Raw genomic sequence first — 288,358 nt, forward strand, 5'->3', positions numbered from 1 at the left:
TGTCTGCACAAAGAAATGGGTACCACTTCTTAGAAGCTAGGATCTATAACAAGATGAAATTTGTATCTATTCTATTACCTCAAACCAAGTACCAACTGGTCTTTCTCTGAACACTTGATGATTTAGAAACTACGAGTGATTAAAGGAATATTGAAAAATAAAGAGTAGGATGCTAAAACCTTAGAGATCGTCTCATCTTGCTTCCTGATTTTATTATCTGGTAAATTTGAGGCTTAGATATATAGCACTAGTTGCTTAAGGATGTGCATGAAGTGAGTTAGCCTTTGCTTTACAATCTATAAATTCTGGAAGACAAGGACTGTGGCTGATGTGTTCATTATGGTAGCATGAGACACAGCAACCAGGTGTTTTTAAACAGCCTTTCTGACACTTTCCAAACACAGGAAGCTCTTCCTATGCTGTCCTGAAAGAGAACTAACTTGAGAAGAAGTTGGTAGAACTTTGAAAACTGTATTGCTGAGCACTGATAATTCAAGACTGTAATCTTATCTACTCAAGGAGCTGAGATCTGAAGATCACAGCTTAAAGCCAACCCAAACAAATTTGCCAGAGATTTATCTCTAGGTAACCTGAAAAAAATCTAGAGAGGAGGTGTGAGTGGTTCAAGTGGAAGAGTACCAACCCTGAGCAAAAAGCTAAGCAAAAGTGCAAGTTCAAGCCCTGGTACCAGCATAAAAATGAACAGACAAATAAACAAACAAACAAACAAACAAATAAATAAATAATAGAGTAACATAATGAATCAATTAAGTGGTTAGGAGTTGTAGTCAGCTGAGAAAATTTTCATAAATTATTACTCTTGGTATCCTTCTTCTGAACCCTAGAGAATCCTTTCCCAAACCATCCACTCCTTAAGATTGGGTTAATCACCATTTCCCTAGCAAGATATTCTTAATTCACATAAACAGCACATTGTATATCACTTCATATTGTAGCCAACTATTTGTTAAAAGCTGTTCCATACCTATTATAGACCTGGGAAAAGAGCAGGTGATCTGTATAATGTTGTTATAGTAGTACGAATATTTAATGTTTAGTGTGAACATGATACTCTAGTTACTTCGCCAATATCTCTAGTGCTTCTGAACCAAGAATGATTTTGCCCACCAAGAGAGATTTAACATTGTCTGTAGACATTTTAGGTTTCACAGCTTGGTTGAGGATGTTGTGGTTGTATCTAGTGGGTAGTGATCAAAGACATTTCTAAATATCCAACAATGCAGGAGACAGCCCTGACAACAAAGACGTTTTGTCTAAAATATCAGTAGTATAAAGGCTGAAAAATCCTGACATATACTTATTGTGGCTACAAGGTATTCCTAGATACTCAAGAGGCCAAGATCTGAAGATCAGTTTAAAACCAATCCAGACAGACAAATTTTTCAGAGATTTATCAACTCTAGCTAACCAACAAAATTGTACTATGGGAAGTGTGGCTCAAGTGGTAGAGGGCAGTCATAAGTATAAAGCTAAGCAACAGTGTGAGGCCCTGAGCTCAAGCCCTAGTACCAGCATAACAATAAACTGATAAATAAATAAATAAATATTGTATTGTAACATAAATCAGAAGAAAAAGCATAACTGGGTTAGTCAAGAGAACCTTCGTTTCATCCATTGTCTACAAATACGCACTTCGGAACTCTGTGGTAAATGAGCCTCCATGTCTTTCATGGAGACATAAAAATGGATATTCTGATTTAATTGGAAGATTATCCTGAAAATTTGGACTATTTGACCATTTGGAAATTAATTAATCTGAGCCTTATAGTTGCCTTGTATTATGGTAAGCTTTATCTAAAAAAGGTTACATAGAAACACTTCACATGGAATTATTGCTTTCCGTTTTATAAACAATTTTAGTATATCTCTTTTTAAGACAACAATGGGTATATATTATTGGCTTAAACATGAAGCTGAAGTACAGATCTGCACACAAGTAAAGTCCTTATCCCAAATCTTAGAGTTTTCTCAGTAATACAAATGTGAAATCGTTGTTTGCATACCATCAGCAACAGGATACAATGGCATTGTTAAAAATCATTTGGGCCTGTCTTGTAGTTAGTTATCTGTCTGGAGTCATGAAGACAGTAGAAGAAAGCAAAACTGACTCTTCCTCAGGCACCTGTTTGGTAATACCATTCGTCACAATTAGGAGCAAGTTTCCTAGTTAGGAACAAGTTTCCACAATTAGGAACAAATTTCCCAGCTATCCTAAGATGTTCTTTCTACCCAGGCAGATTCAAAAGTCCCCATAAGATAAACACCTTTCAGAGTTGTTGACCTAATTTCTACGTCTGCTCTCTTATAAAACTTTACCAGTTAGAGTGAACACAATGTGCACAACATTAATAATATACAATATTAAAGGCTTTCCAGTTCTTCAGTCTTTAGAAGACAAAAACTGCAGGGCTTTTTATAAATTTGAAAAAGAAATTGAAAATTTTGATGAAGAAACTGAGGCTCATAACACCTAGTGATTAGCTTCAGGCCACGTAGTTGCATAATGTTTGAGATTGTATAACTAGGCCTTTTTTCATTCAAGAGCACTCGCCTCTTTTTTAAAACATCATTACTCCTTCACTCTCTACCTTAGTTCTCTCTTGAAGAAAAATTGTTGTTAGAGGGAAGCACAAGACTCTGAAAAGGACAATACCTCCAGGGACTTTTCATGACTCACTAGAATAAGTGGAGACATCCTCTCCCAGAAGCAGAGTCAGAGTAAAGGACATGGGATGATATTCTTTTTGCTCTTAACGGAATGGGTGTGACATTCTCTGACTGACATTCTGAGAATCCCATCAGAAGAAGAAAGCTCTATATCTTTCAAGAATGGAATTCGGAGCTGATAAGCATCTTTATCTTTTCCAGGGTTACAGGATCTCTAAGAATTAGAAATAACACATTGTCTCCTGACAAGAAGCCATCACCTCCAGATTTCATACTGAGCTGCGGTTAAGTGAACCAGGTGCATTGAATTCTAGCCATTATATCTGCTAAGTTAGACAGTCCTTGATTTATCTTCAAACTCTTTTTATCAGCCTCACACAAACTTGATAGACAAGACACACAATTCTTTGGTAGTTTCTTCCACTTTGAGTTACTAATACTATTCTATATTGTGAGGATGTACATTGATGACAAGTACAAACACTTGTATTGTTCCCAGGTACTACTCTGGTAGAGGAACAAAATTATATTCTCATAGCTGGGGGGAGGGATAATGTAATCAATTAACACTGTTATGTTTATAGAACAAAGGGAATTTACAAATTTATGTAAAATACCAATAATAATTGAGAACCAGATTTAGGAATCCCTAATAGTCATGAGAAGGAGAATCTCATAACTATTTGATTCTATTAAAACTCTGAGGTTGACTACTTAATTGTGTAGGTTTTCAGTCTAAATACAAAACCTATAAAAAGTTACTTGAGACACAATCTCCATGCTCAAAGAGGGAAAGAAATGTTTCTTTAAAAAAAAAAAAAAAAAACAGCATAGCATGGTAAGAACAGATGTGGGAGTGGTCAATTGTAGGTGAGGGACAAGGGTTATGAAAGATGTCCAGCAAATATCTGCAACAGTTGGAATAGCCCATGAGATCAATCCATTCCATGTTTTAAGATGGTCTCCCAAACCCTAGCTCAATGACCAGTGGTTGATTCAGAGACCACAGACATACAGACTTATTTAGCCACTAGCCCCATTGGGCACAAGATTGCTTTCATTGGGTAAGTTTCCTTCAGAGATGTTGAACTCATTTCTCCCCTCTTACTTTGTAATCTGAGGTCAGGAAGCCAGTCAGAATGTGACTGAATCAACTCTTATGTTTTACACTAATGTCCCAAGAAGAAAAGATAATTACATGGATATTATTGGGCCAGATTTCAGGAAGACAAGAACCTCACTGGCCTCAATAGAGACAATAACCAAAATTGCTCTCACTCAGACTCTGCACAGACTGCCAAACCAAAGCATTTGGGAGTTTCGTCATGTAGCCATAGATGTGTGTAATTTCAGCCAATGAATCAATGGTTTTTGTATGGTAAACCTTTGGGTCTCTGGTCTCTCAGAGACCAGTTAAGCTTTCCTAACACCAGTGAACATTCAATGTAAATCTTTACCTGCAAGTACTTGGAAATCAGTAGCAAATGACTCATAATTCCCAACTCAAGGAAATATATAGTCTAGGGAAGGTGCAGGTAACCTAAACTAGCAATCTGAAGTGGGATTCCAGGGTGCTATGCAAACTGAGCATGGGTTCAAAGCAAAGGTGCTGGAAATGGAGAGGCAAACAGTGGAAGAAAGACTTTATAGAGGAAATAAGAAGTTAGGTTGTCTAACACATTTGTCGAGGTGAAGGAGGGTAAGGGAAGAATGTGTATAGACAAAGGATGCAGTAAAATTAACGGGCTAAGGAAAGAAAAAGACCAGCAGTCCGCAGTTGGGACCCTCAAGGAATTCAGAATAGATGGAAAATAGTGAAGAATCCATGAACGATTGAGAGTGGAGTAATGCTAGAAACATCTGCTAGTCAATTCAGACTGTGAGGGCAGCAAAAACTTTAAAGGTTTTAATGGAGGTGTGTGTGTGTGTGTGGTGTGTGTGTGTGTTTGTGTGTGTGTGTGTATGAAGACTTCAAAAGTTGATTGAAAGTAGACTGAAGACGATCAAGACTGAAATTAGAATTTGGTGCAAGAAAATGCTTTGGTGGTCTAAAAAGGGAATGATGGAATAGTTAACTAAGAAAAATGCAGATTCATATACATTAATATATTAGGATGTTCAAGATTCTTTAAGGACTTACAAGGGAGAATCCTTAGATTACTGGATATTGGAAGTAATTTTTTTTTGAAAGAATGGAATCAAGGAGGTTGTCAAAGTTTGGAACTTCAACATTGGATACATAGTTGATCCTATTACCAGGAACAGCAATGCTACATTTTAACATATTTTTAACTCAAAACCCTGTTGTTACCTGAATGATTTAACAAATATATACTCATTTCCGTTTAATGGTTCTCCTACAAAATGATTTTGTTAAATACAAATTTTTATATTATTAATTACCTTTATTAGGTATGATTACTCAGAAGACTCTCATTCTTGGATCTGAATTATATGTAGTACATTTTTGTTCTATTTTGTGAAGATTAAGAAAACATATGGGAGAAACTGTAACAAATGGGAAACCACCATTAAAAGACATATATAAATCTGTTGGCAAGTCCTTACACATACAGAATAATATAAGATGTGGAAAAAATGAATTAAGTAAAAAGCTTCTATTGCCTACATTTTTGGGGTTCCATCCAAGAAATCATTGCCCAGACAAATGTCATGGAGCTTTCCTCTATGTTTTCTTCTAGTGGTTTTGTAATCTCATGTCACTATTTAAGTTTTAAATACATTTTAGTTGATTCTTGTAGATTGCTTAAGACAAATACTGAATTTCATGCTTCTGCAGACCTCCAGTTTTTCCAACATCACTTACTGAAAAAGAAATGTCCTTTCCCATTTTGTATTCTTGACAACTTTGTAGAAGATCAATTGGCTATATCCATATGGATTTATTTCTAGGCTTTCCATTTTGTTCCAGTCTTTTGCATGTTTTTTGTTGTTGCTTTATTTTCTTTTGTTTGTTTACTGGTACCATAATATTCTGGCTTTGTAGTGTTTTAAATTTCTTCCATATTTTCAGTCCTCATCACATACAAGGGACAATCTGAGGTATTAAAGGACAAGATTACAATGAATATAGATTTGCAGATCTTGAAGTTTTATCAACAATTCTGGAATCAGGAATCAATCTTGACTATAATTTATTCAGAAAGCTCACTCCAACAGAGAAAAGAAAGTGATACACAAAAAAATGGAAATAAGATACAGACTACTATAATTGGTTACAGCTTACATCTGTTTTATTTGAGCATAGTTTGAACAGTTGGCTACTTGTGATTGGCTTAAACCCATCTACTCTCACCAGAGTAGATTACAGTCTATTTACATATCAAGTTAGGTCAAACTTTAAGCCAGACTTAAAATAGGTACAGAGGCACCCTTAAGCCAAAGAACTCAATTGAACAGAAGCTTCCTAGAAACAGACTTCTGGAACTAAGTCATCTTAGTTAGATAAGTCATCTAATTCTGGTTCCTTAAGTAAATAAAGAAGAAGTCAGACACAAACATTCACATCCTATGTGACTTTATTTACATTTAATACTTTAAACAGGTAAATTCAAAGACATTAGAAGCCAATTGGTTGGTAATTGCCAGGAACTGGAGCAAAGGAAGACAAGCAATAAATGTCTCATGGTTTTGGAGTAACAAATGTATTAGGAAAGTAGATAGGGATGGCTGTTATATAATATGGTGAATTTATTAAATGTCATTGAATTGTTTACTTCAAAAAGATGAACTTTAGCTGGGCACTGGTGGCTCATTCCTGTAATCTTACCTACTCAGGAGGCTGAGATCTTAGGATTGCTGTTCCTAACCTGCCTGCGCAGAAAAGTGCATGAGATTCTTATCTCCAATAAACTACTCAGACAAGGCCAGAAGCAGTGTTGTGGCTCAAGTGATAGAGTGCTTGCCTTGAGCCAAAGAAGCTCAGGGACAGCACCTAGGCCCTGAGTTCAAAGCCCAAGACTGGCACAAAATTAAATCAACATTATGTTAAACAAATGTCAGTATGATAATTTACTGAAAACAGTAAATTATACCATAAAGTAGTGAACAGTTCCACTTTACCTTGGCTTCAGTTTTTATTTAGACTTAAGGGATATTAATTTCTGCCCTTATTCAGCTTATTTTAGACAAGAATCATTTTGTCTACACAAATCAATGCTGCAGTTAGAGAAATAATTAAACTTTCAGATTAAAGTAGATAACTTACCTCTTTGCTAACCTAGGTCTTCATGGAATGGGATCCCCGTCACGTTAGTGAGTTGAGAGATGGGGGAGCAGCCATGAGTGTGTTGATGTTTCTGCCCAACTGAAAGGTTTATTTTCTTTCTCCTGCCACCAGTTCTTCCATTTGCTTGCAGGTCTTCTAGGCAAAGCTAAGGCAGTTGTCCCGGGAACCACCTTCTGGCCTCCCCTCCCACATTAAGCCACCACAGTGAGTCTCCAAGGATTTGATGTGTTTACAACATATCCATTTCAAAGATTGGCTAATTGCGCGACAGACTGCAAAAAGTGCACTCTCAAATCATAAAAGGGAAACAGTCTGGCTTTTCCCAGGCCACAAAGCATGACCGAGTTGATTAGGACTCATAATTCACACTCTTGATACCTGAGCTTGATCTTCCGAGAAACAGCTGCCCTATAAACGCAGAGACAGTGAATGTATATCACAGTGTCCCGGCAGCCACAGTCACAGCTCCGCATCTACAATAAATGGCTTCTGTCATGCCTGATCAGGGCTGCCCTGGAAATGAAACAAGCAGGCTGGAAAATAGCCTGTATTTATTAAATCTACCTACTCTTACCATCAAATCAAACCCCAGCCTAACTCAGTTCACAGAATCTATAGATGGAAAGCCGGGAAGCACCAGTAGGCAAGGGACTGTCCTCATAAGCCAGTGCTGGCCAGCTCTCCACAGGAAGCCTATCAGTGTCTGTTCTGCCATGTTTGGAGTAGTAAAACAGCCAGCACTCCGCCGTGATTGTCCACTGCTAGAATTTTGATAGTTAAAGAAATCATTCTGCTTGGAAACAGAAGGAAGCACCATGTTAAAAGTTAAGTGGTGAAGCTCTTCATGGTCACCTGTGACAATCTGAGAAATAATAGGTAAAGACCCATTTCATAGCTTGAAGGGCATGGGGAATCTCAGTTTTGTGGAGGGGGGGAAAGCAGGTGGGTAGATGCTGTTCTGGAGAAGTTAGAACTCATCTCGGGTTCTCTGTACAAAACAATTTCTTTCTCTTGATGGGCAGGTCTAAAGTGTTGCTACCAAGCTGTGGAATTGCCCAGAAGTGTCCCTGAATCATAACTTGTCTGCCTCATTTGCTCATGTCACAGTCTACATTTGTTTCTAAGTGGCTAGTGTGAGCTTGAAGATCAAATCGTGATCAAGATGAGATCCTCTTCTCAAGCACCTCACCAGGGGTTATTGAAGAAGAAAGCTAGCGGTCTAACAAAGGCAAGGATGGGATGAGAGGTGCACACAGTGGGCAGAAGAGAAGGGATTGTGTGGTGTGGGTAGTGAGAGGCAGGAGTCCTAGTGCCCAGATCAGAAGGTAAATGGAAATGGATGACTATGCATGCAGGGATGAAATGAGGGATAGAAATCATGTGTTCAAGAAATTAGAGTACAAAGGGTATCAGGGATTTCAATGAAAATGAGAGGGACCTAGAAGGGAAGAATAATTGGAGAGAATTTTGATTCGTAGATGGCCATAGTATCGACCAGAACTTGATGCCAGGAAGCAATGCTGTATGAATTTTAGGGAGATGTTACTAATCAAATCTCTTTTGGCAAATGAATAACTGAACATCTTTTTTCTTTTAAACATGACCAAAGCTACCTACCTAAATTTTTCTTTGAAAAGCTAAAATTAAAATTGCCTTCTTTGTTGGACAAATTAAATAATAATGTATGTAAAGCACTAATTGTTTAGTAACTTTTAACTTTATCTTCTGGTTTCTAGGTACCAGCTGATTAATTTAGTATTTCTGGCTTAGAAGGCTTTGAGAAGTTTGTTTATTCACTCAACTACTCTATGTGCACAGATGAAGCGTCTCTTCTGTACTGTTCTCTAAGCTTGCCATTGGGAATGCATGGGGACTGATTCACTTAGAAGACACGACTGCTTAAATTAAATATTCAGCAAATTCCAGTGGTTTTGTGTATGGTTTGGGGTTTGTGGCAGAGTTGTCGTCAAATTGCCATCAAGTATCCACCACTCCCTCCAACTTTGAAGCAGTGTTAATGTTGGGGTGTTGGTAATGTTCTGTTTCATGATTTTGCATTGTTAATCAAAAATAGACATAGTTTGAAAAAATGTCTTACCATGTACACATCACTGGATCTATTTTTTGCCTGACTGTAAGGATTGTGCTTGCAATACTCCCTTGCAGCTAGGATGCAGTATGCTTGAGCTGTCTAATTCAGTGCAGAGTGGTGTTGCCAATAACTCCTTTTAAAGAGATGTTAGCCTGACCTTCTCTAGGCCCCTTCTGAACACTGAAGGTTGGAGACACTTTTGCTGCACCAGCTCTCTTGGGTCAGGAGTCAAGAGTTACACTCAACAATATATATTTGAGAGGAAAGCTCAAAAGAAATCACGCCCTGGGGCTGGGAAGGTGGCTCAGTGGTAGAGTGCTTGCCTTGCATGCATGAGGCCCTGGGTTCGATCCCTCAGCACCACACAAGCAAAAAGAAAAAAGCCGGAAGTGGCGCTGTGGCTCAAGTGGTAGAGCACTAGCCTTGAGCTGAAGAGCTGAGGGACAGCGCCCAGGCCCAGAGTTCAGCCCCCACGACTGGACCCCCACCCCAAGCTGAACTTTTCAAACTCTTAATCTTCTAGATTTAGTTTCCGTGAGGATAAAGAAAAATAATCTTATCTGAAGCACTGTTAATTCAAGGTGTTGTTGTTCCTACTCATTTATTGATACTCACTCATCACTCATTCCAAGAGTGAATGTTGAATTTCTTTCTTGAAAGGAATTGCTTTCATAGCTAGGAACCTCAGGTAGTACGTTTAGCGATCTATAAATCCATTTATTTATTTATTTTCATTATTGAGATGCTTGCTAAACAAATACTCTGTCATCCCATCCACTTTCCCAGTCCTATTTTTGGCACAGTTGACTTTTCTGGTAGAGTCTTGCTCCTTTCTGGATTGAGTTTAGACTGTAATCCTCTTTCCCAGGCTGTCCACATGGCTCAGACTGCAGGTATGAGCCCCTATCCCTGACTCTTTACACAATATTTTTAAATGAAAACTACCTAAAGGAATAATGAATGTTTTTTTAAAAAACCCACACAGAATATTTATAGTCTTAAAGGTTTGACTTCCTTTTTTTCTATGTACTTGTTTGCAATTATAAATCACAATTCAATATTCTTAAGGTAATATGAAAATAAAGTCTACCATATTTCTTCATTGTGATCGTTCTTTCCTAGCAACAACAACCCGGTATGAGTCTAGTTAAACAGAAAAGTATTGTGTGGGAATGTTGTCAAAGATCTCACAAAATAAATTGGCAGACTAGTGTCCAAATTTAGACACAAGGCAAAAACCAGAAAAAAATAAAAAACCAATCCATGTAACTATAGCCAGTCTACCATCTCCTCAGAATGACACACCTGGAATGGAAGACTCTAGCCATTTTTCTGTACTCTAAGTCACTTGACTTGATATGCGAAGTTCTAAGAGAAAGAATTGATTGAATGAGTGTAGATCACAGACCTCTTGTGAATCAGTGAGAGAAAGTCTGCAGGGAGGACAACGTGCCAGCCTCCCGGGACCTCTAGCTCTCTATTAGGAGCCCAGTAGACAAAGATTTATCATCCTCCTGAGAATGTACAAAAAGAGAGGCTGGTTAGATACCTCCAATTAATGGAAGCTGCACAGTCATAAATCAACCAGTGCCTACTCTCGCTACCTCAGAAGGTTGTGAAGAATGAAATACAGACATGAACTCTGAAAATTGAAACCCAATAAGCATATTTTTAATGTTGTGTTTTCATCATTGTCATTATTATTATTACTTCTATTAGCATTATCAGGATTAATGACAAAATATAGTACCTTTCAAGTCATGGTAACTCTAAATCTAGAAGGAATTCTTTCCTATTATATACAACAAATAATTGGTATGTTGGACATAAAATGTGTGTTATGGTAAAAGATTTTTTTAATTAGTTCTTGAAAAATAGATAACCCAAAATAGCATTGTGGGCCATTATTTTTAATGCAGAAGGAGTTCTTGGTTTATGGAATTGACAAATGCCTGAATTAAAGTTATGAGCATATACCTTAGCTCCTAAGCGGTGTCAATGAATGTAGGAGCTCATGAAATACTGTTCTTTGGAAACTTAGAATCTCACACAAAAGCCAATAGTACACATATCTGTCAACATAGCTGGGATTTTAGATAACAGCCCAAATTATCAAACTGAGGTCATCTTAAATAATGCAGAAATCTTTCCTGGAGCCCTTGGGAATAGATCTGTAGAGATGAGACAGACCTGAGTTGGTGTAACACAGAAGCGTAAGTTACAATTCTCCAGGTTCTCCAGGGTTCAGTTTCCCTGGATGTTTTGATTTCTCTCTGCTAACATCTGTTGTGGTCACAAAATGACTTCAGCATCCCAAACTGGGTAGACAAAATAAGCTCCATGTAAACAGATACCACTTCTATGCCTTCTTTATTCTTTCCTCTCAGAAAACCCACCACAATTGAGTATCTAAGAAATACTGTCACAGTATAAATATATGAAAGAGTTAATAAGGGGAATAAGTAAACAAGCATTTTAGACACCACAGACAATAGGCCAGAGAAACAAATTATACATTGAGGTTTCTCAACAAGATTCTAAATGATAGCATGCTTCAAATAGACAGAGGGGACCAGAAATAGCATTCCTGTCATGCAGTTGGCACTTCATTTAAAACAAATGAATTCATAAATGAAAACTAGACAGAGGAACTTTCCATCCATCTAAGTGGTTTCATATTTTGACTTACTAGACTGGAGTTATTAGAAGATGAATTTTCCATGGAACCTTCTCTCCTATAGAATCTGATTACCGCCTACAATAATGATCATAGCTAACTCAAGCAGGAAGACTAGTATTTGTGATACGATTGATGCTTAAAATTTTTCATGCAACAAAATCTTACCTTTTAATTCTCCACCATTCATTGAGAATTTTCCACATGTCAAGATCTATGATGAGGATTTTCAAATGGTCCCTTAAAAACTCTCAAACTAAGGTCAGTATCATTATGTTGACTTTTACATTTTATCCAAGTTATTTAAGCTTAGCGTAGAGGAGTTGGCTAGAATAACCAATTATTAAGTGTGAGAGCTGGAATTAGAACATAGTCCATATGAGTTAATTTTAATTAGAATCTCTTTAAAATACTAAGGTACTTTTAAATATATTACATGAAAAAACTAAGCAGGAGTAAATGACAAATGTTGAAAAATGCCCTCAGACAAACATGGCAAGAAGAACCTTGAGTTACTTTCAGCCCCCTTCTTCTTGTCAGATTCTGGATAATACACAAACACTGAAGGAATGTAATTATTTTCTTGGAAAATATTGGCTCTTTAGAATTTCCACTCTTGATTGGAAAAATATGGTACAAGGCAAAATATATTGGTCATGATAAAATAAAGTATTCAAGTTCAATCTTGGATTTTGAGAAAATTACGTAACTTATGTGAGCAAAAGTTTTGAGATCTATAAAACAGAAGTTTAAATCACTAATGCAGAGAATTAGTATGGCAATAATATAAGATGGGGTTAAAGCATCTTTAAAGATTCATAGATGCTGGAGAATATCTTTTAACATTTCCCCCACTTTGTTGTTTTCAAAACATTTCAATTTACAATGAAGGCAACAATAATAAAATAAATATTAAGTGCTGACTTTCTGTCAGGCCTATGATTATAAATTTTACCCCAATGAATATCTGTATCTTCCATTGAAAATGCCTTTTCACTATGATGTTCTGGTAGTCATGGAATTAACATCACAAGTATAATTTATTTAATGTATATTTTTAGTCGGGACTCTTTTTGCTCCAAAGTGAGAAAAAGCCAACTCAAACTAACTTAAAATATAGAGGAAATGATATTTTCTTCCCATAATTAAAAGGCTAGGTCGAACACTGTGGCACACTTGTATAATCCCAGCTACTCAGGGAGCAAAAGTTAGGAGGACCCATGGTTCCAGGCCTGCCCATGCCAAAAATAAAAATAAATTGTAAGACCTCCAGCTCAACCAGGAGTTGGACCTGGCAGTACATGCCTATCATCTCAATTGTGTGTGCGTTATTATAAATAGGAGGATAGCTGTCCAGGTGTGTCTAGGCAAAAATACAAGATCCCGTCCTAAAAATAGCTAATGCAAAAAGGACTGACGAACTGGGTCAAGACCAAGTGGCAGAACACCTGGGCAGCAAGTACAAGTCGCCATGTTTGACTTCTAGTAACTCCAATGAAGTTATGGTCAAGATATAAGCTAGATTTGTCTGCAGTGGCTGTGCATATTCACATTATCACCGGTGGCATTCCCCGTTCTCTACATTTGATATTCATGGTTGGTTTGATTTGGAGAGTGAGCAATATCACCCAAGTCCTGTGCCTTTATGTGTCTATGTGTGCATTCCTGTGGGTCCATAGGCCTACTTCTTTTTGCTCACTTCTGTGGATTCAGTTTCATCTCACGAGTGGCCAAACCCATAGTGAAGTGCTTATAGAAATTCCAGGGTTCACATTCGCAACATCTGGGGGAGGGGAAACTAACCCAAATAAACAAGATTCTTTCCAGTACCCCTTAAGAAATCCTCTTCTTTCATCTGATTTGCTCAAATTGAGGCATTCATGCCCAATCAGGATTCCAGTTCTGTAGACGATAATCCTCATAATTAGTTAGCTTTGGTGTGTATTGTCTGAACCAAATCATTCTACAAAGATAAAAGGAATTACTTTCATCTCCTCAGACCAATTAGAACTTCTCCCATGAGTCTGAGTGGATTTCACTTCTCAACTAGTAGGTAGACTATTGATAAACATATAGATTCAAAAGCAATTAAGTGATAGCACACTACTCAGGAGACAGAGGCAGGAAGGCAATAGGTTCAAGGTTAGTCTGAACCCTGTCTCAGAAACTTAACAAAGAAAGAGGAAAGGGGATGCCAAGAAGGGACAATAAATGTTTTTCACTTCAACAGAATTACAATTTCTAGAATATATATATATATATATATATATATATATATATATATCCAATATAGACCTGGATAGATACAAGCACATGAGTACAAACATGGACACACACAGAGACAGGGACCAAACTTCTTATATAATCACAAAAATATATGCAAGACTAAGTGTTATAACAACTAGGTAACTTCAGTAAAATGACCCAGAATACTAACATTGTTAGACATAATTAATTTTAATGTTTTGGGTATATCCTACACAAATACTTTTGAAGTACGTGTCCTTAGGCACAATACATGTAATTATTTTTAAAAATTGAATTTGCATAATAGATTTTTGTCTCTATTTTGTTACTTTTCCCACTTATCAATACTTCCTGAGTATTTTCAAATACTTATTATTATTCAAAGTCCATGGAATGTTATTATTAATAATTCTTATTATTGTTGTTACTCTAAAATGTAATTTATAATGCAATCAGAATACTTCATGCAATGAAATGAATATATCATAACTTGCTAAAGTATTTCTTTATTATTATATTCCTTGTCACTTCTCATCTTCTCTTTCACATTGTTCCTGCAGTCACACCAAATTTATTAATTTAAATCTCACCCAGAGTTTGAGACTCCAAAACCAGACACATTTGGGCTAATATTATGACTTGACCACTTCTTAATTGTGTGAACATGAACAAGATGTCTTCCTTCAACCTCAGTTCTCCGGGGATAATGACATTCCAAATGTAGCATAAACCTGTGGTGGTGACTCAGTGTAGTAGTTCATGCAAACTGTCTGACACATAAAAGGAAAAACTCAGTCGTTACCATCATCAACATCAGCAGCAGCAGCAGCAGCAGCAGCAGCAGCATTGCCATCAATCAGAATAGAGAGCTACTCTGTGACAAAAAGAAAAAATTCCTCCCCTAAATGGAGAGATCGAGAAATGGTAGAAGAACTGATTCATGTCAGCTTCTTCATAGTTGGTCTTCCCTCCATTGTCTGCCATAGAGAAACAGTAAAAATAGGTAACTTAGAAAGCATAGGTTCAAAGTCAAAGACTTTGCCAATAGACAAACTTAACAGCTAAAAAAAACCCTGCTACTTAAAATGTTGAAATGCTAGCTACCTACAAATAATACTAATTTTTAATATACAAAGCCTTTTTAGAAAGAACATGGTGATATTATTTAAGATTTAAAGATAGTTATTAAGAGTAGTATTATTTCAAAGACTAAAAGGACCGTGAGGTTGGCTGGTGCTATGCCTATCCTTTAAATATGAAAATGCTAGAAGAAATGCTGAGAGCGGAAGATGTCAAGTGAGTCTGAGTCCTGAGAGTTAATCAAAGGACTTGAACATCATCTACTAACATGGTGTTAGTGGTCAGAACACCTCACCTCTGAAAATGCTAAGAACTTGGAATTCTTGCTTAAAATCATTCTGATAGGCAAATACGACCAGTTTTGCAATTTTGCCACTATTGACTTGTTGAAGTTGGTGATCCTTTTCCATCTGAGACTGCTCTGCCTCATGTGAAATGCCTAGCAGCAACCCTTCTGAGGATCCTAATATGCAGTATTTCTTCAGTTGCAATAGTTAAAATTGCTCTAGATAAAGTCAAATGTTTTTGGGGAGATGGAAATCAACCCTGGTTGAAAATCACTGACCCAGGTTGAAACTGACACTCAATAGTAAGGAAATCTCTCTATTTTTTTTCTCTATAGGCAAATGTCATAAAGTAGTGGGATCCATGCAGTGAAGTCCTTCCACCATTCTCTCTCTGCCCAAACTAGAACGAGGAAAACAAGCCATGTAAATCACTACAGAAGAAGAAGACAAATAGTTTTATTATAGTGAATCACTGGAAATTTTTCCAGGAAGTTATTGCCAATAAAATAACCTTGATCCAACTCATTTAATTCATTCTCTTAATCTCTGCCCTGGTGGGATCCATTAGGATCGTTGCTCATTTTTTGTCCTATTTATGACAAACTCCAGTAAATAAATACTTTAACCTAAGGACAGAGAGAGAGAAAGACAAGGACAGAGAGAGAGAGAGAGAGAGAGGAGAGAGGCCAGAACAGGGCAAAGGACGCATAATCCACTGGCAGAAAGTAGAGATGAAAGAAACTCCGGGGGCTGGGAAGGTGGCTCAGTGGTAGAGCACTTGCCTTGCATGCTCAAGGCCCTGGGTTCGATTCCTCAGCACCACATAAGAAAAAAGCCGGAAGTGGCACTGTGGCTCAAGTGGTAGAGTGCTAGCCTTGAGCTGAAGAGCTGAGGGACAGCGCCCAGGCCCAGAGTTCCGGCCCCACGACTGGACCCAAAAAAAAAAAAAAAAAAAGAAACTTCGAAGACCATCTATTCAGGATGGTGTTAGAAGTTGAATTGCAATTGTGTCTGATGTAAATTCATATCTTGCAGTATCTAAGCCCCTCTACCTAGTAATTTGGACTTCTTGATAATAAAGCCAATGCATGAGTAGTTGGTGAAAAAGAAGTCGAACTGCACAAAGTTGGGCCCCGAATGCAGCTGATGTTCTTATATAAAACGTGAATTTGGATGCAGATACACAGAGAGGGTAAAATACACCATGTGAAGGTTGGAAGTTTTCTTCCATGAGCCAAGGAACTGATGTGAGCTACAGAATAGGGGACAGCACCTCCTCCTCCTGCTGCTGCATAAATAAAGTTCAATTGATCACTGGTATGGAAGTGGCCTCAGATACAGAGGTCTTAGCATCTACAGATGCTGATGACTAAAAGAAAAGCAGTCACGCCTGTAATCCTAGCTACTCAGGAGGCTGAGATCTGAGGATTGCGGTTCAAAGCCAGCCCAGGCAGGAAAGTCCCTGAGACTCTTATCTCCAATAAACCATTAGAAAACCGAAAGTGGTGTTGTAGCTCAAGAGGTAGAATGCTCGCCTTGAGCTGAAGAGCACAGGGACAGCGCCCAAGCCCACAGTTCAAGCCCCATGACTGACAAAAAAAAAGAAAAAGAAAAAGAAAAGAAAGGCAGTCATATGAACTGAGAATTCAGAGTGGAAGCTGAAGAAAATAGAAGAGCCATTCAAGTTTCTCACTGCCTGAAATTTGGTAGAGGCTGAAATCTAAATTTCAAAGGAAGAAAAGAGTAAATACTTATCTCTATATTGTTCTGGCATCAGTGTCAGACAGACACTGATTTTGCTAATGGATTTTTACCATCTTCCTCTCTACTCAGAGTTCACTTTTTTTTTTAGCAGTCACTCTTATTATAGAGGGGTAGTGCCACATCTGAAGGAAGATTCAGATCTCCAGGACTGTGTGCCCCCTTCTTCAAGGATCAAGAAAGTCAAGGTTTCACTTCCAACTTGGTTCTGAGAGAAAAGCCAATATGTTTAGGAACTAAGACTCAGTGCAAGGATCATATTCTCTTTTATGTTCCAGTTTGGGCCAATGTGTCCAAAAGTACCCTCATCACACAATTGGCCAAGACCCTTTCCACAGCACAGAGAAGTCTGAAGGAAGGCTGTTGTCATTTCACCCATGAGTAAACTGGGACTTGAAGATCAAATGACTTCTCATGGGGACTGATGCAGCCAGCTTTCTTCTCGGTATACCTGAATACCATTACCATGAGAGGAAGGTTCCCGGATGTACTCTCTCTATTTTCTTTCAGAGAAGGACATTTGACTTAACTGCTCCATGTTCTGAGCCAGGCTTAGGGTTTGGTCCATACTGAAGATAGATCTTCATTCTCACATTGCCTTTGGCTTCTCGCTCCTCCTATTAACTGACCAGACTTGAGTCATCAGACTGGCTGATCTTACATGGGATCTTTGAGTCAGGAGAGCCTTATAAAAGCTTTTTCTGGGAAACTGGACATGGATGCCAGGGCTTCATACAATTGAGGTATCTTTATGAAGTCCCAGATCCACACTTCCCCGAGACATTCTGTCTGATGATCTTCGTATGAAAAGACTCATTTCCTATGAAGATGTGGTCACTTTCATATCTCCATTTGTCTTTGCCAAACATGCTCAGGAAACCATCCCAAAATGTAGGAGTATAGTTTATTTTCCTCCACCCATAAACCCTTAGTGCTGGAAATGATCTGAAAGGTAATCTGGTTTAACACCATTTCACCCAGAATTTGTGACCCACAGCTCCGAAGTGATTTGGCAAGTACCAGGTAAGGGGTTAGATACTGAGAATCTCCATTTCTAAGCCAAGTAGGTTGGTTCAAGCCTGTAATCCTAGCTACTCTGGAGATGTTGATGAGGGGATCATGGTTCAAGTCATAGACGTTCACAAAACACCCTCTCAACCAATGGTTCAGCAGAGTGGTATGTGTCTGTCATTCCAACAACATATGGAGGATGTTTGCTAACAAGGTGCAATGGCAGGGAAGCAGAAATACATGGATCAGATCCCTTGCTTACAGCCAGGCATAAATCAAGAAACTACCCTCAAATTAACTAATACCAAAAGGGGGGCTGGCAGTGTCGTTCAAGTGGTAGACTGTCCACTTAGCAAGTATAAGGCCCTGAGTTCAAATTACAGTACCAAAACTTGACAGTTCCTCCAACTTCATTACTTTCCCCAATTTATAATTCTATATCTTTACAGTGATGGCTGCAGTTCTTGATATGAAACCATAGTCCTAGACTGGAAACCAGGAAAATAGGTAGAGAGACTGTTGGGTTCCTACACCCAGCATCAAGATTCTAGCATACTGAGACGTGATTGGCAATGTCTATGAAGGTCATCAGTCAAATGACACAGATTCTCACAATTCTTTCTTAGATTTAGTAGCTTTTCTTCTTCACTAGATGTTTCTCCATTTACTGCATGCCCTTATGAAAGGGTCCAGACGTGGTCACTGCATAATTTTCATTAGTTACATAATTGTTTCATGGAAAGGGCTATACTGATCTCTTCATACTGTCATGATTGTTGTGAGAATTAAGTGACATAATCCTTGTCTAACATATTACCTTTCCTGCACTATGAACTGAAAAGTAATCATCTTAATTCTTTGTGACCAGGAAACCAATCACACTAGTGTGATGTAAGTGCTGCATTTAGACAAGTAAATTTAATGTGGATAGTCATACATTTAGACTCGTATGCATCATCATAGTCAGTTTCTTGGGTTTTTTTTTACTTAGCAATTCCTCTTGCTCAGGCATCTGATTTCTTTTTTTTTTTATCATAGTCAGTTTCTAACTACATATTTTTTTTTCAAATTACAAATTCAACTTATCTCTTTATGGACTGGTTAGTTATACCTCCTTTCATGTGGGTGGCTAAATTATAGCTCAAATTGTACTTCTTCAAATTATTACAATACAAACTCCAGCAATATTTGCTCTCTATAAATTATGACGAATTTACAAAATGTAATTGTGATTTTTCCCTTCTCTACCTATGTGTTATTGTTCTTTACATGTTATAAATCTCGCATAATACCATTTGTTTCCTTTAGACAATTTCCTTTTAATAAGATTCAAATGCTAAAGAAAATCTGGTATATTTATGCATGTAGATGTTTTCTGTTCTTCATTTCCTGTGTGGATGGACATTTTTATTAATTACCATCTCCCTTCTGATTTTCTACTATATTTATTATCATTCAGTCCTACGGAAGAATTTTTTCAGCAGCTCTTTGCTTTGTGCTGGTTAATTGGAGATGGAGTATTGTGGACTTGTCTGCTTGCACTGGTTTCAAATCTCAATCATCCAGACCCCAACTCCTAGGTAGCACAGATTATAGAAGTGATCCACAAGCATCTGGACAACTGTGGAGTTTCAATATTCATTTATGATGTATAGTGATCAAGGTAGTCAACAAATCTTCCATATTTGCCCTTTTTTGTAGTGAAATGTTTTAAATTCACTTTTTGCAACTCATAAGTATACATTATTGTCAACTGTATAGTAGATCACAATGTCCATTCTTCCTGTATAAATGAAACTTGTACACTGAAAGGAAATTATTGTCTTTTTTCTGGAAATCTCCCTACTCTAGCCTTTGGTAACAATCATTGTAAAATTTCACTCATAAATGAAGTCACACAACATTTTTCTTTCTGTATCTCACTTGGTTCACTTAGCAAAATGTTCTCTGGGTTTATCTTTGTTCACCTATGCTTTACAAATGGCAAGACTTCCCCTTTTTAAAGCTGACTAATTTTCCACTGTGTATACATACCAAATTTTTTTACCTGTTTATCAATTGATAAAAACCTAAATTGCTTCTATATCTTAGCCATAATGAAAAGGAGTACAGATATTTCTTTGGGATACTGGTATAAATTCCTTTAGTTGTATACCCAGTGTTGGTAAGATTGCTGGATCATATGATAGTTTTTGGAGGAAGTTCCATACTGTTTCCCATCATGGAAAATGCATATTCCCACCAACAGTGCACAAATGTTTCCTTTGCTCTCCACTCTCACCAAATTGTCTTTCATTTTGTTGTTGACAGCCAGTCTGAAACATAGAAGGTGATATCTCATTGTGGTATTAACTTGCATTTCCCTGATTTCCTTGCATTTTCTCTTGATTTCCCTCGACTATTTCCTTGTTTTAGTTTGAAAGGGTCTATTTAAGTCTTTTAGTGGCCAGGCGCCAGTGGCTCACGCCTGTAATCCTAGCTACTCAGGAGGCTGAGATCTGAGGATGGCAGTTCAAAGCCCGCCAGGGCAGGAAAGATTGTGAGACTCCTATCTCCCATAAACCACTAGAAAACCGGCAGTGGCGCTGTGGCTGAAGTGGTAGAACGCTTGCCTTGAGCTGAAGAGCTCAAGGACAGCAAATAGGCCCAGAGTTCAAGCCCTGCAACCGATCAAAAAAAAAAGTGTCCTTTAGCCATTTTTTTGTTGGGCTATTTTTTACTTGCTATTGATTGATTTCTCATGTAATTTAGACATTAGACCCTTATCAGATGTACAGATTGTAAATCATTTTCTCCTGATCCATGATCCACCTTATTCCATTGTTTACTTCATTGTGTACAAGTTTTTAGTTCGATGCCACTCCCCATAGGAGTATTTTTACTTTTATTGTTTGTTTTAGGAATATGTCCAAGAAATATTTGCCTAGACCAATGTTGTGGTGTATTTCAATATGTTTTCTGTGAATATTTTTTATTGTGAAAATACTGTACAGCGGGGTTACAATTACATGGGCAAGATAATGAGTACATTTCTTATCATGCATTGTAGCCTCCTCCTTTGTTTCCCCTTCCCATCCTTTTATAGCTGTTTTTCTTATCTTTGTCTTTAATCTACATGGACTTGATCTTTAGATATAGTAGGAGATGGGGGTCAAATTCCATTTTTTGTTAATAGACACTATTTATCCTGCACCATTTACTGAGAAGACAATCCTTCCTTCACTGTATGCTTGTGGAAACCTTGCCAAACATCAATTTACTTAAATGTGTGGGTTTCTTTTGGAGCTCTCAATCTTTTTCCATGGGTCAATGTGTCTGATTTTAAGCCAGTATAATGTTGTCGTGATTACTATTGTTTTGTAGCAGATTTTTGCCAGGTAATATGAGTCCTCCATATTTTTTCTTTTTACTTCAGATTGGTTTTTCTATTCAAAGTCTTTTGTAGTTCAATGGGCAGTTTCGCTTGAGTTTTCCTCTGATCATGGAAAATTCTACTGGATTTTGATAGGTGTCACTTTTCTGTGCCATCAATTTACTGCAGATTTCCCACATTACAGGTTGCTGCTACAGGAACTTGTCTGCTTGTATCTATGCCAGGACAATTCTATTTCAAAGGTGAAATATCAGATAGTATAGTGGTGTATGATTATAAATAAAGAACTTGGCAAGATAATCCAGGAGGAGGCTAGGACACAAAGAGCAAGATTTCCAGGTGAACTACATAGCAAGACTGGGTATCAAAATATGAAGACACTTTACAATTTTGACTTGAGGGGGGCCAGGTGGTGGGGAGAAGGGGGTGGGGGAGCTGGGAAGGCAGGGAGGGAAAGGGGAAACTAAGGAGAGGCAACAATGCTTGATAAGAAATGTACTCATTACCTTGCTCATGTAATTGTAACCCCTCTGGATGGTATTTTCACAATAAAACTTATTAATTAAAAAAGATGAAATAAGTCACTTGCTTTACAAATATATATATATATATATATATATATATATATATATATATATATAAAATAAGTCATTTGCTAGTGCAGCTAAGTCAATATTCTTTGATAGTAAAGCTAACAGTTGGCTACATATTCTAGGTCCAAATCTCTTTCAACTAGTCTCAAAGCCAAATGGAAAATAGTCATGTTAATCATCTCTTCAATTAGATTTCATCTAGCAGAACCAATAAAGCAACCAGAATTATAATTCCACTTGTTAAAGCTAGCTTAGTTCTAATTTGGAAATGGATTGTACATACTAATAAAATTAAAGTAATGCTAAAATCTTGCATTTAATATTTTGCTCCTCATATTTATAAGGATAGGTCTAAAAACGTAGAGAAAAATACTGAGGGACTAACATTCACTGAGAGTCCCAAGTCTCATATTTAATCCACATTGAAAAATTTTTGAGATATTATTCTCATTAAACAGAGAATACAAATACCAGTTGAGAAGCTAAGCAACTAGAGTCTAAATTTACACAATTAATAAAAACACTGAGAAAAGATATATCAGTTTCTTAGGTAAAGTGTTTATAGCCCAAATAATTTTAGATTTTATATCATGTTCAGACTACTGTTACAAAGAAGTCAATACACTATCTCCAGTTTCCGGGTAATAGAACTGAGGCTCACAGGACTGAAGCGGACTTGTTAATAATCACCAACTTACCACTAAAGGATAGTAAGTGGTTGTGTGACTTGCTGTGGGGAAATCTACCACATATTGTACCCTTATTTCATAGCAGACAGGTTGTTCCAGTACTGTTATTATTTTTGACATGAAATCTCTGTACCTACTTTATTCTTAGACAGCTACAGAAGCCTGAGAAAAATAAAGATAAATGCTTCTTTCATAACTCAAAGGAAAAAAAGTGGCCATAATATTGATCTATTTCAATCAAAGTAATGGATGTTTTAGGATTGGATAGGTAGAAATCTATAGCAATTTGTCTGCTTTGGTGCTTATGACTAGTGGAAAATGTTTTGTTTGAGTAAGCATTGTGTTTCAATTACCACAAAGCAATGGGTTGTATTTTTAACTTTCTCTATAATTTGTTGTCTATGTGATATCTTCCTCATCATTTGTTCTATATAAATAGACTAAAATGAAATATGGTTCTGATTCTAAGTAAAAGGTAACAACTCAAGATAAAAGAATAAACAGATTGATCTAGTCTGATTGGTTTTTCTTGTCGGCTAACACCTACTTATATAATCTGAGCCCTCTAAATAGTCTCAGTCATTCATAAAATAGTACCATCCCTCCAGGTGAAATGTAATCAGTCCATAGGAAGACAGTATCAGTAGCAATGGAGAGAAGTGTCACAGCCCCTAATACATATCATAATTATGAGATAAATAAATGTTCATACTCAATGAACATTCACATAGTTGAAATGACAGGACTTTATGAGAGCTGATATCAGCCAAAGGGATAAATGAATGAATTATGGATTTCATATTCTTTCTCTAATTATCATTAAGATAGGAAATTCAAGAATATAAAAGATTCTAGGGAAGAGCTGGACTTCTTTTGCAAATACCAATTTTAAATGTCTATGCGATCTCCATTCACAAACATAGAACAACACCAAAAGATGAATGAGTCTGGAGCACGTGAAAGCTTTTAGGACTGTAGAATACCATCTGTTTACATACAGGGGATAAACATCAAAGGGTCCTTCACCATTTATGGAATGTATCACCAAATACTAGGTTACTTGTTGGAATAGAAGACACAGAGGTCAGACTTCTTTGGGAAAACCAATATTCAGTGGATGAAAGTAGAGAAAATTAAACTGAAAAATTTAGCTTAAGTCAAAATGTCTTATAATGATTGCAAAATCTTGGCCAACAGCATGGATTCAGGTTGCCTCTCGTATCTTCCTGCCTCCTTCAAAAGTTTGGAAAACACAGTATCCCTCATAAGCTTACCTGCATAGTGCAGGTAACTGGGTAACAGTGTATGAAAGATTTTAGGTTGCTTGAAGACACTAGTAATTGTCTGTCCAACATCTATTTATATTCTTTCCTACTAGAAGCCTGACTTTATTGATATTTTCAACATCCCTCAAGAAGTCAGCCTCAACCTCCGTGGCTGATGATGTCTAATTAAGCTAAGTTATTACCAGTGTCTGGAGGTTGTTTAATTGTTCAAACTAGATGAGGAGATGCAACTGACATCTAATGGGTAGACAACAGGATGTTTCTATCCCGTAATGTGAAAATAGTCCATGGTTAAAAAGACTCATCTGAAAATGCCAATGTGCAGATATTCTATGTATTCTTGTAAAGGAGATAGAATAAATGAATAAGTTCATTCAACTAGGAGAATTAGACATAGTTAGAGATCCGTGGCAATCTATGCATGGGATACAACAGAGCACAGATAGCAGCCTCCATCAATGGTCTCTACTTTCTGGTAGAGTTGGGGTCCTATCAACTGAAAAGGGTATGTTCTAAGACTCCCAGTGGACACGAGGAACTTCAGATAGTTCCAGGCCCTATATATAACACAGAGGTGCCTAAACACACATGACTAGGATAGAGTTTAGTTCATAAATCAAGCCCTATAAGATATTGACAAGAATAACAGATTATATCAGCAGGCAGAAATAAAAGGTATGTGAATGTGATCTCTCTCTGTCTCAAAGTATCTTATCTTGCACTCACCTGTGCTGTGAGGGGGTAGGATGGGAAAAATAGTATAATATGTAATGAGGTGAATCATGTAGGCATTGTGACAACGCATTTATGTATGACGTGGAGGGGCTGTGCCCCCATTTATCACTCTACCCAGTGAATGGAATTTCAAACCTGTAAGATGTTTATGTCTGGGATTTATTTAATATTTTCAGTCTACAGATAACAAGAGTCTATTATACTAATGTCTTTATTTAATTCTTGCTCCTTAAGTATGGGCTGGGCCTGTTGACTGGCTTCTAGGGAATAGAATATATAAAAAAGGATGTGGTATTTTCTTTTTCAGATTCAATCGTGAAAAGACGGGGAGTTTTCCCTCAGACCATTTGCCTTAGAGAAAATCATCTGATGTAAGAGAAGGTAGTTCGATGGGGAAACCACAGTGGAGTGAATTGTAAGGTCTGCACTGGGAAGGTGGGGCAGAGTCTTCCTTCCTCTTGGCTCAGTCCCCACCTAGTACCTGTGTCACCTAGGTAACTGGCACACCTGGAGGCAGTCACCTTCCCCTCCTCCCAGGTCACATCCTGTGCTATCCCTTCCCTCACACTCCCACCAGACCAAGGTGGGGTCTCAGGCCCTGAGTTCACACCTGCTGATGCCATACCTTCCCTTACCTGGCCACACCTTCTCCCTGCCCCTTCCCTGGTGAGGGCGGGGCAAAGCAGCCCTCTGGCCTTTTGGGTCATGTGCTCCCCCACAATGCATGTTGGGGCAGCAGTTTCGTAATTTCATGACATGAAACTTGGAAGCTGCAGTCTCCCTACACAGCTTGCAGATGAGACCGTAACTTTGAATGCCAAGTAGACTATAATCTCATGGCAAACTCCGGGTCCAAAGTTTCAGTCCATATAACTGTCTCTTCTCTGAAATTACTATCCATTGGAATACTAGATAACTTACACAGTAACTTGTGCGGGCAGTGGTATCCCCAAATTTTGACACTTGCCAATAAAAATTTATCAATTACATATTTTTCACTGTTAATATTTTCTTTCTTGTTGTGTCCTGAATGATGCATGTATTGAAAAATCAAATGTCATCTCTTATTAGATCTGAATACTCTCTGTGCTGTCTCAGTGTACTGTGAATATTATTTTATATATGAGTAAGTCAAAAGCAAAGTATAGTAGAAAGAAAGTAGCTATGGAATTCAGACAGATCTCAATCTGAAGGGCACCCTCTCTACTTCCTAATGTGACCACAGTCAAATTGAACAATCTCTTTGAAACTGACTTTTTATCAGTTACAAAGTACTGAATAATATTGGAGCAAGAAAAGTACAATTTGCAATTGGACCAGAGACAAGGAGCAAGTAGTCTGCTGGAAAACTTCAAAGAAATCATTCTAGCACGAACAATGTTGAAACAAATGTTTAAAGGAGGAATAGAGGTTACCAAGAAAAGTGAGAAGGGCAAGTAGTCTCTATACTTAAAATAGCTGATAAAAATGTCCGGCACTTTTGACAGGCTGAAATCCTGCTTGTTGAAGTAGAAAGTAGCAAATTGTGGGTCTGCGAAGATTGACAGGGTATGGATCAATTTATTGCAGAATAATCTTGGACTTCTTCATAAGAGGATTTTAAGCAGGGATTAAAAAATTAATTATATTTATACTTTGGTAATAATCTATTACTAATAAAAGGCATAGGCCAGCAAACCTTTTTGCAGAGGGCTAAATGATACATATATTTTATCCTGCAACATATATACAATATACGATATGTATATATTGTTTATTGTATACATACAATATATAATCTAATATACTATATATAATATATATCCTAATGCAAATGCAAACATAAACTATTAAATGAATGATAAAATAGCTTTATTTTAATTTGCAGATACAAAGTTTACAGAAGAAAGATAAACCTACACTTCAGAAAATATTTAGAAAAAAACTTCCTTAATTTCTTAGTGCAATCACTTAGTAAATCTCTTGCAAATGTCTATGTAGTAGAGACCCTTATATATGGGACACAGGGACAAGAAGAAAGACACATTCCTTTTCTGGTGGAGATTGTAATACAGTGAATCAGAACAATGAAATGAGAAAACACTTAAACATAACCTGTACTAAAAGAAATTCATGAAATATGCATCATCGTTGTAATGGTTCTATCTGATCTTTAAAGTAATCACATTAAAAGGATTTTAATAATCTTAATGTGAAGCACATATTTCCTGATGAGAGAATAGAAAGACTTAAAGAAAATGCGAAAATCTCTAGACAAATATAAATCCAGTATAGCATGTAGAAGATACACCAAGAATTGTGTTAGGTACTGTCTTTGTGTATGTTCATCTGACACATTATGATACCTTTGAAAAGTGACCATGATTGGCTCAATTTTGCCCCTGTGAAAACCTGCCTAAAAGTATCTGAACACTTCCTAGGCCCTGGAGAGCTGAGACTTAGACTAAAAGGATGGTTCCTTTCCTTCCTTTTCCCTGCTGGGGGAATAAGATAGACAAAGCAGCAGGCATTTGGAGCACAATTTGTAGCATAGAAATAAGCAGAGTTTGGATGAGCTCCTGAGTCTCACAGACTACTCAGTCAGAACAGGCCTGGGAAAGGGAATCAAGAATCCCAATTAGCACTTCCTGCTTCCAATCATGCTCCCAAGAGATCTGCCCCAGCTGTTCCTGAGCAGAAAGGCTGAGAGAATCTTTGAAACCTCAAGCTCATGTAATAAATTTAGTAGGAGGAGGAGTAAGGAGGAGGAGGAGAATTAAGGAGAAGGAGGAGGAGGAGAGGAAGGGAAGAGGAGGAGGAAGAGGAGAAGAAAGCAAAGGAGAAAGAGAGGAGGAAGAGGAAGAAGGAGGAGAAGGGGGAGAAGGGGGAAGAAATGAAGGAAGAGGAGGAAGAGGGAGGAGGAGGAGATGGAGAAAGAGAAGAAGAAGGAGGAGGAGAAGAAGAAGAAAAAGAAGAAGGAGGGGGAGGAAGAAGGGGAGGAGGAGGAGGAAGAGGAGGAGGAAGAGGAGGAAGGAAGGAATTCGTTGATTTCGAAAGTAATGCTTCTTTTATGAAACATAGGTCCCATGGTTTCCCTTATTTGCAATAACTAGTATATGTCTGAGTCAAGTAGAAAAGGTCAGATAAGTTGATGTTAGGGGAATGAACCCCAAGATAAGTATTCAAATGTTTTTTTTTCCTTTCATGCAATTGTTTCTAACATATTTACAAGATGATTTCTATGTTGCTTTGTATGTCCCTCCCCCACTATATAACCCCTGCTTTCACTGTATTTGATGTTGGTATAATTTGTGGAGGAGAAGGAAAAAAACAAATCTTTTAACTAAGGATACAGGTGGACCCATTGCAACAATGAGATGTACAAGTCATTATGTCCAAAACGAACTTTACAACTTTGGTGGGGGGGGGGGGGGTGTCGGGAGAGGATAGGGTTGGGGGAGGGGGGAGTATGGGAAGGGATGGGAAGGGGAAACAAAGTGGAGGCTACAATGCTTGATAAGAAATGTACTCGTTATCTTGCCCATGTAATTGTAACCCCTCTGTATGGTATTCTCACAATAAAAATAAATAAATAAATAAATGTAATGTTTCTTGTAATCAGATCAAGGGCAGTGGACTGAGGAAAAGAAGTAAAATTGGTGGCTTTGCCTATTGCTTCAGGCTATGAAGCCCAGGTTTGCCCCAAAAGCTCCCCAACTGCGCTTTTGAGAGAATTACATCATGCTCAGAATAACATTGCTGTACAAGGAAGGCTTCTGTTTCTCCCAAATGAGTTGATTATATCCTGTCAGAAGAGTCGTAAGGCCATCAAATGTTAAGTCAATTTTCTCAAACATATTATTTTTTTTTTTTTTTTTTTTTTTTTTTTTTTTTTTTTGGGTCCGGTCGTGGGCCTGAACTCTGGGCCTGGGCGCTGTCCCTCAGCTCTTCAGCTCAAGGCTAGCGCTCTACCACTTGAGCCACAGCGCCACTTCCGGCTTTTTTCTTTTTGCTTATGTGGTGCTGAGGAATCGAACCCAGGGCCTCAGGCATGCAAGGCAAGCGCTCTACCACTGAGCCACCTTCCCAGCCCCTCAAACATATTATTTTCATAGCAGCTGGGTCTGACTAACTCCTGAAACAGAGTATCCCATTGTTATAGTGGACTGAGAATGTTAGAGTGAAACTCAATTAAAAGAGAAAAGGAAAAGTTCTTCTAGGACACATGATCCTGATTCATGCAAGTTTACAATTTGTTATTTAGAGGCCAATTTTATTAAGATGATTTGGTCACTTAGTTCTCAATTAACATAATGTCAGCGGAAATAAATGTGGACTGTGTTATTCACCCACGGCAGGAAAGGCATCTCTCCAACAGAAGGGCAAGCTCAGGGTCTGAAGTACTGAGTTCTAATCCATTCCTTCCCAATACATGCTCCTTAATGGACTGGACTTACCACCTTTAAAAAGATACACGTATAATATTGGGATGAAATAAACAGAATTTTGAATCAAACAGAACCTTAGATACATATGTACTGAATAATCCTGAGTATAGCTATAAATCAGGCATGTTCGTATATAGTGAAAAGGTCATTAAGGAGTTAAATGACATAAGAAACCTATTACAATGACACAAAACAAGTGCTCAAAAGTGGTCACCATAGTATCAATGGTGTATGGCAATGAAAACGCAGAAAGATGAGGAAGTTGATGAAATGTGTCAAAGGACAATTAGAGGCTCTGAACCAAGAGTCATGAAATCTGAAGCAGAAGCTAAAAGTTAACCTCTTAATTAGTATTTATTAATTAATCAATAGAAAAGTTTTACAACATGTGGTAACAAATGTGACATTATTTTTAAAAAAAACTAGATTTCCCTTCAAGAAGAAGAACACATCTTCCTCCACCTAAACCCAATTTTCATCACCAAATTTTGTTGCTTATATTCTTTTTTTAATAAGTTTTTTATTGTAAAAATACTGTTCAGAGAGGTTACAGCTAACATGAGCAAGGTAATGAGTACATCTCTTATCAATCATTGTTGCCTCTTCCTTAGTTTTTCCCCTACCATCCCTTCCCTCCCACCTCCACAACTACACCCCCCACGCCCCCAACCCCCGTCCTAAATTGTAAAGTTTATTTTTCAACATATTGTCTTGTACATCTCATTGTTACAATGGATCCACCTGTATCCCTATTTATACATTTTGTTTTTTCCCTTCCCCTCCCCAAATTATTTCAACATCAAATATAAGTGAAAACAGGGGTTATACCATGGGTGAGGAATACAAAGCAACAACAAAAAAAATCACATGGTACCATATAAATACATTAGAAACAATACCAAGAAAGAAAAAACCACTTGTGTCCCTTCTTGGGGTTTGTTTTGCTTAACTTCATCTTATCTGGTCATATGTACATAGCTTTTAAACTTTTCTACTTGTCCCAGACATTTGCAAAGCATATGGAGGTTCCTCAAAAGACTCCACATAGAGCTCCCCTATGACCCAGCAATCCTACTTTTGGGCATTTTCCCAAATGATCACAAACAAGACCATACTAAAGCTACCAGCACAACTATGTTTATTGCAGCACTATTTACCATAGCTAAGATATGAAACCAACCCAGATGCCCCTCAGTAGATGAATGGACCAAGAAAATGTGGTATATATACACAGTGGAATTCTATGCCTCCATCAGAAAGAATGACATTGCCCCATTTGTTAGGAAATGGAAAGATTTGGAAAACATTATATTAAGTGAAGTAAGCCAGGCCCAAAGAAACATAGGTCCCATGGTTTCCCTTTTTTTGCAGTAACTAGCTTATATTCTACTTTTTACTTTTTGTTGTGTGATGTTGTATTGAGCAGAATTCTAAAATAGCTTCCATGACTCTTGGTCTCTAGTATATACATACCTATTTGTCTAATCATGCAATAATATGGGTACTATAAAGGGATTCTGGCAATGTCATTAAGGTATCACATCCATCCACTAGAAAATGACACTTAACAAGCAAGCAATAAGCAAACAGAAAGTCAATCCTACAATCATTAACAACTGAAATCTATTGGACAAGAGTGGAATAGCTGGACCACAGGGTAGTTCTATGTTCAGTTTTGTGAGGAACCTCCATATTGCTTTCCAGAGTAGTTGGACAAGTTTACATTCCCACCAGCAGAGTAGTAGGGTCCCTTTTTGGCTCCACTGATGCACCACTATGGTTCTTGTTTGTATTCCTTTTCTTTGTAGTTTCTTGAAACTCCTTAATGTGAAGTTATGCTACATTTTCCATTTAGAGAAGCTTCTACAAATGTAACAGATGTTTATTTATGTGCCACATAAACAATTATTAATATTATTTGCTAAATTTTCATTGCATTCCCGATTTAAGTAGAAAAGCATTAATATTACAGGTATTTCTATAGCTGTTTCCAAATCCTTTCCTAACTCCAGCTTTCCCAGAGCTAGCTAGCTTCCTGAAGTTAGTGTAAATCACTCCCATGTTCGTTTACAATTTTATACATATTACTCCTTTATTACATCTGTAAAATTAAGGTCTTGTACTTGAGGAATTGATATATCATTACTACTAGATTTTAATTTATTTTTTATTATATGAAAGGCACTTTTTATTTATATTTTAATAGTGGCCATTCTAACTGGGGTGAGGTTGAATCTCGGCATTGTTTTCATTTGTTGCATTTTCTTTATAGTCAGAGATGTAGAGCATTTTTACTTCTTCTGAGAAGCCTCTATTTAGATCATTTGCTCATTTATTAATTGGGTTGTTGATTCTTCGATAGTTCAGTTGTGTAAGCTTTCTGTATATTGTGGATGTTAGACCACTGTCTCGTGTAGCTGGCAAAAATCTCCTCCAGTTCTGTAGGCTGCCTTTTTAGCTTGTTACCTGTGTCCTTTTTGTACAAAACCTTTTTAGTTTGATGAAGTCCCACAAAATAGGCTACAGTAAAGCCACCAGCACCACCACATTCATTGTAGCACTATTTACCATGGCCAAAGTACGGGATCAGCCCAGATGCCTTCCAGTAGACAAGTAGATTAAGAAAATGTGACATATATATATATATAAATGCAATGGAATTTTACACATTTATTAGAATGATATTGCATCATTTGCCAAGAAATGAAAGGACCTGGAAAAAATCATCTTACACAAAGCAAATCAGGCCCAGAAAGACAAAGAGTATGTGTTTTCTCTCCTATGTGGAATCTAGAATCCATTTATAAATATATAAGTAAATACTGTGGGTGGTATGAAAGTGCACACAAATGTACAATTGAAAAGTGTTAGATTCAGAGGAGATCTCAAACAACTTAGCCTTAAAAGGGCTAAATCATAATTTAATAAAATAGACAGAAATGGGTAGTTGAAATAGGTGGGATGATGCCAGGAGAAGGTGGATGAAGAGAAGAAGAGGAAAGAATACAGTAAAAAAAAATCAGTGCATATCCTACAACATTAAGGAAAATGAAGGAATGAATGGGTTAGAGAGATGGGTAAGAATGTTGAAAAGGGTAACATTAATCAAGGTACATCATATTCATAAGCTGCTTCATTGAATAGCAACTCTTTTGTACAACTACATAAAGATATAGCTACAGATGTGAAATCTAATGCTTGGTTAAACTCTCCTGATGATTAAAAGGAGGTTAAATTTCTCATCTTGATGACAGGAATTTATCTCTAGTTTTCTTTGGTTGGTTAGTTTGTGCAGTACTGGATTTCAACTCAAGGATTAGTGCTTGCTTTTATGATCCATACTCCAGACCTTTATGCTTTAATAATTTTAAAATAATCTCTTGTATCTACTATACTTAAAATTATGTTGCAAATATCTCCACTGTGATTCTGCCTGATAGCACATTATTTCTTCAGCATCCATTGAACAACAACTATATCCTGGGCTACAAAGATGCAAAGTAATGAATGAATAATCCTTCAAAAACCAAGCAGTAAGTTAAGGCAAGTAAGTAATAGGTGAAGCCTGCAGACAGGCAATTTAACCGACTACTGGAAATCAAGGAAGGCCTCCCAGAGCCAGAAATGTGTAGGCTGCAACCTGAAATTTTTTCTGCCCAAAATAGAAGAAAGTACAGAGAAGAAAATGTTCCCAGGCAGCAAGAATATTACATGCACATTACTGGAAGTGATAAAAGTTAGTACCTTCTAAAAGAGCTGTGCAGAAGTTATCTTAAATTGAGCACGCCATGAGGGGGAGGAGAGGAGAGACGCTGAAGTGGGACGCAGAGATGCAGCCCCCTCCAGACTGGAATCCTCCCTCAACGATTGAGAACTCTTCCCAGAGTTAAAGGAAGTCCTTCAAGACTGATAAAAGTGGCCAGCAAACAGTAAGAGACTTGTTGAAACAAAATTTATTTGCTAAAACGTGGAGACTTGTGCAAGGAGAGACATTCAACATAGAAAAAAGGCCATTCCTGTAACTCAAATAGTGAAGAATGAAGATCTGAACTAAGGAAGTACTAAGTAGATGACAAGAACAGAGAGTTGAGAATTGTTTGTTTAAAAAAATTCAGTGCTTGTTTAGCCAAGATATATTCTCCGTATAAATACAGAAGGTTAGAAAAGTCACATCAAAGGCAACCTACACATATATAATTTGGATAGGTCATTCAGTCAATAAAACAAGAATCCTGGCATAGGAGAATATTTTTTTGGGGGGTGGGGGTCCGGTCGTGGGGCCTGAACTCTGGGCCTGGGCTCTGTCCCTCAGCTCTTCAGCTCAAGGCTAGCGCTCTACCAGTTGAGCCACAGCGCCACTGCCGGCTTTTTTCTTTTTGCTTATGTGGTGCTGAGGAATCGAACCCAGGGCCTCATGCATGCAAGGCAAGCACTCTACCACTGAGCCACCTTCCCAGGAGAATATATTTTTGAGGAGCAAGTCACAGAAAGATGGGAAAAGTGGAGAGTTTGGTTTTAGACATCAGTGATCTGAGGTACACAGGAGCAACCTAAGGACTATGTAAAAGAACACCTGTGTGCTGATCATGTAGAACTAGAGGGAACTCAGTTACCCATTATTATCACAGATTGTAAATGCAAAACATATGAATTATAGCAGCAGCACATATTTATTCTGTTTTCTTTATTTTTTCCCTTAGTTTAAGTGAGAAGATTCAATGGGAGCAGAGTTGATGGAAACTGTTGGAATTTTCATAGGCATTGGCCTTCTATCTCCCCATCTCTAGCTGACCAGGTAGATGGTTGGGCAGAACTTTGAATAATTTAATGCAGGTTGAACACAGATGCATCAAGACATCATAAAGTCCTAGAGGGTCGAAGTAGGTGTTGGAAATTTGTTTTTCTGCTTTACAAACTATTTTGTCATTGTGTGCAATAGTTACTAAGAACGCCTATTATTTATGTTCTAAAATTTGAACAGGAAAATAAAAGATAAGCAGAAGACATAAGCTTGCATTAAGAAATAGATGCCCTCGCTAGAGAATTGCTCATTCATACATTCCCTCTGTGTCTCGTAAAAACTGAAATCAACCTGTGATGGTCCCATGGCTTTAGTAAAATAATAAGCCAAAAGAATTTCTTCCATTAGCAACCTTTTTGGTACAAATCCATTTGTGAAGTAAACATTGTTATGTGAGGTAATTATTAAAGAATGAAGTGGAGGCTGAATAACATTAGAGATGAGAAATTGGAGGCTAGAGTGGCATAGAGTTGGATGTTCTTGCACTCTTGTTATAATATTTACTAAATTTTTGAATGCTAAAAGTACTTTTTTCAAATACTATTTTTCAAGCTTCTAAAATTGGAGGATAGTTGGGTCATAGGGGAGCTCTATGTGAAGTCTTTTGAGGAACCTCCATACTCCTTTCCAAAGTGGTTGAACAAGTTTACATTCCCACCAACAATGAAGTAAGGTTCCTTTCTGTCCACATCCCCTCCAGCATCTGTTGTTGTTGGAGTTCTTGATTTTTGCCGTTCTAACTGGAGTGAGGTGATATCTCAATGTTGTTTTGATTTGCATTTCTTTTATGGCTAGGGATATTGTTGTTTAAGGATACAGGTGGACCTGTTGCAACAATGAGAAGTACAAGTTGTCATGTCCAAAACGAGCTTTACAACGTTGGTGCGGGGGGGGGGGGGGGGAGGGGGGGAAGGAGAAGGATTGGTATTAGGGGGGGAGGGGGGAGGCTGGGAAGGGATGTGAAGGATAAACAAAGGAGGAGGCTGCAATGCTTGGTAAGAAATGTACGTATTATCCTGCCCATGTAACTGTAACTCCTCTGTACAGTATGTTCACAAATAAAATTAAATTAAATTTAAAAAAAATAAAATAAAATAAAATTGGAGGATAACAGAACCCAACTCATCTTAGATGATAGGTAGATAGATAGATAGATAGATAGATAGATAGATAGATAGATAGATAGATAGATAGATAGATAGATAAAGGCATGTAATGAAATAAACATGTAAAGAACTCTGTACAGTACTGGCATATTCACTTAATAAACTTAAGTTATTTTATTATCTTATTTTTATAAACACAGGTAATTACTTTCTGCATAGAACCCCAATTACTCAGAAAACAAGAATTGACAAATAAGATTGCATCAAATTAAAAAGTACTTGCTTGACTAAAGAAACAGTTACCAAAAACAAGAGACAACACAGGAAATAGAAGAAAAACCTTCACCAGCTATTCAACGATAAAGGCTTAAAATACAAACTATGCAAAGAGCTCAAAATATTAAACAGCAAAAGAACAAATAATCTACTTAATAATGGACAACTGAACTGAATAGACAGTTCTTAGAAAAATGTACAAATGGGCACAGATACATGAAGAAACATTTAACATCTATAGCCATAAAAAATGTAAAATCAAAGCTACCATCAAATCAAAGATGGTAAATCAAACATTCCCTCTCACACTAGTCAGAATGGCAATATCTGATTATCATTTGATCATCACTATTTGTTTTAGCTCCTTTTATGAATGACTTCTGACATTAATTGCTATCCTGTAGAGTTAATTCTATTGTAGCATCCTCATATGTCTTGAGACTAAATATCTGTAAACAGAAAATAAAGCAGAAGGACCTAATGGTAGATTTGTCAGTCAGTTACAATGGGAAAAGTATATATTCCACATGTGTCTCTAACAACTAACCTGGCTATAAAATCAGTTTAGAAATAGACCTGATCTTTCTAGCTAGCATCATATTGAACCACTATAATATGAGCATATAAATGAACTAGCTTGTGTTTGTGTTTACATATTTATTTGAATGTATTTTTCCAAACTGTTAAACTCACATTTGAGTCTCTAATAACTGGTTCAGAGCCTGCTTGTCTGCCCAGCTTGCGTTCTAAATCTATAAACTAATAGACTTATTTGAACCACAATAATCCTAGATATTCATATGTCTAGGAAAATTGTATCCTAGATATTTCTTAGAATTTGGATTTGCAGTGTCATCAATATAGTTTTCAAGCCAGGCACTAGTGGGTCATGCCCGTAATCAAGAGGCCAAGGATTGTGGTTCAAAGCCAGCCCAGGCAGCAGAAAAGTCCGTGAGACTCTTATCTCCAATTAACCACCAGAGAACCAAAGGTGGCTCTGTGGCTCGCAGTGGTAGAACTAGCCTTGAGTGCAAAGCTCAGGAACAGTGCCCAGGCCCTGAGTTCAAGCCCCATGACAAAACACACACACACACACACACACACACAACTAGTTCTCAAGAGCAGGGAGCAGTGACTTATGTCTATAAAGCCAACTGCTCAGGAGGCATAAATGGAAAGGATCACAACTTGAGGCCAGCCCCAGGAAATGTTAGCAAGATACCTTTTCTCAATTAAAAAGTTAGACATACTGGCACAGACCTGTTGTTCTAACTACACAAGAAGTAGGATTAGAATCCTGCTGCTGGCCAGCGTGAAAAAAAGTCAGAAGACTTAACAAGATAAATAACTAAAGCAAAAAAAGGGCTGGGGCAGGGGTGAAATGGTCAACTGCTTGACTAGCAAGCACAAGTCTGAGTCCAAACCACAATATTGGGGAGAAACTTTTCAAGTTGTAGCCAATAGAACTAGTATTTATTATGTGCATTATCACAGGCTAGGCACTTTGGCAAACATTTGCTATGCAATGAATCCTCAATATTACTTTCTGAATTGAGCATTATTATAATTGCCTTCATTTTAAAATATTAAAAGTGTGATTTAAGAAGGCTAAATCAAAATCACACTTGCAGGAAGAGACAAGGGGTGACTCTGGGACTAAGAAGGATTTTACTCCTGACCCCAAGCCCTTACTCTTAGTTACTTGCTTTTGATATATTCTTCTCCCAGTGGATATATGGCTCAAAGTGGTAGAGTGCTAGCCATGAGCGAAAAAGCTTGGGGACAGTGCACAGGCCCTGAGTTCAAGCCTCACAACCAAAAGAAATATTCCTCTCCCATCTTTAAATTTGTATATATTTTTATAAATAATTCCTTCAGTATGAAGTTGTTGGCATGGCTGTTATGTTCAAATCCACTGAGAAATTTATTGGACAGGTCAGAAAAATAAGAAGGAAAAGATGCTGAAACCAGGAGGATTAGAAGAAAGGAGAGATTCAGTAGCCCAGAAAAGTATGTTGGCGGACATTGTTACATAAACCGGGGACCTTCATTCATTGCTACTAGGTCCTGAATTTCATTCTAATAGCAATGTGCTCACTGTGGACATGAAAGCCATATGGCCAACAGGTGCTTAAACAATATTGGTCAAAGTCAGTATTTATCATCTTTTTCCTTGCCACTAGGTTAGCAAACTTTAACCTACAAAGTATCTAGAGAGAGAGAGAGGGAGCTAAAGAGAGGGAGGGAGAGAGGGAAGGAAAGGGAGAGAAAGCGGGGAAGGGAGGGAGAGGGAGACAGAGAGAGTCATAAGCAGGACACCAATGGGTCACATCTCTAATTCTAGTTACTCAGCAGGCAGAGATGTCAGGTTGTGGTTCAAAGCCAACCTGGGAAGAAAAGGCTTTAAGACTTTTATCTCCACAAAACCACCAAAAAGTTGGAAGTAGAGCTGTGGCTCAAGTGGTAAAGCGTTAGCCTTGAGCATAAAAGTTTAGGAACAGCACCCAGAACCTGAGTTCAAGCCCCAAGACCAGCACCAGAGAGAGACAGAATGTGTGTGTGTGTGTGTGTGTGTGTGTGTGTGTGTGTGTGTGTGTGTGTGTGAGAGAGAGAGAGAGAGAGAGAGAGAGGGAGGGAGAGAGAGGGAGTTATCTCCACCATCTTAACATGAATCCAGAAATGATGCCTGGATTCGTTGTAAGTACCTGAGCCCATTAGAGAAAAGCTAAGTAAATCATAGTTGAAACTGGACAAAATTAAACCACTGACCTAACACCTCCTCCAAGTTTCTTATCATGTGGGAAAAACCCCACTACTAATCCCATTTCCTGTTGCTTGGATACACACATATTTCTAGCTACAAAACTGCATGAACTATAGATGAATACGAAGGTGGAGGTGTTGATAGTATAAATTATTACAAGTAAAAATAAATGATTCATGGTTTAGATTTTAGTTGTTAATGTTTTCCCGCCATTTTTAGATGACTTTTCTACTAGTGATGCTACGTCCCTTAAGAAATGAAAATTTGCTTTCTAAATGACCCAATCACAGATTTATTCAGCTTCGTTTTTGGAACAGGAATCTTTGCCATAATAAGCACATAGCTAAATATCTCAGTGGGCTGGAGACTGGCACAACCAATCACGGGTTGTGTGAAAAATCAACTTGGTCTCCTCTCATGCTTCTATTCCCTGCCTCTTGAGGCCTCAGCATGTAACTGACACAACAACATTTCAGTGCAATTAAACCGATCTCAAAACATTTTTGTTTGCATCAGGACTTTGCCTGATGTAGAACTGGATACCCACCCCACACACATTTTCTGTCTACAAGTGCTAAAATGGTGATTAAAGCTGAATATTAGCCACATTCCCCACTTACTCTGTCATCTGGATTATATAACAATGTGGCGTTTATAAACAGCAACTGCTCATTTTTGTGGTTGCCTTTTCACTGGATCTACCCAAGAACCATCTGACTAAATAAGTGAGTGACAAAGCAATTAAACATGTTCCCTGATTCATGCAAAACCAAGTATTATAGGAACTGGGGAGACTACTAGAAAAGTCTGCACATCCCAGAATATGGCCATGGGACCACAAAAAAAAAATGCATCTTCTTATAGGTTGACTGCTTTTTGAAGCTAAGAATACTATTGGACCTTAACACTAAGACAGTTGATAATGGTGTTGTCTAAAGTTAAATCACCTTTAGAAGATGCATGTTGAGCAATAAGAATAGTTACCACATTAAGATCATTCTTGCATGTGTTGATTCGAAGAACAGTGTTTAATTCCTGTCTGATATATGACCTATTTTCTCATGGCATGATATACTACTTTCAGATACCTTTTTGTAATGCTAGTGCTATGAATCAAAGTGCATATAATTTTGCCCAAAACCATATTCTATAAATAACTTATAGACCTTGGATGTTGGAAACCATTCACCAAGAACATGAAAAAGATGAGCAAAATCACAACATACTGAACAAATAGCAACTTGCAGAAGAACTAACAGAGCTAAAGTTATATTGGTATGGGTAGAAGTTTCTGGACTCTACTGCAGATGCTGTTCTGCATAAATGTACACTGTATGCGCTCCTGCAAAATCAACTAAAAAGGCATTGAAGATGCATTAAGGAGTCAGTCAGCAAATACCCATTGAGCATCCAATAATGAACAAAAATTTGTGAAAACGAGTGTGTAAAAATTTTTCATCACCAAGAGCAAAGAGACAAACGGTACATGGTCTCCCTGATAAGTGGATGTTAAATCCAAAATGTTAGGTGATACAACAAAATTAACAGGACTTAAGAAACAAAGAACTTCCACTCATCTGCTCAAACCACTACTAAATAACCCCATGCTGCTGGTCACATGTATGGTGTATATGTGTACACCGTTATATGTTATAGACCATGATAGACAATTTGCTCCAGGAAAGTTAGTATAAGTTTGGGACTTTAAATGAGCGTCCTTATTCCACAATACTGTGAAATTTGGGAAATTATGTAATCACTTAATCACAATAAAAAAAAACACCAGAAAAAAACAAAAACAAAAAAAGAAAAGGTCAAAAGCTATGTACATATGACCAAATAAGATGATGTTAAACGAAATGAACCCCATGATAAGGACACAAGTGGTATTTTCTTGCTTGCTATTGTTCCTAACGTATTTATACCATGTGATATTTTTGTTGCTTTGTATGCTCCTTCCCCATGATATAACCCCTGTTTTCATTGTATTTGTTGTTGGTATAATTTGAGGAGGAGAAGGGAAAAAACAAAATGTTTAAATAGGGATACAGGTTGACCCATTGTGACAATGAAATGTACAAGACACCAAGACACTGTTGAAAAATGAACTTTACAATTTAGGTGGGGTTGAGGGGTTGGGGTAGGGGATGGGGAGGAGTGTAGTTGTGGAGATGGGAGGGAAGGGATGGTAGGGGAAACACAAAGGAGGAGGCAATAATGCTTGATAAGAAATGTACTCATTACCTTGCTCATGTAACTGTAACCGCTCTGAATAATATTTTCACAATAAAAAAAGAGGAAACCAAGGCTTAGATATATGAACAAATCTGAGCTCTGGGCTTTACTCTATATATAGTAAAAAGTTGGTTAAAATAATAATATAAAATAATAATAAATATATAATAATATAAAAAACTTTGTAAGTTGAAAAGCATTGCAAAGGTATAAATATCACTGTGATGTATTACTGTGTCTGAGTTCATGTGTGTGCATGTGTATGTGTGTGTTCCAGAACTGGACTCCTACTCTTACTCATATTTTTTTTATTCAAGGTTAGTGCTTTACCACTTGAGCCATAACTTCAGTGATTACTTTTTACTGGTTAATTGAAGATAAGAATCTCTCAGATTTGTTTACCTGGGCTAGCATTGAAGCTTGATCCTCAAATCTCAACCTCCTGAGTATCTAGGAGTATAGTTGTGAGTTGTATATAGTTGTGTATCTAGACCTCTGATTGCTCCCCCCTCCATCTCTTATTTTGTAGTAGATTGTCTGAATCCTAGAATCTGAAACTTAACCATTGATAGATCAAACCACAGCATAGAATCTCATTACATTCAGAAGACTAAACTTAAGCTTTTCTCAAACTATATAAATCTAGGTTCTTATTCCACTCTAAGGATCTGCCTTTCCTCCAAGTCTGTGTGATGAGATGAGGTTTAGAAGAGGCCCAACATTTGGGTTTTCTTGATACCTTGAGATAATCAGGTCATATAAGACCAGATGTCCTACAGGAATTGGTCCAAATCATTGCAAACAAAAGACACACATAGCACATCACCTTGGTTACCAATGCAAATTCAGATGGCAGAATCTTGTGGCTCTCAAGGTGTCTTCACCCAAAGCCTCCTGTTTACTGTGTGATGTAAGGACTTCCTTTCCTGCTGAGCTCCTATCTACTGTGGCTAGACAACGTGTCATAGATTCACAGCTCTTCTGCTCTCCAGGCTGACACAGGGATCCAGTCACTAGGTAATATTAGTAGTAAAGCAAATTGTGAAAGCAAAAAAAATTTTTTCATCACTGTTTTTGCAGCTCTGGATTTTCTATTTTGACTGAGGTGTGATTTTGACGAAGGTATGGTTCTCTGAAGGGAATCACCATCACTCGACTCAGGACTAGATGACTACCAATCAGCTTATGACTTTCCCCTGACTCAAAGCTACTTGCCCATGGTTCCATTTTGTCTTGTATTTTTTGACTCTTTATTTAGACCCTGTTCCCTACCTCCATGTAGTCCAAACTTGGTTCTCCTTCATAGCCTTTTATATGCATCACTATAGACATAGTTGTTTCTATCTAATCCCTTTTATGTTTCTTATTTCAATGTCTTTCTACTTTTAAAAAAATTATAAGCATCTAATGGTTGAGGAGGTTAATTGTAACATTTACATATATATATATATATATATATATGTCTCCATCCATCTAGCCAGACATACATACATACATTCATATATACATACGCACATTCATATATACATACGTACATTCATATATACATACGTACATTCATATATACATACGCACATTCATATATACATACGTACATTCATATATACACACGCACATACATACATACATACGTACATTCATATATACATACGTACATACATACGTACATTCATATATACATACGTACATTCATACATACATACGTACATTCATATATACATACGCACATTCATATATACATACACACATACATACATACATACATACATTCATATATACATACGCACATTCATATATACATACGTACATTCATATATACATACGCACATACATACATACATACGTACATTCATATATACATACGCACATACATACATACATAGTACCCTAGTCAAACTCACTTCCTTTGTCACTTACCTTCACCCCCCCCTTCTTCTTTTTTTTTTTTTTTTTTTAATTTAATTTAATTTTATTTGTGAACATACTGTACAGAGGAGTTACAGTTACATGGGCAGGATAATGCGTACATTTCTTACCAAGCATTGCAGCCTCCTCCTTTGTTTATCCTTCACATCCCTTCCCAGCCTCCCCCCTTCCCCCCCATCCCAATCCTTCTCCTTCCCCCCCCCCCCCACCCCGCGCACCAACGTTGTAAAGCTCGTTTTGGACATGACAACTTGTACTTCTCATTGTTGCAACAGGTCCACCTGTATCCTTAAACAACTGGTTTTTCCCCATCTCCTCCACAAGTTATACTGACATCAAATATAGTGAAAGCAGGGGTTATACTGTGGAGGAGGGACATTCAAAGCAACAAAGAGATAATCTTATAAATGCGTTAGAAACACATGCATGAAAGAAAAAAACATTAAAATACACATCTAAGGGTTCATTTTCCTGACATCACATTATCTGACCTTTTCCGCTTGACTCATACATATACTAGATATTACAAATAAGGGAAACCATGGGACCTACGTTTCTTTGGGCCTGGCTTACTTCACTTAATATAATTTTTTCCAAGTTTTTCCATTTCCTAACAAATACCCCCCTCTTCTTTAAACAATTTCAATGTGTTTTGTTGCTTATCTCATACATGGTTATAAAATAGTTGAATAATACTCATCCTCATCCAGCTTGGTTAGCTCTCTCTTTCTATGGATACACACCCAACAGTAGAGACTGTTTTACTTTCCTGTCATTCATACATTAAGTTTTAGTGTACATTAACTGTTCAAAAGGACTGTAACACACTATTTCATACATGCATATACTTTTGGCCATATTTACCCTTTCTGTTGCTCGCCCCATTCCTTCCCCACACTCACCAGTTATACAACAGCTTCAAGTGAATTTTTCTTTTGTTATATTTGGAACCTTGGTGGATTACACAATGATTATCCACATGGGTAAAGACAGATAGTCCTTACTCTTGATTCAAATACCATCTCTTTAGAAACATCCTTATGGAAACACCAGAAAGGATGCATTACCAGGTATCTATTCCTTAATCCAGTCAAGCTGACACACAGAATTAACAATGATGGCTTTTATTTTCTTCTATAATTTTCCAGATTGTGTAGCAGCACTTGAGAAACTGCATGAGTTTTTTTTGAGAATGCAATGTGATATTTAACAATTATGTATATAGATCTGGCCTGCTGTGGTCACTCATGAATTCTACTTTATTCATCTCCACTCTCTTATCCTGGGGTCTATTACTTTCCTTTTGTATCTGATTAGGAATCCTTTTGTGAACTAGAAACTAGAAATTTGCACTGATTGGAATATGGCAGCCATTCAAACTCTCCCCTGTCTGCTCTCCAATGGAAATGGAGAATCTCAGACATAAAACCAGCTGCTCCATGGGTCATTCTGGAAAATTCCAAGTTGAAGCTTTTTTGAGAAAGGAGACATTACCTCACAACTTCCACATGTAACTCTTATGGAGTTTCTGTTTATGTGAATAGATATTTTTGCCAGCTATTGAAAAATATCAGAGCTGAACCCCAGTTCAAGAATGACAATTAAGATATCCATTGGCTCATGGTAGTATGAAAAATTTGGTTGAGTGAGACAAATGGACCACCAGCAATTGTGTCCAAAATAAGAGGTCATTTTTTTAAAAGGCTAAAGAAAAAGAAGATTGCTGCCATTCTCCTTCTTGCTGATATCTTCGAAAAATAGAATTAAAGCTTCAAATGAATACCTTAAATTTCAAATGGTCTGTACAGAATTAGGGAATCTGAGTCTACTTATTGGTGGATGAGTGAGAGAGTGGATGGATGGAAGGATAGAAGGATAATGTATTCATAATGGAAATAGACAGACAGATGAATATTTAAGATATTTTATCTCATTTGTATAATTTGGTAGAGTAGTGATTGAAAAGGCCTTCAGGCTTCTTGGAGAATAGACTGGAGAAAAAAAATGAAAAATGAGCAATATTAGAGATATTTGGGGAGGGGATAAGTTTTATTGAAGAAAAGGGTAGAGGAAGGCACAGAGAGAGCTAAAGAAATACAATTTCATTGCTCCTAGGAAGACGATAACTGCCCTCATTTTCACATTGAATAAAGGAAGCACAATTTTATTTCAAATGGATATAAGTTCCTAAAATAACTTTCGAACATAACATTTATTATTATTATTTATTACTAACTTATCATTTTATTTCTTCATACAGATTTAGACTGGGCAAAAATAGTGAGCATAACTGGTTTTTAATTAGAATGACTGTCTTTGGAAGGGTGTGTGTGTGTGTGTGTGTGTGTGTGTGTGTGTGTTAGCACTGGACCTTGAATTCAAGCCTTGAGCTCTTGGCTTTTCTGCTGGTTTACATCCTATTTCTGGCTGTTGGCTGGTTAATCTGAGATAAGGGTCTCCTAGACTTTCAGCTGAGGTTGGCTTCAAACTATGATTCCCAAATTTCAGCCTCCTGAGTAGCTAGCCTGAGCTGCCACTTTTGCTGTTTATAGGGCTCTACTATTTTTGTTCATATAAATTAATATTGATAAAATTCTCGTAGTGTTCATACTGACTGAATATTTTCTTGCCACATTATTTTGTAAATAAATTTATTATTCTTATATGAAATGACTATGACATTTCCTTCAATGAGCTTCAAATTTTGCTCTTTTTTTATAATTCAGCAAAGTACACCTTATTAATATGGTTTTCTTTTTTTTTTTACTTCAGTTGCTTTTTACTTTATGTTTAATTCCTATGAGTAACATTGCTAGATCAAAGAAGTTGCTCTTTCTTCATACATATTACCAGTTGTAATGAATTACCAGTGGCATACTCAAAAGTATATTAATTTCATCAAGCCCTGCCTACATTTAGTGCTATTATATTTGAGGATATTTTAAAATGTTAAATAATTCAATAGGAACATAAATTATCTGAAGAAGTTTAACCTCCATCAAATACTTCACCACTACTAATTGAGCTCACATTGGGACTATGGGGGGGAGGGGAATTCTAAACAAATACTTCCTGAGCATCATCTTTGTTCATTTCCATGCAGCAAGAACAGCAAGGAGGAAGTACCAGAAAAGAGGGGCAAGAAAGTCTTGGACACATAAGACTTTTGAGGCCCTGGTTAGGATTTGGGTTTGAGTTTTAAATGCTGTGGAGAAGCACTGCAGGAAAAATAGTGTCATTTGCTTCCTTGTCCTTGGGGATTTGTGAAAAGTTACTAACAAAGATAGTAGATCCAGAGCAGTGCCTTACACCCTTCCCCCCTCTTCCTCCCCTCCCCCCCCCCCCCCCCCCCCCCCCCCCCCCCCCCGGCCAAAGTCTACCACAAACCCCACCCCTACAATTACACAGAGATCAGAATGGCACGTCCAGGCTTTATAGATTCTGCTTTTCTTGGGACCCTGTACCCAAGGACAGTGTGAGTGCTCTCTGAATCTAATCTCATTTTGTCTTAGTAACAGTCCTGCAAGAACAGGAACCATTTGTACGGATGAAGAAAAGGAGGTTTTGTGTGTTCTCTTTTGGGCTATCTGTTTGTCTTCCTCACATAAATGCTTCTTAAGGAGTTTTATTAGAATTTGAACTATCTTCAAGCTATCTTTCACGTTTACATTCCCAAATGCACTTTCCTTGTGTTTGTCCTATAGAAATTAGGACATTTCATGCTTCACAAAGTTGGTCTGTCCTTAAGCAAAGTACCCCTTTTTTCCCCTCAGTCCTGTCTGTGTAGAACTTCCAAAGGAAATTGGTTACATGCTTGCAAAGTTCATCCATTGAGTGGTAGAGCTGCGATCAGAAATCCATCTCTCTGATATCTCCTGTAATTTTGAACTTGCCTCTTGTCTCTCTGTGCCTCAGTTCCCTCAGGGTGCAATGGGGTGATGAGGACATGAGCCAGAGGATCCTCAGGGACCATTCGTTGCTTTAATGACCTATAACAAAGCCTTTCCAGTGGAATGTACAACCAGAAATGAGCAAGGCTCAGATCGCTTTCTCGCCAGAAATATGATTCTACAGTCTCGGTTTCCTGGAACAACTGAAGAGTGTGGTAATAGAATCCATGGATGGAGACTTTATGTGGCTAATATTGCAAGGCTCTCTAAGTGCAGTAATAAACAGAGCACATCTTGGTGACAAAGAAATTATGAGGCAGAGACCATAATAATAATTCACGTCTGCTTCTGTTCACCACTGACATGAGATGCTTCCACTCCCAAGATAACCAAAGCAGGAAAAAAAAAGAAGCAATTCCCTCAGTTGCCACATCTACTTGAATAGCTTTTGGCTAGGTTTTTTTCTCTTTCTTTTCTGTTTCTGCTCCCACAAAAATGAAACCCAATCATCTGCAGAAGCCGCCCCGTGTCTAGGAATAAGTGGTGGTTAATTAAGTGCTTTACACGAAGCTACATATCATGCTGTTCCACAGTAGAATGGGAATTCTGGCTGGAGATACAGTTCAGTGGCAGAAGACTTGTCTAGCATGCCAAGACCCTGGGTTTGATCCTCAGTATCCCAAGCAAACAAACAAAAACACTGGAAGGAAAAAAAAAACAGTTCATTATCTATGCTTTTCAATAACAAGCATTAAGTATCTGAAAAGATATTCTAAGTGAATCACATTTGCAAAATATTTTGCAGGCTCCAAAAACTTCCAAGAAATTTGGTTACTCATGTAAGCCTTCATTACACCTTCATCTCCCTCCTCCCAGCAACTCCATCTACTTTCATCCGTGTATCGCCCCTTCATTAAAGTTTCCTAATACGTTTTGGTTTTGTTTGCTTTCCTTGTTGGCTCGCTTGTGTTAGCAACTTTGGCACATATTTGACTTAACGTATCATCTGTGGTCAACTTTTAGCCTTTACTCTTCCTCTAAGGCATAAATGCAGAGATACACAGAGATTCAAAGTGCTAATGGTCACTTGAACGCATTAGCAAAAGTTTATGGAAGATTAAGTCAGCTCAGTGTATTTTGGATATACTCTGTCTTTTGTTCTTGTACCTTCTGGGCATAGTTTACTCCCAATATACCTGCCAGGATGAGAGATGTTTTTATACTCTTATATTAGATGAGCAGCATACCTACAGAGCCAGGCTTCTGGAATCAGAGTCTAGCTCTGCCATTTGCCATTTCTGTAGGTTTTAGAAATTCAATGTCGTATCACAGTACTAAGAACAATCATGTTTTGGGGATCTGGACACAGTGTTATACGGATTTCACAGATCCTGTAATACCTATCACCAGTAATCCAGAAGAACCATCATATCTTATTCCTTCAGATCTTCAGTTAATCTATCTACATAATGATGAGATCAAACAAAGATACCTACATTTCTTTCCAGCTCTCTCATGACTGTCTATAAGTCTTCAATCGTCTGGCATCTGTCATGAGTGTAGTAAGCAAATCCAGGCTTCCACTATAGGTGGCAAAAAAGAAAACCCCACATGATTATTATTGCTGGTATTACCACTGTCCACCAAACTAATAAAACTGGGCAAAATGTTTCATAACTATGGGAGAATATTTGGAAACATGGTAAGGGCAGTGATACCTTCTGGGAAACTTTTATGTTACAATACGTAGGGACATTTCCCACTCCCCATGTTGCTGCAATTACAAACATGGTAGAAGTATTATTAAGAAAAGCCCAGGCAATCAGGATGGAAGATTGTGTCATTCTGAGGTCTGAAAGAGAGAAAGGAATCAATTCTTCATGGAAATACTTGGCTTTCATGGGCCTTTGAAAAACCCACACAGTAAATGCTGAGGAAAAGGCAAAGCACCAGGGCAAAAAGCCAGAGGTCTGGGGCGGCCTCGACTACAAAACCAACACATAGTACTTAATTGTGGCCATGTGTCTGAACCAGCCGGAGATGTGGCCTGTTCATCAGTCAAGTGGGTAATAATGCTCTCCCTTGACTTCTTCGCAACTGCAAGAGATCACAGACACGAAGGCATTTTGAAGGCAGGAACGTTCATTTCATTGCAATGTGGCTAGTGACATGAAGGCTCCTGACATTCCAAGGCTAGGATCAGTGCCCACTCCGTCATGTAATTCCCAAGGCTGTGAACAAAAAAAGAAACTTCAGCCACATTAAACTAAAATCATGAAAAATTAATTTCCTTCCCCTGCACACCACCTTTAGATGACGGCTTTGATCTGAAAGCTCTTTGTGGTAATAGTCATTATTACTAAATCCGAGACTAAGAATATCTTCTATGATCTGACCATCTTATCTCTTCAGTCTCATTCCTTACGTGCTTTACTTTAAATGCCAAGCTGGTGGATGGCATTATTCCTTGAACATTCATGTTCTCTCTTGTTTTAAGCTGTGCAACTGCCTGGAGGGCTCTTATGTACCCTTCAAGTACCAACTTTTACTCTTTAAATGCCTTTCCACAAGCAAATTAGGTAGATTTTCTAGGTTATAGGCTCCCAAAACACCCTGTACTTCTCACCTCGGTTCTCAATGTAATGGCTTAGAATGACTTGCTTTATTTATCATTTTTCTCTCTGGACTAAAAGACTATTTGAGGTTACAAACCACATACAACACTTTAATTTGAACTAAGTGTTTGGCAGAATGACTCACAATTGTTGGCATTCAACTATCAGCGATTGCATATGAAAAATTAGATGGCACTGTTGATTGACATTCCAGAAAGCTCTTCTTCATTCACCTTGAACCCTCTCCTCTTCATTTTTATTTCTTTAAATCTTGACATAGATCTTCTTATTTCCAGGACCCATCACTCACCTGGTACTTTTCTTCTCCGTTCTTCCTAAAATATTCAATTCAACTATTCTTTCATTCAGAAAGTTTCTGGGACCTAGTTCTTGGTAAGGAGATATCTCCTTCACCTTGCATAACTTTAGCTGTGTCGGTTTACTAGTTTATTTACAGTCTGGATCTATAAGCAAATGCTGAGCATAATTGTGAACCAATCCTTTCTTTGTCCACACAAAAGAGCTAAGTGCACATACAGGTGAAGAAATTGTCCCATTCCAGAAAAAGAAGTTACAGTATGTTTCCTTTAGTGTCTCATTCATTCAACAAATATTTGTTAGATTTAGTCATTGTAGGTGACCAAGTTTCAGTGTAAAAGAAAAGTCATTCCATAACATGTTTGTTTCTTCAGTACTGAGGAGCAAACTCAGAGCTTTCCACTGCTAATCAAGTGCTCTTCCCCTGAGCTAAATCTCAAACCCCTCTATGAACAACTTTTTTATATTAATTTTAAATATCATTAACCTCTTCTGATCTTTTCATTTGGTTATCCCACTAAACTTATCAGCATTTTTCCCAGAGACCTCACTGAAATAAGTGTTATTTCATTTTCCCAAAGAGATAGCTGTTTTACTGGCTTAAAAAATGTTTTTAATTGAACTTAGTGGCAATCCTACTATTAATAGACCAACTTTTAGTGTCACTTTTTTATTTCACCTTGACATCTGGCAAAACCTTTTGTTTGTTGGAATAAACGGTATAGTCATCAAGGGTCCACTGGAAATTCCTTACAGACTGAAATGAGAAGGTGGAAAGCCCAAGTCACACCGCTCTCTGCTACTTCTCAGGAGAAGAGCTCTACTAATGGCATTGCTACCTTCCATAACCCAGTCTGCTCTTTCCTTCTACCTTAACATCCAGGGATTAATCACCCCAAAAGCCATGAGTGAGCTAGAAAACGATTCCACGCTGAATTGGAAAAGTCATTACTTACTTTATAGGAATCAAAGCCACCATATGAGTGATCAGGCCACACAGAAATGGATTTCAGATTAGTCACAATCATAACGAATTAGCCAATCTCAGATTACAGGTTAAAGTTCTGAAAAACAAAGAGAATAAGACTTTAGAAATTATTCTTGTGGTTTTTCTATTTAAGACAGCTCATAATTCAGTCAGCTCATCAAAATTCAGGCCATTGGATTGTAGACACAGGAAGAAGAGAGTGGACAATGTAATTGCTCACTGGAACTAAACAGCAACATATCTGTGTCTGAAATCCTTTCTCTGACGCATGCTTTTGACAATATATTCCATTTCTCTGAGCCATAGTTTCCAAGTCTGTGGATAAAAGATGGTGATGGCCACCTAGCAAAGTTGTTGTGAAAACTAATTTGCATTTGAATCTGGATTGTGCGTGCCAATTCACACTCCCAGTGTTCTCTAATATCATTCCCCTCTAAATTATAGGCCAGTATAAAATAATCCAAGTTGAAACTATGATTGTGTATTTTGAAAACCTCTATTAAATATTAAATATTAAGTGAATGCCAGTTCCCACGTAACTCACTGATTATGTCTCAAGCCTCAGTTTCCTTTACTTGCAAACAGTAAACAACAGCAATAGGAATCTTCAAAGAATTATAAAGTAGCCCAGAAAAAGATTCCATTGCTGCTGCAATGATCCAAAGATCACTATTAATGTTTCTGATTCTTATCAGCCATACAAGCAGCAATGGAAATGTAGTTGTTGGTGATCTTGAGGGATTCACCCAATACCCAAATTGAAAAGATCCGGGATCCACTGCTCATGGTCTCAGCCTAGGCTGGAGCTTGAAAGTCTCATTCTTGAAAGTCAGCTTGGTGAGAACTTTCATTTCTTGTCCTCTTTACCTGACTTACGTAACTGTAACCCTTCTATATCACTTCTATAATAATAAAAAATGTTAAATAAAACAAAAAACTTTATGCTCTTTACAAATAATAAAATATCATTTTCAAATTGGGTGAAGTGAAATAAGTCAGGCTCAGAGAGACAAAGGATCCATGTTTTCTCTTATATGCGGAAGCCAGATTAGCTTACAAACTCTTAAGTAAATATGTTGGGTGGTAGGCAGAAATATTAACTGAAATACAAGGGAGATCTCTAAAGAGTCATCCTTAGAAAGGCAAACTCGTAATTCAGCAAAATAAAACACCAAGAAGCAGATAATCGAAAGGGGTGGGGTAGGATCAAGGGGAAAGGAGTTGCTGTTTAAGAAAGATGTTTATGAATACAATGCATGTTAATCAACGTCACCCTTTCCAACATTTCTCATCTATCCTTCCACTACCCCCCTCCCGTTCCTCCACTCTTCTTGATTTTGTAGGATATACATTTGATTCTTGACTGCTTTCTCCTCCATTCTCTCCATTCATCTGGCCCTTTCCCCTTAAACCCACCCCACCCCTTTCTAGTACCTTCTTCTTGGTGTTTTATTTTGCATAACTTTGACTTTTGCCTTTCTAAAGAATTACACTATTTCAGTTCTCTCCTGAAATGCAATGGTTTTAAAGGTATTTTTACTTTTCAACTTAGCTGGTATTGGGAGATATACTATGAGTGAAATCCTATGCTAAATGGCACAAATACAGAGAATACTACAGCTTCATCTTTCAAATGGATCACAGTTAAGTGAAAATTGGAAATAAGCAGAGTGGTAATATTGAGCTACAATGGTTTGACATAGAAACATTCATTCACATAAATCTGCTAGCTGTGTATGAAAAGTGTAAGCATGGATAGAAACAACAAAAGAACATGAATCAGAACAATATTAGGAGAAAACTGATTATAACTCTATTGGCAACTGTCCACAAACTTAAACTGAATATATTAACCAAAAGAGAAAACCGTTATAAGGTATTAAATGTTGACCTGTGCAGAAACAGAAATACCTTAGAATACTGTTAGCTTGAGCTCTAATTTCAGCTTCTAACTGAATCAATTGATTTTGATGTTATCAACTCTGTTAAAGGGAAATACAACTCTCTCACGTAGCCATAATGAAGTCTGAGAAAAATCAATGTGTGACTAGAGCAAAGTCTGCCTGACTGCCTTAAGTGACTAGAAAGCTGGAAAAACATAGAAAATGTGTAAGTTTAGTATTTTATAATATAAAGAAGCACCACACTCTCCTATATATGAGTAAGTGCATAAAGTTAAATGTACTACAATTACCTCAAATTTCTACCTGGATCTTTTTTTTTAGTTTATAGGATAAAAAAGAGTATCCAAAGAGAACATGATTCTTAAGTTGAGAAGAATGGTATTGGAGTTCCAAAAATATATTATGCATAAAATTCATAAGGTTGGTGAATTTATTTATTATTATTATTTATTTATTTGTCAGTTGTGGGGCTTGAATTCTGGGCTTGGGCACTGTCCCTGTGTTCTTCAGCTCAAGGTGAGTGCTCTACCACTTGAGCCACAGCACCACTTCCAGTTTTCTAGTGGTTTATTGGAGGTAAGAGTCTCAAGGAGTTTCCTGCCTGGGCTGGCTTTGGACTGTGATCCTCAGATCTTAGCCTCCTGAGTAACTAGGATTACAGGTGTGAGCCGCTGGTGCCCAGCGGTTGGTGAATTTTTTATACCTCAGAGATCCACAAATTCTCCTGAGTCAATGGCTAAATAAAAATGTATATATATATATAGGATATATATATATATATATATACACACACATATATATTTAAAAATACAAAGAGCAAGGTGAAGAATGACTAGGAAACTATATGTTAAATATTACTACCCAAGGCTAGGATATGTTCAAATTCCAAGTAGCCATAATGGAGTGCCCTTAAGTAAAATGAGGTCATGTGGAAATAATCCCAGAAAATATATTAGTAAGGATAAATGTATTAGCCAGAGCAAATTGTAAAGATTTAAAATAAGTCATAAAGAGGTAATCTTAATCTACAAGCAACTTAGCCAATGAAAGAAAAGTTTAAACACCCATGAGGAAAAAAGGCAACCAAAACCAAGCACTCAGTAACACAAGACATCAGACATTGAATGTCCACTCAGAACTCATCAGGCATTCCAAGACACAGGAAAATGAAACAATAATCAAAAGAAAAGGCAATCAGAAGCAACAGTCTTCAGGAAGACAGACAACAGAAACAGCAGGCAAGAACTTTAAGTAGCTAATGTATGCTCATGGATCTGAAGGAAAATAAAAACACAATAAGAAATAGAAACTATAAAAATAAACCAACAACAAAAAGGAAACCACATTTGGAATGGAAATTTCATCCAGTGAGATCTACAGGTGAACATTGACAGATTAAACGTCAATTAATATACATAGCCAGAAAGAATGATGACTGGGGGGAAAGAACACAATGTCTATGGGTGAAGGCAAAAAGCACAACATGTTATCACTTTGAGAACTCAAGTGATTGAGGGCTTACCTACCATTAACAAGACCCTGAATTTAATGTCCAAAATAATAGAGATGAAAGATAGATAGATAGATAGATAGATAGATAGATAGATAGATAGATAGATAGATAGATAGATAGATAGATAGATAGATAGATAGATAGGCAGGCATACAGACAGATTAGATAGATGATGAAATAAATGATGGAAAGATGGATGGACCTTTAAATGGCCAGATAAATATGATAATAAAATTAAAAGCTCTGCTAACTCCAAAGAGAAAGAAAATTCTTCATTTTGATCAAGATCATTTATTTAAAATTTTAGCTTAAGCTTTTTGACAAAATAATTAATATTTTCTCTGTTAGACCAAGAAAAAGGCAAGAAAGTCCACTCTCATTGCACATAAGCAAGGCTGTGCCAGGTATCTTAGCCAATTCAATAAGACAAGAATATTTAGTAGTCATTAATATTGGAAAGAAACAAATAAAACCATCTTTATTTATAGATGACAGTTTATAATATTTTTAAATTATTATTAGAATACTTTACACACTCTGGAATAAAATGTTAGAATGAAAAAATAGAAAACAATAATAGTTATCTATAATTCTATATCAACAACATAAAAGATCTCCAGATTTTTGAAAAATAAAATTTTCTTCAGCATCAAAGCATTAAACTTTAAGAAAAAAAATGTGTGTTTAATATCAGTATACATTTACATTGTAAGAGCCAAAATGCTTCATAAATAGATTTATGTACATATTTGTCTTGTTAAAACATCAATTTTCTCTCAAATAATTTGTAGATTTCTCACAATTCTGAATATTTTTGTAGAAATTTTAAAACTGAATATTTTATAGATGTTCAAAGGAACTAAAGTACCCAGATAATCTTGGAAGAATAAAAGAATTAGATTATTTGCATTGCTAGTTTATTGCTAAACACTTGTTACCAGTGTGATAGTGTCTGAAGGACTGACATACTTATCAATAAGTTACAATTGTAATGTTTCGATAGAACTCTCTAGGCCAAATCAATTGATTTCAACAAAAGCACATAGTGAATTAAATTATCTAAACAAAATGTTTCTAGGATGATCCATGTTACACTCAGAAATAGCCTCACTGCAAACTTACCAGGGAAATAGTTGCCATCTAGAAGGATGACAAAATTCAAGAGCTTTAAAAGGAAAACCTGATAGATTTACTTGAAAATACTGTTTTATATAACATTATTGAGAAAATACTATTTAATAAATAACATCAAGAAAATGGAAAATAAATGCTGCAATACTATTCAAGAAAATAACAAATAAAATGAAAATACTGACATAAAACTGACAAAAAGACTCATTCATATTCAGAAGAATAGAAACTCTTAGAATTTAACAAAAATGAGACAAACAACATAAAATTAGTCCAAATATTTTAATGGATACAGATTCCTCACAGAATAAGACCTATAGATGACCACAAAGATATTCTCTGTGTAATTATTCATGAAGGTACTACAAATCAAAATCAAGACTTATTATATAACTGCTAGGATGGTTACAATTCTTCTGTCAGTACCATTTTGTTCTGGTGAAGATAAACAGGAACCTCATTCACTGCGACTGGTAGTGTTAAGGTAATTCAACTACATTGAGAACCTTTTGTCAGGAAACTTATAATATATGATCTTAAGTATCATTTACTATGTAACTCTCCAGTTGCATTATAGTCCATTACTGTTTATCTAAGATGAATGAAAACATATATTGACACAAATGCTTGTGCAAGAATGATCATTGTAGCTTTGCCCATGAGAGCCAAAATTTGTGAGGGGAGGGGCAAGAAAAAGAAAAAGGAAGACTTTTTTAACAAGTAAATTAGTAAACATTGATATGGCTTCACTCACTATTCCACAATACAATGAAACAGATATAAATTCAAGTAACCACATAGATGTATTTAAATCCCCTTATATTGCATAGAAGAAACCAGAAACAAAGGAGCACATGATCCCATGAACATGAAATTAATGTAGAATTCATGGTCCCATTAATATAAATTTCAGAAATTGAGAATCTAATCTAGAGTGACAGAAAGCAGATTGGAGGCTGTTTGGGCCAGAAGTTCAGGGTTGACCACAAAGGAATAGGAGAGAACATTTGGGGCCATGGGAAATTTGACTGTATTTTGATTGTGTTAGTGATTATAGGAATATATAGCATTATCTGAATTCATTGAGCACTTGAAATGGGGGTTCTATTATACATAAATTATATCCCATTATACTTGATATAAATGAATATTTTAACATGTGCATTGAACACTTACTGAAGGACCATTGAATATGGGAAAATTAATAATGATACTGATGATAGCATCCACTACATTCTAGTAAATACCTACCATTTTCCAAAGGTTCACTAAGCCAGTTTGCACATGATATCTAATATGTTCACCATCGCAAAATTACTTTTTTGTATAGAGAAAAATTAAGGCTTAGGAAGTTTAGTTGACTGGTCCAAAACATGCACATCCTGTGGAGAAAGCAGCCTGACTTTATGGTCCAGGCAGGTGGAAGCTCCCTGTATGCAGCAGGATCTTATCCCCAGACCATGTATTTCCATTTGAGTATTTTATCTCTCTTCTCTCCAACTTTTTGTCTTGTTTCCTTTAACTTGAGTTATTTCCAGCATATCTCCATTGTCATTTGCTTTCTCTGAAATACCCTTGCATGTTTGCTTTTCCATGCACCTCCTCCTCTTGTTTCTCCCCACTCACCTCTAATACATATTTATCAGAATGTTTTCTGTTCTCTTCCCAGAGTGACTCTCTCAGAGAAGTTTCATGGGAGAACATCCTGAAATGAGGAGCGCCTTGCTCTTCTTCATCTCTGCTCAGCCTCTCCTCATGTGGCAGGTAGAATGCTTTGGGCAAAGAGCCAGACTATACACACACACTATTTAAGGGATGGAAAATGAAGCAGTGTTTGGAGAAATACTCTCTGAGCTTTTGAGAGACACACTCTGAGCTTTTATGCCTTTGGAACATATGTGCAGGGCAAGCATCCCGCTGGCTGCATGATTCCAGAGTCTGGGTGTCTGGGGGCAAAGCGTGATCACAGTGCAGAGAGTGCACGTGCAATCGTGTGGATTGCGCTGGTAGCAGCTGCCGTAATGCCATCCAAGCTGCAATAAAGGTCCTCCTTAAGTTGACTAATGAGTCATAAGAGATGCGTGTACGCTTGCGGAGGTGTTTTCCCCCCTTTTTTGCAATCAAGTAGATATAAATATCTACTTGACTGTTTCATTTCTTTTTTTTCTTTTAACTTTTTTAATGTACCTTTCTTGTCCTTCAGAAAGAAGTTCTACACCTACAATACTACCTTTGTCAAATGTAATTTGTCTTTCTTCTAATATTTATATATTTATTGTTATTGTAGAGATGATTGCAGAGGGGCTCCAGTTATGTAAGTCAGAGAGAGAACTTTTCTTTTTGAACAGTGGTACCCCTTCCCTGGCCCTCTCCCAGTTTTCTCCTTACATTCCTACACACAAGTTGTATAGTTCATTTTCAACATAGTGTCTAGTGAGTACCACTGCTGCATTTGTTCACCTTTTGTCCACCCTTTCTGTTAAAAAAAATCTGCACATCCTTATTAAAACTCAAACTTATGATAGTCATAGAGATTCTTATCATTCCAAGGCTCTGAAATTGTAGGTGTTTGCTTCTCTTCTTTCTGATTCAGTTTCTCCAAACGCAAATGAAGAACTTTCTTGGGGGTGGTGGGTGAAAATTCAGGATATAATGGATTAAAACCTTTTTGTTATTGTTGGTGGTGGTGGTGGTCGTGGAGCTTGACCTCAGAGCCTGGGAACTGTCTCTGAGCTCTTTGGCTCAAGGCTAGCGCTCTACCACTTTGAGCCACAGCTCCACTTCCAGTTTTCTAGTAGGCAAATTGGAGATAAGAGCCTCACGGACTTTCCTGCCCACACTGGCTTTTAACCTCAATCCTCATATCTCAACCTCCTGAATAGCTAGGATTACAGGCATGAGCCCCCGGCGCCCAGCCTGAAACCTTTTACATAAACTACAAGGTCATTATTGCTCTTGGTAAGCATTTCATAGTTCAAAATCTTTCATTCACCTTCATAAATATTCCTGTTTTCTGTTAGAGAGAAATTTCTCTTGGAAAGGAACTTAGAATTCAAACTTACAGACAGAAAACTAAAACCCAAGGAAAGGAAATGTTTTTCCGTGACTCTGAACTTGGTTCCTCTTACCTGCTTTGAGATCCGACATTTGTTTGAATTTCTAAAGCCTTATGTAATCAATTAATAATAATATCATCAACATGTCCGTATAATATTTCTGTGTTTTCCTATGCCATTGTTTAGAATTTCCCGCGAGACATATTTCTTTCTAGACAAAACATTTCTGGCCATGTACAGCCTAGTATCAATATTTTCCAGGTTTCAGATCATGCAAATTCCAACATGAGGAACAGAATCACACAAGTGACTTTGAAGATAACTCAGGCTTTGTATCTATATTTTATTCCTCTCTTTTCTGGTATCACAAATGTTAGACTTCCTAGCCCAAACTAGCTGAGAACCACACCAAAAAAGTGTTTCAGAGTACACAGAGATCATACCCTTCATGCCTTGCATCAAAGAAAATGCTGGGGTGAGAAGAGGAGGGTGGAGTTCAGGACCCTCATCCCCATGATACCAACTTCCAGCACATATGTCTAAGAATCTGAGAATTCTAACTCTGAACCAGGCCTCCCAGATTGTTATGACATGGTATTTGTCAAGGTAAGAGGATAGATTTAATTTAGGTTCATTAACTTGATTTGGAATGTTTAAATATTTAGACATGCAGTATGGGAAGGGACTCTATTTGCACTCTCTTCCTGGGCTATGTAGCCATCAAGAGCAGGCATGCTGCAAGGTATGCTGGGAAACTTCTGGGTCAAAGTAAACAGCAAGGCATCCCAAATCACAACCCACAGAAAACTGTTTTCAGAGATGTTAATAGGTGCTCCATGGAAGAAAGAATTATAATAAATGAATGAACGTAGACTAACACACTGCTATCTGTTCTACAGTGAGCTGTCTCTTGCTGTCTATAACCATTATTACCATCTTAGTCATCACCCAGGGAGTGTCAGTATTATTTTCCAGACTACATGTAAGTATATTACTGATTTAAATTACTGTGATCTATCATGCTATGGAAGTATAAGTTCTAGGAGAAGATGGTCCCATCAGTTTCAATTGCTTGTGTCTGCAGTGTTGAGAGCGGTATTTAGCTCATGGTGGGCCTTGTCACCTGCAGGAAAAATGAACCAGATAGATGAAATTAGTTTACTTTTGACTCCCGAAGAATTACAAACACCAAATCTTGTTATCTGTGGTTATTGTTATATTTGTTTGTTTGGAATGATACAGATGGAATCAGAGGCCTCACGCATACTAAGCAAGGCTTCTTCCAGGGAGCTGTATGACCAGTCATACAAACTCCTTTTTTGTTTTGTTTTGTTTTGTTTTGTTGTTTTCTCTTTGTGCTGGTCCTGGGGCTTGAACAAACAACCTAGTCCCTGTTCCTGAATTATTCTTGCTCAAAGTTAATGCTCTACAACTTGATCCACAGCTCCACTTCTGGCTTTTTGGAAGACTCTCTGTTATATCATTTAATCTCCAATGGGCAGTCTTACTACTATTTGCATGTGATAAAGCCCCAAATAGAGACTTAGCAGGATAAAGTCTTGTACTCAAAATACCCAACAAGTAATAGATAACATGGGCCTGAAATCCAAATAACCCAACTCTTAAGCCAGAAACCTTAACTGCTGAACTCTCATTTGGTAATATTCCCTTCATTATTCAAACGGGTCAGAGATTCAAGATATTCCCAAAAGAATAGCAAGACATCTAACTTCCAAGTGAGAATCCATGACCCAGTGACTTCCAGGAATGTCTAGTGTTAGTGACATCCTCCCCCCAACCCAGTCCATCTACAATCTCCTTTCAAGCTGTTCCCAAAACAACTCTTTCATGGGATGCTTTTGATAACTTTTAGAAAACATCTAAATTGACATAAATGTCTGTCCCTAACAGGAGGCTGACCCAGAGCAAGGATTAAATCACATTGAATAAAGGGCGAAAAATAAAAGGATGAATGAATGAGGGGAAACACTGCAGTTGAATTTGAACCATGGCTCTACAATTTATTAACTACACAATTCCAGATTGCTTTCTAATTACTTGTGGTTTAAATTTCCCACTTTGCAATTGCAGATAATATTTATCTTCTTATTCTTTTATATAGATTAATTGAGATAGGAAACACTTGTGTCACATTTCCTGTGTGTGTGTGTGTGTGTGTGTGTGTGTGTGTGCATATGCAGGTGTGTGCATACCAGTCCTGGAGCTTGAGCTCAGGGGCATGGATAGTGTCCCTGAGCCTCTTTTATTCAAGGCTAACACTCTAGCACTTGAGCCACAATGACATTTCCAACCCTTTTTAGTAAGTCATTGGAAAAGAGTTTCACAGACTTCAAAACTGTGATCCTCAGATCTCAGTATCCTGAGTAGCCAGGATTACAAAAGAGACATTGGCACTCAGCTTATAACATTTCCTAAGTAGCAGGCATGCTATAAGCATATCTGACTTTATTTAACTTACGGTATGATAGAAGTATTATCTACCAACTGCATAAAAATGCATGCTATTGGTTCAGTGCCTTACTAAAAATCAGCTACGTATTAAAAAGAATGAGATTTGAACTCAGGTATTTGTCTACAAATCACCTGCTTGCTAACTCCATCCATATGTATGATAGCATTTGATTAACTATCAAGCTCTATTCAAATAGAAGAATTTCTGGTTATTCATCTCTGTTTAAGGATAGACATAGTCCCTCAGCTTTGGACATCTAATTCTCACCCTAATTGCTCACAAACCTCTTTAGGTTCTTTTATTTTGGGATCACTAGCTTGAATTGCAATTTCCCCAATCTCCCCCACTTTACTCAGCTGCTGTTGAACCTGCTAACTGGGTTAGGCTCTGTTTTCGTTTTTCGGTCCATCTAGCCCAGCTTTAGCTGTAATATCTAGGTTTTTGTGAACAAAAGGATTCAGAAACTGTCTGGGCTGCTTATTGCAAACTCCGCATCCTGAATTCAACTATCCCCTCAAGTACCACTGTAGCCCCAGGAGCAGTGTGTTTAGAGCTCCATTGATTGAAACCAGCCAGATGTTTGGAAATTGAGATGCTTGCCCATGCCGCCGCCAAGGAGCCTCCATGATGTGAATTCCTGATGGCAGCAGGGAGGAGCTGTGGGGGGTGGGGAGGCCCATAAAATGAGCAAACAATAAAGAGATGATTAGAGGTGTCTCACTTCAGTGCTGGGGGTGGTAGCGAAGCATACCTGAATGGAGATTGAAGCCTTAGGAATGAATTGAATTCCCTCACTTGGGAGATGCTGGTATCCGTTTTCAGTATAATAACGACGGTATTGCTTTCAAACAAGAAAACTGGGGAATTGGAGAAACAGAGGTGCTTGACCGTGAGAATGGGGACCTTCAGGGATGACTTTAGAGGAAGTAGCACGTTTGGGAGAATAGCTGGGGTTGAGGTGTGGATGCTGCTTTAGTCATGGCCGACTGGTGACCTTGAGTAGATTGGATTTCTCTAAGCCTCAATTTCTCCTAGGCAACACGGAAATTATGCATCTATCTTAAACAGCTGTTGTGAATATAATAGGATCTCTCTTTATTACTATGGTTATATTCCAGAGCTAACATGAAAGATACAAAAGGGTCAAGGGTAAGAGGAAAATAGATGTGGTAGAAGTTGATCAAGCTAGCAGTCACTCAAACCAGCCAGTGTACATATATCTATCTGTTTGGCTAACAATGCCACTCTGACATTATTTCCTTCCTTATGTTTTCATAGATCTTTTTTGTATTCTTTGCAGAGTATCAGGCTCTTCAGTTTTATTGCCAGTCTAGCCTTTACCAGATCTAAAATTCAAAACAAACAGATTGAAGTCACAAAATTACACTTATTTGTGACTGTTGCCTATTTTCTTATCTCTTCTTAAGCTTTGTGATCTTATCCATAAAGTAAGAATAATAGTAATACTTGTCTCACAGTGTTAGTTGATGTTATAATTAAGAACATATATCATATATATTATTATAGTGGCACATGGTAGAGTCTCAAAAGATGATTGCTGTTACACTTTTATTGTCACTGTAATTTAAACTGAGTATAAATAGTCCATTGACAACAATTCCCAAATGGCAGTTCGCAAGCTTCACATTTAATATAATATTTTGTGACATGGAACAGTATTAAATTGTACTTGTACCTGCACAACCTACTATCAGCATGGGCTTCTAGCATGCAATTCTGGGGGCATGAAATCACATCAAGTGGCAGATGTGTTGCATTAGGTAAACTGAGCCTCAGTGTATGTGAGTGACCCACTGAACATAGAAATAAAGTCAAGGTCAGTCTGAAAACGTAACCTTGGAGATGTCTCCTGACATCTCCAATCATAGATATAACTTGAGAGATTGGACAACCAAGCCTCTTTACATCCGACTCTGCACTAATTTTTCTATCTTTCCCCAATATCACACACACACACACACACACACACACACACACACACACACACACACCCTGAACTCCAGTGTTTCAAATCCTTGGAAATCTCTCCATGCACTCTATTCCATTTTTCTCAAACCTTGATATGCAGATGTCCCAGCCAGGACACCATTTTGTTCTGCAAGAATTTCAGTTTCTGTGGATCCGGCATTGTTTGCCTGCCTTCCTGAATTGACCATAGAGCCTCTGGGTTTGACTTCAAATGCGTCAGTCACTTCTACCATTTTCATAACAATAGGCTCTCTAGAGAATGCTTGCACTGCCTTGAATGCTCAGGTAGGACCAAGTCCTGCCTGCCCTAAGTCACAACTTCCTGAGATATGGACCATGTTCTACTCAGTGCAGTTGTCTATGGTTTGGAGCAGAAAGGAAGAGCAGCGAGTTCTTCTGGGCAAGTAAACACAGCAGAAATGTGTGTGGACAAGCTCCATGAAGTAGGCACTGAACACAAGTACAGCATTTGCTTTTATTTCTCTTTTTTTTATTATTTTTTTATTGTGAACATACTGTACAGAGGGGTTACAATTACATGGGCAAGATAATGAGTACATTTCTTATCAAGCATTACAGCCTCCTCCTTTAAATAGAATTAATTCTGTTTCTAAACTGAGGCTCTAACAGATAGAAGGGACATTGAGTCCATTTTCTTTTACATATGACTGTATTATAGCTCAGGGAGTCAAGCTACAGCCTCACAAATCCATGGGAAAGCTCAGAGAAGATCGGTGTTGTCTTGGTCCTGCAGTTTCACTCTCTTTCCGTCTTGGCACACGGGAAGCTAAAATGGACAATAAACTGCAAGCATCATGAAAAGCACTTCAGTCACATAGTTCTACCCTCTTTTGTAGTATCATATGCCTTTGAAAGAACTGGGGGGGTCAAAAGAACTGTTTGCTGCTAATTGTCTCAATAAATTTTAGAAGTGTTATTACATTGTAGTGATTAAGAACTGGTAAAAGTAGATGCAATAAGATAAGATCAGGGCCATGAAGCTTAATAGTCCTTAGCTGATTGTCACTTTTTTTTTTCTCAAAGAAGGAAGAATTCTACTCAGGACTCTAAAGTACCCACATTCAACAGCACTTTATATTTCCTGCCATAAAATTCCTGGGCTGGAGCAGCTGCCCACAGAAGTGAGGATTGAACAAATAAACACTGGGGTTCTGATCTCTACAGCAGGGCCAGCCCAGCACGCAAGCCCCAAAGATCAGTGGAACTGATCCCTTTGCAAAGAAATATGACATTTCACACCCTCTGAAATATTCTCTGTCATTATTTCTGTCTAGTTCCTCCTCCTTTCCTTCCTATTCCTTCCAGCCTTCCTTCCTTCTTTCCTATAAAGAGAAAAATGTTGAAAACAGAAACATCTCTCCTAGTCATAAATAGAATCTTGTGAACCTTAGATTCTATTTGACAAGTGAAGCATGATGACAACAATGTGTTTCTCTGCCATCCTAGGACATGAACTCAGGGCCTGGGCACTGTCTCTGAGCTTTGTTCTACCACTCAAGCCACAACTCTACTTCTGACTTTTTGGTAGTTTACTAGAAATAAGAATCTCACAGGCATTCCTGCCCTGACTGGCTTTGAACCCTAATCCTCAAGTCTCAGTCTCCTGAGTAGCTGGGATTACAGGGTGTGGGTGGCTCAGGCCTGTAATCCTAGCTGGGCATTCTGGTTCAAAACCAGCCTAGGGAGGAAACTCCAGGAGAGACTCTTATCTCCAATAAACCACTCAGAAAACCAAAAGTGGCACCTGTGTCTCAAGTGGTAGAGCACTCACCTTGAGCTGAAGAGCTCAGGGACAGCGCCCAAGCCCAGAGTTCAAGCCCCATGACTGACAAGTAAAAAAAAAAAAAAGAATTTTCTTCAGACTAATATAAAAGGGATGAATTCTGGGTTTGAAAATCTATCAGGACAGGTCAGAGTCTTATAAGGAGTCTTAACTACATGTGAAGTATAAATCGAAAATGCTGATATTCTAGAATGGACAAGTATGTAAGTAATGGAGAGTGAAATCTTACTGTGAGGTCTTGAGCGCACTGAAGGACAGCAGGATGCATGCCCCCGCGCACTTCTGGGCTTGGGCAGTATCAGTAGCCTCATACTTCTTCTGTCACAACATCCCTCGATCCACACGATTGTCTGCTTTTCTAAAGATGGCACTCCTATAAGACTGAAAGTATTTCTGCTTCTCCAGCTCCTATAGAGTTCGGTTCAGTTCCGTTCAGTTTTCTATCTGCAGAAGACCTTCACAAATACTGACACAGGAGAATACAGGCACTTGGGAGGGGCGAGGATTCTTCCACACACTTACCCTTCTCCTATTCCACTCTGGAGAGCACAAAATCCACAAGTAGACCTTCTCCGTGTCTCTCAGATAATTAATCTAAATGATAACAATGAATGCGGTGTCCATCCTTGGGAAAAAAATACCTCTTGAGCAACTTTTTTTCCAAAATATAATAACATTCCTGCTGCCAAATTTTGACTTTCCTCAGACAATAGATGCTATGCCTTGTGCAAGACATTGTCTTTGAGAAATAAAAGCAATATTAGAAGGCTTTACTCTGTTTAGAAATCAGTAGGCTAGTACCCCCACCAAGACTTAATCTGTGAAGGTCTTCCTCAGATAGAAAACTGGGATGGGATGGGGCACATATGACTGGAAGAAGAGTGAAGAAAACTTACAGCGGTTGCATCGAGGAAATATATTTCGTACTCTTCTCTTGATTAGCATTCTAATGGATTCTGACTCAGGTCTAACAGCTTGGAGAGAATATTACAGGCAATTGTGTAAATAATACAGGGTTTTTTTCAGTATGTCCAAATGTATAATTAAATGGATAATGTTACAGTTCCCCAAAGCCACTAAGGCCTGCTGCCTAAATGGAGAGCTTTTGAAATTTCATCCAATACGTGGTTACATGATATATTGCTTTTATGGCCTGCTGGGCAAATGACTAGTGGTTTGGAAAGGGGCTGGATGCATATTTATAGTGGAGAGCACAATGATGTTTGAAGGACCAGTAATATTGCGCTCGTAAATAGCATGAATTATACAGAAACATCTCTTAATGTATCTGAACTTTTCTGATGCAGGATGTGTGTCGACACAAATGCACTTCATCCCCTTAATGTTTGTAGGTATGGTTGCTCCACATTCTATGCAATCCGATGTCAAGGTTAACCCAATCCAAAGGAGAAATTCTATTTCTAAATTCCTGCTGCTGTCTTCAGCATCTCTAGGATTTCTGTAATCAATAAAATGTGAATGATCTTGAACCTAAGTTTATGCACCTGTGGCCAAACTTTTGTTCACACTTCCATCAGAAACTTTCAAAAAATGAGGACAGGTTGTTGAGATGTTTGAAGGTCGTGATGAGAATAGGAAGGGATGGGGGAAGCCCTGGACGTGTGGACTGTGGAGTGCTTAGAAGCCAAAGCTTCCAGGGTTTTCTTTCTCCACTAGGTAGCTGGGCAACATCCATAAATAGTCTTTTCACCTCTCTGAACCTGCTTCAAGATTGATAATGAGCAAATGATGGTGTGTATTCCCTCCCCACCCATAATCATTTTATAATGATTGAATAAAGTAATCTACATAATAACACTTGGCTCACGATGTGTCATGTTCGCCCACAGTGAACAATTTAGAAGATACATTTGATTCACAACTTGACTTATCCAGCATATATTCTGAACACAAAAATAGGCCAAGAACTGTGCTAGGAAGTGGTGCCCAAAGAACAAGAACAAGGCAGGTCCTGTAGGAAAATAAAATAAAATAAATGGATAATTCATATGTAATGTGTACATGTAACAATGGAAAAAATAACAAGGGATGTCGTGGGCTAGAACGAAGTGATAACTCATTTGATGGAATGAGAGAGAGCCAGGCATCAGACTAGAGACTTGAGAAGGGTAATGTCAGAGAAAATAAGACATCAGCAAGAACTAGGTATTGACATTAGAAAGGATCTGAGAAAGAACAAGAGTTTTTACCTACATGGGACCTGGAAAAACTTGGCCAAAGACAAGCTGCAGGCTGGGTGCCAGGGAAGGAATGTGTCAGGGGAGTTTAGGTGATGGGAAAGACCTCCAAGGCTCACAGAAGCTGGTGAAGGCCTAGCTTCTGACATTCCACCTACTATCCAGAAGGCTCAAACTTACTTATAATCTCCCATCTCTGTAGTCTGAGCACATCAGCTGCCACTACTCAAGCCAGGCAACATGATCCTTCCTAGGTAATGTCCCCCCTTCTGCTTTCTGGAGGTAAGAGAAGGTTCTGTTTCAAATACACTTGAAGTGTAACATAAGAAATCCCTCCACCTGGGAAAAGGAGAGCCACAAGCTCTGTGCATTTCCTAACTTAATCCCAGGTCCTTTTAAAATTAAGTACACTGCCCATTAGTGGGTCTAGAAATCATTATAGTAGGCTTTGATCAGCATTACTTTAAATTTTAAAAAGTGAATAGAGAATAGAATAGTAGAAAGAATAAAAGAAAAATAGCTTTCTTGGCTTCACATTTTCTCTATTCCAATTATATACACTTCTGCATATGCATACATCTATTAGGTTGCAAAGTAAAATAGACTTTATCTTGTGAGTCTTTGTAAGTCTGAAAACCATCATTATTGCTGAAGCAATATGCAAGCTTTAGGCAATCAGTTCTTGTGAAACACAATGTCAATAGACATTTCTATAATAGATAATTGTAGTATATATTGCTCCTAAAATATATTTTAATGCACAAAAATTGAATGTTTGGCATCATGGTTGACACTGTACTATAAGAAACAGTGTGTTTTCCAAAAAAGAAAAAAAGGGAGTAATTGCCGAACTGAGTATAGTAGTCTGCACCTATAATCCCCAGTCCTCAGGAAACTGAGGAAAGAGGATCATGAGTTTAAGGGTCTAGTGTGAGACTGTCTCAAAAGACAAAATGTGTGAGCTCCTTCACTATGCGAAGGATACTGGTACTGGCATCTGGAGATGATAACATGTAGATGTTTACCGCAGGCCATACAATACATATTTTAATACATTTGACTATGTTGTTTATCAAACATTCACCTCCTCTCAAAAATGATTATTAGTATTTTAGAATTTCTAATTTTTTCTCTGGCCAAGCAATTTTGGGAAACAGCTCTTACAGACTTATTTTAGGAGGACATGTGGTTCACTAACTACTTATTGCATCCTTAGTAAGTGAGTTATTTAAAAAAATTGGTCTAATGATGCATTCTGCCTAAAGGGTGATTAACAAAATAGCCATGCACCAGTGGCTCACACCTATAACCCTAGAAGACTGAGATCTGAGGATCGTAGTTCAAAGCCAGCCCATGCAGGAAAGTCCATGAGACTACTCTCCAATTAACCACCAGAAAACCAGAAGTGGCACCATGGCTCAAAGTGGTAGAGTACTAGCCTTGAGCAAAAATTCTCAGAGACAGTGCCCAGGCCCTGAGTTCAAATCCCATTACAGACAAAAAGAAGTTGTCATATGTGGAGAACTTACTACATGTCTGAAACTTAATGAAGCAGTTGATATTCATGATCTTAGTGAATTCTCAGAAAATAGTCAATAGTTTCTTCAGATTACAAATGTGAACATTTTTAGCCTTCAAGGTAGGGTTACTCAAATAACACAAAAATTGTTGCCTCCTGTTCCAATGAATAGCAGGACAGAACTGCAAGCCCAGTTATATTCCAAGCCTATCCTGACAGGACTCACAGATCTCCTATTCCCACTGCTACAACAGAAGGCACTTCTTTTCTGCTTCCCGCTGTCTCTCCCTCTACCTCATCACCACAGTTCCTTACAGGAAAAAGGGTAGCTCCAATATGACAGCACTAGGAGACAACTATGTCATGAGGGAGGAACGATATTAGTGCCTTTATAAAACAGAACTCTCACCCATCTACCATGTGGAGCCACGGCAAGATAGTACCACGTGGGAATCAGGTAGTACCATACATCACACCAGATGATACCTTGATTTTGGAGTTCCAGCCTCTAGAACTTAAGGAATAAATTTCTGTTGTTTATAGACTACTTGGTATATGAAATTTTTTATTAGACCAAACAAACTAAGAAACCAATTATCTGCTGTCCAACATCATTCATCTCAGGCTGCATTGATGAGTCTCTACAGATACCTTCATGAGAGCCACCTGCTTTTCAGACACTAGAAGAGCTTAGAAATCATCCTCATTTCCCTGATTAAGAACCAGAGTCCCAGACAAAATTAAATGCCTACATTCCAAGACAGAGCTAAGTAGAGAAAACATTTGAAAGCTGCCACCTAGTCTTTTACTCAGATGTCATCTTTTATATCCATAGTGGAGCTAAATTACACCCTTCCAGTCTGGTGATTTCTGGCATTCTAACAGCCAGTGGCACTCTAAAAAATAAACCTAAATGTGGTTACCATGGTTCTTACAGTAGAATAAACAAATTCAGCAGCCCATATTTAAATAGAAGAGGCCTCTGAAACACAGAAAAAAAATAGCCATTGATTCCTATCAAGAAAGGGCTTTTAGCCAGCATATGGTAACTTAAAAGAAACCTGTCTAGTCATACTTACTGACTTGCCAGATATTTGGCAAAGCCAAATAACATGTCAAAGAGGATATAAGTGCAAAAGTGCTCACCAGGAAGCAAACAGCAGAAAGAAAAAGGGACCAGGATCCTGATTCTCACTTCACTTTGTAGGCATGCACCCAATGATGTAACTTCCTCCCAAACAGACACCACAGACTACATTTTTGAACATTTGTAGAGCACTATCATCTGGAGTCCAAGCCTTCAATACATGGGCTTTAGTAGACAATTAAAACCTAACATTGTCCTTTTTAAAATATATTTTTATTGTAAAGATGCTGTACAGAGGGGATACAGTTACATGAGTAATGTAATGAGTGCATTTCCTATTGAGCATTGTTACCCTCTCCTTTGTTTTTTCCTTACCATCCCTTCTCTGCCCAACTTCTCCCTTAGCCCCTCCCCCCCCCGAAGTTGTAAAGTTCGTTATTGTCCGTCTCATTGTTACACTGGGTCAACCTGTATCCTTGTTTCAGCATCTTCTAACAGTGTCCTTTTTAAGCCAGATTTAAAGCATGTTGGGCCTGAGCTACAGGGGGATGGGTCTCAGTTTGGAAAGAGGGACACATGTTTGAAAAGCGCACAGATAATATTTCAAAATGATCAATGACCGTTTTTGTCTTTCTGTTTGGTATTTCTAGATGATATACTTCAGCCAACAAGACAAGATGTTTTTTCTCCTCAGAACTTACAGAAGCAAAGGAAAATAAAGACGGTGTTGGGCTCTGTGCTCCAGAATTGAGCAGACTCACCTTCCACAAAAGCCTAAACACGAACTGGTTTGTACAGTTGTAACAGCTGTCAAGCCAAATGTATTGTAATACTTCAAAAGTCTTCAAAGAGCAGACACAGGGCTAGAACTGATGAAAAAGAGGCACCAGTCCTTCCCTGTGGCTGGAGAAGGCTGTTACCAGGAGGCTCCACCTGACAGTAGTAGACAGGTGCAGGAAGACCCACTCTGTCTCACACACAAGCACGCGCGTGTGCGCACACACACACACACATGTGCCCCTAAAGATGCTCTGTACATTTCACCTGCCTTGGGTCTGTCATTGTCGTTTCTGTTAATGATCAGATGCTCCTTTGAACTACACTTGGAGAAGTCACATGAAAGAGGCCAAAAAAAACCCATTCGCCTCAGCTCTTCAGTTTCAAGCACTTTTCGTTTCTGTAACATGCAGGAGGCTGCATTGAACTTACCATCAAAAGACACTGGCAAGGCATTTGCTAAAGGAAGAATCTGTTAGCATCCTAAGGTGAACTGTGACTCGTAACATTGAACAAGATAGCATCAATGAAATTTGGAAAAGGTGAGGGTTTTTAGTAAATCTTTTACTTACTAGACTTTTTTCAAAAAATCATAAATTCAGAGGTAGGACAAAGGTGCCAATTAAGGAGCTGCTTAAAGTAGGAAAAGCAAACTATAAATTGGTGGCAAATTGAAAGTAAACATTCAAAATCTCAAGCCATGTAACAAATTATGAGTATCAAAATTAGATAACTGGAGTTCATGTTGATTGGCACCATTTTTTTTTGGTCGGTTGTGGGGCTTGAACTCTGGACCTGGACACTGTCCCTGAGCTCTTCAGCTCAATGTGAGCACTCTACCACTTGAGCCACAGAGCCGCTTCCAGTTTTCTGGTAGTTGGAGATAAGAGTCTCATGGACATTCCTGCCTGAGCTGGCTTTGAACAGCAATCCTCAGATCTCAGCCTCCTGAGTAGCTAAGTGTGAGCCACTGGCACCTGGCAGATTAGCATCATTTTATATGATTATATGTACATAGTTATTGACCTTTTGTGATCCTCTGCTAGGACTATCCTAGACATATATTAATTATTACAAATGAGGGAAACCGTGGAGCCTATGTTTCTTTGAGTCTGGCTTACTTCACTTAACATGATTTTTTCCTGTCTTTCCATTTCCTTACAAATGGGGTGATGCAATTCTTTCTGATGGAAGCATAGAATTCCATTGTGTATAAATACCACATTTTCCTGATCCATTCATTTAGACTGAGGGGAATTGAGGTTGGTTCAATATCTTAGCTATAGTTAATAATAAAATAATGCTAATCAAAATGAACTCCAAGAAATGGAAACAAGAGGGTTTGTTTTTGTTTTTATATTGTCAAGGTAAGATACAGAGGAGTTACAGTTACATAAATAAGGTAATAAATACATTTCTTGTCAAACTTGTTATCCCTTCTGTATTTTTCTCCTACTTTAATGTGCTATATGAAGTTATTTTTTTCCTTTCCTTTGATTTATCCCTGTTGTCATTGTTTTTGCTTTTGGCACCCTGTGTATTGTATATATATTTATCTGATTTGGGGAAGTGAAAAGGAATCACAAAATGGTGAGACAAAGGACAAAAGGTGAGCCAATTCAACAGTGATACTCACAGGACAGTATGTTGGAAATGAACTTTACAATTTGGGGGGAGGGGAGTCGGGGGAGGAAAAGTGGAAAAAAAACAAGAGAGGAGGTAACACTGTTCAACAAGAAATGTACTCATTACCTTACTTATGTAACTGTAACCCCTCTGTACATCACCTTTACAATAAAATAAAATAAAATTTTAAAAAATAAGTAACTAGAATGTTTTACTTAATTACTAGAATTGACAGAACAAAGACAGGGCATTATGGTTCTTAAAATACTTTTAATTGTTCTTAAATCTATAGCCTTTCCCATCACCACCCCAAACACACTTACTATTGTGACCCTTAAGAAAACAGCCACATTTTACACTTCCTTTAAGAGATTACAAACTCTCCCACCTTTAATAAACTTCTTTTGAAACAATAATAAAATGGCCCTTTTTGTTTCATGTGAATCACAATTTAACTTTCTGATCACTAATTAGTTGGGCTGAAGAGTAAATCGCTTATTGAATATGGACTTACTAATGGCATGAAGTAGACCTATTTCTACTGTTTTGTGTGTCTGATAGGCAGCTGCTTCAAGGACAGTATTATGACGTCATCTAGGTTCTGTTCCCACATTTTTGTTGTTCAATGAGAAGTTTCAAAGAAATATATGAAAAGGGAGTGAGGTGCTATCATCAAGAGGCAAAAAGTAGATGAATGAAGAGGAGAACATGGAGTAGGAGAATACAGTCAAGATTTTGATCTATATTCCAAAATTAAGAAGAGTGAGGGAAGAGATGGATTGGGAAGGGATGAGTGAGACTATTGAAAGGAGTGACACAGATCAAAAAGCATTATGTTCACAAACTGCTTTGTACAACTACTTAAAGATAATAAAATAAAATAAGAACATTTCCAAGCGAAAATAAATATATCATGCAATATTGCAAAGTTTGTTGGTAATGAAACCAGTACCTGAATACCAAGATCAACTCTTTCCATCTCAATATTATTTTTAAGGAAGTTTCCCAAGGTGAGACAAGCAGGCACAGAATACATTCAGCTGAGCTGTCCCTTTGGGAAGCACTGCCAGGCATCAAGGTCTAGTGTTCATACAAGTGGAGGAGCTAGACATGGTTAAGGTTCTGAAACTTGTCCTCAGGGCACTGACTTTCCTTCAGCCTCCTCTTCATAAAAGGTAACAGAAAGACCGTTCGTCATCAGGCACTCCTAATATGGCCCAAAATCAAGTCAGAAAGAGCCTTCTTTTCTACTTCTGCATCATATGTATGGAAAGAGTCTTTCCTGAACTCTACCACTGATGATCCCAAATAGCTGTACCATGCATCACCCACAGACTTTTTCATTCCAAAAGTAAAATTCATTAACAGAAGGTAAAGAATGAGCCTAAGTCTCTACTTAAAAAGATTTACAAGGGTGATATAAGACAAAACTATTAAAAGCCCCTGCAATATTCATGATTTGGGTAGATTTATCGTAAATGTAATAGCCAACCAATATTTACATATCATACTGATTCAAAGTTTCATCAAACAAAAGTATATTGAGCAACTATTCCCATTTTTAATTTTGCCCAAGCAACTGGAAGAATATCATTTTCTCATCTGTAGACCAAATATGAGAAGATGGTTTGTTCTAAATGTTCTAAAATTGGAATGTCATCGTAACGATATAATTCTGCAAACAGATTAAAGTGGTAAAAGAGATAGAATTTTGCAGACATAATTAAAGCCCCTAGTCAGTTGTATTTGAGTAACTCTAAAGGAGGTGCTGTTGGGTGGCCAGGAGGATAAACAGGTGAGCTCTCAAAGATGATTCAACCTTCTCAGCAAGAAGTGATGCTGTACTAACTACACAGCAAAGAGGCATTTAGGAGTTGGGAAATCTCCTGCCAAATGCCACAAGATTCTGAATTCTGTCAATAACCTGAGTGAGCTTGGAAGAAAAACACAAATTCTAGACAAGAAGTGAATCTAACCAGCACCATGATGGTAAATAAGCTTTATGAGATCCCTAGTTAAGCTATTTCTAGACCCCTGACCCATGTTATTTTAAGCCCATAGATTTTTGGTACTTTGTCACAGACAGTAGAAAACTAACACCACTGATGCTGGTTAATTGCCGAGCCCAGGGTTCACAATTTGCACGACACAGATGCCTCTGTGTTGGGAAATGGCAAGCCTGCAGCCCATTGGTGCCTGTCCAGAGAGGCTCAGCCTGTGCATGCTTCTCTCTTTTCAGATTTTCCTGAGCCTTACATCTCACTTGAGAGGATCAAAACGTGACATCATGTTACTCAATTTACCTCTCAGAAGCCCTGAGTAGTAAGCTCACTGAAATTTCTCAGAGTTAAAGGTTCTCAGTTACAACTTCTTAAATGCGTGGTCACCATCATTTTATGAACAGGTGGTCAGGTGGGGGTAGGCAAGGCACAATGTCTTAGAATCTGCTATAAGGAACAAAAGTTCTGCCACTCATGAGAATACAAATCTCTCCTCACACTCCCACTTTCCTAGCCCCATTACATGCCTTGCAAAACACACACTGCATCAGCTCAACACAAATATACACCACACACACACATACACACACCACATTTCTCCTCTTTTCCCTGTATAACTCACTCTGTTGCTTCTGAATCTTGGATAAGAATAGATAAGAATAAACAGTGTTTCCAGTGTTGAGCAATATGATCACTAATCAATGATCACAAAATGTTTAAATGTAGAAATACATTTTGAGACATGAAGTCAGAACAACTTCTGGATGCCAAACCCTGATTGCAGGGAAATCTCATTTAAGCCACCTCAAAAGTCAACACAGTGATGGAGTTAGACTCGAAGTCTGTCTCTCCTTCACCACACAAATTAAAGGAACGCAACATATTAACACTGCAGAACACCTACCCCATGGTAGTCTGCGAAGATTAGATAAAGCCAAAGCAATTGCAGAAGCACGTGATACAACCTGAAGTCTGTGCCTTGCAGATTTAGTATTTTACATTTCATATATGACCTAGCCAATCTTCTCATAAAAAATGGTTATTATATTAGCTTGGCCACTTATCAACGTATATATTCAACCTTATGAGCTCAATGCTTAAAGCATCCAATCAACCTCGTTTAAATGCTTAACGTGGTTAAGTCACATTTGAAACTGCTGCCTCTTCATATTTCAATGCTGGCCATGCTCCAGTAGTTTTTAAATGGATAGATCTATCATATACAAGATTAGAGCTCCACAAAAATGAGGGAAAGATTTCTGGGGACCTATGCCATATTCTTACTTATTAAATTGAGGATTGACTTTAGAAAGATCTAGTTATGTGTTTGGTTTTCATTTCAAGTTTACCTAAGGGGAACCAAGAAAAGGGTCCAACTCAGCTGTGGCCTTACTATAATGCAGCTCTATTCAAGGCATTTTTAAATATTTTCTCATCTAATATTTGTATCTGTCTTATGTCCCTAGCTACAGCTGAAGAGAGTAGCCTTACCCAAAGTAACCTTTGGGGAACCTTGAATCCAGATCTTAAGGGCTCGTCCCCTGATTTTTCTCACCTTAAAGACCACCTGTTTAGTACAGAAGGTGTATTCTTTCTTAATAACCACTGCTCTGCTTTCAAAGAAGAAATCATGACCATCAGAGCAGCCTTGAGATCTGCAGATGTTGCATTCACATATATTAATAAACACGGGTAAGAAACCCAATCTGCTCATTGAGTCAGGGAACTCTGGAACATGAGGTCAAATTTCTATACAGTGAACTATATAAAGTCCCCAATATTTTACCAGAGTTTGTGATGAGAAATCAGTTGTGCCACATGATCTAATCTAACATTGACCCAGAATACAGAATGAATGAAAACAGTTTTCAGTGAACTCTGCTTGATTAGGATTCATAGGCAAGATCTTCCGATTTCATCCAGATTCAGAAGGAAAGATGTGTACAATCAATTAGTGCTGTTCACACAATGCCATGAGAAGAACATGCCTCATACTTTGCACTTCCTTTTTTTTCTTTCCTCCTCCTCTTTTTCTTTCTCCTTCTCCTCTTTCACCTCCTCCTCCTCCTTTTCCGCCTCCTCTTTTTCCTCCTCCTTTTTTTCTTCTTCTTTTGAAAAATAGGACACTTTTTAAAGTGTCCTACCAATTCTCTAGGTTAGAAGGGAAATGTGGAGAGAAGTGAATGTCTAAAAAAAATACAAGGAAATAAAAGAGACTCAAACTGCTTTCTTCTCCTCTTGAATGACTGCTTCCTCCACGGCATGAAGAAATGACTTTGAAGTGACACAGATTACCCACATGAGTGTCCTCTGAGCTAAGTAATAAAAATCCATGCTGAGTCTCTCCTAACACTCTACAAAAGATCCAGGCTTACAGGTTCTTTGAAAACTGTGCTCTTGATCCCAAAGAAGCCTCTCTTAACAGTATATATGAAACGCTCACAGTTTAGATCCATGTACAAGGAAGATGTTTCCTTTTCTGGGTCTCAGCTCAGCCATACCATGCTTTCCAGCCTTGCCATAGTAGCTAGTGGACATTTTCACAGGCACCTGCCAATGAAAGCAATGTTCCAATTATCACATTAAAATTTCCTTATAATTCATATTACATATATGATATCAATTTATAATTATAGTACATATCCATATATTATTTCAGTGTATGTATATATGTGTATGTATATATACCAATTCTCACTAATAGACACACACTCTTCACTCTTTCTTCTCTGCCAGAATGTTACAGGAGTCAATTATGTGGAAAGTGCTAGAAAATTATCTAGTACTCACTTGTGAAGAATTATGGCTTTGAGAAGGCCAACTATAAATTATATATATATATATATATATATGTACACACACACACACATATATATATTACATATGCAGAACCACTTACTATGACCAAGTTCTGTCAGTCACCAATGTGGATTTGGTATAACCCCTAACTTCAAAGGATTGTCATGAAATAAAGAATCGAAAAATGACTCATTGCTTTGAGATGATGTATCGGATAATTTGAGGACTGAAAAACTCTCAGATTTACCGGGGTTGAGAAAAAAGAGTCAACAACTCATAGTTATCAGGGGGAAAAAAATTTTATGAGAGATCAGTAAGAGGTTCGCCATGCTGGGAAGTGTGGCAGGGTAGAGAGAATTCCAGTCAGAGTAAAATAAATAGGTTTAAAAAAGTGAAAAAAAAATGAAGAGATGAAGCACAAGAAGGAAAGTGTAAGAAGCAGTCTGAAGGGAGATGGTTGGTCACGGGGCCGTGGCACTGTCCCTGCCACCTGGCCACTCCTGCTCACTGCCTCCCCCTCACTGACCCACCAGTGATGCAAACACCGCTTGTTAACTGTAGGATAGTACATAGAAAGGGGCTGGGCACTGGTGGCTCACGCCTGTAATCCTAGCTACTCAGGAGGCTGAGATCTGAGGCTCACAGCTCAAAGCCAGCTCAGGCAGGAAAATCTATGAAACTCTTATCTTCAATTAACCACCAGAAAACTGGAAATGCTGCTGGGCCTCAAGTGGTAGAGTACTAGCCTTGAGCTGAAGAGCTGAAGGACAGTGCCCAGGCCCAGAGTTCAAGCCCCACACCTGACAAAGGAAGAAGGAGAAGGAGAAGACCCACACCCAACAGAAGAAGGAGGAGGAAGAGGAGGACGAGGGGGAGGAGGGAGTTGTCATCATCTGGATCCTGGCCTTTCCTGAAGGCATCTCCCAGCATCGTTCATTCATTCATTTACACACACACACAAAGATTTAGTCTATGTAACTATGCTCAAGGCATATCATGGAGTGTCTGTGTGACCAAAGAGACGTGGTCCTTGCTCTCATAATGGAAACGTGTCATCAGGGAAATAGTCCACCTTATAACACAGCCATGGTAGAGTACATGTGGCTCACTACAGGTGCCCTGAGATCCCACACAAAGTTTTTGTATACCCTACAGGCTTCCGAATGTCCTTCCCTTCCTGAAGAAAACATGGTGAAGCCCTTCTCCTCCATAATCCCCTTCTGACTCATTTCCTATGGAAACCTTCTCTGGATTAAACATCCTGTTAAAAAAATCTCTGACTTACCTCTTTGGTTGTTTCCATATAGGTTGATTTCTGGCTTATCTGTAAGACTAGTGTAGTAATTCTGATTAATTCTACCTCATTCCAGTCAGTAAAAGGATGTATACCAACGCTTCTCCCCTCTAGACTGTGATCCCTGGGCTTTGGCTTGTTCCTGTCATGCATCCCCAGAGCCCATCCCATAGTAAGCTCCCATCAACTTTCATCAGTAAATGGAGAACTAATTTTCACTTATACAGACACACACTCTTCACCAGGCCTTCTCTGCCAGAATGTTACAGGAGTCAATTATTTGGGAAGTGCTAGAAAATTGTCTAGTACTCTCTTGAGAAGCATTATTGCTCTGAGAAGGCTGACTATAAATTAGAGCATGGGTCTGTTCTCTGTTGCTTCTATTCTCTCCAGCCTCATAATGCATAAACATTTCCCAGAGTAGACCAGGGGGTCCATACTGCATGCTGAAGCCCAAGAGAAATAAAATTACAATAAGCACTCAGGTTAATTCCTGTTACTGCTAATAAAACCTGTTATATAATATATAAGCAATCTTCTCATATAGTGATGCTTGTTAAAAACGTGTATTTTTTAAAGTTGTATCTTTTTTAAAGGAACTATATAGCCTGCACTTTTTGGTGGTTTTGAATTTGTTCTACTGGTTGGCTGGCTGGTTGGGTAGGTAGGTGAGTGGGTGTGTATTGGTTTTATGTAGTATCATTATTTGGCATTTTAGCAACTGGTAGCTGTTGAGAACATTTCTAAATCCACTATCAGCATTGAATGTCATTTCGACCTAGACCAGGCATTTTGTCTGGTGCTAAAAATGATTCCAGCTCCCTGGCTATACCATGAGCAGACTCTGCTCTGTCATTCTAATCTGGCACTTGAGTGACAATTTGGAAACAAAGCAAATGAAGCTATTCATGGATTGCCAGAGCTTTAAGAAGTCAAGGATAGAATCATCTCAGGAGCCATCTATGATCAATTAGTAATGGCTTCCAGGAAGGGTTCTGTGAAACAAAACCAATGTCAATTAGTGATGTCTGCCACGATGGGATAGGGGAGCAAGAAACTGTTTGCCTTCTCATCTACCCCTGCCCTTTTAACTAGTGGATGCCTGAGATGAAGTCCAAGGTGAGGCAGGTAGAGCAGAATCTTTGAACCATCACTGGCTGCAGGAGCAAGTCATTTACATCCCTTGGTTTCTAAGCCAGCTCTCCCCTTACAACCTCCACTTTTACCATTGAAGGGAACTTCACTCACCAGACTGGATTCTTTCGCAATTTCATTCTCTCCAGTAACTCTTGCCAGAGGTTTGGAAGGTGCCTGAGAAGGGATGGTAGGGAAAAAACAAAGGAGGAAGTAACAATGCTTGATAAGAAATGTACACATTACCTTACTCATGTAACTGTAACCCCTCTGTACAGTATTTTTATAATAAAAAATACATAAAAAGATGGCCTGATCTTATTCTTCCTCCTACCTATGTCTGAAGCCAAAGCCACATCTTTAAAAGATTCACTGCAGGTCACTCTTTGGAGTCTATCTTTACCCTATAGTCTCCATTTGACCCTTCTTCTGTATTATACTTGTCTGCCCCCCCCCCAAAGCTCCATCCATAGTTCTACCTCTTGTTCAAGGCCCTTCGAAAGAGAGTTGCATTTAGAAAGATCAATAGTCAATTAACTCAGGTACTGCCATTCAAACACCAGGTTTATTTAGCACATAAATGCCAAGCTTCCAAAAGACCCAGACAATACAAACCAAATAAGTAATTATTATACTCAATACTACATGACTTTGTTAATGTAAGAAAAGATATTTGGGGGCATCATTAGTTGCATTGGTTAGAAGAATGCTTAGGAGATAGTCCCTGATTGGGTTTCAAATTCCTTGCCATGAGAGTGGGAAAAGTAGCAGAAAACGTACAGACAGCATGATATCTTTTAGAAGCCACCAACAGCCTAGGAGTTGGACAAGTGATTGCCTTGAGTCTGGAGAGCTGGAACAGAAGTGATACAAAAACGGTTCTCTCTATGTTACATGACTGGATTTCAATTAGCTAGAGGATGAACTTCTAAAACATGCAATCCTACAGACAAGACGCTTCACTCTGGCAGGGTTGCAGAGACTGGAGTTAGAGAAAACAATTGGAGCCTGTTGCAATAATTCAAGTGAGATGTGATGGACTCCAATTTCAACAGAGGTAGATACAGAATAAACACTATAGGTGTATTTCACAAGAAAATCAATTGTTAGCCAAGTGCCAGCAGCTCATATGGGTAATCCTAGCTACACAGGAGGCTGAGATCTGAGGATCACAGTTTGAAGCCAGCCTGAGCAGGAAAGTCCATGAGACTCTTATCTCCAATTAACCACCAGAAAACCAGAAGTGGCACTGTGGCTCAAGTGGTAGAAAACTGGCCTTGAGCTGAAGAGTTCAGGGACAGTGCACAGGCCCAGAATTCAAGCCCCACAACCAGCAAGAAGGGGGAAAAGGAAGAAAAGAAAAGAAAATCAATTGTTTCATTTTGCAGGTGAGGAAAATATTCACCGCACCCACGGAATATGCCCCAAACTGAACACCACTGAAACAGTGATATGTATTCATTCTGCATTGAGCTTAGATTGTATGGAATGTCCTCTCGCATCACAGAGATCATGGAGATACCAAAAGAGGCAAGCACATTTTGGTTTTTATACTACACAATATTGAGTCTACTAATTGCTTGAAAGAAGGTCTGACTTGCTTTTTTCTTCATGTGATTTCTTTCCTCTGACTTGGTCCAAGCCTATGGCTCAGAGAGAGTTTTACAGTATGAAGAAACTCTTCAGTGCGGTTACAATGGGTTTCAAGGGTGTTTTCTGTCAGTCTTTGTTCTGGGAGTGGTGGACCCCAAGGGAAGTGGTCCTGGACCACAGCATCATCTGACAGCACCTGGAAAAAGTATACGGTGGGCCAGGCTGCCACAGAGTGAAACACCTGTCACTAGACGTTGCTTTGAAGTACAGTGTCATGCAGCATTCTTTTAACCAAGTCCCTGAGAGAAGGCCTTTTGCCTCTGCCATTTCTATTCAAGCCTATGGGAGACCTTCTCAACATACTTGCATGTAACCTCTTTAAAGTTGCAGCACTCTCATTTTACTAGCGTGTAACAGCTCTTTAAATGGCTTTTGCCCACAATGTTTTGGCTTCTGCACAGAGGCAGCAGAAAGCTGAAGGCCATTCGGGCAGGAAATTATCTTTCCCATTTCCTGGAATAATGGGCAAGCTGAGGTTTGCAAAGACGAAGACTTTATCTCAAAACTCACTGTTGAAATATTTATCACTACGATGAAACCCTGTTTATTCCTGTTCAGGAACAATGAGAATGCATGTTCTCTACAAACCCGTGATTCCAATTCCAGGAAAGAACTCCTTGGGAAATTCCTGTGTGCACAGGTACAACCACGTTTCTTCCATTGCTCTTCAGCAGAAAAACAAATGTAAAGGAAGTGTAAGTGTCCACCCATTTAGGGAATGGTTTAAAAAGTATTATATTCATGTATGTCATTAGTAGGGAAATAAATGGGCCTGGAAAAAATTATGCTAGGTGAACTAAGTCAAACTCAGAGAAACAAAGGGCACAGGTTCTTTCAGATATGGAAGTTAGATCTAAATTACAAGTATAAATAACAATATATAGAGGGTCCTATAGCTATATACACAAACAAATTCATGAATGTACTGAAGTACTGTGTACTACACAGGGGAAGATTCTAATGATGAATCTCTTTTGAACAATTAACACACAGTTTAGCAAAGTGAATACTTGGATGCTGGATCATGTTTTTCTGGGTTGTGATGGAATTATGGAGAAAGGGAATATATGAATGGAGAGAGGAAGGGTAAGTGAATACAGAAATAATATTCAATATACATGTGCAAATGGAACCAGGTAACTTGAAGTGTGATAGATGGATGCAGCAGGAAGGGGTGAACACTGACAAATTGAGGTGCATTTTTTTTGGAGGAACAAAGCAAGAATAGTATGATGTAAGACAAGTCACATTTAGTTTAAATGCTTGCTTTAATTTGCTAAAGACTTGGAGACTTTCAAAAGATATTGACAGTCCCACCACTGACAAAAATAAAATAAAATATAATGCCAATGGTCAATTTCAGATAAGGGGCACACGAGTCTTTGAAGTTATTGTTCCTCATTATTCTCTGCTCTCAATAGAAATTCATTAAGTAAAAAAAAAAAATACATAAAGGAAAGTAATCATCCAGGCCATCCAACACTGGATGAAACTACTTTGCTCAGATGGAAGATGCCACTCCACAAACTCATTCTTCATTCCATGCAGCAACTATTCCCTGAGCATCTGCTGAATCGGGAGCTCTGGGGATTCTGGGGAAGTGCTAGATTCCATCTCATAAAGTTGGGCAACAAGGAAGACTTGAATACCAACATGACTTAAATACACACATGATGTCAAATCACTTTTGCCAAAGCATGCACAATACAAACTCGTTGTCATATATTTTCATTGCCCATATTTCAAGCCTAGGCCCTAAGTCCAGAGCCTAAAGACAATATGAAGTCACTGAAGATGCATGAAGAGGGACACAGTATGATCAGGAAAGTTGTTTTTGAATATCTCTTTTTTGTTTCATTTTTATTGTTATTGTTTTAATTGTTTTTAATAGATATTGTTTTAATTGTTATTGTAAAGGTGATGTACAGAGGGGTTATACTTACATAAGTCAGGTCATGAGTACATTTTTTTTTTTGTCAGTCGTGGGGCTTGAACTCTGGGCACTGTCCTTGCGCTCTTCAGCGCAAGGTGAGCACTCTACCGCTTAAGCCACAGTGCCACTTCTGGTTTTCTAGTGGTTTATTGGAGATAACGGTCTCATGGACTTTCCTGTCTGGGCTAGCTTTGAACCACAACCCTCAGATCTCAGCCTTCTGAGTAGCTAGGATTACAGGCATGAGCCACTGGCGCCCAGCTTACATTTCTTTTTAAACCATGTCACCTCTTCCTTCATTTTCTCCCAGGATTTTCCTCATGAGCCCCCTCCCTTACAAGTTATATAGTTCATTTTCAATATAGTGTCTAGTGACTACCACTGCAGCATTTGTTCACCCTTTGTCCCTCCATTTCTGCGCTCCCCTTTATCCTCCCCAAAACAGATAAACTTACATACAAGAAAAAAGGTACAGAAATAAAAAAAAAAAAAAGACAGGAAAAAATGAATAAAAAGACAAGAAGCAAAATAACATAAAGCCTCTTGTTTCCATTTCTTGGAGTTCATTTACTAATGCTACCAGCACAACCATGTTTATTGCAGCATTGTTTGCCATAGACAAGATAGGGAATCAACCCAGATTCCCCTCAGCTGACAACTGAATCAAGAAAATGAGTTGAACCCCAAGATAGGGACACAAGTGTTTTTTTTTATTTCTTGCTATTGTTTCTAACATATTTATAATGTATAATGTGATTTTTTTTTGTTGCTTTGTATGTTCCTCCCCCATGTTAAAACCCCTGTTTTCACTGTATTTGATGTCAGCATAATTTGGGGAGGAGAAGGGAAAAAATAAAATGTTTAAATAGGGATACAGGTTGACCCATTGCAACAGTGAGATGTACAAGACACTGTTGAACAATGAACTTTACAATTTGGGGGTGGGTGGGAAGGGGGGAGTGTAGTTGTGGAACTGAGAGGGAAGGGATGGTAGGCGAAAAACAAAGGAGGAGGCAACAATGCTTGATAAGAGATGTACTCATTACCTTGCTCATGTAACTGTAACCCCTCTGTACAGAATTTTCACAATAAAAACCACTTTAAAAAAGAATGTATTAAGAATGCCCTGCAAAAAAAAGAAAATGTGGTATAGATACACAATGGAATTCTATGCTTCCATCAGAAAGAGTGATATTGTACCATTCATAAGGAAATAGAAAGACTTGAAAGAATTATATTAAGTGAAGTAAGCCAGACCCAAAGAAACATACCTTGCATGGTTTCCCTCGAAAGCGCCTATAAATCTACTACAAGTAAACACACGAGATGGTAAAAGACATAAAATACACTTGGTTGTTTTGTTTTTTAATTTGTTCTTATTATAAAGGTGATATATAGAGGAGTTACAGTTATGTAAGTCAGGTAAAGAGTATACTTCTTTTTGGACAATGACCCTCTCTTCCCTTGCTCTCTCCCAGATTTTCCCTCCTGTCCCACCAAGTCCTAAATTTTCTACCACCTACAAACTAACACACAATAGCTGTGGACCAAATGTTAACCTGGAGCGTGTAGGGGAACATCCCATATTCAAACCAGAAGAAAGATCTGATTTCATTCAGAGTCTCTGAAATTTCAGTCCAAGACTGGCTAGGTCCATTGCTTTTGCCGCTAGGTAAGGCAGAATTTGCTTGATGGAAGGAACATATGACAGAGTCTTGCCTACCTTAACACAGTGAAGAAGCAGAGAGAGGCACCGAAGGAGGAACAGGAATCAGGAATCAATATATATACACAAGGACATGCTCCCAGTAACCTACTTCTTCCACCTAGATCCCACCTCAGAATGTTTCCACCAACTCCCAATAATTTGATCAAATTATGGATCCAGCATAGGCATTAACCCACTGATAACATGAGAGCCCCATCATTCAATCACTCTCAACAATTAGATCCCCCGCTGGAGACTTCAGTTCATGAGCATCTGGAGACACTTTATATCCAAACTATAATACAGTCTTTAAATCTAAGGATTACTTAAATAATCCGAATCTTACATAAGGCCACACTTGGAGAAGGAAGACAGGAAACAGCAAGGTGACTCCACTGGAGCATGTCATGATCACTTCAAAGACGCAGGAGCTCAGGAGTGAAGTCAGGGCCAGAGGGGTTGACTAAAACTGGGGGAGGGGAGGTGTTTGCTTTTGCATTTAGCACCTGTTTGTCAAGCGGCTGTTAATAATCAAGTTGTGCTTAGGAATAATCAAGTTGTTGTCAGTACAAAGATAAAAATTAATGAAACCTACAGAGAACTTGAATGTTGTAATTAAGTAAAGCATCCTAAATAAAAAGGTATGGGTGTTCTACTTTAATACGAATGCTTCTCCAAAGAATATTCATATCCTTAATTGCTTATCTAAAATTGTTTCTCAGTGGCATAGTCCCCTTGAGAACCTAGCGGAGAGCTGAGAAGTCCAAGCATGGTTCAAGCACCAACAGCAAACCAAATACTAATGAACAAAATTGGAAGTGCAACGCAAAAATCTGAAGGCTCAATAATGGTGGCGGGGGAGGGGGGGTGCCAAAAGCTCATTCAACACTGCGCCCTCTTGACTTTACTTGGCCACCATCAGCACAGGTGATAAAGAACCAACAGCAATAATTGACAGTGTACAACTTTGTTTTTACAGGCATACTCGTATATACTTTTGGATGTATTTATGTATATCTACATATACCCATACAAAGATATATTGAATATCTATTATGTATAATCCAGATTTATAAGATTGTAAAGCTTCTAAATGAATCCATATAATTTAGAAATTCCTTATAAACCACCAACATTTTGAGACATTTGACAAAATGAAACAAAATTTAAGTCAGCAATGGATATTGCTTCCAGTCCATTTTTATTAGCTGCTATGCTAAACTTTCCTGCTAAGCAAATATGTTAAGGTGAATAGTACTATTTCAAGTGAAAAATGTTTGTTGAGATTATTTAGAATGGAGGGTGAAGAATTAGAATATTTTTGACAGTGTACAACTTTGACCAAGGAAGGGCCTTTGACCTAAAGCCTACATGTGTTCAGACTACTTGATGTGTATCCCTCCATTTGTAAAGTGAGTTACATCCAATATAAACATATATACATTTATATATACATGTATCTAAGTATACATATAGGTATATATGTATCCTCTATATATGTATATATATATATATATATATATATATGCGTATGTGTGTATATATGGGTATATATACATACATATATATAGATATATCAACATGACCAGAGAGATCAAGAAACCACAAAATGCATGGAGAAATATCCATTTATTGGTCTCTCTATTTCAGAAAGTAGCCTATTCACTGCAAGACTCAAGAATCTTATGTGCTCATGACATTGATTCTTTTTCAATGAAAATTATTAAATGCCTGTCTCACCAGTTACCATGGGTACACATTTCACACAAACAAAATTTCCCAAGAACTAGATGTTGAGGGAAGACGCAGCACAGTGAGAAATCAACCTTTGGAACCCCGGGTCCACAAGCAATAGCCTGATTGTTATTTCACAATAAATCAACAGGTATAAGATCTGCCTTTGAAGGCAGTTATAATAGGCCAACGATTATTCAAGATTCATGGAACCAGATAAACTGACACCAAAGCATCCTTGAGCTTTACCTGTATATAAATGTTTCCTTCTGGAATGTAAAAATATTACATTCCAGTGCCTAGGCCCTGAGTTCAAGTCCCACAACCGGCAAAAAAAAAAGAGCCATTGCATTGTAACAACCCATCTGGGGTCTCTCTTTTTTTTTAAATATTGGGTCTCTTAAGCCTCAGAGTAGCTTCTTGACATTTCTGTGCACGTGTCTTCAAATGCAACATTTGCCAATTTAATTGTATTTCATCATGAAGTCAAAAATAGATTTCAGCAATATTGTAGGTTAACAAAGCACTCCATTTTGCTGGCATGCTTGATCAAATCTATAAGCTCAGCCTTCAAGGCTGAGGAGGAATGATCTTGAGTTTCAGACCACCCTGTTTCAAAACTCAAAAAATGGACAAAATTTTTCTTCAATTTGTGTCAGCTAAATTAAAAGATCACCTATTAAAGTGACCTCCCAACAGCCATAGGGGAGCAAGATTTCATAAACACCATTGACAGGCTGGCTGGCTATGGCTGAGACTGGCAGATCTCATTAAATATTTTAATGAAATCTTTATGCAAATTTTGACATAATATAATGTAGCCAAACTATTCTTTCCATTCCATGACATTAACCAATATATCTTAGGGTGATTACAATACTCAATCTGCTAACTAATTAGGAACTAATTAGTCAACTTGTATATTTATGAATGTTTCCAGTTTCTTAATTGCAGGCCTGTGGAGTCCTGGGAAATATTTGTGCCTGTCAGAAAGTTAAAAAATACCAACACATTGGATTATAAAGTAGTGATATTAAAGATTGGATAATAATAATCCTTCATATCTTAATAACATGCCAAAGTATACATATAGTCTTTCTATCTACATTAGCTTATTTGATTTTCACAATACCTCACGGGATAAGCATATAGTTAGGCTTTTTTAAAACATGACATTAGTGCCTGGCATGTGGTATACGTCAGGAAATGTTGACTGTAAAATCAAATTAATGAGCATTGAATGCACAATAAATGTTAGATAGTCTGGATATAGATGCATGGATGGGTAGATGAATCTAATTTACTCAAGACCAAAAGGCTGCATACTGATTTGCTGGGACAACCTTATTTCCTCAAATTGATAACAATTCTCTTTTCCAGATTGGTTGAATTTGAGACCATAGGTGTATATATGTGTGTATCTGTGTGCGGTGTGTGTGAGAGAGAGTGACAGAGATAGAGAGAGGGAGATACACAAAGAGAGATCATTATGGGACTTCTAGTCTTCCTTCAACATGATTCACAGGTTTTCCAAATCAGTATCTATCATTTATTCTAATTCATTCATTTTTGAGCTCTCTAGTACTAATGTCACAAGTGCACTACAATGGCTTTATTCGTTCTCCTGATAGTAAGTGTTGAGGTTATTTCTTAGTTTTGTTACTTTGTTTCCAAGCTTTATACAATGTTGCCTGAAACATTCTTGAACATTTGCCATAGACACAAGTGGTAAATTCTTGAGAATATAATTAATAAATTATAAAATATGCATATCTTTAAAGTCATAAGATATTGAGTAATTGTATCTAAAATGGTGATGCTAATGAGTATTACCCCCAAAGAGTATAAGCATTTTTGTTATTTGACATTTTTGCCAACATTAATAATACCAGATATTTTAAATGTTTTTCTGAAGGGTGGATTCAGAAATCTTATTTTTTCCCACTGTATATATTGGCCATTCCAGTTTCCTCTTCTTTGAATCAATGTGCCATTGAGTCAATTCCTTTTTTTGTTGTTGTTGCTGATAATGTTCATCTTTTGCTCATGATCGTTTCTTATATTGGAAATGAATCTTTTATTTTTGTGTGGTAAATAATTTAATACAACCTGTTGCCTGCCTTTTTAAAGGCTCTTTGGCTTGCCTAAAACTAATGTTTAAACTTTCTAACAGTTTAAGGAAAATTTTGCACATGCCAAACAAACCCAGTACTCAGAAATAATTGCTAGAGCAAAGGTGAAGGGAAGGGAAACATCCAATTATAGTATCTGTATTGTGCGGAGGGTGTATCTTGGTTGCCTAGAAATTTCTCACTGGGGATTTTTGCAAGATTGAGATGGGAGAATGGCCCAGGGGCAAGTTTAGTGCCAGTTTAGCCTCTCTTTCTCTCTTTCTTTCTCTCTTTCTCTCTCTCCCACCATCCCTCCTCCCTCCACCCCGTGTCATCATAAGCTTATCTTAAGGAAAAAGGCCTGACATTTATAAACCTCCAAAGTTAGTCATTAGCTATAGGCTACTGCCAACCTTTTCCAAACTCAAAAAGAGAAATCCCTAGTCAAGATAGTTTCCTTTAGCAGCATGCAGGCCTATGAGCTGTGAATTGACAGCCCAGAGTCATAGAGGCTGCAGAATGAGCACCTGCCCAACCTGTGAAGGAGAGATGTCTGGGTATAGCACCACACTTCTTCTGCACATGACTGAAGTCACTCACCTTATGACCACCTGGTAGCACAGGTGATATTGCCTACATTCCGACACAAATGAAGAGAGACTCAGATGGATTGTCAGAATCACTCTGAGTCCACAGCTAATAATCACAGAAACCTAACGCTCAAACAGGCTTGTCCTGATTCCACGTCTGAGCTCTATATAATTTGTTTCTCTATAATGTACCTTCTTGGCACCTTCTTCAGTTAATGGCAGACCAAGCTGGAGGTTTTGTTTCTGCCCAAGTCACCTATGATTGTCTATTCTTGTTACCAGAGGAAGACACTGATTGACCTCAATAGCACCACAGAGTACCTTCTCCCCAGAATGGCAAAAGATCTCACCTTCCTGCAAATCATCTAAGTCCTGTACAAAATCCAGGATCATCTGAAGAGCATGCATCGTGAAGATATAAATTAATGTTGTTTCATGGCGCTGGAGAAATCTGATTTTCTTTTTCTTTGCCTACTAGGTATGGCTGGGGAGAAACAGCACCATCCCTCCTTATAAATTAAAGGTCACCCGAACTGAGAGCTTAACCTGTCAGCCTAGTACAAATTGAAATTGTCACGGAACATGAACTCGTATCGTTACAGGGAAAGTCTGCACGGTTCAGTGAGACCCTCTTCATCCCTGTGCTTAAGATGAAGAGCCCAAGCTGCGGCCCGTCCATTCCACACCGAACCATGCTCCCTGCTCTGCCAGGCCGGCTCTTGCATACTGTTACAGGTGTTACCCTGCTAATACAACAAGAGATCTAAGAGACCTCGGCACTGTCAGTTGCTCTGTCACAAGACAATTGGCTCATGAGCCAGCCTGCCGATTGTAAAAGCCATCGACAAAAGACTTGCCAGATGGTCTGGGGATGGGAGAGAGGAGGAGATGTTGGCACACAATATGTTGTGCTGGGTTGCTGGTAATCGAAATATGGAAGCAAGGTGACTGATGGAAGTCCTGGCTGGGGTGCCAAGCAGCCCAGTTCTTCACTGCAAACAATGTCTCCCCCTCCTACCCTCACCCCCTTCCAAACACAGCAAGGACCCAGATAAAGGATGACTCTTCCTCTGCTAGGACATTCTGCTCCTGTGCACAGCATCAAAGATGTGGTGGAGGCTGTTTGACACCAAGGCTGCTCTGTCGCCAGCCTACAGGCTTGCAGGAATATCTGTATGCAGGGCTCTGTGAAACAATGCAATGGAGCTGCCCAATGGATAGGAATCTCAAGCCAGGTGCAGTTAGACTCGTTTTTATATCCGTCCTTTAAATTTTAATGCCTTTTATGGGCCCCTGAGTAAATGGATTGCACAAGATTCATAACCACTGAGAAAGAGGAATTGAGCGCTCTCCCAAATTCCCCATCTCACTGAGATTATGCGAATGCATCCACAACTATTAACACTGAAGAAACGAAAGGTAAAAACCATTGCATGTGTGCAAGATGCAGCAAAATCCGTGTGTGAAAGCTAATGGATGAAATCTCAAACTACTTTTTAAGATTAAGTAAGTTCTACAGACATCATTATATATTTATATGTATTATAATTATGGTATATAATACATAACATTTTATATTACAATTAACAGTGGGATTTCTTCTCTCTTCTGATTATGCTCATTAAGAAGCTGTACAAAAGAGCTGTCACTTAACAAAGCAAGTGTTTGAATACAATATAACTTGGCCAATGCCACCCCTTTCAACATTCTCGCCCATCCCTTCCCTACCCACTCCTTCCCTCACGCTTCTTAATTCTGTAGGAAATATGTTGGATTCTTCACTGCATTCTCCCCCTACTTCTCCTCTTTATTCACCCCTTCCTCCTTGACCCCAACTCACCCCTTTCAAGTACCCGCTTCATGGTGTTCCATTTTGTTGAACTTTGATTTTGCCTTTCTAAGGAATTACACTATCTGAGATCTCCCTTGAATCTACCATAGTTCCATTGGTATCTTTGCATATATTTGCATATATTTGCATATCGCCCAACATCTTTACTTCAAAGTTGATCAGCTAAATCCAGCCTCCATATATAAGGGGAGATGTGCATCCTTTGCCTCTGTGAGCCTGACTTACTCTACTTAACATAATTTTTCTAGACGTTTCCTTTTTTACAAATGGCACAATATCATTATTTCTAATGGAGGAATAAAATTTCATTGTGTATAAAACTGTTTTTATTGATAGTTATTTTTATTTTTTTTTTCCTGAGGATATCTCCACTGATAGGAATTTCCCTCGCTGAGTCCTGCTTTTAATCCTCTGAGGACCACAAATAATAATTCATTGTATTACTCCAGTAGAGCCCAATCATCTTCATTTTTATCAGTTTGCATCTGGTATTACAGAGAAAATAAATGCTTTATTTATTCATTCATTTACCCTTTATTGCTTCACTTTTCCTCTGGCTGAGTATACGTTGTCACTAAATACCAAGTACTTGGCTTGCTGTACTTAAATTTTTTTTCATCTATAAAGGGTAGCAATAATCTTAAGTCTTTACTCATAACATTATGTTAAGGGTCAAATATGATAGCTTGTGTGAAATCTCTGGATACCATATCTATTATAAAATGGCTACCATTTTTATTCACTCAAGAAATATGTTTTCCAGCATCCCTCATATATCAGGCCCTGGGAGTAAACTCAGCGGGTGATTGGTTCAGACTTACCTTGATCTTTTTCTTTTTTATTATACCAGTCCTGGGCCTTAAACCCAGGGCCTAGGTAATGTCCCTCTGCTTAGTTTTTTGTGCTCAAGACTTGTACTCTACCAGTTGAGTCACAGCTGCACTTCCAGGTTCATTCGATATAAAAGTCATACAGATTTCCCTTCCCAAGATGGCTTTGAACCATGTTCCTCAGATCTCAGCCTATTAAGTAGCTAAGATTACGGGTGTGAGCCACTGGCATCCAGCTCACCTTGATCCCTTCCCTGCCTCTCAGAGGAGGCTAGATAGCAGAAAAGCAAAGGATAAATACATCCAGATTTCATTACTTAAGCTGTATCCATACTTTGCTCATGACAATTATTTTCTTTACCCTTTCTCTCGTCAAATAAGACACTCACAATGCTCCAGAATCTTTGTGATTGGATCCACTTTCATTATCCAATGGCAGCAACTCACTGGTGTTCAGATACTCACTGTCAAATCAAGCCTGCTACCATGTGTGGGAGAATCTGAAGTGCTTCTCCATGTGGTCATTGTAAGAAACACAAATTCCTATCCACAGGCCCAGCATGCAGAAGGCAAGATGGTGACTTAAATGAGCAACATTTATATCAAGAACCTTGCTGTGAATGACATATACCATCACTCACTCATAACTACATTGCTTTGATTGTCTTTGTTATTATTGTTAGTAACTCACTGAGAAAGAAGAAGGGATAGACTCACAATGAGATGTATGAGACACTATGTCAAAAAACGAACTTTACAACTTTGGTGTGGGTGGGAGGATAGTTGTGGAGTTGGGAGGGCAGGGATGGTAGGGGAAAAACAAAGGAGGAAGCAACAATGCTTGATAAGAAATGTACTCATTACCTTGCTCATGTAATTGTAACCCCTCTGCATGGTATTTTCACAATAAAAAACTTATTTTTAAAGAAGAAGAAGGAGGAGGAGGAGGAGGAGGAGAAGAAGAAGGAGAAGAAGGAGAAGAAGGAGAAGAAGGAGAAGGAGAAGAAGAAGAAGAAGGAGGAGGAGGATGAGGAAGAGAAGGATGAGGAAGAGGAGGAGGAGGAGGAGGAGGAGGAGGAGGAGGAGGAGGAGGAGGAGGAGGAGGAGGAGGAGGAGGAGGAGGAGGAGGAGGAGGAGGAGGAGGAGGAGGAGGAGGAGGAGGAGGAAGAAGAAGAAGAAGAAGAAGAAGAAGAAGAAGAAGAAGAAGAAGAAGAAGAAGAAGAAGAAGAAGAAGAAGAAGAAGAAGAAGAAGAAGAAGAAGAAGAAGAAGAAGAGATGGAAGACGGAAATCAACATTCCTCATGCCCCAACACTGATAAGGCAGAGCTGCCATCCTAAATACTGCGCTCTAGCTCCAAATCTTCCTAAGTACGTTAGGTGAATATTGAAAAATAAATCATGCCCTCTGTGAGCTTGCATTAGGACAGAGATGGGTTCAGTCTCTGAGCCATGCTATTTTCATATTGTTTGCTAGCCCCTCTGAATACTTCATTTCCTTTAACCTTAAGGTGAAAAAAATAACTAGGTATTGATAATATAATGGAAGCCAAAAATAATGTTCATAAAATGTCTGGATACAGCAGGTACCTAACAAGTAAGTGCAATTGTGGTTTCCAATCAGTCCTTGCCAGTACCGGGCAAGGTGGCAGTCCTGGGCTCAGTGTATCTACTTAAGACTCAAAAGAAATGGGAAAGATATGCAAATTACCCTGACTGAAAACGAACAGTTATAAACGAAGGAAATTGACACTCATTAAACACCAATAGCCAGGATATTTGTTTATCCTATTGAGACATTCCAGTAAGTAATATGGAAGGTAATGCCTCCTCCCCACAACCCCCCTCCCCAAAGAGAAATCTAATTGGAGCTTAGAGAAATTCATTTGTTCAAATTCACCATATGGTAGAATTAAGAACTGAGATTTAAATTTAGGTCCCTTGGATCTCAAACATCCACCATGTGTATCAATTAATCAAGAAACCTACTGACAGACATATGAACAAATTAACATATTGTGGGGTGTGTGTGCGTGCGTGCGTGTGTGTGTGTGTGTGTGTGTGTGTGTGTGTGCGCGCGCGCGCCAGTCCTGGGCTTGAACTCAGGACCTGAGGGCTGTTGCTGAGCTTTTGTTCTCAAGGCTGGTACTCTACCACTTGAGCCACAGCTCCACTTCAGCTGTTTGGTGGTTGGAGATTAGCGTCTCAGGGACTTTGCTGTCCTAGCTGACTTTACATAGCAATCTGCAGATCTCAGCCTCCTGAGTGCTAGGATTTCAGGCCTGGCTACTAATGTATATTTTGAAACTATAACTAGAGATATGGGACCACTAAATTCTGCTCATTTCTGGTACTGGCTAGCTAAGCAACCACTGCCTTTCTCTTGGTCTTAGTTCCTCTATTTCTATAATGAAGCTGCAAACATAAATGATTTCCAAAGCCCTTTACAGCTGTAACATTTTATGATGATTCTTTTCCCCAAAGAACTCTCTGCTGGCAATACAGAGCAAAGACATAGCACATATGTACCAGAGTTACTCTGTTTATATTAAATTCCACATTCCTACAGGGATATGTAATGTCTGTTGCCCCTCAGTCGACTCCATACTCCAATGTTTGTTTACAATCATCGGAGCATGAACAGCTATTTTTAAACCTGGCTTTTCATGTAAGAAGGTTAAAACTCAAACTGAATTTGATTTGTTGGAGAAGTCAAATCCTCAGGATTATGGCAGGAAGAGAGAGAAATGTAAGTCACTTTAATTACCCTTTGACTCTTCTCCTCCCACTCCTCCCACCCCATAATTCTACTAACAAAGATGCTATTGGATAAGCTGACTGTATCCAGGGCAGAGGAGTCTTTACATTGGTGGCTGATGACCAGAAGTCTTAGACTTGTTTACTTTATATTTTTGTTCCAAACAACAGGAAATAATGTTTCAGGAGGCAGCTGGCTTGAGAAATAGCAAATCCAGGGATTTGCACAGTTGGATGAAGTGAAATGTCTAGTAGTTTCATTCAATGAGTTTTTATGTATTCATGTACTCTGCTGAAGAATACTAGCTCTGAAGTCAGACATGCCAATCCCCACTCAGTAGAGATCTGGAAAAAAGACTTGCACAGAGTAGGAGTGTGACTTCCCTGTTGCCTTCTGTCACTAACATGGGTTTTACTCTGCTTTGCTTTTATTTAGAGGGACCTTCTGTTGGTCCCAAGATAGGACACCACTCCTGAAGAGCTGGGATTGTGTGATGGTCTTTCTTGGTTCTCTCCCTACTTCTAGAGCTTAGAAAAGGCTACCACTCAAAGTATTTTAAAGGCAAAGTCAAAGTTCAACAAAATGAACACCAGGAAATGTGTACTTGAAAGGAGTGAGGTGGGGTCCAGGGGAGAGGGGCTGACAAATGAAGAGAGGAAGAGCACAGGCAAGAATTTAATGCATATCCTCAAAATTAAGAAGAGTGAGGGAAAGAGTGGGTAGGGGGATGAAGGGTAAGAATAATGAAAGAAGTGACATTGCTCGAGATGCATTGTATATGTACAAAGTTTTGTTAAATGGCAACTCCTATGTACAACTACTTAAATAATTTTTTTTAATTTTTAAAAAGAACTCCATGATGGATTCAATTCCTGGAATAGTTACTTTACAGAGACTATCAAGAATAGTTTTACAGAGTTACCGCCAAGGTGGAGAATAGTTGCAGGTAGATAGGGAAGTTATTTGGTTTGGGAGATAATAAAAACATTCCATACAACAGACAAGGGTCTCATAACTAAAATATACTTGGAACTCAAAAAATTATATCCCCCAACAACAAATCCTCAAAGAAACAACTGCCCAATAAATAAGTGGGCTAAAGACTTAAAGAGATACTTCTCTGAAGAAGAAAGAAGGATGGCCAATAGACACATGAAGAAATGCTCAACATCCCTAGCCATAAAAGAAATGCAAATCAAAACAACATTGAGATACCACCTCACCCCAGTTAGAATGGCTATAATCAAGAACTCTAACAACAACAGATGCTGGAGGGGATGTGGACAGAAGGGAACCTTACTTCATTGTTGGTGGGAGTGTAAACTTGTTCGACCACTTTGGAAAGCAGTATGGAGGTTCCTGAAAAGACTTCACATAGAGTCCCCTCTGACCCAGCAATCCCACTTTTGGGCATTTACCCAAATGTTTACAAACAAGATCACACTAAATCTACCAGCACAACTATATTTATTGCAACATTATTTACCATAGCTAAGAAGATATGGAACCAACCCAGATGCCCCTCAGTAGATGAATGGATCAAGAAAATGTGGTATATATACACAATGGAATTCTATGCCTCCATCAGAAAGAATGACATTGCCCCATTTGTTAGGAAATGGAAAAACTTGGAAAAAATTATATTAAGTGAAGTAAGCCAGGCCCAAGAAACATAGGTCCCATGGTTTCTCTTATTTGCAATATCTAGTATATGCATGAGTCAAGCGGAAAAGGTCAGACAATGTGATGTTAGGAAAATGAACCCTTAGATATGTATTTTAATGTTTTTTTTCTTTCATGCATTTGTTTCTAATGCATTTATAAGATTATCTCTTTGTTGCTTTGTATGTCCCTCCCCCACAGTATAACCCCTGCTTTCACTATATTTAATGTCAGTATAACTTGTGGAGGAGATGGGGAAAAACAAGTCGTTTAAGGATACAGGTGGACCTGTTGCAACAATGAGAAGTACAAGTTGTCATGTAAAAAAACAAGCTTTACAACGTTGGTGCGGGGCGGGGGGGGGGGGGGCAGGGGGGGAGGATTGGATGGGGGGGTGGGGGGGTGGCTGGGAAGGGAGGTGAAGGGTAAGCAAAGGAGGAGGCTGCAATGCTTGGTAAGAAATGTACGCATTATCCTGCCCATGTAATTGTAACCCCTCTGTACAGTATGTTCACAAATAAAATAAAATAAAATAAAATAAAAAAAGAAATGTACGCATTATCCTGACCATGTAATTGTAACCCCTCTGTACAGTATGTTCACAAAGAAAATAAAATAAAATGGAAAAGAAAACATTCCAAAAGCTAATCAGTTAATATTGTCCAACTCTGTGAGTATTCCAAAAAAAACAGCCCATTTTATACTGTAAATGAGAGAATTTCGTAATATATGAGTTATATCTTTATAAAGCTATTTCTTTCTGTGAGATTGAAAGCAGTTTGCTTTTATTTGTAATTATATTGTTATTATCTTTATGCATCTTTACCCCTAGAAGTTGCACGTGTTTGTGAACACTCATAGTTAGACTGGAAATTTATATGAGAAATTTGAGTAAATTATGGATCAGAAGGGAACCAGAAAAAGTGAAAAGGAAGAGAAAGAATCCAACCTTTGCCAGGCACTGGTGGCTCATGCCTGTAATCCTAGCAACTCCGGAGGTGAGATCTGTGGATCACACTTCAAACCCAGCACAGGAAGAAAGTCCCTAAGAGACTCTTATCTCCAATTCACCACTCAAAAAACCAGAAGTGGCACTATGGCTAAAGTAGTAGTAGTAGAGCACTAGCCTTGAGCACAAAGAGGCTCAGGACAATGCCCAGGCCCTGAGTTCAAGCCCCACACCAACAAAAAAAGAAAAAGAAAAAAAGAAAAGAGAATAAGAATACAGTCTCACATTTAGGAGACAGACGTCTTCTACCTACTCTTCTAATTAAGTCAGGGTGTCCTCTCTGCACTGAGATTTCTCTCAGAACAGCCCAGTAGAAGGGTCACTCAGTCAGATTCCCAAGCCTTTCCCTATCCATTGCTTCATTCTATAAAGTAACATGACAAGGTATTAAGTAAAAGACTCTTGCCCTCCAATATGGTTTCTGAACTCATAACATTTTGAGACTACAAGAAATTCCGGAGTCCTGGATATCTGATCAACTTTTTCCTATCATAAATCACACGTTTTGTTTAAGGAACACACACATGCACACATACACACTATTGACATATTTTTAAGTAACTCATTCAGACACTCAACAAATATTTACTATCTAATATGCAACAGACATTTGGCCAAGTGCAGAAAACTGAAAGATAACACATAAGGCTGAGAGTTACCATTTATCAAGCACACCATGTGCTTTAAGGGTTGACCTAGTTATCTATCCTTATGACCCTTTAAGGAAAAGGCTAACATCATCAAACACATTTGACAGATGAGAAAACTGAAGCCCTGAAGGGTCAAGGAAGTTGCTGACGTTCACCCCAGCAGGAAATGAAGGCTCTAGCCATATGACGAGGTGGGTTGGCTCTAAACCTTCTGCTGTCACCTCTACCCTCAGCAGTGTTGATTCTCTATATGTGATGCATTAATCATTAGAGAAATTATAGTTAACTTCAGGATCCCTTGAAGGCAGTGAGGTGTGTAAAAATGACCTTGGTTTCCTCCCAGGCATACCTGTCGACAAAATAGAAAATGTCATCTTCAGACTCCACTTTTACCTTTCTCTCTCTCTCTCTCTCTCTCTCTCTCTCTCTCTCTCTCTCTCTCTCTCTTTCTCTCTCTCTGTCTCTTTCTCTGTCTCTCTCTGTCTCTCTCTCTGTCTCTCTCTCTCTGTCTCTCTCTCTCTCTGCCTCTCTCCCCCCGCCCCAGACACAGATTTCAAATGCCAGCTGCTATAGAGACGTGGAAGCAGATGACCTGGCCAAGAGGTCTTATCAAATGACTTTTAATGTAGGTTTCCTTCCAGAATGCCAACTATAGGAAATGAGTCAAAAATATGCATTTCAAATGCTGAAGAAACTCACCCACACCTGAAGGCATTTAATTTTTTTTCAATAGACCCCCCCCTCCTTTATCCATGCCAAAGGTCACCCTGAGAAAGCCCCAAATGACAAGCCTTAAGCTTTCATCCAGTGGCTCAAGGCTTTTGCAGACACAAATTCTCCTTCCCACCTCTCTAAAGAATTTTCTTCAGTTACTGGTCAGAATATTTCTCCTTCTGCCATACACAGTGATACCACAATATTGTGAAGCATTACCCCTTTCAAATGGTTTGAGCAGTGATGCTCTGATTGACATTTGCAGTTGATTCCATATTTCGGTTCATACCTGCTATCATAGACTTAATAGCACCTACACAATGGAATCCCTGCCTGTGTCCTTCTTGCATGAGTTGCAATTGTAATAATCTGAGGGTCTTCTGGCCTCTAAGTTTTTTAAGTCTCAGCAGGTGGCTCATAATATGTAGACAAGTTCAAGAACTTCATTAAATATTGATCTTATCATTAAATATTTCACCAGCTGTAGGTGAACAGTAACCTAGACTTTTCCACTCCATGCAAGACTTACTTTTTTCATAGATCCTCAAGTTTAAGGCTGAAGATTAAAGACAGAACCCATAAATTATTCCTGAACCATTTAGTGTGAAGGGCAACTATTAACTCACTTTTGGAACTGTCCTAAAAAAAAATTAAATAAACATTTGTCTCTTAATACAGTACATGTTTAGAGGAATAATCAGCCCTCTAGCTCTGTGTCCTCTGGAGCTTCAGAGTCTAAATAGAAAAGGAACACAAGGGGGGCATAGTATTCAATAATACTATTGGATAGTGTCATGTGAAATTGACAGGAGCCTAGCTGTAGCTTGATTTAAGTTAGTCACCAATTTGGGGGACGAGATGTCCATCAATATCCCTGACTGACCTACATTCGTTGGCCCAATGCTTCCCCTTTTTACAACGAGGACACACCCCTGGAGTCCTTAGCGGCCTGGGCGTGTTTTGTGCAGGACCACCATTTTGAGGGCACTGCCGTTTAACATGTCCCAACTGACCACACCGAAAACATCCTTTTCCCTTATTATCTTTTGCGGCCCTGGCAGCTGACAAAACAGCAGCCGCCAGCCCCGCATTGGTCAGAGGGCCACCCACCTCTCTACAGGCTTTTATCCAAGCTTCCAGGCTTTGAGTTCTAACTGGGGTAATTGCCCTCTGACATTCCTGAGTACTTTGTTCAAAAATGATTTGTTGCACAAATGGCATGGCTGTCTCCAAAACTGAGAGGATCATAAGTGATTCACGTAGGTGGCGCTAGAATTACAGAAAGTTTACGTAATCTTACTAGTGAATGTCAGAGTCATTGGCTGCTATGATCATATGAAGTATCTGTTAAAATGACAACAGCCAATGGATTCTTTTCGTTCTCTTCAGCTTCCTATCTCAGGCCTAGGACATGTGTGGTCCTGAAAGATTGGTTAGTTGGTCTTTCTTTTCCCTCTTCCATTCATTCTATCTGGCCAAGTGGGCAACTGCATTGATTACTTTTCATGAAAATGGACTTTTGTCTTCCTCTGTAGACACAAATAAATGTTTTTTTCTCCATATTTGAAGTTAGGATATGATTAATAGTATAGACAGCCCAGTAGAAGAAACTCCACATAAGCCTTAGTTCTATGTAGCCTATTTCATTCCTATTTCATTTTCATTTGATCAGAAGACCCTCCACTGCATGTAATCAAGCACTAGTTCATTGTATGTAGTAAGATTGAAATTGTTACTTGGTCCCTTATGAATTCTGTAGGTGATGTGGTGATTGATTAGCATGATTTGCAAGTAGTTGGATCATTGACCATGATAAGACTGAAATCTTACCCTTAAATTGTGCTGCAAACATGTGGAAACATCGGTTATGTTTCCAGGAATTGTACTGGATGCTGATTTAATAAGAACAAGGCAGACTTTGTGCCATTAATGGAACTAAAACCAATTGTATTCATAAACTACTTTGTAAAATGGCAAATTCTTCGTGCAACTACTTAAAGATAAGGAAAAAGTGCAAAAAAATAAAAACCTGATGGAGAATGTAAATAATAAGACTATGGAATTTTCTTTTTTTCAAAAGGAATAAGAGAGTTTGTTAAAAAAAAAAATGAGAAAAGACTTCAGTTTTCCTAGGACAATGGTACTATTGACATGTGAATTGATGCATGAAAAATCAGTACTAATAATACTTACACTCATAGGATAGTCTAGACAATAGGAAATACATCCAGATCCTCTCTCTTAAAATGTAAGCTTCATAAAAGCAAGAAGAATCAAAGTAACTTAGTAACACTAAATCCAATTTTGACTCTGTAACTGTCCTATCTCTAGGGAGAAGTAAGAACAAAAAAAACCTTTAAAGACAGAAAGCAAACACATAGAGACAACAAACTGACTTCCAGGATCTTAAAAACTTTTGGCCTATAGACATCCCAAGTAAAAAACTCTTAGTAAATTCTTCTAATGACAATACTAGATTACTGAAGGAAAGACACAAGATTTGGACATAGTGTTGTGTTTAGTACCTTAATAAATCTATCATAGTTCAGAGTCTAGTTCACATCATTGTAAGTTTATTACAGCAGGGGAAAAAAAGAATCCATCACACAAGATTATATATTACCTGAGCTAGTGAAACTATCAAAATGACAATTGATTAATTTGTAATGAGAAATTACCATTTCAAGCTACAGTACAGACTTTTCATGACCAGCCTGTTCTACCATTGCCAAAATTGCAGTCACAAATAATTGTCATGGTCAAAAATATACACTTGGGACATGATAAATTACACAGGACTCTAGACATTCGCACAGTGAGACAAAAGAAGGCGTATTCTTAGGAGAGAATAATAAAGCCTCAATAGCTGTGTGCATAGGATCATATAAAATGATGCTTATCAAAATGAACTCCAAGAAATGGAAACAAAAGCCTTTTGTGTTATCTTGCTTTTTTTCTCCTTTGTCACTGTGTTAGTTTTCTGTATCTTTTGTCATGTATGTAAGATTATCTGTTTGGGGGAGGGGTAAATTGGGAGCACAGAAATAGTGGGACACAGGGTAAACAAATACAGCAGTGATACACACTAGACACTATGCTAAAAATGAACTATACAACTTTTGGAGGAGGGTTAGAAGGGAAAAGCTGAGAGAAAATGAAGATGTCAAAAAGAAACGTATTTATTACCTAACTTATGTAACTGCAACCTCTATGTGCATCACCTTTACAATAACAACTTCTAAAAATCCAAAAAATTATGATAACAACTGTCATGGTAACCAGAACATTTGTATTCCTATCAAAAGACCATTGTTCCCCTGTTTAAGAACAGCTGTAGTAAGCAGACAGGTTAGTAAGCATGAAATCAAGTGCAAAAGAGTCATGGGATGAAATGATTCATTGACTTCTACTAAGAATGCTGGGTACATTCTCATCTCCATCGTTCTAGTTGGATCAAAATATACAGTATACTTTGGGATTTTACCAATGGACCTACAGAAGAAAGCAGATGAAACACAGACATTAACCAACGCATTATCTGCTGGACAGAATTTCCTTTGTTTCCAATCTGTATTCAAACAACTTGTGATCATGTCTTGTCTAAACAAAGGCCATTATATTGTTTCCAGATGAGCATAACAATGTTCTTTGAGAGTCTATTGTGAGCAAAATATCTACATGAGCTGCTTTAATTCTCATGACTATATGAGGACTGTAGAAGGGCAGATGAGTTAACTAAGACTTGGAGATGTGAAATGACTCACTCCAGGGAATATAGCACTAAATGATAGAATGAAGATTCTCCCAGAATTTTGAAAGCTCTATTGAGGTTTCTAACATCACCCACGTGGGAAGACAGTAAAGATGCATGATTTTGGAGACACATCACAACCTTTGAGGAAGGATGAGTAGAGGATTTATAGAGGGAAGATCTTGAATTGAGAACTTCACTTTCCTCAAATCCTAGAGCATTATAGGCATTCCAGCCACAGAGGCAATTAATTCAGTCCAAGATTTCATATAAGCTACATTTCTCTCTACCCACAACCATGGCAAAACTCTTTTGCACTAAGCCTAGACTCAACCCCAGTACCTTTCAAAACTCTGAGATTTTCAATAATTAGCAGTGCATCATATTTAGCACACAACAAAGAAGCTATATTTTCCATGCCTGAATTTGAAGCTGAGACTTTTAAGTCAAAGAAATTCTTTGACTTGGTTTCTAAAAAAAATGAAAATCATGGGAACCCAATTGAAACATTAATTTCTTTCTGTCTCTTTATATCTGTCTTTGTGTGTGTGTGTGTCTCCCTCCACCATATGGGTGTATCTATAATAATTACATATTTTTAGCTATATTTACTACCAAAAGATTGTTGAGTAACTGCAAAGACCTTATTCCATTGTCCTTACAAACAACAGTAGAGGATGTATTTTCAGAACCATTACCCTTAGAACTGATGTTCCATTCCTAAGAAAAAGTCTCTAACGAATGCCAACACTGGTGTTGTTAGCCAACATAATCTGCAATGATTGTTTTTAGGGTCCTTGAAATGTGTCTTTCAACCAGAACAAGTACTTCCTGTGAAAGATGTGAAAGAGTCACTCTTGCTAAATCATGTCTGTGCCACTCTGTCAGCCTCACGAAGAAAGGAAGTCCAACAGAGGAACTGAGTCAGTGTGTTCTATCTCCTGGATGCCTCAATTCTGAACCCACAGAAAGAGAAGTAAGGTCTCAGCTTCATTTAGTCTTTCCATTTTGGGATGTGAGCCACCTAAAAGGAACATGACTCTTACTGTTCATTCAGCACCCCAAAATGCATGCCTCTGCATATATCCATATATTTAGTAATTCATTCAACAAGAATTTACCAACTAGCCTGTACTTTTCCACTATAGTCTCATAGTCAAACGGACCAATTCCTACACTCAGGGGACACAGTGTCCCTTCTTAATTTTAAAAATTGACAACTAATATTGGCAAGCCTGATGAAATAATCATGAAAAGATTGAGCTTTCAGCTGGTGCGTTTTCTGTGCAAATCATTCTTCAGGACATCAAGATACCCCAAATCATGTAATCATTTATCCTCAGGTCCTCCAGTTTAGAGAGAAATATGTCTTCCAATTCTAAGGGAGTCCGTCTTCTGTGGTTCAGGCTATTTGATGCCGCTTTGAACCATTGCTTAGCTCTATTTCGCCCTACTATCAATGGACAGGACCGACAGGGAAAGAAAAATGTTAAAGCGCAAAGAAAGGGAAGCATTATTTTTAGACATCATCACTATGTTTGGGTATCTGGAAAGCTTAAAAAAATCAACCAAACCCCCATACTATTAAAGTCAGTAACATTGTCAGATCACTGCAAGAACATCCTCCATATGAACAATAATTGGAAAAGAGAAAGTAATAATGTATTAATTTAACTAGAAATGTCAAGGGTTATATTACGGAAAAGTTAGATAAAACTGAAGACTCAAGGAATTACTAGGATAAGTAGCATTTTGACCTTTCTATGGGAACAGAACAAAAGTATTTCATATGAGGCTCAGGCTATTTATTAATGTATAAAGAGGATATGTCATGCAGCAATAAACATGCAAAGCAGTTCGCAAAGAAATATTTTTCAAAGTCACTGGCTACAACATGGATAGGGTAACAACACTGATAACTTTTTTCCATCAAGAAGGGGAGGGTTAAATGAATTGCAATGCATACAATGAACTTGCATGCAATTTTATTTTTTATATTCTTTTATTTACTTTTTTGTGAACCACCAAAGATCAACATGCCCATCTAAGCGCTTGGTGCTTCCTGAGCTCAGGCCGCCCTTCCATTGCTCTCCCCCATCCATTCCATCTGTTCCTAACCTCAGACTCACTTTTGTGTGTTTTATTCCCTTTATCACAGGGGTACATTGAATATTCTGACTGCATTCTTCAGCACATTTTCATCTTCCTAGTCTAATGTAGAAAGAACTCTATGATAATATAGCAGAACATAATATACATAGCATTATTTAAATTTTATTTTCAGCTAGATGCCAGTGCCTCCCACCTGTATGCCTAGCTACTTAAGAGGTTGAGAGCTGAGGATCATGGATCAAAACCAGCCCCAGTAAACAAATATGTCCGACTCTTCTCTCTACTTAACCAGTAGAGGTGTGGCTCAAAAGATGGGGGTGGGGGTGGGGGGGACGGGCAAGAAGCCAAGCAAATAGCACATATGGTCCAGAGTTCAAGTCCCAGCACTGGCACAGAAATAATTAATTAAAATAATGTTATTTTCAATGTTACTGCTACTAGCTGGAGGATCTGGGATGCATGCATTATGATGATGGATACATTGCCTTCCAGCACTCACAGCAACACTTGAGACACAGATGTGTCTGCAATGAATAAATTCATCTAAAATGAATATTATCCAGCAGAGAGTAAGTTCTCAGAATTACCTGTGATTATTAGTTTTCTGGAGGGAGGAAGCTTAACAATCCTGGCAGAGGAGGTACTACCACATTCACTATTAGAATCAGCCAGAGAAGGTGGCTTTCAAAATCTTCTGTTGAAATATTTAAGAGCATGGGTTTAGGGAAGTTCCCTGCTCAACAAAATTCTATTAAAAGACTTAGCTACTCAGCAGCACAGCACACACTCCGTTTCCTCTCTCTGACCATTCTTCTGACCTCCAGTAGAGGTCAGGCCTCTCTGACTTCCTGTTTCCATCCATTCACTGTCCCAGCGTCCTTCCTCCATTACAAGGAGTCAGTTTCATCCCTGGCAGCCTGCCCCTTGTGCTGGCTTTGTAGTAGAGAAAGATCACACTTTCTGCCCAGAAGTTTCTTTGGAATGAGTGCTTGTATCTTTATTCTTAGGTAAATTACAGGTTTATATGAACCTGCCATCCCACTACAAATGTCACACATGACTGCAATTACTCCTCACATAACCAAAGTGAAAATCAGGAGAAAGGAGACTATCCTTCCAAATGCAGAACTTGAAGCCTAGAGAGTTTATGCTGTAAGCTAGTACCAGAGTCTTATACTATTTTTTTTTATCATTTTACCCCTTCCCAAATACAAATTTAATGCCCCTTTTCCCTTCCTGAAGAAGGTTAGAAGGAAGGAAATAAATATCAGAGGTGGGTACCAGTTGTCACATGGGACAACAAGAACAGACTTTTACAGGGAATAAGTACCTTTCAGATTTTACTTAGAATAGTAAAATTTTTCTTGGTTGTAGTCTGGTTGGATGTAGGCTAGATGGTAAAGAAAAGACACTTTCCAAGATGGCTGGTAGAAATTTAAACTCATTCAAACAATAGTACATAAGCAATAGTACAAAATGTATTAAGAGCTTCATATTAGCCACTCCTATTAGCTTAGTGATTCTAATCACAGTAGCAAAAACTGCAGCATATGAGAAAAGTGTCCATTATCTTTCACTCATCAAATATTAATTGAACACCTTTTAACAAGACAGATATATTCTAGGGCACTAGAAAAGCAAAATTGAGCAGGAGAATTCAGATCCCTATCCTTATGGAAATTAATTTCTGTGTAAAGCAACAGATAAGAAGTGTATCATTAAATACACAATACTGGGTAAACGTTGCTGACTTTAGCATTTGGGGTTTTGCATTTCCAGATTAAGGATATGGCACCTATGGTAATATCTATTGAGCGGCAATAAAAAGGAAGTAAGTCAGAAAAAGAAGAATAGAGAAACATAGGGGCTCAACAAACCTCTCCAACGGGTTAATATTTCACAAAGAAATGAATGACATGAGAACAAGCAGACTGCATATTACATGGGTGTAGGCGGTTCCCGCTGAAGGGACAGTACAAAGGCTGAGGGAGGAGTCATGCGTGGTATATCATAAAAACAGTAGACAGCATGGCAGAATTCAGCAGAGCACAGGGGAGACGGTTCACAAATGTGTAGTAGCTTGTAACTGGAAACCAGTTGCATTTGTCCAGTAATCAAAACCTGGATAAGTTTATAGATAGATAGATAGATAGATAGATAGATAGATAGATAGATAGATAGATAGATAGATGAGATGTAGATAGATAGATGTAGATAGATAGATGTAGAGAGATATATATAAATATATATATATATCTCCTTTGTAGACAAATATTGATCCTAGAGGAGGTCCAAATTAGGTCCAAATTTTGATACTTCCCCATTGATTCCCCTGTAGTCTCAGCTGGCAAATAACTACGAGCCACTTATATCTTAGGCAGATATAAATGAAAACTACAAGAAAAGCATGTTTCAAACTACCTGTCAATCGTGGTCAAATCACTGGATGGCAAAAATGGTGAGGACAGCAGTGATAATGGTGGTGGTGGTGACGATGGTGGTGACGATGGTGGTGGTGGTGGTTATGATGGTGGTGGTGATGGTGACAATGGTGGTGGTGGTTATGATGGTGGTGGTGGTGGTGATGATGGTGGTGACAATGGTGGTGGTTATGATGATGGTGGTGGTAGTTATGATGGTGGTGGTGGTGGTGACGATGGTGGTGGTGGTGGTTATGATGGTGGTGGTGGTAGTTGTGGTAAAGATGTTGGTGGTGTTGGTGACAATGTTGGTGGTTGGTGATGGTGGTGATAGTGGTGGTGATGGTAAAGATGGTGGTAGTGATGGTAGTGATGGCTAAGGTGATGATGATGATTTAATGCTCAAAAGAAAAAATTATGCTTTATAAAACTGACAAGCTTTTCATATTTTTTTCATTTTAATCTCATACCAATCTTGTGGCATAGCCAAAATTATAAAACTTCAAAATCTTTTTTAAAAACAGTACCTACACAATTTACGGGGGAGGGGAAGGGGAGGCGTGTAGTTGTGGAGATGGGAGGGAAGGGATGGGAAGGGAAAAACAAAGAAGGAGGCAACAATGCTTGAAAAGAAATGTACTCATTACCTTGCTCATGTGACTATAACCCATCCTCTGTACAGTATTCTCACAATAAAAAAACTTATTTAAAAAATTAAAATAAAAATAGTATCTACAGAATTGTGTATATAAAATCAACCTAGGGTAACACAGCTTGTGAAATATCCAACACCATTAGGGAACAATCGAAAATATACACCAGAAGTTTTAAAATATAAGTGTGAGTAGCATTTGATGCATTAAGGCTAATTTTGAATAACGATTAGAACCAAACATAAACTGTAGAAAAGATCTCTTGCACCCAAAAAATGTTCTTCAAACTTCAATTTATGGTAGCAAATATTTAGAAATAAAGTATTCAAAGTAATTGAGCATATTAAATAAAACTTATTTAATTAAGTTTTTAAATCACTAGTAATGAATTTCTACTAACATGAAAAAGCACTCCCAGTATAAATTTAGGAGAGAAGTTGATATGCATAACACCAATATAATATGATACTATATTATACTGAATATGCATACCAATTGTAATTCATGTGCATTGTATAAAATGGATAGTATCTAATTATGTGTTTGTATTTTCTTATCAGTATTTAGCCTTCAAGCATTCTGTGAGATGGTTAACTTGTTAAATCTATGAGGAGTTAAGAAAGTTGTTAAACCCCTGCAAAAGTATTCATGTGAGCCTCAGCTAAGATTTGACTCTGCAGCCACTCTCTCCAATTCTGCTAAAACTTATTAAAATCAATAATGAAATAAAGTAGAAAGAACTGACCCAAATTTAATTATAGTTCTGCTTAAGGACAAGTCTGGATAGTGTTGAGAAAAACTTAATTGTGTCCCTTTTTAAGGTGTGAAATATTTCAAGTAAAACCGGGTGCTTAACATTTGATTTTACTAAATTTAACATTATGACATTCTTATTTCTTGAATTATAAAATAGTTAACTGAACATCCATATCCATCTTTTAAAAGTATTTTCCTTCAATATTGTATTTCTCATATTATCCATGTGACTAGAGGCACACTTCAATTATTTTAACTGCTAAAGAGTCATCTCTTTGTATCATGATTGGTTTTCATTCTTTCATAGATTCACAATGTCTTCCTTTAGATCTAATTTATATCTATTTTTACGTATATATACATGTGTATATATACATGTATATATAAATAACTTTTGGATCATGGGTATATGTACCTAGAAATAGATTGTTGAATTAAAAATAGAAATATCCACCGGTCACCAGTGGCTCACCCCTGTAATCCTAGCTACTCAGGAGGCTGAGATCTGAGAATTGCAAGACCCAGGGAGGAAAGTCCATGAGACTCTTACCTCTAATTAACCACCAGAAAATTGGAAGTGGAGCTGTGGCTCAAGGGGTAGAGTGCTTGCCTTGAGTCGAAGAGCTCAGGGACAGCACCCAGGCCCAGTGTTCAAGCCCCAGGACCAACAAAAAAAGAAAGAAAGAAAGAAAGAAAGAAAGAAAGAAAGAAAGAAAGAAAGAAAGAAAGAAAGGAAGAAAGGAAGAAAGGAAGAAAGGAAGAAAGGAAGAAAGGAAGAAAGGAAGAAAGGAAGAAAGGAAGAAAGAAAGAAAGAAAGAAAGAAAGAAAGAAAGAAAGAAAGAAAGAAAGAAAGGAAAGAAAGAAAGAAAGAAAGAAAGAAAGAAAGAAAGAAAGAAAGAAAGAAAGAAAGGAAGAAAGAAAGAAAGAAAGAAAAGGAAATATCCTCAGTTGACAGGTTATTTCCATTACTGAGAATATATTAGTGTACTAACAAACAATCTCAGAATTAGAGTGACTTACGGGGAAAGGAGTGGACAAATGAAGAGGAGAGTGCAGTCAAGAATCCAGTGTATATCCTACAAAACTAAGAAGAGTGAGGGAAGGGGTGGGAAGGGGAGGGATGGGTGAGAATATTGAAAGGGGTGACATTGATCAAGCTAGATTGTATTCATAAACTGCCTTGTTAAATGGAAACTCCTTTGTACAACTATTTATAGATCATTTTAAAAATTAAAAAGAAATGTAGTGATAACATATGACATAGAGTTTCTCCTTTGCTAATCATCCTCTTGTTCCTTGGTTCTCAAAGAAAATAGACACAATTCAGTTTCTCATTTCAAGCAGCCAACAGAGGCTAGTTGATGTTTTCACTCCCAACGTAACGCAAGTCCTCAAAGGAAAGGCTGTCAAGCACTTCCATGCATTTAAATAGCTAGGAATACAGAAGACTAGTTGCCAGTATATAAATGCTGCTGCGAACCATTCTTTGTATGATAGGCTAGAAAATGTGCAGCCTTCCAAAGGAAGCCACACACCAGTACAAGGGCACAGACAGAAACATTCTGTCTTCATCTCAACTGAAGATATATATACATACATACATATATATATATACATATATATATATAATGTATACATATAGTATGTATAGTAGTATATATACTATATATACTATTAAATACTATTAAAGTATATATAATCAGATACATGCTATATATATATTACTATATATAGTAATATATTTGCTATCTATACTATTAAAGTATACATATATATACATATATATAATTTGCTTAGAGGTTCTGTTTATTGATTATTATATAGTAAGTGTTTTTCCAGTCTTGGGATCATGAATTAGGGCAAAGATCACTGAATTTCTGCTCTCAAGAGGAAAGAAAAAAATAAAGTTCAAGTGGAATAAGAGTAATACATCTGACCTAAAAACCTCTTTCCCAAACCTAAGCAATTTCAGACAGATGGCCTTTCCTGGATGATGTATAACTTGAAAGTTCTTCTCTTGGAATGGAGAAAAATAGGAAGTTGTTGACATGTGGCCTTTTCTAAGCTTGGTGGCCTGTGTTCTAGTTTTAGCAGTTATGATACTTGTCTGTCGCTCTGCCACACCATCATGAGCAGAAACCTCATTTTCCTGGGTATATTTCACAATCTACTTTTTTCTGTTGAATTTGGGTGTGTGCATGAATGTTGCAAATATTCACAATAATCCACAGCCATCTAGACTCAGTTAGGCATCAACCTGCTGTGTGGCCTTGGAAAATCTCATTTTTACTTTCTCTGTATAAAATGACATTTTTGATTGTGTTATTTATAAAGCTTGTGCAACTGAAACATGCTCTGAAAAGAGACACCTATCAATATACATTTCACCCAATAATAGCAATAGCCACATGAATCATCATGAGGGTCAGAGCAGTGGCATGCTCATTTTATGCCAGGCAGGCTCCGTATATGCATCATCTCCTCTGTTCATTCAACCACCGTGCATACACCATTGTCTCCATTTAACAACTCAGGACATCACGGCACGCAGAGTTACTAATGATGAAAGTAGGATCTGAAGCCCAGGAGGAGAGAGCTGGGCCAATAGTCTTCATCTGTCTACTGGGGGCAAAGGGGGAGGACAATAAGGGGAGAGGGGCAGAAGAGTGGGGCAGGACACAAGGGTACTTTTCACCTCTACTGTGCTGTTATATAAACCTGGTAAAAATCTTCTGATGGAAATGCTAATCTCCTTCTTAGAACTGGGTATAGAAAGTATTTAGTAGTTGCTTGCGTTTCCCAAATGGAGGTGAGAATGGTAGATTCAGACCTAGGCAGATCTACCTGTTTGTCTGCATGTATGTATTGTGGAGAAGGAGACAGAACTTCCTACTGCCTTACTCTTGCATGCAGCAGGCAGCACGTAGAGGGAAAACAGCGGGGACAAAGCCACATGGAAAAATACCTAGGGAGTAAACAACATGCAGTCTGTGTTCCCTTAAGGAGCACATTCCTACCTCCTTTGGCTAAGCAGAGTTAGTGAGTTGCTTGGCAGAGGGCGATGCCCTTCCCTCCTATAAATAACCCCAGATCATCTCATAATACAACATCCTGTCCTTGTAAACGATCAGGACATGGTCCCGTTGATAATAAGCTTCCGATCAATGCAGCATATTGCTAGCTCATTTTCAAATATCTTAGTCTATTCTCTCTAGTAGTTTTAGGTTCTCATTGAAAAATATTTTTTCCATAACGAATGGTTTATTTTTTAATCATACACACACAGGACAGATATCCAGCAGCACACTGCTTATTACTGGTATACACAGGCTTCTGTCCTATCTTGGTGCTCACTTTCTACCTTTTGTCCCTTTTGCTCTTAGAATTAAATCTATTTAGACTTGTATCTGTGCTTTCTTTTTGTCTATGTTTGTTGTGTAACAAAGAGTCCAAAAGTAAAACAATCACTTAAAGTAGCAACTTGGTGGCTCTGTGTTTTTGTTCTTTATTGTAGAGCTGCAGAGGGGTTACGGTTACACGAGTAAGCTAACGAGTTCATGTCTTGTCCATGGCTTTGTTTTTGCTTCCCTTTTGGTTCTGTCATTCCATACAGAAGTAAGAGGAGGATCCTCCTGTGCCAGCGCACTCCTGCTCTGCGGGGTGTTGGTTGGACTCACTCATCCATCGCAGCGGGCCAGCAGCGAAGCACCTTGCTCAGATATCGAACAGGGAGCTGTTGGCAGAGATGCTTGTCATGGCTTTTCCAGAGCAGCAAGATGGGACTGGCCAGGACCAAGCATTCTTCAGTCCTCTTTCTATAGATCACACTTGGTAGTGCACAATCATCCATTACAAGTCGCAGTATTTGCATCTGATGAGAGACCTTATTGCCACTGTTTCTTAGTTTCCTGGTCATTAAGAAAACCAGGACCACCAAGCAAACGGACCCCATAAACAGGCGGGAGTTGCAATCCTAATATCAGATAAAATAGACTTCAAATTAAAATTCGTGAGAAGAGATAAAGAAGGTCGCTACATACTAATTAAAGGATCTCTCCTTCAGGAGGATATTACAATTCTAAATATCTATTAGCCAAACAATGGAGCACCCAAATTTATCCAAGAAACACTACTTTCCCTCAAATCCCATATAGATCCAAAGACATTAATTGTTGGGGATTTTAACACACCACTCTCTCCACTAGATAGATCAACTCGGCAAAAACTCAACAGAGAAACCGCAGATCTAAACAGCTGCATAGATCAACTAGACTTAACAGACATCTACCAAACATTTCACCCAGCAGCATCAGAATACACGTTTTTCTCAGCAGCACATGGAACATTTTCTAAAATAGACCACATTTTAGGCCACAAAGCAAACTTGCCTAAATTCAGAAACATTGAAGTTATACCTTGCGTTCTCTCTGACCACAAGGGAATAAAATTAGAACTCAACACCAAAAGCCACCAAAGAAAGTCCGGTATCACATGGAGGCTGAACAACACACTGCTGAATCATGAGTGGGTCATGGAAGAGATTAGAAAGGAAATTCAAATGTTCATGCTATTCAACAAAAATGAACACACAAACTACCAGCTCCTCTGGGACACAGCAAAGGCAGTACTCAGAGGCAAGTTTATAGCTCTGAGCTCCTACATCAACAAATTGGAGAGATCTGAAACTAACAATCTAATGACACATCTAAACCTCCTTGAAAAAGAGCAGCAAGATAAACCCCAATCCAGTAGAAGGAAAGAAATAATCAAAATTAAATCAGAATTAAATGAATTAGAATCCAAAAAAACTATAGAAAGAATCAACAAAACAAAGAGTTGGTTCTTCGAAAAACTTAACAAAATTGACAGACCCTTAGCAAATCTTATCAGAAAAAGAAGAGAACACACCCAAATTAATAAACTCAGAGATGAGAATGGAAACATCACCGCGGAAACAACCAAGATTCAGAACATTATAAGGGAATACTTCTCAAAACTTTATGCTAATAAGTTTGAGAACTTGACAGAAATGGACCTCTTCCTAGCAAATATTGACATGCCAAAACTAAACCAAGATGAGTTAAACTATCTTAACAGGCCCATATCAAGCATTGAAATAGAAACAGCAATAAGAGACCTCCCAGCTAAGAAAAGTCCAGGACCAGATGGTTTTATAGCGGAATTTTACAAGGCCTTCAAAGCAGAGCTCACACCAATTCTCCTCCAACTCTTCAATGAAATTGAAAGAGAAAGCTCACTACCGAACACATTCTATGAAGCCATCATAACCCTCATCCCAAAACCAGGCAGGGACTCATCAAAGAAAGAGAACTATAGACCCATTTCTTTGATGAACATTGATGCAAAACTTCTCAACAAAATTTTGGCCAACCGACTTCAACAATTCATCCAAAAAATCATACACCACGATCAATCAGGATTCATTTCAGGGGAGCAAAGCTGGTTCAATATACGCAAATCAATTAATATTATTCATCACATCAACAGGAGCAAGAATAAGAACCACATGGTTATCTCAATAGACGCAGAAAAAGCATTCGACAAGATCCAACACCCCTTTATGATGAAGGTTTTGGAAAAATTAGGAATCCATGGAACATTCCTCAATACAATAAAGGCTGTATATGACAAACCTACAGCCAGCATTATACTCAATGGTGAAAAACTAAAGCCATTTCCTCTTAACTCAGGAACAAGACAAGGATGCCCACTCTCTCCACTTCTCTTCAATCTAGTATTAGAATGCCTAGCTACAGCAATAAGACAAGATGCAGACATAAAGGGGATCCAAATAGGGAAAGAAGAAATATAACTCTCCCTCTTTGCAGATGACATGATCTTGTATTTAAAGAATCCCCATAGACTCCACTCCCAAATTACTCAAGCTGATTCAAAACTTTGGCAAAGTAGCAGGTTATAAAATTAATCCCCAAAAATCAATGGCTTTTCTGTATGCCAACAATGAGAAAAGTGTGGCTGAAATTAGGAAAGCAACTCCATTTGTAATAGCCCCACAAAAAATAAAATACCTAGGAATTAACTTAACTAAAGAAGTGAAGGACCTCTATGATGAAAACTATAAAATCTTGAAAAAGGAAATCAACACAGAACTTAAAAAATGGCAAAACCTCCCATGCTCCTGGATTGGAAAGATTAACATTGTGAAAATGGCAATACTTCCCAAGGCTATCTACAAATTCAACGCAATGCCTATCAAAATTCCAACCTCATTCTTCAAGGAAATAGAAGAGGCAATCCAAAAATTCATATGGAACAATAAAAGACCCCGAATAGCAAAAACGCTCCTCAACGGAAAGAACACTGCTGGAGGAATATCAATACCAAATTTCAAACTCTACTATAAAGCCATAGTAATCAAAACAGCTTGGTATTGGCATAAGAACAGACCTCAGGACCAATGGAATAGAATTGAAAACCCAGAAATGCACCCACAGACCTATAGCCATCTAATCTTCGATAAGGGAGCTAAAACAATAGAATGGAAGACAGACAGCCTCTTCAGTAAATGGTGCTGGCAAAACTGGTTAACTACATATAGAAAACTAAAGCTAGATCCTTACATATCACCCTGCACCAGAATCAATTCCAAATGGATCAAAGACCTTGAACTCAAAGCAGACACTCTGAAAACATTACAGGATGGAATAGGAGAAACCCTGGCTCTCCTTGGCTCAGGCCGAAATTTTCTGAATAGAGACCCGGAAACACAACAAATCAAAGAAAGGTTGGACAAATGGGATTGCATAAGGTTGCAGAGCTTCTGCAGGGCAAATGACATAGCTAGCAAGATCAATAGAAAGCCCACGGATTGGGAGAAGATCTTTACTAGCCATACAACGGACAAGGGTCTCATATCTAAAATATACTTGGAACTCAAAAAATTAAACCACCCAACAACAAATCCTCAAAGAAACAACTGCCCAATAAGTAAGTGGGCGAAAGACTTAAAGAGAAGCTTCTCTGAAGAAGAAAGAAGGATGGCCAATAGACACATGAAGAAATGTTCAACATTCCTAGCCATAAAAGAAATGCAAATCAAAACAACATTGAGATATCACCTCACTCAAGTTAGAACGGCAAAAATCAAGAATTTTAACAACAACAGATGCTGGAGAGGATGTGGACAGAAAGGAACCTTACTTCATTGTTGGTGGGAATGTAAACTTGTTCAACCACTTTGGAAAGCAGTATGGAGGTTCCTCAAAAGACTTCACATAGAGCTCCCCTATGACCCAGCAATCCCACTTTTGGGCATTTACCCTAATGTTTACAAACAAGACCACACTAAAGCTACCAGCACAACTATGTTTATTGCAGCATTATTTACCATAGCTAAGATATGGAACCAACCCAGATGCCCCTCAGTAGATGAATGGATCAAGAAAATGTGGTATATATACACAATGGAATTCTATGCCTCCATCAGAAAGAATGACATTTCCCCATTTGTTAGGAAATGGAAAGGCTTGGAAAAAATTATATTAAGTGAAGTAAGCCAGGCCCAAAGAAACATAGGTCCCATGGTTTCCCTTATTTGCAATATCTAGTACAGGTATGAGTCAAGCGGAAAAAGTCAGAGAATATGATGTTAGGAAAACGAACCCTCAAATGCTGTCCATTTCCTTCGTAGTCAACCAACAAATATTTATGGACTATTCACCATACATCAAGACCCTGCTAGGCATTATGAAGAAGAAAAAAAAGCATTCCTACCCCCAAATTCCTGCATTCTGACAGATAAAGAGACAATAAGCAATTAAGGTAATACAAATACAAAGCTTTCATAAGCAAGTCAAAGAAAATCTCCTTCAAGTGGTAAGATTTGAGCAGAAATGTCACTATGAATGAAAGAATGAATTACGCACAGTTGTGGAGGGAACAATACCCCAGACATGGGGAACAGCAAGCTAAAACCTAAAAAGAGAACAAATGGAATTTTCTAGAGATAGGAAGAATCACACTGTGGTTAGAATAGAGTGGGATAAATCATTCAATTTTTTTTTAAAGTTTAAATGAAAATTCTTTGTAACTTTGCCTAAGGAGCTTACATATGTATGTTCACGTAATACAGTTCATGCTGTGAATAATTGACCAAATGGAGTGATTTATGAGCGCCTCATCCCAATTCAAACTAGCCGAGAACATTTATTTTCTAGAGGCAGAATACACAAACCGGAAGGACAGTCTGACCCCTGGACATTACGACAGGGCAGCTTCCAACCCGCCCTTCCTTGCCCCCCAACATTTCAAATCACAGACCCGTTTCTTATAGGAAAGCTCCAAACGGAATCAGAGTCCCAGGCCCCAGTGGCGGCTCTGTAGTCCAGCTCTCTGCATTTCTTATTCCCTTCACATCTTTCTTCTCTGCCCTCTGGAAATGCAGCTTCATAATCAGAAAATCCTCTATGACCTTCTCACCTTGACAGAAACCTGGCTCTCCCCAGAGGACATTGCATCTACAGTTCTTTCAACAGCTACTGTTTTTCATAGCTGTGGAGCAAGTAAAATACACTCTTCTTTATCCCCTTTGATTCTTTCTCTTGCTTTCCCAGCATCCCTAGGTTTGGGTTTTTTACTAGTATATATGAATTGTACAAAGGAGTTTTGTTGTGGTATTTTCATACCTAGATATAATATGCATTGTACTAATTCCCCTTTACTGTTACTCTTTCTTATTCCCACTTCTCTTTTCCTATTTTGTGACCTAAATCTATTCTCACACATGCATATGAAAGTTTTTTTCACTACCTCTCCCTTTCCCCTCCCCACACCCATTCGTTCCCTTACCCAAACAGTTGCCTTCTCTATTCTTGTTAGTTTTTTAGGTCTAGACTTTTAAAATGAATGAAAACATGTGGTATTAATCATTGCAATTCCAGTTAATTTTTGCCTAGCAAATGATCTCCAGTTTCCAGTTTCTGGAAGCTACATACCTCCATTCTTCATTATGCCTTTATGATACTTCCTTGTGTTATATACCAGATTTTGCTTATGCACCTGCTAATGGATAAGTACTTAGGCTAGTTCCACAGTTTGGCTATTATGAGTAGCCAATAAACAAAAAGTCCTGCAATAAACAGGATTGTAAAGGTAGGTATCTCTAATGTATGCTAACATGCATTCATTTGAATAAATGCCCCAAAAGTAGTACAGCAGGATCAAATGATAGTTCTATTTTTAGTTCTTTTCCAGTTTCTAATTCCTACTTTCATCATTGGTGTCATGAGGAACAACATAAAGGAGTTATCTAGTGATATGGCTTCTCAGATGCGAGCTATCTTCTGCTCTGCCCCTCACGGCTACCAAGTACAAGGTTATCACTTTCTGCTTCTGAGCCCATCCTCTCGGTGATCTGCCCTGTGATCGCAGCTTCTCTTCTTCCTTCTTGGTAGTCACTTTTTCACATGACTCATATTTTTCCAGTGCTGAAACTTACTATAAATTGACCCATTGCCCAAAACCAGAATCTACGTTTTCTTCTCACAACTTCAAGTGGAACTTGAAGTATTTTTTGTGACTTGTTTTAATAACTTAGGAACAAAAGTATATTCCAGATGCTTCTTTTCCTCCTTCCTCATCTTTGCCTTTTTCATCTTTAACTACAGAAATCTTATCCTTGAACTTGTTTGTCTAAACAGAGGTAGTCGAGTATTGCAGGTAAGAAACACATAATATGATATGTCCATCAAAATCCCAGCAAGAAACTTAGAACAAACGCAAAATCAGCCAACATGGGAAAGCTTTAATAGAGGCAATATTTACAAAGCAGTAACAGGTGCTTGGGAAAACCACAGAGGATTGGGCAGTGCCAGAACTAACAACAGACATGGTGATTCTATTACCCGAAGACCTAAGAGGGGACAGAACAGAAACAAATACTCAAAAATGCAGAGGTACAGCAACCTGACAGCATCTATGACCTTCAATTGAAAGACACAGCTAGGCTGTGGCAGCCCCTGCGAAGCAGCTTCTAGGACAAAGTCTATGAAATAAACACTTGGTAATACTCCTCCTTCTCTCTAATCTTGTGTTCATCAATTCTACTGATAAAATTTCCCAAAGAGTAAAGCATGGTTGACATGGCTATCCTGTCAGCTTCTGGAGTGGGCTTTGAGGGTCGAACAAATTATCAAACACAGCTTAATGGAACCATCTACACTCCTACATTCATGAGCTCCACCCCAATTGGACCCTGAATATACATAATTCTCTAACATATTCTCCAGATTTTCACAATTATTTCAAAATTACCCTATTGTCGTTAAAACTCCACTTACCTGGCATCAAGTTTCTCAGAGAAAACAAGAACAAGAACAGTTGCAACAACTCTGCGGCAAAACAGCAAACTATCTAAGCCGTCCTCTGTAACACTACTCCTGCTATCACTGAGGAGCTACAGCTCTCAGCCAAGACCACGCTCTCTTCTGACCTTCCGGATCAGTCACACACCCACCTTCATAGCAAAACTGTGTTAGCAAACATCTGTGTTTTCCTCTCATAAAATCACATCCTGGCCTGGGAATGTGACTTAGTGGTAGAATGCTTGCTAAGCATGCATGATACCCTGGGTTCAATTCCTCAGTACCACATACACAGAAAAAGACAGAAGTGGTGCTGTGGCTCAAAGTGGTACAGCGCTAACCTTGAGCAAAAGAAGTACAGGGTGGTACCCAGGCCCTGAGTTCAAGCCCCAGGATTGGCAAAAAGAAAAAAAAATTTCATCCTACCAGATCTGTTTCCATCACAATTTGAGTATATATTATATCTTATGTCGATAGATACATAGATACATAGATGAGATCTATATGGGATATATATGAAATATATATATATATATAATCTGTGTGTATATGGGATATATATTCATATTTATGGGATGTATATATATGAGATTTGTCTATATATGGGATATGTATAAATCATCCATATGATATATACATATATCACAAAGATATCCTATACATGATATATATATATATCCCATATATATAGACACATCCATATATGTGTATGCATCCAATATATATGTGTATATATCTCCCATACATCTCCCATAATATATATGGGAATATATATGGGATATATACATGTATCTTCTATCTTTTAACAAACATATTCAACCATATATACCCTTCCAGTAAGGATACATTACAAATTCCCTTCCCTGCTGAATTTTTCAAAATTTTGCATAGACTTTGTATATATGTGAGTCATTGGCAGAAAGTCATCTCCTTGAGGAGGACGAGTTGTGGGAGGAAGGGACCAAGGCTGAGGTAAATCAGCTGCATCAACCACCATGACTTCCACATCCCAGGAAGGGAAATCGACTTGACTGAATGAAGCACTTACACATTGATGAGAATCAGAAGATTCTTTACCTTTACATTTCCTTTACACTAAAATAAGTCCATTTCTATAAGTACATGTGTGTCCTATCTAGGGAGCTTGCAGGGAGGGAAATATTGGCTACCAGCTTAAAGCTTTCTACTTTTCCTTCATGCTATTCCTACTCCTTACCCTTATTGCTCAGGCTCCCAACTCTTGCTCATCTCTCAAGAACAAATTTCGATACCATTGGGACACTTCCTAGCTCTACCAGGATGAGTTGTTCCTTCCCACAGATGCCTGATGCCTGTTAATATTATAAATTATATAATTATATGTTATATATTATTATATATTATATACATATATATATTGCTCCTATATATATAATATATGTATATATTATATACATATATATATATTTGTCCACACACAAATCCCTGCCTCAAGCAAGCAGGTAGATAGAGATATATGTTGAGTGATGAGACAATTCCTTCATTCACTGAAATAGTACTTATCCAATATTCAACTCTTTTTTCGTACAAATCCCAAGAAACATATTTTTATCATTTACTAATCTGATGAGCACTATCCAAGAATCTTTTTGATGTATACTCCCCTTCCCTCTAAAACGAATTAGAGTAAAACATTAGGGCTGAAAAGATAGTATCTTATTGTTTAAAAAATTGCATAAGGAATCTAATAGCAAAGACACGAACCTAAACATATCATTCTAAGGATGAAGACCAGAGCTTTGTAAGAATGAAAACTAACAGAGAGGCAGTGACTGGCTCAAGGTCATACACCAAGTTTTAGAATGAGAACTAAGTCAGGTAAATGTAGACTTACCAACAAGGATTTCTCCTCTGCCCCAAGCTATCACCTTCATGTGACCCACCCCAACAGTTGTAAATGTGTTCACATTTAGAATGTATTCTTCACTCTCGTTAATTATATTTAATAGCTTGTATAAAATGGAATAGGTATTCAGGAAAATGACCCAGGTACCATAAATCTGGCCACATCTCATGTGCTGGGGGGCAGAGGAGGCAGGGTGGAAGAGCACAAAGGCATCATTAAAGTTCACATTTCAAAGGGCAGCACTTGACTTTAGAAATCTTCAGGTTTTTCTCTTGATGTCTTCCTATCTGTCATCATTTAAGTCATCTGTGACTAAAATCTTCAATCTTATTAAAATATTTGGCTATATTTTTCAAAAATCACATGACACTAGCCCATGATAAATATTTCTACTCACCCCCATCTTGATTTATGAGAACTAGCTAGTAAATAGTCTCTAATTCAAATAACGATTAACCATGATTCACAAAGAAAAATGAGCCTTCCTTGTCACATCATAAATTTAACATAATTTACCTTGATTCTCTTTTTCTATCCTCTTTCCACTTTCTCCGATTTCACGACAGACTTCAAAATTCAAAGGAATGTAGGAAAAGACATTCCACCTACCCACCTATTTAGAAATAATGAAGATGTCCCAGGAAATGCAGAAACTGACAAGTGTTGATATCAGAATTTCATGGGCAGTACTTTTTCCAGGAAACGTAAGCTTTGCCATTGATTCCCTTTCCTGAATCAATTCAGTGCAAGCCACTGAAAGGCAAGTCCCAGCAACCTGGGAAAGGGAGGAATTTTATTATTATATGGGTGAGTGTGTGTGTGTGTGTGTGTGTGTGCGTGCAAGATCAATCATCATTTGTAAATCTTTCTGACTATAGTAGTGGGAAATCTGAGAAGGTGATCATTCCTCAGTGTGATGGCTGTGAAGAGTTATAGAGAAAATTCTTCCTTCCACCATGAAGTCACTGACATCCCATTGGCTAAAAGACCCCTCAAAATAACATGATACTTTGGTAAAAGTCCTCCTGTGACTCCCAAGAAAACTCCATCTCATCTTCTATCTCCCTTCCCAACGTCTCCTGCTCCCCTTATGTGAAAAGTTGCTACCACCCCAGTTTCTCTTAGCACTATCTTGTCTACGTGGATACTCGTTTCCTATTTCCCATAGAAAGGGGACTTGATCATCTCTCCAAATCCATCATAGATGCCACCCTTTGTGGGAAAATGCTCCTCATAACCTTCCCCATGTCCTATGGCAGTTCTCAAACCAGCACCAAATATACCATACCATCTGGAGATCATGTTGTCCATGCACTGACCTATAGATCTTACCTCAAGTAATAAGACCCTGTGGTCAAGGGACACCTCAGCCCTTATAGTGCCCTATAATTTTCTACAGAGGTTCAGTTTCAAGTTTCAGTCTACTACTAGATAGATTCTGACCTTGAGACTAGGTTCAATGAATATTTCTCATGGCAGTGAAAAGAATCTATAATGAGGAAGGGAGGAGGGGAGTGTATATGCAGACTAGAAAAGTCTGGTTGAAGCCACAGGGGGCTCACGGGTGCTCAAGTGTGCTGTCTGTGCACATGCTTCTTTTCCTCTCCTGCCTCTGCTTTATTCAGTGAATCTTCATTTTTAGGAAAGAAAATGACAACAAATATCAACAGGAAGAAAAACAGTGTTTTCCAAATGATCACAGACTAATGTAGAAAACAGATTAAATAAGTATGGTGCTGATGGCTCACACCTATAATCCTAGCTACTCAGGAGGCTGAGATCTGAGGATAGAAGTTCCAAGCCAGCCCAGGCAAGAAAATCCTTGAAACTCTTTATCTTCAATAAACTACTCAGATAAAGCCAGAAGTGGTTCCATGGCTTAAGTGGTAAGAGAGCTAGCCTTTAGCAAAAGAAGCTCAGCAACAGACAGCACATAGGCCCTGAGGTCAAGCCCCAAGAGTGGCATGAAAAGAAACAGAAAAAGAAAATAAATTAAATGAATAATTACCAATCACACATATAAATCTAATAATGTAGATGTGTTTAGGTTACAAAGAGGCCTGAATAATTTTTTAAAAACTCATTCAACCTAGAGAATTCAGGAAAGGGTACATAAGATGGAGGAAAGAAGACTTGTCGAAGGCTTCCAGAAGAGGTGGCACTAGACCTGGGTCATAAAGAATGATTGTGAGGGCTGGGAAGGTGGCTCAGTGGTAGAGTGCTGGCCTTGCATGCATGAGGCCCTAGGTTCGATTCCTCAGCACCACATAAGCAGAAAAAGCCAGAAGTGGGGCTGAGGCTCAAGTGGTAGAGCGCTGGTCTACAGCTGAAGAGCTGGGGGACAGCGCCCAGGCCCAGAGTTCAGGCCCCACAATTGGCATTAAAAAAAATCTAATAAAGAATGATTGTGAGCAGCAGCATCAGGACAGAAGTCACCTTGTATGCCCCTTTAGACAGCAACTTGATTAATAATGTATATACAATTGGGGAAATCAATTTGATATCCCAGTAACCAAGCTTTTAGCAAAATATGGTTTTTTGTAAATATCTAAAGGATATAAGATCATAAAATCTTACTGCTGTAAGTCATGTCATCTAATCTAAATTTCCTCTTTTACAGATGAGAAAATAAATTGAGACCCAGAAATTGTTAAAGGATCAAACATCTATTGATTCTCCTGAACACATTAAAAATTCCTATGCTTATTCTCAAATAACCACGTAGGCGCAGTGATATGAACACAACTGTAACTTCGGAGATCAATGAAGTAACCATTCTGAGGAGGACTGATTTCCTTCTAATTCAGCTTTGTACAAGCTAAGGATGCCTCTAAGAAATATATTGACATTCTTGACAAAAGACTGTAAAAATGATCCTAGAAAATGATCCAGAAATTCATTCCACAAATATTTCATACACATAGACTACAGGATAGGCACAGAGTGAGAGGAACAAAAGAGTTAAAAGAGAAATAAGAGGCCATCCCTGCACTGCTGTAGGAATTATTATTAATAAATTATCTTCAAAGAAAGTAAAAGTCCCAAGGCTGGGGCTCTAAAACAGAGAATAATAGAATTGAGGAGAAAGTTACGTGTAAATCCAATGCATTTGTTTAATACAAACATACTGGAGAAAAATAAACTTCAAATACACACACAGACAGCCCAGCTCAACCAGGTCAGTGGCTATGTTTACTGAATTTGAATCCACAATTCCTGGATTGGACTCCCTACCTCAACAACTACTAATTGTAAAACGTGTGACATTGAACCATTTCAACTTAAATCCCCATGCTAAAAATGGGGACAATCAAGTACACCTATTCTGGAATGGCTTTGATGCATGCAACTGTTTTGAGCAGGTTCTAGAACACACTCTCTCTATGTGTCTACTGTCTTAACATTCCTGCCCTTCATTCTACCTCAGTAAAGCCTTCTTTTGAGTGAGGATAGCTGTGAGCTATGGCTATCTAAGTCTCAGCAAGGATGTCAACCCCTGAAAGTAAAATCTGTGGTCCAAAGATACATTGTGCCTTCAAATGTAATGTTAGAGGGATCAAGACCATTTTGAGGACAAAGGATTGTTCCAGTAAGGACTCACTTTAAAACTGCCATCCTTAAGCCATAACCACAACCTAAGAAGTGGTGTGATTACTGAGAAAGGTCCCTGAACCAGGAGTCAGAGATTTATATTCTTGTTCCAACTTGTCCATGGCCACTTTCTCTAATCGGAGGCAAATCGCTCAACTTTCTGTCTCATTTTCTTCATCTATAAAAATAGGGATCATATAATATCACTATAATATCTCTCTCCTGAGACTGTCACTAGGATCAAATTAAACTGAATGTGCTTTGAAAAATAAAGGAGGAAGTGAGGGACAAGGGAAGGAAGGAAAGAAGGGAGGGAAGACAGGGAATAAGGGGATATAGAACAGCGTAAAATGTTGTTGTGGGCCAGGTTACACAGTTGATGGTATAGTGAATTCTAATTTCCCATGAAATAAATTCCATCCACAATTATTGTGATGTAAAAAGAAGAGCAAACATGTGAAATAGCTCCTTGGGGAAAATTGTCAGCCCTCATTTTTCTCGTCTCCTTCGATGAGAAGGGACATCATTGTAAGAGCTCTTGCCACTCTCTAATTCTCATTTACTCTCTCCTCTTCCCATGACCCCATCACCAAGGAGAGTGGTAGGTTCAGAAAGAAGCCACTGGTCCCTCACAGGCAGGCAGGCTATGGCCTCCAGCCCTCTCATCTTCCTGGTCTGGGATAAATCACCCTAGCTAAAATGTGTGCCTCTGCTCCTCCAGAGGCACCAGAGATGTGAGCATTCACTCTGCTTCCCAACAGTAAATAGGTGAGCCCTGCCTTGTCATTTTCTTTTATGCACTAATTCATGGTTACTACTTATTAACATTCATGATTATATTATTTCAAGTCATTTTATTCATTAGCAATTAACAAGAATTACCATGATAGTATAGATCTTGTAAACTAATAATCACTAAAACAAATATTTGAGTTTAAGGTATTACTCTGACCATTGCAAGACAGTTTCCATTCAGTAAATTATCCAAATCTCAGAATAGTAGTCAGGGTAATTATTTTTGGGGGGGGAGGGGGTCCGGTCGTGGGGCCTGAACTCTGGGCCTGGGCGCTGTCCCTCAGCTCTTCAGCTTAAGGCTAGCGCTCTACCACTTGAGCCACAGCGCCACTTCTGGCTTTTTTCTTTTTGCTTATGTGGTGCTAAGAAATCGAACCCAGGGCCTCAGGCATGCAAGGCAAGCGCTCTACCACTGAACCACCTTCCCAGCCCATAGTCAGGGTAATTATGTTCCTAGGCATAGAGGAAAAAATCAAAATTCAGACAGGTGAAATTATGTGTGAAAGCTGGGTGCCAGTGGCTCATGCCTGTAATCCTAGCTACTCAAAAGGATGAGATCTGAGGATTGTGATTCAAAGCCAGCCCGAGCAGGAAAGTCCGTGAGACGCTTATCTCCAACCACTAGAAAACCACAGCTTGAGCTGTGGCTCAAGAGGTAGAGCGCTCACCTTGAGTGGTAGAGCGCAGAGACAGCACCCAAGCCCAGAGTTCAAGCCCCATGACCAACCAAAACAAAAAATAAAAAGGAAGGAAGGAAGGAAGGAAGGAAGGAAGGAAGGAAGGAAGGAAGAAAGAAAGAAAGAAAGAAAGAAAGAAAGAAAGAAAGAAAGAAAGAAAGAAAGAAAGAAAGAAAGAAAGAAAGAAAGAAAGAAAGGAAAGAAGGAAAGAAAGAAAGAAAGAGAAAGAAAGAAAGAAGGAAAGAAAGAAAGAAAGAAATTGTGTTTGAGACCTGAGCTTTCAGGGAAGGAAGGAAAACAGGGAATGAAGGGAGGAAAACAAGGGAAAACAAGTCTTTAGGTTCTGTTTCAGATGCTTTTTTCTCAAATGGAAAATTCATCCCATAATTTCCAACTGTATTGCACAAATTCTACCCCACTATAAGTAATAGAGGACTAGCCAGTACGTTTCCTTCCACTACACAAAACCAATTCAGATTTTCATGCATCATTGAACAGTGCTGGGTACAAGCTTTGCAGCTTCCAAAACACATCCCACGTCTTTGCCATGTTGGTGACGTTTGGGTTAACTAATCCATGTTTGTCAGTGGATTTCACATTTGTCAGGAATGAGAGAAGCCAGGCTTTACGGAGCAATTAAGCCACAGCGAGACAGGTCAGAGAAGATGTTTTGGGGGATGCAATGGGAGCCAGGCACACTCAGCTACGTGTGAATTATCCATGTGTCAGCGTGGGAGACTCTATCACCACTCTGTCTGTTCATCTTGACCTCAAGCCCCTGAGTGACTCCTCCTTGGGCCAAGAGCTCTCACTTTCATCTTCCACAGTTTTGGACAATATCACAACATTTTGTGCCCATTAGTGAGTCTGGTCATCTTGACCTGAGCCATTCAATTTACTGAAACTTATTTAAAGGTAGATCATTTGTTTTCCTCAATAAAACAGTCTAATTTATGGAAAAGTCTACAACAATAAGATAAGGTTATATTCCACTATGTTTGGAAAATTGAAAGTAAAAGACTCAATCTTTAAAATGAAGCAGTGTGATAGAAAAGTCGCATTTTTTAACCCAGGGAGTAGACTTTTGCAATCTCAGCTCTGTACTTATGAACTTTGAGATCAGACTATACTATGTAAGAGCTACCTTTCATTGAATGTTGACTCTGTCCTGGGATCTCTGCAGCTCTCCCTAGCTAGTTTCACAATGCTTTCCTTTAACTATCCATTCATTCAGTAAATATTTTCTGAGCAACTACGGGGTGGCAGGCACTGGAGCTATGGCTCTGAGCCTAGAGTTTCCAATCCATTTGGAAGGTTCAGGTTGAAAGAGAAACTCCAGATGCAGTAGGTGTCAAGAGGTAGAAATTCAGAGTCCCATGGGACCACATAGGAAGGTTACCTAAGTCAGTTCCAAATCAAGACATCTTTTCTAATGACTGAGTAATAGATAAGACCCAGTAATTGAGCAAAAGAAATTGTAGGAGAAAATTGTAGAAGAAAGTTCCATGTAGAGGAAAAAGAAAGTGAGATTATTATCTGGTAAGAGTGAATTTGACAAGAAATGTACTCATTACCTTACTTATATAACTGTACATCAAGTTTACAATGAAATCAGAGTGAATGGCCCTTTTGTGATGGAAAAGGTCCAGAATGGCTGAAATATTGACAAGAAGCAATATGGCAGGATATGGGCATACAGGAATAAGGTTTAGTAACCACATAATAATTGTCAACCATATAAAAATTACTTTCCTTGTCTTCATAACTCTAGGAAGCCACGAAAAACCTTCTTTAATTGAGTCAGGAGACAAAATTCAGAGTTTCAAAATAACTCTTCTGTCTGTGTATACAGAATGAATTAGAAGCAAAGCAGGCAAAAGATGATGTAAGAGGATCACAATAAGAAGATAGATCGTAATGGGAGTGATAAAGACTGAGAAACGTAAATGCATCCGAACATTATCTGATGCTGAAGAAGGAGGACTTGATTGGTGGTAGGGAGGAATCAGGAGGCTGAAACTGTGTCTCAGACGACATGCAGAAAATCATTCATGGACGAAACATGGGTGATTTGTGGTTCCATATATTGACACAGAACATACTAGATACATAGCAGAGTGTTTATGGGAGGGAGAAGAGATGACTGTGGAGACAAGGAAAGAAAACTGAAGCTAAATCAAGGCTAAGTAGCACTGTCAATAAGTGGCAGAACTGAGATTCTAGTCTGTGGTTGGGGCTTCAAAGTCTCCATCCTTGCTATGATGTACTGTGTCCACTAATGCTTCTGAGCCTCAGCCTCCTCATCTGTAGCTCAGACACAATAATGCCAATCTCACCGGTGCTCTTCATGTTCATTATTTACATCTTAATTTCTTAGGAGAGAATGTCAACTATTTGGAACTGCTTTGATAACTTCCCTTATTAGTGACTTCTAACCATCAACAGGGAGAAAGGTAGCCAAAAATACCATAATCGAAAGCAGAAGAGGCTTACCTGAACTATATAGTGTCTATGTAGCAAGCGTATGTCCCTGGGATCAGCCCTCAGAACCAAAAAAAAAAATTTGCACAGGTATAAGGACAACATTTTGTATATATACACTCTCCTTCTTCTGATCACACTTCAATCTTTTCAGTGTTTCAATGTTCCTTTTTATATTTCCTGTAATCTTCCTCTATGCTGGTACACAAAAAGAAAACAGTAGTTTGCTTTACCTCTGCAGCTATCAGCATAGTTATAACTGGAAGAAAGGCCACCATTGGTCCAAGAAGACAACATCCAGATTTTATGAATTGTTGATTGTATTTATGGATAAAAAATATTTGGATACAATTTTGATACTATGGTATAGTCCGTGTATAAGTTCATGTCATGTGCAAAGAATTTTATTGGCAAAACTACTTGATAACATTTGAAAGGTTTCACACAGCCTGTGACCACTCATCACTGCATTAGATAAGGAACATTAGGAAACCCCTCATTTCTGTCCACTCTCTGCATCCTTAAGCCTACCACAGCATCTGGAAAATAGAAGACACCCAACCTAACTCTGTTGTCTATACCCCTCGAACTCTATAGCCCACATTGACAAAGTCCACATTGTGTCATTCTGTATTAATCGTGTGGCATTACATTGTACTACATTTCACAGAAGGCAGGGATGAGAACATATGTCAATTAATGATATGAATTATTGTCTTTTGAGTATTATTCAGAGTTTTAGGCATCTGTCTATTCATTTGGGCTAGACAGACTGTTAAAACTACCACCATCTGAAAAAGAATAGATGATCTATAGAAACCAATTCCATTCTCCCCTCTTCTCCTAAGGACTATTTCCACAGCTTAGAATCAACAAAATAAAGAGCTGGTTTATATTTCCAAATGGATAAATCCCTTTCAAAATCCTAGCACCGTGGTTTCTAACTCTTTTCAGAATGGAGGGGACCAGGTGAGATCATGGGAACCTCTTGGAAGATGGTAAGTTCTTAGTAATTTTGTGTTGAATAAAGAATCACAGATGAGCTTAAATTCTTTCAATCCAATGTCATTGTGATCCGAGAGATTCCATCAGACCCTTCGACCGTGGTGATGAAACCCTCAATTAATGCCTGGAGAAAGGCTGAGGGCAGCCAGAGACAAACCTCCCAGCTTCATTCTGATTACTGATCATTTCTTTCAGATTCAGACTTCCTTGATTTCCTACTACTCTACACTAGTCTGTTAGAAGCCACTTTTCCTCATCCACACCAGGTACCTGATTAGTTTAATTCTTTTCTCCCTAATGCTGAGGAAATATATGTGGCATCAAGAGGATGTAACTGAAGGTCAGACATTCATTTTCTATCATGTGTATCTTAGGCTGGACTTGCTAATAATCCCCATTAACCTCAGTTTCTTTAAGGACAAGAACAATACGATCAGTTCCCTGTCTGCCACATACAGTACAACAAAAGTCATATGAGACCACACTTAGCTTCACAACTATTATTACTACGTATTTAAACACCCTGAGGCACTACAATGTTAATGTGTCAGAAATATTTACATAATGGGAGGAATAATAGCAGATATCAAAAGTCAAAAAGCAGTGACTCATGGGAACCACTCAGCCCATAGATATGTTTTATTTGGCCTATATTGTGCTTTTTATATTGAGGCTATCACTTTAAAATAAAGATGTTTGGTTTTTTAAGAGGGGAAAAAAAGAAAAACAAAACAAGGATTCAATCTCTCTTGAAAACTAAAAATCTGGCATCACAAGACGTGGTTTTCTAAGCAGCACAATTTAGCTGAGCTGAGGGGCACCTGCCTTTCTGGATAGATCACAGCCTGCATAGTTGGCTGCAATCCTCACCTGTCACAGGTAAGTGTGCATTCACCCACACACACACCGGCCTCACTCATTTCAATTACTTGGTCTAGGTCCAATAGCCAATCTTCTTGTGACACTTCTGGTGTAGCTGAACTCATTGGAGTGAAAACAATCCTAAGTGGGAATTCTGGCTTTTCTATTTAAAGCCTGTGTAACTGTGGGTGAGTAATTAACCTGTCTTTGGCTCTCCATCTTCTCATTTCTTTGCTGTGGACAAAAACAAATTATCTAAGATGTAGGCTTCTGTGAGTTATACATTATGTTCATTCATACAGTGTCATACACGCATATGTGTAAACATTTAACGATATCTCACACTGGTGTGATTGAAACAGGAGCCTCACAGGCTTGAGACCAGACTGGGCTACATCGTGAATTCACGTCAAGTCTGGGCTACAGAGTTATATAGTCTGCCTTAACAAATGAACAGGCACACAAAAGGGCCTATGTGGTTTGAATTGGAATCCATACTGAAAGAAAATTATGGTAACAAGTATGACTAATGAAAGAAATTTAGGGAATGGGAAATACATTTTCAGATAGAACAGTGTCAGTGCATACTAGAATCCTAGTGGTTAATTCACATAAACGATAGTTTACCATCCTGGCCAGGCTTTGCCAACTTTCCACTTCCAGTGGATGGCTATAGTGGTCTCCCTGTGTGAATGCAATGTGTGTCTTTCTTTCTCCTTCTTGGCTCTTTGTGTCTCTATATACTGTGTTCTTCTTAACGTGGACAAGATTTTATGCCCTGATACCTTCAGGATCCAGTTTGGACAGCAGTTTTCTGAGAAGTCCTCCCTGTGACCCTCAAGTTAGACTCCCAGCCTAGTTCTTTGTGCCTTCACAGCAACTGGGATTACAATCGATCATTAACAACATTTACATAGAGCATTGCATTTTTTTTTCACTTAAGTATCTCACTCAATCTTGCAATGGTAATTTCTATGAAAGTATTTTTAGAGGAGATTAACATTTAAATCTATACCCCTTGAGTGAAGCAAATAACTCCAGAATACTGACGGGCCTTGTCCACTCAGTTGAACACCTTAATAGCAAAAACACTGGCCTCCCTGAAGCAAGAAGAGACCTGGCTAGCAGGATGTCTGTCCCACTTAGCTGTGATTCCCCCACTAGTGGGATATCTACTTGGCAAGTGAACAACAGATGAACAAACAAATTATGAAGAAGGAACAAATGAACAGTGGTATGGAAAGAATGTCCACTGTCGTAACAGAGTGATATTACCTGTAAATTCTCTTCCAGCTTTAAAACCCCTAGGGTTGTATTTCCATTCACATAGTGATATCACTGAGAATTTGCCCCCTCGTGTTCTGCTTTGTACTATATTTATCTTGTGTCATTTTTCTAGTGTCGCTCTGAAACAGAATTATTCAAGAAGAGAGAATTTAAATGTGAACCTCTTAGATGCCACATAGGGCACACAATAACTATTTCAATTAAATTGAATCTCGTTGCATTGAATTATTCCTGTAATCTATCTCTAAATGTTCAAAAAGGACTTCCCATACCACTCAAGTCCACTGATAAATAATGAGCTGTTTTGCTCATTTGTCATAGCTTTCATAGTTATTTTAATGCCTCATATTGATTTTTTCATCATGTTTTTAATAAAAAATATTTTTTCTAAAGTATCTCAGTGCCACCACCAGTAACATTAAAGTAGACAGGAGCCTTATCTGAGTTATGTTTCTTTTAATTTATTAAATAGTAATGAAATTAGTGGGAGGAATGCCGATGCTTTTATATATTAGGGACAGCACTTAAAAATAAAGAAATTTTATATTTACAAAGAAAGAAAAAAGCAGCCAGGCCCTGGTGGCTCACACCTGTAATCCTAGTAACCCAGGAGGCTGAGTTGAGGATTGTGATTCAAAGCCAGCCCAGGAATCAAGTCTATGAGACTCCTATCTCCAATGAACCACCAGAAAATTGGAAATGGTACTGTGATTCAAAGTAGTAGAGCACTAGTCTTGAGCAAAAAAGCTCAGGGACCGTGCCCAGGCCCTGAGTTCAATCCTCATTACCAACCAAAAGGAGAAAAAAATCAAAATTCAAATGATTATCTAAATGGGAAAGATTGAGCTTTAAAGAAAATACATGAACTAAATTAGTTTCTATTTACTGAGTACATAACTATTTATAATCACTACGCTATTTCATGACTGAGAGGCAACACAAGGTGCCTAAGATCTCATGTTTAATACGATTTCCTGAGTCAGAAAACTCAAACCCAGAGTTAGCACCAACTAACCTTTGCATTTCATTTACTAGGCAGTAGACAAGGTGCATGTTTTAAATATGTCAACTTACTACTCTTAACAATCTCATGAGAGAAGTACTGTTGCTGTCTCTATTAAAAATGGGAGAAAGAAGATGAAAATGGTCAAAATACTTTATCTACATATGTGAAAGTGCAACAATAAAGCTTGTTGAGACTGGCTTGAGATGGGGATATGGAGATGAAAGAGTTAGAGGTAAGAGAAGGATGAGTCTGATCAAGATACATTACATGTACATATATACACACATATGTACGTATATATGTATACACATCTATATACAACATATATAAATAAAGCCCCCTTGTACAACTAATGGATGGTAATTTTGGAGGTGTGAAGGAATGTTGGGCACTGGTCACTCATGTCTATATTCCTAGCTGCTCAGGAGATCTGAGGATTGTGGTTCAAAGCCAGGCTGGGAAGAAAAGTCAGTGGGAGTCTTATCTCAAATTAACCACCCATACAAGCCAGAAGTGGAGCTGTGGCTCAAGTGTTAGAGGGCCAGCCTTGAGCAATAAAACTTAGGGAGAGAATCAGGCTCCAAGTTCAAACCCCAGGGACCAACACACACACACACACACACACACACACACAAGTGTGGGAAAGAAAAAAGTGTATGAAGAAAAAAAATCGATAGAAGTCACTGTAATCAAGAGAGGTCACTCAGCCTGAGCCAGGTCAGATATCTCAAAGTCACATTATTTGCCAGTGTGAAGTCAGAACTCAGTCCAGATCTATTGGGACCCAAATCTGTGTACCCAGCATCGGATTCTCCAGAGGTGACTCAACTGCACATGAAACCCTTACCTTGAAAATCGTCTTAAAAATACAGATGTGCCTGACTAGCATTTAAAATAAAAAAGCTTAGAAGCATCAGACAGAAGATCTCCTTCTCTATTAGGTCCTCTTACATAGATAAAACATAAAACCTGCCTTTGATTTTTATCTGCCATGCTCGTGTAAGTTTAATTGTCTTTGTAGCCACAGGTGGAGTGTGAATCCGGGGTTAGTATGCCAACATTGAAAACGCCGGAGAAGCCCAGGGAGGCCACGCCAGCCTTCTGACAACAGGACACCCAGATGTGGCCCGCATTACCCCACGCGCTCACAGCCTTCGTTCCTCTGGGATACAAAAGCTTAACTTCAAATGATCTGGCAATTTTAATTGAAAGGCATTTTAGTCTTTTTGTAAAAATACCAAAATGGGGGGTAAAAAGGATTTTTAAGTTCAAGGGCTATTCTATCTCTGTGAGACCATTGAAAGTCTAAAATATTTCCCAGCAAGATCCATTTGTTCAGCTATTAATATACTTTATTATTTTTCCACTGTGGCAAGAACCTAGCTGTTCCTCTAGTTGATATTTCTCTTATATGGAAAAAGAAATCATTATCGTTTCAGGCATCAGAAATCCTACTTTCCTTCAGATGAACAGAAAATGGAAGCAAGCAAATGTAGGATTTGCTGGGCAAAAGCTCCAAACAATATGTCAGTTAAACTATGGTTCTATTGTCCTGAAGACAAGTTAGCAAAATTGCCTCTTGAATTGATCCTAAATACAAAAGACATGTATATAACAACAGAGATATAAGTCACTTAGGGTAAGGGACCTTTGCTGAGGGTTGGGGTTAATACTATGGTTTGAACAGAACTCTCTGCTTGCTAAGCAAGTGTTTTCCCTTGATACGCACCTCTAGTGATTTCTTGTTGTAAATGGTGGTGGTGGTGAAGGTGGTTACTTTGTTGAGATAGAGCCTTGCTTTCTGCTCAGACACTCACCTGGGCAGTAAACCATGTATTTTTTAGGCTTCCCATAAAAGCTGGGATTACAGGCATAAGTCACCATACCCAACTTCCATCAAGGTAGAGTCATGAATGTTTCTCCCAATTTCATCTTCTCCAGGAGCTAGGATGACAGGCCAGAGGCCCCAGACACCTGAACCTTGCTTTTAAATTTTCATTTTGAAGAGCACAAATCTTGCAAGATTAGAATCTTAGAAAAAAATCTTTCTAGTGCTCAATATCTGAGATGTATCTTCATATTTCTATTCTTCCTGTATTTGAATGTACTTTCCCTGAGGGCCTGAAGGCCATTACCAGCTTGCTGGTGTTTGGAAGGCTAGCATAGTAAAACCTGAAGTTGACTTCATGAATGAATGACCTGCTTTTCCATGAAAATTGGTCTACCCTCTGCCTCTCATGAGGTATCCAAGAATTTTTCCCTGATTAAAGTATTATAACTCGTTATGTCAAACTAGAAACGGATCTACGCAACCTGCTTGACGGTAAGCATCCGTCTCTTCAAGGAAAAAAAGCTCGGGCTATATTGATAATATCTTGATGAGACACCTCATCTTTCTCACCAAACTCCTATTAAAACTATTTTTATTTATATACATTATTTGTACAAAGGGGTTTTTATTGTGACATTTCCATATATTCATATAATGTGCCTTGGTACACTCTCTCTCTCACACACACACACACACACACACACACATACACACACACACCTTGTTTTAACCAATTTTTAAAACAAGATTTCATCATTCTACTTTTACAGGTGTATATAAAGTACTTAGGTCATTATGTTTTACACTTCCCAATCCCACTGGCAACTCTCCCTGAATGGTCGCTGCTTTATTCTCATATCATTCTTTTGGGGGATGGGTTCTAGACTTTCTATATAAGTGAGGATATAAAATACTTGTCCCCTCCAGTCTGGCTTCCTTTTCTTCACATGATGATGTCCAGGTCCCTCCATTGTCTTCTAAGCAAATCTCAGTGAACGAGGAGATCCTGAGAGTTCTAGGAGACGCAGAGAGGGTTGGGGGGTCCAGACAGACGACCTTGGAAGAAAGAGGACAGCCACCAATTTCCTTGCCCCAAACTAATTGTTGTTGCCACCTTCTTCAGAAAGCACAGTTTGAGCCATGCTTCTGCAGACTCATCTCCACCTAGAGGCTGACAGAGGCCTGGACATCACTGCTGAAGCAGCCACTCCTCAATCCGAGGCCCAAGAGCAGAGCACAGTTTTCCAGGATCTGTTCCCCTCTCCATCTTCAGAAGGAGCTCTCTGGAATAAGAGAAGTCAGGGTCTTAGTCGGGCCTGGGGAGCTCTGTAAACTCCTCAGTGTCACCCTGTGGACTCCTCTGCCCCTTCCCTGGCCTCCGTGTCTCCATTTACCCTTTGATGCGTGGGTACTGGCTGGGTCTTCAGCTCATTCCTAGGTCAGGGCATCCTGACCTAGCAATCACAGTGGCATCCTAAGAACTCCGCCTGGCCCATCTGGAAGATCCTCAAAGCAGCAGGCTTCTAACTAACTCTCTGTGGGCCAGAGGACAAGCCTGACTCTTAAAGTGTCTGCACAACAGGACAGGAAGGACCCAGCTCATACTAGGGCCCTGAGTTCCTTGGAGACACTTGCCTTTGACTGGCTCCCAAAGAAACCAGGAAGGAGGCTGCCCCATCTTCGGTAGCAATGGGTGGCAATAAATCCAGAGACAAGGCAGACATGAAGCAAATTGGTGGAAGGGGAATAGAATATTTGTTTTTTAAACAACAAGAAAAAAAGAGATGAAAAGAAAAACCCGGTGCTTTCCAATTTGACAGCTTAATATAATTCCAGCCATCCTTCTGTCTCTATCCACATCTTTCTACAGTGGCCTATCAGAGCACAACGTCAGCTGACCCATGGCCAAGATGAATCCCTCTGCCAACACATTCGGCACAACATTGTCTCTTTGCCTGAGAACTCCAGGCCTCTGGATCGCTGTCCCTAATAAAACCTGTTAGCAGGCAAAGGCACACGCTCAATTAAAAGATGGCTTTTATTCCAAGAAGGCCACCCTGGCAAAGTCCCAAGTGCTTCAGATTCTCCTCCCCTCACTCCTCTACCCCAGCTTTGATGCTCTGATTATCCTATTGACAGATCAATAGCCCATCTGCTCTTTGCCGTAGTCTAAGCCGTCCTGCGCTAAATTAAAACAGATAGGATCAATCCATGGTTAATTTCTCCCAACTAAACAATTTATCTCTCTTTTGGATGCTTTTGGAGGGTGAATTATATAATCCTGACACACCATTAGGGCTCTCTGACCACAGAAAGCACTGCTACAATGCCTGCTTGCTCTCTTTATTAGCAGCTCAACAGTGTGACAAAGGCAGAGATTTATTTGCCAGTGTTATGCAGACCCAGCTTGAACCTTGCAAAGTCTGCCAAGGCCTCACAAGAGGGAAAGGATTTGAAACACCACATACATTCATTACCACAGAGGCGGCATTGAACCCAAACTTGATAAACTGAGCCTAAGCTACTATTTCTGAAACATTAATTGCATCATCAAAATAATTCTTTTCTCTGCTTAAGATAAAATCTAGGACACCTGGCACCAAAATGTCAAGGAGTCCAAACTGTAATAAATGAAGGGTAAGGGAAGGAGAACACATATTAATGAAAATGGGTGAAATATATTGGGCAGTTGCCACACAGTTATCTATATAATGCTGAACACTGTGAAAACTGAGCCTTAGAAAGGGTAAATTAATTCCATTGTGTGTGTGTGTGTGTGTGTGTGTGTGTGTGTGTGTGTGTGTGTGTGTGTGTGTGTGTATCACATTTTTTTATCCATTCATCTACTGAAGGCCATTGATTCTGGTGTTCTGCATCTTGTATATACATTTTTATAATTTGGGGAGGGGAAGGGATATAAAAAAATGCTTAAATAGGGCTGGGAAGATAGCTCAGTGGTAGAGCGCTTGCCTTGCATGCCTGAGGCCCTGGGTTTGATTCCTCAGCACCACATAAGCAAAAAGAAAAAAAAAGCCAGAAGTGGCACTGTGGCTCAAGTGGTAGAATGCTAGCCTTGAGCTGAAGAGCTGAGGGACAGCGCTCAGGCCCAGAGTTCAGGCCCCATGACTAGACCCCCCCCCCAAAAAAAATGCTTAAATAAGGATACAGGTTGACCCATTGTAACAATGAGATGTACAAGGCACTATATTGAAAATGAACTTTACAATTTCGGGTTGGGGGGGAGGAGTTGGGAGGGGAGGGAAGGGATGGTAGGGGAAAAACAAAAGAGGTGGTAACAATGCTAAATAGGAAATGTACTCATTTCCCTACTCATGTAACTGTAACCCCTCTGTACAGTATTTTTACAATAAAAATATATGTGAAAAATAAAAAAGAAAGAGAAAATGACCCACAGAAATCATAGAATAAATAGACAGTTAGGACTGATAATCATGAGGTATGAAAGAGAATACTAGATTATCTTCAAACTCCTGTGCCAAGAGCCCCTGTCCCAAACTCTTGAGTGTTTGCCCTATGCATACTCAGCAGAAGCAATATACCTAACTCCCTAAACCAAGATTTCTGACCCATCCTGTGACATGGTAACTCAAGGGTTAATATATCAGAGTTTACAAGTTGTTGCTTCATGGCTAGCACCAACATCTAGAATCCTTGCTATGTGTTTTAATTATTACTTCCTGTAAGGTCCGTATTGGTCCCACGGGACATCTGATTTCTAAACTCATACAGTCAAGAAGAATACTCTTATTCCTGAGTAGAAAGATTGTCAATGGGAGAAAATACAACCAATGCCAAAGAAGATAAGAGGACAGATCTGACCAAATACACAGGAGACTGGCATGGCCCACCAGGGTTCAGTTCTCTGGAAGTCATTCCTGCAGCTGGGAAGGGATAATAACAACTAGCCCCTGATGATTACTTGCAATATGTCTGGTACTGTGCTTGCACCTGCAATTTCATTAGATGTGCGTGGAAAAGATACCATTATAGAACCTGATGAAGACTGGCAGGTGAACTAAGAAATGCAGATGAAGAAAGGAACCCATAGCTAGCCATTTGTATGCCCACATGTACAATTTGCCATTGCAGGGCTGCTAGATTGAAGCCAAGAATCAGACCCAATCAGCTTCAGAGTTGAAACTATTGACCGAATTACTATTTTGAAGGCCAGAAGGAGGAAGGACAGAGAAAGAAAGACTGGCCCAGAGTAAAATAAGTGAGTGAGACACCTCAGACACTTCACCCAATCCAACATAAAGGTTGCTCGCCCTGCCACAGCAACGTTCTAGAGTGACTGAAGAAGCTCATCTTGACAGGCAAAATCATCAAGCTTCAGGGTTGATAACTTCCTGGACAAGTATATCAATACTGACAGAAGCAACACTTGCTGAATTTCCTTACCCACAATCTATTTCTCCGTATTCTGACCACAACACTTGGCTCTCAATTTGACACATCATCATTACACTCTCAGTAATATATCTATGGTCCAGTCAATCAGAGTGCTTCTTTCCTCACCTAGCTTTAGATGTGTTTCTTGGAGGAGAATCCTGGTGATATCATTTTAAATTTCTACATCATACATCCATGTTTCAGTAGGTATCTGAGACTTGTTTTAAATGCCCTCTTTTCATTAACAAAGTGTTTCTGTCACCCAAGATAGAAAGAATCATATAGGATACAATTATGTAATTCACACCTGGGAAAATTATGACCAGTCTGCTGAAATCTGGATGACAACATCACAGCTAATCTGAGAAATAATGCTGTTCTCAGCCATTCTTAGGAATTGTGGCTCCGTTTTCTCTATCTTCTGGCCAACCTACCAGGCTGGCCTACCACAAGAAATGGCCTTCACGATTGAAACTATTGAAATAATCTTAGAGCTCCCGCTCTGAAAATCACTTAGCAGTAAAAGCTATAATGATTTTGTTCTGTGTCGAAATAAAGAAAAAGTATCAGAGATACAATGCATTGTTTAGGACCAGAAAACAACAGGATACCAAAGGGTTTAATTGGAGAATTCAAGGGTGCCTTCTAGGTCTGTAAAATTACCTTGATCAGTTAGGCAATTAGGGAAGACAGAGCCACATCAGTTATGTTTGCAGAAAGAATTGGATATGATAAATTGGTTAAAAAGCTTTTCGGGTCTAATGAGGTGGTTTATGACTACTGATCTCAACAGCCAGTGCTGAGGCAGGATAATCATAAGTTCAAAGCCGGCCTGAGCTATATACAGAGACATGTCTCAGAACAAATAAACAAAAGTTCTTGGAGGACCAATATTATTTTAAAGTAGAGACTACTTTTTTGTCAGTCATAGGGCTTGAACTCTGGGTATGGGTGCTGTCCCTCCACTCTTCCGCTCAAGGCTAGCGCGCTACCACTTGAGCCACAGCACCACTTTTGACTTTTTCTGCTTATGTGGTGCTAAGGAATGGAACCTAGGGCCTCATGCATGCAAGGCAAGCGCTCTACCACTGAGCCACCTACCCAGCCCTGTAGAGATTTTTTTTTTAATTTAAAAATGTTCATAAATTTTAATTGTTGAGATAATGCAGTAACGACAGCAGCAAATGCAAGAAAGTATCCAGATTCCCTCCTGTGGCCTTTTGCTTTCTCTCTAGGGCCTCCACAGGGAGAAATTAACAGAAAGCCACTAGCAAAGAGGAAATAGATTCATAGAGCCAAATCCTATAACATTGCAAAGCAGAACACTGAATGGTTGACAATGGCTTAAAAATCAGCTTATTCTTTCCCAACCAAATTAGTTTTCTCAAGCAAGTTTGCATAATTGTTCTGAAAGCTATTGTATCAAATAAAATATTACTAGTGATAGCTAACATTTATTGAATGCTTCAGAACACAGTGTAGTTTATTAATTCTGACAACCCTAAATACAGATACCATCATTATTCTTACTTTATGGGCCAGAAAAATGAGGTCAGGTAATCTCTTCAAACTCAGACAGATTTCAAGACTTTTGAATCCTGGCTCATATACTTAACCTTTACATGAAACTGTTCTAATTCACTTCTAAGAAGACTTTCCAAAGTACTACTGAGCACTGAATTTATTTTCTCTTTCCATCACATCCCTCTGTGTCTGTCGCATCAAATTTACTTAAACGTAGTCTTTGAATAAAAACCCAGGTTCTTCTAGCTCTATCCTAATTGAGATACTACACATTTGTATGTAGAAACCCTTTGCATAATATTTTTGAAAGTTTTGTTTTATGAAACATCCTTCTTTGTCTTCCTTTCTGTTCACTATATATTAGGTGATCTGAACTTTATGTGGGTTACAGATGACACTTTTCATTGAGCTGAAGATATCCTTCTTATGTTGAATGTCAACAAATCAAAGATGAATCTGGGTTCTCTCAGTCTTGATATCCAAATGAGTTGCTCTTAGGCCAGTCATCTCAACCCTAAGCAAAGGATTATAGGTCAACTCTACCAGAACTTCATAAGTGAATGCTTCTTAATTTCTGTCCTTCACAATGTCCTGAGTCATATCTCATCCTAGATCAGAACCAAGGGTTTAGGGAACTTGAGCGGTCAGCGTCTGATCTGGAAACCATGTAGTCAGGAGCTACAGCACACACTAAACATGATACCAGAGATCCAGCTCAGCCTGAGAAGACTGGTGCTCTGGTTATACCAGTCTTCTCATGCTACAGACATAGATCTACTACCCAGGTGAACTGGAGAAGTAAAATGACTATGGGGACAATTAGCCAATAGATCTCCACAACATACAACCAATTCATTTGAGGTTACAGAGGCTAATACATCATTTAGACAAGTCATCTGACCTCTGGTGCCCCCCATCTGACCCTCTCCAACATGATGCTATTGATTATGGTTATAGAAGGAAGCTAGAGAATCTTGGACTGAATATCAGAAACCCTGTCCTGGCCTATATCTAAACCATCGCCACAATGTGAGGAAAGCCCCTTCCCAACACAAATCTTTCCTATGAAAACAAAATTCTCAGAGAAGTTCTATTTTACATTTTTAATTTTATCTTATTGTAAAGAGCTCTATTTTCTTTTTTTGTTTACTGTGAAAATACCATACAGAGGGATTAAAATTACATGGGCAAGATAATGAGTACATTTCTTATCAAGCATTGTTGCCTCCTCAATTGTTTCCCCTTCCCATTCCTTCCCATCTCCCAACACCTCCCTACCCCCGACCAAAGTTGTAAAGTTTGTTTTTCGACATAACGATTTGTGCATCTCATTGTTGCAATGGGTCCACATGTATCCCTATTTAAACGATGTGTTTTTTCCCTTCTCCTCCCCAAATTATACCAACATCAAATACAGTGAAAGCAGGGGTTATACTGTGGGGGAGGGACATACAAAGCAACAAAGAAATCATCTTATAAATATGTTAGAAACAATCACATGAAAGAAAAAACATTTGAATACTTATCTTGGGGTTCATTTTACCTAACATCAACTTATCTGACCTTTTCTGCTCGTCTCAGACATATACTAGTTATTGCAAATAAGGGAAACCATGGGACTTATATTTCTTTGGGCCTGGCTTACTTCACTTCATATGATTTTTTCCAAGTCTTTCCATTTCCTAACAAATGGGGCAATGTCATTCTTTCTGATGGAGGCATAGAATTCCATTGTGCACATATACCACATTTTCTTGATCCATTTATCTACTGAGGGGCATCTGGGTTGGTTCCATATCTTAGCTATGGTAAATAATGCTGCAATAAATATAGTTGTGCTGGTAGCTTTAGTATGGTCTTGTTTGTGATCATTTGGGTAAATGCCCAAAAGTGGGATTGCTGGGTCATAGGGGAGCTCTATGTAGAGTCTTTTGAGGAACCTCCGTACTACTTTCCAAAGGGGTTGAACAAGTTTACACTCCCACCAACAATGCAGTAAGGTTCCCTTCTCCCAATCTGTGGGCTTTCTATTGATCTTGCTAGCTATATCCTTTGCCATGCAGAAGCTCTGCAGTTTCATGCAATCCCATTTGTCCAACCTTTCTTTAATTTGTTGTGTTTCTGGGTCTCTGTTAAGAAAATTTCAGCCTGTGCCAAGTAGACCTAGGGTTTCTCCTATTTCATCCTGTAATGTGTTCTGACTGTCTGTTTTGAAAGAGTTCTATTTTCTTATTCTTTGATTTTTCTCACCACAGAGGGTGCAAAACTATGAATGATTCCATATTTTAAAAACAAAAACTTCCTTTGTCTTTAACAAATTGGATCCAGAAAATTCACAATGGTGAAATAATGGAGAGTCAGATACGAAGGAGCTCTTGCTCATAGAGACAATGCCCACTCCTCAAGCAGGGTTCAGCCCCAAATCACACCACGGAAATCTGACTACAAGGAAGAGCTCTAGATGAACACCCTGCGTTATTTATTCTACAAGCCCTGCTTCTTGGCCCACATTTCTAAGTCCAAAAGTAATCCACTATCATTCAGAAAGCATACAGTATCTGTTATATAATATTCACTTGTTTAATAAATATTTCTTAAATGACTATCTGAATTCTTATTTTCATTTCAGCAGTCAGAAATATAGCCAATGTTCAACCGAAAATCTGTGTCTGGGGCACTGGTTATCCATTTTGCTGTCTTTGGTTGTCTAATTATTTTTTGGCATAGTAAGCACAAGGGATGTGAGATTCTGGCTGGCACCAAAGTGATGTCCTTGATGATATTAGAAAAGTGACTAACTCTTTCCAGCTTCCTTTAATTACTAGCCAAATTCAATTCCAAATGTCCTCCAGAAACCTAAGCTTAGTAATGACATCAAGTATTTGGAACTGATTGATAAAAGCAGAGTTGTCCCAATCACTGGATCAAACCTGATTCCTTGCCACAAAAGGACAGAGCTGTCTAAGGGAGCCACTTAGTAAGAAAAGAAGAGCCCCTCTCCCCCAGTACACCCACACAACATTTAGCAAGTGCCAGAAAATTCTGAGGCCTTACACAGTAGGCAGAAATGTTTGTCTTCATGTAATCCCATCACCCTAAGTCACAGTTACCACAATTCACTTTTTCCAATTCACAGTTTAAGGTCACTTACTTATTTACTTAACCAAATTTTTTTATAGAATAGAGAAGGGTTACAGTTACATGAGTAAGGTAATGTGTACATTTCCTGTCAGTATTGTTACCTCCTCCTCTGTTTATCCCCTACCATCCCTTCCCTCCCCAAGTTCTCCCCCCCCCGCCCCAGTTGTAAAGTTTGTTTTCTACATAGTGTCTTGTACATCTCATTGTTGCAATGGGTCAACCTGTATCCTTGTTTCAGCATTTTTCCCTTCTCCTCCCCAAAATGCAGGGCACAGAAAGCAAATACAGTGAAAACAGGGGTTATACCATGGGGGAAGCACATACAAGAAAAACAAAAAAAATCACATAGTACATTTTTGATACATTAAAAACAAAAAAAAAAAGTTACATCCCTATCTTGGGGTTCATTTCACTTAACATCATCTTACATGGTCATATGTACATAGCTTTTGACCTTTTCTGCTTGTCCTTGACTTATACTAGTTATTGAAAATAAGGGAAACCATGGGACCTATGTTTCTTTGGGCCTGGCTTACTTCACTTAATATAATTTTTTCCAAGTCTTTCCATTTCAAGCATCAAAATAGAAACAGCAATGAGAGACCTCCCACCCAAGAAAAGCCCAGGACCGGATGGATTTACAGCTGAGTTTTACAAAGCCTTCAAGGCAGAAATCACACCAATACTTCAACTCTTCAATGAAATTGAAAGTGAAAGTTCACTACCAAACTCTTTCTATGAAACCATCATAACCTTCATCCCCAGGGACTCAACAAAGAAAGAGACCTCTAGACTCATTTCTTTGATGAACATTGAGGCAAAACTTCTCAACAAAATTTTGGCCAATCAACTTCAACAATTCATCCAAAAAATCATACACCACGATCAAACAGGATTCATTTCAGGGATGCAAAGCTGGGTCAATATAAGCAAATCAATTTATATAATTCATCACATCAACAAGAGCAAGGATAAGAACCACATGGTTATCTCAATAGATGCAGAAAAAGCATTTGACAAGATCCAACACCCCTTTATGATGAAGGCTCTGGAACAACTAGTAATCCATGGAACATTCCTCAACATAATAAAGGCTGTGTATGACAAACCTACAGCCAACATTATACTTAATGTTGAAAAGCTAAAGCCATTTCCTCTAAACTCAGGAATGAGACAAGGATGTCTGCTCTCTCTACTTCTCTTCAATTTAGTACTAGAATGCCATTTTTAAAAATTTTATTGTAAAGGTGATGTACAGAGGGGTTATAGTTACATACGTAACTTAATGAGTACATTTCCTTTTGAACAGCGCTACCTTCTCTCTCATTTTCTTCCCTTCCCTCTCCCTAGTTCCCCTCCCCCCAAGTTGTAAAGTTCTAGTGAATATTTTCCCTTCCCTTCCTCCATCAGATAAACTTATTTACAAGACAAAGGGCACAGAAATCAAAAATAGTGACAACAGGGATTAAACCACAGGAGGAAGGGGAAAGAAAGAAAGAAAGAAGAAATAACTACAAACAGTGCACTAGAAAAACCTCTTATTTCCACTTGGAAAAATTATATTAAGTGAGGTAAGACAGGCCCAAAGAAACATAGGCCCCATGGTTTCCCTTATTTGCAATATCTAGTATATGTCTGAGTCAAGCAGAAAAGGTCAGATAAGGTGATGTTAGGGAAATGAACCCTAAGATATGTATTCAAATGGTTTTTTTTCTTTCATGTGATTGTTTCTAACACATTTATAAGGTGATTTCTTTGTTGCTTTGTATGTCCTTCCCCCACAGTATAACTCCTGCTTTCACTGTATTTGATGTCAGTATAATTTGTGGAGGGGAAGGGGAAAAACAAATCGTTTAACTAGGAATACAAGTGGACCCATTGCAACAATGAGATGTACAAGTAGTTATGTCCAAAACGAACTTTACAACTTTGGTGAGGGGGGAAGGGGGAGTGAGGAGGATTGGGTAGGGGGGCAGGGGGAGGATGGGAAGGGATGAGAAGGGGAAACAAAGGAGAAGGCTACAATGCTTGATAAGAAATGTACTCGTTATCTTACCCATGTAATTGTAACCCCTCTGTACAGTATTTTCTCAATAAAAAAATAAATAAATAAAATTTTAAAAAAAGAAAAAGTTAAAATTGACACACAGTTCCACAGTGTTGTTCTATGGTCCTTTGACTCCATTGATTGGGGACTTTGGTGAGGCCTTAAGTTAAGACAAGTGCATGTGGGAGAGGAAGCTGATCACCACCAACTGGAAGGGAAGCAGAGAGAGGGAAGAAGCTACATTCCCCAAAATCAAGGGTGTTCCCCAACTAGGCCCCACATCTGAAAGATCCTGGTACCTCCCAATTAGGGCCATGAGCTGAGGACCAACCCTTTCACATATTGATAAGAATCTTTCAAACTGTAGCAGCTGATGAATAGGTAGCTCTCCAATGGAGAGTCCATAATTCTGTGGCTTGGAAACAAAGAACAGTGGCCAAAATGGAAGGTCATATATGTAACTCTATCAGGAAATTAATAATAGACCCGTTTAAAATTGAGTTGCTAGCATTTTAACCAAGATCATGTGATTTACTAAAGAAAAATCCAGCAAACAGACAAACCTGCAATAACCATGTTTCCATCTCCCTCCTTTTTCGACCAGAGTCCCAGGGCAATCCTTATCAACTCTTGTGCTCAACAAGTATTTATTAAGACTTGTCTTAATGGAACTTTGAGTTTGGGAAGCCAACCAAGGTTGCCCCTGCCCTCCTGATCAGTTTACATGTGTAAGATGTTAACTTACACCTCCCTAATAGATTCAACTCCCCAGAGAAAGATTGATATGATACATCTAAAAAAAATTTAAGGCTTCAATTGGCTGTCAGAACTTTAATTAAAACACTTATAGATCAACTTCACTGAAGCAAATTGTCTGTGCCACTATTAGTATAGCAAGATGGATGTTCTCTGGGAAAACAGGCCAGGAAGTCTCCTCTGGACTAACATGTAATTTCATAGCCATTGATTTTGTACTTTCAAATGTCTTCCCTGACTCTTGGGAATTGGAACTTGTTCTGGGTGACCTAGCAGCAATGCCAGTTTTTTCCCCTTTTTATGAGAGTAGAAGATCATTTCCTAAGACCATTTATATTTTATCTTCATTGTCCCAACTCAAAACTAAACTGAAGTTATGGGGAATTATGGAGACACTCAAGAGAGAAGATGTTGAGGAGTGCAGTTGGTAGGAAATATATTAGTTACAAGGGAAAGTGTACAATGTAGGGTGGGGGGGGGGGGAGTCAACGGAAGGAAATGAATAAGAAATGAGCAAGAGGATTGTGAAAAACAGGTCAAACATTTTTGATGAAGTTGTCATTAAAAGCTGCAAATAGAGTCAATTAAATTACAATCTGAAATAAGAATCATTACGTGGGGGAAATTTTTAATCACTTATTTAAATCACTGAACAGTATTTTACTGAATATAAACTAGATAGCAAATTTTATCTATAAATCTATTATCTGTGTTAGGTAGACTTTTTTGTTGCTGTGACAGAACTTACAGGCAGGAAGATTTGTTAGCTTCTGTTTCCAGAAGTTTCAGTCCATAGCTCTTGTCTCCACTGATTTTCACCCATGGTGGCAGGAGTCTGTGAACATCTACTTGCTACTGACAGGCAGGAAGTAGAGAGGGAAAGTCAAAGAGGAGCCCAGAACCAGATACATATTCCCCTTCTCAAGAACATTCCCTTCCCTGAGTGACCTACTGCCTCTAGCTAGGCAGCTCCACCTTATTTCTGTCTGTCTGTCTGTGTGCTGGAGCTTGAACTCAGGGCCTGGTTGCTATCCCTGACCTGTTTGCTCAAAGCTAGCAGTCTACTACTGAGCCACAACTCCACTTCCAACTTGTTTTGGTTATTAATTGGAAATAGGGATCTCGATGATCCAGCTGGCTTTGAATTTTTTTTTAATTGTAAAGATGCTGTACAGAAGAGTTACAGTTCCATGATTAAGGCAATGAGTACATTTTGTGTTGGGTATTTTTACCCCTTCCTTTGTTTTTCTCCTAACAGCCTCCTGACTAGGATCACAGGTGTGAGATATGGACACATGGCCTTCCACCTTACTCTTAAGGTTCCAGGGCCTCCCAAAATAGCACCACCAAAAGGGAACCAATGCTCCTGAAAGTACGCCTTTTGAGTAGGAGATACTTTCATATTCAAATCCTAACACTGTACTACAGCAACAAGCAAAAACAAAAACAAAAAACCTGCTTTTAAGCAGTTTTTCTAAGTCTTTCAAATATATATGTGATATATAATCAGCTATATCTAGCTATATATTTATTTTCCCAAAGATAAAGATCTATAGGCATAAATAGATATAATCTGAATTCTTGGAAAAAGAGTTTAGTATTTAACATAGAATTCCAGAGAAGGAGGAACAGAGAAAAGCAGAGACAGTCTTTTTTCCTGTTGTTTTTAAGCACTTCAAGGATGTTCTTCACCACTGTTTTCCTAGATGATTTCTCCTGGCACAACCCAAATAATAATACCATATTTCATGTGTGCAAGATAGTATCAATTCTGAGATACTTTTCTGTCTTAAAAAATGTTAAATGTGAAAAAAGCAGGCGGAGACATTTACAACAGGCATATCATTGTACAAGTGACAAACAAGAAAATAATACCTTACACTCAATAAAATACAAAGATAATCTTTGCCATTTTCTGAATACCTAACATGTTTCAGGTGCTGTTTACTAAATATTTTATGTACATCTTTGAAACATCAGAGATACTGTCCCTGATAGATAACATGAGATCTCTCTTTTATAGATGAGAAAACAAACATGTAAGAGTCAACTAAGGAGCTAAGGCCCCATGGCCAGTGATTAAGCTTCAAAGCACTATCTTCAGTTGTGGCTTCTTCTCTGTCATTGAGTTGTAGGAGACTCCATCCATCGGGAACAGGAGATGCCCCTCCTGCCAGCTCTAGTGAATTAAACATGCCTCACTACATTCTCATAGGTGTGTTTCCTACAGGTTTGATCCCAGCATCTTTCAATATGAGCCCTGCCCAGTACAGAGCTGCATGGTACTCTGCCAAATATTTTCTAAGGCTTCAAATGATCTGCACACATGCATACACAAATTGAGAGAAATGAGGTACAGACAGTCAGGCAGACAGACAGATGCCCACAGACAGACAAAAACAGAATAGGGAGAGAAACAATATATGGAATTGTCAGGCACCATTATACAAAATGATATAAAGAAATTGTCTGGTACCCCATTATGGAAGCTTAACTCTCCAAGAGCTACAGCTGTCATACTAGAGTCTCAGTTACCCAAGTGCAATTCTTGTTCATTTTTAAAGATCAGACAAAGAGGAGAGTCAAGAGTGTGGTTCATTTGACAGCCAAAAGGCTTAAGATTCAAGAAAAGCCAATGCTTCAGCCCAAGTTCAACAGGTTGGAAAAGACCAAAGTCCAGCTCAGAAATCAGCAGGAGTCTTTCTGACCCAGGCTTTTTCATTCTTTTGACTGGAGAGATCCACTCATTTTAGGAAGTGCAATCTGCTAAACTTCAAATATCAGACTCACCCAGAAAACACTCCAACATGTGACCAAATGCATGCGCACCAGATGGCCCAGTCAATGTGACCCATAAAGAGAACCCTGGAAATCTCGTGCCCTCATGCTCAGCACCCATTCAGCTTTGCAGCAGATGAAAGTCAGGATTCCCCCAAAGGTTAGTCTCAGAGCCAAGTGTTGTCAGGATTCAGCATCCCTCCAGATGTTAGGAAACTAAGATGATACAAACGTCAAACACCTATTGCCTCAGGTCCCCAGCATGCATGCAGTGCTCTGAAACAATGCATTGGAATTCTGATAATGAAACATGAATATTTACTGTAACAGGAATATTCAAAACATCACTATCTTCAGGTCAGTTTGGTTCAGATTTTGCTGTCATTGAACTGAATCCATTTCACTGGCATATTTGACAAAGGGAAATGGTTTTCCTTGGATTCATTATTTATTAAGATGCATTTATTACTATTAATATTTATTATTATTGAAATTGTGAGTTGTGTGTCAAACTCTGAAATAGAGCCTAACTGGATTTTCTGGCCAACCTTATTCTTGTATAACAACTCTCTTCCAAGAACTTACTTAAAATCTCACAAGGATGATCATAGTCCATTCCAAAGACCTAAAGACCTCTCACTGGGCTCTATCCCCAGAAGGTCCCATACTGAAGAATGAGCTTCCAACCCATGAACCTTTGGAACACAGACACATCCAAACTCTGCACATAGGTGTTTTTATATCCCACCAAATATAGTAAATATCACAAAATACTGTAACCATCACAAAATGTCACTTGTACCCATAACTCCTTCAAAACTATAGTTATAATTGAACTTGCTGCTAGTCCTGTTATTTGACTTATTCAAAAAGAAAACTATGTATTACTCCCACATAAACTCCTAAAATATTTTTGATAACTGTATTTAAATATTGATTGGTTTTCTTCTAACTTTATCAAGCTGATTTGATAATAAAATGCATACGAGCATGGATGTAATTTCATACTTATTGTGATGTAATAGATATTATTTGAAACATTTTAAATATTTTCTTCCGAAAAGCGGTTAATTAGTTTTTCCCATCCATCCAAAAATTCCAGACTTCAAATTGTTAGAACCTCTGAAGCAGAGAATTTTCACAAGATCACAGCTGGGGAAGGATGCTGACCAGGAAAAGCCTGAGGATGTTGGTAATGCAAGACCAGAGGTATTTGTTAGCTCATCGCAACTTCTGTGGGTTAGGATTATGCACTGACCTCAAATTCTTAAATAAAATTCTGATATAAAGACAATAAAAAAAATATTTTCTTCCCCGGTCCAAAGCTGAGACAGCATGAGCTGTTCCATATGCAGTCAGCAATCTGCCACCAGTGCTTAGAATTTTAAATGGACCTTTGGCAAAATTCTCCTTCCACCCTTTTTAACCCGTAAGCTTTCTCTTTCCTCCTGGGTCTCTGACCACCATAACAAAACTACCGGTCTTTTTATTCAATAGATCTGAATTCTGATGTCCATGCTTCATAATCACCAGGCATTTTCACACTTTCTCCATAATATTTGGATAGCTTGAGCTTTGGTGACTTCCAGCCCCTTAAATCAGCAGTGACAATCTCAAATCCCTTCCTGGGTTAAACAGAAGATATGGACGAGCAAATGAGTGCGGTCTGGGGCTCGTCCTTGCTAGAGCCCCCTCTTTTCCTTAACAGATCCCATGCATTGCTGTGTGAAAATGAAAAGCAGTATCTCCAGGTCATTCAGACTTCTATGCAAATCTCAACTGCAGAATTCTATATGACAGACCTGGCTTCTGAAATTCTGTGAACCAAATTCAGCCAGGACCTGGGCCAATAGTTTCTGGCTTAAGAACACATGTGTAAGGAAGTTGTTTCCAAATTATTTGGGGTGGCTTCCCCAGATATTCTTGGGGACAACATCTGGACATCTTTTCACAGGTACCCTCATTATTTCCCTGAAAGAGATAGGGTGGGGATTCAGGACTCCATTCTACAGATTACAAACTGAGGCTCAGAGAGGTTAAATGCTAAGCTCAACATCATACAGTGAGAGGAGCGCTGAGCTGGGCTATATTTCAGGTCTCAAGGGGCCTCAAGTACAATGCTTTCTCTCTAGTCCTCACTACTTAAAAGGCTTCGAGGCAGTCCATTAAGAGCCTGGTTTGAGTTGGCTATTTCTGGCCTCCAACTTTCTCACTGAGATACATTTAAGTAGCTTTAAAACAGGCTTAGTAACATACAATCTTGGCACCTATTCCAACTGCTTTGACTGCCTCTAGTGTTTTATGTTCTAATCAATTCCTTTCCTGCTTTTTAAATGTTCATATATTTCTTGATGTGCACTGATCTGAAAAGGACTATGGAACAACTTTGATTTTTCCATTTGCTCCAGGATTTTTACAGGTTGATCGCATCAGCAGTAAGCTAAGGTCCCTCCCCGCTTCCACTCCCTCACAGAACTATCATGACAACTTGCTGGCTCTTCTGGAAATAGCCGCTTGCCTGAGTGATAAATCTCAGATTCATCCTGCTGCTGCATTTCACATTTTCCCACCAAATTCCACTGTCCAAATTTGGAGTCCCAACTTGACCACAAACAGATAAGATTTCGCTTTGTGGGATTTTCCCAGCTTTTCCTTGCATTATGGCTGCAAAGCCTGTACCACCAGCTGTGTCGGAGCCAGCCCTCCAAAAAAGGCAATTGTGCTCCCTGATAGAATCGCTGCAAGCACCAGCACGGGCTCCAGGCTCGGCTGCCAGCTCTGCTCCTCCAGCAGAGGCCTTTTCAGGATTCTGGGGCCGTTTCCAGCCCCTTCCCCCACCCACTAGTTAATGATGTGGGCCCCTGGAGCAGCTCACAATCCTTTAAAAGGCCTAAGGGAAATACAGAGGGAAGTAAGGCATGCTTTTCCTCTCTCATTCCCTGGGACTCCATTTTTAGTTTCTTCATCACCAAAACTGTCTCTTCCTTTCATTCATTTCATCAATAACACATTTGCAAGTTACCTATCATGCCCAGGGCATTTATATTAGAAAGAAGGAACAAGCTAATCAAGGTGGGGGGCCCTTTCTGTCAGGACCCCTAAAACAACCAGGAAATGGATATGGGATATTAATACCCATCTTCAGCTCATAAGCCTAAATCCTTGAGGCCAGAAGAATTGAGGGATTATTAGACCATAGAGACATGACTTGACATATATTATATTTTTCAGAACCCCCAAATCAAGTCTAACATGTAAAAGTTACAAGTAGACTTGCATACACCAGTTCAGGTGGGATTTTGTGTTGAAAATTCATTTTGGCAGCAAGCTTGGAATTTCAAAGGCCTTTGGACCTGGGAATTGTAAATCTAGGATGGTGGAACTCTACTGGTTTTCATTTATTAAAGGTCTATTATGTCCAGACAACAGGCATGGAGTAGCAACTTTTACCCTGCAAAGAATGCTCAAAGGAAACTGATATTTCCTCTGGTACTGAGCCCTCTACCCGACCATCTACTTAGACCATCTTAAAGGAACCTCATCGGGTGCAGCAGAATATTGTTCTCTCTGTTTTAAGGAAAGAAGCTAAGGTCCATGGGGGTTAAGAGACTCTCAAAATGTTGAGGAGAAAGTCAGTGGTAGGGTCAGGCCATCCCTGTGAGTATCAGAAGCAGTGTAGCTTCTATGATATAAAACAGCTGCTTTTCTTAGGAGATCCTTTGATTCCATGAATCAAACCCTTTCTGCCTTTTCCTCCTCCAGTACCAAAGCCCTCCTTTTTTTCCCTATGAAAATTATGTCCTATCTCACCAGTTGATACCGATGGTCCTTGAGTTTTTCTTGTGTTGCATGACAAAACATTTCAGAGTGAGACTATGATGAGTAGTAGAGTTTGAGAAAGTTGCTTATGCTTTCCCAGAAAATGTTTCCCTATTTACAATGGGAAACAAAGACTATGTACTTATTAGTTACTCACTGGGGGGGAAAAATGAGATAATTTGTGTAACTACAAATTATGATAGTTTGTATTTACATAGAATCCCTGAAAAATAAGAACTGATGGATAAAGGCTAGCTATTTTATCATCATCACTGTATCGTTTATACACATTTGGTCCTCAGCTGTAAGCGAGGAGAGTGAGACTATTTCAGCAGTGATACTTACTAGACACTATGTTAGAAATGAACTATACAACTAGGGGAGGAGAGTGGGGCCAGGAGGGAACAAACTGGGAGAAAATGAGGGAGAGGAGGTAACACTGTTCAAACTTTGGTGGGGGGGGGATTGAGTGGGGGGCAGGGGGAGGATGGGAATGGATGGGAAGGGGAAACAAGAAGGAAGCTACAATGCTTGATAAGAAATGTACTCATTATCTTGCCCATGTAATTGTAACCTCTCTGTACAGTATTTTCACAATTAAAAATAAATGAAAATTAAAAAAAGAAATGTACTCATCAGCTGACTTATGTAACTATAACACCTCTACATCACCTTTATAATAAAAAATAAATAAAAGATAGATCAGACATTTTTCTTAAGTTAACTGCTCTCTGAGTATCTGGCCAATTCAGTCTTTTCCAAAGAAAGCTCATCTCGTGATCGGCAACACTGTGAGCACGGTTGAGAGGCCAAAGAATAAAAATGGTACCTGGAAGCTGTCATCTACACTGGCTTCTAGCTTCTGAGTGTTCCTAGTTCTAAGAGTTTGCACAAGAGACCAAATATTTATTGAATCCATCAGAAAGCCTTCCTGGTACTGGGGCTTAAACCCCAGGACTCTGTTTTCATTCAGCTTGAGCCTTTCCTCAACTTCAGCTTTTGGCCGGTTAATTGGAGATAGTCTTGTAGACTCTGCTGCTCTCATTAGCTTTGAACCGCAATCCTTCAGAACTCAACTTTCTAAGTAGTTTAGTATTACAGGCGTGAGCTTCCATTGCCTAGTCAGAATGGGGTTTTTTGTTGCTGTTATTTTGTTTTTTGTTTTTGTCAATTGTGGGGCTTAAACTCAGGGCCTGGGCATTGTTCTTGAGATCTTTTGCTCAAAGCTAGTGCTCTACCACTTGGAACCACAGTGCCACTTTTGTTTTCTGTTAGTTAATTGGAGATAAGAGTCTCATAGACTTTCCTTTCTGGGCTGGCTTTGAACTGTGATCCTCAGATCTCAGCCTCCTGAGTAACTAGGATTACGGGTATAAACCACCAGTGACCAGCAGAAAATTTGGTTTTAAGGAGTTTGGATGTGAAATATCTAAAAAAGAATCAAGGATCTGAAGCCAAAGTACACACTTCGTTAAGATAAGAAAGAGGCCTATAAAACAGTAGTGGTAGAATCTCTAAAGGAAAACAAGATTGAGACAAGGGGCATGGAAGGAGGAGAAAGAAGAGAAAGAAAAGAAGGAGAGTCAGAGAGGAAGGAGAAATAGAAGGAGAAGGAGAGTCAGGGAAGAAGGAAGAAAGAAAAGAAGAGGGAAAAATAAAGAGGAAGAAGAAAATATCTGTCTTCAGCGGATAGGGTAATAGTTGTGGAGTGAAAAAGAACTAAAATCAAATTACCAACATGTCAGAGCAGGGTCTTGAATCAGAGTGCCATGAGCTTTGCAGTCTGTGCTCTTGGCCTGTACACTGGAGACACAGGTCCTCATGTTCCCTAGGAACGATCAAGTAATAGAAATGAGAATTGGAGGCCCAGAGAGCTCACGATCAAGTGGAGTGTTCGCAGTCTTTCAAAGGGGGCAGCTGCTGATGTATTTTAGACAAATGGCCCTGTGTGGGAACATAAGCCAAAAATGTCAGGACTCTGACTTTTCAAGAACAGCCAGAAATCCAGATATCCATGGGAAAATTCCAGGGCTTTAATGTTAAAAACTAATTCAGTCTTTTTAATCGCTGTGCAGGCTACACACACACACACACACACACACACACACACACACACACACACACACACACACTCATCTTTGGATTCGATTTAGTCCACAGATCTCTAATTTAAGAATGTTACCATCTATTGTTGGGGTAGGGGAGATGGGAGGGAAGGAATGGCAGGGGGAAACAAAGGAGGAGGCAACAATGTTTGATAAGAAATGTACTCATTACTTTGCCCATGTAATGTAACCCCTCTGTACGGTATTTTCACAATAAAAAACTTATTAATAAAAAAAGAATGTTACCATATATTATCTGTTTAAAAAGAAAAGATATGTTTAGGCCAATGTCCAGACTCTATTCGGCAACAGATAGAGAGAGAAAATCGAAAAGATGTGTTATTGCTCCAAGGTAAAAGCATTCCAGAAATGGTCAGTTAGAGGCAAATTCCTTCTGCCTTTTACAGCCCTTTTTTGTCTCCCTATTGGCACCCTCTCTTTGCCCCATCTGTCCCTCTTCCCATCTCCAGGAAGACAGTGATAGGATTTAACTCATCACTGATGACTGGTGCTTCTTGGAACCTTGTAGGAAGGGAATCAAATGATAAGCACGCTTTGCGTGTTTTCTATCTGCTTTTTCACTCAGCACAGTGACTTTGAGATTCACCTGTTGTATTTGTCAATTATCCTTTTCATTGTTCACTAGTACTCCACCATAAAGCTCTAAAGGGGAAGAAGGAAGGGAGGGAGAGAGGGAAGGCAGAGGGATCGGTGTAAAGAACATCCCTATGAGTTGGGTGTTTGTGATGTGAGTGCAAAGGAGTGTAAGAAACATGCAATGAGCATTCAGGTGTGTAAGGAGAGCAGTGACGCGTTCAAAGAGAACGAATGTTCCTCCCTCAAATCTGGAAATGGGAATACAATGTACCCACGGTCAGGAGGCCATGAGGTGAAGGTACAGGTGGCTTGGTGTGGGAACATGAGTTTAAGCCGGGCATGGCGCTTCCAGATGCTTCCCTAAAAGGCTAGGGCAGCCCTCTGAGGAATCAGAAGGGCAGAATACTGAACAAATGCTCACACCCTGTATAGAAGGATCCCGAATCAGCCTTTCCTCGCCCAGTGTGGGACCCATAAGTACCCAGGAAAGTTTGCTTGCTGTCTCTAATGGCTATGTAACCACACCTGGAGAAGTGTGTTAGGAATGACTCTGAGGTTGTCTAGAGATTGGAGGTGAAGAGTGGAGTATCGGAGTATCGCAGACATGACAGTTGTCGGGTCTTCCGTTGGTCCCAGGAAAGACGGATGGGGTCCAAGGAAAGCGAAGTGCGTTCCCCAGCCTCCCTCAGCCCGGGAGACAATCAGACCCAGCGGGGAGTCAAGGCAAGCAGGAAAACTCCTTTATACACAGAGCAGCCCTTTTTAAAGCAAAAAAGAGAGGGTGGCATGGCAGGGGAGGAAGAGGAACCAATCACTGTCAAGGTCACACCCTATCATGCACCTAAGCTTCCAAGGGCTGGTTATGCACTGATCACTGGTCATAAGGCAAATTGGGCTCTGCCCACTCAACTCCCTCTCAGAGCCATCTTTGCTGCCCATGTGCTCTACAGACAGTAAAGAATGGCAACACACATCTCTTCCAGTTCTGCCCTTTCTTCCAAAGATTTTCTCCATTTGTAGGCCCAAGAGAACCTAAGTGCACCCATCCTGAATCCATGGCTTCTTTGAGGGAAGACACACATGCCTATATTCTCTTGACTCATGCCATCTCCATCCTGGAAGTTTCAGAACTTGTTCTAACCTTCAATAAGGCAAATTGGATGTGGTGCCTGCCTGTGACTTGAGGGTTTTTTTCCCTCTCTACTGTTGCACCTAGATCAATATGCTCATGTTAAACTAGATAATTGCAACTTACTAATATAATGTGAACACATTCTTATATTGTAATAAATAAATATGAATATTATTGTCTAGCCTGATGTTTCCTGGATTTCTTACATCACTTTCCATCAGCCAGGGATTTAGTAAGTTCACATTTCAGAATGGCCAATCCTTTTCTAAGCTAACTAACTCTTCACACGTAGGAGTTTTGTTCTGTACAGGGTGATTTAAGCACTTTGCAAGGAGAAGAAAAATTGCTTTTGACCTTTGGGAAATGAAATTAAGAGTTTATTGTTTGGAAAGCCTCAGGTAAATAATGATTATACAGTAATAAATTGTGTAATTGCATTTGATCTGTGCCTGGAGGCCAGGAAGCACTGTAACTCACAGCCATTTATATAAGACTGTGTTCCTGCCAGTGTAGACACCTGCTGTTATAACAAGCATTTCTCCAGAGTTCAACACAGTGCCAAGGGCTTCAGTTTGGTTCAGTTGTAATTATGGCCATTGACATGATGAGAAAGACCTGGACAGGTTATTAGAGCTTCTAGGAAAGAAGATCAGTAGGTTCTGAAATACAACCCAGAGAAAACACAGCATTGGAGCTATGTTCCCAGATTTAGCTAACAGAATGGGTTGAAAAAAGCGTGGAATATGAGAAATGAAGTTCTATTTTGCAAACTCCAGGTACAATTTTGGCTTGAAAGAGGTAGGACTCCTTTCTGGGCTGAGGACAGGAAACTAGTAAGATTGCCTCAGTTTAGATTGAGCTTGGGCATGTCCTTGAGTCCTTGAGTTCTCCAATCCTAACTTTCTTTCACTAAGATAGATAGGGCACCAAGTCACACCACTTGCTGCATGTGGTATAAAATTAATAAGGGCGGGCTGGGAAGGTTGGCTCAGTGGTGGAGTGCTTGCCTTGCATGCATGAGGTCCTGGGTTCGATTCCTTAGCACTACATAAGCAGAAAAAGCCAGAAGTGGTGCTATGGCTCAAGTGGTAGCCTTGAGCTGAAGAGCTGAGGGACAGCACCGAGGCCCAGAGTTCAGGCCCTATGACTGACAAAAAAAAATTTAATAAAGGCACATACAGGAAGTACGACCTAAGCATGAGTTATCCACACTAGAAATGTCTTCTTCATGTATGTATGTTTTAGAAAAGCAACCATGATTTCACATTTTCATACAAATCCTTTACAACACGCAAATCTTTTACAACATTTCCCCATATACTGAAACTGGATGTAAGAGAAGAATCTAATATTTGGAATGAGAAAACCCAGAGCTTTGGTCTGGCTACACCCACTCAATAGCTTGGGGACCCTGAGCAAATCGCAGGGTGTCTCAGGCCTGTAGTCTCCTGCCATTTTAAATTCTGCATATGCTTCTCAAAACTGACAGAGGAGATATTCGTTTAAAAAATAAGTTTTGCCAAGTTACTCCAGAAATATCACGGTTGATTTTTTTGTACGATTTCAGGTTACTATTATAAACATACAACAGCATACCATAATATGATAAAATACATGGGGGTAAATGTAAAAAATAACATACTCACCTTTATAAGATTCCATCATCTCTGGAAGCCAGACCCATAGCAACAGACCCACAGAAAGCCCAGGGCTTTCCCTGTGCTCCTTCACTAGGGAGTATTTGTTAAATAAATTAATCATGATTTCTTAAAGCAGTGATTTTAGTTTACATTTTAGTTTGGTTTAGACTTTGTTTTAGATTAGGTTTTAGTTTACATTTTATTTTTAAAAGTGCTGATTATGAAAAATTCAAGCCATGGCCACATTCATAGAAAAAAAAAAAACACTTGGTGAAAATCAATTTGGTCAGCACTCTTGCTAAGAATATAAATAGAAAGAGACTTTTTAAGAGATGATAAAGGAGATAAACATCTGACAGACGCAGAGAATGTTGGTAGAGTTCTCCGTACTGCTCACAATAGCCAAGTTCTGGTATCGGCCAAGGAGCAAATCACTGGAAGAATGGATAAAGCACAAATATACATATGTGTGTGTGTGTATATACACATATATATGCGTGTGTATATACGTATATATATATGCATGTGTGTATACATATAGAGAGAGAGAGAGATACACAATGGGTGTTATTTGGCTACAAAGAAGAATGAAATTATGTCATCTGAAGGAAAACGAATAGACTGGATAGCATTCATTTTCTTCAGGTAGCTGAAACAAGACAGTCTCAACAAAGACAAGGATTGAATTTTTCTCTCTCATTAGTGGAAAGGGGCATGTGAACAAGGTCATGAAAGTAAAAGATGCACTAGTAGAGAGGATTGCTAAGGAAACGGGAGAAGAGGAAGGAGGATCGCAAAGTATAATGGAAGGGATGAAAATGATTTAAGTCCATTGTGTACACTGATGGAAATGTCATCATAACATCTCTTACTTTGTAGAACTAATTATGTGCTAATAGGTAAAAATTAGAAGGGAGAATATTTGGGAGCAGGGAGGAACCAGTGGAAGGAAGACTGGGGGAAAAGGAGAGCAATGGATAAATATAATCAAAATGTATGTGTGGGGGTGGGGGGGGGGTGGAAGATGTCATAATAAAGCCCATTATTTTTGTAAAATTAATGTGTGCTAATAAAAAGAACTAAATGTAAAAACAAATAAAAGTAAAAAAGGAATAAAAATCATTGTATTTATATTTATGTGAATTTAATGCAAATGGGAACTAATGGAAAATTGTTCCCACTCACCTGAAAAATTTTTTAACTAATGAGAGATTTCTATAATGTTTAAGAAATAAAGGATTGCAAATTGTAGTGAGAGAAGACACTTAAAAGTAAGTAGTGGCCGGGTACTAGTGGCTCACGCCTGTAATCCTAACAACTCAGGAGGCTGAGATCTGAGGATCACAGTTCAAAGCTAGCCCAGGCAGGAAAGTCCATGAGACTCTTATCTCCAATAAACCACTAGAAAACCAAAAGTGGTGCTGTGGCTCAAGTGGTAGAGCACTCGCCTTGAGCTGAAGAGCTGAGGGATAGTGCCCAAGCCCAGAGTTCAAGCCCCATGACCAACAAAAAACAATTATGTCATAATCTTGGTCCTACAGAGAATTAGCATAACTAATGTTGTTTCTTGCCTCATCCCCCTCCCTCCCACATTTATCAGCTAGAGCATTATTTTTAATTTGTCAAGGTTTAGAAAGTTTATGATTGATTCTCAAACCATAATTATAACTATAAAATGCCCTTAATTATATATTAACATGCATATGACCAATATCTATTTTGCACCTACTTTGTATTTTGTGCTGGGTGCTAGTCTACATGTTGATGAGCAAAACAGAATGGAAATTCCATTTCAGTGAATGACTGACAACTAAAAGAGACAGGAGGAGAGGGGCGGGGACAAGAGAGGAGAGGAAAGGGAATGGAAGAGGAAGAAGAAGGGAAGAGGAGATGAGATGGGAGGTAAGAGGAGAGGGGAGGGGAGAGGAGAAGGGAAGGGAAGAGAGGAGAGAAGAAGGAAGGAGAGGGGAAGAGAAGAGGAGAGAAGGGAAGGGAAGAAAAAAGGAAAAAGGGAAAGGGAGGGAAAGAGAGGAAAGGGGAAGGGAGAGGAGGAGTGCAAGGAGGAAAGAAAGGGAGGAGAGAGGAGAGGAGAGGAGGAGAGAGGAGAGAAAAGAGAAGAGGAGCTATCAAGAAACATTTTCTAAGAAATGGGCGGTGTCATTCTTTGTGACAGAAGCACAGAATCCACATATATACCACATTTTCTTGATCCATTCATCTACTGAGGGGCATCTGGGTTGGTTCCATATCTTAGCTATGGTAAATGATGCTGCAATAAACATAGTGTGCTGGTAGCTTTAGTGTGGTCTTGTTTGTGATCATTTCAGTAAATGCCCAAAAGTGGGATTGCTAGGTCATAGGAGAGCTCTATGTGGACTCTTCTGAGGAACCTCCATACTGCTTTCCAAAGTGGTTGAACAAGTTTACACTCCCACCAACAATGCAGTTGGGCTCCCTTCTGTCCACATCCCCTCCAGCATCTGTTGTTATTAGAGTTCTTGATTATTGCCATTCTAACTGGGATGAGGTGGTATCTCAATGTTGTTTTGATTGGCATTTCTTTTATGGCCAGAGAAGTTGATGTGTCTATTGGCCATTCTTATTTCCTCTTCAGAGAAGTCTCTCTTAAGTCTTTAGCCCACTTTTTAATGGGGTGGTTGTTTCTTTGAGGGTAGTTGTTTCTAAGTATATTTTAGATCTAAGACCCTTGTCTGTTGTATGGCTAGTGAAGATCTTCTCCCAATCTGTGGGCTTTCTATTGATCTTGCTAGCTATGTCCTTTGCCATGCAGAAGCTCTGCAGCTTAATACAGTCCCATTTGTACAACCTTTCTAATCATGTTAAGTAAAGCAAGCCCAAAGAACTATAGGTCCCATGGTTTCCCTTATTTGCAATAACTAGTATTCATGTAGGATAATCTTATCACATGAGCAGAAAAGCTCAAAAGCTACACACATATGACCATATAAGATGATGCCAAGCAAATGAACCCCAAGATATGGATACAAGAGGTTTTTCTTGGTTGTTGTTTTTAATGTAATATGTGATTTTTTGTTTCTTTTGTATGTTCTTCCCCCTATGGTATATCCCCCATTGTCACTGTACTTGATTTTGGGACCCTGTATCTTATATATACATTTATCTAATTTGGGGAGGGAAAAGGGAATAACAAACTGCTGAAACAAGGACACAGGATGACCCATTGCAGCAATGAGACTCACAAGACACTATGTTGGAAATGATCTTTACAACTTTGGCAGTGGGGGGAGGGAGAGGTAGGGGAGGTGAGGAAACATAGTAGGAAAAAACAAAAGAAGGGGTAACAATGTTTGACAAGAAATGTACTGATTGCCTTACTCATGTAACTGTAACCCCTCTGTACAGCATTTTTACAATAAAAAAATTTTTTTAAGAAACAGGCCTTTGAATTTTTATGAGAAGGGGTATACAGGTGGCCAGCACCCGAATTCACACTAGCTACTCGGGAAGCTAAGATCTGAGGATCCCAGTTCAAAACCAACCTGGGAAGGAAAGAACATGAGATTATCTCCATTAAACTACCAAGAAATTAGAAGTGGAGCTGTGGTTGAAGTTGGTAGAGCATTAGCCTTCAGCAAGAAAAGCTCAGAGACAGCACCCAGGCCCTGAGTTCATAGCCCAGGACCAACACACACACAAAAAAGGAATAAACTGGTGCTGGTTCTCAAAAGTGACCAAAAAATGCCTAAGGATATCTGTCTCTTACCTAACTACTAAGAAGCCAATTTGGCTAATGATGAATGCCTTTTACTATCTTCTGTCGTCTAACTGTCACATCTCAGAGGGATAGAAGACAATGTACCTAAAGACACAGCCATCATTAAATAACGATTGCATTACCACTTGTCATGGAGAGGGAAGGTGAAAGAAAGGTGATGGAAAGGGAGATGGGAAAGGGGAGGGGCCACTACATGACTCAAGACCATTCAACATCTCCATAAGCTTTTATTAACATAAGACTGGACAATGGGGAGGAGCCTGAAAAAATTCTAGATTCCAATCTGGTCATCTGCTATCTGACTCTTACTATCTTAAGATCTTACTATCTAAGATGGTGTTCTCATCTACAAAATGGAAGCAAAATTACATTGGAAAGAGCTATAAAGATTAGATACACCTGACTTGCTTCTGCATGCCAATCTAATAATACGCATATAATGAACACTGTTAATTCTGTTGAACCATCTTCAGCTACATCGAAAAGTTTGTCAAGAACCAAACAATGGCCATAAGTATAATAAGGAGATATTATATGTATACATACACATATAATAATAGGTTAGAAATGTATCTATATATGCAAAACAAGATGTATATGTATGAAGGAAGGTAACAGCCATAACATCTATAGGTAAAGGTGTGTGTGTGTGTGTGTGTGTGTGTGTGTGTGTGTGTGTGTGTGTGTGTGTGTGTGTGTGTGTGTGTTCTCTGCAAGGCCAGATGTTAAGTTCCATCAAAGAACTTTAATATTAATTTGCTTTTGCAGCTATGGAAAGGCCTATGCAAAATGGTCATTTCTGATGCAAATCCTCTTCTAAAATCAGATGTCAAATATGTAACCACAAATATGCTGACTATATTGATGAAAATAGTAAACAACCAACTTGGTGAACCATTAAAATCTACTCCTATCAAAGTCACTAGAGTTTTTCTTCCTGGACTGCTTTTGTCATTTCTTCTGTATGTGAATAGGCCAAGCATCAACTGTGAGTAAACAAAGCAGCTAAATAGAATCTGATAAGTTCATATTCAAATTGGGATCTCAGTATCTCCCTCTGTTTTCCTTTCCTCTGCCTTCAAACTCATTTCATTTGTTCTTCTGTAAGAAGATTCTAGGCTTCACAGAGCACACTTGATCCATCTAGGATGAAGCAACGTACACGCAAGGACTGCTTCTTCACTGGTTGACATCCATCCAGCGTTCTTAGGAACTTTCGCCCCATAACGTTAACCAGGAAGAACTACTACTTAACAGGTTAGTGACAAATGCCAAATCAGGAAAATTCTTCACGTTTTTCTTTCAATTATGTTTAAGTAGTTAAAAAAAGTAAAAAAAGAGTTGCCATTCACTGAAGCAGTTTATGAATACAACGCATGTTGATCAAATGTCTTCCCTTTCATCCTTCTCTCCCATTCCTTCCAACTTTACCCCTTCACTCAATTTTCTTCATTGTGGAAGCTATGCATTGGATTTGATGAGCTCATTCTTCCCCTTTCCTCTTTTCATTTGTCTACCCCTCCCTTTGATCCAACTACCTCCTTTCAAGTACTCATTTATTTTGTTGGACTGTGAACTAGCCTTTCTAAGGAATTACACTGAAATTCATTTTTTCTTTTTTCTTTTTTTTTCACATTTTCTTGTTTGTGTGAAAACATCATATAGAAGGGTTACAAGTACTTGGGCAACATAATGAGTACATTTCTTATCAAGCATTGTTGCCTCCTCCTTTGTTTCCCCTTCCCATCCCTGCCCATCTCCCACCCCTCCCCCAGCCAAAGTTGTAAAGTTTGTTTTTTGACATAATGACTTGTACATCTCATGGTTGCAATGAGTCCACCTGTATCCCTATTTAAATGATGTGTTTTTCCCCTTCCTTCATTTTTTCAAGAGACTAATATCTTCGAGTTCAGGCTAACAGGAACATACAAATTTCATAGATCACCTACTATAGGTGCAAGGCATTAGAGTGTGAGAGATAAGCTGATGTCCCCAGAGCAGGAGAGTGTACCTGTATGTGCTTTGATTGGGAATAACATCAAGGGATCACTTATTGGTCCCCACAGTAAAACCCAAACTTTAGAACACTTTTGACCCAACTGGAAGTCTTAGTAAGTACCAAAGATCTGGGAAGCCATGAGATTCTGCATTAATAACCAGGCCACTAGTGTTTCTGGATGGAGGAACCATGTTTAAGGACCCTTAGTCTAGAGCAATCATTCTCAACATTTGCTACATACTAGAACCACCTAGAAAGATTTCTTTTAATTCTAGTGTCATATCACAAATCATATGAATTTAGTCAGAATGGTGGAATCAGTGATCCTTAACATTTGCCAAATGATCCCATTATGCAGCCAATTTATTCCCATGGAGAGGAAATTGAGACTACCCTGTGGATAGCAGGACAAATGTCGACATCCTAAGTCCTTGTCTCCCATGGAAAGCTCTTTCTGCTTCATCCCCTAACACTGACAAATTGAAGCACATAGATTGGCTGAGGTGATGTGTTCTAATAAGAAGATCTTGTGTTTTTGCATCCACTATAAGTCTTGCAATATATATGTTAGGTAACAATTCTTGCATACAAATTACTGGAATCCCTTAAATCAGCAGGCGCTGTCTCAGAGGCTTTTGTGGGTCAGGAATCATGCCCAGGCTGCAGTTATCTCGTTATCAACGGAGGACAATGCACTTCTGAACTTGCTTCCACGGCTGTTGACAGGGGTTTGATGCTGCGTACTCCATGGCTATGCGTCAAAGACATCACACCTTGTCACATGGGCATCTTGTCACATGACACCTGACTTCTCCCAGAAGGAGCTTGGGAACAAGTTAGAGAATGGGAGAAGACAAGATATTAGCTGCCATCTTTTTGGAATCTATTGCTTTAAGAAAATTTATGAACATATCTTAATTGAATAAAGGTATTTCATTCTGATGTTTCCACACATACAGAGTATGTACTTTGATCAAATTCAATCTCCTTATTTCTCTTTTTTCTCTTCCCACTGGCTTCTCCCATCCACATTATTTTGTAGTTGTTAATAGGTTTCATATGCCGTTGTAATTTTTACTAGCATAAATTAATTGTACAGAATGGTTTCACTGTGATATTTTCATGCCTGTAAATATATAACTTATGCCATTTCTATTATTTATTCTTAACCCCTATGTAAGAAGTATGTAATAGATATGCATGAAAATAATACAATGAAACTAAGTAAAAATTGTTAAAATAAAGGTTTATTTTATTTTAACAATTTTTTATTTATTTTAACAATTTTTATTTTATTTTAACAATTTTTACTTTTATTTTAACAATTTTTACTTAGTTTCATTGTATTATTTTCATGCATATCTATTACATACTTCTTACATAGTCGCCCCTCATTAGCCTTTCCTTTCCCCTGGGAATATTATTAATATTGTTTATATTATTATTATGGCATAAGTTTGTATATGAGATAAAACATGAAATACGTGTTTTTCTGAGATTGTCATATCTCCTGCAACATGATGATCACTAGTTCTTTTCATCTTCTCAAAACAACATAATTTCATTCTTCCTATGGCTCCATTATGTGTATCATATATATATATATATACATTCATCCCTTGATGAGCATCTAGACTGATTCCAGAACCTCATCTTAGAAATGACATTCCACGAAAATGAACTTTACAACTTTGGCACAGGGGTGCGGGGCACACAGGTTTGGGGGGAGATGGGAAGGGATGGGAAGGGGAAACAAAGGAGGAGGCAACAATGCTTGATAAGAAATGCACTCATTACCTTGCCCATGTAATTGTAACCCCTCTATACGATATTTTCACAATAAAAAAAAAGAAATGACATTCCATCTTTGTTCATTAGAAGCAAGTCACTTTAGTCCAGCTCATACCCAGAGGAGAGGTTTACACAAGGGCTTGTGTGCATAAAAGCAAGAAACTTATGAGCAGTTCTGGAAACATCCTACCATGCTAAAACTATAGGAATTCAAAAGAAAACACGAATAATAAACCACACTGCTGCCAGCATACATACAAGAAATACAAGAGCATTAAAGCCAATTCATTACTTCAAAGAGGTAAATTCTTATTAGGATTTGTATGTCAGTAGGTGAACAAAAAAGACCCAGAAAGAAGACATAAAGCAATGCGGGAAAGAAGGAAGGAAGGAAGGAAGGAAGGAAGGAAGGAAGGAAGGAGGAAGGAAGGAAGAAAAAGAAGGTTTTCTTTCAAATTTCCCAAGAGTATGAAGTGAAAAGACATCTGAAAATCATTTCAAAAGTGAAGGTAGGTGGAACACGAAGCTTTACTGGAAATGGAAGAAGCTAGACTATTTGATAAACAAAGGGCAACTGTACTGTACTTATTAAAGTCATTGGGGAAAATATGTAAATATTTAATGTCATCCAGATGCCTGGACTGGCTGAATAAATGGAATAAATATAAATTAAATCTAAATTAAATCTTAAGTCTTGATGAAATTATATCCTACCTAAAGATTAAAATAATAGGCTGTACAAGAACAAAGAGACCATTTTCATACAAGTACATTACTCAGAAGGTTTGTGGCAAATTCACAACTAGAACTTGGCTCTCCTGGCTTGTAGCCCAATACTTTCCCTACGTAACTCCACCCATACCCAATAACACACATTCAATTCCATAGTAGATCACCAGCATTCCAGACAACAGACTGCCTCTGTGTTAACCAAGTCTCACAGCCATATAACTGCTTGCCAAGTTGAGAAACAAGTAGGAAAATGAATTGAGTTATGTTAAATCTGACTTATTCCCAGTTTGTCTACCTGGGCAAAGAAATGAAGACAATAGACATAAAGCACTGCTTCATAATATAGCCAACTCACCATAGATTCTATTTCTTTGCTGTATGAAGTACATAAGGTAGAAAGTAACAAAGAGCATGCCACTTACTAATGAGGGAGAACTCCAGGGAAGTAGAAGAGACAGGTAGATAAGTCAATGTCTACAGAACGGGGAAGGAGGTACTTCACCAGGAACATGGATTCAGGGATTTAAATCAGATTGGGGTTAGAGTTGAAGTAACATTGATTTGGACAGAAGTAGGGAAATCCTACAAGGAAATTTATTGTACATACAAAGAAAAGGCTGGAAAGAGCATATGTGTTCACAAATCAAAAAGAAACTCAATATGGCTACACAAATGGATTTATGGAGGAAGAGGGGGAACTAAAAGCAAAACAGGCTGTACCACGTTTCCTGTTGTTGCTATTAAAAAAATTATAGTGTTGTTGGTATAGTAAAGCTATTGATTTTTATATATTGATGTTCTATCCTGCCATGTTGCCAAAAGTGTTTATCAGATGTAGGAGTTTCTTTTCGGTTTTTGGTTTGTTTTTTTTTTTTTAATTGGAGTTCCTAGTATAGGGACACATCATCAACAAATTCGGGTAATTTAGCTTCTCCCTTCCCTATTTGAATCCCTTTTGCTTATTTCTCTGGCTTTATTGCTTAGCTAAGAATTCCAATAATATATTGGATAAGAGTAGGTAAAGTAGACACTCTTGGGTCATTCCCAACTTTAGAGAAAATGGATTCATTCTTTCCTCAGTTAGTAGAATGTTGGCTGTTTTATCTCATTTAGTAAAATGACCCTGCCATAGCACTGTTGGATATATATGTGAAAGGAGTATTCAATCAACATGCAAGAAACATACCTGCATACCCGCATTTATTGTGACTCTACTTACAACAGCCAGCCTGTAGAATCAGCTGACATTCCCAACAACCACTAAATGGGTAAAGAAAATATGATACATGTGTACCATGGAATTATGTCAATGAAATTATGGCATTTATTAGAAATGGGGAGAGCTGGAGATCATGCTGAGCATGGTAAGCCAAACTCAAAACATCAAATATTGCATATTTTGGCTCATACATGGAATCTAGGCCTGAGACACATACATAGTCATACATATATGCACATTTACATCCTCATTTGTATATGTACACATTAAGCATGATTATAACTGTGGGACTGTTTGGAACAAGGGGAAGGGGGAAAAGGGAAAAAAATGTAATAGGTGAAGAATACGAAAATACTATCTAAGCATGAAGATGGCAGAAGAAACTCACTCAAAGCTGTTGAATGGTAGTAGAGTGAGGGAAATGGGAAAGGGAAAACAATAGAGGGGTGTTAATCTCCATTAAAAATACGATGTATGCACATGTGAAATATCATGGAGAATTTTTATTGTACAATTAATATATACTGGATAATTTTTTAATGTATGCAGGAAAGTTGAAAATAGACCCTTTGTGAGGGAATGCAGGGTGTCAGCAGGAGGGTGATCAGAGAGGATACTTTGTACACCTGAGTGAAAACAGAAATTGTTGAAATGGTTTAAAAAACAGGAAAGGGGAGAGAGAAGACAAGAGATAATTTTATTAGGATACACTGTATTAACATATGGAAATGTCAGAATGAAACCTCTTTATATGACTAATATGTTCTACTAAAATGTTTTTAACTTATCCTTGTTTAAAATTATCATGCAATAACCATTATGAATAAGATTCCTTTTTTATTAGTTGCTCATTCAACAAGACAGAAGGTTTGTGCAGTTTCGATAAACATGTATAAATAATAAATGTCATTGTGAAAATAGAAATTCAAAGACTAAATTATAATAGAGCTGTAGTAGTTTGTTTATTTAATAAAGAGAACCAAGAGAAAGTATCATCTCCAGTTCCTTTGCCCAGAATAGAATGTATGCTGCAAAAAGTTAACAAATACTTGCAAAGAAGAAATAACAGAGCTGAAGATATATCAAGAGAATAAGTTTTTAAAAAATTGAAATTTTTGGTGTGTAACATTAATGGTCCATTTGTAAGAAAACTCATGAGTATGATGCATTTAATGTAAAACTGTTTTCTGTTTAATAAGTGAATTAAAGTGCAGATTGAAGCACCCAGTTGCCTTTTTTCGTTTACGTATGTAAGTAGCTTTGTAAACATAAAATAGCTCCAGAAATTTTCACTTTAAGCTTTTGAAACCTAATCCATTCCATGAATTGTTACTCACCACTGCTTCTCTGTTTTTTTTTAAAGAGCTGTCTTCACAAAAGATAATTGTTAATGGGTCAACTTGGACTGGTTTCTTACAGTCTGCTTTTAGCACAAATAATGTAGAACTAGAAAATGTGATGTCATTCTTCAATTATACCTAATTCATACCTAAAAGTGTGTATTATGATTAAACTGTACACTTAGCAAATTCAGAACAAGAAGTCATATTTTAGTTTAACTAATTTTGTGCCTTTTGGCCATTAAAACATATGCTATTTCTTTGTGAAATATTAATTTCAGCCCATACAAAAAAAAACCTGCAACAGCAACAGTAGAGAGCTGCCTCTTTATATTACTACTGCTACTACCGCCACTGTCTAGCAAATCTAAAGTAGTTGTACTGACTTCCTTAAAGTAATTTGAGAAAAGTCTGAAACTGACCAAGACACCAAAGTTTTATGTCTAATCAAAGTATTTTATTACTATCTTTTTCAGTAAAGTAATTCTGCTCCAGTTGTATACCAGAATTCTTTCCTTTTGGAATTTGAAAGTAATTTTTTTCACCCTAAAACCTATTGTTTTCTCTTTTGAGGAACTCAGTGTAGAAATGGCACTAATGTTTCTCTTACTATCTTTATGTAAATCTGTAGTTACCTAAATGGTAAGGCATGTCTATTATTTTTGATAAATGACTTTTTTTTTCAAATTAAAGTTGTATAAAAGATCTAACATTTTGCCTTAAATTGTTTAACTGTCCTTTCTAGGGCTCAAGTATTGTAGCATTTAAAAAATTCACTTTTGGGGCTGGGAAGGTGGCTCAGTGGTAGATTGCTTGCCTTGCAGGCATGAAGCCTTGATCTCCATTCTTCAGCACCACATAAGCAGAAAAAGCCAGTAGTGGTGCTGTGGCTCAAGTGGTAAAGTACTAGCCTTGAGTTGAAATCCTAGGGACAGCTCCCAGGCCCAGAGTTCAGGCCCCACAACTGACAAAAAAAATTCACTTTTGATAAACTTCACATCAAAAGACTGAAGCCCTCCTATTATAATCCACAGATTTCACTTCCATACTATTCAGTGGCAGTGCATATATGAGCATGAGTATTAGTCTTATCTATAAGAACCAAATGCTTTAATTATATTAGAATACCGAATAAAGACATATAAGATATTTATTAATAATTTGAGTATATTCAGTGGATTGAATGTGACTTTATAGCTGTGCTAGGGATTGCATTAAAATATTTCTCGAATTTAAAAAAAAGTTATCCTTGAAGAATAGGATGAAAGGCACAGAGATTCTTACTATTTCTAAACCCTGCATGTAATCTGATCTCAAAATAGAATATTTAGAAAAAAATTACCACTAACTTAGATTATATAAAAAATTATCTTCTTACGTTGCTGAAGGTCAAAAGTTCAAAATGGGTCCTCCTGGGGGTAAGATCAAGGTGTGTGCAGAGATGGCCCCTTCGCAAAGTTCCAGAGTAGAGAGCATTCCTGCGTCTTCCAGCTACTAAGGCTGCTGACGTTTGTCAGCTCTGTGTCCACGTCACCATCTCTTCGCAGACAATCCCCCCTCTGACTGTCTGCGATCTGAGACTTGGGGTCATGCTCAGGGCCCATCTGTATCATTAAGGAAATCTCCCATCTGTAGATCCTAACTTAATCACATCTGCAAAGTTGCTTTTGCCCCAGAACAGAATTCACAAACTATAAGGATTAAGATATAGCTGTCTTTGAAGATCTGAATTTCATCTACCACAAGAACCATATGAGCTTGAAATAAAGATTTTCACCAGAAGATGTACAGAAAGCCATAGAAGGTAAATAGGAGAGTGAGGAAATGGGTTTCTGGAAGCTCTGACAGCCACCTGGTGGAAGATGAACCAAGGGATCAAGAAGAGAAGCAAGAAGCTAGATTTTGAATCATTTGCTTAAAGAGTGCAAAGGAATTGAACTAAGAAAGAGTTTGGAAGTTAAAGAAAGAATGGACATGATGACTGTATATCTAGATCAAGAAAACCTAAAACTGGTAGAATCAGGTAATAAAGGAAAGCCAACTTCCGAGAACATTACAGGTTGCTGGCTAGGTAGCAGGTTATTACTGGGGGCAAGGCATAGTTGTGGAGGTGGGAGGGAAGGGATGGTAGGGGGAAACAAAGGAGGAGGCAACAATGATTGATCAGAAATACACTCATTATCTTGCTCATATAACTGTAACCCCTCTGTACAGCATTTTTACAATAAAAAGCATACCAAAAAAAAGAAAAAAAAACAGGTTATTACTGATGATATTCTTGTTGATTTTATATGGATAAGATTAGTGAGTTGTGACTAATTATGAAGGTTATGGAAGGGGGCAAAGAGTCGGAAACAAGGTCTCTTATGTAACATTTGCATCTTAAATACCCGGGAAACATCTCATGATGATAGGCAGATATCCAGTAGAAACTCTGAAACTGAGTAAGGAGGTCTGTACACTTGATTCAAATGATATCAGCATCATATAAGGCAGTAGTGAAGTCATAAAAACAATATTACTTACCTGGTTATTCTGAAAGATTTATAGGACATAAGAAATGAAGACTACAGGTTATGTCGAAAACTAACTGTACAACTTTGGTGCGTGGATTGGGGGGGAGGGGGAAGGGGAGGACTGGGTGGGGGGGAGGATGGGAAGGGATGGGAAGGAGAAACAAAGGAGGAGGCTACAATGCTTGATAAGAAATGTACTCATTATCTTGCCCATGTAATTGTAACCCTTCTGTACAGTATTTTTACAATAAAAAAAAAAAGACCTGAAGACTACAGTCTAAGCCACAAATGGTGAAGGAGCACAAAAGATCAAAATAGGGAGAAACTGAAGGGAAAGTAAAGACCAAAGAGGAATACGAGGAAGCGCAAGAGAATAGGACTGAGCAGGCCTACTACCATCAGGGTAGGGGAGAATAAATACTCTTTTGGAAAACACATAATCATCTACTTTTCCTGAGGATCTCTTATAAATCCATGAGATAAATATGAACTTAAATGGATAAAGAAAATACATATGAATATTTCATGGGAAAAATATAAACAGCACTTAGGTGCATGAAAATTATTTCACTCCCTCATAAAATAAATGCAATTAAAAATACACCAGAGTGGAATATTAATCATGCAGAAAAAAATTAAAAATTTTGATGTTTCATTAACACCTGTGTGAGGTAATCGCGTTCCACACAACTTTCTTAAAATTCTTCTTAAATTTTATTAAGGTGATTAATTTGTATGGTCTCTTAGCCATTCAATTGTACAGTGTTAAATTGACAAATATCCAGTTCTCTTTAAAAAGTTTAAGGGAGACAGATGTGAGAGGGAGTGTGTGTGTGTGTGTTGGTGTGTGTGTGTGTGTGTGTGTGTGTATGTGTTTACTTCTGCAGGCAAGTACTGCTCAGGAAATGGATAACATTTGTTGTTTTCAAGAATTAGGAAATGGAAAGACTTGAAAAAAGTTATATTAAGTGAAGTAAGCCAGACTCAAAGAAACATAGGTCCCATGGTTTCCCTTATTTGCAATAACTAGTATATGTCTAGGACAAGCAGAAAAGGTCAAAAGCTATGTACATATGACCATATAAGATGATGCTAAGTGAAATGAAGCCCAAGATAGGGACATAAGTGGTTGTATCCTTCTTGCTATTGTTTTAAATGTGTTTAAAATGTACCATGTGATTTTTTTGTTTCATTCCTATGTTCTTCCTCCATGGTATAACCCCTGTTGTCACTGCCCTGCATCTTGTTTATACATTGTTTCTAATTTGGGAAGGGGAAAGGAAATAACAAAATGCTGAAACAAGGATACAGGTTGACTCATTGTAACAATGAGATGTACAAGACACTATATTGAAAACAAACTTTACAACTTGGGGGGAGAGAGAGGAGTTGGGGAGGTGAGGAAGGAAGGGATGGTAGGGGAAAAACAAAGGAGGAGGTAACAATGCTCCATAGGAAATGGACTCATTAATTGTAACCCCTCTGTACAGTACTTTTACAATAAAAAGTATATACGGAGGTCAGATAAGTTGATGTTAGGGAAATGAACCCTAAGATATGTATCCAAACATTTTTTTCTTTCATGCGATTGTTTCTAACACATTTATAAGATGATTTCTTTGTTGCTTTGTATGTCCCTCCCCCGCAGTATAACCCCTGCTTTCACTGTATTTGATGTTGGTATAATTTGTGGAGGGGAAGGGGAAAAACAAATCATTTAAATAGGGATACAAGTAGACCCATTGCAACAATGAGATGTACAAGTCGTTATGTCGAAAACGAACTTTACAACTTTGGTGGTGGTGGGGGAGGGGGGAAGGGAGGGGGAGGATTGGGTGGGAGGGGGAGGATGGAAGGGGGAAACAACAAAGGAAGAGGTCGCAATGCTTGATAAGAAATGTACTCATTATCTTGCCTATGTAATTGTAACCCCTCTGTACAGTATTTTCACAATAATATATATATGGGGGGGAAAAAAAGGATGGGAAGCAAGTGACTAGAAAGTATGTGACTAGTAGCATGAATTTGTTACTGGTTTCCTTTATGGAGCTTTTTGACTTTTCAATTCTGTGAATTTGATACCTATTCACACACTGATTGATTTAACTAAAAATAAAAGCCCTACATGCTACAAAAATAGAAAGATTAAAGGCAGAAACCACTAAGTTATTAGGAGAGTAAGGTCATTGGTAGGAGAGTAAGGTCATAGGAAGCAGTCTGATGGGACAAGTGCCAAAATATATCATTGGAGAGTCCAAAGAGGAGAAGAGAAAAAGAGGAGGAAGAGGAGTGAAAGAAGGGAGAGAGGAGGAGACAAGGAGGAAGGAAGCACGGGAGGGAAGTGAGGAAAGAGGAAAGGAAAAAGGGAGATTCCTAAAGGCTAGACTAGTGCCGGATTGGGTTTCACAGTAAACACAGGGGATTAGCAAAAGCATGAGTGAAATGCTGATGCAAAAGAACATAACCATAACCGAGCTGTGCTGCACAACACAGGCTTTGAAGTCAGGAGCTGGAAGAAAACAGAGAAATTCAGCACCTGGCGATCTAAATGATAGAGGACAGTGGGAAAGGGGAAATAACTGAAGTTAGAGACTAGATAATAGGATTTGAAGTTGCCAGTCTACAGATGTGACTTGGACAATCACAGTGGCCAAAGGGAGAAGTGGACTGGGAGGCGGAGGTAAGAGTCCCTGGAGAGAAGTAGGTCAAAACACGGTCTCCTCCTCCTTAACCTGGGCTCCATGCTGACAGCCCCTGAGTTCCTCCTTGGAAGTGGAAGTGATCTCGACATTTCCCCAAAGCTCAGGTAATTGCGAGGCAAAGGGTGTTGATCTAGTGGATTTTGCAAAACATTGTTTTGTTTTGTTTTCCAGGACCCTTTCAGCTTGCATGATTTATTGCAACTGCAGAGAAACCGCTACCCCTGGAGTGGCTTCAGGAGATGGTGGTGTGTTTACCCTGATCTGCCCCCTTTGCGATTGTCTATATTTGGTTATCATTGAAACACGCTGGTGTAACATTAGCACTGAATTAGAGAATGCGCTGCATGTTTGTAAATGTCAAAGCCCTTATAAAAATAAGTTTAAGCATCTACAGTCTGGGCGAAAGCATTTGTAAATAATTTTCTATTAGACGATTAGGTTTATCAACCCCCCCCCCCCCAGGGCTGTTTATGAAACATGGGAGACGTTCTGCAGCAGCGTTAGCAGTGCCTCAGCTTCCTCTGGCTAGAATGAGGTTGTCTGTCAGACCTCCAGGAGGTGAAGGATCCGAAAATTAAGGCTGACTTACTTTTATTATTTGTTGCCTAACACTACTAACAAGCTGGCAGATCTAAAACAAGTCTTTAAACCCACTGAGCCCAAGGATACTTATTAATCAAATAGGCCAATAAAACTTGATTTACTGATATCAAAGAAAATGAATGGATAATAAAACCAAAAGATGTTAGTTCTCCTTAAAAGAAGCCTAAATTCTTAATGCTAAATGTCTAATCTCCATATTCCTTGGCTTTTTGCCTGCCACACAATACACAAACCATGTGTCCCTCACTATGAGTCTATACTGGGGGAACTTAATCATCCATTGATAGTAATACCTCTCCTGTCTGAACATCCCTCTCTACCTCCTCACCTTGCCCTCAGCCCACCCAGACAACACGATTCAGGAGAAAACACCTTAAGAAACAGGATACATAATCTGTCACTGCTGCCCCCACTCGCTTCTTCCAACTTCTGTGGTCCTACAATGTCGAGGAAATCTAGAAAACATCACAAATTTTTATTAGCATTTTAACACAAGGGAAGTAACTTAGGGTGGCTGGGCATGGTGACTCAAACCTGTAACCCTAGCTACTTGGGAAGCTGAAGCCAAGGGATCATTGTTTGAAGCTACCCCAGATAAAAAGAAAAAATCAATAAATAGGTTCAAGAGAATCCATCACAATCAATGGACAGACACAGTGACACAGTAGTGTGTGCCTCTCATCTCAAGAAGCAAGGAAGTACAAATAGGAGGAGCGTGGTCAAGGCAAAATCGTATCTCAAAAACAACCAACAATTTTTTTTTTTAAACTGGCTGAAGTGGCTTGAGTGTTCAGAGTGCTTGCTTACGAAGTGTGAGGCCCTGAGTTTAACCCCTAGTACTGTCAAGGAAAAAATAGAGGGAGATATCAGTGGAGGACTACTGAAGCACCAGAACTCTCACTGCCACCCAGAAGTAGTAAGGGGCCAATGAAGGAACCCGGATTTCTGTTCCCACTTGGCAGTTAGGAGGTGTGGTGTCTGGATTCATGGAACATGAATGCAGAAGGCATGGAGCGAATGCTGGGTCCCCCTCAACATCCCTTGACGGTCCTGTAAGGTTTAAGTCTCTGAGAAGTAATTCCGATGGGATGAGGGCATGCAGGTGGCACCCTCATGACTGGGGCGGGGCCCTGGGAAGAGTCCTCAGCCATCTTGCTCTCCCTTTCACTGTGTAAGGACTCAGCAAGAAGATGGCCACCTATGAACCAGAAAGGGGCCCTCCCTAAACGGTCTGTCTAAGCATGTGCATAGCAATTCCCAGACTCAAGAACCTTTGTAATATGTGAGCAAAGATCAGTCTACAATTTACATGACAATGTGCAAGCCACAGAGGAGCTAAACAATCTTGACAGAAGAGTCAAACTCTTCCAAGGTTAAGGCTATTACAGAGCAACAGACATCAAGGCAAATTTGGTACCGTCAGAGCCCTAGACAGCCAGAACAATTTAACAGGATGGAAAAACCTTGAAAGCGACTCACACAAATAAAGGGGTAAAGCTGAAACAACATGACTGCTAGTAGCTGAGCCCATAAAGTCAAGCTGATGTGAGAAGAGATAGTCGAAAGGAAGGAAGGGAAGCTGATTCCCTAGCAGACAGCCTACTTCTCCCAGCAGCCGGGGCTAACTCTCACTGGAGACCCTTGAACGCACAATCTGAAACCAACCCCAAAATTGCCCCCCCCAGGAAAACAGAAGATGGGGTATAATGATGCCTTTTGATCATTGGTACAGGGTCTCCCCCAACTGAGTTACAGCCCCTTACAATCTGGGCTACACCTGTAAGTTGACTGAGATCCCATAGCTTCAAGAAAGCCCTAAGGTAGACAACTTGGAAGATGTTGCTGGGAGTAAGATGGAAAGCCTTCGGCATGCTCTCACGTTAGCCTTGGCTTCAAGCTGAAGTCATGGGGGTCAAAAGGGCTGGACTACTGAGCACCAACAGCCTCTGCTACAGCAAGTCTGTCCAGTTCTTCGAGAGCACTCGCTCTTACACTCGCATGAATGCTAGCATGTGAGCAAGAGCCATTGGACACAGGAACAAGGCCTTCCCCAACATGCCAGCTTTCATTAATAGCAGTATTTCCCCACTAGTTTTATGCTTTTGCCTTTGGCTCAGTCATTCCATACTTGAACAGGTATGTTAGCTATTGCTCTTCAACATCCCTAAACCTGTCTATGGCAACCAACTGTAATCCTCAACCTTCACCTTAAACCTAACACTCAGTCTCACCTTATCTGCATATCACTCTAATCTCACACCTAACCCTAATACCAGGCTTATCTGTAACCCAAACACAAACCCAAGCCTTAACCTAATTCTAACCCTCAACCTAATTCTACCAGTTGCTTCCTTCCACATTCAGAAGCACACTTCTTGCTTTATTGAGTGCCAAATTAGATACTAAACATAGCAAATAATGTTTTGCCACTCTGGATTCTGTAACTGTTTTTTTTTTTTTTTCTAGCAGGCAGTTACCCGGGTTGGATTCAAATCCCCAACTGTTTCCCTGCTGTTTATAGACACTAAAATTTCTATTGCAAGCTTTCAACTTCCAGCTGGAGCCCTTCATTTGGTTTGCTGATGTCTCCCCCCCCACACACCCCCTTCCCGACCACTAATTTGTGTGGTTTAATAGTTTGCCAAGACTGTGCCACACACAGATTTTAGGGTTTGGTCCCTCTGGAGCTGTCTCCTTTCCAGGATTTCTCTTCTACCTTTCTGGCTCTTCCGCCAGCTAGGAGCTCTGCTCCTCTTCCATAGACTTTATTCCATTCCATTACCCTCCTGTGCCATCAAGCAGCTTCTTTGGTCTATTTTTTGAGCTATATTTTATTGATATGACCTGTGGGAAGTTTTGTTCATCCAAGCTACTTCATCAATCATTAAGAGATGAAACTCTGGAATCAAGTCTAGCTGATCACAAGGAACTTTTCCAGGCAGAAGTCTGGGGAAAGGGGCAATAGTACAACCAGAGCAAATGTCAGAGGAGTCTGAGCTATCTGTGCACACACTTTATACATCCTTTTCACCTTCACCAGCCCATTGTCATGTCTGCCATTTCCTCTTAATGATGGGTTGCTATGGTAAGCACTTAAACTTAGATCTTTGTGGACAACACAGCAGCCCTTTTATGGTTGGCAGCTCCCACTTGGGACCTTGCCTTGGTGTTTAGTCTCTCGGCACTCATTTCAAGTCAATAAATTTGTCTCCAAGGAAAACAGTTGTAAGTAAACGTGAGCATAGTTTAGTTTAAAGCTCTCAGTAGATCAGCTTTGTGATTCTTCTTTGGGCCCTCTCAGAGCTTCCACATGGCAAACCTTATCTGCCAGCAACGCTCAAATTACAGTTGGATTTTACTAACACAATCTAAAGTAACCAATTGGATTATTCCTTTCCCAGGAAGGAGTAAATCAGAGATAGAAACTCCCTATACATGATGAGAAATTATTAGGAATGGGAAGAGTTATCTCCCTAATGGATAATCTAAAGCCTGGTGCGATCCAGCATTCACTCTATGTTAGAACAACTAAATGTATAAATCAATGAATAAGTTGCTGTTTTCATTATGACAATTATAGTACTGATCCTACATAATCACCTAAGTCAGTTACTAAGTTCTCAGACATTTTAGGCAATATAGAATTCTATCCAATAAAGATGTGTGAATGTATCAGCATTGGTTGGCACATGGCATTTGAAACAATGTAAAAAAATAGTTATTTGTCATTAATTCATTTACACAGTAATGTTTTCACATTTCAAGCAAAATTCTAAAGATGTGAATATAGACATTATCCTTGAACGCAGTACTAGTGGTAGATACGGGGACAGGGGACAAAGAGAATAATGGAAGATGGTTATGTTCAAAATACATTATATATATGTGTGAAAATGGCATGATGATGCTTGAGGAGATTGGTTGGAGAATACAAAAACATGATAGGGGAGAGAAACATAGGAAGGGTTAATTTTTGGCCCCAACTTCCTTCCATGAGACTCTACTGCAACAGTGTTCACCGAAAGCTATTTTTTTCCCTTCTTTCACCTTCAACTTTCAGTCTTACCCAGAAAAGTTTTTCTTCTCCTCCTATTACCAGTAAGTTCTAACCACTAACACATTCTTTGCTCAACACTTTCCCCAATTTAATATCTGGACCTAACACAGTACTAGACACTTGCTAGGTGCTGAATAAACATTAAATAGGGAAACATTTTCACTTTTTGTTTAAGTACATGGCTATTCATGGTTTTCAATAATATAAGTATATAATAGCACAATGCTTATAAATTGGTTTTAAAAACACCTAGCTTCAGTCGGTAGATATAGAGTTATAAAACATTATAGTGTTTAGGTATACAACTCTTGAAATGATGCATGTATATTTCTTTTTTAATTTTATTATAAAGGTGATGTATAGAGGGGTTACAATTATATAAGTCAGGTAATGAGTACATTTCCTTTTGAACAGTGTTACCCCTCCCTCCTTTTCTCCTACTTTTCCCCTCCCAACCCCTTTCCCCGACTAAGTTGTAAAGTTTCTTTCCAACATAGTATCTAGTGAGTGTCATTGCTTAATTGGTTCACACTCTGTCCCTCCATTTCGGTGATTCCCCTTCCATTCCCCAAATCAGATAAACTTATATACAAGATAAAAGGTTTAGAAATCAAAAACAGTGACAAAAGGGAATAAGCCAAAGGAAAAAAAGAAATAACTGCAGACAAATGAGCTCCACTTCTTGGAGCTCATTTCCGTAAGCATCATTTTATATGGTCATATGCACATGGCTATTGAGCCCTTACGATCCTCTCCTAAGAATGTCCTCCTTTGTTCTCACTGTGAGAATGATGTATGTATATGTACGTATGATGTATATAACTGTAACTGAGGCTTGAACTCAGGGCCCGGATGCTGTCCATCAATTTTTCTTAAGGCTATGATTCTAACACTTGAGCCACAGCTCCACTTCTGGCTTTTTTGCTAGTTAATTGGAGTTTTGTAAAAGTCTCACCGATTTTCCTGCCCAGGCTGACTTCAAACCACAATCAGATATCAGCTTCCTGAGAAGCTCGGAGTACAGGCATGAGCCACCAATGCCTGGCAGAACCATTTATTTTTGAGAGAATAAAATAAGATAGTTTATGTGGAGGTCTTAACACTGTGGAATTCAGTAAGCAGGACACATAGTTATTACTCAAGTCCTGGACTCCCTCTACAAACTTCTGGTCAAGTGGCTTGACTTGTTCTACAGTATGAAAGGACTGGGACTTAGATTGAAATCACAAAGGGCATATGGGAGAAGGAAGTTCTCTCCAGGAAACATTTCCAAGAGTCAACAGCTTCATCAACCCAACATAAGGACAAAGGAAGTCTCAGAACAGCCATTGATCACATGTGTAATGACTTCAGGAGCAAATATTGCATGTTCTGAGAAAGGTCAGCTCATCATTCTTGTGTTAGAGTACTTTATGCTAGAGTGCTATTCCATAAGTATAGTCAGTTGGAGAGTTAAGCAGTACTGAGAAGTTAGTGAAGACAGTATTCACTTGTATGAGAAATCAGGACTTTGTTCTGAAGATGATAAGGAATCATCAAAGAAACATAAATAGGAAATGGCTTCATTCACCCAGTCCCTTGATTCTAAAGAGTAAATGGAGAGTATGCTTGACATCAGAGGCTCTGTTATATAGTCCTTAAAAGTAAGGACTATGAAGTTAAAAAGATTGTTGTTCAAAGGCAAGTTTTACAGCTAATCACTAATTATCTTTTATCAAATTACTTAATTTTTCCAAACTTCAGTAACAGGACCATCAATATCTGTCTTGAGGGGATGTTGAAGGAATTTGATGTGAAAATAATGTGAATTGCCTAGAGCAAAGCTTAGTCCATGGAAATAATGAAGGAATAAATGGCATAGATTTTTCACAGACTCCAATATATGTGAATTCTATGTGTGTGTCATCCATAGTATATATTTTATATACGTATGCATTAGATATATGCATCCTATACATATATAGTGCATTCATTCATATATGACCTTTACATATAAACTCATATTTGGATTAAGCTATTGGTGGTGGTGTTTTTGAAAGGATGCAAGGAAGGAAGAAAGGAAAGAGGAAAGGAAGGAAGGAAGGAAGGGAGGAAGGAAGGAAGGAAGGAAGGAAGGAAGGAAGGAAGGAAGGAAGGAAGGAAGGAAGGAAGGAAGGAAGGAAGGAAAAAGGAAGGAAGGAGAAATAAGCAAAAGAGAGAGAAAGAAGAGAGAAGAAAGAAGGAAAATAAGGTAAAGTAATGCCCTATTTAGTAATTTGATCTTTTAAGACTTCTAATATATACCAAGAGGCAAAAATCACCTTGAATTAATATAATTTATTTTCCTCAAAGGATATCTTTAGCATATCTAGTATTTATATTCCTATGTGTAAAGGAATGATTTATAATGATTTATAAATGTCTGATTACTCAATAAACACACTGCAAATATTCCACAGTTGGGAACTGGATCTGCTTGATGTATGCTTAAATTGATATTTTAATATAATTTAATGTAAATGGTAATCCAATAAATATTAATCTAAACCAAACATGAACTAATTTATGCAAGTTGACTTTCTAGAAAGAAGCAATGAGTTGTGATTACTTAGTACATATGAAATATTTATGCATTCTGTGCTACCTGGAGAAATTAAAGCATTCCATGCCCCTGAGCTATCCATTCAACTAAAGATGTGCTAATGACATTTGTATGCTGAAGAGACGATGAAGGAGAGAAGTAATCTCTCCTGTACCCCCTTTGACACCTGGCCACCATGTTTCTTTTAAGCAATATGAGACCAGATTTCAAATCATATCTGCAACAGTTTCTTGATATTTTTCTGGATATTAGTTGTCCTATCCCAGGAAATCTAGGAATCTAGGCCTTAGTGATAATTTTAACATGTCAAGGAAAAAAAAAATACCAGAAAGGACTCTTGTACCTACTGTCAATAATTAGGTTTTACTTTCAGCATGATTTCATGCATATCTATTACAAGAATTAATTTTTTCTATCACCATACCATGATACAAATCTTCAGATTCAAGGAAATGGAGCCAAACAACCTCTTAAAACCATGAGCAAAATAATCCATTCTCCTTTAGATTGCTTCTTTTGAGGATTTGGTCGCTGCAGGGAGAAATGGTCACTAATAAAGGAGAGAATCCCTTCTTAGTTTCTTTCTAGTCATTCTTAGTTTGATTGGTATTAGAATGTTTTTGAATGGCATTGAAATGCAAGCAATCTTGGGCTTGCAGCAGCTGCCCCAAAGCTATTCTTCTATTAAAGCATGGCACTCTCGTATAAGTGTCTTATAAAAAGCTCACTCCTATTGACGAAGGCCCACCCTAAAAGTATATGGCCTCATTATAACTTGATTACATCTATCAAGACCTTATTCATAAGCATTGAAGGTTAGGACAGCACCATATCCAAAGACACACAATCCAGCCCACCACAGTCCAGATGAATGGTTCTGGTCGGTAAAGGAAAGCAGAAATGACATGTATCTTTGCCAGCCTATAGCATTTCATTATTGCTGCAAGACTGGATGTAATCTTTCTCTCTGCATGTTTCCCTTAAATATTCTAGGTTGAGTTCCCCCACTGAAAACACCATGAAGCCAATTCCTAACAGATACTCAGTGTAAGTAAATCATATCCTTTTATTGCCCTAAGTCACTGCAATTTGGAACTCAACCTCCCCTGACCGATGTATTTCTAGTGTAGAAGTCTTGATTCCATGAGGGAAAAAAAAAGTGCATGCAAAACCTAACCAAAAAAGCTGAGACACTGAGGTGAATCTAATTAAAACACACTAAAATTTGAACAAGGTAAACAGAAGCAATAGAGTCCCTGGGGAAATTTCAAGTGAAAGCTCTGAGCAGAACAAATGAAAGAGTCAGTTCAGTGTGAGACTTCATTTCTACTTTGCTTTTACTGAAAAGAGCATCTTTCTATTGTGTTTACACAATGACCTAGACTCATTTAATCCTTACAATAGCTCCATGAAGGGACTGTTTCATATAGGTAACTCTGCTCCCACCTTGATCTCAATAGACACAGTCCTTGCATCCTTGGAATTTACTAAGAATAAACATATGGCCAGGAAATTCCAACAGCAGGAAGACTGAAAGAACTCAGGAAGGGGCAGGGAGAACCATAGCATAGTTAAAGGAGATGAATGCTAACAAGAATGGAACGGGAACTCTGTGACACTGTCTGAAAGGGATTGGATGTGGAAGAAGCATTAAGCATAAATGGGAACTTCACAAATGATGAAGGAAAAGAGTGTCAAAGAAATCCAAGGAAGAAATAAAGGCAAGCAGTAAAGAAAGTAGTGAAGGGCTGGGAAGGTGGCTCAGTGGTAGAGCGCTTGCCTTGCATGCATGAGGCCCTGGGTTCGATTCCTCAGCACCACATAAGCAAAAAGAAAAAAGCCGGAGGTGGCACTGTGGCTCAAGTAGTAGAGTGCTAGCCTTGAGCTGAAGATCTGAGGGACAGCGCCCAGACCCAGAGTTCAGGCCCACGACTGGACCAAAAAAAAAAAAAGAAAGAAAAGAAAGAAAGTAGTGAAAAAAGAAAACATATTTCAAGATCAAAGAATAATTGATCTGGGGTCAGTTATTCCAAATCCAGTAATCTTGTACTCCTTCCTAGCTAACTGGAAGGCAGTGATCAAGGGGTTGTGATTTGAGACCAGCTAGGCTAAAAGCTACAAGATTCCATCTCAATCATTGACAGAGAGTAATAGACTATACATATTATCTCATTTACTGGGGAAGCACAAAGGATGGGCACAGTGACTGAGGACTCAACCCATCAACGTGAGAAAGCACAGCAAGAGGACTGAAGCCCACACAAATAACTGACACTTAACAGGGTGCTGGAGGCTCATTCCTGTACTACATACTCAGGAGGCTGGGATCTGAGGATTGTGGTTTGAAGCTAGCCTGGGCAGGAAAGTCTATGAGACTCTTATCTCTAACTAGCCATAAAAAGGACAGAAGTGGAGCAAAAATGCTCAAGGACAGTGCCCAGATTCCTGAATTCAAGCCCCAGGACAGGCACAAAAATAAATTAAGTGGTTAACTAATTAGTTAAATTAAATAATAGCCAACACCAAAATTGCTTAGAGGCTCAGCCTAAGTATAAGTAATAGAGCTGCCTAACAAGTGCAGACAAGGAGGGGGAGGAGGAGGAGGAAGAGGAGGAGGAGGAAGAGGAGGAGGAGGAGGAAGAGGAGGAGGAAGAGGAGGAGGAGGAGGAGGAGGAAGAGGAGGAGGAGGAGGAGGAAGAGGAGGAGGAGGAGGAGGAAGAGGAGGAGGAGGGTGTTACTGCTATCATTATAAAGTTTTATCAGACATCAGTATATTCAATTGCCAGTAGACACACTACTTAGGTTTGAAAATTATGTTAAGTGAAGTAAGCCAGACCCAAAGAAACAAAAGTCCCATGGTTTCCCTTATTTGCAATAACTAGTATATGTCTGAGCCAAGCAGAAAAGGTCAGATAAGCTAATGTTAGGGGAATGAACCCCAAGATAAGGATTCAATTTTTTTCCCTTTCATGCAATTGTTTCTAACATATTTATTGTTAGGTTTTTAAAAAGAGGTAGCCGAGTAAGAACAGCACCAGCACGCACGTGGTATTCAGGTAAGGGGTAGGTTTATTCAGTAGACCTGCTGGGACCAGGCAAGGTTGGCACTCCACGTGGCTGGGAAAGGCCTGGGAATGAGAGAGAGCTGGGAAAGAGAGGAAAGAGCTAGAAAAGAGCAGAGAGAGGGGTGAGAACAGTAGCACTCACGTGGTATTCAGGTATTCAGAAGACCTGCTGGGACCAGGCAAGGTTGGCACTCCACGTGGCTGGGAAAGAGAGAGGAAAGAGCTAGAGCAGAGAGAGAGCAGAGAGAGCTAGAAAAGAAGAGCAAGAGCTAGAAACGAACAGAGAGAGAAAGAGAGAGGAAAGAGCTAGAAAAGAAGAGCAAGAGCAAGAGAGCTAGAAAAGAAGAGCAAGAGAGCTAGAAGAGCAAGAGCTAGAAACGAACAGAGAGAGAAAGAGAGAGGAAAGAGCTAGAAAAGAAGAGCAAGAGCAAGAGAGCTAGAAAAGAAGAGCAAGAGCAAGAGAGCTAGAAGAGCAAGAGAGCTTCTGGGCCTGGGCTAGGCCTTATGTACGGTATGGGCGGGGAAAGGTGTGGCCACATCAAATTCAGATGTGACCTCAGCGGATGCAGATGTGACCTCTTCCAGGTGTCCCAGTTGCCTAGGTAACGCAGGTAATGGGTGGAGACTTTGCTGCGAGGAGGGTGGAGTCTGCTAGCCATCCAGGAGCGGACCTTACATTTATAAGATGATTTATATGTTGCTTTGTATGTCCCTCCCCCATGGTATAACCCATGCTTTCACTGTATTTGATGTTGGTATAACTTGTGAAGGGGAAGGGAAAAAACACATCATTTAACTAGGGATACAGGTGGACCCATTGCAACAATGAGATGTACAAGTCGTTATGTCAAAAAACGAATTTTACAACTTTGGTGGGGGGGAAGGATCGGGTGGGAGAGGAGGGAGTATGGGAAGGGATGGGAAGGGGAAACAAAGAGGAGGCAACAATGCTTGATAAGAAATGTACTCGTTATCTTGCCCATGTCATTGTAACTCCTCTGTATGGTATTCTCACAATAAAAAAAAAGCAAAAAAAAAAGAAAGAAATACTTTGAATAGGCTCATGATGTAACAGACGGCTAAAATCTGCTTTTACTGAAAAGCCTCCATGACCTCCTTGTAACTACCACGAAGTCACTAAAAGTGGGAGAAAATCTTATCATCCTAACCTCCATTTTGTATCTGCCCTTGTTCTGAGCCATTCAGAAAGGACAGGAATGATGATAACATCTTTATAAGGAGCCAAAACAGTCCCTAAATCCAGGTCCCTGGTGATTCACACCTGTAATTCTAGATACTCAGGAGGTTCACAATCCAAAGCCATCCCAGTCAGGAAAGGTCTGCAAGATTCCATCTCCAGACTAACCAGCAAAAACGACGGGCTAGACATGTGGCTTAACACCAGCCAACCATGTGGGAGAACACCAACCAGCGATCAGGCCAAGCACACACAAACCCCAGGACAGTGACCCATAATGATGAGGCTGCACCGTGGAGCAGGTGTGTTTATCTCGTGGGAAGCAGATTTCTCCTCTGGGCTGATGACAGTAATAACAATGGATGGAAGAGATCCCCAACTGACCTATAAGACCACACTTATAGCTATTTCTTAATGTTTTTAAAGTATTGATATTATCTGTAAGTAGTTGCACAAAGGAGTTGCCATTCACTGAATCAGTTTATGAATACAGTACATCATGATGGATGTCACCCCTTTCAACATTCTCATCTTCTCCTCCCAACCCACTCCTTCCCTCATCTTAATTTTAGGTTATGTTTAATTTATTGCTTTTTACTGCATCTTGATCTGTGTCATCACTTCAAAATATTTGCCCCCATACAACCTACCACTTCCCCTAGAGTTCCCAATTCTGTGGTATGTACAATGAATTCTTGCCTGCATTCACCCCCCTCACCCTTCCCCACTTCATTCTTCTATCCCTCTTCCCTTGGCCCCACCCTACCATTTTGCAAGTACCCATTTCCTGGTACTTAATTCATTGGGCCTTGACTTGGTTAAAGTCTATTCTCCTTAAGTTAATTAATTTGTGACCCCTTGCTTACCACCTAGTGTGTTTATTTGTAGATTTATAGGCACGTTCTAGCTACCACAAATGAGGGAAACTATGCAACCTATGTTTCTCTTGGTCTGGCTTACTGAACTTGCTATAATTTTTTCCAAGTCTTTCCATTTCCTTACAAATGGTATGATATCATTCTTTCTGATGGATAAGTAGAATTCCACTGTGCATAGATACAATATTTTCTTGATCCATTCATTCATTAAAAGACATCTGGGCTGATATAACAATTCTAAATACCTATGAACCAAATGCTGGAGCACCCAACTTCATCCAAAAAACACTACTTGACCTATAATACACATAAATCCAAACACATTGATTTTGATGACTTTAGCACATCATTGTCACCTCTGGATAGGTCATCCAAGCAAACCTCAAAAAAGAAACCTCAGTCCTAAGTATCTACACTGGCCTGCTAGACTTACCAGACATCTACAGAATATTTCACCCTGCAGCATCAGAATATACATTCTTCTCAGCAGCCAATGGAAGTCTCCAAAATAGACCATGTCCTAATTCACAAATTAAATCCATGCAAGTTCAAAAAAATTTAGATTACACCCTGTATCCTGTCAAACCACAATGGAATAAAATTCGAACTCAACAGAAATAGTCATCACAGAAAATTCTCAAACTCATGAAGCCTGAACAACATTTGCTGAATGATGCCTGTGTCATTGAAGAAATAAGAAAGAAAATTCAAACGTCTATGGAATTTAATATAAGTGAACATACAAAATACCAGCTCCTCTGGGACACAGCAAAGCAGTACTCAGAGAAAAATTTATAGCTTTGAGTGCCTACATCAAATTAGAGAAATCTCAAATTAACATTCTAAGGATGTACCTTAAGCTCCTTGAAAAACAGAAAAAAGCCTAACCCAAAGCCAGCGGGCAGAAACAAATAATAAAACTCAGATCAGAAATAAGCAAAGTAGGGACTAAAAAAAAAATACAAAGAATCAACAAGACAAAAAGTTGTGTCTTTGAAAAAAATTAGCAAAATTGACAAACTCTTAGCAAATCTAAGAACTCACACTAATAAATAAAATTAGATACAAAAATGGGAACAGCAACAGCAACAAGCAAAATTCAGAACCGTATAAAGGAATACTTCGAAAACCTTTATGTCAACGAATTGGATAAACAGGGAGAAATGGGTGCATTCCTAGAGAACATTGATATACCCAAACTGAATCAAGATTTAAACATGCTTTCAGGTGAAACTGCAGATTACCTGCAGCCTACGAGACATCTTACCCACCCTGAGATCAAGATCTTGAAACAGCTAAGCTGTACTCAGATTCCTCATCCACAGACATGATGAAATAATTACTGTTTGGCTTTTAAAAGCTATAAACATGGTGATAGTTTTCTATCTGTGCACAAGTTTTCAACTGTGCACAAGTAATGCACATGTTATTCTATTTTAGCTAGGCGGCTGTGGTCAACTCACTTAAGTTTTCTAGACATCAGGTTCCTCATATGTTAAACTACCTTAATAATATCTCCCTCATAAGGTTATTGTGAATTATTGATTAGACACATTTAAACTGCTAGAGTAATATGGAAACTGTGATGTGTCTTCAATAAACATTAACTATTGTTTTTAGAAAAAGAACCTAATGGCCCATATTAAAATATGACAGAAAAGGCCAAAACTAAGATGCAGAATTGCACATATAAAAGAAAACATTACTCAAAATGCCTTAAGCAACAAATCAAATTGACAACTTACCAGCTGAAGTCTAGAGAAAGAAACGGGGATTAAACACAGTTAAGTCTTTAAATCCTTCTTCCAGTAATTTTTGAAGTTCTACCACTCCCATCTCTGTTTGGCTCTTATTCTGGCTTTCTACACGAGAGCCAAACAACTATCACAATCTAAGGGCATGTTAAATCTAGAAGACAGAGTTGCTCTTAACAAAATCAGTAAATCACCATTTTCACATTCATTGGGCTAAACTAGGATAATCCTACCTTGGTTAAATCCTCATCTTTCAACATAACATGATGTGACAATGTTGTGGTAGCCCATTAGCCCATGAAGGTTCATTCTATCTAAAGTAGAACAGCACCCCAATTGCCTGTAATACTTTCCTACTGTTAGGCTATCATACCAAAAATATATTTTATTTTTATTAATCATTATCTACTTCCAATATTGAAATAAAGTCTTTTGAGAGCGAGGTATTTGGGGTCCTTTTCATCACATGCATAACAGCCCTTTCAAAACTCAGTAGCACAAGATATGTGCCATTGAGTGAGTGAGTCTATGGACCCTATAATAGAGAAGGTGAACACAAACCTTGTCTTTCTAAAACCTCCATTATCTGGAGAACAAAATAAGCCATAATGATTATAAGCGTATCAATTTAATATCCAATCATACAGTGAATTCGATTCTACTAGAAAATTCTTCTGTGAAGCAAATTCCTATCAATTTTTCCCCAGAGAAAATTGATAAAAAGGACAATTATCCGAATAGATTTTCTAATACATAAAACCACAACCTTGAACAATCTAGAGCCTCCCATTTTCTTACTTCCTTTTTGAGAGCACTTTCTCTTCAACTATTTAGTTTCCTTGTGATGTTTGATCCTACTTTGATCCAACTACTGTCTCTATTTGACAGAAAAAGACAACCCTAGCTGTAGAGAGGAAGTATAATTTTGTAGGTAATGCTCAATGGTAACTTTCTCACACTCAATCTGAATGGAGAACAGATTCCTGTGTATAGTCATAACAAATGCCTTTCCACATGCTGCTTTCTCATCCCTGGTTTTGGCAGAATTTGAAAAACTAGTGGTCTGCAAGTAGTTTCTATATGACAGTGACATAAAAGAAAAGTAGAAAGCAGGTCTAAGTGGGAATAAGACTATCTGTATAGTCTCATACATACAAAAGCAAGTCTTCTAATACAGGCATGAATGGATAGCCACATGTGTCAAAAACAGAAAATGATACTCAGAGAGCTTCAACTACTGTCCACATGATATAGGTAGTGGATATAAAGGTCACTTTCTGCCTCAAAGCCTATGATCTCCTTGTTGGCTCTGAAGTGTGAGTAACACACAATGAGTGCTCATTTCTGCATTCATTTTATTCTAGAAACTGACACAGGAAGTTCTGCCAACCTAAGATACAATTAAGGATATTTGACCCCCTTACTTGCCAGATGAGGAAAATGTTATTTTCTTCTGGATTTTGTTCTCCCACAGAATTTCACTAAAATACAATCTAGTTTCAATTGAATCCGTGCCTTTTTTTTCCTCAAACTTGCCTAAGAATAAGCAGAGAGCTTGGCGCCGGTGGCTCACGCCTGTAATCCTAGCTACTCAGGAGGCTGAGACCTGAGGATCATGGTTCAAAGCCAGCCGGGGCAGGAAAGTCCACAAGACTCTTATCTCCAATAAACCACTAGAAAACCGGAAGTGGCACTGCGGCTCAAGCAGTACAATGCTTGCCTTGAGCTAAATAGTGCAGGGACAGCGCCCAGGCCCAGAGTTCAAGCCCCACGACCGGAAAAAAAAAAAGCAGAGAAACAAAATTCATCCTGATACTACTGGTACGACCTCTTTTTAATCCAAATTATTGTAATGAATACTTACCCCCTTCCATCACTGCAGCCATATTCCATCAGTAGCCATGCTGGAGAATAATCTCACAATTTCTGACAGAGGGACTTCAGGCCGAGACCAGTGTGAAGTTTTACCACTGCCTTCAGCTACTGCTCTTGCAATACAACACTGGGTAGAGGTAGAAAAGTCCTCAGGAGTTCCTGACATGATATGTAGTTAGAAGGCAACTAGATATTAGCCTAGATCTTCCTATGTTAACAATGTACTTATTTATTTATTTATTATATATGAATTGTACATTGTGTGGGGTTTCATTCTGACATTTCCATAAGCACATAAAATATTCTTTCATCATATTCACTCCTGATATATTATTTTTTTCTTATCCTTCCACCCCTCCCATTCTTAACTTTCTTGTGATTTTAAATAGTTTTTTTTATTGGGATCTTTTCATACATGCATACAAAGTACTTTTATTGTATTACTCCATCCCTTTCCTCTCTTATCCCCATTCCCAGCAACAGTGACTCCTCCTTAACAAGTAGACCCCGTTATATGTATCCCTCTGTTTCTTTTCTATCTAAACTCCATGGATGAAAGAAAACATTCAGCAGTGGCATTCCTGAATTTGTCTAATTTTTCTTAACATAATAATCTTTGTTTCCATCTATTTTCTTGAATGCAATATATTTTTATGGCTGAATAAGACTCTGTGACTTAACTATGCTACATTTTCTTGATCCATTCAGCTATTGATGGCCATAGAGCCTGATTAAGGAGAACTTTATTTGAAGAGTCTCTTGCCTTTCTTCAGTAGTTCCACCAACTTCCTTCCAATAATTCTCTCTAAATTAGAATCTCCAGAATAGAGGACAGGTTTGCTGTGGCTTCTTTTTGAGATCTTCATGCAAATTTATTCATTTCTTTTTCTGCAGAGACCAACATGGCAGACCACTGATGTAAGAGTGGCACTCTTGATAAAATTTCATAAATTTATGTGTCTTATTTCAACACAATGGCTCTGCTCTAGAATTTGAAAAACTACTGGACTGTAAGTACAGTGACATAAAAGAAAAGTAAAAGGCAGGTCTAAGTGAGAATAAGAACATCTGTATAGTCTCATACATACAAAAGCAAGTCTTCTAATACAGGCATGAATGGATATCCACGTGTCAAAAGCAGAAAATGATACTCAGAGAGCTTCAACTACTGTCCACATGATATAGGTAGTGGATATAAAAGTCACTTTCTGCCTCAAAGCCTATGATCTCCTTGTTGGCTCTGAAGTGTGACAGTAACACACAATGAGTGCTCACTTCTGCATTCATTTTATCCTAGAAACTGAGATAAGAAGTTCTGCCAACCTAAGATACAATTAATGATATTTGATCCCCTATGTATTTGCATAATTAGATGCCTAATTGAAATAATCTTTCACAAGAAAATCAACTTCTCTACTGAAATGTTAGATAAGAACAAAAGTTTACTTCAATGAACATCAATAAACATTAAATGATATTTATGAAACATTAGCTCAATATCAGACACTGGATATAATGGTATGGTTCCTGACTTTGAGGACAAATAGTTAGATAAATAGGTAGAGAACTGATGCCATTATAAAAAAAAAAAAACTAGTAACTGCTAGTAAATGCAGATATTTCATCCAATGCAGAAAGCCACACAAATATCCATAATTGCATACATAAGGTAAGTTTATTGATGGTCTGCTAGATCTATCACCTTGCCTAGTCTACACTTCTCAGATTATTCAATAAAATGATAATCTAGGCATTATCTTTACATTATTTAATAGATGTGATTAAAGACCATAATCAGTTGGCTTTATGTAAAAGATATTATCCTGGGGCTGGGAAGGTGGTAGAGCGTTTGCTTTGCATGCATGAGGCCCTGGGTTCGATTCCTCAGCACCACATAAGCAAAAAGAAAAAAGCCGGAAATGGCACTGTGGCTCAAGTGGTAGAGCACTAGCCTTGAGCTGAATATTATCCTACATGATCTGAGTAATCACAATTCAATTGGCTGAATAAAAATCAGTACTCAAGCTTCCTTGTAAGAGGGAAAATATGTGTGCAGAAATTCTAATCTATGCCAGAAATTTCCAATCTTCCTTTCTGATAACTTGTTCTATGAATTTTGGATTTGTCTAGCCAGTCTCCCAAATCACATATGCCAATCTAATGCAATAAATCTCTCAATATTTATTCCCCTGATCTGCTTCTCTACTTGAACTCCGATTAAGGTCAACCAAATGTCAAATTTTGATTATCTTGAAGTGAGCTGATGGTATAATAAACACTTAAAATGTGAAACTGGCTTTGGAAATGGACAATGGGTAAAAACCAGAACAACTCTAAGGTGCATATTTAGTTACAAAAATTACACTGTTAGCCAGGCACCGGTGGCTCACACCTGTAATCCTAGCTACTCAGGAGGCTGAGTTCTGAGGATCACCATTCAAAGCCAGCCCAGGCAGGAAAAGCTATGAAACTCTTATCTTCAATAAGGCACCAGAAAATCGGAAATGGTGTTGTGGCTCAAGGGGTAGAGTGCTATCCTTGAGCTGAAGAGCTGAGGGACAGTGCTCAAGCCCAGAGTTCAAGCCCCATGACCAACAAAAATAAAATTACACTGTTAGTAGATGTAGAGATGTTAAAGATTTTTATTAGTGAGAATTTCAAAATGAAGAGCATTTTTTGTAGCAAAATAATTGCTGAAAAACAGAAAGTTAAGTATATAGCATTTGCGATGAAGGCCAAAGATTTTTCAATACCAAGATGCTGAAAAAGCTAACATTGAAGCCTAGGACTTGCTTCAAGAAAAGCCTCTTCAACTCAGAGATGGGAGCTCTGAAGGACTACACTTAGCAGAGAGAACAAAAATAATTTCAGTTATACCCAAACAAACACTGCAACCCAACCGTAAATGGGGTCCTCTCATAATTGGATTTTAATGACTTTACTCTCAATGCTCAATAAAGAATGAGTTGAACTCTCTCTAAGAGGAGAACATGATCCAGGGCCTACATAATTTTTCACATAAAACACCAGACCTTCAATATAACAATGACAAGATGAACAGAAAACAGAAATAGAAGCACAAGTTGCCCGTATTACTTTTCTCATATAACTAGTACAGCCTCAGAAACTTAACACCAGACTCATTTACTATCTCATCCAGTTGCTGAAGGTTAGAAGACCATGCATGGTACAACTGAGTTCTCTGCTGGCGATCTCACAGCACTCGAATCAGTGGGGCTGCAACTTATCTAGACCTTCGGTCCTCCTCCAAGCTTACTCTGCTTGCTATAAAAAATGTGGATCTTTATTGTTGTAGAAATCGTCACACTATTTTCATGCTGTTTGTTCAGTTTTTAGAGACCATCCTTGAACTTTCACAAATGGGTAGGTTATGTCTTCATAGCCAGCAAGAGAATCTCTCTTTAGTATGCCAGGAAGGAGCATTACCCAGAAGTGACTTTCATAGCCTTCAGTACACATCATAACCAATCATAAAGCGGTACCTCATACTATTTATGGCTAACACTCACATTCCTTAGGGGTTATACATAGAATATACAATGGGAACGAGAAATATCTTAGGGACTATCTTACAACTATACTGCCAAAGGACCCAACAATTGGTTTTATCTATAACTGATCTGAGTTTTCTTAATGTATAGTGAAAGAAACAATTTCATCACAAAAATTAAACCAAAAATTTAAACAGAAATCTTACAACTAAAATGTGAAATTAAAAACTCAATACATGGGTTTAGCAGAAAATTACATGAAACAAAGGAAAGTATTAGTCAAGTAGAATACATCAGTAGAAACAACAACAAAACAACAACAAAAAACACAGATAGAGAATTAAACAGAAAAGCACCGAATAGAAAAAAGTATATTAAGAAACATAAGCAGCATAAAATCACAGTTAAGCACATTATAGTTAAATGTCTGAAAACCAAAAAGAAAAATATCTTAAAACAGGGAATTTATCTTAATGTATTTTTATTTTCTTTAAGTAGTTATACAAAGGAGTTGTCATTGAACAAAGTAGTTTATGCATACAATGCCTCTTGGTCAACATCACCCCTTTTAACATTCTCAGCCACTTCTCCCACCTCATTCTTTCCCTTACTTTTCCTAATTTTTAGATTATGTATAGAATTTCTTGCCATATAACAAAGCAATTCATGTATTCAACGTATCTTGATCTATGTCATCACTTCAATATCTTCACTCCTCTTCAACTCACCCTTCCCTTACTTTTCTCAGTTCTATGGTATATATCTATATATCTATATATACTCTATCTAAAGAATTATACTATTTGCTCTCTCCAAAGGGCGTATTATACGTCAGTTATTTCATTTATAACTGCTTAGGTATCACCCAACATGTTTACTTCTAGACTTAGAGGCATATTCCAGCTCTTGCAAATGAGGAAAACCATACAATCTGTGTTTCTCTGAGTCTGGCTTATTTCACTTAATGTAATTATTTCCAAGTCTTTCTGTTTCTTTACAAATGGTACAATACGGTTCTGATGGGGTAAGTTTAATTCCAGTGCATATAAATACCACATATTCCATTCATCCATTGAATGGCATCTAGGCTGCCTCCATATCTTGGCTATAGTAAATAATGCTGCAGTGAATATGGTTGTGCCGGTTTGTTTGTGCTCTGTAGGGAAAATGTGGAGGACTGGAATTGCTGAGTAGTTCTGTTAAGTTTTCTGAGGACCCTCCATAATGCTTTCCAGAGTGGTTGAATAGCTGACATTCACACCAACAGTGTAATATAGCTAGTTCCCTTTTGGCTGCATCTCTGCCAGCATTTGTTGTTGTTAGTTTTCTTGATAATGGTCATTCTAACTGGAGTAAGGTTGATTCTCAGGATTGTTTTGCTTTGTATTTCTTTTATAGATAGAGATGTTTTTTCTTCATGTGTCTATTGGCCATATTTACTTCTTCTTCTGAGAAGTCTCTCTTTAAGTCATAAGCCCAATATGACCACTGTGTGTTTGGGTTTTTTTCAGGGTTTATTTTTTGAGAGATTATTTTGAGTGCTAAGTATATTGTGGATATTAGGACTTTGTCTGATGTATAGCTGGTAAAAAAAAAAAAAAAACTATTCCCATTCTGTCATATTTCTATTTGTTAACTATGTTTTATCTGTGCAGAAATGTTTAAATTTGTTGTACATTATCCCACTTATCAATTCTTGGTTTGATTTGTTGTGTTTTCTGATTTTTACTAAGAAATCTTTGACCTGTGCCCAGGAGCCCTAGTGTTTCCCCTACCCTTTCCTGCAAAAGTTTCATGGTTTCTGGTCTTAGATTGAGGTCTTTAATCCATTTTGAATTGAGGCTGTGCTAGGTGATAGGTGGGGAATCTACTTTCAGTTTTCTGCATGTGGATATCCAGTTTGCTAGCACCATTTGTCTGTGAGGCTATCTTTCTTCCGGCCTATATCGTTGGCTACTGTAGAAAATATTAAATGACCATAAGTCTGTAGGTTCATTTCTATGTCTTCTATTCTATTCCATTGATCCTTAGGACTATTTTTGTGCCAGTACAAGCTGTTTTCGTTACTATGGCTCTGTCTAGAGTTTGAATTTAAAGGGACTGATTTTTAAAAGAGAAATAAGACTTAGGTTGATTTCTCAACAGAAACAATAGAAGCCAGAAATGAATAAAAGGATGTCTTTAAAGAGCTGAGTGGAAGAAGAAAAAAATTGAGCTCTATAGCCAATGAAAGATATTAATCTTCAAAGAGAAGGTATGATAAAGATATTGCCACACAACACAAAAAAACTTTAAAAATTCATATTGAGTGGGTCTTTACACAGAGAGAGAAAAGATTCCAGATGTGCAGGCAAATTTTTTTTGTCGGTCATGGGGCTTGAACTCTGGGCCTGAGCGCTGTCCCTCAGCTCTTCAGCTCAAGGTTAGCACTCTACCTCTTGAGCCACAGTGCCACTTCTGGTTTTTGAGTGGTTTTTATTAGAGATAAGAGTCTCATGGACTTTCCTGCCCAGGCTGGCTTTGAACTGTGATCCTCAGATCTCAGCCTCCTGAGTAGCTAGGATTACAGGCGTGAGCCACTGGTGCCTGGCTAAAATATTTTTAAGTAGAAGTCACAAAAACTTTAGTAAGGAGGAGTGAGGGAGGTAGAGGAAGGGAAGAGATAGTGGGAGAACAACAAAGGAGGGGGTAACAATGCTTGACAAGAAATGTACTCCTGATGCCCCTCACTAGATGAATGGATCAAGAAAATGTGGTATATATACACAATGGAATTCTATGCCTCCATCGGAAAGAATGACATTGCCCCATTTGTTAGGAAATGGAAAGACTTGGAAAAAATTATATTAAGTGAAGTAAACCAGACCCAAAGAAACATTGGTCCCATGGTTTCCCTTATTTGCAATAACTAGTATATGTCTAGGATAATCTTACCAGACAAGCAGAAAAGGTCAAAAACTATATACATATGACCATAAATGATGATGTTAAGCAAAATGAGCCCCGAGACAGGGACACAAGAGGTTTTTATCTTTGTGGCTCTTGTTTTTGATGTATTATGTGTTTTTCTGTTTCTTGTGTGTGTTCTTTCCCCATGGTATAACCCCTGTTGTCACTGTATTTGATTCCAGTTTCCTGCATCTTGTATATACATTTTTCTAAATTGAGTAGGGGAAGGGAAATATCAAAATGCTGAAAAAGGATACTGTTTGACCCATTGTAACAATGAAATGTAGAAGACACTATATTGAAAAAGAACTTTAAAATTTCAATGGGGGGGAGAAGTTAAGGAGGTTGTGAGGGATGGGATGGTAGGGGAAAAACAAAGGAGAGGGAAACAATGCTCGATAGGAAATGTACTCATTACCTTACTCATCTAACTATAACTCCTCTGTACAGTATCTTTACAATAAAAATTGTTTAAGGAAATGTGCTTATTACCTTACTCATGTAACTATAAACCTTCTGTACAGCATCTTTACAATATAATAAAATTTTAAAAAATAGTAAATGGCTACCACAAAAATTAAGTTTTATGGGTTTAAAATATATACATAATTATAATTAATATTTTAAAGCAGGAGAATAAAAGTGAAACATTTGAAGTCCTAGCATTATTGAGAAGGTGGTCAAAATACTAATTTATTTAAATTTTTAAAAATTTAGAATTGATCTTACATTTTCTACAATAACCACATGAAGTATAATAAAACAATGCACAGCTAAAATTCCAATAAAGAGGAGAAGTGAGATTAGAAATATTTGCATGATTCTAATTAAGGCAAGCAAGAAAAATAGACATTAAAAAGTAAATCAAGCAGAAAGTAATTTTTAAAAAACATAAATGTATCAGAAATTGCATTTAGTGCCACTTGGTCAAATGTCTAATTAAATGGCACCCATTGTCAAACTCAGAAAATAAAACCTGAATATTTACATGCCTTCATTATAAGGACACAGAAAGGTTAAAGTTGAAAAAAATTAACTATGCAAAATCTCCATTAAAGAAATCTGGTATAACTGTACCCATACCATCCAATGTCCATTTTTCACAAGTTAAAGATATTAAAGAGGCATATTTCATGATACAAAAGTCAATTCACCATATGTAATAACTGTACATTTGTATGCACCTAATAATAAAACAAAAATATGAAACAAAACTTTATAGAAAGGGTGAGAAAAAGAAATACAACCATAATTATAGAGCAAGGCCAAGGGATCTTCTTCACTTTGGAATTTGCATTTCCTGACCATAACTTCCAATGTCTCTGTACCCTGGTGGACTCCAGGATTCATGGTGTTTGGGTTTTATCAAACCATTTTCTTTCTGCTCCTCCCACTGGATGGATGAAAAATCTTTATATCCCATAATTTCCAAAGACCAGACCAAATAGCATCTCCTCCATGCAACTTTCCCAGAGACTATATTTAAGAATATGTCATTTCTGCCATCTCAAAAGTTGGAAATTCATTTAAGTTTTCTTAGCATTTCCCACTGTGAGTTCTAATTCTTTTTGCACATGTATTCAGTTCTCTTTTTATTAAAGCAGAGCTTCCATATGCTTCAACTTTGCATGGATTATGCCTCACAGAACAGGGTCCAAAACCATAATAGGAACACAATAAATAAATATCTGTTAAATAAATGAATGATGAATTTTCCCAGTTACCCCTCTCCCAAAAGGGCCAGCCAACTCTAAAATATGTGGAAGAGAAAGATGTAGCAATCTGTTTCTGGAGAAAATGAGATCTATTTCAGACAAGTTTCCCAAGCCAGAAAGCATCTATAACTTCTGTAGTGAACTGTGTCACAAAAACAGCTCAAGCTGTGGCAGAATTCCACCGACACATACAACCCCATCCAGCCAAGACTGGAAGGCACTGGTCTAGCCGACTTCACTGGCTAGAGCTGGCTATTCTTCCTGTTTTACATCATATACAAAGAATTCATTGAAACTGCCTTACTTCTGGTTTCCTCACCTTTGATTTTTGACCTTTTCTCTGCCTGAGGAAAACAATGATAAAATAAATTGATTGTGACATTGGAGTTAGCATGAGCGTGGTGTAGCGACCCAAGTCTCAGAATAACTGCTTGATCAATCAGAAGCATTAGTGTCACTTATGTGAGGAGAAATAATAACACTCCTGTTTTGTAGATTGAGATTCAAATTAAATAGGAAATCATGCAATGTCATCCAATAATGCTTTTCTCCAGCTTGCTCACATCTTACAAAGCAGCAGACTCAATTCTCTTGTTCAAATAAAGTTTGGGCTGGCAAATGGGAGGGGACAGATCCGCACCCAATATCTCCCTGGTAAAGAGGAGAGAATTTCCCTGGCTGCCTGGCATTTCTAGAGCCTTGCAGGAATTCTGAGGATTCTGTGTGCAATGGGTAAAGCTGCATTTCCAATAAACAACTCCATGCCAGGGCACTGCCCTGACACTAGTCCAAAACTAGGCTGAGTTTGCCATCTAGAGGATACCAACACACCGGCAGGTCCCACGGGGACTTCAGTGGAGATGCACTGGGCACCCAGAACAGAGAGGAACCTCCATCTGTGATGAGGATCTGCCATGAATGGGAACATTGCAGTGACAGAGCCCAATGCAGCCTCTGCCCTCAGTAGACGTGCAATCTAGGCTCCAAAATAAGACTTCTTTACTTTAGTTTCTGGAAGAAGAAAGAGCCCTCTTGTAATAATAACACAGGATGGATTTACCCACTGATGAATCACACAGCCAGGAAGGCCAGTGACCCAGCTGAGGCTGTCTATCCAGCATTATATTGCAAGCAGAGTTGGACATCACAGGGCCTGGCTCCTCATCTGTAGCCAAAGGGAGGCAAAGCCAGACGACCAGGACCTCACAGCTAGAAAATAGCTAAGCTAAACCAAGAAGCCACTCTTACAATGCTTGTGTTCTTTTTAATACACCCAAGTGATTGACCTATGCCTGGATCAACCAGAAGCCGGGACCGAGAGGCCAGAAAGTGGTACAGGCAGAGACTACTGGACTGAGCTGGTTTCATGGGCATGTTTTCAGAACTCAGTTAATTTTAATATCTTGTTGAGGCCCTGATGTGCCAACCAATGGAATAAGTGAGAAAACGTTGGCCTCTGGCCTAGATTCACATAGCTCTCTCACCCTGTAAATCTGGTCTGCTTGTAGAAAGCCCTACTGATTTTCATGGGTATTCCTTCAGTTACCAGGAATTTCTGTACATTTGGAATTACGTTTACAGTCAAAGGGTCTCTTGGCTTTTGGAAAGATGGCAATGTGGCTACACACAATTCAGGTCACTGATCTGGAAAGACAATCTCCTTTCCAGAAGCAAGCATGTACTCTAGAATACTAAACATTGTTCCAACATTGTACCCTGCTCAGGCCTATGTCAGACTTAGCACTTGGGCCCAATCTTTACTCATCCACCATTCCTGAAAGTAGCATACATGCTGCTCCTGCTGTGTGCTAAGCAAAGCTCTGAGGAGACAGTGACCAACAAGATATCCAAGGATACTGCCCTCATGAAGTTTGCATGGCTTCCAGAAGATTATCCACAGCCAGAGATGATGAATTCGTCAAAGGGAAAAAGTTGGACATGAAGACTGATTAACTGTAGAATGAAGCTGAATTTGGGATAAGCTTTTCTTCTTACTCTCAATGTAGACACACCATCTTGTGCATACTTTCTTACTTATATGTTTTAATTATCTTTAAGTAGTTGGTGCAAGGTATTTTCACCATGGTTTTCCATTTTTGTTTGCATTTTATCTATTTTCATAACAGTTAAGACTTGTCTGTATACTCAGGAGATCTCCAGCTTCTTGAGTAAGGGTAGAGGAAAATTCTTATTTATCTCAAGAACTCCCTACATCTAATAAGAAAATAAATGCTAGCTGAATTTTTTAGCAAATAAATAGAAAAAAACAATTGCATTCCATCGGCCTGCTGATCCATTTAAAATATTACTGACAGAAGCATATCCATAAAATTTTGCATGGGACTCTAGACACAGTTATTGATAACCAACACAATTATCAAAGCTGAGTGCTTTCATCCAAGTATGTCATTGCAAATCGTTTGCCATTTATTAAACAAGCAATCTGTCAGAAAGGATGCTGGACAAGGCGTAGATAAGGCAGTTACAATTTACATAAATAACCATAAGATATTTAAGGCTACTCAGAAAGAAGCATGCCAAAGATCAACGGGAAAAATCAACATGAAGAAGATAGAACTGACCAGGTAAAACTTGGATTAAGCTTTTTTTTTATTATTATTATTGTGAGAATACCGTACAGAGGAGTTACAATTACATGGGCAAGATAACGAGTACATTTCTTATCAAGCATTGTTGCCTCCTCTTTGTTTCCCCTTCCCATCCCTTCCTATACTCCCCCTACCTCTCCCCTCACCTGATCCCCCCCCCCCACCAAAGTTGTAAAGTTTGTTTTTCGACATAACAACTTGTACATCTCATTGTTGCAATGGGTCCACCTGTATCCCTAGCTAAACGATTTGTTTTTTTCCCTTCCCCTCCACAAATTATACCAATATCAAATACAGTGAAAGCATGGGTTATACCGTGGGGGAGGGACATACAAAGCAACATAGAAATCATCTTATAAATATGTAAGAAATAATTGCATGAAAGAAAAAGAAAGAAAAAAGAAAAAAAACATTTGAATCCTTATCTTGGGGTTCATTCCCCCAACATCACCTTATCTGACCTTTTCTGCTTGACTCAGACATATACTAGATATTGCAAATAAGGGAAACCATGGGACCTATGTTTCTTTGGGCCTGGCTTACTTCACTTAATATAATTTTTTCCAAGAATGACTGTAATTATTAGAAAGAGCCGCCATTGGAGTCTCCTGTCCTAGGATGGGGTCCTAAGCTGAAGAAGACGATGTCAGAGGTGGCTGGGCTCTCCCTAGAGTAATTCCATTTCTCTACAGACATATATAAAATCTTGAATAATAATGAACACTCCAACTTGATTATTTTTTTTGTGGGTCATGAGGCTTGAACTCTGGGCTTGGGCGCTGTCCCTCAGCTCTTCAGCTCAAGGCTAGCACTCTACCACTTGAGCCACAGTGCCACTTCTAGCTTTTTCTGCTTATGTGGTGCTGAGGTATTGAACCCAGGGCCTCATGCATGTGAGGCAAGCACTCTACCACTGAGCCATCTTCCCAACCCCTCCAACTTGATTTTTAAACAAAACTCAATTTATGGAATGAAAAGGCATGATTTCTTCTAGTTGTGCCATATCATCCCATCAGAACAATTTTAATCATTTTTTAAGACTGTGATCAAATCATACTTTGAACCTGAAAACACTCTTCAATCCTTGAAACATTTCCTTCCCACACCCACTCCACTGCATGACCCCTCCTTCTACTCATAAGTTTTATGCAGGAAATATCACTGTTGGTGCAATTAAAAGCTATGAATTCTTAAGCATCTCCTACATGGCCAGCAGTGAGCCAGGCATTTTCTTCCAGAATGCCCAGCACTGATCAAGGCATTTTCCCAGAATATCCATCACAGAGCCAGTATTTTCCCTGAATGCCCAGCACTGTTAGGCACTTGCTTAGAATGACCTCTTTTACATAATGTAAAAAAGTTACCCAACAGATGGTTAGTAGGTCCTGTTTAGATGTAAGGAAAACAATGTTTAGAGCACCACACCTGGCCAAGGGCAATCCAGATGAGCCTAGATGACCCATCTCCAAATCTTGCTTTCTTGATTCCTTATTAATATTTCCTAGGCTATTGGATATAAATTGTAAGCAAGCTTTTTTGTTTGGTTTTGCTTATGCTTGAGTCTTACCTTTCACTAACAGTAGCATAAAGTTTCTCAAATTTGGTAGGTATGAAAAAATTCATATTTAAAAATGTTAAGTTACTTTCTAGATGAGAATTTTAGAAGAATCCTTTATGAAGTAAAAGTACAATTAGCATGTAGAGGTACTATAACTCATGCATGGGATCCAGAATTGTCCATGTTTCCTAAATTTCTTCCATTATTTTCCTGTGCCACTCCTGGGGCTTGAACTTGGGGCCTGAGTACTCTCCCTGAGCTGTGTTGCTCCAAGCTAGAGCTCTACCACTTGTGCCATGCCTCTGTGTCTGGCTTTTTAGTGGTTAAATGGATAAAAGAGTCTCGTGGACTTTCTTGGTTAGGCTGGCTTCAAACCACTATCCTCAGATCTCAGCTACCTGAATAGCTAGGAATATCAGAGCCTGGCATGTATCATTACTTTTGAGTCATTCTTTTATAGATCAGACTCAACTCTGGGTGTAGAAGCATCCAAGAATGCTGATGCCCAGAGCCCATTTAACTCAAGTCATTAAGATTTTTCTGAAGTAACAGTGAAACAATACTTCCTTAAATATTCTAGTGATGGTCAAGGTTAGGAACTTCTGTTACAAGCTATGAGCTCCTTTGGATATTCCCTATGTTCTATACATTCAGGGCAAAGCACGTGCCTGACGCACAGTAGGAGATCCATAATGCTTGTTGAGGAATCCACCAAGATCACACTTCTCTAGCATGCCCATTAGTAATCTATGACTCTGTTACTCTCTGATGAAACCATCATTAAATAATGTACAACTCCGCCTTCACACCAGGCTACTTCTTTTATTGGTCTTCAAGTTTGCTGAAGGATTTAGGGTGACTGAATGCATCCACAGTGAATGGAGTCATGTGTGAAGGGCGAGTCCTAGACCCAAAGACTGTCTCAAGAGATAATCTTCCTAACTACATCCCTTGTGCCTTCTAACTCCTCCAAGCTTTTCACTCAGGAGCCAAATGGAACTGATAATGCCCAGCTCCTAGCTAGGGACCCATGGGGCACAATGAAAACAGGATACATTGTAGGAACAAACAGACCCAAAATTAAATTACATATCCATTGCCTCCAGTAAATCATTTACCTTCCATCCTCTGAGTACACACTTTCTCCTATTACAGTGAAAATTATACTACATATGTTGCAGGATTGTTAAGAATTAGAAACACTGTATGGAAAGCTCTGAGCTTTCCATAGGAAAGACCGAAGGCAGACAGACAGACAGACAGATACACAGGTAGATGAGAATGGAAGGAATGAGAAGATGTATGGAGCTATTCCCCTGCTTTTCAAGCTCCTCCATTTCGAGTGGACACAGCACTTCCCCACTTTTGAAGAGTTGCTTTTGTTCATTCCTCAAAGAAAGACTGACTCAACAGGAACATTCTTCAAAGCTGAAAATGTATATCATTTTACTGAAACTATGTCAGCAAAATGACTTTCAGGAAACAGGCTTTCCTAATCATTTTATCATTGTTTTACATTAATTGAAAAGTACGTAAGTACTGAAAATTAAAAAGACCTGGCTTTATTTGTGTTTAGAAAACAAACCAAGAAAAGAAATGTTTGTGGAGACAAAGTTAAGCTTTATTTCCCAAGGGACTAATTCAAATAGTCCTTTGGCCTTTATAGTAAGAAGTCAAAAGCATTTGCAACAGAGAAGCATCATTTCCAAACCCTTCAGACAGCACAGCTAAACTTCAGAATTGTTTTCTCCTTACCTATATACAAGGAAGAACTATTTTCTTGCTTACTGAACAAATACTGAGTTTCTACAGGTGTAATGAACTGTTTAAATCAACAATTTTTTTCGTGCTCACCATGTGATAGTAGGAATCTTATCTTAAATATTTCCTATCTTAATCCTCATTTTACCTGTGGCACTCTACCTACATCAATTTATTACATCACAGTTCCAACTACTAAGTACTTACTACGCAAACTCTGCCAAGTGCTATACAGGAATTTTCTTAAATACAATCCCTCCATTAACTTTAAGAAATACGCATCCTTTATACTCAATTTGTAGAAGAAACTAAAGTTAGAGAAAAGGAACTTGATCTAGTCACAATACAAATAAGTGATGGAAGTTGGACTGGAAGCTGTGTCTCCATACAGTCCATCATGAGACATGGAGTAACAAAGTAATGATCAATAACGTGGTTTACTAACAGATTTGTATGTGGGCATACAGCTCATTGTTTGGAGTTGACAGGCCTTTCCCTAAAGGTTCTTTACTTTTGCTATCTCAAATATCAAATGTTATGGAGAATTATCATGGGAAGGATTCTTAAAGAACATTCATTTTGATACGTCCTAATGCTAAGATAAAGGATGTGAAGACTTAGGATTGAAATCAACTTGCTTAACTTCACCCACAGAGCTGTGGCCAGGGCTCTGGATTCCTGACTCATCTCAATGTTTTTTTCCAAGATGTTTCATGCTGCCCATGCAAAGCTATTTCCATCTTCCAGATGACATTTAGAGTCATCTTAACTATCTGCCTATCATAAATTATGCAAAATAAGACATTAAAAATCAACATTATGTGATTATCCCAGAATAAACTCAAAGGGAAAAAGAAGAAGGAAAAAGACATTTCTGGCTAAGGAAACATCAAGAATCAAAACAGGGTCTTGAAAAGAAAAATCCAGTTTAGCATATTCAAAAGGAGAAAATCTCCACATATGCCTTGAACATGTACTGCAAAGGAAGAAGAGAGAAAACAAATTATTCCTCCTCCTTAGAAATCTTCTAGGGCATGGGAAATAGAGTGGTGATGATGATATGGATTATTCTTCAGGAAATTTACTATGCAATCACTTAAACCAGAAAGGAAAGGAGTTCTTACGATACTCTCTGATGAGTGTTATGATAGGCTGAAGTCCAAGATGCTGGAAAAATTACAATAAACGAGTTTAGAATCCAAGCAAAGGGGAATTTGAGGAGAGAGGGAGATGCTAAGTTGAGTCTTAAAAGCTAAATAAAGCTGGTAAAAGTCAGGCCAAGACAAAAGCTGTCAAGACAGAAGGACCACACTAAAGGCATGGCAGTTAACAAAACTGTGGCTTCTCTTCAGGTACAGCCAAGAGTTTAATACATAGATCACAGGGTGAAGACATAATGGGAGAAAAGCCAGCTGAAGTAAAAGGCAAAGACATTTGACTTTGGTGCTGGGCCTTGTAGATTATGGCTATTATTTGAGGCGTTACCCTAAGGACATCTAAAGAGATCTCTGAGGATGCTTGTGCAACTGAGTGACATAATTAAATTCATTCTTTACGTAGATCTGTAGAATCTCTGACTGGTGGGTGGCATACAAAAGGACAAAAAGTATGAGCAAAGAAGCTAGTCAGCCAGCCAAGTCAACATTCTGGAAAATAATGACAAGAACCTGAGCTGTAACCTTGGCAGAAGTGGGTACAAATGGAATCAGCATGTCTTGGGTGAACCATTATAGACACTGAGAGGGAAAAGTCAAGAATAACTCTCAACTTTCCAACATGAGCTATTAGTGACTAATGGAGCGTTCCACAAGATAAAGCCTCCCCGATGCCCAGAGTGTGTCCCTAAGAAGGTACAGACCTGAAGTTCGGGAAGGTTGATGCTAGCCAAAGCTATATAATAGCCAAAGCAAGTTGTTTTGAGATTTCCACTGCCTAATAGCTGAGCCTAACTGGAGAACTCAACTGAACAACAAGAAAAGGTTGTTGCCTTAGTCACTTTAGAGAGAAAGGGGAATCCATTCTGCCAAGTTTATATGGTGTCAGATGATTTGGCTTCCAAGACCCAAATGCAAATCAGGTTAAACCAGTTTCAAACACTGTTTCAGTTTGACCAAATATGTGAAGAAAAGAGAGAGGAGGGAAGGAAAGGAGTCACTTACTTTAGCAAGCCCCATTACAAATCTTGGACCCTTTACACAAACACAATCCTGAGGCATGAATCATGAATTAATAGAACCTGCAAGCAAGGACTTCCTCTACCACAACGTTAAGTCAGTTTAGACTTCATGCAGAACGTGTCTGGCTATAAGAGGCCTGGTTTTTGCCAAACCTCACAGAGAGTATTGGAGCCATTTATTTAACAGACCTCTATATTCTACAGAGCTCTCTGCTCTAAGGCTCTGTCCCCTCTCACGCTGTGTTTCTCTGGGGATGATAGCTCTTTGCGTCTTAAGTCTCATTCCATTCATGCCAGGGCTTGGAGATATTTTAAACACATTAGAATCCATGAGTTATCTTCAATTAAAGGTTTTATAAGGCAAAGGAACATCAGCTTAGCCACCAAATATTTGAATCTGGGGAAACTTCTTCACCCTTTCCAACAGGCCAAGTGTGATGTGGTGAGCCTGGCCCCTGTCAAAAGCAGTGAGAGAAGCAGCAATGGACATTGGAAAAATGGAATCTAGCCAGTCTAAGCCACTGAATATTCAAGTGCATGCCATGCAAACTGGGGTTTGAATATCAAGGTCTGAGGAGTAAGGGGAATTCTAAGATTTGGGTTCAATATGAACATGCTGAAAAGATCAATCTCAAAGTAAAAGAGGGACAATGAGTAATATACCACTGGTCAGAATAAGGGTAGGAGTAGGTAAAGAATACATAGGTCCTTTATTGACTTGCTCCCTGATTTTATTTATTGAACAAGGATCTACCCATCTTGAATGTGATGTATATTTTAGAAATGAAATGAAAGCTATACAGGACTTTGATGTAAGCGACCAACTGAGGAAGGAGGAAGTCCGTGTGAGAGGAGAAAGATAAAGGAGCAGGCACTAGGGGCTGATCATGATTGCAGTACATTTCATAGATATATGTAGACACAGGCTCTATCTAGCCATACCCTAGCTCTTTCTGTTTGCTTTAGTTATTTTTCAGATGATGTCTTGCATATTTTGGCCTCAGACTAAAATAGCCTCTTGTCATAGCTACCTATACTTCCTGCCTAGTTGGGATCACAAGCTTATGCACTGAGATGTGTTCTCACTAACAATTTTCTCATTCTGGTCTCAAACCACTATCCTTTCCATTGCTGCCTCGTAAGTAACTAAGATTACAAGTATGAGGCACTACACTCAGCTGAAGATGATGTTGTAACTGTTTTGAGGAAGCAGACACTCTCCAGGGTGGCTGGAATTAGAAAGAACCAGGATGGAGAGCGAAAAATTAAGCTGCTCATTTTGCCTCATGCCCCATGCCCTCTCCAGTCTATCTCTAAACACAAATAGAATTCTGCTACTATCACTGCTTTAAAATCTACAAATAATTTTATTTGAATTCAGAATCACATCTTAACCCAGAGCATACAACATACAATTAATGTGTACATTTACTCTGTATTTAGTCCTGACGTATGACAGAAACTGCATGGGCTCTGACTGGGGGCAGGGGGTGAATGGAGAATGCAGAAGATCAATGAGGTACTGTGCTTGTAATCAGAGCAATGAATGATAAGCGCAGGTCTACAACACTATACTAGGAAAAAGGGAGTTGTGCCTCCTTTTGGTTGACAGGCTCCAGGAAAGACTTTACAGTCAAGATAAGGCTAAGCTGAGCTTTGAAAATTAAATATGCAAGTAGCAAAGATAGAGGGGGAAATCTTGGCATTTCAGTGGTGACTTTTTGTGTCCAATATTGCTAGAGCTTAGAGAGGTAGGGAAGGGCAGTAGGCAGAGTCTAGCTCAGCAATCTCACATGCCATGCTAAGGAACTTGAACCTTATCTTGTGACTAGCAGAGAACTATAGAGAGGTCATGGTCACTTCTGCTTAAGATGGTCTGGACAGAGGCCAAAAGAAAGTAAGAGAAACCATTAAATGTCTCCTGCAATAAGGCAGGTAATCCAAGATGAATGAATGAATGAATGCACAAATGAATGCTCATAGAGATGAGTGGTTCTCAGAACTTCTGCTGAGGTTTCTACTCACATGAGAAAGGGAAGTGGCTTTCATATCCTTTCCAACTGCTATCCCCACCCCCAAGCCAGCATTCATGAATGGTTTCTCTCTTGCACGCATGTGTGTCTCTTCCTCAAATACTGGGATCTCAGTGCTGCAGTCCAATATTGTACTAATTATATGTAAGCAATTCACTGCATGAGGCATGTGCCTAAACCAATTAAGCAAGAATCAATCCCCAGGAGCCTTAAGCAGAGAATAGAAACCAACAAAGTATAGTTTGAACCAAAATAGCCATCAATAGAAAATATTTTGAGATCACTCTGCCCACAGAAGAATAAAAAAACAGGGCTGCTGTGAACGGGTTAAAACCTAAAAAGTGGGTAAGAATAGCTAGCCTTTCAAGAAGGTAACACTGTTCTCAGATATATCATAAGCATTCAGAGGCCAGTGCTAGTCTTCTTTGATTTGCTAATTTATTAGATATTGATGTACCAAATCCTGTGCATACTGTTTAGAGGAGAGGAAAATGTGCAGATAAAATTAAGGCCTCTGAGAAGCTCTCAGCATAGTGGAGCTGGGTGAGAACCCAGTTAAACACACTTCACTGTAAACAGCCCCTATGTTATAAGAAAAATAAGAAACATTACATTCTCCTTAAGAGTACAGAAAGCCTTAACGAAGGAGTTAATATTCAAGCAAGATGCAGAAAGATGAACAGCACAGCAGCACAAAATAAGGAAAGCAGCTCATGCGAAAGCACAAAGGAATGAAAGTGAAGTAGCTCTTAAAGAACTTGAAAAGGAACTTGGTTATGTCCAAATGCTTTCCCTAACCCAGCAGAGTGTGACCATATAAAGCTGAGGTTCTTAAAGATTCTTTCACCTGTCCTCTTACACTCATGGCAGGGGCCTTAAAAGAGAGCAAAGTGGTTGGGGTACAGACATCACCTTCAGATCAAGGAGAGCCACAGTTAATCAGCACGACAGAAAACCAATGGTTGTTAAAAATGAAAGCAATGAGATGTGGTCCAACTATGGGGAACTTCCTAAAAATATAGGGAGGGGTAAGCAGGAGACAATGAGGGATGGGGTAACACTGTTTAAAAAGAAATATACTTACTACGTATGCATATATATATACATATACATGCATATATGTATATATATATATATGTATATATATATATATACATATATATATATATATATGTCTGAGATTTAGAATTTGGTCATTTGCATGCTCAACTTCAAGGAAAGCAGAATTCCTTTCCCAAATCTGGCACTTAAGATCCTGACCTTAGAATGGTAGAGTTCCCTGAGCCTCCGTTTCTGAATCTATAAAATGTATGAAATATGAAATAAACCCCACTCTGTATGATTTTTTGAGAAGTAAACATGACTTGTGTAAGAGGATTGAGCAAGAGACTGACACACAGCTGGAAATGAACAAAAGTGAGCCCCTACCTTCCATTCCTCCCAGTCCCCTTGTAAATCCTAGATGGAATTTGGTGCCTACATCTTGCACACAATGGCTGCTCTAATAGTTGAAGCACCTGTCAAGCTCCATATAATGCCAGTTTCCTCTAAAAGTTAGAAGACTGATCATCAGAGTCAAATACTTGACATATGTACTGATTCAACTTGTACAACTCAATGAACGACCTAGAATTTATGTGCTATATGCCCATTTCCCAACTGACAAATAGCCTGAGAGTTCAAGTGATGTTCAAGATCATTTAGCTAGTTAAGAGGCCAAGTGCTTTGTCTACAATGAGCTTAGTCAATTTCCAGGTTTTCCCAGTCCACTCAAGTCAGATCCCTATTAAGTTTGATACTAGACACTGCATCAGAATAACCTTGTCTCAAATCTTGCTCTGTTACATCTGACATTGCTTCAAGGCCTTAGAAGCAGTCTCAATGGGACTTTCTCTGTTTACAGTGGCCTTTCAGGAAATTTGTTATGAATAACAATTCACAGTGAAGCACTGGTGACTCAGGCTTATAATCCTTGCTACTTAGGAGGCTGAGATCTGAGGCTTTCTGTTCAAAGCCAGCCCAGGAAATGAACCATCACAAAGCCAGAAGTAGAGCTGTGGCTCAAGTGATAAAGCTCCAGCCTTGAGCAAAAAAGCTAAGAGACTATGCCCAGGTCCTATGTTCAAGCCCCAGAGCATGATAAATCAAAAGAAAATTTTCATGATATAAAAACAGAATTCATGAGACAATAATGTGAGACATTAATCAATAGCCTTTTTAATTTTCCATATGAGCAAGAAAAAAAGAAAATCAACCAAATAAAAGTTGGAACAATTAAAAGTGAGCAAAATGTCCTCTATTTCTCAGAACCAGATACTTTAGGGCTACTTTGAGGAGGTTTTGTGCCTTTTTTTAAACTTCCAGCTTTTATACTTTCTGTTCAGCTTTTGCAACTTCCCAAGAGTATGGTTTTAAAAAGAGAGAGAGAAAAAAATAGAACTTCAGCTCTCCTGTATCACTTTCAAGAAGGTGACTTTTGCAGAAGAAAATGTGGGGTACAGACGGCTTCACAAGCTTGCTTCCTCTCTTCCCTTTAAGATCATTCTGTCTCTCTTTTCTTTGTTTCTTCTTTTTCTGGGTAGTGGAAAGGCTTCGGATGACCAGTGTTGCATTTGTTTGGGAAAAAGTCATGCTAGACTAGTCAAAACTTAACGGCAGCTGTCAGCAGCCTGCGATTGTTTTCAAGTAACTCCCAGCATGGAAACCACAGAGAGGGAGAGGAAAAGCGAGAGAGACAGAGAGAGAAGAGAGAGAGAGAGAGAGAGAGAGAGAGAGAGAGAGAGAGAGAGAGAGACGTGTCCTCTAGCCTTAACTTTGGAAAAATTCACTTGAAAGCTTTTAAATTTAAAATGAGCACAAATAATCACAAACATCTCAAACCTGACATAGAATACAACCTATGCAGTATATAATGCTAATGGACTGCTTCCTTTCTACCTATCTTAGCCCAAAGATAAAACACTCCTACATATCTGACATCTATTCACAGTGCTCTATCTCCTGGAAACATCTGGTAGCTTTTGGTCAATCAAGGTGAACCTCCCAAGCAAGTGTGCCATCACTTGGAAAAAACTACCTGAGAGAAGGGTTAATTCCCACACTGGGTCAAGATTCCTTTAGCTATCATTTGAAAATGTTTCAACATGCATTATTATGCATTGCTTTATCTTCATTAAAGAATGCTAAATACTACCTTGGAAAATAAAATGCAATCATTTCTGAGACAGGAACTGATGGCTCACATCTGTAATCCTAACTACTGGGGAAATTGAGATCTGAAGATTGTGGTTCAAAGCCAGGCTTTGAAAGGTAGGTTAGGAAAGTCCATTGGATTCTTGCCTCCAATTATTCACCAAAAAGCTAGAAGTGGAGCTGAAGCTCAAATGGTAGAGTGCTAGCTTTGAACACAAAAGCTCAGGTAGAGTACCTAGCCCTAGTTCAAACCTTAGGGCTGGCACAAATAAAAGGAAGAAGGAAAGAGGAGAAAAAGAAAGAAAAGTAATCATTCCTTTCAACTCAGTAAACATTTTTGAAGGCTTGCTGGATGCCAAGCAGTTGCCATGCAGAAGTATAAAAACAACATAGAGTCCCTTATCAAGTACTTTTGGGGCCCTTTCTAAGCAAGTGATTTCTAATTTATGTGTCAGGTCTCACAACACAATTTTCTAACATTTTAATCCGTGCAGTACTGAGGGAGACACTAGCTGACCAGTACAAAGGGATAATTAACCAAACGTTAAACCTGATCCCAGCAGGCTAAACAAACATCGTCTCTTCCTCTTAGGTCTCTCTCTATTTTTTTCTGCTTTTTTTCTGTTTTCTTCCATTTGATTACTACACCTTACAATCTAGAGTATTCTTCCTTTATGGTGTCTGTTTGTAGTCTTCTTTTAACAGCAACAAAAAAAATACAGTGAAACAAAAAGTTCCATTTTATTCAGCAAACATTTGCAGGGTACCTAGTATATATAAAGCACCCCAGACCCTTGAAGAAGGGAAAATATAAGTAGAGAGGGCATATTGCTGTGACCTCCAGTGACAGCACAGCCTAGAATCATAAATAAAATTTGAATCAATACACCTTGGAAGTTTAACAACTAGGGCCCTAATGATTGAGACTGTCGCTAAAGTGCTTCGTGGATTTCAGAACAATACCCAATAAGAAGTGGAGCTGAAGTTAGGCCTGACAATCTTAACCTCCATCTTGATATTTCCAGCTACTTGACATATCTCATTCTCAAATTCCTCTCTTGGGAGAAGATGGAAAATAATATCCACCTTCCATATAATTACCGAAAGCAGAGATTGTGCATTCAACACAGTCTTGATTCCAAGTTGGTGTTTGGTAAGTGGTCACTATATGTGCAAATACAAGATGTCTGCAGCCTATGTTTGGAATCTGGCCTGTGGATGATAAGAAAAGACAGTTTTTCAAGTACATAGATTTCAACAGCAATTGCTGAAGTGCTTGGAGAGCAAAGAGGATCTTATCAAGATATTTTTTTCAATAGACAACAGCTCCTTCTCACATTTCTAAGATGGAATTACTTTGCTTATCTGACTCTGCATAGTGAACATGTGTGCATCTTGCTTTGTTGCACAAACACTAACATCATTGTTTTGAACATCCATGCCCCACACTGATTCACACAGTATGCCTTCATCATTCTTCTAGGGAAGAAAAGCAAGCTTGAACAGCACTTTTGACATAGATGGGAACTTGTGCTCGGTCAGCACTGTCTGTGTTCCCTTTTTTCATCCTATCTTGAGATAAGCTTCTTGCTTATCAACAATCTCTGGCTCCAGAAAGTAGAATCACAGATCAATGTGATGTGGATACAAACATTGTTCCCCTATGATAGGAGACAACTGTACTTACCCTCTTGGAATGCTGATTGTTTTTAATCTATAAGTGAAAATAATACTATTTATCACATAAATTTGTTCTGCCCATTCAGAAAGGAGTTGCTGATGACATGCTTAACACTGTGACAGGCACTTAATTGATATTCCATTGGTGTTGGCTTCTGAATACATTCTTTTCATCTGTAGTCATCTTAGGCCAACAGTTTAACTTTTCTGAATCTCAATTTCCCCAGTAGTGCAATCAAAATGCAATGAGGTTTTGGAAGAAGTTATGAAGATGGTATATGTGAAGCAATGAGCACAGATCTGGAGTATGGTAGGTACCCTGACACCTGGCTATCTTCCTACAGAACTGAGTTTACAAGTTATGGTCCATTGGATATTCTAACCATACTCTAAAGAGAGAAAGAGACAAAGGATTGGGTGCATGAGCATGTATATGTGACTTCCAATAGCCACTGGATAGTTAAAGCCATAAGAAAAGCCTCTTGAAAAGAGGGCCCTTAAATGTCCCCCAACTATGCCCATGTCAGAAGGTTTGAGGCTCTGTGGCTACGCTTATTTTAGAAAGCTGAATATCAAGGTCAGAGTTGAGAATCTGAGAACTGACTGTCAGTTAGTTACCCAGTGGGAAAGAGCCTGCACAACTCTGAGTCATGTGGGAGATGTGTAAATTCTGGCCAGCAGAAATAGCAGCATCAGATAATGCCCAAAGGCCTGGTCTACAATGGAGTTCATTATCATGCATATGAATGAAGTGGGAAAAGTGCTGTCATCTCTTCCTGCGGTTAACTGAGTTTTCATTGACAAAAAAATAAGAGCACTTTTGTTTGCCAACACACTGCCCTTTGCCAGACAGCTAAGGCCCAGTCCTTGAAGTTGTACTTCATGTTTCAATGGAGCAAATCTCCCCAATGAGAGAAAAGGTTACTTCCTCCATCATAACTCCCCTGACCACTACCTCAGCCAGATCCTGTCATGTGCTAGAGTGAAAAAAGACAAAGCAGCCAGCAGAAAAACCACTTCTCCCTCTGACTGGCTTCTAAATCCAAATGCTAAACCAGAGTTCAGTGGCATTACTAAGCTTTAAGGCTAAGACCCTACCTCTAGTTAAGATTAATGTGGGGCTAGTGTGAGAAGTCTTCCACATGAGATCATGAAAAAGTCATGTTGGAGGCAGTATATCAATGGCATTATCTCAAAGTCTGTTCTGGAAACATTCTATTGAACAAGAGAAACAATGAGATTATAGCTTTCCTTAAATACAGACCCCACTTTCAGCTTACCTTCTGATCACGTCAGTTGAATTTGGGGCCCTCGTTTTAAACAACTTCTTCTAAAAGGGGGTCAGTGATCTATCTGCCTGGAATCATTCAGTTAAAAGATGCTGGATCTCTCACTACAATCAAGAGGGAAAAAAGTGTCTGGAAATAGAGATTTTACTTCCTAAGTAAAAATCCAGAATCACACCAAAAAAAAAAAAAAAATCAAAGAAAGATGCAATGAAACTGCATTAAACTAAAGAGCTTCTGCATGGCAAAGGACATAGCTAAGAAGATAGAGAGAGAAGACTTCTACCAGCTATGCATCAAACAAGGGCCTCATTTCTAAAAATTTGAAAAAATTAAACTTCCAAAAATCTCAACATACCAATCAATAAATAGGCTAAAAAGACTTGAAGACAGACTTCTCAGAGGAAGAAGTAAGAATTGCCAGTAGACAAATGAAGAAATGTTCGGCATCTCTGGCCATTATAAAGATTCAAATCAAAACAGCATTGAGATTCCACCTCACTCCAGTTAGTATGGCTATTAACAATAATAAATGCTGATGTGTATGTGCCAAAAGAAAACTCTGTTGGTGGTAATGTAAACTTGCTCAACCACTCTGGAAAGAAGTATGGAGGTTCCTCAAAAAGACTAAATGAGCTACTCTATGATCCAGCAATCCTAGTCCTGGACATTTATCCAATGAAAGAGAAACAATGCTACACTAAAGCTACCAGCACAACCATGTTTATTGTAGCATTGTTGATCATAGCCAAGATATGGAATCAACCCCCATGGCCCTCAGGTAATAAATGAATCAACAAAATGTGGTATATATACACATTGGAATTCTACTCATCCATCAGAAATAATGATACCACACCATTCATAAGGAAATGGAAAGATTTAGGGGGAAAATCATATTAAACAAAGTAAGCCAAAGCCAAAAAAAACATGGGTTGCATGGTTTACCTCATTTGTAGTAGCTACAATGTGCCTATAAATGTACAAGCAACACACACACACAGGGACATTATAAATTATATAGACATCCACACATTGAGTCCAAACGAGGATATGCATAGTAGCAAATCACAAAGGCTGAATAACTGTGTGCATATGATCATATAAAATAATATTTTGTGAAATGAACTCCAAGAAAAAGAAACAAGAGATTTTTAGTTGCTGTTGTTGTTTTTATTTACTTTTCCTATTGTCTAGTTAATTTATTTGTATTTGGGAGGGTAAAGGGGGACACGGAAAAGGTGCAACAAAGATAAACAAATATACAAAGCTATAGTAATCAAAACAGCTTGGTACTGGCACAAGAACAGACCTCAGGACCAATGGAATAGAATTGAAAACCCAGAAATGAACCTACAGAACTATAGCCATCTAATCTTTGATAAGGGAGCTAAGAAAATAGAATGGAAGAAAGACAGCCTCTTCAGTAAATGGTGCTGACAAAATTGATTAAATACCTGTAGAAAATTAAAGTTAAATCCTTATATATCACCCTGCACCAGAATCAACTCCAAATGGATCAAAGACCTTGAAGTCAAAGCACACACCCTGAAAACATTACAGGAAGGAATAGGAGAAATTCTAGGGCTCCTTGGCACAGGCCGAAATTTTCTCTATAGAGACCCAGAAACACAACAAATCAAAGAAAGGTTGGACAAATGGGATTGCATGAAATTGCAGAGCTTCTGCATGGCAAAGGACATAGCTAGCAAGATAATAGAAAGCCCACGGATTGGGAGAAGATCTTCACTAGCTATACAATAAATAAGGGTCTCATATCTAAAATATACTTGGAACTCAAATCCCCCAACAAAAAATCCTCAAAGAAACAACTGCCTGATAAATAAGTGAGCTAAAGACTTAAAGAGAAATTTCTCTGAAGAGGAAATAAGAATGGCCAACAGACATATGAAGAAAAGCTCAAACTCCCTAGCCATAAAAGAAATGCAAATCAAAACAACATTGAGATTCCACCTTACCCCAGTTAGAATGGCTATAATCAAGAAATCTAATAACAACAGATGCTGGAGGGGATGTGGACAGAAGGGAACCTTACTGCATTGTGGTGGGAGTGTAAACTTTTTCAACCACTTTGGAAAGAAGTTGGAGGTTCCTCAAAAGACTCCACATAGAGGTCCCCTATGACCCAGCAATCCCACTTTTGGGCATTTACCCAAATGATCACAAACAAAACTATACTAAAGCTACCAGAACAACTATGTTTATTGCAGCATTATTTACCATAGCTAAGATTATTATGGAATCAACTCAGATGCCCCTCAGTAGATGAACAGATAAGAAAATGTGGTATATATACACAATGGAATTCTATGCCTCCATCTATGCCCCATTTGTTAGGAAATGGAAAGACTTGGAAAAAATTATATTAAGTGAAGTAAGCCAGGCCCAAAGAAACATAGGTCCCATGGTTTCCCTTATTTGCAATAACTAGTATATGTCTGAGGCAAGCAGAAACGGTCAGATAAGTTGATGTTAGGCAAAATGAACCCCAAGATAAGGACTCAAATGGTTTTTCTTTCTTGCTACTGTTTCTAACATATTTATAAGATTTTTTTTGCTTTATATGTCCCTCCCCCAAGATATAAACCCTGCTTTTACTGTATTTAATGTTGGTGCCTAGCATCTTGTATATACACTTCTCTAATTTGGGGAGGGGAAGGGAAAAAACAAAATGCTTAAATAAGGATACAGGTTGACCCACTGTAACAATGAGATGTACCAGACACTATATTGAAAAATGAACTATACAATTTAGGCTGGGAGGGGGTGGAAGGGGAAGGGAGTGTAGTTGTGGAGGTGGGAGGGAAGGGGTGGTAGGGGGAAAGCAAAGGTAACAATGCTTGATAGGAAATGTACTTATTACCTTGCTCATGTAACTGTAACCCCTCTGTATAGTATTTTTACAATAAAAATGTATTTTTTTCTGATTTCAAATTTTAATACAAAGCAACAGTATCAAGAAATGCTATGTAGACATAAGGTATACATGGACATCGGTGCAATACAATGGAGAATCCAGAAATAAGTCTTCATGTTCATGGTCAAATGGTATTCAACAAAGATGTTAAAAACAAGTTGATAGGGAAAGAATAATAGTTTTTCTACAAATGGTTTAAGGAAAGCTGGGTATCTATATGCAAAAGAATAAGTAAAGATTCGTACCATACATTGCACACAAACGCGAACTCAAAATAGTCTAAAGACACTGGCCCTGATGGCTCATGCCTGTACTCCTAGCTACTCAGGAGGCTAAGATCTGAGGATCATGGTTCAAAGCCAGCCCGGTTCGGAAAGTCCATGAGACATATCCAATAAGCCACCAGAAAACCAGAAGTGGTGCTGCGGCTCAAGTGGTAGAGCTTTTAAGAGCTGAGGGTAGTGCCCAGGCCAGAGTTCAAGCCCCACAACCAAAAAAAATGGTCTAAAGATCCAAAGATAAAAGCTAAAACTATAGAACTCCTAGAAGAAAACATAGGGATACATTTTTATAACTTTGGGTCAGGTTATGCTTTTCTACATTTGAATCAAAGGTACAGAAATATAAATAAAAACAAAGCTGGGCACTGGTGGCTTATACCTGTAATCCTAACTACTTATGAAGTTGAGATCTGAGGAACATGATTCAAAGGCAGCCTGGGTAGGAAAATCCATGAGACTCATTTTTTTTTCCTTTTATCATGGGGCTTGAATTCTAGGCCTAGGCGCTATCCCCGAACAATTTCTCAAGGTTAGCACTCTTTTTTTCTGTCTATCATGATCTATAACATTTATGAGTTCTATGAGCATTGCAATACAGTTATTTCTTCCACATGGGTGATGTGTACATTTCTTTTGTTTTGCATAGCATCAGCTGTTCCCTCTTTCCCACTTGTTCCCTCCCTCCCATCGCTGCCATTGAGTTGCTTAGTTCATTTTGGTCAATGTCCAGTGCAGCTGATGGGTCCCGCTGTTGTATGTTTTTCCCTGATTCCCTCTAGTTCTGTGTCGTCCTCCTGGTTTCCCTCCGGTGTGCACATATATACCATATATGTGATCAGCAGTGTGGGGTTATTTAGTAGTGATTCAACCAAATGAGTGGAAGTCCTTTGTTTCTTGAGTCTTATTTACTTTGTCATATCACCTTACATTTTGGATTTAATATCCACTTATCAGGGAGACCATGTACCGTTTGTCTCTTTGCTCTTGGCTTACCTCGCTCAACATGATTTCTTCTAGCTCCATCCATTTCCCTGCAAATGCCATTATTTTGTTCTTTCTAATGGCCACATAATATTCCATTGTGTATAGATACCACAATTTTTAGATCCATTCATCTGTGTGGGACATCTGTGTTGTTTCCATATCCTAGCTATTGTGAACAGTGCTGCAATAAACATGGAGGTGCACGTGTCCTTGTATATTGGTTCCTGTTGTTCAGGATAGATGCCTAGAAGTGGTATGACTGGGTCATAAGGGAGGTCAATATTTAGCTTTCTGAGGACCCTCCAGACTGCTTTCCAAAGTGGTTGTATAAGTATACATTCCCACCAGCAATGTAGTAGGGTTCCTCTTTCTCCACATCCCCTCCAGCATTTGTCGTTGGCTGACTTGAGGATGTGGGACTGGGGTAAGGTGGTATCTCAAGGTTGTCTTATTTGCATTTCCTTCACAACCAGGGATGGTGAACATTTCCTCATGTGTTTCTTTGCCATTTTTATCTCTTCATCTGAGAAGTCTCTCTTTAGTTCCCTTGCCCATTTAGTAATTGGTTTGTTAGGTTTGGGAGGGATTCGTTTCTTGAGTTCCCTGTATGTACTGGATATTAACCCTTGTCTGATATATTGCTGGTAAATATTTTTCCTAGTTAGTTGGTTGTCTTTCTAGCTTGGTTGCTATAGCTTTAGCTGTGCAGAAACTTTTTATTTTAAGGTAGTCCCATTTGTCAAGTCTCTCTCCAATTTGTTGTTACCCTGGGACTCTGTTCAGGAAGTTCCTGCCTGTGCCTCTACGTTCAAGTGTCTCTCCTACTCTGTCCTGAAGTAGTTTCAGAGATTCAGGTTTGATGTTAAGGTCTCTAATCCATTTTGAGTTGATGTTGGTGCATGGTGATAGGCTGGGGTCCACTTTTAGTCTTCTGCATGTGGCTGCCCAGTTTTCCCAGCACCAGTAGTTGAAGAGGTTGTGTTTCTTCCACTGTATGTCTTTGGCTCCTTTGTCAAATATCAGCTGACTGTAGGTGTGTGGTTTTATTTCTCTATTCTATTCCATTGGTCTTTGGGTCTGTTTTTGTGCTAGTACCATGCTGTCTTTGTTATTATGGCTCTATAGTAGAGTTTGAAGTCCGGCATCGAGATCCCTCCCATGTTGTCTTTTTTGCCTAGAATTGTTTTAGCTATTCTAGGGCTTTTGTTGTTCCATATGAATTTTGGTGCTGTTTTCTGAATCTCGGAAATGTATGTCATTAGGATTTTAATAGGAATTGCATTGAATTTGTATAAAAATGTGGCTTAGTGGTAGAGTGGGAATGTGGCTTAGAGGTAGAGTGCTTGCCTACCATGCATGAAGTGCTAGGTTCGATTCCTCAGTACCACATAAACAGAAAAAGCCAGAGGTGGTACTATGGCTCAAGTGGTAGAGTGCTAGCCTTGAGCAAAAGCAGCTCAGAGATAATGCCAGGCCCTGAGTTCAAGCCCCAGAACTGGCAAAAAAAAAAGGGGGGGGCATATCTCTTCACCCAGGCTGACACACAAGAAACAGTGAGCTACATTCCCCAGACTAGACACATCCCACGTGTGAAGGGTACAATAACCACGTAATTTATCACCCAAACTATAATTGATTTCAGGATGAAAGAATTGCTGAGTAATTACAATGATAATTGTGAATAATAACAGTGATATCACGTGGATATGTCAGGAGTCTCTTACAGTAATCATGGCCTAAGGTCATCCTATTTAATCAATTCAAATCCCAAGTCTTGAGAAAACAATTCATTAATTTTCAAGCAATAAGCCTGGGTTAGGAGAAAGGCTTATGTCTTTGGTGTGATCCCTTTAGTAACTTCAAGAGAGGCTGGCACCTGTGCCACCAAGGAGATTAAGAGATATACATCTTCCCCACATCCACAGGGATCGCCGCCCACATCTTCACTATCCTCCACAGCCCATAAAGTCCTTCCCACTCTGGGGGTCTTAGAAAGCTGCTTTCCCTCTTGGTAATGTTCTGCTTAACTCAAAAAATAATCTCCTGCTTATTTCCTATTTATGCTCATGTATCTGTTTAATACCTCACTATTTTTCAGTGATGGACCTTACCTGATCACCTCTGCACACATCTCAGTCTACACAGAGTTTTGTCAAATACCAATTATTGGGCCTTCTGCCGTGGATGGCTCATTTTGTTTATCTTTCTTTACCATGGTGAATGGCTCCTTGTAGTTTATCTTTCCTTACCATGTTTCACACAAAACAAGCAAAATGAGATCAACATTTCATTTGTTCCTTGCTGTTTCCTCAGGAGCCATTGAAAGGGAAAAGAGGTTGAAATAATAAATATCTGTTATGGGTCTTTTATTTCTCACATAAACTCAATAACTATAATTTAGTAACAATCAATAAATATAATTTCCAAATTGTGGACAGTAAACTGCTGAAAGCTCTTAGCCTCTGTTAAGATGTGCTAGTCCATGCTAATGCTCTTTTATTTATTTTATTTTTTTGTGTGAAAATACCGTACAGAGGGTTACAGTTACATGGGCAAGATAATGAGTACATTTCTTATCAAGCATTGTTGCCTCCTCCTTTGTTTCCCCTTCCCATCCCTTCCCATCTCCCACCCCCACCTCTCATCATCCCTCCCCCAGCACCCCACCTGACCCCCTCCCCCCATGCCAAAATTGTAAAGTTCATTTTTCGATATAATATCTTGTACATCTCATTGTTGCAATGGGTCCACCTGTATCCCTATTTAAACGATTTGTTTTTTCTTTTTTTATACCTAACAACTCCTCAAACTTGACACGGAAGAACCATGAGATCGTCCCTCAGCCCAGGAGCTTTATTGCAACAGAAAGGGGCTGGCCTGAAAAAGCAGTGTCAAGCAGGCCCCTCAGGTTCTTTCATTTCCTTAATATACATTGGATGGTGAAACTTCATTGTGGAAAAGTACAGTAGAGAAGGTAAGCTAAGTTCAGAGAGACAAATGGTGCATGTTTTCCCTCATATGCAGAAGTTAGATCTAATGCACGGGGACATGATAAATTATATAGGACTCTAGGCCTTTACACACAGGGAGACCAAAGGAGGATACTCTTGGGAGAACACCAACATGCAATGCCTATGTGCATCTGACCATACAAAATAATATTTAGCTAAATGAATTCCAGGAAATGGAAACAAGAAAAAAATACACTAGAGAGCCAAGTGCTAATGGCTCCCGCTTATAAATCCTAGCTATTCAGGAGATTGATTTCTAAGGACCTCAGCTCCAAGCCAGCCCAGGCAGGAAAGTCCATGACACTCTTATCTCCAATTAACCACCAAAAAAGCTGATTTTGGAGCTGTGACTCACATAGTAAAGCACTAATCTTGAGGAGAAAAAAAAAAAAGCTCACTGGGGCTGGGAAGGTGGTTCAGTGGTAGAGCGCTTGCCTTGCATGCATGAGGCCCTGCGTTCCATTCCTCAGCACCACATAAGCAGAAAAAGCTGGAAGTGGGGTTGAGGCTAAAGTGGTAGAGCAATAGCCTTCAGCTGAAGAGCTGAGGGGTAGCACCCAGGCCCAGGGTTCAGGCCTCATGACCGACAAAATAGAAAAATAAAATAATTTTTTTTTAAAAAAAAGCTAAGTGACAGTGCCCAGACCCTGAGTTCAAGCCCCAGGACCAGCACTAAAACAAAAGTACACTAGATTCTTGTGGCTCCAGATCCATTAGAGGATATAGTCCTTTAGACTATATGTGTGGATGGTTTTGGAATGGCTAAAAAAGATATTATCGCAGTGGTCTGACAGTCCATTGGCTCAGGATTAACCAAGTGAAGCTTTGCCACAATAAGAATCATTGATAAACTATTTAAAGATAATTTTAAAAAGAATAGCGCATACAGGACGGGTTTGCAGTGTTACAGCTCTTTTGAACAACTAACTTGTAGTTTAACAAAAGAAATACTAGAAGCTGAAACATGTGTTGTCAAAAGAAGAAAAGGTCAAGGAAAGGAACAATGGATGGATGGAGAGAGGAATGGAGAGTGAATACAGTTATAATATTTAATGTATGTATTTGAAAACAGAGCTAGATAAATTGAGGGGATGAGCAGGGTTGGGAAAGATGGAGATGAGTAAAGGAGATGAATGATGGAAGCATGATCAAGATGCTTTGTACTCATAAATTGTTACGTTGAATTGAAATCCTTCTGTGCAACTAAAAGTAATTTTGAAAAATTTTAAAAGACAAGTGACTTAAAAAAAAAAAGAGGAGTCATGGATGCCTGAAAGTGGGTCCCATCTTCTGCCCACTAGTTCCTGGCTTCCAAGATGAGTACAAAGTGATTACAGGAAAGAATGGCTCAGGACAAAGGACATAGGGACAAAATGTAGGAGGCGAGGACGACTAACCAGTTAATTCGCAGTAAGGAGTCAATGTATCTCAAGGGGGGAGAGAGCATCTTTTAAGCATCTCTTACAGAGTTAAGAATTCAAAACCTGTTGCCCCATACCTTGCTTCAATATGTACATTTTAATGTTAACATTTGCATAATATATCTGCATAATATATCTCCTTAGATCAACAGCAGAAAGAAATCTTCATTATCCCAACCCTACTGTGGCAACTGGATCCAAGAAATAGTATAACCTACCTAAGAACACAGTGCTGAAAATCAGAGGAGTAGGAATACCAACCTGAGTTAGGCCAACTCTAAGCTTGTGACTTTTCTCTAGGCCATAAATCATACAAATGTTTAATTTCAAATCTATGGTAACATTGTGATTCACTGCCTTATATCTGACCACCTATATCCTGGGTTCTTTTTGCTCTCGACATCAGAGACCATCTCTCCAGCAAGATCTGTATCACCCAGGGTCTCATATGTCACCATTTAGTGGGTGAACTTAAGTGATCCATGTCATGTTAGTGAATAAATTCATTCAAGGGCTAGTTAATGACGAAAAGGACAATTGTTTCATCCTTATTAACATTTTATTGAAATAGCAAGAGGAGAAGCCCAAATAACTAGTGGGGAAAACAGCGACCACTCATCTTTCAGCCAACTGTTCTAATCTCCCTAACTAGTCTCCCAACAACTTCAGTCAATAGTGCAAACCTATGGCATAGTAACTGGAGAGTTTGATCCCAAAGAAACATAATCAGTACACACATGGGCCATTGTTCTGATTAAATACACCCTACCAGGATTAAATCACCATGGGCTGTTTGCAGAACTTCATGGGCTTTTTTTAGTGAGATGAACCCCATTTTAATAGCAGAGCTACAATATATTCCATCAGGCCCCATGGAGTGATGAATGTAATTAGTCTATGATACAGTGCCACTAATCTGCACCCAGTTGTGGAAATCACAAGGCGATCAATTAAAGCTGCCCAGTGTAATGCCTTAAGCCTCATTTGGTGGTCTAAGGTAGGCAGTTCTTGTTTTGTCGGCCTTTAGGGAGCAATTCATCTCACCAAGTTCCCACTGAAAGAGAGCTAACATTTGTTATCAGCTGATTATGCACTGGACAGTAAGTGCAGCATTTACTACTCTCTCTCTCTCTCTCTCTCTCTCTCTCTTGCACTCTCTCTCACCCTCTCTCTCTCTCTTTCTTTTCTCCCCCGGGTGACCATCTTACTCCCAATATTTTATAGATGTGCAAATTGAAGCTCAGAGAAGGTTAAACAGCTTATTATGGCACATATCCATTATACAGGAAAGGCTAGATTCCAAACTAGAGTTGTTGTCTGTTTTCAAAGACCTTGGTATTTATGACACAGATAAGAATTAAAAATGCTGGGGTCCAAATGCTACTTCCTGTGCATAGTAGGAGATAGTTGGAGCAAGTTTCTTAAATTTGTCCATCTTTGATGAATCTCCCTGCACATACGATCATTTTTCACAAAAGGAGTGTGAGAGTCAATGAGACTTCACAGAAATGAAAAAAGAACTTCCAGCTGTTAACTTGTGGACTATTGCAGAGGCTCCTGCGGTATGAGAAGAAATGAGCAAGTAGCAAAGAGTCTTGCAGGTTTAGATGTGGTAGCACAGAGAATACAGGGCGAGGGCTGGAGCTAGTTAACACTCCTTCATAAGTACTGCACGCAGGCCCTTTATCACCACTGGTCCTTGGCATAAACCAGCAGGTCAGGAGCAAAAGATGCCCTAAATTAGGAGGGTGAGCAAAGCCCACCCCTCACACACTGCAACAATGACAAGAACGCCTCCCCTCAGCTTTGTCACACTGTGGACCTTGGTCAAAATGATCTGAGTCCAGACACCAGTCCTAAAGTTTCTTTAACTATGAGATCTTGGGCCCCCATTGATAAAACTGGGATAACATTAGGCTTCACCTCATGTTGTCATTGTGAGTGTTACAAAAGCTATTGTTTGGAAAGGACAATGTTGGGCCTTATTTAACCTTTTGTCAGTCATGGGACTTGATCTCAGGGCCAAGGCTCTGTCCCTAAGCTTTTCTGTTCAAGGCTAGCACTCTAGCACTGCTCCACTTCCAGTTTTCTGATGGTTTATTGGAGATAGGAGTCTCACAGACTTTCCTGCCTGGGCTGGCTTTGAAGTGAGATCTTCAAATCTCAGCCTCCTGAGTAGCTAAGATTACAGGCATGAGCCACAAGCACACGGCATTATTGAGCCTTTCTAAAGCTAACTTTCATTATTGCTATATGAATGTAGTAACCATCCTTGCTTTGTAGATATGAAATGACTTAATCCACAGACAATGTTGGGCATGATGCTGGCATACATGCATTTGAGAAGAGCTCAGAAAGATTACCTGTCTTCATCTAGTGACAGTCATGATAGGGATGGCCATGGTAGTGGGAAAGTGATCCAAGTATGAATCTCCTCATTAAAATAGTCATTTCAAACTTACTTTTAGACCTTCACAACTTGATCCGGATGATGTTTGTTTTCCTTCCCAGATAAATTTGCTTGTTTATTACTGGACAGGAAAATAAAGTCACAACTGTACTCATTAACTGCGGCTGTGGAGAATCCATCTTCTAAAGGTCTTCCGGAACGGAAGCCCTCCTTGCTGGGAGGAAGGAGAGGCCTGTGACTCCACGTTCCTTCTCAAGCTGAAGCATTTTAACATGTTGTCTCAGAGTCTGAAGAGTTCCATATATGTTTGTGTGTGCATTCATTTTGAAAAATTTGAGCCAATGTGGAAGTGATACTACTTAAGTGAACGTATGGTACTATACTTTGTGTATTTTCTATCTTATTCCATTGAAATGGTCTAATAACAATGTTACTATCACTTGTAACCACAATACTCACATCTGGCACTCAGATTCTCTATTTAAAAAAAAATTCAGGACTTGCTGAACTGACTGCTTTTGAGACTGGATTGGAAAAGGTAAGAGGTAAGCATCGAGGTGCCAATTAACCACTCAAATATCTCCAAATAACCACTCGAAAAGACAGAAGTGATGCTGTGACTCAAGTGGTAGAGTGCTAGCCTTGAGCACAAAGAGGCTCAGCGACAGCACCCAGGCCCTGAGTTCAAGCCCTATAACTGACTCAAAAAAAGGGGAGAGTATCCTGCTAAACTAAGCAGGGTAGGCTTTGACTTTGGAATGGAAGGAAACCACTGGATAGGATTTCAGGTAAGGCATGGGGCAATGAGACTTGAATAATGCTTCCGGGTTCTTATTGTTTATGTTTAAATCTAGCTTGTTTTTTGAGGTCCTCTAGGAGAAGCCAAGCAGCACATGAATTAAACAAAGTTTAGATCTGAGCGTGGGGCTGAGGTAGTGTCTTTAAAGCCTTGTGTCCAAAGGAAGGTCTATGGAATCTAGATTCTCCGCACAGAAAGTTGGTGGGCAAGAAGTGGCTGGTTCCTGCGGAACTCTCCTGGGCAAATGAAGGAGCCACAAACTGCTTCTTCTCAACAGCTGAGCAGAGTGGAGGAAATTACAAATGGCGCCAGGAAGTGGTCATTCACTCCAATCCACCTGCCGTGCCTTCAAAATAGCTACTGCTTTCTAAAAACAAATCTCCAAATGCCACAGTCTACCTAGCACGGATCCATTTATTTCAAAGATTATTAATCATCCACAAGGTCAGAGACTACCCTATAGTTTAGGCTTACACAAACTAAAATTAGCTCCAGGGCCTAAAGACCAGATAAATGAGTCTGAGGAGCAAACAGGAGATTGGAAGAGAGTGATGGATTCTCTGATGAGTGTGAGCATCTTTCAGAGGCAAGTGAAGGCTGCTGACTTCAGAGACCTGGGAAGACATCAATGATCATAAGGGAGCACAAATGTGCTTTTCATTAAAGTCAAAATGTTATTAGCTTGAGGCTGAAAGATGGAAGAACTGTGGTATATTTCATTTCTGTCTTGCTTCAACATTAACAAAAAATGTTGTTGATTTCCAGTATCATGGTTAAAAAGGTTCCCAAAGTGATCCTGATTAGCAGCTCTAGTAGAATCTCAAACTTGGACTAGAAGGAGACTTCCTCATCTTGATAAAGAGCCATCCACAGGAAAAGCTACAGCCAATGTCACACTTATTAACAAAACACTGCACAAACTGCAAAGCAAGAATATATGCCCTTCTTCTTCCTGTTCTCCACTGAACTAGAGTGTTCAACCATTGCAATCAGACAATAAAATAAAGTTTTTCTAAAAATTAGCCAGCTTGGAAAAATAAAAGTAAAATTTTTTAATTTATTTTATTGTAAAGATGCTGTACAGAGGGGTTACAGTTACATGAGTAAGGCAATGAGTACATTTCTTGTCGAGAATTGTTACTCCTTTGTTGTTCTCCCATTAAAGCTCATTTCCAATATCCACATTAAACATGACCCAGAACATAGAAACTCTAAGTTGACCTTTAAAAATTCTAGAAATAATTTGATCAAAATATATTATCATATACAATAATATCCACTAATGAAACCAGAAAGGATATACTAGTAATAATTCATTCATCAAGACTCCATGATAGAAGATCAATGTACAAAAATTAGCCACATGTATACGTGCAAAAATGAGGTTAAATTAAGAAAATTTAATTCACAACCATGCTAAAGAGTAATACATAAAATGTTAAAAAGAAATTAAACACCTAAGTATATAGAAAGACATTAATATATGGAAAGACCAATATTATTAAAATGACATCTTTACCCAAATGGCTTTACAGATTCAGTGCAATCCCTATCAAATCCTTGGGTTGCTTTTTGCAAAAGTTAATACTAACCTTAAGATTCACATAGAAAAGATAATAAACCAAAATATTTCAACAATATTAAAAACTCAAAACAAAAGTTGAAGGTTGCAACTCAATGGACTCTCCATCAGAATTCCACTGACATCTTCACAGAACTAGAAAAAAATCCTATAATTTATAACCACACAAACGGCTTCAAATAGCCAAAGCATTCCTGACCAAAAAGCAATATTTGAAGTCTCATAATATCTGACCTCAAATTTGACTACAGATCATAGAAACAAAAACAGCTTGTTCTGACTCAAAATAGTACATAAATCAATGGAATGGAAGGCCCAGACTGGCATCTGACTTTTGAAAATGGGTCAAAAATTCATGTTGGAAGAAAGACTGCTTCAGTGACAAGCAGTGCCACATATTGAAGACTAAAGCTATCTCTCACCCTGTACAAAAATAAACTCAAAGTCAACCACACTCTTTGATACAATGTAAGACTATAAATTGTGTAAATACTAGAGGAAGTCATAGGAAAAACACAAGATCCAAGCATGGGCAATGACTTTATGAATTGAACTACAGCTGCTCAGGAAATAAGAGCAAGGAATGACCCATGATATTGTGACAAAATAAAGGTTTCTTCACAGAAAAGGACCTAGTTCCAAAAGTGAAGAGACAACCTACAGAATGGGAGAAAATCTTTGCCAGACATGTATCCAACAAGTGATCCAAAATATATGAAAAACTCAAACAATTAAACAACCAGAGAGGAAATAATCTGATTAGAAATAAACAAATGGATTAAACAGACAGTTTTCAAAGAAGTACAAATGACAATAAATATATCAAAAGGCCCAATATCCTTAGCTATTAAAGAAATACAAGTCAAACCTACAGTGAGATTCCACTTCACCCAATAAGAAAATGTATATAATAAAGAAAACAATAATAAAATGCTTTGAGGATTCTAGGAGAAGAATAAAGAACCTTATTCATTGCTGATTGGAAAAAATCTAACTTTTAATTAAAATTTAAAAATAGAAATCCCACAGTATGTAGCCACACCACTTCTGGGTACATATTTAAAAGAAGCAAAGTCAAATTATGATTAAAAAAGAACCTGTGCACATATATTCATAGTGGCACTATTCAGAATAGCCAAGTTGTAGAATCAGCCTAGATGCTTATTAAACAAAGAAATGGAGAAAGAAAACACGTTATACATGAACAATGAAGTTGTTACTTGGCAATAAAGAAGAATGAAAAATGAATGAAACTGGAGATCATCATGTTAAGTGAAACAAGCCAATCCCAAAGTGAGATGTATAGCATCTTTTCTCCCATATGTAGAATTTAGGACATAAAAAAGAAGGGCAGGAAAGTAGAAAAAGGTGACTACTAGGAATATAGAAGAAGAAGGGGTAAAGAGGAATGGCAGACAGAAAAGAAAATAGAGGAGTGAATAGGATCAAAATTCCTTGTATGCAAGGGTGGGAGAATCATAGTGGAACTCCTTACCTCACTCAATTGATGTGTGCAACAGAATGTTGGCGAACATTTACTCTACTTGAAATTTCCTATAAAGCTGCACAAACCAAGAAAATATTGTACTGGTAGTAGAATACACATATAGCATGATGAACTGAAGACCTCAAGCTCAGCAAAAGTGTCAAAACTCCACTTGACCCTCCTCTTTTCACCAAATGTTGCTGGATTATGGCATATTTACATAAAAAGTTAAGGTATCTACCTCATAAGTACAAGGAATAAAAGAAAAATGATAAATTAGACTTCATCAAAATGTAGAGCTTTTGTACTTCAAAAGATGTCAACAAGAGTTAAAAAAAAAAAACCCAAGGATGGAAGAAAGCATTTGCTAATTACACATCTAGTAATGAACTAGAAACATTTATATCTAGAAATAAAAAGAACTTACAAATCAATAATATATGAACAAATTATTTTAAAATGAGAAAAGAATAAAATACCATTTCAGGTCCACTAGAAAGGTTAGAATTGAAAAGTCAGAAAAAAATTGCCGGCAATTGCTTTAAAAACTCCAAAATATGAGTTATTGTATTTGGATCACTTGGGTTTAGTATAGAACTTTTCTCTACTATCCATAGAATTCTTCCCAAATTAACACTGTAATGAACAGAGGTTTTTATTCTACGTAGACATCAGATCAAGTTCCACTTCTATTTCTTTCATGTAAATTATGTAAATTTGAACTAGCTCTCAACCTATCCCACCTCATGCTCTCATCTGTAATGACAGGATAGAAATGTTGGTTCCTAAAACCAACTTTACAAATTTGGCTGGGAGTTGGGAAGGGTAGATGGGGGGAGGGGGGAGGGGAAGGAGATGGGAAGGAATGGAAAGGGGAAACAAAGGAGGAGGCAACAATGCTTGATAAGAAATGTACTCATTATCCTGCCCATGTAATTGTAACCCCTCTGTATGGTATTTTCACAATTAAAAAAAAAAAAGAAACGTTGGTTCCTAGACTACTGATAAGACCAGCTTTGTAGTAGGTTTATGGAAGGTTCTTTCCCTTTCCTTCTCTTTTTGCCTTTCACTCTGATGGGCACAGAACCTAAAGTTTGAGTGTAATGACTATCTTTCAAATGTAATTTACCTCCAAAAGAATGGTGCCCTGCATCTTGTATATACATTTTTCTAATTTGGGGAAAGGAAAGGAAATAACAAAATGCTGAAATAAAGATAGAGGTTGGACCATTGTAACAATAAGACATACAAGACACTATGTTGAAAACCAACTTTACAACTTGGGGAGAAGAGGGAGGAGTTGGGGAGGTGGGGAGGGAAGGGATGGTGGGGGAAAAACAAAGGAGGAGGTAACAATGCTCTATAGGAAATGTACTCATTACCTTACTCATGTAACTGTAACCCCTCTGTACAATATTTTTACATAAAAATATATACAAAAAAAAGAGTCGCCAACACTCGAAATAATCTCGTGACCACAGTCCAAATAAAGTTCACCTTGATCAGTCAATTAAAAACCCACAAAGCAAATGAATACCATAGGGAACAGCAAACAGTATCAAAAATACTTAAAACCCATATAAATATATGTCAGAAATATCACTTCCCTTTGTCAGCTTTTCAACAGCTTTCGGGCTCTTTTTTGGTTTTTTTCCATGAGCTTTCCTCCAAAATTCTACTGGGAATTTCCAATGTGCGTATTGAGAGCAGTATGAACCAAAGACCTTCCTGCGTATTCCCATTCTTACCATGAGCAGGGGAAATGGTGTTAAAGGCCTCCACTTGCCAAATCATGGTAACTTCTGGAGGGTTAAAAACTGTACCAAAGGAAGACTTTCACAGGATATATATGCATATATACATACATATACATGTATGTATACATGCATATTTCAAAGTATTATGCTGTACATGATGCCCCTTGTCTTTTAGACTATAAAACAGTGTTTATGATGACCAAAAAGCCTGACTGGGTCCTCCTTATCTTTCCAGCCTCACCTGTTACAATGCTCCTCCCTTCTTGTCCCCTCCCATCCCTCCTCCCCTCCTCTCTACTCCCTGGCAAATCCTCCCTACCACTCCAAGACTAATTAGCCTCTACCTCCCTGCTTGTGAGAAGATGGTATTAGAGCAAAATACTGCAGCTGGTCTCGCACATCTGACTCTCACCTCACCCCTGTTCTGCCCACAGATACTCGCTGTTTTTCAGTGTCGAAGGAAAACAGGCAAAATAGAGTAAGGACAGTCATGAAGGAAGGACTGAGAACAGCAAAGGAAAGAGGGGACATACTTTAAAGATGAGTTCTTTGCGCTCGGCAGCTTGTGTTTATGGCTCCCTCGTGGATGTTTCCAAACCAGAAACCCTATAGATATGGCACTGAGCAAGTGACTCATGTACCTGTTCAAAGAACTTGGAGATAGGGGTCACAATTCTGGATCTGCCACTGAGTTCCATCAGAGCATTGACTGCCAGACATGTGCTCCTCCCGCATCTAACTTCCCTCCTCTGTAAAATAAAAATGTAAGACTAGCTCATGCCTCAAGTCACCTCCATCTTGAAATGTCTGCTTCTTGCATGAAGCATGGGTCCTATTCACGACTAATAGAACTTGAAGAAAATATCAAATTTTGCCACTTTGTTTCATGGATCCTTGTACAGCATCATTAGCTATTGGAAATGGAGAACATTTTCCCTGTCTTCTCAGGGTTTTCCTAAGAAAGGCAGTTCTCAAAGGTATTAGTCACACGGCATGCAAGCTAGGTGTTCCCATCCTTTTCTCAGTGGCTTTACCAAAATAAGCCCAGTCACCAGGTCCTCAGTCCAGCTCTGTCCAGAAGAGGGGCGTTTGGGACTAATCTCCAACCCCCCACACACACACACACATCTCTCCTTTACATCATCATACCACATCATTTATTGCATGGGAAATTTGCTTATGAAATATTTCTCACCAAGTCATGCATAATTGGTTTAATGTCTCAGCCTCCAAAGAGCATTTGCATTTTAATAGAAGACAATATTTTATTTGCATTAATGTTAATTATTAAGTAAAATAGCTTTCATTTTTATAGTGCTATAGAGTTTACAAGGCATGTTTATGTAAAACATCAAATTTATAGCCACAAAGGTGAAGAAAAGAGCATGTTTTCATTAAAAGGAAAAAGTTACATTGAATTACATTTACTTTCTCCCTGTACCCTGATCTTCCCTTTAATTGAGCAAAGGAAGGTATTTAAATTGAAGTGCTATATTCAAAAAATAGTAATAGCAATTATTCTAGATTCCATGTGATCCGCATAACTGAAAGAAATTGCTGGGCTAGGCACCTGTGGCTCGTATCTGTAATCCTAGCTACTCAGGAGGACGAGATCTGTGGCTCATAGTTCAAAACCAGCCTGGGCACAAAAATCTGTGAGACTCTTGTGTCCAATTAACCAACCACCAAAAATCTGGGATTGGCATTGTGGCTAAAGTGGTTGAGCACTGGTCTTAAGGAAAAAGCTGAGAAACACACAGTGCCCAAGCCCTGAGTACAAGCCCCATTATGGGCACATGCCTAGAGCTGAAAGAGCTGAGGGACAGTGCCCAGGCCAAGAGTGATGAAGAACCATGAGAAATCATTCAACAATTATCATGTGCCAGTCATGATTGTATGGACAGTGTAAAGCTAGACAATAAGATTTCAGTTCCTTTACTTTCTTTCTTACAAATGGAGGTTAATGGGAGAAGAAAATATAAAGATTTTGTTAGTGGTATTATTGAATCTTCATTTTCTGAATTTAGTCTTTGCAAGCTTTGAGCAGAAGAAATAATGTTACCTAAGGGGAAATTTGCAAATTTTAATCTAATGGCTGTGGCAAAACTGCAATAAATTAAGAGGTTGAAAGTGGGATTGTTGGCTGAGAATTCAGATAAGATGTAATTAGGCTCCAATCAAGGGTAGCAAGTAGTGAAAATGGAAAAAGGCTGCAATATACAGAAATAAAATAAATCTACTTTCCTGCATCTCCAGTATTGATTGAAGTATCACCTTCCCATGTGATGCAGCATTACCAAGCCCACTATTAAATTTGCCAAGCACTCCAAGCAAAAGAAAAACAAACTGAATATGCAACTGCAACTTGTTTTGTTGGACAAAATGTTCCACAATGCAGCCAATAATTATGAAGAAGCATAAGAAAGAGGAATGAGAAAAGTAGAAACGGAGAGAAGGAAAGCCCTGGGAAGCTCCATGGGTATACAAGCTGACATTTGGCAAAAGTCAAGTTCAAGGTGGAAGATTTGCATCCTGTGCTACAAACAAATGCAGGATACTGCTCATCTCAGCTTCTTACTGAGCTGTGTAGGGGAATCACATTAGAAGTCTTAAAGTCAACTCTTTCCGCTAGTGAGAGCAGAAGACCCTGCATTTTCCTATCTCCACACCCCAAAAGCTTCCCTGTTATACATTGGCTAAGTGAGGAACTATCCTAAAAATAAGTGGACCAAGGAAGGTGGATAAGACTTGAAGTCAAGTTCATGGACGTAGATGTGTGGGAAGTGCCCAAAACATGTATGATATTGCAACCAAATGTCTTATTCCAGAGATGCAATAACTATAGTTCATCAACAATGTTATTCATATTGACCAAATAAGAGGAAAATGGTTATCACTACAGATTAGAAACAAACTGTAAAATCTCTTGCTAAACTAAAAATATGAAAACTTATCTTTTGTTGAGTTTTGTTTTATTTCTGTTTGGTTTGAGGGATTTGGCAGGTAGTTGGTTGGTTGGTACAGAATTTTCCTCTGTAAGTAGCTTGGCCTCCAATTCATGATCCTCCAGCCTCTGCCTCCTGAATATTAGACTGGCAGGCATTCATCACCACACCTAGCTTTGGGAGATTATTCTTAATCTGGTGAAAAACTCCTTTGTAGCTCTAGCATTTAGATCTGAAAATAAAACATATTATTAAATGATTCTGAAAAGTATTCCCTGGGATTTAAAAAAGATGAGGCAGAAATACTCACTATATTTCTGTTCAGCATTCTAGTAGAACTCCAGAGAGTGTAACAAAAAATGACTGCATGACATAAGATTAAAAATAAATAAATAGCACAATTGTTCTCAGAGAATGTGATTATATACAGTTTAAATCCTTAGAACTATATAAACTATTAAAACAGTAGATTTTGTTAACTGATTATAAATGTAAAGGCATCCACCAAAATAATCACTTGTAGAGGATAAATTGATCAGAGGGATAGAAGATTTATACCCTGACAAATGCAAAGTATTATGTAGGGGAAGCTTTAAATCCTTTTGTAGAACGGTAGACTCTGTAGAAAGCTCTGCACTGTGCACTGTGGATCCCGCCTTGAATCCTGACTACTTGTGAGGCAGAGGTAGAAGGATCACCGTGCAAGACTAGCCCAAGCAAAAAGTTCCTGAGACTTCAGCTTAACTTCAAACCAATAAGAAGATGGAGTTCAGTGCCATGTATCTGTCATTCCAGCTATGCCAGAAACACAAACAGGAGGATGTTAGTCCAGAGAAGATAAATCAGAAATATGAGATACTATTCAAAAAACAACAGCCAAAAAAAGGTTAGGCATGGTTGAAGTGGAAGAACACCTACTTTCAACCTCTGTTACTGCCCTCTCCCACTTTAATAAAAAGTAGGAAAAAGTCAGGAGCTGGTGGCTCACTCCTGTAATCCTCATGGTTTGAAGTCAGTCTGGGCAGGAAAGTCCATGAGACTCTTATCTCTAATTAAGTATCAAAATAAAAGGCAAAAGTGGAGCTGGGTTCAAATGGTAGAGCACTCAACTTGAGCAAAAAAAGCTTAGAGACAGGTGCCCAGCCCAGGGGTCCAAGGCCCTGGACTGCCACCCCTTCCCCTACAAAGAAAACCAGACAATAATTATGGAATACAACACTCAGCATGTAAAAAATAACAATATTTGAAAATTGATATATATTCTACACAATCCTTATAAAAGTTCCAAATTTGTTTATGGGTATTAGCCAGCTGAGTATAAATTTATAGGGAATTAAATGGACTGAAAATAACCAGGGTAATTATTTTTTTAAGTTGAAAGACTTATGTTACCAAATATCAAGATTGATCATAGAGTTACAGTTAATTAAGTCAATTCAAAGATAAACAAAAAGATCAGTAAAACTAAAAATAGCATCCAATAATCATTCAGTTCATAACAAAGATGACACTACAGTTTAATAGGGAAAAATGGTCAGTTTAATAAATGGTGCCTTGATAATTTTGGCATTCACTGTTATAAAAAGATTAAAAATTCCCAGATTCATTGTAGATCTAGATAAAAATGATTAAAAAGTAATAGCTTCTACAACAAAACTTAGAATAATATCTTGACACTTTTGTGGAAAAAACGATTAAACAGAACATACATGTGAACATTTAGCCATGGGAAGAGAACACCGGAAGTTTTGTCTAAAGGTGTTTTATTAGCATGTATCTGTTGTATGAAGAGGGAATCAGTGTGACATTTCCATGAATACATGCGATACATTCCCATCGACCTCACCCCTCCATACTCTCCTTTTCACCTCTCCTTAAAACAATTTCAACGAGGTTTATTGTTTTGTTTTCATGGATGCAGATAAAGAACTGTCCTCGTTCACCTTCTCCATCCACCTTCCCTCCCTCCTGCTAAGATCTGACCCTTTCCTTTGTGGATCTTAATTATACCACAGATTTTGGCCAGGATAACTCACATTTTCATATATTCTCTTTTGATCAAGTTAACTCTCTCTGTGCACTCTTTTCTTCTTCCCATGCTTCCCTATCATTAACCGCTTTTAGTGAGAGTCCTTATGCCATCTTTATATGTAAGCATATTGAATCTACCTATAAATCATACTCCATTGTTCTCTGATCCCTCCTCCTCATTCTCTCAGACAGTCCCAGCATTAAAACCATGAGAATGATAGACAAATACACAGGCAGACAGACAGATTGATAGAGAGATACTGGGTCTAGATTCCACAGATGAGCAAAATTATGCCCTATTTGGCTTTTTGAGCTTGGCTTATCTTACTCAACATAATGATCACCAGATTCATTCATTTTCCTGCAAGGGACATGAGTTCATTTTTTTCTTTAATGCTCCATAACATTCCATTGAATGTCTCATGTTTTACTTATCTATTAATCTAGTTAATTTATTCATTTATCTATTAATCTTTTACACTAGATACACAGTTTGATTATTATGAACCTGAAATGTAGATTAAACAGAGCTAAAATAAATATAGATGTGCAGATATCTCATATATCATGTATTGATTTACTTTTCTTTGGATATATTCCTCAGAGTGTCATGGTGGGGTCAAATAGTTATCTACTTCTAGATTTTTCCAGGATACAAGCTAAACCTCTATAGTGGTTGCACTGGTTTGTACCAATAATGTTGAAGATTTTTATTTCCCTCTACATTCTCACCAGTCTGTGTTGCTTGTTTTCTTGATGGATGCTGTTCTAACTGGGATAAAATGAAATCTTAGTGTAGTTTAGGTTTGCATTTCCTACATTTGTAACCATTAGTATTTTCTTCTTCTGAAAACTGATTCGTTTGCCCATCTATTGATGGTATAATTTGTTCTTTTGTTGTTTAGGGTTTATTTTTTAGCTCTTTGTATGTAGGGATATTTATCCTTTATCCATGACACACCTGGCCAAGTTTATCAACACTAGACTAATGAGTTAGGAAGATCAAAATAAGCAAAATTAGATATGGAAAAATGAGATGTTACACTGATATTACAGAAATTCATTATGGACTGTTGTTATATGCTAACAAATTAGAAGAAATTAATGTGTTTCTGAACACATATGACTATCAAAACTACTCTACATGGAATATTTTAAAACTGAATAGAAAGTAACAGCTGTTAGATTTTCCAGCAAAGGAAAAGCAAGCACTGGATGGCTTCAGTGTGGAATTTAATCATGCTTATAAAGAACTAACTCCAATGCTCCTCAGGTTATTTCAATAACCTGAAGCTAAAGAAACTTTCAAAACTCATTCTATAAAGTCATCTCTTTGCTATTACTTAACAAGCTAAAACTTAACAAGCAAATAACAATAAAAAGAAACTATTGAACAATACCTTAGATAGACATGGATACAAAATCCTTTTAAAAAAAATTCTTAATACATTGGTGCGGGGGGGGGGGGGGGGGGAGGAAGGAGAAGGATTGGGATTAGGGGGGGAGGGGGGAGGCTGGGATGGGATGTGAAGGGTAAACAAAGGAGGAGGCTGCAATGCTTGGTAAGAAATGTACGCATTATCCTGCCCATGTAACTGTAACTCCTCTGTACAGTATGTTCACAAATAAAATTAAATTAAATTAAAAAAAAATTCTTAATACAATACTGGCAAATTAACAGAGCAGGAATAGCATATACCATAATTAAGTTGCTTTTCATAAAGATTTAAAGTCCTTTTGTTGTTGTTTTGGTAGTACTGAGGTTTGAACTCAGGGCCTTGCACTTGCCAGGAAGACCCTAACACTTGAACCCCCTCCTCCCTAGCCCTTTTGTGTTTCTTAGAATAGGAGCTCACATTTATTTTCCAGGTTGGCCTTAACTGCAATCCTACAAAAAAAAAAAAAAAAGCAGGATAATAGGTGCTCCACAGTACCTAGCTTTTTAATTGATTGAGAATAAGATCTCTCAAACGTTTTGCCCAGACTACCCCTGGACTGTGATCTGACTTCTGTCTACTGAGTAGCTAGGATTGTGGGTATAAGACATCTCACAATAGGCCTAAAAATACATTGGAACAAACTTAACTGGGATAGTGTACTATCTGTACAATGAAAACTATAAAACTCTTTTTTAAAAACAGGAGCATAGGGGTCTCATGTTCAAGGAATGACAGAATTAAAATAATAAACAATGGCTACACCAACAAAAGCAATCTACAGACCCAGTGCACTCCTCATGAAAATCCTAATGTCATAGTTCACAGATTAGGAAAATCAGTACTAAAATTCATATGGATGTAAAAGACTCCACATAGAGCTCCCCTATGACCCAGCAATCCCACTTTTGGACATTTACCCAAGTGTTTACAAACAAGACCACACTAAAGCTACCAGCACAACTATGTTTATTGCAGCATTATTTACTATAGCTAAGATATAGAACCAACCCAGATGTCCCTCAGTAGATGAATGGATCAAGAAAATGTGGTATATATACACAAAGGAATTCTATGCCTCCATCAGAAAGAAGGACATTGTCCCATTTGTTAGGAAATGGAAAGACTTGGAAAAAATTATATTAAGTGAAGTAAGCCAGGCCCAAAGAAACATAGGTCCCATGGTTTCTCTTATTTGCAATATCTAGTATATGTATGAGACAAGCAGAAAAGGTCAGATAAGGTGATGTTAAGGAAATGAACCCTAAGATATGTTTTTTGTCTTTCATGCGATTGTTTCTAACACATTTATAAGATGATTTCTTTATTGCTTTGTATGTCCCTCCCCCACAGTATAACCCCTGCTTTCACTGTAATAAAAAATAAAAAAGGAGCATAGGGGTCCCATGTTCAAGGAATGACAGAATTAAAATAATAAACAATGGCTATACTAACAAAAGCAATCTACAGACTCAGTGCACTTCTCATCAAAATCCTAATGTCATAGTTCACAGATTAGGAAAATCAATACTAAAATTCATATGGATACACAGAAAGGCTTAATATCCACAGAAATTCTAAGTACAAAACACAATGCTATTATAATACCATAGAAATACTATAATACCATAAAACCAGAGTGATAAAAACAGCATGGTACTGACACAAGAATAGACACAAAGACCAGTGAACAAACTAGAAAGACCAGAATTAAATCCACATCACGATAATCATCTGACATTTGACAAAATATATATTCAGAAAAAGATAGCCTCTTCAACAAACAGTGTTGGGAAAACTGGATATCTACATACAGATAACTGAAACTGGAACCCTATCTTTCTTTAGGTCTTAATAATCCAAAGTGGATCACAGACCTTAAAGCAAAACTTGAAACTTTGAGACTACTACAGGAAAAAAAATACAGAAAACTCTAGGACATATTGGCATAGGCAGTAACTTCCTGAAGAATTCTCCAATATCTTGACAAATAAGAGCAAGTTTGATGAGTCAAACTAAGAAGTTTCTACACGGCAACAGAAATAATCACTAGACTACAGACACAGCCTACAGAATTGGGGGGAGGGAGGTAGGATTTCCAGCGATTCATCTGACAAGGAATATACAAGGAACTCAAAAAACTGAACTCCCAAAGAGTCAGTAACCCAGTGGAAAAAAATGAGCAAATTAATTGAACAGACAATTTTGGAAAGAAGAAGTACAAATGGCCAATAAGTACGTGAAGAAATGTGCAACATCGTTGGCAATGAAGGAAAAGCAAATCAAAAGGATATTGAGGTTTCATCTCACTCAGTAGAATGACCATGATCAAGAGCAAACAACAGCAAGTGCAACTTTCAAAAACCAATTTAGTGCAGCCTCCCAAGGCAGTGCATGTGTGCAGCACCAAGGCAGAAGTTCCACATCCTTTATCACATTATCCCAGCTGGGATGGGTCTCCATACAGCCTAAAAGGCATGAGCAAGAGCATCGCAAGGGTAACTGTGGAAAAACTGGAAGCAACTTGCACATCATTGACAATAGAACAGATAATTGTAAGATGTTGTATCTTCATACATGAAATGGGTGGTAGAGAAGCATGTAACAAGGCTACTGTTATACATGACATAGCTAAATAACACAGACATGAAGCTGAGCAAAACAAACCACACACACACACACACACACACACACACACACACACACCTATATTCTACAATTTCATTTATGTATGTTAAAAACCAAGCAAAATTAAGCCAGGCTACTGATTCTCCTCCCTCCCCCCCCATGTGCCAGGTACTGGGGAGAGTTTATATTTGAAAAGTCACCAGATGAGAAATTTATGATGTGTACATTTTGGATGTCATCAGAAAAAGATTTGGCTAAAAAATTGTACTAAATGAAGTAAGTCAGGGCAGCGAGACACAGGATGCATGTTTGCCCTCATTTGTAGAACTAGATCTCGCTTATAAAGTAAATCATTGGGTGATATGCAAGTGTACACAAAGGTATAAACTGACATGTGGTAGAAGGAGAACTCAAATAGTGTAATTCCTTAGAAAGGCAAGGTCAAAGTTTAGCAAAATAAAACACCAGGAAGTGGATACGTGAAAGGGGTGGGGTGGAGCCACAGGGAAAGCTATAGACAAATGAAGAGAAAAGAGGGAGAAGTAAGTCAATGTGTATCCTACAAACTTAAGAGGGAGGGAAAGAATGATGGGTAGGGAAGGGGCGGATAAAAATGTCGAAAGGGTTGACACTGATCAAGATATATTGTATTTGATAGCCAGGAGCCAGTGGCTCTCACCTGTAATCCTAGTTACTCAGGAGGCTGAGATCTGAGGATTGCAATTCAAAGCCAGCCAGGGCAGGAAAGTCTGTGAAACTCTTATCTCCAATTAACCACCAGAAAACCAGAAGTGGCGCTGTGGCTCAAGTAGTAGAGCACTAGTCTTGAGCTGAACAGCTTAGGGACAGCGCCCTGGCCCAGAGTTTAAGCCTCCCATTACCAAAAAAAAAAAAAAAAAGATATATTTGTAAAGTACTTTGTTATACAAGTTATAACTACTTTAAAATAATTTAAAATTTTAAGTTAAACTGCATTCAATAAGTGGCTTATTGATAAGCATATTTTTGTCACGTTTTTAAATCTTGCCAAATATACCCTCAAGTCCCTGGGACTATTTAATGGTCAATCTATCTGTTAATAAGGTTTATTCGAGCCACCTACCCAGCGATATTCTTGATATGTAGTTACTGAGCAAAAGAAAGGGTTTCTTTTCTTGAAAGAATAGAACTGTATCCATCTAGAATAAATCTAGTTCAATACTGCAAATGTTGTATATATTAGAAAGATTACAGAAAGGAGAGTAATGTCTATAAAAGCAGAAAACTAAGATTTAACTAAAAATGACTTCAACAGATAATAAAATATTAGGAAATTAAGACCACTACACAATTTTTTTTTGGTAGGTCATGGGGTTTGAACTCTGGGTCTGGGTGCTGTCCCTCAGCTCTTCAGCTCAAGGCTAGTGCTCTACCACTTGAGCCACAGTGCTACTTCTGGCTTTTTCTGCATATGTGGTGCTGAGGAATCGAACCCAGGGCCTCATGCGTGCAAGGCAAGCGCTTTACCACTGAGCCACCTTCGCAGCCCCTACACAGAAAATGTGAAGGGCACAAAACTGATTTTCCCTGAACTACTTGTTAGAGGCTCACTGAGTCAACTCTCCGGGCCTCACTTCACTCTGGAACTTTAAGAGAAAGAATAATAACGTTGGGAAATCATCTTTTTATTTCTTTTTTCCCCTTTGTTTTCTTACAAATTGGGTGAAATGTACATAAATCGCCTCTTCTGCCCTTTCTCTAATGAACCCTCAGTTGTAAGTTTCCGGGTTCTGGAACAGGCCACTAGCAAGCATGTACAAGCAGACCCACCTGTGTGCACCTGAGCATCATCTAGTTCTCTCTTTATTCAGAGTCTGCCCTGCCGTCCACCCCCTTGGACAGCCCCAAATGCAGCTGTGTGGTTGCCAAACAGATGTGCAACATGGGAACCTCAGCCTGCATAGAATGCCGTGCGCCTTCTCCCCCTCGGAGATAGCTCAGCACAGCAGAGCCTCTTCTGCACGGTGGACATTAGCAGTGTGCTGGCTGGGGGTTTGTGGGGAGCAGAGGAAGAGAGCTGGGAAGCAGGAAGACAGCGAGAGGGTGGGAACCTCGTACAGGAAGCTGCTGCAGGGCTGGGTCTTTGACAGCAGCTCAGCGTTTCTTTACAAGATGCATTTTCTTTGAGCCCCGCCACCCCTACTCCGGATACCCCCGAGCCCTCCTTTCGGCCCTGGGCCTTGCATCTCCCCCTTAGGCAGGGGAAGGAGCCCCGCAGCGTGGCAGGGCCCGCAGTGGTCTCGGATAAGCTTTACCGGCATCTTCCTAAACCTCAAGGCGCAAGGTGCAAGGGTAGATTGGAGGGAACTGGCTTTTCCGTTGGTTTCTCTCTGGCTGCTGCGGCTGAGCATTCCTAGAACAGGAAGCTGGAGACACGAAGGTGGGAGACGTTCTTCCGACCAGTCAAGTTTCTTCACCTTCTCTAGGGTACAAGCGATTAGGAAAAGTTTCCGGTTGTGTAAGCGCCTTCCTGTCAGGGCGCTTTCCCCATGAAAAGGTGCAGGGGCAGCTGGGCCTGGAGCTCAGGATGCTTCCAGAATGCAGGCTGGAGGACCAGCAGAGGGGAAACGCTATCCTGTCATTCCTTCAACAAGTGCTTGCCATGCTAAGTATTTGGAAACAACACAGAGAACTCTACCCCAGAGGGCGCTTGTTTTAGTATAAAAGCCCTAATGATCAACAAATGGCCTGGCCAGCTAGTAGGTGACAAATGAAAAGGAGCAAGGCAATAGAGCAAGCAGTTGAGGGAGGGGGGAAGGGTGAGCCACAGGATTGAACAGCATACAAAGCAGGGCTCCCTGGGAAGAGGACATCAGAGCAGAGGACATGGAATCACTGGGAGACCAAGCTACCCCGGCCTAAGGCAGGAGTATGCCCCCAAGGAGCACAGAAAGCCAGGAGAGCACTGGGGGTGCTCCTGAGTGGATGGAGGGGCCGGGGGAGGGGTGATTGTAAGGGCTTTCCCGAATCCAGGGTCATTGTGCCGGTGGCCATTGCTGTTGTGAGGAGATCCTTCACCCTCCAGCTTCCGTTGGGATGAGGGCACAGAAAGACTGGCCAAGTATTACCAACAGCGGTCCATCTGGGAGTCCCATTACTGATACAGGACCTTCGCTGTGACTGAAACTATCCACTGAGGCATCAACAACAGCTGAGAAAGCCATGCTGACTTTCTTCTGCAGAAGCAATGGCTTTGCATGAGTCCTTTCCCTCTCCATTCCTCAGCTTCCTGTGCCCAAAGACACAGCCATAGACCATAAGCAAAGACTGTAAGCCATACCAGAGCAAAGCGGAGCTGCTCTGGGTCCTGGTGACGCTCACTTATGCTCCAGCCTTGGACTCGGCCATCCAGCCTGCTGAATGGAGTGCAGTCGCCTTTTGAAAACACAAAGGTGGCACATCGTTATTTCAGGGGAACTCTTTCAACATATCAGTTCATGTTGAGCAGGGCCGCGAGCTTCTGAAAGATGAGGACGTCCATTGTCTTCAAGGCATGAAACCCAGGGAAAAGAAAGAGTGTAAACATCCTCCAAGGACACTCATTAGGCCAGCTGGTCCTCACATCCAATTTCAATCAAGAAGAGCAAGACATTGGAGTTGGAAATAATTCAAGGAAAGTGGGAGTTGAATTCTTGAGGTTATTGGTCAATCCTGGCATCAACCCATGGCAGTAGGTTGAAGTCTGATTGGCAGGTATGTTCAGTATAAACATATATACATATACACATACATATATATATCTATATATATATATTGAGTCTAGCATAGTGGTACAGATCTATAATTCCAGCTTTTGGGAGGTTCAGGCAGAAGAATCACAGGTTCAAGGCCAATCTGGGCTACATAGGCCTTGTCTTATGGCTAGGACTTCTAAGTAAGTTTGAAAGGAAATCCCCCTCCACTTTTTTTTCAATAGCAGACAGCTAACAAGCAAGCATAGAAAGGAGAATAGAAATAGAAAATGGCCCTTCAGCAACTAGGACTTAAATGTGGACAGTAACAGTTGCATTATGAAGTATCTCCCACCCAGATACTTGCTCATTGCCAGGGGAAAGACAGAACCTCTGCAGTGGAGAAACAGGGCAGGGGCTGGCTTACTCAAGGTCAGCATCACCAGTAACAAGGGAAGTGGTCAATGTGTGTGTGTGTGTGTGTGTGTGTGTGTGTGTGTGTGTGTGTGTGTGTGTGTCCTGCCACAAAACACAGAAAGTGGCCTCAGTCCATTTCCATGTATCCCAGGTAGCCAGGCATGACCTGGATTTCCTTGTGGGAGACACAGAGGAAACTCAGCTGAAGAATTATCCACAAAATATCTCCTTTCTACTGTACTACTGCTACAGAAAATCTCCTTTCTACTATACTTTCTAAAACACCATTGTTATTTTAAAAAAAGACAGAAAACCTCCTCCAGATTAAAGGAGGCTAAACAGACAGAAATTCAATGTGCCATTCAGTATTTTCTTTTTGCCATATACCTCATGAGTGGTGTAATGGGTGAAATCCAAATGAGATCCATACCTTAAGTCAGAGTATATGTGTCACTGCCAGTTTTCCAAGGTGTGATGATTAACAGTGGTTAGTTAAGTAAGAAAATGTCTTTAATATCAGAAATACACAAGGAGGATTTAGTGTTGAGTAGCACTATGTTTATAACTCACTCCTAAATGAAAACAAAATTATGGCATTGTTGGAAGTTTAGTATTTTATTAAATATATATGACATGCCCAGGAGTCCACGGCTCACGCCTGTAATCCTGCCTATTCAGAGAGCTGAGCTCTCCAGGGATGTCCATGAGATTCTTATCTCCAATTAACCACAAAAAAAGCTGGAAGTGGAGCTGTGGCTCAAGTGATAGAGTGCTAGACTTGGCCAAAGAAGCTCAGCGACAGCAACCAGACCTTGAGTTCAAGCCCCAGGACCAGCAGTATACATAATATTACATATGCTAAATAATATAAATAATTAAGTAAAGTTGGTACACTTTAACACTGGGAAAATTGTACTACACTTTCAATTTTCCTAAACCTAAAATTTTCTCAGAATAAAATGTTTAAAACATAAAACAGCAAAAAAGGTGGGGGACACACTGTTGATACCCTTAACTATCCCAGAACCAGCACAAAGTATGGCGTGGGGACTAGCTTGGCTGAGCTTTCTGGAAATCCCAGATGCCGAAATGTCATGCCCATGTCTCCTCCATCTTCGAGGAATCCAATGTTCATGACAAGATGGGACACGCTGCTGAACTGGCCCATTCTCCCGTTGATGGTTTCCCATCCGCACATCAGCAGTGTCCTTAGAACTGTCATCTCCTGGTCAGCTGGTCTTAAATTTTTACCTCTTGGACCCATAGTCTACCTCATCCCTTCCATCAGGGATGGAAGGCCACAGAATACCTTCTCTACTACAGGGCTTCGTCACCACAGACAGCTCATGAAGATGTCAGCAGACACTGGTCCCTAGTGCTATGGGCACCACGTGTTGATTTCTTTGTAGAGCTGGGCTCTGTGCATGCCACCGAAGTCATGTGGTCAACTTCCACCTGCCCTGCACAGACAGGTATGTAAACAAAAATTATACTCAACCCAGACCAGTACCATTTGGGTTTTCAGGAATTGTGAAATGGTTACACAACGTAACCTGCCACCCTACACGATGACCCCCAAGCTACGTTAGACAACAGAGACAATTTTGTTGCCTCCCTTTAGCTGGTTCAGAACATTTAGAGGAAGTGCATGAGTGCCCCCTACTGCCCAGAAATGGTATTGTTCTATTGGTCCTTCACACATCAGCCCAGAAATGGTTTGAAGTCAATCCTCCTGGTCCAGAACATTAAACTTAAGCTGGAACTTCACGTTTACTATCTAATTTCAGCCCTTCAGGGATCTCAATAGTCTAGCATGGCAGCAATCACAACACATGCTAATAGATGATTCAAAAGAGGTGCATTGGTGGTAACGCTGTTTATCTAAGCTCAGAAAGACTCCATGAAAGTGATTCCATCTTCCAAGTTCACAAAAAAGCTGAAAATAGAGACATAGTTCAAGTTGTGGAGTGCCAGCCATGAATGGAAAGCCAAGTAAGAGCGCACAAGGTCCTGAGTCCAACCCCCAGTGCTAGCAGAGATTTTTTAAAAATTATCTATTAAATAAGCAGCATTAATCTTTCTATTGGACACTGCAAATGTCAACTGAGGCATAATAGATAACATCTATTTGGCCAGAGCAACCACTTTAAGGCCAGGTACCAAAATGGGGCCCTTTGCAGCCCCATTTTAGAATTTTAGACAGTGAGATCCAACAATCGTCAGACCATTAGATAATAAAATGATACAAAGTTCCCTTCCATCTCCAATATATCATGAGCTATGTTCATAGCCGTGTCTGTACAGTGTCATGGCCTGATTCTAACTCATAGGGAAGCACCCTCATACCCACATGGCTTTGATGTGGATGGGGCAAAGATGTGTCTAACGAGATGGGCACCGTGGCCTCGCGGTGACTTTTGGCTGCTGATCTTTCTGTACACCCAGAGACACTCAGAAGCCGCTCCATCTAAGATTCACTTCTGAGCGCTGATGGTGGCTGAAATCATCATTCTCTTACTAGAATCTCAAGTACATACTTTCAGAGGTGAATCGCTGAGAGAACATTAAAAACTAGAAAAACTACACGGAGACACTTAGGAGCTGGCACTCTACAGGAGCAAGCTAGTGGAAGCCTTCAGCCGCACGCCCCGCATAGTTGCAGACATCATGTGGTACCGACTTGGATGTATCCATCATGTTCTACAGCTCAGAAAGCAAGGCTAACTGCAGAGGTGGTCGTTGTCATCTTGATTATTTAAAACAAACATACTCCACAGGGTTTGTTTCTAACATATCATGGTAGTGGGGCCAAGATGTTTTGCTGTAGAACCTCGTAGAAGGAATTAACTAGGCTTTACAGCATAACTTGAGAAGAAGTAAAGGAAGTTGTACTTTTAGAGCTCCATGCTAAAGGTTCATCCTCACGTCTGCTTCTCAGTCATGGATGGAGTAGCCTTAAGCATACAGAGCAACCTGTCGTATGGAAAATGCATGTAACGTTACCTGCGACAACTCACACCAGTGTCATAGAAAACTAGCAAAATAGATATTAACCCCAATTTTCAAGTGAGGAAACTGAGATGCAAAGAGTTAAGTGAATTTCCCGTAGCTAGTGAGCAGCAAGGCCCAGTTTCAAACCCAAGTGCTTGTGACTTTACAACCTGCCCCTGGGGTGTGATGAACTGAATAGCAGTTCTTTGAATTCTACCCATCCCTAGCTCCCATCTTCCTCTACTCACTGGACAGTTTACACCGTGATAGGTATGCATTACATATCAAGTGGACTAATCCTGAATCGAGGAGTGGATAAACTAACAAACCAGTCCATCTGTAACTACTACTAAATAAGTAAATGCATACTGCTTCGGATACAAGGGACTGTAATTCCTAAAGTCAAAATTTTCCCCAAATTGGACATGGATGTCTCAAATGTTTGTGAATATGCATCAATTAAGGTATGTGTGCAATGGTAACACACACATGCATGGCCAAAAAAATGGGAGAAGAGAGAGTAGACCAGAGACAAAAGCAATCACATAATCATTATGTTAGCAGCTGCCTGAGTATAGACAGACGCCAGACACCTGTCTTTGGAAACTCTGCAAACTCCCTGGGTCCTAGCCCATTCTCTATCTCAGCTGGCAGTGCATTTAGAGTTGTCTTTGAGGAGCAATTCTAGCTTCCTCCTCCATCAGCATTTGGTGCATAGAAAAGGTCAAGCTTGCAATTGGATCTATCTTCTGTATTTCCAAAGTTCTGTCTCCCAGGAAAACATCAGAGAGTTTTGTGGTCCAATAACTACTGTGATCAAATAACTCTTCATTACACAATAATAAAGGCCACCAGCACCCGCCTCCACCTTTCCACGTTGGACTTCTGACACTGGCTCAGAAGTGCAGCTCAGGCTTACCAGGCTGCATCAGCTGCCTTTTTCCACTCGTAATTTGTTTGAAAACCTCCTTGATTCTCCTATTTCCTCTCTGTAGCTTTCAGGCTACACTGAAAACCTCTGTGACTTTGCAGGCTGATGAATACTTTCAAGTCTTATTCCCATTCCATCACTTACCCACTGAATTACTCGGACAGGGGCTCCTCTGAGACTTGCCCTTCTCCTCTCTATAATGGGAGCAAGGTTATTAAGCTGCACAAAAGAGCAGTTCATAAACAAATAGAGGAGGCTGATCAAGTGCAAGAGTTCATGAAGCTGGCGGGTTAAAGGCTAAGTACAATGCTGGGTTGTGGAAAAGGAGAGTAGGTTTGATAGAAAATGGTCAGTTCTGCAATCATTCTTATCTTTCAAGACCCAGCTTCTGGGGTTCTTTGGAGCTTCTTCAGCCTATCTGGGATAATTTCAGACTCTCCTCTGTGCTTCTCCCAGTGCTACTGTGCCACTGCTATAGGGAGCTGACTCTTATGTAGCTGTGTCTACAGCCCTCGAGCAAATTCTGACTAGCTCAAAGCCAAGCCCGTGTTCCAGGCGCCTCCCAGCCCCTCCACTTAGTTCAGATACTCAATGAAATCATGTGTGTGATACTGCACCAATGAAATGAAAGGACTGTTCACTTACTCAGGGTTGGTGGTAAATAAGGATTATTATTCTATTTTTTTTTTACTGGTGCCTTTGAGCTTTAGAAAGAAGCGGTGACTTTCCTAGGAAAGCTGATGACAGCTCAGAGTGGGTCAGTGTTGGGTCTCTCTGGATCCAAGGCCAGCGTTGCTTCATTAGTAAACACGATACAAATTGTCTTCTCCCTCCCACTGCCCTTACATGATTAAATCAAAATTGCAAGTGAACAACAAACTACATTTGCACAGTAAACTATGTCCCATGCATTATCTAGAACAAACACCTGTGTGTGCTGTTCATGGATCTGTTTTTTAACCTCAAGTTCAAATGTAACTGAATATCTTGCATTTTACTTTTTGGTCTGAATTGACACTTTCCCTACCCAGACCCCAACACTGATGTAGCTCAGCCCTGCCAGTCACCTGGGATATTAAGTCCTTCTGCATCAGCAGCTGGGTGCTGGGGACCAGGTGACCCTTTTTATGAATGCCAGAGAGAAAGAGAGACAAGGAGGGACAGTGTGACAGTGAGTAAGAAGTCGGGATTCCTGAATCCACAAGAGATTGCCCACATGGGAAGGAAAAGACATCCACACGGGTGGGAAGCGGAGCCATCCAGATGGGAGGGAAGGAATTCGCTGTACAGTCCCAGGCATAACCCACCGGACACCAGTGCTCATCCTGGGGCTCCATAAGGCCTCCAGACTGCTATCAGTCATCTCCCATGAGTCATTGCAATGATCAGTGCCAAGGCCCAGCCTTTCACAAGCTTCAACATTGTTGTTCAACTGTTGTTGTTGTTGTTGTAAAAGCAAGAATTGGCACATATTAAACATATCATATAATCATACACCTGTTGTCTCTTACACGCAATCCTCTGGGGACTTTCTTCTTTCATCGGTCATGGTTTAAACTAGGTTGCAGGAAAATGGACACCTACCCACAGACACGAAGCGGTGGCAACGAGACTTGAACCCACTGTTATTTATAGAAAGTCTGTCTTTCTACACTGAGTCAAACCGCTTGAAAGAATCCTTCAGGGACCTTCATGTGTAGCAACCCATTGGGCACTGATATCCTGTGGAGACTCAAAGCCATTCTGAGTGGCTTTGTGCTGTTTCTCTCTGGAACAGCCTCCTGGCAGCCTGTCTGGGAGGGTTATGGGAGCAGCGAGGACAGCCGCGGGTCGCCTCCTACAGCTCATGTGTAAGAGAGCCCAGGCTAGCCGGCACCACACAGGGGGCTCATGCCTGTAATACTAGCTACTCAGGCGGCTGAGATCTGAGGATGGTGATTCAAAGCCAGCCTGGGCAGGAAAGTCTGTGAGACTCTTATCGCCAATAGACTATTCCAAAAAAGTCAGAAGTGGTGCTGTGGCTCAAGTGGTAGAGTGATAGACTTGAGCACAAAGAAGCTCAGGAACAGCACTCAGACCCTGAGTTCAAACCCCAGGACCAGCAAAGAAGGAGGAGGAGAAAAAGGAGGAGGAGGAGGAGGAGGAGGAGGAGGAGGAGGAAGAAGAGGAGGAGGAGAAGGAGGAAGAAGAAGAGGAGGAGGAAGAGGAGGAGGAGAAGGAGCAGGAGGAGGAGGACGAGGAGGTGGTGGCGGCAGCTCAGGCTGAAGTGAAGAACCAGGATAGATCTCTACTCTTCTTCCACGTCCGCTGGATGCAAGCCTGTGCTTCTAGTTTATGACAAGCCCCCCCCACCCCTCCCCACCGCTGTATTTGCCCTGCAGGATCCACTCTTGCTCCATCTCTCTCAGCCAAGAGTTGGGGTGGGCTGTGGAAAGACATAAGAGTGGACAGAGCTGAACGGAGCCCCCCTTCAGTGGTCATACCCCCCCAGCCCCAATTCAGTTAAAGATTGCAGGAAGTGGTTTGCCCGTTTAGAAGACATCTCTCAGCTCTGGGGCCCTTCTGAGAAATGAACTTGCAGTTCTCTAAAGATAGATTGCGCAAAACAGAAAGGAGGCAGCCCCCAAGGACCCTCTAACAGCAATCCTCTGGAGGACTTCCCAGGGGCTTGGGGGGGCTCCACCCTGCCCCCCGCAGCTGCTGTCCTTGGATGCGCCACATCATCACCCCAATCTTGTGCAAGGCTCAGGTTTCATGTCCACAATGAACAAACTTTGTTCTGAAGAGGGAGTGGGAAGAAACGATTAAAAAAAAAAACCCGGGGAGGAGAGCTGGAGATGGTGGGGGAGGGGTGGTCAGCTGCTCCTGTCATTTATTGTCCATGGGATTTCAACTGTAATTTCAAACGGCCTCTGGGTTTTTCTGAAACCATGTGATTTGACAGGAGGTTCACAGAGAGTTTGGGCCTCTCTCCAATAACATCAGCTCTTTCATGCCTAGAAGAACAGGTGGCAGGATGCAGGAGGGTGAAGGGATGGGAAGAACTGAGGAGGGGAGCTCTAGTCTCTTGATGGCAGAACTAGCTCAGCCAGGGTGAAGGGTGGGAATGAGGAGAGGAATTTCCTAGCAATCAAGACAGAGCCAGCCTGGAGAAGGCCCCTTGTGCTCTGGGTGTTTTGTGTGTTTGTGTGTACTGTGGACAATCCCTTTTAAAACCATTGCGTTTCAGGAAGGAGGTAGCTCCATCAAGGAGGGCTAACGAGAGCTCCAAGCTTATACACTTTCAACCACATTCCCACTACCACTATGCTCAGAACTCTTCTTTCTCTTGCAGCCCTCAATGATTATGCAGTGTATGGGTCTTCTCCCAGTCCTGGAGAGGCAGAAGACCTAAGGTGTGATGCGCTTAGGGTCTAGAGAGAGAGCCAAGAAAAAGTGGGCAGAGAAGACTTCCATTCCATGTATTCACGTGAAGGTCAAAAGCAGTACATAGCCTGGGATGAGCGCCACTCTGCAGGGCAGGAGGCGAGGGATGGAGACAAGCAAGGCTGTCTGCTATAGGAGATGACTGCTGAGCTGGGGTTACAGACATGAATGTACCACATAGGCCAGGTAGACACGGCCAGTCCTGGAGAGATCACAAAGGTCAGCAGACATCAGACAGGCTCTATGAGCTCCATACTGGCCAACCCAGAAATGCGCTTGGCTATGGGACCCCAGTAGACAAGGCTTGGCCAGGAATTCTGCATACTCCGCAGTGGGAATGCACCTGTAACTGTGATATCAGGCAAGCGTCTTCATGGCCACCCATCTCCTTGCTGTCCTCAGGAGCTCTGCTCCTTTCCCCCTTTTGCTGACCATTGGATTCCTTCCTCCTTCCCTCCCCCGCCCCCCAGCTCTCTTCCATGAGTCAACAAACCGTCACGTGCCTTCCATGTTAAAATGTAAGCGCTCTCTGGCTCAACTGTACTGCAATGGCCTGTGTATTACACACTGCTTCTTTCAAATTCCCTTTCCCTTCGTAGATCCTCCTTTTGTTCTGATAATTATTCCTTCCCATTATTGTCCCTAGGGTTTTTCTCCATTTTTCATTTACTTAAATAAGAAAGTCACTTCTTGACTTTCCTTCTTTCCTTGGAAAACCGTACCATTTAAACAGCCGATAATGTTCTGTTGTATCCTAAATTCCTATGTCTGGCTCAAATATCTATCCTAAGTCCTGCATTCCATCCCTTTTAGCTTGATCTATCCTAGGCTTTAGCCAAGTTTTACTAGGAACAGTTTCTAAGCAATTGCTTCTAGGAAAGGAAGTAGAGCTGTCAAGAAAAGCTAAAAATGAGCTTCAAGCTTGTATGCTATCAACAATATCGCCATTACCATTGTACTCAGAACTATTCCTTCTCTTAAGCAGCCCTAACTGGACTCTGGTGTCCTAAGCCTCACTTGCTTACATTTCTAATTTCCAGCAAAGCCATCATCATCCACCGTTTTCATCTACTTCCTCTTAATCACCAAATCATAACAATTTCCTCAGGGTTTGTTTTTGCTTGTTGACTGACCCACTGACCTAGTTTAGGGCATCCTACAAAAGTCCCTTAGTTAGTCTTACACTACCTCTGCTCACCTCTGCCCACTTGCAGACTTCAGACTCATTGGTCTATCCAGTCTCTCTTGGGGAGATATGTTGCTTTGCTCACATTATTTTCAGATTAAAACCAGGATGCATCATATATATACTGGAGTATAACTAGAGTGCAAACCTTTTCTGACCTTCCCTCCCCCTCCTCTCCTTTAAACAGTTGCTCTTTATAGCTTGTTAACACCAAGCTTTTTTTAATTCCCAGAAATGTCAGAATGTTTCCTACTTTACATCACTGCTCATATTTTTTTTCACACTTCCTGGATGGCAAACTCCCACCCAACCTTGAAGACTGGCCTCAGAAGTGACTTCTTGTAGGAAACCGTCTATAAATCCCCAGCCTTCTGAACTCATGAGCACCCTGAACACTTTTTATTAACACATAGCATGAGAGAACTGAGACAGTGGGAGCCTTTCAAGGACAGAATCCCTTCTCCACCAGCCTCTGCCCTACTATTCTTAAATTACTTTCGAGTCTGTTTTATGTTTCTAATAACACAATGCTACCAACTGAGTAAGTTATAAGAAGGAGACACATCTCGGTTCATAGTTCCAGAACAAGGTTGATGCTCTTCTTGAAGAAAGAATCCCAAAACATCACATGACAAGAGACAAAGAACACATAAAAGACCTAGTTCACTGTCTTTGATTCTGGTACCCTCCATCTCGTATATGCATTTATCTGATTGGAGGAAGGGAAAGGAAATAGCAAAGTGCTGAAGGAAGTGCAAAAGATGACCATTGCAACAATGATACTCACAGGACACTACATAGGAAATGAACTTGACAACTTGGGGGGTGGGAGCTAAGGGAGAAGGGCGGGGTAGTGGGAGGACAACAGTGGAGTGGGTAACAATGTTGAACGAGAAATGCACCTTACTCATGTAACTGGAACCCCTCTGTATAGCATCTTTACAACAAAATAATTTTTTAAAGAGAAAAACAAAGACCTAGTTCAACTAGTCTTACATAGACCCAGCTATCTCCAGATTACCCGTTAACACCTTAACCCATTAATGGCAGCCATGAGTTCATCCATTCGAGAGGGAAGAGCCCTCATCACCTCTTAACGTTCTACCTGGTCCCTCTCTTACTATCTCCTGACGGGCCCTGAAGCGCAACATGATTTTTGAAAGGGACAGACTGCAGTCAAACCATAGAAATGCTTGGATCCAGTGACGTTCTTTGTCATGTTTAGAATTAAGTGTGAAGCTTAAAAAACAAAACTCCTCAATCTCTTGGATTTTCTTTTATCTCTGGCTATTTCCATTCGGCCCCTCTTGTGGACATTTATCATCATCATAGATTCATAAGACAAAAATTCTCACATTGTATGACCCATCCATTTAAAGTATATAGTTCTGTGATGTTTGATGTAGGCACAGATACTAGCAACCATCATCACAGTACGCTTAGAATATTTTCATCAGTCCAAATTTTTCTTTCCTAGATTTTTGTCTTTCTAGATATTTCTTTCCTCTCTCCAACTCTAGATATTTGTCTTTCCTCAAGATATTTGTCTTTTCTTTTTCCAACTCTAAGCAATTACTTCTCTACTTCCTTTCCCCCCCCCCCCCCCATTAATCTACTTTCTGTTTCTATAGATTTGCCTATTCTGAGCATTTTATATAAATGACATCACAACATGGGTGGCCATTTATAATACTTTCCAAGTTAATAATATTGAACTGAGCCTGGGAGCTTTCCCTGAGCTCTTCAGCTCAAGGCAAGTGCTCTACCACTTGAGCTACAGTGCCAATTCTGGTTTTCTGAGTGGTTTATTGGAGATAAGAGTCTCATGGACTTTCCTGCCTGGATTGGCTTTGAACCACAATCCTCAGGTCTCAGCCTCCTGAGTAGCTAGGATTACAGACATGAGCCACCAGTGCCCAGCTCAATCATTGATATTTCCATCTACTTGTCTTCTCTTAATTCCTAACTTAAAAAAGCAAACAAAAAAACAAAAAAATTTAAAAAGCATGTTTTATTGCTTTCTTATTGTCTTATTATAGAAACAACACTCATTCCAGAAGATACATGATACTATAGATAATACAAAAGAGGCAGAAAAGTAAACTCAGAGATAGCCACTTTTTGTATTTGCATATATGTTTATATATAATTTTATCTAAGTATATTCTAATTAAAATTTTATAACCATATATAACATGCTTTTATGCTAATAGATAACTTTCCTTAAATTTGGATCAAGAAAATGTGATATAAATACATAATGGAATTCTTTTTTTTAATTGCAAAATACCATACAGAGGGGTTACAATTACATGGGGCAAGATAATGAGTACATTTCTTATCAAGCATTGTTGCCTCCTCCTTTGTTTCCCCTTCCCATCCTACATAATGGAATTCTATTCTCCCATCAGAAATAATGACATCGTTCCAGTTGTAAGGAAATGGAAAGACTTGGAAAAAAATCATATTAAATGAAGCAAGACCCAAAGATAAAGGCTCCATGGTTTTCCTCATTTTTAATAGTTAGCATATGTCGCCGATAGTCCTACCAGAAGATCACAAGAGCTCAATAGCTATGTACATATGACCATATAAAATGATGCTAATCAAAATGAACTAGAAGATATGGAATCAAAAGGGGTTTTTGTTGTTGTCTTTAATGTACTGTGTGAAGTTACTTTTTTTCTTTCATTTTTTTCCATTGGTTTATCCCCTGTTGTCACTGTTTTTGATTTTGGTATCCTGTGCCTTGTATATATATTTATCTGATTTGGGGAAGGGAAGAAGAATCACAAAATGGTGGGACAAAGGACAAAGGGTGAACCAATGCAACAGCGATACTCACAGGACACTAGGTGGGAAACCAACTTTACAACTTGGGGGGGGGAAGGGGAGTCAGGGGGTGGGAAAGTGGGAGAAAACAAGGGAGGGGATAACACTGTTCAACAAGAAATGTACTCATTACCTTACTTATGTAACTGTAACCCCTCTGTACATCACCTTTACAATAAAATAAAATATTACTTATATATATTCTTTTGCCTTGTCTTATCATTTGTATTGAATATATGAGAGGTACCATATTCTCAACCAAAGTTGCAATCAATGTCTGCCTACATAACTCATTTTTGCTTGTAAGCTCCAAGTGTTTTTTCTTTATATCTACAGTTCTGTTAGTGTAAAGCCCTGTCCTAATCATAAATTCAATTAAATTGGACTCCATCTGTGCCTTATACTACTTAAAATCTTCCTCCATCCAGAACAATTCTTCATAAACCAACATCTATCATTGAGGATGATTTATCTACTTCCAAGATCTCTTTGCAGCTCTAAAGCCATGATGCCACATTTGATAGCCACTTACTCTGTGCATCACTATGTACATTTTTAATTGAAATTGAATAAAATGAAAGTGTCAATTTCTTGCTCACACTAGCTCACTTCATGATCCTGGAATTAACTGAGAGCAAAATATTGCAGTAAAAAAAATGGTAAAAGTTCAAAGTCTAAAATTAAATTGCTTTGAAAGTATCTTCAAGCTCCTTATCCACTTTAAAGAAAAAGAGAACTAGAAGGACAGATGTTGCATTGTGGCATGAGTGTGTTTTCATTGTTATTTGTTTGTGTTTCCAAGGAAGATAACAACCAATACACAATATAACCTTGGCCTTGTATCATAAGATGTATACATGAATATATTCAGGAAAATGCTTTATGTCTAAAAAATACCTAAGTATATTGTATACGTTCTTGTGTGAATCCATTTTATAGCTAACTTTGATTAACCTTTCAGATATAGATCCTCTTCATTGAAGAGAGAGGACCTTCGAAGCAAGTGTTCCAATGAGTGAGGGAAGAAATGGATGAGTAAATGAATATCAATGCATAAACAAATACTGAAATGCATGGCTAAATAAATTGGCCGATTCTCTTCATAAATGGCCTATTTTCTATCCTACAGTGTCAGTCAAGGATAAATTGTTTGTTCTTTTGTTACTGACCTGCGGGCCTGAGTTTAAAACCTTATAATAAACAAGTGTAAGGACAGATTCTTTTCTTTTTCTCTTTCTTTTCAGGCTCCTAAAGCTCTTCTTTTTTCTGCCATCATTTTCCCATTTTCTTCACCTGCTTGCATGGATGAAAGAATCTTAGTAAAATAAAAAGCTCAGTGAGGTGAAAATATATCCCATAAAAACCCCCATTGAGGAGTTTAAGGAAAGGGCTTATCCTGACTCCCTTAGATGGCCATATTTGTTCCTCCCAAGGAAACGGGACACCCTTAATCCAAAAAGAATGCAATAAGAATCAAAGAGGAAGAGGCAGGATCAAGTTGCCATCTTTTGTTTTTCAAAGAGTATTCAGAGGAAGGGACGGGAAGACATTTATAACTCGCTATTCTAGAGCCATATGAATGCAAAAGTTAGCTCATTCTCTCTTTCCACTTCCTCAGCCTTACCCTGATAAACAAAGTGAGATTCGCTGTTGACAGGAAACCTGTGCACAACTGAAAACTCGAAGATCTAGAGAATGAACAGTGGCTTAGAATATTGTTTTGCAGATAAAAAGTAAATATGCTACATTAATGATGCTTGTTTTAATTGAGCAAAGCAGCCAGGCGAAGGGCAAAGACACATAGGACATGGAATTGAACAGAATGGGGTTCGAATCTGGGCTGTGAGATTCTGTGTTCTAGGGCCCTAAAAAGGTTATTGAATCTCTTTGAGATTCAATTACCTTGTCTATAAAGGTTACTACCTATATACTATCCTACTGGGAAAAGCTATAATGAATATAGCTGAATATAAAAAACATATAGTGTAATATCAGTCTTAAAATGTTTCTAATCATTTCAGCTTCACATCACCTGTCTACATAACATTAACTAATATTTCCATACTATGGTTTTTAGATCTAAGCTGAAATAAAAATCTTAACCTTTCTAAATAAAGCATATAGACTTTCTAAGAAATAAGATATTGGCACAGGCTAAGATTTCCAAAAGCGCAGAGAAATAATAGCAGAAGTTAAAAGACTTCTAAACAGCAAATGGAACAATGAATAGAATGAAAAGGCTAAGTACACAATGGGAGAAAAATCTTCCTCAGCTATTTGACAAGAAAGAAGTTCAGCAATATACAAATAACTTAAAAATAACACCTAAGAACAACCCAATCAATAAATGGGCATATGAACTGAACAGACAATTCTCAAAAGACAAAAGACACTCAAATTAGCAACCATTGCATGACAAATGCCAGACATCTTTTAGCCATCAGAGAAATTAGAATCATAACTACACTGAGATTGCATCTCACCCCAATCAGAATGATTTTGATCATGAAAGCAGAAAACACAAATCTTACTGAGGACACAGGAAGCACAAAACCCTCATACAGTGTTTGTGGGATGCAAATCAATGCAGCCACTAGGAATGTAAGTAAGGCGGTCCCTCTTATAACTAAAAGTAGAAATACCACGTGATCCAGCTCTACCATTTCTAGGTATCTACTCAAAGGAAACAAAAATGCACATATCTGCACAGACATGATCGTTACAATACTATTCATAATAGCCAAGATATGGAATCAGCCTGAGTGGCCATCAGCAGGTAAAGAAAACATGTTACATATTCACAATGGAGTTTTATTCAGCCATAAGGAAGAATAAAATATGTCATTTGCAAGAAATTGGGTGGAACTGGAGATCATCACATTAAGCAAATTACACCAAACTCTCTCATATGAGGAATTTAGATGAACAAAAGGATATTAAAATAGCAGGAGTATGATTTAGAAACAAGAGAGGTCAAGAAAGAGGGATTAAGATATCTATGAAAGGAGTTAAGTATGACCACAGTACTTCAAGTGGATGTTTGAAGTTATCGCAATGAAATCCATAACTTTATACAATTAATGTGCTAATAAAAAAGTCTTAGAGTTTTGTCTTTGCAAGATATATCCAATCTGTTTTTCAATGGGTACATGAAAAGTTCGCTAAGTATTGGTTATTACTCTCTTACAAAGATCCTGAGGTTTCAGGTAATTTATTAAGTTGTGTAAGTCCAGATAGTCAATGAAATTGGATACAAATCTGTTTCACTTCCTAGTGCTTCTCCAGGTCCCCCACTAGTATCTAATACATGAGAGACATTGGAGCTACAAATATGAACCGAAGAACCTAACTCTTCCTTTTCCAATCTTTCCAACATTTGCCAACAAGTTGTAAATAGGTTGCAATCTCTTGACTTGACTGGGTTGAGTCTGCTAAGGTGCACACACATGCAGGCATCGATGCCGGCTGTCAAGTGTGTAGCACCTGAGTTTTTCCCACATCACCTCTCACTTACCATTGCTGCCTTCTACACACATTTCTTTTGACTTTATTGTTATAATAAAGATGATGTACAGAGGGATTGCAACTAGGAGTCAGGTAATGCGTACATTTCCTTTCATACAGTGTCATTCTTCCTTTCCCTCACTCTCTCCCAGTCCCTCCCTCCCATCTCCACCGATGGATGAGTTGTGTCAATGTCCACTGAGCTCCACTGCTACACTTTTTCACCTCTTGGTCCCTCGAGTTCTGTGCCCTTCCGCCACCAAAGATAGACATCTGAATATATACATAAAGAAAAGAGGACAGAATCGTCAATCAAAAGAAAAAGAAAAACAAAGAGAGCTTTTGTTTCCCTAGCTTTATCCTCCTGATAACCCAAGCTTCTTCACACTGGCAGCTGGGCTCAGACAGAAAAAGACCTCTGCATGGACAGGAAGCAGGAATCTATAAGTTACACTGGCCACAATTTACCAAGGTCTCCCTTACACATCTACAGATGTGCCCTGGCTGATGGTGATGGTCATATAACAAGTCTTCAGTCAAATGCCTCCGGTTTGGGGCCCTGTGACATGCGTTTGTAGTCCCAGGTACTCTAGAGGCTAAGACAAGAGGATAGCATGAACTGGAGGGCAACTGGACAATATAGATCCTCTTCCTACCCATAAAAGGGAGGTAAGGGAGGGAGACAGGAAGGAAAACAATGGCACTCAACAGATTTGGACGCTATCACTTCTGATGGCTGATGCACATCACACAGCACAAGAACCAAGGAGGAGCCAGGATGGAGACGGGTCACTCTTTCCAATGGAAGTTATTAGAAGGAGCCATTCCTTTCTCCCTCTGCAATGCCACTAGCCACCCCTCCCAATTCCTTGACATGGACAGCTGCTGGGTGGTGAGCACAGAGGTGAGATTGAATCCCCTGCTCCTCAGGCCTCTCTTCACCAACTTGAGATGTCATCTCCTAACCCTGGCTCCGTGGAAACTCAGCAGACACTTCTGATGCAGTCGCAAGAATTCGAAAAGAGAAACGAGATCTGTTTTGTCTATGTAGAGTGTGAGATGCTGGTGGGAGAGGATGGGGCAGCATTCTGTCTAGAAAGGTACAAACTGAAGGGCAGGGAGAGAGGGGGCGCCCAGGGAAATGCAAGGGGACGTGATGCACGCTCATCCACCTTGCCTTCCATTTTGCAAGAAGAGATGCACAAGAACCCCACAGCAAGGGACAGCAGTGAGGGCATGGAATGGGGAGAGACCCCCCCTTTCCCTCCCCTCCCCTCTACCCTCTTCTCCAACCACAGGGACAAAGCACCAGTTTGAATTCCGGCCACACTCTTTTAACACCGCAGATTTTCATTCAGCAGTCACTGTTCATACAACGCACACTCTCTTTCCTCTGACATAAATCCTGTCTCTAAAGAGACATTAAAAAAAGAGAGAAAGGCCCTATCCTTCCAGCCCACAGGGCGATAATGGCTGGAGCGTGGCTGCCAGCACCTCGTGAAGGGCCCACTGTGCTTTGGCCGGCCCCTTATCTTCTATCTCCTGCCCAAGCCACCAGGCTTGTTTTCCCTGGGCCTTTGGATGATTTCTCCCCTTCAGCTGCTTTGACAGAATGTGCCGGCTGCCGGCTGATTTGAAACAACTCTCTTCTTGTGCCAGGCCTCTCTGTCTTCCCTCCAGGCCGCAGGGGAGAGAGCATGTCTTTGTGGCTCGCCTTCAATAGCTCTCTGAGTCCAAGCTCCTCGCGGGCGCTGGCAGACCAGCCAAGGAGCTGTGAATAGATGCCCTTGTTCACCTCTCCCTGCAAGGCCGACCTCTGGCCATCAGAAATGCACCCACAGCCCAGACCTGGTAGATGGGAGGCAGATTCATGGGTGATCTGGCAACACCCCAACCATGCAGTTATTACCATTGGCCTGTGTGCAGCCTGCTCACATCCCCCGCAACATAGCCTCACAGTCTTCGCCTTTCACGGCTTCTTTATCCCCACAGTGAATACTCTACTGAGTATTGTTCCAGATTCTTCACTTTACATTGGAGGAAACTGAGTCAAAGGACACGCATGTGGCCACACAGCTAAAAAGTGCCAGAAATCTATCCAGCAGTGCCAACAGCTTCAGAGAGGTTCAGAGCCACCATCCCAGAAGCTAGAGCCACACCCCTTTCTTCTAGGAGAACACACACACACACACACACACACACATACACACACACACACACACACACACACACACACACACACATGTTCCCGCCCTCAACATCAAATGACCCCCAGCAAATGAAAATGGAGTTTGTCCCAGACTAACTGACAGTCAAGGTCACCTGGCCCTGGCCCTTTAGAAGAACCTAAACATCTCCTCCGCTTTACCACGTATGGTGAACTGGAAAGTCCTCCAGGCTCAAATGACATGGCAAAAGGTAAGCCCAGGGGACTTTCAGGAAGCCATTTCTCTGTGCTCCCATTGGCCCCTGACAGAACAGGGATGCTCAGATGACATTGCCCGGAGCAGTAACTCGAGAGATGCAGCTGCTGCGTGAATCCTGGTGGCAGAGGGATGTAGCTGTCTTACTCACAGCCTGCTGACCTACAGCAACCACCTTCCACTTCCATCCATCGTGTGACCAGCGGTTCACATGTGTTTCCCAGAATCCTCTCTGCCTCCTGTCTGCAAAATGATTGGTGATGCCAGCAGGGAGGTATAAGTGGGAGGTTGGAGAGGATGCGCTCTGGCTGTTGATAGGGCAGACTGATCCCATCTGGGTGTTTTATTTGAAATTTCGAGACAGGGTTGTAAACATGGAAGCCCTTCGGCAGTGAGTCATACGCAAGGCGGTGATGAAGCAGAGGTGGCTGTGGGCTTCCTCCTCGCACTGGCGGGCCCTCTCCAGTGCGCTGCAGGCCTCACGGCTCCCCATGGCCTCCTCAACACTGCAGCTCAGCGTCAGCTCCACGTGTTATGGTGATTAGATTGCCATTGTCCTTACAGAAAAGACTTTGTCCGTGTACGTTCGTTAGGGGAACACTCGCCCTGTAAGTTAAAGCTCCCAGATGTCTGTGACTCAATGCAATAAATGCTTACTTCATAGTCTGATCTCAGTTGATGGTGATGGCTTTTCACCACATGCCGCTTCAGTTACCCAAGCTCCTTCCATCTGTGCTGTTATCACCCTTTAGAGCTTTGATATCTGTCCTTCAGCCGGAGTTCAGGGAGTGTTAAAAGTCTCAGCTGTTTATCCTTTGTCATTTACGTTTTATTGTACAGGTGATGTACAGAAGGGTTACATGATTTCGGTAACGAGTACATTTCCTTTTGTACAGCGTCACCCCCTCCCTCATTCTCTCCCAGTTTTCCCCCTCCCATCTTCCCTCTCCCCGAAAGTCGTAGGGTTCATTTCCAGCACAGGGTCTAGTGGGTTTCACTGCTGAGTTGGTTCCTTCTTTGTCCCACCATTTCTGTGCTTCCCCTTCCCCTCCCCCCAATCAGATAAACTTATATATAAGACAAAGGGTACAGAAATCAAAAACAGGGACAGAAAGGAATAAACCAAAGGGGAAAAAAAGGAAAGGAAAGGGAAACAAAGAACCACACACAAAGGCCTTTGCTTCCATTTCTTGGAGTTCACTCAATAAACATTATTTTCTAGCATTTGAGCCCTTGCAATCCTTTCCTAATGTTGAGATTGCTGTTTAATTAATCGTGTCCAGGTATAATTTTTTTGTCTCTTATTGTCCATTGGTTTTACTTGTAGATTTACAGGCATATTAGAACTATTTCAAATGAGGAAAACCATACAACCTATGTTTCTTTGGGTCTGACTTACTTTACTTAATATAATTTCTTCCAAGTCATTCCATTTCCTTACCATTGGGGCAATGTCATTCTTTCTGATGGAGGCATAGAATTCCATTGTGTATACCTACCACCCATTTTCTTGATCCATTCATCCCCTGAGGGGCATCCGGGTTGATTCCATATCTTGTCTATGGTAAACAATTCAGCCTTGGTCCAAAGGAGAAAAATACCACTTCCTTGTACTAGAATAGAAAGAAGTGTACTAGTCTCATGGGCAAGGAACTCTAAGTTCCCACTGGATAGCCATCTCTGATGGTAATTCCAGAATGTGAAGAGGAAACACTTACTTATGATACCACCATGGGTCTGGGCTTGGGCCTGAGAGTCTGCGTACAACATGAACTCTCCAGTGATGCTGACAGCACTAATCTATGATTATATCCTCCTTGTCCTTCCAGTAGCAAGATTCTTGAATTCTAGCCTTCCCCAACTGTGAGCCTCTCGTCCCAAAGTCCAGCCCCTCCCTCCTCTGCTCTCCTCAACATCTCCACAATGTCTGCCACGCTTCAGTGGAATTGTCCATCAGAAATGTGGTCATTTGACTTCTCCAAACAGACCATGAGCTCCTCAGGGAAAAGGCCTACGTTATTCAAGTCCAGTACTGAATGCATGAACAGTAACTGAGAATCTAGCTATATGTTTATATGGATATATGATACAACGAGAAGCCAAATGAATTTTTCCTATGTCATCAGCATAGTAAATGTGCTCAGGGTTACAAGTGTAATAGGCTATTCTGGCTTCCAAGGACTTTCGATCTCATTGGCATTGTGGGACTTACCAGGCATTCACAAAGGGAAAACCAAGCAAAGATAGGGATAGGATGGCCATCTTCAACTTAGAAGAAGAGACAGCTTAGAAAAGGCAACCCTACCAATGTCCTTCATTTTGGACATCCAGCCTCCAAAATGACAAAGGGATAAATGTCTATTGCTTAAATCACTTGGTCTATAGTGTTTTGTGATAGTAACCTTGGCAAACAGTATAATTTGTCCATTCCTTCATTGCCACTTGGCTCTCCAGGAAGAAAAAGTAGCAGGAAGGCAGCAAATGTTTAAGTATAGGGATGAGAAGCTGTTGGGCAAATCACTCTATCTATTTAAATCTCGACATAATCATGTAGGGTAAATCATGTAGGAGTCTCAAGCTGTGTGGAGAGGAAAATAAGGCTCAGGGAGATGAAAAATTTGTCCTGTATCCCAAAGAGAGAACTCAAGAGACCTTGTTTTGTTGCTTTACCACTATTACCATAAATCCCTAGCCACCAAGGAACTCTTATTGCCTCTCTCAAAGTTGAAAATTATCAAAAGCTAAACTGTGTGTAATCGTCTTGGAAAATATTTTAAACACTGTGTATCTGAGTACCATTGTAGGTGCAATAACATAACCAGTGTGATGATACTCTTCCTGAACAAAAAGAATGCAAGAAAATAGCAGTGAAAATGGCGTTCCACTTTTGTTATTCACATTCTTCATCGTTGAAACCAAACAGTTTATAATCATTTCAAATTTTACTCATGTTCCTGCTTTTTCCACCCAAGTTGGCTTTGCAAGTTGTTGGTTTTATCAAAATTGAGTGAGAGTGTTCTCAATACAATGTTGGATTCATTGGGAAGAAAAAAAAGCAAAATAAAAAAAACCTTACTTCTTCAATGCCAGGAGCTTACAAAGACATATAAACCATGAGGGATTCCAAGGATTAACTCAGAAGTCGTTCTGCAAATGCATTGCTTGAACAAAGGGCCAATGTTCCTTTCAGGGAAGAGCACGGGACTAGTTTCCGGCATTTTTCTTTAAGTCATTAGGACCATGCCAACAAACAAACATATACTGGTCCCCAGAGAAAGAATCCCATTCAATGCTGCTTACAAGAGTTTGATTATTGAGAAGGGGGTGCTCCACGGCACGTGCCTCGCCAGCAGGCCCCCAAATGTACAGATTTGCTTAAAGGGCTTTATTGATGGTTGCCACCAGCAGATCAAGCCTGGGGGAGGGGAGACCGGCATCCCATGGATGCTAAGAGATCAGCATCCTCCAGAGAAAACCACAGTCTCATCAGAAACCACGGAAACATCTACCTTGTCCCTGGGAACTGTTCATTAAAACAGGTAAAATACAGAAATGACACATCCATGTCAAACAAGCTTGAGATTTCATTCGTCATGACGGTTGAAAGTGTTTGGAAGATCTGGACTGAAATTACATTAAGAGGCATTGGAATGAAGTGATGTTTAAATCTTTAGCCAGGTATTTATCTCAGCTGGAATCTTTTTAGGAGAAAAACATGTGAACATTGGGTGATGACAAATCCATAATTCAAAGTGCAGCTCTGTTACATGTCACCTATGTGGTTTTGATAGTTTCTATACACCTCAGTGTCTTTGCCTCTAAATCAAGAAAAATAACACTATGTCCTACAACTTCAGGAAGATAAAGCGACACTCTCTAACATGCTTAGAGAATACCAAGCATAAGTATAACTTTTAAAATGTATAACTTGAGTTTCCAATTCTTTTCTTCTTCCAGAGAAGGAGTGTTAACTATGCAGAGTGTTTGAAGTGAACCTAAGATTAGGACAATGCTAGTAGGAGTAACAGGTAACAAGAAATGGGTAGCCTGCTCTGGCAATGTGAAAGAATTTTTACTTACCCATGCATTTACCTCTACATGCATTATTTATTCAAGCAACATTTATTTATTGAGCACCTGCTGTAAATCAGCCACTGGTTTACCAATAGCCGTATGGTAGTCAGTAGCTCAGTTGCTTTGGATCTCATGATTGAGCCTCTCAAGGCCTCAGATAGCGCCAGTCTGTCTAACCTTATTACTAATGTCCAGTTAACATCATCTTACTGGTCACAGGTGACCATGTGGGAAAGGATACTGATGGATCTGTGTACACTCCTCTCTTCTCAAGACGTACTCACACAGCAACGAATGTGTCTGCCTGCATTGGAGGCCAGTGCTACAGCAGGAGAGACATGGAGATGAATGAGAATGAGCCTTGAGGCTTACTCTCTCAGGGACATGACAGATGTGCAAAACCTAAGCAACAGGCAGAAGAAAGCCTATTCTTCAAATGGAAGAATGAAAACCATACAGAAAGAAGTCTGATTCTTCCTTCTTGCTTTGGGAAATATTTTAAGAAAGTAATATTAAATTTAAGATTGGAGGGACTGGAGGGGGGAGGCTGGGAAGGGATGTGAAGGATAAACAAAGGAGGAGGCTGCTGCAATGCTTGGTAAGAAATGTACGCATTATCCTGCCCATGTAACTGTAACTCCTCTGTACAGTATGTTCACAAATAAAATTAAATTAAAAAAAAAAAAAAAGATTGGAGGGACTGGGAAACGACAGGATATTGAGAGAGAGTAATGAGAACACTCCTCTTAAGGACAAGTGATCCAATTGCCTCCTTTAAGAAGCTGTCCTAATGTCACTAACAACCGGCCTGGCACCTGTGTTTTGTATCTCTTTCATATGCCCTGACTTCACCTAGACCATTACACAGTGCAGAAGCATTCTCTCTCCTTCCCTGGGCCCTCCACACATACATATAATATGCCATCACGGACTGTGAACTTCAGGAGGATTAAAACATCTTTTGTTTGCACACCAGCATTTACCACATTATCTGATGGTAAATTAAGTACTCACAAAATAAAAGATGTTAGAGTGAATCAGTCAGTTACTACGACCTCAGTGAGTTACGTTTTCAGAGTGTTGTTATCTGAAAAAAAAGAATGCAAGAACAGGGCACATCACATAGAGGAGCCATTAGGCATTTTTGTGAATGGGTTGGGTGGTGCTCATAGGAGAGGTGTGGTATGGAGGCGCCGGTCTGGGATCACCAATGCAGAGCTGCTCATTGAATTCAAATGCAGCAAGGAAGGGCTGCAAATGATGATACTTAGTACAGGAACCAAAACTGAGCACACCGCTCTGAGTTCAGCTATAGAAAAGGAGGCAAAAACTCATCTGCCACTGGTCAGGAAATGCCAAAGGGAGCGGCAGCCTGGGGGAAGCACATGATCCCTGGGCGCTCACCCCTGAAGTCAAACATTATCTTCATGCCACCACACGCGACCAAGGCCCTTCTCCCACCCTCGTCCTCCCTCATCTATTTGTGTTGGCACTGTGGTTTTCCTCTCTGACCCTTCTCATTGAAACTTTGGAGGAAAAGGGGAAGAAAGCCAGGATGTCACAAAGACACAGGGTTTGGCCATGGGTGAGGGACTGACCCTCTGTGGTCTCTGGGGAGGCTGTCCAAGGCCAGGGAAGACCACAGAATTTCAGCTTCCCACTTCCTGGAGACCTCAGCCATTCCATAACTTCTCAGTGAGTGTCTCCATTTCCTCATTCATCTGTCAAATGGACACATCTGCATACGCACACACACACACACACACACACACACACACACACACGCATGCACACATTCACGCACGCACACACGTTTCAGTGTTTTCTGGCCAATAGAATAAGATTATGAATATAAAATCTCTTAGATCAGACATAGTATATAATAGTCCTCAACAAATTGGAACTTTCTTTCTTTTGGGTAAGTCTTATAACTGTGTGCTCAGGGCCTCTATCTATTCTTTTAGAAGAGAAGATAAAAGTAAACCCTACTTATCACACACGTTTTCTAAAAGTATAACTATAAAAACTATTGGGTGTTATATAGCTTAGGTACCTCTCAACACTGATAACACTTTGTTTTGGCCAAGTTCCTTCACTGGAAGATCCAAATAGAAACAAAAGAGCAGAGTTGATATTATCACGTACCTGAGATAAGTTCATTTGTATAAGTATATGAATGAATGGGTAGATGACAGAGGCTAGAAAGAGGAATGGATGTGTCTAAGACACTTAATTCCCACAAATACAAACTCTTCCATATTCAAGCTGCTTCAGCCTCTGAGCGATCTCCTGAGAAACAAGAGTCACAGGAATAGAGTCCAAGGATTCTGAAAAGACTTTCCCTTTACTTTGTGTGCCCAAAACTAGACATTCTTCATCAAGTCTTGTTTAGAAATGGTAGTGCAGCCTGAGAAAGTTGGATTTGACTTGCCATGTAGAAGTTTGTTAACAGAGTTATGTAAACATAGCTCTTTATTAATCTAAATTACTGGCCTTCAGGGTGAGTTTATTTTATTTGCACACACGATCTTCAGTCCCTGGGAACCCTGGAGGACAAGTATGTTCCAGTGAGAACACGCCTTTTGTGAACCACTTAGAAATGGACCCTCAGGAGGTGCTATATAAACAAAATGTGATGAATTGTTCCTCTTGTCAAAAAGGAACAATTCTTAACGTGCCCCTGAATGGAACCAACTGGTCTTCTTGTCAAACACTCTACTTTGATGTCCTTTTCATTGGTTAGGGAAAGAAGAGAAAAGAACAGTCTTTTTAATGATATTTTTCAGAGTAAAAAGACTACCAAGCCACAAACACCTATCTTAATTGCCATTGCATGTGAATTAAGTTTCTTCAACTAAGTCATACTTGGGTAATGCAGTGAAAGAATTCTGCACTTGCAATGAAATTTTAAACTGAAAATGGCCAACTGATGCCGTAAAAATAATAAAAGTAGTAGCTAATAACATTTATGCCTCTCTTTCTATGCACTAGGCAATAACAATGCATGCTTTATATATGTAATATGAAGAAATACCGTGTAAATGACAATCCACAGTATATTATTTTTTTTTTTCACAGTATATTATTATTAAACAATCTAAAATCACACACTCAGAAAAAACAGGAGGTAGAAGTACCTATCTGGGGATCCTGGACCAAGAGACCCTTCAAGAGTAGCTATGCTACAAATAATACTAGAGTAGGAGTGCTGAAATATCCTTTTATCCATATGACTCACTATAAGACATTGTACAAGTTGCTGACAGACTGTAACTTCCATGAGACGGTTTCTCATTAGGGTTCTATACTTATAGAAAACCGAAATCCATATTGGTTGAAGAAAACTAAAGGAGAAGAGAGGAAAACAGGAAAAGAAGAAAGAATGGAAAGAAGAAGAATTTATTGGCAAGGTATTTAGGCAGCTAGCCAGAAGACTGGAGGCTGGAGATCCAGGATTGGAAACTAAGTATACATCAAGACTGGAATTAGGGGAGCTAGGAATGTGGCTTTGTGGTAGAGTGTTTGCCTAGCACGCATGAAGCCCTGGGTTCCATTCCTCAGTACCACATAACCAGAAAAGGTTAGATGTGGCGCTGTGGCTCAAGTGGTAGAGTACTAACCTTGAGAAAAAAAAATCTTAGGAACAGTGCCCACACCCATAGTTCAAGCCCCAGGACTGGTTTAAAAAAAAAAAAAAACAAGATTAGAATCAAGCTGGACATTTGTGGCTCATGCCTATAATCCTAGCTACTCAGGAGGCTGAGATCTGAGGATCACAGTTCAGAGCCAGCCTGGGCACCAAAGCCCATGAGACTCATCTCCAATTAATCACAGAAAAGGCTAGAAGTGGTGCTGTACCTCAAGTAGTAGAACAATTGCCTTGAGCAAAAGATGCTTAGAGACAGTACCCTGGCCCATAGGTCAAGGCCCCAGGGAAAAATAAAGATTGGAATCAGCAAGACAAGGAGATCTGCTTGAAATGATTATTAAGCCATCACACTCAGGTACCACCACAGAGGCAATGAGCCCCTAAAATCTTCTCCCATTCTTATGTTGACCTTCAAAAAGTCCCAGAAGAAAGTTTACTTGTCCTTGTATGAGTCTATCTTCCTTGCCATTGGGATCACTAAAGCTACCAGCACAACTATTTATTACAACATTATTCACCATAGCTAAGATATGGAACCAACCCAGATGCCCCTCAGTAGATGAATGGATCAAGAAAATGTGGTATATATACCCAATGGAATTCTATGCCTCCATCAGAAAGAATGACATTGCCCCATTTGTTAGGAAATGGAAAGACTTGGAAAAAATTATATTAAGTGAAGTAAGCCAGGCCCAAAGAAACATAGGTCCCATGGTTTCCCTTAGTTGCAATAACTAGTATATGTGTGAGACAAGTAGAAAAGGTCAGAAGCTATATACATATGACCAGATAAGATGAAGTTAAGCGAAATGAACCCCAAGATGGGACACAAGTGGTTTTCTCTTTCTTGCTGTTGTTTCTAATGTATTCATAAGGACCTGATTTCTAATCCCACCAGCAGTGTTCAGGTTGCAGGTGAGTCCCAAAGAGAAGCTAAGCCCTCTTAGGATAATAGGAACTTTTTAAGCATCCACTACTACCTCCAAGATCACTTTCAAATGAATGTATAGATTAGATAAGGTATGTTTTTTCAAAATGTGAATTGCACCCAATTTACTGTGTGCCATGCATTCGGGTTATTGCTGTAGTAAAGCAGTGGTGGTAGATGCTACAATTGCTGCTTTTTCTACTCTTGTTATTCTTAACACAGAAATGCCAGACATCTGTGGAGGAGCCAGGATAAAGCCAGGAGAATCCACATCGCAGGTCACAGACAGCCAAATCAATACATATCACTTCTACTTTCTGTAGGTGCCTCCTAGATACCTAGATCACACTAAATTTGAGCCCTTTGGTTTGATTCCAATTAGAGAGAGGATCGAAAGTGAACCAGAAGGTAAGCCAGCTGAATGACAGATTTCTGTCAGGTCAAAAGTAATAGAAATGAAGGAGATAACGCTCATTCGATATATAGTACAAATGGCTTAATATAATCTTTAAAAGATTGACTTGTCAAGAACCAAAGACCTGGTCTATCCTACATGGATAAAGATGACCTTGAGATTTCTAATACAAATAACTTGATGAATAGGGAAGTCATTTACTGTGGCAATACAACAACAGTTGGAAGAAGATAATCCATATTCTTTTAGACATACTGAACTTCATTCAAGTCCTTAGGCACATTTCCAGAAGAGAAATCTAAAAGTCAGCTGGATATGCAAATCTGAAGGCCAGCAGAGTTTGAGGATGGGATTTGGCAGTAATTTACCACAGTGTTAAGTCATAAGTTTCCTTAGCTGCTAAAGGGTTTATGAGTTAGAAAGAGCTCATGGATCCCTGAGGTACATAGAGAGGAAAAGGCCACAAAAAGATGTGAGGGAAGAATCAAAGAGATATGAACAAAACAAAGTAGGACCAGATGCTGATGGCTCACACCTGTAAATCTAGCTTCTCAGGAGGCTGAGATCTGAGGATCATGGTTCAAATCCCTCCCAAGCAGGAAAGTCCATGAGACTCTTATCTCCAATTAACCACAAAAAGCTGAAAGTAGAGCTGTGGTAGAGCACGAGCCTTGAGGGGGAAAATCAGAGAAGGATCATTAATGCCTAAGCCCAGAAGAGAGCCATTGGCAGTGTGATCTGAATACAAGGAAAATAATCCAAGTAATTTAAGTGGAATTACACTCTTTTTTTCAAGGTCCCTTGTGGGAGCACAATCTACAACATAATCAGACAACTGATGGACTGATGATTCACAAGGTGAGTATGACCACAGTGAGATGAAGCAGGCAGGTGGGCAAAGCCAGACCACGCACAGACATGTAGAAGCAATAAGGAATTCATGTTTACTGACACACAGAAGGAATCTGGAATTTATACTTAGAGAAGAGGAAAGTTACTAGACTTTCAAGCAAGAGGATAGATGATCAGAAGAAATTTTATCTTTCATGTTCACAATATAAAACCTGTTGTTTTGATATGCATATGCGTAGTAATCTGATTACTACAGACAAGCAAATTATCTCACCCATCACCTTTTATAGTTATCTCTGTAACACTAGCTACACCCACTCACCGTGCAGGAAGGAGGAGTAGGAAGAGGTATGAATACATCCAGTAAGTCCAGCATGAGACTATTACTGATTTTATATTGTATATAGAATGAGCTTTGAGCAAAATGCAGAGTGAAAGTTTTGTGGAATGCAGCAAGTAGATGAAAGGAAACCTGTTGGGAGATGCTTGCATAAATATTTAAGTGGTAAAAAGTGAATGGTGGTTGGAAACCTGGGCTAAAAGTCAGAGGGCCTGGTTACATTCTTACTTCTGACAAGTACAAGTTGTGGGAAGGTTGAATTTGCGCCTCAGTTTCTATATTGAAAATAGGTGTACAAATGCTTTCTATCCTCAAAAATGTTGGTTCGATTGAATACAATTCTATGCATAAAGATCCGCAAAGAGTAACTGGCATAATTACTGCAATAGTCCAGTGAGAAATGAGGGTTTCAGAGGAGATTAGAACTGTGGAGGAAAAAAAATGGGAAGAAGTGAATGAATTTAGAAGAATTTTTACAAAGCAAGAATCATAGAATTTTACAGTCAGCTAAATTCTGGGAATTTATCTTATTTGTAGAAAAGTAGTCAAAAATGGCATGGAAATGGTGTACAGATATAGTACTCTGTGAAGAGAATAGATTTTTAGATATTGTTCTAAATTCCGGTTTTGCATAATGAATATAGACGTGGAAGTTGGAATGAATAAACAGGCCATGCAAAGTTTTGCATTTCTCAGAAGGAATGTAGAAGGAAATTGTAACTTCATCTGCAAATAGGCCCATTATGTGTGAAGCATTACCACTTTTATGCCTGGCTATTTGAGGAGATTTCCCACAATTGCTGAAAATGCCACCACGAAACAGAAAGTTTGCAGAGGCAAATATCTCATTCTTCCCTTGACATGGAGCTCCAAGAATCTAAGGTATTTTATTAGGGAGGATTAAAAAATATATGTGAAAGCAGAAAGCACATAGCACAGTCCCTAGCTCATAGAAGCTGCTGAATAGATGTTTTATTTCATTACAGTGATGACAACAGTTACTTCTTTGTAGGTCTGCTAGTATTACAAACAGGAAGCTGAGAACACCATTCGCTATGAGTGCTGAAAATATGTCACTTTGGGAAGATAATAGCTCATCATTTGCTCTGTTCATTTTCATGGTGACATACTTGATTAATGAGACAATATATATATATAAAAACTGCAGCATATGTATGTCAAATTTTTTTAAACTATTTAGTTACTTATAAAATAAATAGCAGCATCTAAAACAAGCTCAAAGACTCTACCTAAAGCTGGTTTGTTCACTAAGATCCCCATGTCTCATCTTTATAGAAAAGAAACTAGTTTGGACAAAAAAAAAGGAAAAAATAGGAAAGAAAGAGAGAGAGGAAATGAAATACAAATACAAATGAAAAACAAATACAACCTAAAACAGGGTTCTGTACAACAAATCCAACATACGTTGAAAATATTTTAAGTTAAAAATACATGTAACAGGGTTGGTGATAGAGCTCAATAGAGCATTTGCTTAGCATATATGGTGTTCTAGGTTCTATCTCTAGAATGGCAAAAAGACAGTAGGGAGAGAGGAAGGAAGGAAAGAAGGAAGGAAAGGAGGAAAGGAAGAAGAGAGGAAAGGAGGGAGGGAGGAAGGGAAGAAGGGAGGGAAAAGAGTTAAATTTAATGACCCTAACTACAGGACCTCCCAGCTTAGCAATGCAGTATACTAGAGTATAGAATGTTTTTCCTCCTGTGACTCACTGCCAGAAGTATGCTTTCTGCTGAATGTGTAGAAAAAAATCAAATGTGAAAAAAAAGATCACATGTAGCTCATTCTTTCACCATGATCACATTGAAAAAACATGCTGAACCAATGGCAAGTCTGGGACCATCTGGTGGCAACAAGGAAGGTTACTTAATGTACAGCCAGGTAGAAATATGGGAAGCACTCTAGATTCTGATGACAGTGTTGGGACTGAAGCTTTATCTCACTTTTCAATACTTCGTATTCCTGTTATTTTTGATATTATGATGTTACCATCAGGAAGTGGTGCTGTGGCTCAAGTGGTAGAGCGCTCGCCTTGAACTGAAGAGCCCAGGCCCAGAGTTCAAGCCCCATGACCGACAAAAAATTAAAATAAAATTAAAATTAAAATGATATTACCATCACATAACAAGTAAAATCATATCTGGAGGGTGAGGGGAGAGAGTGATCGTCCAATGATGCTCAGCTCCCTCTGGCATCTACACTTGCTCTGTGGGCCAGAAGATGCCGGATAGACAACAGTGTCCCATGACTTTAAGGCTTGGCAAGGTTCAATGGCAGTGAAGGTGTAGGTGTGCGAAGACTGAAAGGAAACTCCCCTCTCACAAGTTATTCTTGTGTATTTTGGAAATTTTGGCTAGTTCAGCCCCAGTCTACCCTTCCAAACAGATTTCAGGGTTCACTAGAGAAAGCCAATTCATCTCTCATCACTAGGCAAATCCTTAAGACTACTCTACTCCCCAGCTCTTTCCTGAAAAACGTCTGTATTACTAAAGTGGACTGTGCAAGTATGTATTCCTCTCTCTTCTCTGTAATTGCAACTGCACCAAAGGCAATTGGCAGGGTGGGGGGAGCACTGGATAAAAATGAAGAATTTAGGGGTTGAGGAAATGAGCAAAGCTCTTAAGTGACCATCATTTTTTTTTAAGTTTTTTTTTAATTAAAAAATCCAAGAGGGTAGCAAAGGTGGGGGGCAGCAAAAGACTGAGCAGCAGCTGTCAGCTGGAAATCTGATCTAGGTAATGTAATCAGGTCGGATTTGCAAAGTCCATTTGGTTTACAACAGGGAATAGGACTTTGTGAGCACACATAACCAAGTTCGGGAATATGTAATCTTCTGGATGGGTACCAAGGCTTTAGCCACAACCACTTCATTCTGCAAGCTTTGACATGGATCTGATTATTCAGGGAGTTTCTTTGGTGGGCCAGAGCAGGCAGCTCATTGTCCAAAGTAAATGTTGACCCCACCCCCACCCTCCTCCACTCCCCACCCCGGGCCTCGCCTAATAACACACACCATGTAATCATGAGAAGAACATACAGTGATGATGCAAGAGAATTCCAACAGCATGGGGTAAGAACAAGAAAAAAAGACACTCGACTACCCCAAATCTTTCCTAAGTCACTACAGCAACTGCAGGATTTACCATGAAATTCCTCTTCATGGGATGAAGGCCAAGCCAGGAGATGGATAGGATAATTACAGGAGATAAGACTTGGAAGAGAACAAATGAGAAGCATCACTCCAAAGCTACAGGAAAGCTGACAGGAAACAAAGAGTGAAATGTCTGTGATCAAGAGTCTAGGTCAAGATTAAAGTATATATGCATATAAATATATAAAGTATATATAGATATAGATATTTAGATATATAGTTGTTAAGGTTTTTATTCATAGAGTTTAAATATATAACTATATACATAGGGATGCACACTTAGTAGTGCTATTTAATTCAAAAAATGTAGATTTGTTCTATGCCATGGATGGTACTGAATTATACCTTGGGAATAAAACAGAGTTTTTCAATTAAACACTGTTAACATTTGGGACCAAGTAATTCTTACCGAAGAGGTTGGAATGGACACTGTCTCATGCATGGCAAAACCTTCAGCAACATACCTCACCTCTACCACTGAATACTAGTATCAATGCCTAGCCCCAAAGAAAAGTACAGAGCAATAATGACAACCATATCATAACACTTCAATGTGTGTGCTGTCTTGTAAAACTAGCTATGTTCACATCTAGATCTGGCCGTTTATTAGTTTTGGACTTTGGGGAAATTATTTAATATATTTCTAACTTCCATATCTCCATGCACAAAATGAGATTACTCTGTAATTGTGAGGATTAATGAGGAAGCATGAGCAAAATATTTAACAAGGTACTTGGGCCAGATTATGAACATAATAAACAATGGTTTTCCAAAGAGCTCACAAATATAAATCTAATTTTCATAAGATTTGCTATGAATTCTATTCAATATTAGTCCCACATTGCAAAAATCCTATTTTGTTTCCAATTTACATATAATAGTTTCACACACACAAACACACACACACACACACACACACACAAACACACACACACACACACACAGAGAATACCCTATGAATCAGATACAAGATCTGTACCAAACCTCTAGTCTTTATCATTTTTCTCTAACTCATCCTCTCTCGTACTGCCAAAGTTTATTTCCTAAAGATCAATTCTGAAAGTCATGTTGCTCCCTTACCCCATTAGCTTGTCATCACTTTTCCTGATAATGAAAACCTTCCAGGATTTGAACTCAACATGGTCTCCCAGCCACCTTTCCCTTGAGAGTTTAATCCCAACTTTCTCTAAAAACATCTCTCAGCTACTCAGAAGTGGAATTTATTTCTTCTTCTGCCACACCTCCCTGGTACTTTCAGGAATCTACAAATTAACTCATACCATCTGTCTCTTTCAAGAATTCTTCATATCTGCCTACCCACCTCCTTCATCAGTTTGAGAGGACTAGGCAGTCAATTTCCAGTCTGTTGTAGTAGAGTATTTACATACTACATATAGGAGAAAATAAGCATAATCAGCTAGGAACTGATCAGAACCATTTTTTGGTTAACCAATGGGTTTTGATCCAGTAGAGCCATCTGTTAATCAGACTCCCTAGACGGGGACGCCAAAAATGGGTAATTTTGATTACAGAAAACTATGACTGAATGTATGTGAGAAAGTTTTCTTTGGATGTATAAATGTCATTCGTTGGTCTAATTCCAACTGATAGTAGCTGCCTGGAACATTTCCTTGAGAAGGATTTTGAGGATCCCTTGGGTCTCGATGGAAGAGAGGATTATGATCGATTGACAATGTCTGCCAAGAGTAAATAAGTAGGGAACTGCAAAACTCATACTGCTAATTGACATCTCTGACGCACTAATGACAAGGGACTGGACGAACCTAATGACTACAATTCTGGAAAGATAGATGGTAGATAGATAGATGGATAGATAGATAGGGGATGGAGGTGATTTATAGATAAAATTTACATATGTTGCTATATCCACAAATAACTACCATTTTTAATGTATTGGCTATATACTAAATAATGTGGTAAGTGCCATTGATATTATTGAACAATACCAACATGTGTTCTTCCCTTGCTGTGGACAACTAAGGGAATACAAATATTCATAAAAATAATCATAGAAATAGATCACTGGAAAGTAAGAAGGAAAATTGAAAGGATCTGCTACAAATCTCCATAAAAGTGATAGTAAACTAGTTTGGAGATCCAGAGAAAGCTTCCTATGGGAGTGGCGTTTGAGTTGAGATCTGAATGATGAATAGGATTTAGCAAAGGGAAGAATGGAGGGAAGTTTTTTCAGGCTGGAGGCCAACACATGGGGGAAGGGTGGGAACAGAGACTCCCTCCAGGACAACTGTATGCTTTGGGTAAATGACTTTAACTCTGTAAGCCTCATCAGCAAATAGGGGAGGGAGGGCGCATGGTATCATTTCTAGGCTGCAACCAGATACTCCATGTCACTCACGATGACACATAGCGCTCCCTGCAGCAGAGAGAGGCTGTTACATAATTTTGACTATGCCATTTACCAGATAATTTCACCTCTCTGAGCCTCATTGTTCACACTTCAAAAGCTGATGATAGTATAGCAAGAAGATCATGGTAGCTAAGGGTCTTCTGTGGAAGCTAGATTTAGCTTAGAAACATATAAGTAAATGCATTGGGTGGTATGCACGTGTATATAAGTGGGTTAACTGGAATATGGTAGATTCAAGGGAGAACTGAAATAATGTAATTCCTTAGAAAGGCAAGGTCAAAGATGAACAAACATCAGGAAGCAGATGCTTGAAGGAGTGCTAGGGTGGAGTCAAAGGGAAAGGGGTAGACCATTGGCGCTGAGAAGAGGGGAAAGGCAGTGATGAACTCAATGTATATCTACAAAATTAACTCCAGGGAGGGAAGGGGTGAGGGGAATGGGTGAGAATGTCGAAAGGGGTGACATTGCTCAAGATATACTGTCTTCATAACTGCTTTGTCAAATGACAATTCCTTTGCTCAGCTGCTTAAAGATAATACATACGTGCATACGTGTCTTCTTAAAGCTGTTCCTTCTCTCAAAACCTGAGGATGATAAATTGGCTCACTAATGAAGATTCAGTGGTGGATACGTGAGTTTTAACTAGAGCCTCTCAGAAACAAATGTACTTGGTAAAGACAGAAATTTTTGACTTAGTAGAACATATTCTACATTACGATTCGTATGAAGCAGAATTTACTCAGAAGCGTTATTTCTGGATGTGCTAAAAGAGAGAGAGAGAGAGACCAAAGGCTTGCAGAACTTTGAAGCTAAGAGACTAACAGCAGAGCTTCCCCTCAATATGTTTCTGTCTGTGACCAGACACTCCAGGTATTGGCTTGAATGCCACTGTGGGTTCACCTGGCACCTCGTTTCCTTTGGCCCTAGCAGCACCTCTGAAGGTTTGGACTTCACTTTTCACAAATCTAGAGCCTCACTCTAAGACATGGCCTATCCAAAAATCCAGAGGGAACCTGGATTTATCATTCACAAAGAGAGAGCATAAAGAAAAAGAGTTTAAGAGGCAGAAGCTAAGCTTTCCTCAGTCTTCAAGACCTAAGCCCAGCTTAGGGTAACAAAAAAAAAAATCAAGATGGTAGGAATATCTCTATCCAGAAATGGTTGTCCACTTTGGCACATACCAAATAACTAACTTCTTGAATAAACAAAAGAATTAAGGAATTGAGAAGAATGAAAATACTGCCACGTTGAGTTAACATTTCACATTGATTCTCCCATTTGATCCTCAACATAACACCTTAAGTAGTGACCATTAGCTTTCTTTACCAGATGACAAAAACCAAGTTTTACAAGCCAAGTGGCAGAACTGGCTGATTTTTAAATCTTTTGAAAGAGCCTCAGCATGCTTCCTAGTTGTTAAATTGTTAGCAGGGGTTAGTCAGCGAAGTTAGTCAAAGCCCAGTGTTGTGAATAGCTGCTCAAACAACAGTTTTCAAGTTTCCGTCTTGCAATACTTTTCAGTCTTTAACATAAAACTGTGCTTTGTGACTCTGCAAGCAGGAATGTGGCATATAATATGACCTCAGATCCCAGAATCTCTTACAGAATTAATATTCAATGGGACACCTATTGAGAAATTTCATTATATGCTATCGTGTCTCTCTGGTTGCTTAATAAATGAATCAAATGAAAAGAATTGAGGGACATCTGGCATGACAAGCATGACTTATGCATTAGCCAAGGAGAGCCGCTGTAACAAAATGACGCAGAGTAGGTAGTTTAAACAGCAGAGTTTCAGTTCCTCACAGGCTGGTACATCAACATCAAGATGTCAGGAGGGCTGGTTTCTCCTAAAGCTTCTTTCCCCAACTTGCACCTTGCTCCCTTCCTACTGTGTTCTCACTGGGGCTTTTCTCTGTGTACACATCTCCAGTGTCTTTAGCTCTTATTATAAGGATATCAGTCATACTGGATGAGGATCCCATCCGTATGACTTCATTTTACCTTACCTCTTGGACAGTCATATCACCAAATGTGCTCTCAGGTGTAGGCTCCAAGATATACATGAAGGCCATAATTCATGATTCATAATCGTTCCTATTATCTGAGTCCTATGAAAAGGTGAGCAGATGCTAAGCATCAGTCCATCCAAGAAGATTGGTGATCAGAACAGCATCAGGACCAAAGTAACAATGGAGGCTCCACCTGATGGAAGGACAATTTTGAGAGTGGGCCACTCTGTTTGTACTCACAAATGACAACAGGTAAAGGCAGTAAGCACAGAGGTGAGGAGAGAGGCTTGCACCCTAGTAGGACTAAGGACATTCCAGAGGGATGCCACTGCTTCCAAATGCCTGGGTACCACACATTCATCTATTGCAATGTAATCCACAGTGTGGTGGTATCAAAAGGTGTGGCTTTGACAAGGTGAACTTGTCAGACCATAAAGACTCCACTCTCAGGAGTGAAACCAGTGCTCTGGCAAAAGGACACTTGTGGGTGCTTGCATGCGAGCACAGAACTAGACAGGGCCATCTCCGAACCAGAGATGAAGTCCTCACCAGACACCAAATATACCTATGATTTTGACGATCTTGGACTTCCCCGACCAAAAGCCCCTGAGCAGATTTGGATCATGAATGAGTTTGCTGCAGAGTGGACAGAGCCAATGAGGAGTTGGGCTTAGTCTTTCTTCGCAGAGCCTGAGGACTGCCAGGTGCTCCGGCCCGCCTCCCTCCACAGTCCTCCAGTGAGGACACCTGAACAAATTAGAGTTCTAGCAGCAAGGCAGGCCCCGAGGCTCAGGTCTTGAAATGAAGGCCCAGTAAAGAAACAAAGACACAATGAGGGAACCAGGACCCCCAGAAATCAAGGGCAGAGAAGAATCCAGCAATCAAGGCTAAATGAAGGAGACATAATTGCTGAAATGGAAATGCATATGTACCAGGTACCACACAACTTCCATGCCTTGAATAGAGAGAAGTGGAAATAGCCCAATGACGTCAATAGTGTGATCAGTTCCCTAGTTGTTGCCCAAAAGAACAGGGAAAACCCTATCTCCACTATCTCCAGCAGTGAGCCCAATTGATTGGCTGCATTATGGAGGTAACTATAAAGAATACTTCAGGTTCTGTCACATGACTCGGGTCCCTGGGCTCACTTGCGCTACTTCCTCTCCTAATGACACTTGGTAAATTACCTTGATTTGTTGATCTAAAAAAGATTTGCGGTAGAGTACCTACCTGTCCAGCGAGTGAAACGTGCTGAGTTCAAATCCCAGTACAAACAAAAGCAAAAATAAGTAAATAAAACTAATAACTACTTTTTTATTTAAAAAAATATTTGACAAAAAATCCTCTCTCTTAAAAATCTTGCAAGAATTGCAGGACAGCAGGTAAGGATGGGGTAGCCTCCTTAACGGTGATGGAATGAATATAGTTCATTTGTTTTCTGCTTGAGTCCATGAACACAGGCTGAGCAACCTGTCTGACTCACGAGAGCCAGAGAAAGACCCTTTTCCAACTCACACCAGCTAGAATTTCACTAAAGGGATCATGCTGAATGTGCTTCTAACCAAACCAGACATCCTTGACTTGGGTGGCCTCCTCTCCACCATCATTCAAGCTTTCTTTCCTTTCACATTATCTTTTTTTCCAGAAACAGAACTGGTCTCTACACAACTCCATTCAAGCAGTATTAACTACTAATTGTTAAAATCACGGTCTTTCATCTCTGCTCCAATGAAAACGCCCTCCAGAAATGTGATTGCCATATTCCAAGGGAAGGCAGGTCTCTCGGCATACATCATCCTCTCTCTCTCTCTCTCTCTCTCTCTCTCTCTCTCTCTCTCTCTCTCTCTCTCTCTCTCTCTCTCTCTCTCTCTCTCTCTCCATGTGTATACAGTGCCAACTCAGCTTTTAAAATAAAGATGGGCGTTCATTGTAGGGCCCCTCTGATCATTGAGTTGAATAGCAAGAGTAATGTGTTTTCGTCTTAGCCCTGCTGTTCACTTGCTATGCAACCTCTACCCAACCCCTTCCCCTCTCTGGCAGCGATTGCTAGTTGATTGCTCAAATTCATTTGAGTATCCACTGCTTACAAAGAATGGACAATGGGCCTGCCATGTTTATCTCTGATTCTCACTACAAACCAAGGGAAGTGAGTCTCAGTGAAGGTTTAAGTCTGGGTTCAAAAACTCATTTGTGTGGCAACATACTAACCCTTAGTTATTTACTATCTTGAAATCTTTACACTTTACCTTTTTTTAATTTTTTACAACTGAGTAATTGTACAAAGGACTTGCCACTTAACAAAGCAGTTTGTGAATACTCGTGTGTGTGTGTGTGTGTGTGTGTGTGTGTGTGTGTGTGTGTGTTTCTGGTCATGGGGCTTGAACTCAAGGCCTAGGTGCCATCCCTGAGCTTTTTTGCTCAAGGTTAGCCCTTTACTGTTTTGAGCCACAGCTCTGCTTCTGGTTTTCTGGTGGTTAATTGGAGATAAGAGTCTCACAGACTTTCCTACCCAGGCTGGCGTCAAATCTCAGTATACAATGTATGCCATACATCTTCATCCATGTCACGCCTTTCAACATTCTCACCCATTCTTCCCAACCCACCCCTTGCCTCACTCATTCCTAATTTTGGATTAAGAATTGGATTCTTGTCTGCATTTGCCCTTCTTCTCTTCATCTGTCCACCTCCTTCCCCTTGACCCCACTCCATGCCTTTCAAGCACAGCTTTTTCCATGCACAGTTCAATTCTGATCCCTTAAGACCATGCCACTGTACCGCTGTGCTGGTTTCATGGTGTCAGTTCAGCTAGCTCCTTACAAAGGATAGGGATGGAGGGGAGGAGGGAAGACAGACTTCAACTGCTGGAGTCCTGTGCTCTCTCTCACGCTCCCTCCCTCCCCCTCCCCTCTCTCTCTCTCTCTCTCTCTCTCTCTCTCTCTCTCTCTCTCTCTCTCTCTCTCTCTCTCTCCATTCCACTTTGGTGACAGGGAATTTTTTTCCAGCTAAGAATATCCTCTCTCTACCCAGTCATTAGAAGCAACCCAAGCCCGGTGCAGCATGGAAGAGAATGGCATAGCCCCTCCACAGGGCCACTTCCTTTCATGGGTTTCACAAAGACACTCAACACAGGTCATTACAGGGGATTAGGGCTTGGGGTTCAGGGCTTCCCTGGGCTGGGACACCTCCCACAGGGCTTTGGTCTTTTCCAAGCTGGTGGGCCACCAAGCCTGCTCTCTTCCTGGCCTGGTCATCTACAACAAAGAATTTGCTGAGGGGGAAATGGAGGTGGTGTGGGGCAAGGATATTTAAAGTGACAGTAATGCCTAGATTCAACTCAGACAAAGAATGAGATGATGTGATGTAGGGCCCCATGCTGCTGAGGGAAACGCTATGAAATTAATGCACTGCCCAGGGTCCACTGAGGAAGCTGCACCCCCTCAATCCGTATGTGTGAGAATGCTGGCCTAGGAACCTGGCTTGAGATGTGATGGATGGCAGGAATTTTAAAAGGATTGCAAAAAAGAATTGATCTAAGTTCCTCGTCTTTTTCAAGTCATCCTTGGCACTTGCTTGGGGCACTGGTAATCAGCAAAGATAACCGTTTCCCTGTGTTTCCCCATTCTAGACACAACTAGTCATTCTGGGAATCTGGGGTGTAGAGCAGAAACTCCACTGTAGTGCAACTGTGTGGCCTTAGTAAGTTATCTGACATCTCTGAGCCTCTGGTTCTTCCTCTTGTTCCATTATTGGAAGAAGTCAATATGAGATTAGGTATGGAAAGCAGTTCATTGGTTAACTAGGATGTTTATTTCCAGTTTCCCTCCCTCTGCTATTGTTCCTTCCTATCTTTCTTGCATCTTCTCTATTGTGTTTCCTTTCTTGACTCTCAGTGGAGCACACATTTCAATACAGGTTCTGGCAAGGTGTTTGCTCTCTCTCTTTCTTTCTTTCTTCTTTCTTTCTTTCTTTCTTTCTTTCTCTCTCTCTCTTTCTCTTTCTTTCTTTCTTGCCAACAGCAAACATCATAGCACTTTGCCTTCTTGTACAAGGAGAAGATAATTTCAATTGCGTTATAAAAGAGAAATTATGCACCTAAACTGTAAATATTAAGCACCTTCAAATGAGTACTTTAGATGAAGCTTCTGGGGCTCATCCAAACAGTCCCAAACAGGCTATAACTCCCTGTTAGTAGTCAGACAATCCTTGGACCCTCATCTGAGGGCTGACTTCAGGTCTAGGCTCTTACAATATACTACACCTAATAGTAGAAAGGTGAAAGGTCCCAAACAAAAACCAAGATTTTAAAATATGTCACTTGATTCTTGACCAAAAAAGTACTATCCTTCACCTTTTTGTTTGTTGCTTGCTCAGTCTCAAAAGAAAAATGGTTATTTTTTAAGATGATATCACTTTGGTGATAACACAGGGCTAGACACAAAATTCAGCTTTTAAAAATACCTGCATAGAAATGTAGAGTCAAAGGAAATTTATTCCTGGGGGAGGCAAGTCTCAGATCTTACCCCCCGCCCCCCCGCCCCACACACACACACACACACACACACACACACACACACACACACAGAATCACTCTAATTTGTGAAACTAAACCACACAGAATCCTGAAGGAATGGCTCCAATTCTAGTGGAGACTGTAAGCTGAGACACATTTGGGGGAGAGGAGAGGGAGGTCGGTTGTTGAGCTTGAACTCTGGGCCTGGGCGCTGTCCCTCAGCTCTTCAGCTCAAGGTAAGTGCTCTACCACTTGAGCCACAGCACAACTTCTGGTTTTCTGGTGGTTAATTGGAGATAAGACCCTCACAGACTTTCCTGCCCAAGCTGGCTTTGAACCACGATCCTCAGATCTCAGCCTCCTAAGTAGCGAGGTTTTACAAGCCTGAGCCACTGCCTGGCTGAGACATTTTATTTTTTTTAAGACTTGATGCGCAGGTGATCTTGGTAGTGTTGGTGGATAAGTCTAGGGCAGTGTGGAAAGTGTGACACCAGGGAAGGACCCCTGTAGATGTTCACTGAGACACCTGAGCTAGTCCTGCATCTCCTGAAGATATATAATTCCCCCTGAGCACATGACTGTGAGTATCACCTGTCTCAGAGTAGAGACCTGTGCTCTCCAATAAGGAACCACTGATCTGGTGCCTAATAAAATCTAAACTAATTAAAATGAAGTAGAAGTGAAAATCCAGTTCTTGAATCACAGAAGCTCCACTTCAGATGCCCAGTGGTCACCAAAGCCAGGTCCTACTGTGCTAAACAGTACTGCAGCCGTACATTTTATCACTGCAAAATGTCCTAGAGCATGGCACTGATCTCCATGGCTACATACGTGGTTAATAATGGGGATCCTAGGGAAGCAGAATGGTGCGTAATGAAATTCCAGACTTCGGCTTTGCTAAATTTCTGCATTATTTGTCCATACTATTTTAAGCATTTGTCTTTCCTGCAACCCAGTAAAGAACAGAGAAGAAGTGATTAGCATTAAAAACAAGTCAACTTGTCCTCTTAGTGGATAAATGTTCTGGAAGCATCACTGAGAATGGAATATTTGGGCCCAGATTGATTTTTTCCCCATTAGAATTGATAAGAGTTTCATGCATGATCACTTTTAAATTATTTATAATAGTTAAGTTTGTTTTATGCAGTGTGTATTCCACTTTTCCATACATTTTTAATAAGACTTTTTTTAATGGACTCACAAATGGTGTAGCTGCTCTTCTCAGTACGGAGGTGCTGTCTTTGATCAGGTCTCAGCCCGTGATCACTGCTACTTCCTCTCCCTTACACTGCCCTTAAGAACACAGCATGGCCCAGGTTTGCCCACCACCCCTTTCTGCCTAACTCCCAACCAGTATGTTCCTAAGAATCCAGCAGAAGCTAGAGTGTGTACAATGATACAGACAACTTGACAAAAGCTGCATCTATATATTTTGACATATACATCTATTTTTAATAGCTTCTTACCTTAATAAAGTTCCTAATCACTGTTTCTAACAGTGATTTTTTTTCCAAAAATCTCTGGAAAACTATAAGTGGGAGCAAGTAAAATATTCAAACTAACGTGAAGGTTGAATTCCAATATTTCCAGACAGCCAAATACTAAGCCACGTCTAAAAGACATTGCTCCAAGTACACCATACACACCTATAGAATCATCACAATAAGATCTCTCCTTATATTACTAATATATGCCAATGAAAATAGATTGTAAAAGCTATGCTACGAAAGAATATTTAATATGAAGATGTATGCATGCCAGTTATTAAAAGGAAAACAACAGATTATAGAACAACACAAATTCTATGATTCCTTTTTTTTGAAGAAAAGTTTGTTCTAAAATCTCTCTTTTCTAATGTAGATAGGTTCTCCCTCAGGAGGGTGGAACTCTGCTACCTCTCTCCCCCTGAGTATGGGCTGAACTTATTTGCTCAGTTCCAGAGAACAGAGTGAGAAAGATACATATGTTGATGTTTACATTGGAGAAACTATTCATGAAGAATAAGTTCAGCAGGGAGATGGATCATAATGCAAAGACAACCCAGGCTAAAAATTATTAGCAAGGCTCTTTCAAGAAAAAACTAGGCTTAGTGGTGCACATCTGTAATCCCAGCTACTCAAGAGACAGAAGTAGAAAGATCACTCATGGTTTGAAGCTGGTCCTGGACAAAAAATATGACCCTATTTGAAAAAGAAACTAAAGCAAAAAAAGGACTGGGGATGTGGTTCAACTGGTAGGATACCTGCCTAATAAGCACAAGGCCCGGAGTTGGGAGGGGGGGGGATGGAAACGGAGGGAGGGAAGAAGGAAGGAAGGAAAGAAGGAAGGAAGGAAGAGGGGGAGAAAGAGAAGGGGAGAGAAAGCGAGGAAAAGAGAGAAGGGAAAGAGAAGCTATTCAATTAATCAAATGTATCAACGTGATAATACTGAGAAATGCACTTCATCTCTGTGTATTTTACTCCAAAACCTGTAACTCCAGTTTGATGATGAGAAAATAATGTCAGATATACCAGAATTCAGAGACACTCCACAAAACACTTACCTGCAAACTCCTCAAATCAGTCATGGCCATAAAGTAAAAGGAAAGATTGAGAATCCATCAAAATCAAAGGAATCTAACAAATATAATGTGGTATCCTGGGTTAGACCCTGAACAGGAATAATGATATTAGTAGAAAACTAGAAATTTAAATAATTTCTAGTTAATGAATAGCTCTGTACTATTTTAACTCTCTAGTTTGACACTTGGAAAACTGCTAATATCAAGAGAACTTACAAATGCAATATATAGAAATGTTACCATTTCTTGTAAATCTAAAAGTATTCCAAAATACAAGTTTCTAACTTAACAGTTATTTCTAGATAGTATACCCATAATTTTTCTCTTAAATTGCTGGTGTGGATATAATTGTGTATGTGGTGTGTGTGTGTGTGTGTGTGTGTGTGTGTGTGTGTGTGTGTATGCTGGTCCTGGGGCTTGAACTCAGAGCCTGGGCATTGTCCTTGAGCTCTTTTGCTCAAGCCTAAGTGCTCTACCATTTAAGTCACTGCTTCATGTCTGGCTTTTCGGTGGTTATTAGGGACAAGAGTTTCATGGACTTTTCCTTCCCAGGCTGACTTCAAACCATAATCCTCAGATCTCAGCCTCCTGAATAGCTAGAATTACAGGCATGAGTCACAGGCACCTAGCTATGGATATACAATTTTAATTAAATAAGCAACCAATCAGATGTTAGGGGACCACTCCTCTTCCACATTTCAAAGTGTTCTGTGAATGCCATAGAAGTCAGCAGGATATTTCTAAAAGCAAGGTTTAATGATCTTTTTATTACTTGGAGAGTGGCCACAGATGATCTTTGCTTGGCCAATCAGAGCTCTCCCTCAATATTTTACAACAGACCTAAGAGAAGAATTCTTAGGTGTTTTCCAGTGGTAGAGAGACTTCAAAGCAACGTTCCTCTACTTGACTGAGATAGGAGATGAGTTATATCAGAGAGGAGACTTGAAGAGCAAAGGCGGTCTTGTTGATTGTCACTTCCCTTCATCCTGAATGCACAGTACTACCCCCTCAGTTATGTGGGACAGCTGAAAATTTCCCTTTTGGTCACTGTCACCAGAAGACCCCAAGCATGGCTTTACATAGGAAAAATCCCCTTCCAGACCCAAGCCTGTGAGAAAACCTTGATGGCCATGCAGCTAGCCTTTACCTGGGCTCATTCTCAAAGTGGATCAGGCTGAGTTATCGGCAAGTGATGATTTAGCTTCATCTGAAATGGATTGGACTGAATTGGTTTGAAATGAGTTGGGTTGAAGTGGAACCCAAACTATGAGTTCAACACAGAAGGTATTAAATTAATGTCACGTAAGCCGGGCATCGATGGCTCACACTTGTAATCCTAGCTACTCAGGAGGCTGAGATCTGAGGATCGTGGTTCAAAGCCAGCTGAGGCAGGAAAGTCCATGAGACTCTTATCCCCAGAACCACCAGAAAACCAGAAGTGGCGCTGTGGCTCAAGTGGTAGAGCACTCACCTTGAGCTGAAGAGCTGAGGGACAGCGCCCAGGCCCAGAGTTCAAGCTCCACAGCCAACCAAAAAAAAAAGTTAACTTGATTTCTTTCCCCCAGTAACGATAAGAACTAGCTAGCTCTTTGCATCATCATGAAGTGGGAAACATAGTGTTAGTTGCCATATGACACACTATGGCCAATGTCTACCACATGGTTTTGACAAAGAGTAGTTGCAACCAATGACCAGAGAATGAATGAATATCCATAGCTTGCTAGAAACACATTGTATTCAATTACATGGGGACATGAAGTCACTATGGCTTAATAAACTATGATTGAAGCTGACATAATGCTGCTTTACTGTTCCTCACTCCCAGTTGAATATGCAGAGTGAATGTAGTTTTCTACCTGCAAGTCCCTGGCCTCCTCTGTCTTAGGGAATATTAAAGTCTCAAATGACTCTGCTAATGGAACTTCAGTGACACAATGGCTTTTTAACTTTGTAAATAGCTGGCATCTCAGTGCTACAGATGCTTGCCATTAGGCAGAATCAGAATTATATTGAGCCCATTGGGCTCACTGAGAATCCAAGTGAGAGACAGAGACAGAGATGGAGACAAAGAAGGAGGAGGAGGAATGTAGAGGAGGAGGAAGAGGAGGAAGAGAAACAGAGACAATGAATTATGTCCTAGAGAATCAATCCAATACACATGATGAAAATATTTTTCTTGGGTCCCAAGGGAAGAGTTCAAGAAGATTCTTCCTGAAAGTACAAAGCCATGTTTGAGCCTCTGCACCCTCTAAACTGTATTTCCTCCTGCTGCATGCTTCCTGGGTAATGTATGTGAAGCACTGTTTTCTCATGCAAATCTCTCACCTACTATGAGTTAGACAACGTCACAATCTCTATATCTACTTGTCAATGTCTAGCTTGTGGGGTAGATCTGCTGTTTGAACCCAGAAACTACTCTTTACTGACTGTTGGTTATAAAACTCAAACTACAAACGCTGACAATTCACTAGTCAATATCTGATCCCAAAAACTAAGCTCCTGTAAGTCAGACTTTGCTTAATTGAGTAATATGTTTTGTCTTATAGAGAGCTGTATCCAGCAAATGGCTGAGAGATGTGAGCAGTTTAGCTTGTACATGTTAATCCTTTCTTTACGAACAACTAATAGGGCATGGAATGAGCTTAGAGCCACAAAATCATTCAGATTCAAGGAGCTTGCTTTGGAATATGTGCTGAGTTGAGGGGGTGGTTGGGATTCAGAGCGATGGGGAGAATGATGTAAGAGGTGACACTGATCAGGATGCATTGTCCTC

Source organism: Dipodomys spectabilis, unplaced genomic scaffold, assembly GCF_019054845.1.
Source record: "Dipodomys spectabilis isolate Male_0828 unplaced genomic scaffold, ASM1905484v1 ptg000264l, whole genome shotgun sequence".
Classification (NCBI taxonomy): domain Eukaryota; kingdom Metazoa; phylum Chordata; class Mammalia; order Rodentia; family Heteromyidae; genus Dipodomys; species Dipodomys spectabilis.